This window comes from Bombyx mori, chromosome 8 (genome assembly GCF_030269925.1).
Source record: "Bombyx mori chromosome 8, ASM3026992v2".
NCBI lineage: Eukaryota > Metazoa > Arthropoda > Insecta > Lepidoptera > Bombycidae > Bombyx > Bombyx mori.
In genome coordinates, this window is record NC_085114.1 from 4,802,179 (window position 1) to 5,064,731 (window position 262,553).

A 262,553-nucleotide genomic window follows, 5' to 3' on the forward strand; every position below is an offset into this window, starting at 1 on the left:
TGATGCTCAGTATTGACCGAGTCAATAAAGATGTAGTTTCTTGTGGATGTGTGTGTGGTTTCGGCTTAGATTATTATTAATATTATTCTTTATTATTTATGTATAATATTTTGTTTCTTATTAACATTATAATATAATAATGTAATGATAATAAAATATTATGAATAAAATTAATGTTATCTATACAAATAAATAAAATTGGAGTGTCTGATGTAATAATAAAATAACCACTTTGTACTAAATGCGTAAGTATGTATACACAGTACATACCTATACCAAAAGTATTTTTTTTTTGTCTGTCTGTCTGTTTGTTCCGGCTAATCTCAGGAACGGCCGGACGGATTTTGACGGGACTTTCACTAATAGATAGCCGATGACATAAGGAGTAACTTAGGCTGCTTTTTTTAGACTAGCTTCGTCCAGCATCGCGGGACTCAGCTAGTTATTAATAAAAATCACCATCTCTTCACACAGAGAAGAATTCACACAGGATTCACAGCAGAAAGGCGGTAGCTTTCTCTGCCAATTACCTATACCAGCGTACAGCGATCACCAACCGGCATCAACTAGGATAGTAAGTGGTAGGATGCATTCTGAACCCCCAAGTACCGCGATTCTGCCTATCTCTGTCGCAAAGCAGTCACTTGTTATGATTTGAAGGACCACAACTAGACTTCAAACTTATGTCTTAAGGGAGATATGGAGACTCTATCCTTGGGCCCGCGGTCTGCTCCCAACATCTGTACACCATCAAACGATCCCACAAACGACCTGCAAAAGTCCCACATACCACGCGTGCCCCCTAGGTGCGGAAACCTCGTAGGAGGTTCGGCCCCTGTCCGAAAAAGGGTAGGGCACTCAGGTTGTCATGCCTTGGGGCCAACTTTACCCCAGGGTACTGATCAAAGCAATAATACACCACAACGTCGATTACTACACTTCCAAAGAGGAAATTCAATACAAAATAATTGTCAATTCCAACATTTAAGTAACTATAAGCTCCGTTGACCACACAGCAAGATTTGAGATCGGTAAATGCATTACAATGAATAATTCAGAACGTGAATTTGCTTAGTATTTATCTACATATTGCGTGGGCAAACTTCAAATAAAACCAAATTAGATTTATCTTTCATTTCCTAATTCATTAACAATGTTAATTTGCGACTTAAATAATTGATTTTTGTTCTTATTGCTAAACTATGAATAAATAAATTTGTGAAAAGGTAATGAGTTTTATTGCTCCTGGTGTGGGTGAGAACACGGCTGACCTGTGTGCTTAGGGCGAGTTTTTTCAAGTTCTCGATAACGTATAAGTTAACTCAAATTTGTATGCAGTTGGAACAGCGCCCCTAGCGGCAAACGTAGGCAAACGTTCCAACTCCCATATAAATTTGAGTTAACTTTTACGCTATCGAGAACGTTAAAAAACTCGCACTAAGCACACTGGTGTTAAGTTGTCTGAACCCATTGATACTACAGATAGACAATACGAGCACTGGTGGTAGGGTGTGTTGAGGGCACGCGCGCATTGGTGCCGCCGTCTTGCCTGTTTCTACTCCGAGGTTTTTTTGCTGGTAGCCTAAATGGGTTACTCCAGCGACGTGCGGACAGGTAAGTAAGCTCACGGCCTCAAGCCGAGAGAGTTTGCCAACACTAACCCTAGCCAGAGTAAAGCTTCGTAGAATCTACCACCGGATCGAAATCGCGATCCACAGAGAAGATGTGAAGAGAAAATCAGTGGGCTGTGTCTATGGGTTAGTACACTTGTCGAACTCTTCGTCGTAATGTTCGACGAGTTTGACGAAGACTGTGACCATATGAATACGTTTCGACGCAATTGAGACTTCAGTCTTGTCTCAAGGTGCGTACCGGTATTCATGCTGTTATATCTATGGAGTCCGGTAACCACTTGACACCAGGTGAGCTGTCACGTAAATTTTTTTATTATACAGTCATACTACTTTAAAACAAGCAAAATCAATAACTTAGCTATAAAATATTTTTTCCTATTTCAACGGATGGACGCTCAAAAACACAAAATCGATTTTCAAAAAGTCGATGAATCTATTTTAAAATTTTATAGCATTTTTATAAGTCGCATACCTTCTTTAAATTGTACATGCAAGTAAAGTAATATATAAATCTACAATGGTTTTTACGGATGTTCCGTTATAACTACTGAACCGTGCAACCAATTGATTTGAAACTTGGTATCCATGTAGAAAATACATGTACTTAATGGATAGGCTAATATTTATATGAGTGTTGGACTCCCTACACCAGTTGCGGGGGCGTTAATGATGACCTCACCCACAGAAATAATAATGTTAATTTTAAATGCCCAGCGAAGCGGACGGGTACAGCTAGTTTTTTATAAAGTTATAATTTTACATTTTAATGAATTTCTAAGAGTACCTTTCGCCATTAAAAAATCAATTGCACAAACAACTATTATGTATTCCTTAAGCTAGAACGAAAACGTTCCAATATCTAAAGTTTATTAGAGCTGCTGGTATCATGCAAAAAAGTAAAACGTGACTCGTTCATATGTTACAAATGAACGCTGTCTGTCAAGCAAATCTCTCGCTTATTGATACCGGCCAGTCGCTTTCCCGGCATTAACATTTTATTAACATTTCCCCTGCGTCATTAGAGTAGAAATTTGAATATCTTCGGATCGGAAATGCACAAATTAAGAGTGGGCCGAACGGGTACGTACAGCTTTGTTCTTTTATTTGTGAATTTTAAATTGTTTTTAACATTTGTACTTTGAAATTGTTTTGTTAAATAAATAAAAAGAAAAAAGAAAAAAATCCATTTTAAATTTTTTTTATTAAGTTACAGTTTTGTTTTTGATTCGCTTAATTTTTCGCGTGACGTTATAAATGAAGCAGAGAACCCGTTTAGTTTCGTCTTAAGCGAGTGATCTGCCAGTAATGAGCTGAAAGGTTCGTAATGACGGCGTCCTCGGAACAAAACAACGCTACTGCTGCATCGGCGGGAGCAGTAACGAAGCTCTCTAACATGGAATAAGCAAATTTCGGAATTTATAATCATGACAATCTCGATTATAACCGCAAACCTACATCTCAATATGTTGTCAAATGAGGCTTGTGGAGCGTACTTAACGGTAGGCAGTGGCTTGACTCTACCCCTGGCATTGCTGAAGTCCATGGGCGACGGTAACCACTCACCACCAGATGGGCCGGGCCGTATGCTCGTCTGCCTACAGGGGCAATAAAAAAAATAAAGAAAATCATAACGGGGAGGCGCCATCCTCTCACTGAGTTTCTCGCCGGACCTTCTCAGTGGGGACGTGATTCAGATCTGGTGGTAGATTCTGCGAATCACTCCTCTTACTAGGGCTAGTGTTAGCAAACTCTCTCAGGTTGAACCTGTGAGCTTACCTACCTGTCCGGGCGTAGCTGAAATAGCTTCTTAGGCTACCAGCGAAACGGTAGGAAAAAAAGCACCATCCTGCCGTCTTCTGTCGCGGCAATGTAGCTCTTATTCCGGATGTATAAACTCGTGCATTTTACAACACAGTAATTCTAAACGAACTAAATACAGATACGTGTTTATTGAATCTTCTAATTTAACCATACGTGTCACCATCTAGGATGTTCATATAGAAAATTAAATAATAATGTAGAATAAGGATCGTAGCGCATAAAATAAAACTTCCACTGTTCCAAAATCTTCTGTTATAATAATAATTAAAAATTAATAATTAACACTTTTATTACGTCTTGCTCATTTTTCAACCGTCTTCCTTTTCTCTGTCGTTCTGTCTGTCATTCTCTTCTCCCTTTCTTTCGGTTTTCTCTCACTCACTCATCTTAACGCTCTGTTCCAAACTCTTTTCATACGTTCCGTTCTTACCAATCCTAAAATAATATTAAAATATATTAAGTCCTTTTCCATAGCTAACCAGCTTCGAGTACTTATTAATAAGAAACGGTAGGTCTCTACGGAGGGAGACGGACGGACGGACACGGCGACATTTGTAATGATGCTAAACAGCGCGCGGTAGGTGCCCTGCCACCAGTAATGCGTTCAATAATACTTTTATAGGAGCAGGACGATTTCATACAGCAAAAATAATTAAGCACGCTTCGAAACTAAGCGTAAGTCAGCCAGTTCGCGATACATTCTTATTCTCAATCGTGACACTCTTGAAAGTGGTCGTGATCGTCATGTAGTATTGGAGAGGGCAGACTTGATGCGTCTATCCCGCCATCCTGCCATCCCGCTATCCCGCCATCTCTCCCTGCTGAGGCCATTCTAATATTCCATTCCCAATACATATATACCAGTACTGATAACCAAGGTCACTTGGACCGGGGTTATCGGTATTGGAACCCGGTCACACGGACGAAGGGCTCGATGAGTAAATTGACCCATAGACACTGTCCACTGAGTTTCTCGCCGAATCATCTCAGTAGGTCGCGTTTCCGATCAGGTGGTAGATTCTGCGAAGCACTGCTCTTGGTAGGATCAATGTTAGCAACACTCCCGGTTTGAGCCCCGCGAGCTCACCTACTAGCTCGGCGAATCTAGTATAATAACCCCCAGAGGTTACTAGAATAGGTATGAAAAAAAACTGATAACCTTGAATATATTGTATCAACTATGTACGATTAAATAGGGTATAATGAAATCTCTAGGGGAATAATTACTATATCACTCAACTATAATAAAACACTACCAATGCTCTATACCAAATTTACTAATTTTACAATTCTTCGGTCCGCAATGTACACTATCTAGAATTCGAGGTTAACGAACTTTATTTATATTTTTTATTATTGCCTTGATAAAACAGATAATATATGTTCCGTACTATGATTACATTCTAAGGAAAAGAGTATAAAATTCGATATTCCAACAACAATACTATTAGTAGGTATGTATTATCAATAAAAAATTAAATACGTACGTATGTAGATGCAAAACTTGTAGTAGTATTTCGACCCGGTCAAAATAACGTTTGCAATCATAAAACCGCATTTATATCTTAAGCTTTTGTTGCATGTACGTCAAGCACGAAAAACTATCGAATTCTTAATGTAAATGTATCGAGTCCTCGATACGAAAACAGATCACTACATTAGATGGTAGTACTCGATAGCCAGCCATTCGATTGCAAAACCAAAGTAATTATTATTATTATTATTAATATTAATACTTTATTTCAGTTTTTTTTTTTAAAACCATAACATTTTGTTAGTAGTAATTACTTATATCTATGTTAGTAACTTAAAAAATCTAACACATAACTATCATTATATACATTTTATTCCATTACATTTTATTTTTTATTTTTTCTCCTTCCAAGTGCCTACTGCAAAGGCTATTGATCAGCAGTCCCTCGATCTTGCTCGATATGATTCTCAAAAGACTGTTGCCACTGTCACGAACTCGACGCAATAACGATGCACTTCTCTTCCGCATTATTGCAAAGAAGTCATCGGTGTGAGATGTCGCAAACATTGTGGATGCACTACAAAAGCGCGGCAGTGACAACATCATCCTAAACGCATTATTATATTGAATGCGAATTCATTTGCGCTTCTGAAATTAATTAAGTATTTAGACATTCTTTAAATCTGTTTTTATTGTATTTTCTTTGTGTGTACAATAAGTATAAATAAATTAATTTTTTTTACGGAAGGCAGGGGCACTACTTAAATCCTATACATTTTTTCATGATAGCGATACGAATACGCCCGTCAGCTATTCGCTTATGAATAAATAACATAACGTTAAACTATTGCATGAAACCGTCTAGTCAATAAGTCAGAAGCAGGTATCTGCGTAATGTCTTGGACATTTACATATTTTAATGAGCACTGTCCCTATCTCCAGCTTGTTGGGACGCTAGCTAGAAGCCGCAGATCGCTCTCACTGCCCTTTCTAGCTTCAATCGAATTTTACGTGTACGTCGTTAGTACGAAATTAGACTTTTCCAGTTACTAAAATAAAGTATTATTTCGTTTGTTTTAGCGGTTTCTAGGGTGATTCGATCACGCGTTCGGTAATTCGCGTTTCAGTACGGGTCGTGGCATTCAATGTTGTCCAAAAGCTACGCTAATCTGCGTCTTCTATGGTGAAACAACACTGCGGTCGTATCTGGAGATTTGTGTTATGCCAATACAAGTAAAGCTTCATATTGCATCAGTTTCGTTGTACGTGTGGCTCCCCGTAATCAGCTATGAAGCTAAGTCCATAAAAGAAAACAGCCCATCAGATGTTACAGAGCCACAATATCCAGACCCATTACTAGACTCAAAAGAACTGGCCCACAATATGTGCGATTGATGAACTACTACTACATTGGTTCGCAACTTTTTCATTACAAATTAAAGAGTGTTTTGTTCCCTACCTATGCTGGTAACTTATGAGGTTGTGCCAGCTTAACCGAGCGAGTAGGTGAGTGGTGCTCAAACCTGACATTGTTGCTAACACGAACCCTAGCAAGAGCCGTGCTTCGCAGAATCTACCACCGGATCGGAAACGCGACCCACTGAGAAGACCCGGCGAGAAACTCAGTGGCTTGTATCCTTGGGTTAATTTACTCGCATTACAGTACTAGTCTCTAAGTTAACAAAATGACTGCACTAAAAATAGCTACATGGAACATCAATGGCTTGGCACCCAACATCGATGAAGTGGAAATTCTGATCTGTCTACATAGTCTAGACATTCTCCTAATTTCAGAGACACATATGACGACCAGCAGCTCGATAAGAATTAAAGGATATAAGATCTATTCCACAAATCACCCAGACGGTACAGCCCACGGCGGGACAGCAGTGATAATCAAAGTCACTGTTAGACACCATGTGCTACCAAACTACTGTACCGAACATATCCAGGCTACCACAGTAGCAGTCAGTGACAGAAATGGAGACTTTAATATATCATCAATTTATTGTCCCCCGAAACATAAAATAAGTGAAGCACAGTTTTCTGACTACTTTTTAAGCTTAGGATACAGATTTATTGCTGGGGGTGACTGGAATGCGAAGCATTCGCACTGGGGCTCTAGATTAATAACTACACGTGGAAGGGAGATGAAGAAAAGTGTAGATAAACAGTTCTTGACTACTGTGTCAACTCCAGAACCAACACACTGGCCCACAGACCAGAACAGACTGCCAGACGTTCTAGACTTTTTCATCACAACAGGACTGTCTCGACTGTTCTTCAATGTTGAGTCATGCCTCGATAGCTCATCTAACCATGTTCCTGTAATATTGACAGTGAGCACCACTATTCTTAAGAAAGAAGTTCGGCAAACATTGTACAACAAATACACAGACTGGGATAGCTTCCGGGAAATGGTTGATACGGAGCTAAGCCTAAAAATAGCACTTAAAATAGAAGAGGATATCGAAGAAGCCACAAAGCATTTCACCACAACAGTTCAAGCTGCCTGCTGGAAAACCTCTCCGGAGCACTTGAATCCCAAGCCACGGCAAAATAAGATATCGTTTGAAATAAAAGAACTGATTCTGAACAAAAGAAAACTGCGAAGAGTATGGCATACTAGCAGGCTCTCAGTAGATAAAAGAGCTCTTAACAAAGCAGTCAAGGATCTTAAACTTGCCATAAAAAATGCAAGGGACAAAACTATGGAATGCTATCTAGATTCCTTAACTGCAACAAGTGCTACTAACTACTCTCTATGGCGAGCTTGTAGAAACTATAATAGGCCTATGGATCCCAAACCGCCGTTACGGTTGCAGAATAACACTTGGGCAAGAACAAGACAAGAAAAAGCTGACGCCTTTGCTGTTCACTTAGCAAAAGTATTCACGCCTAATGATGCTGACCCAAACATTGATGATTCCTTCATAGATTCGGTCCTAAGTCAAGACTTCCAGCTCGATTTGCCGATTAGGCCTACAACTCCGAAAGAAGTCGTGGCAACAATTTCAAAATTGGAGGACAAAAAGGCCCCCGGGTTTGATTTAATAGACAAAAAAGTCTTGAAGGAACTTCCTAAAAAAGCCATAGTTTTTCTAACCATCTTATTTAATGGCATACTAAGAACTGGACACTTTCCATCACTGTGGAGAGTTTCACAAGTAATTATACTATACTATATATATATAGTAATTATATTATACTAGACGTGCAGCAAGCGTTTGATAGAGTATGGCACAAAGGTCTCTTGTATAAAGTAAAAACTCTTCTACCCTGTACATTCTTCCCCATCATAAAATCTTATCTAACAGAAAGAATATTTCAAATAAGAGAAGAAGAGTGTACATCGCCATTTCACTCAATCAAAGCTGGTGTACCGCAGGGGTCTGTCCTGGGTCCAGTCTTGTATACCATTTACACATGTGATTTACCACAAAGCGAACATGTTACATTAGCAACATTCGCAGACGACACCGCTGTACTGGCATGTAGCAATTGCCCAAACGAAGCTTCAGACTTCCTACAGACTGGATTGCACGAAATTGAAACCTGGCTTTCAAAGTGGAGAATAAAAACTAGTGTGACAAAATCCGTTCATGTAACCTTCACCCTCCGTAGAGGAGACTGTCCGCCACTAACTCTGTGCAATCAACAACTCCCGCAAGAACACTGCGTAAAATACTTGGGAATACACCTTGATAGGAGACTCGTATGGAAACAACACATACAGAAGAAGAGAGAAGAAATCAACCTGAAATACAGAGGACTCTACTGGCTGCTTGGCAGAAATTCCAAGCTGTCAGTAGATAATAAGCTACTCATCTACGAAATGCTCTTGAAACCAATTTGGACATACGGGATTCAACTATGGGGTTCGGCGTATGACTCTAACATAAATATCATACAGAGGGTTCAAAATTACATCCTGAAACAAATATCGAACTGTCCGTGGTTTATAAAAACATCGGAGATTCATGAACACCTCAAAATCAGGACTGTTAAACAGGAAATCAAGACCTGGAGTATGAAATACAGAAAAAGGCTAGAAATGCATCCTAATAAGCTTGCCACGCAACTAACCACACCGGACCTAATAAATAGGCTTAAAAGGCGACAAATCCTAAGTCTTGATAGACACGGTTGACAGAGTGGAGCAGTCTCGATGGAGATTTTGCTCTGACCGTCTAACAGCTCTCAACACATCTGCTCATAGTCTAGCTGACTGATTGCAGGATAAAGAAAAAAAAAATAATTTACTCGCCGAGCCCTTCGTCGCAGGCGATAGGTTCGACGAGAACGATGACCGGTGCTTGAGATACGCACCGTTAGTGGATCGGAAGGATCCGAAATGACGAGTTTTGGGCAACGTCGACTGTTTATCACACGGTCCACAGGATCGGGAATGTAGTTACCGGCGGCTACGATGAGGGGCTACTCTAGCAACGAGCAGACAGATAGGTAAGGTCACGGGCTCAACCTGAGTGAATTTGATAACACTAGCTCTAGCAAGAGCAGTCCTACGCAGAATCTACCGGCGAGAAACTCAGTGGGTCCGAAACTCTATTTCATTTTGCGTTCAAGGTCGTCTTTGGGTTCGTTTGTCGTAAGCTTAACATTTAATTCCGATAGAGACGGGGTGAACCAAAGTGGGTCGATAAACAGCACCCTGTAACGGCCCACTGTTGAATTGCAAAAATCTCATTATGGTCTAACAGTAACTGTCGTTATAGGAGTAATTAACTGTAAGAACAGAGCGGACTGTAGAGTCGACTTCGAATGAATTTTTTTTTGTAATGTTTAATATTAGTCAATAACTAACCTACAACGGTATTTTAATTATCGTATTCCTTAATAAGTTGAGCTTAAATTTCGTTAACGTACGCATTCTTTCAACGAAACATACAAACTAAACTAGACTACTTGTGAATTTGATACTAACTCCGTGTGATAAATAGATATAAAAGAAAAAAATATTCCGATCAAAATAGTGATACGTGTATATTCAAATATACATATAATACATTGCCGTATCATTAGACACACTATTTTGCTTCTCCCACATTCATTCATTAAATAATCGCACCCATTTAATCTCATCCAAAAAGTCATTACATAAGTTATATTATATCCCTAAGAATATTTTAGTATGATTCTAAATGAATATTTGTACTATCACAAATCATCTTAATGGCTAACTTAACTAAGTACCTAGCACAGAAAGTAATGTAAAATTGATTAATAAAAAAACAAAATGTGTGCAACTCACACGTGGTAGAAGTGAAACCTTCCAAAATTAAAATACAATTATCCTAAACGTCTTAAGTATATGTAAAATTTTGTCATTAGTAAATAATTGTAAGGTAGCGCCCTCTGTGAATTGATATTGTAATTTCACGTATAATCCTAAATTAAAATTCACTACAAGAGCTTTCATACACACGTTAGTATTAAAAAATCTCACAGATGGCGCTGTATTAAATAGTATGTATATTTTTGTCTCATTCTTTGCTGGCTTCATCCTACACATTTTTGTATTTGTGTCTCTTACCTGTCGTTTTTTCCGTTGCATCCGGTTTGAAATCACAACGATTCTAAAGAAGTTTTCACTTCAAAAACCATTGTATTATTCCGCAGATTTAAAGTTGAAGTGACAGCTGTAATTATTTGCGTCAAACAACTAATCGATACATCAGACGCGATGGAACTTTTACTAATTGCAAGTCAGCTCCACAGATGCTATTGTTCTATGTTAATTGTGTTTCGTGTATAACGAGTTTTTTGGCGACATTCGCCGTGGGCAAGCACCCCTTCCCTATTTAGAGCTGTACATTTATGCTTAAATATAGATCTGTGTACTGAAGCGAATACATGTAATTCATTACCAGAAGATGCCGTTAGATTTTACTGGTGGTAGCACCTCTTGTGAGTCCGCACGAGTAGGTACCACCACCCCGCCTATTTCTGCCGTATAGCAGTAATTCGTTTCGGCTTGAAGGGCGGGACAGCCGTTGTAACTCTACTGAGACCTTAGAACTCATATCTGAAGGTGTGTGGCGGATTTACGTTGTAGATGTCTATGGGCTATGTAACCATATAACACCAGGTGGGCTGTGAGCTCGTCCATCCATCTAAGCAATAAAGTATTAAAAAAGAGATGCACTATTAAAATACTGCAACGTCCAAAAAACTAAAAGATTGCATGATTATTCGCACACACTGTTTTATACCACCATCCTACGCAATGCCTTTCGGCTTATTAGGTGGGGCCTTACATTTAAAAAAATATACACAATTGAACATCTCTGTTAGATATATTGGCATGGATCAATACCGGAACACGGTAACGATTTATTAAAAAAATAAAAAAAACAAACACAATAAAGCTGTCACATCGATTCATTGCTAAAACGTGAAAACAGTTACGCTGGCCAGAGCACCAGTTGTCCCGGTAACCGAACTCGTCGAACTCTGCCAAGTTCAACCTAACCTAAACATCAGCCCGCTGAGGTTGTCACCGGATCTTCTGAGCGGGTCGCGATTCCGGTCCAGTAGTAGATTCATTCACGAAGCAGCTACTCTTGTTAGGTCTCCTTTGGAGGCGTTCGGGTAGCTGTTAACAAATCTCACCCCTCCTGGCTGAGAGCCCTTGCTCGCCCACCTGCCCTGGTAAAACTGGAAAGGCCTCTGGGTCACCAGTAATCTCTCAAACCTACAAAAAGCACCACTTAACATGACATTCTTGACATTAGAGACATCGGCACAATTCGAGCATTCTAACCATGCTCTTTTAAGATTTCTTTAATATAATCGATCTGATTTCATAAATTAACTATTTGTACCCGTCCGCTTCGCTGGGCATTTAAAATTAAGATTATTATTTCTTACCCCCACAAAGATTCTCATCATTAACGTCCGCGCAACTGGTGTAGGGAGTCCAACACTCATTAAAATATTAGCCTATCCATTAAGTACATGTATTTTCTACATGAATACCAAGTTTCAAGTCAATCGGATTCATGGTTCAGTAGTTATAACGGAACATCCGTAAAAACCACTGTAGATTTATATATTAGTATAGAAGACCCAATAAAAAGAATAAAAACAAATAGCCTGATACATTTTCATTTATTCATTCTAGAGTATTAATAATCCCAATAAATATTGTCACTATGAGTTGCTAGAGATAAAGATCTAACATTGAAGGATAAAGTTTGAAAATTTGGAATGATTAAAAAGTTCCTCTATTGTATTTTAATAATTTTTTCGATCAATGGCAGAGTACAATTTCAAAAAGAAAAAATCAATTTTTATATTCAAGCTTCTAAGCGAAGAATTTGGCACTTTTTCATCGTAATATCATATTTTTATACGAAAAGATTATGTGGTAAATTAAAGCAAATTTTAACGATAAAATTTACATAAAAAGGTTAACTATGTATTTAAAAAAATATGTACATATCTGTGCGTTATTACAAAAAAAATATTACTGTAGATGTTTTCTACAAAATTATTATTTAAATAATATTGCAGATAAAACTTTACACTAAACATTTAGCTCCTTACAACACATTAATCAATAAGTAATCTGTGGTCGCGACCACAGACCAAGCGTCGTAAAATTGCTTACAAGAAAAGACAAACACATTTTAAATTTTTCGCTTTTATCCAAGTAGAATTACTTTCAAATTGTACGTCACCACAGGTCAACTACGTAAATATATTAATGATAGATAAAACATTAATTTTCGCGACCAATGTTGTTGACAGTGCGAAACTAGCGCTCAAACTACAATAATTTCCAATGTAGAATGGAATTCGTTTGAATCGATTTAATCGGCGGTCAAATCGACGACATTTTCAACGGTCATGTCAATTGCGTCTTCCATTGGCGGCTCTTCCTTGCGCATTTTGTCTTTCATTGCGGGCTCGTCAAAGTTGGAGGATGCGTCTTCGAATATATCTTCGGCGAGCGATGACTTGCGCTTGAGAGCCGCTGTTGGGGACCTCGATTCAAGTTGAGATCGCTGCAAAGGTTAGCGCAGTGAAATTAAATTTTTAATCTTAATTTACTATTACTGGTGGTACGTCTTGTGAGTCCGCGCGGTACCACCACCCTGCCTATTTCTGCCATGAAGCAGTAATGCGTTTTGGTTTGAAGGGTAGAGCAGCTGTTGTACTGTAAAAACTGAGACCTTAGAACTCATGTCTCCAGGTAGGTGGCGGCATGTCTATGGGCTCCAGTGACCACTTAACATCAGGTGGGCCGTGATCTCGGCTATCCATGCAATAAAAAAATTAAATACGGTGAGTGATCCATTTAACTTGATCCTAAGTGTACGATGCGCAGAGGGCCCCCCACTCTTTTGTCGAGAGCTCACTGCTCGTGCCGATTACTATATTATTATGTCTTTTCAACGTTTGAAATATCGGAATTCAAATTTTTGACATGAATAAATATTAAAAAAAAACGGCATGCAGCGCCTGACATTTATTGCATAGAAGAAAAAATATGCCTTAAAAAGACGAGTTTACGAAACAGAGCATAATCCAATTCACTTACTAAAGATTTGTTTCGTCTCACCAGTAGCTTGACATCTTCCCCTTGGATTTTGCAGCGTCTAGCATGCCTTTAAAATAGCAATACAATATATGTACTTGCTTACATTACTATTAATTAATAAATTAATTGTCAAACAATTTTGATAGCTAAAACTATTACAATAATAATATCATTACTTAAAATGTATTCTACCCGCGAACTATTTTAATTTTTTTAGGAAAACATTTTGTTTCTTCAATCTTATCCTGTATACATTTTTATTGAGATTTTTAGATTTACCAGCGCAGTCAAGGTTGTTTCAAGTACGGTCATTTTGTTCATAATTTAATGGATTTTATGGTTTTAAGGAAAACACTAATTCTTAATGTAAAATAAAAGAAGCATAAGTTTCTTGTTATAACCGACAAAATCGGTGCAGCCGTTTCTGAGATTAGCCAGAACAAACGGACAGACAAACATCCAAGCTTTATTAATATCAAAAGAGGGAAGTTTATACACAAAATGAACGCGAAATCTTGAGGAATCATAATTACTGTAAAATTTTGTTAATTCGACCAACACTAACTAATTCAGTGCTTTTAGGCATCTCAAGCACCGACGTCTTTGCCGAACTCGTTGAATGCAACGAAGAGTTCGGACGTGCCAGTTATCCCAGAGACATAACCCATTGAGTTTCTCGCCGGATCTTCTCAATGGGTCGCGATTCCGATCCGGTGGTAGATTCAGCGAAACACAGCTCTTACTAGGGCAGACGTTAGCTAATCCTGTCACGTGCCCCGTGAACTCGCCCATCAGTCACGGTGAAGCCAGAATAGCCTATTGCCCGATAGGTAGGCTAAAAAAACTAGCTAACATAGATACGCATAAAATATAAACCTTGCGAAGACTTCTAAATCAGAGGCGTAGACAGACAGCTTCTTATAAATCAGTTCTAGTATTAAGTCCATTGCTGGTTTGGTGATTTCCAATCCGACAGTTGATTCCAAACAGATGGCTGTTACGTCCCGCTTTAACGCTGCACGTAGCCTCTAAAACAGTATTGGTTGCCACCTATGAATTTATTGTTGTACTACTAAACATAATAAGCAAGATTGAATGAACAGCTTCACATAAAAATCGGTAGATGGCGTTTATTTCTATAATTGTGAATGATAAAAACAAGGCAACAATAATTTAAGTAAAATTGTACATACATACTTCGTTTGTATACGTAAACAAAAAAAAAACTCACTTGCGAAGCAGATAAATCTTCAAAAGCAGACATTTCGAAATAAAAATAACGAACTACATCGTATACATGTACACACTCTGTAGATACCTACATAGTTTTTTAAATCGGCAAAACTGATAATACTATCTGAAATAAAAGCATGCGTGTTTTGAACCTTCTAAACAAAATAAAACATAAACAGCAGTTTAAACTATCTAAGAATTCTGTTTTACCTTTACCGAATTTCAACAAGTTGCTGCGACCTTCAATACACAGTGGCTGTAAGCAGCAACCTCAAAGTTAATGTTATTGATCGATTAGTGTGATGCGCATTGCGCAATGCGCAGCCTAACTAGCTAGCCGTTACGGTACTAGCCCTCACCGTGTTTTAGTTGACAGCTGACAGCTAGTGACATTAAATTTTAAAATCTTTCTTACGTGTGCAAATGGTTTCTCGATTATAACTTGCCAGCAATTTTTTTCGTTTCATCTATATTTTCCGTAAAAAATAATTTATGGAACTTTAAGATTATTTTTTTAAGCTGTGGTTAATAAATTAATGACACACTAATTATATACAAGATCAGTCTTAAAACCGAATTTAAGCTGTGCAGTGTGCTGAAAAGGCTTCATTAAGAGTCGGTAGATAAATATTCATAGTGACTTGTGACATGCGATAGTATACTGAATGGTATTACCTGGTTAAATATTAAGTGTAATATCTACGTTAACTGGTACATAATTGCAGCCAATAAATAAAATTTTAGCGATACTCACGATCTTGTTTACAGAACGCAGAGGTGTCCGTCAACTTTTTGTTTTCCCAAATATCTAAGGCAATAGTTTCAAATGTGATCTGCCTATACACTCTAACATAATGGTATCTATTTTTGTTACTTCTTCTTCTTCTTCTTCACCATCGCTCCCTCATTGCTGAGGATCGTGACTCCGTTTCAGCTTGTCGGCTACCAGTCTCCATCGGTACCGGTCAGTTGCCTGGTGTAGTGCAGCGCCAAGTGGTCCGCTGGTCTGCTCGGACCAACGTTTGGGGCTCCGGCCTCTAGGGCGCTTTCCTTCTACTTTTATTGTTACATTGGTAGATAATACACTTACCACTACCACTTACTTACGATTATGTTAATTAAACGATCATCTTTCTTTTCCAAATGTTGACTGTTACATTTTTCTTGAATATACATATTACGATTGGACGTTCGGTAAATTTTTATTTTAAGTAGTTTTCGTAATTTTTTTTTTTGTTGTATCAGTTAAAATTTATTCTATGTCATTATACTCTACAGAGAATTACCTTTGTGTAAGATATTTTTTTATTGCCTTTGTAGGCCGACGAGCACACGGCCCACCTAATGGTGAGTGGTTACCGTCGCCCATGGACTTCAGCAATGCCAGGGGCAGAGCCAAGCCGCTGCTTACCACTTAATACACTCCACAAGCCTCGTTTGAAGAAGGACATGTTATAGCACTCGGGAAACACCGTGGAGAGGAGCTCATTCCATAGCCGGATGGTACGTGGCAAAAAATACCTCTAGAATGGATGAACAAAGATTGTCTATTCGTAGATTTGTTTCACATCAAAGAATACCTTAGCTTTATAAAACTTCTAACACTCACATTGATCAGCAGTTGAGGCCGTAGTCCACCTTGTCAGTGGTTCAAAGGCCAATAACTCAATAAAAATAAAACAAAGGTTATGGTTTTGTATTATACTGTATTTTTATGAGCTTTTTCACATGTTAAACAACCCAGAGTCTTAATTAATAAGAATGATAGAATCAAGTGTTGCATGCATAAGGTAAATTACTTCTCATAAAGTACAGTTTCATGTAAGTATAGCTATACTTAGTACGTAGAAAAATACCAAATATATTTGTTTGACTTATAATTATCTATATAATGTCTTCACTGCAATCATAAATACACTTTACAGATAAACACGTTACACGTTAATTTTTTGCAAATCTGACAGAGCGCCAGTATTAAATTAAATTAAATTGTAAATAGACATGCTTTAACAAAAACCGACTTCAAACAGAAAAAAAAATATATTTCAAAACAAATTAATATACACTAAATATAATAATCATTGAAATCGGTTGGCGTGATATTGAGTTAATCATCTATTTGTCGCGCACGTACTTAATGCAAATTTAAGACTTATATGGTTTTCTCATGGATACCATTATCAGAACTGGACTAAATTGAAATGGGACCACACGGGAAGCGTCAGCTTTCTAATAAAAAAAAAAAGAATAATCAAAATCGATTCACCCAGTCAAAAGTAATGAGGTAATAAGCATTTAAAAAAACACAGTCGAATTGAGAACCTCTTCCTCTTTTTTTGAAGTCGGTTAAAAAACAAATAGCATCCATATCCGAACAATTGAAACTAGCTACATAACCGATATGTAGCTATATAATTACGTATGTAATTACTCTTAAGTTGTAACAGCCCACAAAAACCTATGGCATTGATTAAATGCAATGTGTGTCTACACATAGTCATTTGACACCATGCTTTTTAACTGATGTCACAGTGATTTGGCGTTAACAGTAGAGTATGAAGGGTATAGAGCAACATCTCAGTGTATAAAAAAAGTGTCTGCTGATAGAAAGTCAATTAAGATGGCATCATAATAGTAAGCGAAAAGATTTTTAAAACATTGCCATGGACTACCACACTTTATTTCAAGCCAGCACACTGCACTCTGTTTAAAACTGCTATATTCACATGACACTAGCGCTATTTCAGTGATCTTTCAACAAAAACTTACTGTTTAGAGTTGGACAGTTTTTTAATTAGTCCCCTATACAAAATGGTGCTCTACTACCCTTCATACAATGGAAGGATAATGTGTTAGAATTATTTGGTTACATTTACTGATAATATATAACAATTTTATTTTAAAACACATTTAATACAATTAAAATATTGAAATGATCGTTTTAATTCATTTATGATTCCTCGATTAATTATCTAGTTACTTCGTCAATTGTCAGCTGTCAAACCAACTCATTCTCTTTAGAATTCATGAATTAAAGAAATCAAAAGCAGTAGAAATGCTACTCAGCTTACGAATTAATACAGCATTCCACTTATATTATTAGGAATAAGTTTGAATCCATGTACATGAATATTGCTTTATTAATATGTAACTGTATGCTCTGTGTTAATTACTTGCTTATCGTTCTTTACAATTCTTAATTTAATTTATCAAGGACAACATTAATAGTAGTTAATGTTATTATTGAAAACCAAGTTAATAATTAAATAATTTCTCGAAATATAACTGAAAACTTAAGAAACTTCTAAACATCATCGGTTGTACAACTATGATTGGAAATTTTTAATCATAATTGTTGTTCTGTTATATTATACATAGTTATGGTACTGTTTTGAAATGAAAACTTATTTTACAGCATTGTGATTTGTAACGTAAGCGACAGTTATATACATGTGTAGACTTCTGAAATGTGAGAGATTACTTCTGAAGGTTTCACTACTTACCGCGAACAATATACGTTTTTTTAGGACAAGATTTCTTTAAAATATCGCTTTAAGATTACAGTCAACAAATTACATACGAATCCATATTAAGTGTTATTGCAAAAGTAGATTTACCTAATTATTTGCTCCTAACGTCATCAATCTTATTAATAATGTAATAATTTTAATATAATATGAGTTTTTCTTTGCCTATTTTTTAACTCAAGTATTATGCAAATAAAGTAAAAATACTCTTAATTTACCTTTCAGCAACACTGACATTAATCTAGCATTGAAATAATGATTAATTCACTTTTATTGTGTGTCCACAAAATTAAATGAACTATTTTAAATTATTTTTATTTCTATAATTCTTTTTAAGCGTTGGGCATTCAAAACCTTGAACGCTTTTTTGTTACATTTGTAAGAAAAAAAATTATAAACTAAGATTTAAAAAAAAAGACTGCAATATTTTTATTTAAAACTTTTTAGTACAATCTTCCCTGTAAAAATCACCGGTAATTTTAAAATGTCTTAACTTTGTATCACCAGTCAGCTGTGTCTCACTAATACACTTTTTCATTTGTATTTATATCCTAGGAATGTTGTGCCTGTTTTTATATTACAATTCGCGAATGTCGAGTGAGTACACAGTTTTATAGCTTTTAGGCATTCAGACACTGTTTAATTTTAAAGGTGATAAAAAAATCATACGTAATTCACACTAGCACATCGGTTAGTTAAAGCATCATTAGCAGCATAGATCATTTTAGTAAGATTACATTCGCAATTTTGAATGCCCAACCTTACACTAACCGGGTCATAGTTTTTATTATCATAAAATTTACATTACATGCTCTCGTAATAACATTTCTAGACCTTTTTAACAATTTGGACGACGTCTTCGTCAGCTAATACATGTTCTATACCGACCTTCTGAGGTTGATGCTTCACGGATGAACCCCAGACTAAAGCACTGGAAACAAAGAAATTAGGAATTAACGTTACTGACACTGAAATGACATTCATTACGTAAATATATATATATTAATACGTGAAGCAAAAACTTTGTATCCCTTTTTACGAAAATTGCGCGGACGGAGGAGTATGAAATTTTCCACACTTATAGAGAATATAGAGAAGAAGTGCACAATGCTAATATTTTTTTAAAATAATGCATAAAAGATACATTAAATCAATAAAGAAAACATTACATACACTACATACCATGTATTTGACGCACACACGCATGCATACTATTTATTGTCAAACTTTTGTTCTTGACGTCTGTTGTCAAATTGAGAATAGATTAAATATTGTTTGTCTTTTTTAATATTTTTTATAGTGTGTCTTGGTGAAATTTGTGATTATAGAAGTATAAAATACAATCATAATAGTGTACAAACTTATAATTCCAATTAATCATAGTCGAATTTCGACTACTGCGGGACCTCTAGTACTCTTAATTGTCTGCTAGGATAAATAAATGAAATAAGGACAAAACATATACTTACTATTTAAATTCTTTAACAATAGACCTGTGCAGTTTATTACAAAAGTCTTCAATTGATGTTCTGTCAGCGTGCAAAACCACAGGAGAGTTATAGTCTGGTAATTGCCCCTTAGGCTTTGTGTATATTCTAACTAGTTTGAGGTACTCCCACATTTTTTCCAATAAATCATCAAAGTTCCATTTGTGATGTGCCGATATCGGAACACAGTGTGGTATTTTATAAATTACATCCAGTTCCTCTATGCTGATTTGATCTGAAAAAAAATAAAGGAATGCTTCTTTGAGTATCTGTTATTGGCTTGATGTGTTTAATGCTATTGAAACTGTGACAATTTTTTTTCAGCTTTAGCTTACAGTAAAGTTCTAGTTTATGTTTTACTTAGATTTTGCTGCGAGCTACCTTACATCAAAACTTATTTTGATGCCAATGAGATCATACTATGATAGTCGTCAGTGAACACAAAAACATAAAATATTGGATGTCATTGGAAATCATGTAATGAACTGAAGATCTTAACTATGCATGGATTAACCGAGCTTCTGCAGGGTCCATTGAGTCCGACATAACCGGTCTGTTACCCCTCTCGACCGGGTATCCGTAAACGGATTCCCCAGCGTTAAAAAGGGTCCATTGAGTTGCTTCGGGAGGAATTAGAAAAATGCCATTGGATCTATTATCATTGTGTCAGCTTAAGGGGCCCTTATTAACGCATTTCACTTAATAATTCTTCATTTTCCTCTCCCTGCCTAGTCAAATAGAGGAATAATAGGAACCTACTAGTGCAGCTTTCAATGTTTATTCAAATATTAAATAGTTTGTTCAGGTGCAAAAAACGCCAGACTAAACTATAAAAGTAGTTTCAGTTTATATTACGATGATTATGTTAATCGCTCATATGCAACAAAGCAGGTTCAATTAATGGATTTATATTGTTAAATTATTTAGACATTTTTTGAAAGACCACCAAATTAATATTTTAAATTAAATACCAATGTAATCGAAAATATAAATTATCTTTCAAAAATTTGGAATTAACCTCAATGAAAGTTATACTTCAGCATCCAGAAGGAAGAAATGCTACTTACTTAAAATTATATGAATAACTTACCAATTTTATTCAACAAATAGATACAAGGTACATATATCCTATTTCCTTCAATAACATCAATAAGATCATCGCTATTGGCATCATATCGTAAAGTTATATCAGCATTATGTATTTTATATTCAGATAGGATTGTTTTCACGGCTTCTACATCAAGCTCAGATTGAGGACACTGAAAAGAGAAGAAATCATTATTTTTCGCTAATATAAATAATATGCTGTATTTTCTTTATGCTTGTTGGTAACTATTTTTAGTCTTAAAATATCCTTATTAATACAAATGAGGCATGTAAGTATGTATATTTTATATATTCTTATTTAAAATATTTACAAATGGAACCATAAGTTGATGCAGCAATCAAAATCCAGGTTTTTTCACAGCATGATAATGTCTGCTAGGCCTGCTAGTAAGCAATTTTTGCTATTTATCTGTGAAAGCCAATATGCAATGCAATGGAGACCAAACCTTATCTCAGTATATTTATGCATATTTATGCATAGCAAGATTCAACTATTTTACTGACTCCCGTAGAAGATTTTAGCTGAATAATATAATCAAAATTTACAAAATTAGGTCATCATGGTCTATGCCACTATTCAGATCCTTTTCAGGCAAGTACTGAAGGTTGAAAAAAATTGCAATATGCTAAGTAATTCAGGCATAAATTACAAATAGCAAGGTGGGTCGTGCCATTCACTTTATGTGATATCTATGAACTCCTTTATTTAACAACAGACGGATTGTGAGCATAAAAAAAAATATATATATTATTAGATTGAGGTCAAAGGAAATACTAATCAAAATGTTTCTAATGAGCAACTATTGAAGTACCTTTGCTTCAGAAAAAAGTGAAAGCATGACTGAGACAGAAAAGTCTTACTACATATAAGTGTGGCAAAGAAACTCACTGTCGTATTCAAATTGATTCCACCTTTGTCTTTTTTCCTAAAATGTATGTTCGGAGGCTGCTTGTTTAACCGTAGCCCGAAGCCTTCCAGTTCATGTTCGAGGAGTTTCTTGTGTTGCAATGGCTTCAGTACATCAAGTACTATAAATATAAGACTGCATGTTCTAGCCACAGCTATTACTTGCCGACCTCTACCTTTGCCGTCTTTCGCTCCTTCAATAATACCCGGCAGATCTAGCAGCTAAAACAGTTATAAAATTTAATCTATTATGTTATCAATAATCCGGTAGAATTTCACATTGTAATTATCTCAGAAATTTGTCAACTTGTCATGTATTTATATTTCAATGAGAATTAATACCGTTAATAACTAGTTATTATTCAACAGCCGATTAATAGGTTAGCAGTCACTGGTGTTAATTTTGTACATATAGCAGGGTTCTGCGACCTGCCTTTTTTACACTAGTTGAGATACATTTCTGTTTAAGGTAAGCACATTTAGTTTTAAGTGTTTAGTGGACCCAACACACATGAGAATGGGAACGGTGCCACCCTCATAGTACAACAGTTGTGAAATGAGTGCTTTAAGACAGAAAGAAGTATGATGGTGGTACCAATATGTGTTTAATCACTATATTACATTTAAAAGAATCTAATATATTTTATGATTGTTTTGTTAATAAAATGACTTATCAACTGAATTACTGATTTCATCTACAATTCAAACAAAACTTATTTTCAAATTATCGTTTATGCTTACAAAATGAATAATACCTGTATCTTAGCACCCTTGTATTTGATGCAGCCAGGTACTGTAGTCAGTGTTGTGAACTCATACGCTGCCACTTCAGAGTATACTCCGGCCAAGTTAGAGAGCAAAGTAGACTTCCCGACTGAAGGGAAGCCTACAAAACCGATACGTGCATCACCAGTTTTCGCAACATCGAAACCTGGAATGTTTTCAAAGGTTTTGTGTTGATTAATTTTCGGACTAAGAATTCATTTAAAATAACTAGCTAGCTAGTTCTCAATTTAATTTGACTTAATTTCCAATATTATCCCTTTACCTTCGCCAGTGGCGCCGCCGCCACCCTTTGGAGTGATCAGTTCTCGTCTTAATTTAGCCAAACGAGCCTTTAATATACCCAAATGAAGCGCAGTAGCTTTGTTTTTTTGTGTGCGCGCCATCTGAAATAGAATCGAAATCCCTGCATCTGTTACTTACGGATGATACATAATAATATATAACAAACATAAATGAAACATAGCAATATATTATTGTAGAAAGTAGGAAAAGATTGAAAATAGCTCTTTAAATCATATTTATTTCAATAAAGTCGTTGAAAATTTAATCATAACCTATCAAGTTACGAACCTCCGACTCTATAGCGGCAATTTTTTCCAATATTGTAGACATTTTCGCTGTTTTTTGTGTCTAATTTCTTAAATAAATATAAGTAATGGATGTTACAGTAGATAAATAAATAAGTAATGTATACAGAAATTATATGAAAATTGTAAATGAAAAGCGTGTTAATCTCGATTTGGCGATTCGTGTACAATTTCCAGAAATGAACTGACTTTGACAGTATTTTGACATTAATTTAGTGAAGAAGTTTCTGGTTATATAAAAGTTCAACGAATCATTGTTCACAATAGTCAAGTTAAATATTTTAACACAATCAAAATAATTTAAAACATAATAAATGTATATGGTTGATTCCAGACTTCATGTATTTTAAAGCTACACATGATATGGTTTGCATTTAAATCCACCTTAAAAGAATGCCGCCATCTAGTGCCATTATTTTTAGTAAGCAAAGTCTTCTTTTATAATTTCAAAAGTCCTCAACAGATGGCAGTGTTTATGGAAATAGTTTTCATGAAAACATGTGAAAACATGATTTTCTTCAGGTTCGCGCAGTGTTTCGAAGGCAGTGGAAAATTGTCAGAAAACTGTTGGCTTGCATGCTTTAGTATCACTCCTGGCATCGGTACGGGGTGTACGCTCGCCCTGCTGTACTAAGTTACGAAACTCGGTAAAATTAATTTACTAAAATCAGTGTAATATAATAATTTTATTTTCGGTGTTTGAGAATAGTGTAAATATATACTAGAGCTATAAGTGTAATTAATCATAGTTGAATGCTTAGATTTTAGCTTCTAATATAAATAAAGTAACAAAAGGTCACAATTAAAAAAGTTTCGTAGAAGTCAGTTCTGACCAATTCAAAGGTATGTGCCCATCTTTTTCATTAAGGACGATATTTACTACAGAATATCTATAATTATTCTTCCATAATTGATCCGATTGCTTTAATTGTTTTAAATTGAAGAAATATGTTGCGATCGCGAAGAAAAGTTAGGTATTTTTTCTTTGCCTCCGCATGCAAATGAACCTACAACCCACCCACGGTCAACAAGTAGTACCGTTGCCATGGCCATCAGAAACGCCGGTGGTTAATTGGCTTACTGTACCTACCCTGCAACGGAGGAATCATTAGCACACAGTTTGAAAATAAAATCATTCTATAGCCAGATTATTCTTCTAAGTCGCTACACTTTAGGCAGAGTGGTCGTGGGTGTCATAGCTTTCAGTAAGGAGTTTTACAACCCGGCGCTACTCCTCCCTTCCGGCTGCTCACCTGGAGCTTACGTGTAGAAATCAATCTGAAGCAGCCTTGAACTGGTTAGTCCAGCTTACGGGATATCTGCCGAACGGCCTGATACCCTATGCCCTGCCCTGTACTATTAGGCGAAAGGACCACATCCAGATAGAAAACGGCAAAAAAGAGCTCTAATACATTGGACAGTTGAACCAGTCCAGGAATCAGGAGCGAGCTTCTAAGGCATGTCGTGCGGCAGGCATCAGGTGATGGAATCATCGCGTACAATAATAGTTTGCAGCGGTTAGCAAAGACCTGTTTGTGCCCCTCGCATACTTGTTGTTCCCGAGAGACTAATCTCTCACCATTAAGTGGTTGGTCTGTATACCTTATACCTCATAGATAGACGATTAACGATTTATAATTTAAAAATAAAAGTAGGTACTCATTTGATGCCGAGCGGTATGAAATTAGTAATATGCCCTTGAACTTTAATGACTTATGACCGATTTTTGGCATTGACTTAAAATGATAATGATGAAAAAAAATTATGTAATTGTATAAATATATGACAAGCTATTTTTGCTTTCGTTAATACTGTAAAATGTTACCATCGGAATAGGTTGTATTAGTTGATATTCATGTCACGTTAAGCTTGACTGTCCCATAAGGAGTTTGCATGAATGTGAAGTTTGTAGGGGACCCTGGAGTGCCATTCCTCAAATGGCGTGAGAAAAGTTAAAGATCCTATACATACGGAATGACTACTTACTGATTTATTTCTTAAAATGCTAGGCCTTTTCTGGCTGTCTAACATTTTATATTAAGCACAGATTAATCAAGTCCTTAGGCACCACAACGTGTTTGGCTATGAGCTTTCTTCTCAGCGTATTAAACATTGTACTACAGTTGCATTTAACGGTGGTAGTGCGTAGGAGTAAATCCGTTCTTCCTATCTATTTTTGTCGAGGTATTGCATTCTCGGTTGCCAGGTGAGAAGCCCTTTTTACGTTGTCTATGGACTCCGGTGACTACTTCAAAGTACTACTACTACTTCCAACCATAACGCAATAAATATGCATAAAACTCTTAAAATGCGGCCAGCTAGTGTGGGACATGAAAATTAAGTCCGATTTTCGTTGGCTTCATGTAATGTTCGTTGTTTACAAATGATTATCCAAGTCTGAGGTCCTGTTTCCAGAAAACTACTATATCATGACTGCGTTTCTTAATTACTGCCCATAGATAGACAAGCGAACTCACAGCGCATTCGATATGAAAGGCTAATGACACTTTCAAAAAATCCGAAGAAAAGAGACGTCCAATTTAATCAGTGAATCGTAAAAGTATAATTTATTTCAACCAATATTTCAAATTCAAATTAATAACAAGGCAATTTCAAGATTTAGGCGAACTGCTATTTTTCTGATAAAACTTTGATTTGCCTCGTTTGCTAGCCGGCTTATAGTTCATAACGGCAATATCAATGATAGTTCACCGGTTAATGCCAAAATGATGTATTGGAATCGGCAGCGATAAATATTTTTATGTCTTCCGCAAACCGCAGAACGTTTGTTGTATTCGCATGTTCAGTTTTCAGTTTGTTCGGTGTGGCCTGCTATTGCTGTAAAAGAGTAAAATGATTATGAGAGTCAAAGCAGTTCGTTGTAGAGTAATTGTTTGAAAATTCCTTCCTATTTTATTTGTCATACATAATTTAAACAAGCCTTAACTGACTAAGTATTTATTTATGTAGACTTAAGTCTACCTCTAATTTACGTATTCCGATCAAATCGTTTGGGGATTTTTCGTACTCTGCGTATTATATAAATGTATAATCCAAGTTGAATTAAATAAAGAGGAAAAGAAGTAATACGAACTTTATTTACGAGGTCCTTCCGTCGAACTGGAAACTGTGATCGATTATCTCGTGCGTACATAAAATAATACATGAACTTTTTACTTTCAACTTTGAGATGCTCCATTATCGTAATCCTATTGGGAAAACATCTTATTTTCAATTTGATGCAGAAAGCGTAGTTTAGCCTCTCGAGTACACATGATATATGGTGATTATTATTATGATGATTATTATATGATTATTATTATTATTGATTATTATTATATGTATGATTATTATTATTTATTGCTTAGATGGGTGGAGGCGCTCACAGTCCACCTGGTGTTACTGGACCCCGAGACATCTATAACTTAAATGCGCCACCCACCTTGAGATATAAGTTCTAAGGTATCAGTATAGTTACAACGGCTGCCCCACCCTTCAAACCGAAACGCATTACTGCTTCACGGCAGAAATAGGCAGGGTGGTGGTTCCTACCCGTGCGGACTCACAAGAGGTCCTACCACCAGTATTACCTTTATTACCACAGATTAAGAATGAATGACGATTACTACGTAATTTTAATAATATAAGTAGTTAATAGGTACACAGAAACCGAAGTATTAATTATTATTAACACCATCTCCTTGTCATAGCAGTCGCCGTAACATAAGTAAAAATTAAAAATTTTTGCTATATTCATTTAGACAGAAGATTTGTTCAAGCCGCTAAACATTGGTTACATATCGGGGCTTGGCTGACAATCATATTGTTAATCTAAGTGGATGGTATATGGGAGGAACACACAATTATATTTGTTTTAGCAGGAAACCATGAAAGGAAAATAAGAAAAAGAGTGTAAAAAAAAGAAACAAATAAAATAAATTTGAATACGATTCTCTTTGTTTCAGAACCTTTAAAATCAAGTATTTGCCATGTGACGTCGTTAAAAAGCAAAGGACAATGTCGTCAGAAGTGTCATTAGAAGGAAGGGAGCGACCCGGATTCTTTCGTCGTGCAGGCTCCGCTATCACAAGGGCAGCCTGCTCACAAATAGGACTCGTGATTCTGGTAGTGGTCTACGTGTTACTTGGCGCGGTTCTGTTCGAATATCTCGAGTCTGGTCCTGAAGTAAAGAAGCGGTCTGCGATACAGAAATCCAGAGAAGAATGCTTGAAGGAACTGTGGGCGATTACAGGTAAGTTATATGTTTTTTTATTTCTAGTTTCTCAACGTATATACATATGTATGTAACCTCTATACGATTTGTCTAAAAAGAGGTTAATATGTTAGAAAGATGACATAAATAGAATTTCGAATATTGAAACATTAGAAGACGGAACAGAAATATAAAAGCATTTTGGAATATTGAAATATAAAAAATATAAAAATAGTGGTGAAGCTATAGCTTTAAATGTTGTTTCTCTTTATAGAGCAACTCAATTTGTGCTATAGTTTTACTATGCTAAACTTTATTTTGATATAAATAAAATAATACATTATAAAACAACATTTCTACAGATAGTTACCAAGAAAAATGGATATGAAAATTACGATGGCTACATGTCGACCTTTCTTTAAGCCTTAACATTAACTATTAGGATATTAATTAATTTCCCAAGACGAAGTCAGTATATTTGCTGAAGATATTTTAGCTTCGGGATCTTTGTACATTCCTCCTCGTTTCGATGTATATTTCAGGGTTGAAGCTGTTGAATTTGAAACGTTTGTATTAATTTATGTTAAAATGTATGGGCCTTTTGAAAGTTATACCGAATGCTTTGGTCTGAGTGATCACCAATAAGGTCTTTGATGTCCCTATCAAAAATTATAGTGTTTAAAAGCTGTTACAGTCTGTTTGCCTATTTGAATAATTAGAATCCTGCCTTAGACTTGTTATGCTACTTATAAACTAACTTATAGTATTAAAATTAATTTTCATTTTGGTACAGACGATAGAGTGACAAAAATACTGAATTGAGTTAAAGTCGAAGCTAATTTCAATCGCTCACGCCATTTTTTATGAGAATCCAGTACCGATTATAGTCTTATCTTTGAATCGAAAACAGGCTCTTGGGAAATTTCTTAATGCAAAACACTTTTGAAGGTTTTGATATTGGCTCTTGGGACAGATATATTATTTTAATAACTTTCGTTCTGAATAGAGATAAAGCGTGAAAAATTGGAAAGACCCCTTTAACACTGGACTCGGTGTAGTAGTGGCCACTTGGTAGGGGATCATTAGGAATGGGGTTTAGTTTTGCTGAGTTTTTATCTGAGTGCGAATAGCCTAGTCGAATAAGTAGCATGCTATATTTTACTACGTCAAAGCAGTAATTTCGTAGCGTTTCGGTTTCAAGGGCAGGACGAGTTTTAAAATGAAATTTTAATTTAAGCCTTGTGTCTCCTAGATGGGCGACGAAGTTCGCGTTTTGATATTTATTTTATAACAAAATATTAATAAAACAAAATAACTAAATGTGTCGACGAACAACCCATATTATGAATGCCATTAATACATTTTATACAGTTATCTAACTTAGGTTCTATGTGAGTATTGCCTACATCTACCATACAAAGAGATCTAGATATATTACAGTAGTGTCGTTCCCTTTTTAAGCGATGAGACAAATGGCTTATGGACATCGCAGCCTGATTTGCCTGGAACTGCGTTCATCTAAAGTGCGCGGATAGCGTTTATGTCAAATTACTGCAACGTAAGGTCACTTACTAGTATGTAGGTAATAGTCGTAGTGTGACTTCCAAAAAAACTGGAAACGTATTGTGAGCTCACTTAGATTGGTTTTATTAACAATTGGTTTTTGTAAGATATATATTTGAATTCTGAATTAACCTGTTTATGTTATTTATTTAGAAAATAACCAGAACTGGATTTAGAGGTGTGAAAAAGAAAAGGGGGAGTTTGTTTCATATATCGTTGTATGTACTCGAATCATGCTGCATAGTGTATCGACGTGGTGTAGTGTGTTGGAGGCTTTTTGTTTTTTTTTTGCCTATTCGCTGGTAGTCTAAGGAGCTATTCCAGCTACGCCCGGACGAGTAGGTGAGCTCACGGGCTCAACCTGAGAGAATCTGCTAACACTAACCCTAGCAAGAGCAGTGCTTCGCAGAATCTGCCACCGGATCGGAATCGCGACTCAATGGGCTGGCGAGAAACTCAGTGGGCTTAAGTAGTGTCGATTCCATAGGACTCCATGAAACAAAAAAATAAAGAAAGAGAGAGATAACATATATTTGTTGATAACGAAATAGAGGCTTATTGCATATCGGAATATGGTGAAATTTTGTTTAATATTTCTCAGGCTCCATTAGATGTGGTCTGTTTATCAACGACGACTAGTATTAATAAAAGCACTTTATATCATAACAAATTGCAAGAATTCTGATATTATTATAATGGTTTAAATAAAATTAATCATATTTTTTTGATTACTTAAAGTTCTAAGTCTCAGTTTTACAGTAGAACGGCTGATTAATCTCTTAAAGCGAAACTCAATACTGCTTCACGACAGAACTAGGCACGGTGGTGGTACCTGCGTGTGCGGGCGCGTATGAAATTAAGGGTGCTTAAGCGTGTAAGTCATCCATCGTTCTGAGGTAATCATTTCATTAATCGATCCGATCATCGATCGATCGTTAAGTAAAAGTTCTTCTATAACCGGGTAGTCAGTGCAGTAGTAATCGGTGTGGAAACTTCTTACTTCTAAAATGAATGAATGTAATCAATAAAGTTCAACTTTATACAATTTTCATACCCTTTGTCTAGCGCCGAAATTATTTTGTTAACTTTACTAACTTTGAGTAACTGTGTTAGTATAGGGACCACGAAAACTTGCAAACTCTATCATTGGCCCATGTAGCTTCGGGTGACGTCATTTATGTTACTAATATCCACGGTTTGCGGTAATAATTTAACACCAGGTGAGCAGTAAGCTCGTCTTCCGGTCTAAGCAAAAAAAAATCTTAATAATAATAATTAACATAAAAAATGTACAAGATTTATTAATAAACACGAAAGAAATTCTCGACGTAATAGTAGTTAGATACTATTACCGCTAGAGACATTTTTTTAAGCTAAATACAAGGAATGCTCTTTTCATGTCAAATGGAACAAAAAAAAGGAAATATCTGCTTACCGAAGAATACATCTTCGAACGCACCTAAGATAATCTTTAAAAGCACCCCTGAAATTAATAATTATCATTTAAAATGTTTCGTGCATAAACGGAATGCCATTACAATTCGAGTTATTAAATACCTATCAACAGATGTCGGTTTTCACAGCGCTCATTAATTTCACCTTTCATTAATTCGTTTGGTAGAATGCTGGTCTCTTCTCGATTGAACGTTTTGAAAAAATACTGACCTCCTATTTGAAACCTTGATAAATTTTAAAATGGGAATACCTATGAGAAAAAACTTAAATCTCGAATCTTGACTTAATATCATAATTTTTTTTATTCTTGATGTTAGTTGAATTTTTTTTGGTTGTCTTTTTATGATCGTCATAAGGTTTACCGAGTGTTGACTTGTTACAAAGCTATTTTTATTTTGAATAAAAAAATTAGTAGTAATCTAAATTTAAATTAAGAAGTTAACTGGCTGATTAGTATCATGTGACGTTTTGTGTTAATATTTTTAATTCCGAAAATGAATGAGTTACGTTTTTATGTAACGTGATCACAATCGCGAGTCATTCATTCTAATGTTTAATTTATAACAACCAAATTTATGTTTAATTTTAGATTTGTTTCCTTTGTATTTTTTTTTTGCTGTATACTAGGGAAATGAACGGTTTCCGTATTTTTTATTGATTACCCAAAAGCTTAAATACAAAAGCTAGAGCTAAAGCTTCTTCTAGTTGAGAATTGGTGGTGGCATTTAAGTTGTGATATATTTTAACTCCGTTAACTAATTCGCACTAAGTGAAACGTGATTCATCCGTCAGGGTTTTAAAAGAAAAACTAGATAATAACTAAAAAAGAAAATAGGTTGATGTGGAAATAAGAAGATAAGTACCGAAATATTTTATTAATGCCTAATTACATGTATGTAGATGTAACATTCCCTAATACTTTACTGGTGGTAGGACCTCTTGTGAGTCCGCGCGGGTAGGTACCACCATCCTTCCTATTACTGCCGTGAAGCAGTAATGAGTTTCGGTTTGAAGGGTGAGGCAGCCGTTGTAACTATACTGACCTTAGAACGCATAGCTCAAAGTGGGTGGCGGCATTTACGTTGTAGATGTCTATGGGCTCCAGTAACCATTTAACACCAGGTGGGCTGTGAGCTCGTCCACCCCCACCTAAGCAATAAAAAAAAACTTACCGATGTCAGTTTACTAGCGTTTTAGTGTTTCTCTATTTACTAAGCCGCTTCGAGCACACCCTGTATATTCAGCGTGTGTGTTCACAAACAATTGAATGGCTGACTAATGAGGTGCCTTATTAAAACCAAAAGATTTACTATAGAATATGATTAAATTTGATTAATTAAAGATATAATTTACGTGTGCTAATTAGGTTCTGATATAGCGTTTCAAATTGTTTAGTTTGATTGATGTTCTGGTCGTTTTTCCGCAAATCGCGTGTGGTTATAGTACACGTGTGCACGTGAACGTTGACGTCATTGTTCTATAAAATGCCTTGTCTGTCTAGCATTAATTCCGAACACAACATAATAAGGACGCCGGCCCGTTGTCATTGTATATCGTATGAGCGATAGCTTTAAGTAGCCTTCTCCTCTGATGGTAAATTTTTAAATTACGTCAAAATATTTCATACTTTGAACGGAGAGTTTGTTATTTGCGATCATATATTCTCCGCATAAAGCGATAATGGTTATCGACTCTCGAGTTACGAGCGTGTTAAAGCGTGTTCCATTGAGCTTTCACAGGCTTTCGCGTTATGTATCTCTGAGATTAGCTTTTTTATCATTGCGACATTAATTTATTTTGTACGTTGCTTAAGCTATTTTGGATTTAGATATTTGAAAGATTCCCGAATCACTTGAAAGTATGGACGGACGGACGCTATGATTAATATGCTAACAATTATTAATCTACATAAATCAGGCTATTTGTAGTATATGTATTATATGTTTACTTACGAATAACTCATTTTATGGATTAACTGGTTGGTACGTCACACTGTAGATACTACCACCGTGCTTGGTGCTACCACTTCTTCGAGAAACCTGCACACTTCTCTGCATATAAATGGTCTAATCTCTCTTCCTCGTGCAGAGCATCGTGCACTGTGGTGTCAAGGGCTGCACGAATCTGGTCCGTCCAACGGGTCGGGTTCTTGCTTCTTGGTCGCTTGCCCTCGACCATTCCAGTGACCACCAATTTCTCCAAGCTGTAACTGTCTTTCCTTGCAACGTGACCAAAGAATTCAAGAATCCCTCGCAGGCAAATGGTGGAGAGTCTAGTCCGGATCTTGAGCTGAGCTAGGATAATTATTATTATTGTTATTATAATTAATTAATATAATTAATTGATAAAAATAACCTAATTAGGTCTCAAATTGGACTAAAAAAAAATTAGTATACTACATGTCATCAGTAATTTCTAGATTTTATTGCAAATAGTTGTATCCTAAACTAGCTGACCCGGCAGACTTCGTAGTGCCTCAATCGATAAATAAAAGACCTAAACTTTTGTTTAAGATAAACTTAAAACAAACAAAAGGAATCCGTCCGACGGGGGACACATCAAAAGAAAAACAAAATTGTTATTTTTATTTAATTCCGAATATTTTTATATTTATCTAACCTTTTAAACCTTCTCTGGACTTCAACAAATAATTCAAGACCAAAATTAGCCAAATCGGTCAAGCCGTTTTCATGTTATGTCGTGACAACGAAAAACGGGTTTCATTTTTATATATATAGATAGGTTCATCATTGCGTAAATGAAAATACATTAGAGAGAAGATCTCACCTGAAAATTTGTATGGATCTATGAATTCAACCTTTGTTATGAATACTGCACAATCATTTTACATTGTATCTTTGATCTCATAGCGATTGTAATTTATGTGATCAACGACAACCGACGCTTATCATTTGACATATTTTTTTATTACTAGAGGTCCCGCAGTAGTCGAAATTCGACTATAATTCATTATAATTGTAAGTTTGTACACTATTATGGTTGTATTATGCTTCTATAATCACAAATTTCGCCAAGACTACGCTATAAAAAATATTAACAAAGACAAACAATATTTAATTTCAATTTGACAACAGACGTCAAGAACAAAAGTTTGACAATAAATAGTATGCATGCGTGTGTGCGTCAAATACATGGTATGTAGTGTGTGTAATGTTTTCTTTATTGATTTAATGTATCTTTTATGCATTATTTTAAAAAAATATTAGCATTGTGCGCTTCTTCTCTATATTCTCTATAGGTGTGAAAAATTTCATACTCCTCCGTCCGCGCAATTTTCGTAAAAAGGGATACAAAGTTTTTGCTTCACGTATTAATATATAGATACGGTTTGTCCCATAAAGTATCGTCTGTAATTATGGCCGTATCCAGATTTAAATATTAAAAAGCATGTTTTAAATTTATACATCGTTAAATGCACTGTTATGTATTTAACAAGTAATTTTACTGGTAAACATTAGACTTTTGTTCTTAGGTTAACAAAAAAAAAGGCACAAATTTAAAACAGTCAACACTAAAACAAATACTAGGTAACAATAAATAGTAAAACTTCGTAAAACTTTTATAAGTATTGACAATGTTTCAGTTTACGAACAGAGTAAATTAGACTCTTGTATTCTTATTCGTGAGGTGGTTTTTCTTTTCCGATATAAAGCACATGCGATGTTTTGTTATTCGAAATGTAGAATTCGAAGCCCCATTTTCTGTACTCTAAAAGCAGCTGTTCGAGAGAACTATTCGAAGTTTCAGGTCTAGGTGTTCTTTTTGGGGCGGACTTAGTTTGAAGCATTTCAGAGAATCATTTCGGAACTTCGCTAGGCGACTGTTTTGCTTCTGCTTTTTCTCAGCATTGCTCTAATGCTCTTAGTAAACTATCTGAGATATATATAGACAGCAACGTGAATTAAACTTTACTGGTGGTAGGACCTCTTGTGAGTCCGCACGGGTAGCTACCACCACCCTACCTATTAATGCCCTGAAGTAGTAATGCGTTTCGGTCTGAAGGGTGGGGCAGCCGTTGTAACTATACTTGAGACCTTAGGACTTATATCTTAAGGTGGGTGGCGCATTTACGTTGTAGATGTCTATAGGCTTCGGTAACCACTTAACACCAGCTGGGCTGTGAGCTCGTCCACCCATATAAGCAATAAAAAAAACATACGAAGCATCATTTTACAATAATCTTCAGAAAAAGCTCCCATGTTGCACTAAGTTTTCGCAAAATTTTTATGACGAGCCGCCTAGAGGGTTGTTCTCCGTATTTGTCTAAGATATTTTTTTTTTTTTTTTTTTCTCAGGCGGGTGAACCTTGTGGCGGCCCAGTTGTTATGAACCGGTTACCGGGGCTCATAGAAATCAACAACTTAAATGCCGCTCACCTTGATAGGCGAGTTGTAAGTCAGAGCTCTATGGTAAAACGCCTGTTCCACCTTTCAAACCGGAATGCATTACTGCTTCGCGGCAGAAATAGGCAGGGCGATGGTGCCTACCCGTGCGGACTCACAAGAGGTCCTATCACCAGTAATTACGCAAATTATAATTTTTGCGGGTTCAATTTTTTTATTACACGATGTTATTCCTTGGAAGTCAATCGTGAACATTTGTTAAGTACGTCAGTACTGGTACCATCACTAACGTTATGTTGATTTCGTGACACGCTTGATACTAATGGCCAAAGGTTACATTGCGTTTTTTTATTTACGCCAATTAATTAAATTAATAAATACAGTACCTAATGTATCCGAAGAAAAAAAAAAAGAGATGATTCTATAAAATAAGCAAAAGGTATTCGAATTATTTGTTTGAAGTACTTAGAAAGTATCTCTTCGAACATTTAATTATCCGTGAAAACAATTTTTCATCCGTTGAATGAGTATCGTTTGTAAGCATTTTGTTTGCATACCTACAATCTCTCTCTCTCTCTCTCTCTCTCTACAATCGCTTTAACCGCTTTTATCGGTTATTGTTTGTTCTACTGTTTCTCGATTATTTTTTTATTTGTCCCTTTCAAGTACAACGATTTTGTGTGGATTCTTCAAACGGATTTCTCTTGTAATTGAATTTTCGACCTTTGAATTCTTAGATTTGAAAAGATCGTATTTTTTTTCTATTAAAATTAGAAATAATACATGCGTGAATAGGTTCTTAACCTTCTGTGATCGCATGAGTCTGTGACATGACTATTTGACATGACATATTTATACTTGAGTATAAAATCGAAAAATATAAAAATGGAACTGACTATAAGCTTATAAGTCTTAGGTAAGTGCGTGACAAACACTTAAAATAAATAAAAGCATTACTTTAATTTTGTCTGGACACGAAGACAAATAGCCGTTGCCAAGTATTACTTTTTATATAACTATAAAACACACACACAAATTTGTCTAAATGTGTGTTTTCAACGTTTAACCACGTAAGTATTTTAATATTTTACGTAAGTGAAAATATTTTTAGCACCTTCACGTTTTGAATTTCGATAAAACAAAAAAGTAGCACAAAAGAAAGAAATATCTGCAGAATGTAAGTAGCCTAGTGAGAGAATGACAGAATACTTCGGAAAGTATCACTGTGGCTATTATAAAGTTTCAAGTAGATGATTTTTTTTATACTTTAATATTTTATTACCTTCATTTACGTGGTCACGGTCAATTAAGTTGTTATTCGTTGACATTTGAATATTATGCTAGCTACCATCTAATTTTCTATAAAAAATATTTCTTCACATTTGCCTACGATGCTCGAACAGCGAAGGAAAACTCAACTTTTCAGTGATTTTGACAAAAAAAAAACAATTTTATTTATTTATTTCGACCACAACCAGTCAAAATGTAAATGACCCTTCTATTTGCTACGAACCCAATGTCCCCTATATTAAGCCTTTAAATAAAACAGGACTTTTCGCGGCACCATTTTCAACATCGCGGCACACGGGGCTTAACCTATTTACGAGGGCAATGAATTGCATAAACATAACAAAAAGTTACTAAGTTTTTTTTCGAGTTTTGTCACTGTTATTGTTTTGTTTTTTACGTTGCTGTTTGAATTTTATTGTTCGGCGTTCAATTTATGTCAAGGAGAGCTTGTGTGCATGTTTTAAGTTTTCAAAGGAGATTAGACAATTTGGACTAAGCAAGGATCAATTAATTTACGTAAAAGGTAAGGTAAAAATAAAAAAAAAAACCTGCCCCATAAAACGAAAGCCAGAAAAGTTTTGCAGCAGCAAAGGCAGAATGGCGGTATCCATTCACGTGTACCACAGTAGCAACTATAAATAGACCCGGGTAAAGTTTGTCAAAGTCGAAAATCGAACTTTGAAAATTTTTCAAATTTAATCTAATCTTATTTTGCGACAAAATTAACAAATAATTTGAAAACGGCTGAAAATTTTAACCGCGTAATAAATCATTAGGACGGTTGGAGCATCGGAATTCTCATGAGCTGTTATTGTATCCTTAAGTTAATTGGGCATTTACATTTCGTCTTGAAAGCTTAACGAAAAGAAAATCTCGTTAAATTAATGTCAATTAATGGGTCTTCGTAATAATGGAGGGAGTCGTCTACAATTTCCGCTCTGTGCGACAAATTTTGCTGGTTAAGAATGACAGTTGGCACTCAGTGGAAACATCTTTTGTTGTACGTGAAGACAAATGACGAGTCTTATACGTTCCATACTCGATGGGAACACGCATACATGAGCCAAGAACGAATACAATAAGATCGAGATTGCCAAATTTTTCTAACAAAAGCATTTACTCTGAGAAACTAAACCGGACCTTGTCGTTGGATAATAAAATTTATTTACTACTACACCAAGGAGGCGATTAGTTCAATAAGGCTTATACCTAGTCAGGTCATAAGTTCTGTCACATGTTTAATGTAAAATAATTGAAACAAGTTTATTCATTATGTAACCATTCATATACCAAAATGAACTTAACAAAACATAGATTCTTATGACACTAAAGTTTATTCAAAATGACCTCCGTGATTTTGAATACAGGCCTTCAATCTGCGCGGCCAGTCGTCTATCGCAGCACGAACGAGGTCCATGTCAATATCGGCGGCTGCCTTAATCAAGGATGTCTTGAGTGACTCCAAATTGGGATGAGGCTTTGAGCACGCCTTTTCCTCCAAGTGTTACCATATCTTGTAATCTAACGGATTCAAATCTGGACTGGAGGAGGGCCAGTCTTCGTGCCGGATGAAGTCGATTTCACGCGCCGCCAGCCAGTCTTGTGTGCTCTTCGCTCTATGAGCTGGCGCCGAGTCTTGTTGGAATACCCAGTGCCTGTTATTGAACATGGTATGAGAAACAGGTTCCACAAGGTTCGTCAGGACTGTATACACAACTGCATTCGTTTTTACACCTTTCTCACAAAAATATACCTCTGTTAAGCCCCAATAAGAAACTCCCAACCATACCATGAGCGAGGATGGAAAATGACCTCGTTGGACACGCGGAATACGGTTGCTCGCTTCTTCACTACTGTGTGCGTACACCTTATCATTTTGTTTGTTGTAGCTCTCTTCTACGGTAAAATTTTTTTCATCCGAAAAAAGAATTTCCCGGTATTTTTTTCCCGCGTACCGCTTCAACAAAGCGCGGCATCTCTTCAGTCTCAGGTCCATTAGACGAGCATTCAAACGATGTCCTGTTTTTCTTCGATATGCTCGAAACCCTAAGTCTTCATTTAACACCCTTTTCACCGTGGTTCTGCTTAACCCCATCTGAAGGGCCAACAGTTTCTGCTTACGTTTGGGATTTCTTTGAATTCGCGCCTTCACAGCTTTTATCACTGCTGGAGTCCTAACAGACCGAGGGCGACCACTTCTTGACCTGTCATCTACACTAGAGTCTTCATTGTATCGTTTGATGGTACGATAAACGAATCTTTTGGTTATATTAAAATTTTTCAGTATGTTAAAAATTTGAATTGGCGCATAACCGCAACAATGCAACGCAATAACTGCAACACGGTCTTCTTTAAGCGTCCACTCCATATTTAAAATAGGAGTAAAATTCTAAAAGTATACATTTTTATCTTCATGAACAATTCGAAATTCGAATTCAATAAACTTTTTTGTGGCCAGCATTCTAAAAGAAAAGTTTTTACTGTGTCAATACTTATGACCTGACTAGGTATTAGACTAGTTTAATTGTTGGAAAGAAAATTAAGAATTTCGTGGTCAAAGTGGCAGTGGATATCTGCGTGAACACCACCAACTCTGAACATTGCCAAATTAACATAATAGTTTTTGGGATCACGCCTAAGTGAAACTCCAAATTAGTTGTAAAGAAAAAAAAGCCACCAATATTTTTTCTCAGACAAATACAAAATATCTTGATTCGGTACAAAAACACAAATATGGATAAAATTCTATTAAACAAAAGAGTTGGATAAATGATTTGAGTCTTATTCGTTTAGGACCAAAGTGCATTTCACTTTGTGTCAAGTATAATCCTTCTGTGGTCTTGTAAGGAATTTTTCGCTGAAGACATTTCTACTAATGTCAGTCGTTTCGAGTTTTTTTAAGGACCCCTATTTGAGTAAAGGGTCCTTGACAGCTCACGGCTTGACTTATGAGATTTTCGGGAAATCTGTGAAGTTTCTGCTTAGTTATGTTAATGCTGACTTAAGCGGTTTATTCCTTTTTCATTTCTTATTGTTTATTATCTCTACGTCTCTCTTGAAGTCGTTGTGGCCTAAAGGATAAGACGTCCGATCCATTCGTGTTGAGCGATGCACCGGTGTTTGAATCTTAGGCGGGTACCAATTTTTCTAATGAAATACCTACTCAACAAATGTTCACGATTGACTTCCACGGTAAAGGAATAATATCGTGTAATAAAAATCAAACCCGCAAAATTATAATTTGCGTAATTACTGTTGGTAGGTGGTACCCTACCTATTTCTTCCGTGAAGCAGTAATGCGTTTCGGTTTGAAGGGTGGGGCAGCCGTTGTAACTATACTTGAGACCTTAGAACTTATATCTCAAGGTGGGTGGCGCATTTACGTTGTAGATGTCTATGGGATCCAGTAACCACTTAACACCAGGTGGGCTGTGAGCTCGTCCACCCATCTAGGCAATAAAAAAGGAAAAAACCTGTTTATTACTAGTTTCATGCGTGCTCAGCTATGCAGTCGACAGTTTTAGCTGGGATACGTATTTGTGAAAATACTATTTGAACTATTCGACTATATAGATTCGAATTATTCAGAAGACATGTTATTATTAGAAGTCGTCATGGCCTAGAAGATAAAACCGTATCGTTGATCGAAACCGCAGACAGTGAACATTTTTTTAAAACTAAATACGTGCCATCGTGTGATAAAAATGAAACTTGCAAAAGATATTAATAGCTACTGGTAGTAGGGCGTTTTCGGCGACCGCTTTATGCCTCACGAAGCAAGAATGCTTTCCGGTTTGAAATTTGGGATCCTTTCTACGATTCAATTAAAATTAGACTACAAAGTGGACGACACCAGGAGCTTCTTAACACTTTTGTGCAATAATTTAAAAATTAAAAAAGTTGCAAACCCCGAGCTATTACGAAGAGCTCCTTCATCATTCATTGAAGTAGGGTGACCATATTCTGTGAAAGGATACCACATAATGATAATTTACTTATATTCGATATCATCATTCCGAACATGAACTATATGTTCCTGCTTGAAGCGTAATACGTGTAAGGTTTATTGTAAAATAATTAAAAAAAAAAAAAAATGTGTCATGTTAAAGTTAAGGCAATTATCGGATTGCCTAATAGCAATACTGTTGGTGGGAGCAATGGCAGTAGTGGGGATGTGACATAATAAAAAAGGCGGTAGTCTGAAAAAACGCAACAGAATGCAGTGTATTCAGTAGTGAGCAGATATCTAAAGATTGTACAAGTGGAGTTACAAATAAAGCAATATTAAGTGAACTATTGCAATCTGTGTATTAAATTTTTTTTACTGGCTTTGGAACCTGAGTCCTACATATGGGTGTGATACCAATATCTTTAAGACTTCGATTTTATCTCTTAGCTATGATTTCAAGGCCACTCTAGGGAAAAACGAAACCTGAACTGGGATCACGAGTTAACCAGAATCGATTTTTTAAAAATCATTAATTCGATTCAAATCCTACTGGGTTCAAATACAGTTAAATATAGTACAGTCATTATAAACAAACAAACAGAGCGAAACAATTTCTCGTTTGTCCAAAAGTAATTAAGGCGAAATAAACTTTTCGTAGGCATTGTATGTAACGCGATTTTCGTACGAAGCGGAGGGAAAACGCTAATCATCGGAAGGTTACACGTGTGTTGTCATCGCTAGAGCATTTTTTCATTGACGACACGATAACGATAATATCGGCGCCGGTAATCCTATATGAGTGACTTTGGAATATACGCCCTATTTGGCAGCGAGTGGTTACGCTCATGCAGCGAAGTCAGTGTTGTCTGCACAGACTGTACTCCGCAAATTGTGTTCAAACATGGACACTTCAGAGTGTTCAAGAAACACTTGAGAGCAAGAAAAATGGAAACCCACTAAAGTTAGTTCCATGGTTTTACGAAAGATGAAATCCGCTCCAGTGGCGGGTGATGCAGTGATAAAATCGAGGTAACGGGGATCATTTTAAACATTCATTGAGAGAATGGCCGTGACTTGACGAGTCCGTATGGGTGACATTGTTCGAGATCTTAGATGTGTAGAGCGAATCGGGTCATTTTCTCACGATTAAAGTCGCTGTCGTATCGGCAAATAAAAAAAGGTTCGTACTTTTATAGAATGTTTATTATTTATCTTTTCGAATTTACATAAAAACTCACAACGATTAAAAAGCTCGAAATATACGAAATATTGCGTCGATTCGTAAATAAAAACGTATCTCAATTATTTTCGATTTAGATTTTCCGGGATTCGCTACGATTCGTCCCGGAATAGAGATGGACCATTGTTGAGTTTTCTTCCGGATATTTTTCACCTCGCTTGCCTTCGTCGGTCTTGTTACTTTTATAATCTCCAAGGATATTTGCGGTAAGGCTTTTTGTCGAGTCCGCCGAGGAAACAGCCTTGATAAATGGACGTATTAAATTTACTTTGTTTCCAACGGTATAATCAAGTTCGCGAAACTAAATATTTATCGCGAAAGTTCAGGGAGCAGGGAGTGAGTATTCTATGTAAATTTCAAAACTGCTGGAAGGCTGTTTAATGTTTTTTCACGCATGAACTGATTTAACTCGGAACACAATAACATCTACTAGATTACAGAATCATAAATTATCATTCATAATACGCATACATTTAGATATAGAAATTGAGCTCTCCTTTTGAATTATGTCAAAAAAGTTTCGTATATAAATAAAACTATTGTTTCATTTCAGCTTTTGAATAATTATTTATCTTATCTTATTTATTTTATGTTGGCGTCGTTGGTTTTTTTTGGGTTGTAAATGATGTTTTCTCTTCACATAAATTTTTTGGATAATTTTCTGTATTATATTATGATGAGCTAACTACATTTTAACTAAACAACTAGCTTACTACGTAGGTATTTGAAGATAGATAGTTTAAGCAAACTGTTTACGAACCCGAAACGGAAAACAATGCTCATATATGCTAATAAAATTTAAACTAATAACATCAGCTAATATGGTAATACATATAATGTTCTATAATAAGTTTAGCCAATATAAGCTAAGCACAAAAATGTGTGATTTTAGTAAGTTCATAATTTTTAAACGGGAATTTGCAACGAAGTCAATTCGTAATAATACAGGTATTATCTATATAGGTATATATAAATAAAAGAATTGCTGTTCGTTAGTCTCGCTAAAACTCGAGAACTGCTGGACCGATTTGGCTAATTTTGGTCTTAAATTATTTGTGGAAGTCCACAGAAGGTTTAAAAGGTAGATAAATATGAAAATCGTCAGAATTAAATAAAAATAACGGTTTTGTTTTTCCTTTGATGCGTCCCCCGTCGGACGGATTCCTTTTGTTTGTTTTAAGTTTATTTTATACAAAAGTTTAGATCTTTTCTTTATCGATTGAGGCACTACGAAGTCTGCCAAGTCAGCTAGTCAGTAATAAAGAAAGAATTCTTAAAGTATAGAACTTTCATTTTAAAGGATATTTATAAAAAAAATCCAAATTACAGAATCAGTCAGCTTATCTTTTCGGTGTAATTACCAGAGATTTCAATAGCGGGACTTTCGTAGCTCGCACGATGTGGGTCCTATGATTCCAGGCGCAGGATGGGTTGGGTACATTGTGTGAAAGTCGGTCACACTTCCGTAGGAAACCGCACGCAAGGCTCGTTCTTATGAAAAAAAAGTGTACAGACCACATGGAGAGTGCATATTTTTAACTTATCACGCGGCTTAATATTTATTATATGTAGTATATTATATGCAACATTATATAGCAGCATTACTGGTGGTAGGACCTCTTGTGAGTCCGCGCGGGTAGGTACCACCACTCTACCTATTTCTGCCGTGAAGCAGTAATGCGTTTCGGTTTGAAGGGTGGGGCAACCGTTGTAACTATACTGAGACCTTAGAACTTATATCTCAGATATATTTCAGATCGTTGTAGATATCTATGGGCTCCGGTAATTATAATTAGGCCATTTGCTTTAATACCTCACAAGGCACTAAATGAAAAGCTATACCTACAGTACAAGTAACGTTTTCTTGATACGTATAAAGTACTTTTGGGGAATCGGTACTTAAAAAAAATTATTTCCTTCGTATTTAAAAATATGAACATAAATATTATTATATAAATATTAACAATGAACATTTATTTTTAAGCTAATAGTAATAACTGCTTTTTTCGCGCACGCCCTGCAGTGAGTCTTGTTGATTTTAACGTTTGAAACTCCTCAAACGTCGAAATATAACCATAACTCTTTGGAGAGTGCTGGTGTTCCTTAATAACAAAAGAGAGGAGAGTCGGGACGAACTCCCCCTTTGAAAGGTCACAGCTTTTCACAGGATTGATTCGGGTATGGATGCGATCTTGGTTCTTATAGATTTTATGGTGAGGTTGTTAAATTCATGGGTCAATGCTTATATGATTGGCTAATCACAAATATCGCCATCAAAAAGTGCAAAAAGGACTTTTCGCGGATTCGGGTGTTGTTTTTTTTCTTGCCTAAACCCTTGACCTTAACCTCGGACTTCAGAATGATTTACGGAAACCTTGTCGTAAAAATGATCACATAAATATTTATAATACATTAGAAGCAATTACGTTGAGAAGTACTGCTCGTCTAAAGCGTATGATGTTGACGGAAGCACGTGTAAATGAACCACATGTAGACACTCACGCAATACATAAGGGCACCATTAATCAACTTATTGGTACTTATTCAAGATTCTCCTCAGAGCGCTGGCGGGAAAACTCATCCCCGTAAACCAATTATACTAAACAAATCTAATTTCATCTTTAAAGTTAACAGTTTACGTACTATATTCGGCTGCACGTATCATCTTAACAACTGGTGAAAATCAAAGGAAGTAAGGTAGCTCTTTGAGCATCTTTCAATTAACAAACACGGCGATGTTGGATCCTTTGAATATACCTGTACATTAGTGTTCGAGAGTTATAGAATTACCGAGAAATAATATTTGTAGTCTTATTATTTTTGACGGAGCGATATTGTCATGATATTGTTTGTTTCGCGATGTATTTCTCAGAGGCTAAATTTCGTTGAGACGGTTTGTATATATAGAAAATAGAATAATACGTACACAGAAATAGAATTTGTGTACCTATTAATTACGAAAGGGTAGCATTGATGCTTTTGTCACAGTTGTGCCTCTAAAATGTATTGGCCGAAAACGTTTTGTTTTTTTGTCCAAACAAAGCTAGTGACTGCTAGAGCTCACACCAGGTGGGCGCCTGGTGTTCTGGTTACTGGAGCCCATAGACATCTACAGCGTAAATGCGCCACCCACCTTGATATATAAGGTCTCAGTATAGTTACAACGGCTGCCCCACCCTTCAAACTGAAACGCATTACTGCTTCACGGCAGAAATGGGCAGGGTGGTGGTACCTATCCGCGCGGACTCCCAAGAGGTCATACCACCAGTAATTACGCAAATTATTATTTTGCGAGTTTGATTTTTGTTACACGATGTTATTCCTTCACAGTGCAAGTCAATCGTGAACATTTGTTGTGTACGTATTTCATTAGAAAAATTGGTACCCGCCTGGGATTCGAACATGATCAAACATGATCAAAGTACTGTCGTTTAAAAAACAGCAGCACACAAATCATGCCTCCTATTAAATCCGACAGGAATTCCAGGGTTATTTGTGAGCCCGTAACACGAATGTTGTCCATTTATTTTGTGTGAAATTATGATAATAGAGTCATTATATGCAACCTAATCGCATGACTGGAGATTATTTACAACTTCGTAGAGGGCACGTAATAATGAAATTAAACAAGTCTTTCGGTTAGTTAATTAAACGTTGCCGGAGAGCTCTCGATTATACGTAGGGTTGTTTTCAGTTGAATTTTTAATCATTAGTTGGGCCTAAATTTTTTTGTTGTTTCAATATTCCCTTTATATCTATACTAATATTATAAAACTGAAGAGTTTGTTTGTTTGAACGCGCTAATCTCAGGAACTACTGGTCCGATTTGAAAAAATGTTTTCAGTGTCAGATAGCTCATTTATTGGGGAAGGTTATAGGCTATATAACATTACGCTAAGACCAATGCAAACGGAGCACCAATAAAGAAATCGGTGAACGATAACTTCCTCTTTTGAAGTCGGTCAAAAGGCGTGATTTTGGTACCTTAAATAGCTCCTTAACATTCTGTTATTCAAAAACATTTTCACTTTTTACGTAAATGAAGAGGGGGGTAAAATTTAGCGTTATGCCAAAGTAACTATTCCACGCGGACGAAGTCACGGGCAAAAGCTAGTTCAATAATATACCCTGAATTGGTCTGCTTATCTTCAAGATTAGAAATAAGTTCTACTTTACGAAATGATTAAAATTTAATGACTCCCAAAAAGTCAATTGGTTGAAATTGATTTATTTAAAACTTAAACTTATATTTTTTGGTCAGAGCCTGAACTATCGCAACCTGAATCGCACGCAAGGCTAATGTCTCTTAATGTATTGAAAGCCTCAGAGAGATCCAATAACAGTGCAAATGCAACTGCATTAAGATTCAATGCAGCAAATGTCACTAGTTCAAGTGGTCTTAGTCTTATTGGCTCCTAATAAAAATTGTAGGTTAAATTCAATAGAAAGGAGTATTGACGTTAAGAGATTTTACGTACGAGCCAATATGATAGCGTAGCTCTCCTGATGAAGTTGAAGAATGTCGAAATCGCTTAAGTACCTACATATAAATCTTTAGGAGTGAATTTAGATGGAGAAAAATACTTACAGAATTAGAAATCACATCATATTTTTATTTCATACTAGCTGACCCGGCAGACTTCACAGTGCCTCAATCAAATAAATAAAATACCTAAACTTTCGTATAAAATAAACTTAAAACAAACAAAAGGAATCCGTCCGACGGGGGACACATCAAAGGAAAAACAAAATTGTTATTTTTATTAAATTTAAGTAGAGGCAGGTTGATGGTACCTACCCACGCGGACTCACAAGATCACAATTTTCAAATTTTCGAATTTCAGTAAATCTAACTACCTAAATTTCAGCTCTAATTAGCTGACTATGATATTTGAGAGTTGCACATAGAGAAGTATCCACTTTCAAATAAAATTTCACCGAAAATTGAGGAAATAATTAACTTGAAGTGAGCGCATGCAATTAGGAATCTAGAGCGACGGGCCACAGATGCTTTTATTCCAGAGATAGTGAATTGTTTTATGTGAAATATTTAGTTCAACTTCGAATAGATTATCTTTTATAGTATTGTATGGTGGTATATTACAGTAGTTTACGTCTTTAGTATTACTAATTTTTCTCAGTGCACAGACAGGTGAACAAGTTCACGGCCTACCAGATGTTAAGTGGTTATAATCGGGAACCATGCACATTAACAACGTGGATTCCACCACATAAGATTTTATTATTCTAACGGACTAAGCGGACATACCCGAAATTGACTAGTTTGTGCAATTTACCATTTGTTAAAAAGTATCCTAAGTAAGTAAGTATCCAGTCTATAAGTCATTTTGTGCGAAACTTCGTCCAAATACTGTGGTTTTGCGCGATTTTTGGTTCACATTTGCATTGTTTTGAAAAAAGTACTTAAACTCAAATGACAGTTTAGTGGATCAAAGATCCCCAAAGTATTAAAATTGATTTGATTTTCTTAATCTTTAACGTATTCCATAAAAGTGGGAATGCCTCATCTTATTTTGTGATGTTAAATCACTAGGCAGAAGTTAATATTTGTTACAGTCCAAGGCATTATCGTCGCGCAATGGACATCAGAGACATACATTAGAGATTTTCAAATTTTAATATTCTTTAGTTAACGAAGTCTTCACCTGTCGAATACGACCAGGGGTTCGTCATGAAAATTTATTCACAGATTTTGTTTCGGAACTTTTCAGTGGGTCGCGATTCGGATCTGGTAGTAAATCTAGCGAAAGACTGTTCTTGCTAGTGTTCCAGTCGCCAGGCTAAGCCTCATGAACTGTCCTACACGTCTGCTAAAGCTAGGATAACTCCTCGAAGTTACTAGGATAGATGGGCAAAAAGAAATCCGTTATGGAGGAAATAGTCATGTAGTGTATATTAAACTGATGTCCTAATGAAAGCCTTCCAAATTAAAAAGTTTTCTCAAAAGGGAACGCCACAAAACATAGGAACCAATAGTCAATGGAACTCCGAAAACGAGTTCCATTGACGAAGCATAACAATAATTGCGGCGCTGAATTTGTTTTGTATTGCCACGAATTTCGTATTATCCGGTATTTAAACTCTAACTAAACTTTGTTCGAGATTCAGAACTATTCGACTTGTGAATAACCAATTTGCGACATTATTTTTCTGATTTGCCCTTATTCGTTTACGCTAAGAAACAATGGGATCGTAAAATAGATGGCACGGAACGGTACGGTATCACCAGCTTACCCGGGTAAATACTGTCATTTTATCCGGATTTTTTCCGCGAAAAATGCACGCGTTCTGATTTGAAGAGTCCTGCTGCAATTGCAATAAAATTGAGTATTTAATGCTAGCTGGGCGACGCAATATCTCACTATATTGGTTATTAGATTATCGCTACAACAGTATTTGGCTTGTCTCAAATTTAAGGACGCTTGGTATCAAAAGCAGCGATAATGGTATGGTATAATGAGTGCGTTACATAAACTCCTACTTCAATTTTTGTATTATTGATATAATCATAGTTTAAAACAAAGTCGCTTTCTCTGTCTCTATATCTGTCTGTCCCTATGTATGCTTAAATCTTTAAGCAGTTTTTTTTAATAGATAGAGTGATTGAAGAGGAAACTTTATATGTACAATAACATCCATTAAATAGTGGAGGAATCAATAATAAATTACAGTTTCCGAAGCGAAGCGAGGGTGGGTTGCTAGTAAACTATAAAGTGTTCTCTTTCATTTTCGCTGGATCTAGAAACAAATAAAACTTCGTCCACGCGACTCAAATTTTAAAGTATGGTATAGGAAATCGCAAAATTAATAAAATTGTAATAATAAACGCAAGATTAAACCATAAATGTAGTTTAAAATGTGAAACTACTTTACGAGGTGGTTATTATTACTGGTGGTAGGACCTCTTGTGAGTCCGCACGGGTAGGTACCACCGCCCCGCCTATTTCTGCCGTGAAGCGATAATGCGTTTCGGTTTGAAGGGTGGGGCAGCCGTTGTGACTATACTGAGACCTTAGAACTATATCTCAAGATGTGTGGCGCATGTACGTTGTAGATGTCTATGGGCTCCAGTAACCACTTCACACCAGGTGGGCTGTGAGATCGTCCACATATCTAAGCAATAAAAAAATTTAAAAAAAACGAGGATGTCACAAAGAAAATGATTACAGAATCCCGAAAGAAAAATTCGCTCAACATAACAAGGTGTCGGTAAAAGCTTGGCTACGATAACGTAGCTTTTGTTCGAGCGCTTTGCACTTGACGTAAATCCTAAAGTTATATAAATCATAAACCTAAAGTCATTTAAGAGTCTTAATTACGCGGAGACTCGTTTAGTGCCTGAATTAATAATGAATAACTGTATAATGCACTGTGTATTCCTTTTAATATCAATTTTTTCGAGCATTACGGGATAAATACTTAGTACGCATTACGATTGCTCATGTTATGAGCGACCGTTCACCTAAATGTTTTTGTTTTAAAACTATCATAATAAAAATAAGCCGGTATTAAATACTAAATAAAAAAAAACACGTGTGGCACTCGGGGACTAGCTGGGTAAAGCTAATGCATAGCATTTTTTATGAACTTATGCAATTATAATCAGACAATAATAATTTAATATTAAAACAATAATAAAATAAGACCACGCTATATTTATAAACATTAACAAAAACAAAACATTACCGGTCCCCTTCACACTCATAAGCTAGACTGCGCGAGAGAGAGAGAGATGGATGAGTTTTTTATGATGCACATGCAGTGCGACGTCACGCCGCGCGCTTATTCACAAACACTACACAAGCGCAACGTGTGCATGTGTTGAACGCGAGCTACATGGTAGGCGAATTGGGTGCTGTTAGGATTTATTTTTGTTACGGAATTTCTTGATTCGGTGGCCGCGCTCAAAGCCAGCGATAAAAGCTACGCAATAGCTTAAAAACCACAATAGATTAAGTATTTAAACTAAACAACAATAGATTTCGAAGTCATCGTGGCCTAAAGGATAAGACGTCCGGTGCATTCGTATGAAGCGATGCACCGGTGTTCGAATCCCGCAGGCGGGTACCAATTTTTCTAATGAAATACGTACTCAACAAATGTTCACGATTGACTTCCACGGTGAAGGAATAACATCGTGTAATAAAACTCAAACCCGCAAAATTATAATTTGCGTAATCACTGGTGGTAGGACCTCTTTTGAGTCCGCACGGGTAGGTACCACCACCCCGCCTATTTCCGCCGTGAAGCAGTAATGCGTTTCGGTTCGAAGGGTGGGGTAGCCGTCGTAACTATACTGAGACCTTAGAACTTATATCTCGAGGTGGGTGGCGCATTTACGTTGTAGATGTATATGGGCTCCAGTAACCACTTAACACCAGGTGGGCTGTGAGCTCGTCCATCCATCTAAGCAATAAAAAAAAAAAGTAATTACTAATCTACTGTCATTAATTCAAATAAAACGAGTTGGTTTCAATCGAGCGGATTTCCATTAAATTTCTTCTTCCCCAGTTCGTATTTAAATGCATTAAGCACTAAATATTTCCGTTATGGACCGGTGCATGTTGAAATGGAAATTTTCACTCGGCTGCATTTTCTTTGAATACCATAGAGTAATTGCTCACCAGGTTATTGAGTGTACTCGAAAACCTTCCTACCGGTAGATATTGCGCTCACGTATCTTTGACAGAATTAAGTATGTTAATATTCATAGCGTGTTTTTGAAAACGCTTTTAGAAAGACAGCGATAAAAGCCAATGCGAAAGTGTACGTACATATATTGTGATCTCGTCAATATAGAATTTTACATTAATCCATATTATAATTATATAAATAAAAGGGTGCGTGTACTTATGTACGCGCGTAAGAAGTCATACTTTATTTTTATTAATTTTTTTTATTTTTTATTTAAATTTTAATCAATTTGAAAAAAATCGATTAAACAACATCAATGCGATCAAACACGCATATTGGACATCCCTTTTCTTGACATCGTATAAATTCGGTAATTCTCGGTACGGTTCGGAAAGTTCACCTGCGGCTATATTCAGACTCGCCAAGTTACGTCGGTCGTATTGTAATGAGCGATTTAGTGGGCAAACTTCATTCTGTTAATTTTGTGTCACGGTGCGCGCGCCTCGTATAATTTCACTCTCATCAATTTTTCATAACGCGCCTAAAGAAGTATAACTTCAATATAATATAAACACATAAGTGTAACATATAACACATAAAATTAAGTCGCTTCCGCTGTCTATTCGCTTAGATCTTTTAAACTATTCAACGGATTTTAATGCAGTTTTCAGAAATAAAACACAAAAGCTGAAAATTATACATTGCACTCTCGCGAAGCCGGGGCGGGCCACTAGTTAATATTATAAATGCGAAAGTAAGTTTGTTTATTACGCTTTACCTCTTATAAACTTAGTCGATCATGATTAAATTTTGTACACACGTTTTCAGGAGTACAGAAATAGCAAAAATTTCAAAAGGGAAAATTACCATTCCCGAGGGATAATTTTATTTCAAATTAACTTAAGCGAAGTCACTTATGTAAACTGGTTGCTAAATGGGTTGATAAACAAGATAATAAATTATATAGGAAGCAGTATAGTATAGGTTTATCTATTTATTGTGATTTTTCAAGTTATAAATTAAAGTACTATTTAAGAATGAGTATATAAAACTATACAGTCTAAGTACCTTAATTTACTTGAATAAATAATAAACTGCTCTTTTATTTATCTACGTTATCGGCTCACTTAATCTTAAACGATTACAGATATGCTTTTCTTCATCTTGGAAAATGAATTCGAAGGCTTACTTTGGACTTTAATAACAATTATTCATACTTTCAAACAGGAACACAAAATTTCGCGGCAGATATAGCCTTCTCAGCTAGTAAACATAAGTCCCATTAATCATATTACGTCATCGCAGGGAAACCAGTAACATAAGTTGAATTCTACAACTCTTGTAAAAGAGATTGCGTGCTCTTGACTCGGTGAAGACCTCTTATAGATATATTCGGTTACCGGTCATGGCCAAATCGTAGTTTCAGACGAAGTATTTTAGGTACTACAATACTTCGACGAAACTTGTACTATTTAAGCGAGATTCTGATATCCATCCAAAAGTTCGTCCCGATGCTTTTTATGGCGTAAGAGGGAGGAGTTCATTGACACCACAATTGTATAATTTATGTCCTACCATTTGGATCTTATGGAGGGACTGCTCACTGCTCTAATAGGCAGAATTTACCATATGCGCTATATTTTTCTTCTCTACCTAATCGTTGGCAGCCTTTTTTTTAGGAACGTGGTAGCCCGAAAGCCTTTCCAGTTTCACCAGGACAGGTGGGCAAATAAAGGCTGTGCCAGGAGGGGGGAAGAAGACCTAACAGCTCAAGGGCAGGTACTTCGCGAATTAATCTACTACCGGATCGGAATCACGACCCCCTGAGAAGATCCCAAAGTAACCCAAAGTAAAATTTCACGCGGACGAAGTCGCGGGATAATACAAAGAAAATACATTTTAATTATTAAAAAGTTTCTCGATATAAATCCGATACTAACTATCATAACGCTGGTTGCTCACAAGACAAAAACAAACGTAATAAAATAAGTGTAAAATTACCTAAAATCGAGCAATGTAAATGACTACAATAGAAAAATTACGAACATCATTGAATTTAGTCTGGGTAACGAACGAGCAAAATAAGTAAATCGCGTACCTACAAGCGCTGTATTGGATAAATAACGTGAAGCGGAATGGGTCCTTGATTTATTTGTTGCCAGTAAAGGAACAGATTGCTAGCGTGATCGATGTAAGCGCGGCTTTATGAGCGTGTTACCATAGGGCTGCCAGATTTAGAAGCAATTCTTCCGAGTTACATTGAGCTACTGCAGTTTTAGAGTGGATTGGTGTATATTTTACTGGCTCACACGGGCGCTGTTCATATACCGCCATTGACGTAATAATGATGACGTCGGTCATTTTTTTAATAAGTGTACATGAATGTAATAACTCAGTATCTACAGTCGGCATCATTGCGCCACTTTGAGAAGGCGGCACGACATGAGAACCCTCTTGTCGTGGCCGCTGGAAACTACATACCCGATCCTGTAAACCGAATGGTAAACAGTCGACGTCGCTCAAAACATGTCATTACGGATCCTCCCGATCCATTAACCGTACTTTTGGGTACCACAAGCACCGGGCGGTGACCGGCCGTCGCCGAACCCGTCGCTTGCGACGAAGGGCTCAACGAGCGAATTAGCCCATAGACACAGCCCACTGAGTTTCTTGCCGGATTTTCTCAGTGGGTCGGGTTTCCGATCCGGTGGTAGATTCTGTGAAGCACTACTCTTGATAGGGCCAGTGTTAGCAACACTGCGGTTTGAGCTCCGTGAGCTCACCTACACGTTAGGGTGAAGCTGAAATAGTCCCTCTAAAGGCTATTAGCATAGGTAGGAAAAGAGAGAAAAAAATAAGGACTCATGAACATTACCAGAGGGCAAGCGCGCCGTGGGCCGAACGCCAGCCAGATGGTCAGATCAGGTTAAGGGAGTCGTTGGTGGTAGTCTATACCATGCGGTCCATGCCAATCATGATCGAATAAGGTAGAGAAAAATCACATGTAGTCGCGATCCACAGCAGTGAGGGAACGATGAAGAAGAAGAAGAACATACCAAACTTAGAAACAGTTATTTAGATTGATAAGTTTCTGGTGAATCGACGTATCAAGAATTTATTACTTAGCTGTGACCCTGTAAACTCACTGCGGACACGATATCAGTGACTTGCAAAAAAAAAAAAAACACATGCGAATCTCAATTTATTAGTGATTTAAATTACGATTTAACTCTAAAACTAGACTGACTGATGATCAATGATTAGGATATTAATAAATATTTATATTTTTGAATTAGGTGCGCAACATATGATTTAAGGCTTCGTCAAACAGAACGCGTAATTAGCGCGCGTCATAGCGCGGCGTTAGTTTAGCGCTCTGACGCGCGCTAAGTACGCGTTCTGTTTGACGAAGGCTTAATGTATTTAGTAGTGTCGACTTATTGCTGACGAGCAAGCTATTGTATATAATATTAGTATAGATTACTTTATTCTATCGTCAATAGTTTTCGCAGCTCACGCGATATAGAGAACATTTTAAGTATTTTTTTTACACCTTGCGTTACATTATTGGACTTTTAGTAAAGATCCCTAATTAAAAAAAAAAGATTATAGTCTATGTTACTCGGGAATAGTGTAGCTTCCAAACAGTGAAAGAATTTTTTAAATCGATTCAGTAGTTTCGGAGCCTATTCAATACAAACAAACAAACAAACAAATCTTTCCTCTTTATAATATTAGTATAGACTATAGTCTCGTGCAAACGTGCTGAGATCGGCTTAGCGATAGTCCTAATACTAGTCCGTAATACGTGTGAAGTTTTATGTTTATATTAAAACAAGGTGTAAAAATATATTCGTAAATAATAAAAATTGCCGTACACAGTAGCGTCGGATAAAGAACACTTTTGATCGAATCACATGAATATTATTGCATGTTAACTCAGTGTTTCGCTTGTCTAAATATTAACTTAGCGATCGAAATCATACTTTTTAAGCTAAGAGATTCACCGTAGAATTTTATTACATGTGGTAGGACCTTTTGTGAGTCCGCATGGGTAGGTACCACCATCCCGCCTATTTCTGCCGTGAAGCAGTAATACGTTTCGGTTTGAAGGATGGGGCAGCCGTTGTAACTATACTGAGACCTTAGAAATTATATCTCAAGGTACCCACCTTTTTTTTACGTTTGTAGGCGTTTGTAGGCGCATTTGAAGATATCTATGGGCTCCAGTAACAACTTAACACCAGTTGGGCTGTGAGCTCGTCCACCCATCTAAGCAATGAAAAAAAAAAACAAAATTGGCAGTAGCGTTCTATGTTATACCAGATGCGATTTCTGAACGAGACAATCATACCACCCTGCATATTTCTGCCGCAAAGCAATTATGCGTTTTGGTTACAAGTCCAGGCCAGCTATGAAACTGCTCACACATGAAAAAAAGTGTGTGTGTCCGCTCCGACGCACGACTGGAGTTTACTGGATATAAAAAATTAAACGAAACAATACGAGAAATAGTTCTATATTACGACAACACGATACACTACAGATTATTAACAAATTAACGAGACACAAAACAAACGACTAACAAATATATGAAAATACAATAATGAGAGAAACGCGCGATCAGTACGAGGCTTTGTGGCGGACTGGCGGCGCAGCAGCCCGGCGTCACCTGCGATAACGCGGCCGCGCGTTGGCTCCTGATTGGCGCGCGCACGCATCACGCAATCAGGAGCCAATCAGGCGCATAACGCATTTCGTGTGACATGCTAGTACGATTTTGGTCCCCATAATTTTCATACCCCGGGCCTATATATGTAAATCGATTCTAAAGGAGTAAACTCCAAAAAAAAAAAAACTGATATCATCAACCACTTGCAAAAACTGAAATATGATATCGACATTTTTCACACAAAAATTATAAATCAGAATACTTTAGCTATAGGTATTTAATGGTATGGAATATTCTAAAAGTGATTAAGCAATAATAAAAGACTTAATTGCGTTATCGGTACAATGTTAAGAAAAACACTTAAAGCCTTTATTTTCCACAAATTATTATAATAAAGTATTCTTGTTCAGTATTTTTTCTCAAAGACAGACAGTTCAGTCAATCTATATAAGAAAAATCCTCATTAAAAAAAAACTAAAAAGGTTTTATATATAAATTATATAAAAAAGGTCTTTCTTTACGTATTATATATTATCAGATAAGTAGTAATTGAATTAGCGTAATAATACTAGAATTTATAAAATCTCTACACGGACTACCTAATACGAAATGTCATTGACATAGCAACCCTATTGTCATTGGTACGTTGACTTTGATATTTCGACGAAGTTTTATCTTTTCGGTAATTTATGTTTGAGTGGCTTGAAAAGTTCGTGACAACTTTGTGGGGGATCAGACATTCGATTTCTCGGAAATAAGATTTAGAGGCAGACGCTGTCTTAACTACAGAATCGAATGTGTAAGAAATAGTTATAATTAAGTATTTTTAAAATAGCCGTCTTTGGCGTCTTGAGAGCCCGTACGGGTAGGTTCCATCACCACACTGCCTATTTCTGCCGCGAAATCACAATGCATTCCGATTAAAAGGATGGGGCAGCCGTTGCATAATATGATTGACATTGCATAATGAGACACAGAACTCATGTCCTAAGGTGGATGACGGCATTTACGCCTTTGTAGTCTATGGGCTTCGGTAACCACTTAACGTCACGTGGGCTATGAGCTCATTCACTCATCCAAGAAAAAAATTTTTTTTTACTACAAATAAATCTTGATTTATATAATAATATATAAAAATGAATTGCTGTTCGTTAGTCTTGCTAAAAGTCGAGAACGGCTGGACCGATTTGGCTAATTTTGGTCTTGAATTATTTGTCCAGAGAGCGTTTAAAAGGTAGATAAATATGAAAATGCTCGGAATTAAATAAAAATAACAAATTTATTTTCCCTTTGATGTGTCCCCCGTCGGACAGATTCCTTTTGTTTGTTTTAAGTTTATTTTATACAAAAGTTTAGGTCTTTTAATTATCGATTGAGGCACTACAAAGTCTGCCAGGTTAGCAATCTTTAATAAAATTAGGGTACTCTTAATTCAATGATGACGTTTAGACTTAGAAAGGCAAATGAGATGATTCCTAGATCTCCAGTTCAGGTCATTACAGGACTAAACGATTGCCGCAGCGATATTGTAATCTTCTCAGGAAATGGAGAAGACCACGAAAGTACATCCACAAGGTTTTCCGATGATTGAGTGAAATTCTACTCAAGGAATCAGTGTAAATAGAGCATCAAAAATAACATACATTTAAATACTGCAGTAGTCATTGTTATTAACCTATTCAAAGAGTCATTTCTAGAGTATTTTTGGCTCAAAGGACTTTGTTTCCAAGCCAGTAAAATTTATTTAAAAAAAAAACTAGAGTATTTTCTTTGTTCTTATATGTAAACTTAGTGTTAGCATTTAGGATTTAGCACTCGATTCAGTATTTCGTACCTTGATGTAGTTTATCCAAACGGATCACACAATTTCCTTGAAGGCGTTTGGATTATGTGACTCGCTCATACCTCTATTTTTATTAAATTAAATATTAGCCCTACTTATTGTCTTCCTATAAATTCTGAGGTTCTTTATTTTAAAAAAAAAATCAATTGTGACCATACAAATGAAACCTGTTTTGACCTAAATAGACTCAGAATTCAGGGTCACTAGACGTTGAACGATTTTAATATTTTTTCTAATAATTACGTTACCTTTATTTTTGTCTGTAGTGCATAAGTGATGTATAGCATTTCTTTTATTTAAATTAGCCAAGCAATTTAAACAATTATATTAAATTACTAGCTTTTGCCCGCGACTCCGTCCGCGTGGAATAGTTACTTTGGCATAACGCAAAATTTTACGTAGAGAGTGACAATATTTTTGTATTATAGAATGTTAAGGAGCTATTTAAACCCCTATTTTTAAAAATTCTTTATTGGTGCTCCACTTGTATTGGCCTTACCGTGATGTTATTTAACCTATAGCCTTCCTCAATAAACGGGCTATCTAACACTGCAAGATTTTTTCAAATCGGACCAGCAGTTCCTGAGATTAGCGCGTTCAAACAAACAAATTCTTCAGTTTTATATTATTAGTATAAACAAGAGTTGATAATATGCGCTTCGTAAACTTAAGCCAAGAAATTAACTCGAACTCCAAGAAGTTCCTTACTCGGACCGCAGGCTACAGTGTGACTTGAAGGTTTAGCGGCTGCAATTGACTAATCCCTGGGGACTTTAGCGACATCCGCCATCCATCATATCTGTCACCGGATTACACGCACATGCTGGTGGCTGACTTGCGCTAGTTTACTTTGTTCGAATTGTCTCGTTCTCTTAGTACATGAGTTGGAAATGTTTTAACGGTTTCGTCATACCCAATCGGCTTTTCATCTTAATTTAAATATTTGTAATGTTGTTTGCTTGTTTCGGTTTTATCTATTTTGACGAGTCGATCAGCTTCTTGTGGTTCCTTCCTATCATAAGCGTCAGCAATTATGAGAGCACAGCCATACTTTTGACACGCGTTCTCTTTCAATTCTTTTCAATATCCTTTTAAGACAAAGCAATGACACGATTAGTGATGATCAGACTTTCATAGCTTATACTAAACGAGCTATGTACTGTGCCAATAAGTTTAGTTTAAGCTTCCGTCTGATGCCAAGAGTACGATGATAGCAGAAATTATAATGTTTCCCCTTAGGGCAGAGCAAAGACTATTCACAAATAAACCGCCTTTAAAAAACACCAATAAATTTATGGTTTCACAGAAAGGTGTGTTTAAATATGTTTCAAATACCAGAAAATCAGCTCGTAGACAGTCTACAGAAAGATGATAATTCAATTGAAAAAATATAATGCGTTTTTCAGCAGATAAGCAACAAGAAGAACATTCTCGAGAGTTGTTTGAGTACTCATTATTTTATTATGTAATTCAAACTCAATCTCTACACATAAAATACAAATTCCAATGTCAGTAAATTTCAACGAAACTGGATAAAAATCTCATTTACAACCTCTCAGCACAGTCTACCGTAAACATTATTAATCCTCCCACACTGATATACACATCAAAGCGACTTAAAGCAGTTTCGGTTATTGATCAGAGACGCCATTAATATTCATATCCAAATGGGGATGTGTATAGACCAATCAAAATCGGTATATCAGTAGTCGTACCGAATTTTATTGGCGCAATTATCGTTGTCACTTGATTGTACCAATCGACGTTGTGAGTTGTGGGAGATATTCTAGGAACAATGGCTTGGTCGTATTTAGTGGCCTGAATGCTTTAGTGTCACTAAACTTTATGCTTGGAGAAAAAATCAGAGATCTTTCAATAGGTGACGACAGTAAAGCAATAGTAATAAAAGGAGTTCTTAATGTAATCGCTTGATAGTTCCGTTTGGTAGTGTGAACGAAATCGTAAATGTACCTCAATTTTCAAAATTATATGAGACAAATTTTATCTAATCTCGAAAAGAGTCTATAAACGCCAATCTGACTTAATTGTATTCACATAGTATTAGTTAAATTTCCAACGCATTAAACACGCTATTTTAACTATATCAACTTGTCGTATCATTTAGGACCAGACATAATTCCAAAATAGAAGCAGTCGTACAAACAGTTCCATTGTTTAGTTTACTAGTGACACCCCAACTCAAGGTCGTGTCAAGGCCTCATCGCGCGAAGACACTCCAAGGTCAGTGCAGGTCGGCTCGAGAGCCCTCCATGATGCGACATCACGGATTAAGCCACGCTGATGACACTTGGACTAATTCCGGAAACCTGAGATTTGAGGAAAAGCTCTTTCAAACGTGCAGTTTATTTTTGAAAATTTGTGTTAGATACTTTAAAGTTGTAGGTTTTCAAAAGATAGGAACTACTCACAACTAATGACTCGAGCTTACTGGTTCTAATTAGTATGGTATTTTACCATTTTCAGGTCCTTATAGTGGCTTAGCACTACTTTAGTTGACCCACGGGACATTTATATTAGTGCCAATAGATATAGTGCTATATACATATATATGTAATTGTGCTAAGTTTTTGCTCCTATATCTCATTCACATTTTACATACTTAATTAACAAATGTTTCTTAATTAAACTCCGAAAAGCACAAATGTGCTCTTCGAGAGCGGGACCTCGATTGGAAATTCCTCCCGAATTAGGCGTAGAAACCTCACACCCCCGATCACCCTCCTTGGACAGTGGATTTGAAAGGTCACATATCTGGAATCCCCATACTAGATAGTCCCATGACTTTCTGCCTCCACATAAAGTTTGTCTGCGACCACGCCGCACTTATCTTCCGCAGACTTTATCCAATTTTCTGATCTGCAAACGGAGTAAGCTGCCTCTTCCTAGCTATGTGATATTTTACGAAACTTACATCCGTCCCATATTGACCTTTGCATGTGTGGTATTCTTTCACGCGGCCCACCCATATACACGCCATGCAGTCCCTTCAATCTAGATTTTGCAGGGTAGCCGTTGAAGCACCGTGTTTCTACCTAAGCCTCAAACCTATCGGGAATCCTTTGAAATCAGCGTCGGAACGCTATTACAATAAGGAGATGCGGCATGATAACCTCATCGTGGCCACCTCTGACTACACACTGAATGCTCCCTCCCTACTCAGGAGCCCGTCACTGATGAACACAGATTTTAGACGCCTAATACTCTGGTAGCCCTAATACTCTGATACTAGATGCACGCATAGATATCCTGGCAGCCGAGCTCGTCGAACTCGTCGAAGAGTTAGACTTGACACCTAATTCATACACCAGTCCGCTGATTTTTTGGCTGGCTCAGTGGGTCGCAATTTTGATCCGGTAGTAGATAGATTCACGAAGAAGCTGCTATACTGAGGAGCAAAGATTCCTTGGGAGAAGCTCAGGCAACTGTTTTTTGAAAAAATGAAACGCAACATATATAAAATTTATATCACTATAGATACGAGATTAGAAATAAACTGAATAATAGAATTTGACGGGACCACAAAATTTTACAAAACAACTGGAAACTTTTAGCCCATCTCACCAACTCTCCGTAATTATTATAACAAAATACAAACTGGAAAAGGCTTTCAAAACGTCCCAAAGCATCCGTTGTTAAATGATGAGTTCGTGCCCAAACTTATGACTCCATCACAATATTTGGGATTTTCGTGTAGATTAAAAAAACTGGTTTTGAAAAACCGAGCTAATAATTGATTTCCTTATTTTTTTAACCTGCTGATACTACTCAAGATATTAGAGCGAAACATTAAAATTATTATACAGTCATTGGTCCTTGTGCGAGTATAATTTTTTAAGTTATACGAAAGTCTGTCAATAGAAATGACGTCAAATTTTTCCGATACAAACAAACACTGAAACCCATTGATATCACATCGCAATTGAGGCAAGCCATCTTTAGAGACATTTTTTAATGCTTAATTTCGATTTTGTTATTGTGATTTATTATTTTTTCAGTTTTCATGGTGACAGACGACTAATTTCAATATGTTCGTACTCGTATAGATAAAATTAGCAGATTTTTATCAACACATACCTATTAGTTGAATGTCAACCAATTTCAAATCTAGGACACATTCGATATTTGAAAAAGCCCACAGACTAGATGACTGGTTTTGGCGGGCGCCCAAGTCTAAGCACTACACATTCCCAACTGACATTTAGGTCATAATAATATTTTATCTGTGGCGTGTTGAAATTCAAACCCTCCTAAATGCTCTTTCGTCTGGAAACCGAATAGATTTTTATAACTTTAAATCTATTATTTGAGAAGAAACGGTTTTCCGAACCGATGGTCGGTATCTCGGTTGGAAAAAGATATTTTCGGTTTGTGACTCCTTTTAAGTTCGTTTTAATATAAATGCCTGTTGCTCATAAATTCGTTGTTGTCGGTTTGAGGCGCCGTATATAACTGTTTAAATTATATAACTTTTATGGAAAAGTCGTTGTTATGTAATAAGGCCACACACAGCTTTATATAGCATCATAGATTTTTTTTATTATCTATTAGAGCCATACACCTATTAGGTTAAATCGGCTTCGAATTTATTATTCGATTTCGGAAAATTCAATGAGTAATAAATATAAATAATAAATAAATATTTACTAACAATCACGCCACGTTAACTGGTCCCGTGATAAGTTCGTAAAGAACTTGTGTTACAGGTACCAGATAACGGATATAAATGTAAGATTTTTATTATACACATACATATACTTAATATTTAATAACATCCATAACCCTGGAAAAGACATTTATATTTATCATACAAATATTCTCCCTTGGCGGGATTCGGACCCGCGACCCCCTTATGTAGTGACCATGTCACTTACCACTACACCAGACGGCCAAATGTAATAAATGTATAACAATAATAATAATTACAACAGTAATTACGTATTTAATACGTACGTAATAGTGTTTATGTTCATTGAATTCTTTAACTAGAGTTTTACTTAAACCATTGACCAGTTATCAACTTGCAGACGCAGTCGTGAGTGCTTGAAATCGCTAACAGTTTTTAGAATTAAAACATACAAAATATCACCTCTAAAAAAAAGTATCGTCGTGTCTATCTATTCATCTGCTCATACTGGCTAATATGAACAATTCTATTGATGACTGTATCTGTATGAAGAAGAAGATGAGAAGGCCTTTTATTATCTAAGCGAATCGTTTTATCCCATTTTGAGCGTGCACTAAACAATCTTGGGTAACGTTTCTGATTGGACCTGCGTCGTTTATAAGAGGAAAAAAGTATCATAGTAAAAATGTTACGGTAATATTTCAATTAAATTACGTTACTTAGCGGTTATTGCTTGTACTTATTTTTAGCATGAAATCATCTATACTAATATTATAAAGCTGAAGAGTTTGTTTGTATGTTTGAACGCGCTAATCTCAGGAACTACTGGTTCGATTTGAAAAATTCTTTCAGCGTTAAATAGATAGCCATTTATCGAAGAAGGCTATAGGCTATATAACATTACGCTAAGACCAATACAAGTGGAGCACCAATAAAGAATGTTTGAAAATCGGGGTTATTTTTACCTTCTGAGAGCTCCCGCTGCGTGCGCTGCAGTAACGGTTAAAGTTTCGCTAAAATAATGTGTGAGAGAATTGTTCCCCTTTAAAAGATCTAAAAAAAGTCCTCGACAGCATATGTCTATTATGTTAAGGTTGGCTCACTATAACGTTTTTTATGCTAACGAAATTTGTTCTAAAATAAAGCATTATTTGTGAACTATTCCACGCGGACGAAGTCGCAGGTAAAAGCTAGTTTAGTATGAAAAAGGATGCACTTCAGATATTTAATACTTTTTTTTTAATAAATTTTATTGTAGTTGCTTATTGTTGAATTACTTTAACATAACGATCACATAACTACGATTAACTATTGTTTTCCCTTAACTATTGGCTGCTAACCTAAGTATATATTCTAGCTATGCCCGGACGGAATTAACTAATCAATTCTAACTACAGAACCAAACATTTTAATCTATTTTATCATTTAATGAACAAGATCTTTATTGAATATTTCAATTAGATCGACTCTTGATTAGATTCAACACTCAATATTTAATTATAATATTAATTAATTAAACAGTCAATCAAAATGTGATGAAGAAAAGAACATTGAATAAATAAAGGGAAATACATACTATAATATGTATTTCCCTTTATTTAATAAGTATACTTAGTATATTATATATAATATACTAAGTATACTTATTAAATAAAGGCGCGAGCAGATGATATGGATACATTTACATAAAATTAATAAATTAAAATAAATACATAGATTACCTCTTATAATCAATAAATATGTAGATAAATTTAATAAATATACATTTTACATACATTATGTACTTGAATATTAACTTTGAGAACATTCTGAGAATTTAACTAAAATAATATATCGAATTTTCAATTTGAACACAAAACTATGAGTGATTTCCCTGAAAGAGAGAATAACCGATTGTACGGGAAAAGTAGACTGAACTAATCCGGACTATGTAACAGAAAATTAAGAATTAAATTGTTAGAGAAACGTAACGCTCTGTCATAATTAGAGTTACAGTTCAAGCGTAGCTGGAAATAGGAGCTAAGGAGGCTGATCGCTAGTAATAAGGTAAGGAAAAAAGACTAGAATGAAGATCCTGATAGTAGAGAGTATTTATTGTAAACGAATGTATTTTAATATTGATTAACGGTCAGTTAAGTATTGAAAATTAAATTATTAATTATTAATTCTAACACGAAATAAAAAAGTGCGAGAGAGAGAGAGAGAACATTATTTTTGCACATCAAAACACAATTAACATTCTAAAACAGTTAACGGGTGGGTTATGGTTGGCGTATCGACGTCCGCTCTAGGGAGGAACGACGCTCCGGCGAAGGAGTGATTCGAACGCGAAGGTTCCAATTTCGGCGGTCAGTGCTGGAAACGTTGTCTCGCCGTTTGGCGAACCTGTGTACTGCTTATGGACCGTCGAGGTAGTTCGCCCGGTCCTTGCCTGGTGGAGCGCAACCGAGGACGCTGTACCTTCCGATTGACGCAAGCGCTCACTGGCCACGGCTGTTTTGGCGGGTACCTGCACCGTGTCGCCCGCGGCGCAGCGTCACCACTGCGACAACCGCGATGTGGGGGACAGCGTGGAGCACACACTTTCGCGCTGCACCGCCTAGTTGGAGTGTGTCCTGGAAGACGATGCTCGACTTCTGCAAGTCCACCATCTCGCAAAAGGAAGCGGCGGAACGAGAAAGGGAGAGCTGTTCCCCCCTCTCGGCACCGATCCGTCGTCGTCGAGCCAGAGAAGGACGGAGGTTCGGCCCCCGGCCCAAAAACAAAATAAAGAGGTATAATTTAAAAATGAAGTGTAATAAATAATATTTTACAAGGAAAATTGAAATTAATGCCTTTTCCGATTTTGGAGTTCGTAAAATAGTTGCAATCTAAGCACAGCCCCTATTAATTGGAGCGCAAAGGTATCTCACACGCCCTCCGATTTTTAAGGCCATGAACGGTGTTGTTGTAATAATAGCGCTCATATTTCATATTTAAATCGCTCGTGTCGGACCGAATACTCTTTGTATTTTCCAATACTTTAGATTAGCCAGACATCTTAAAAAAATATTATTTTCATTGAATTGCCATTATATCTATAAAAGTCATTCAAATTTAAATTACAGTACTTCAGTTTTATATTCTACTTAAAATACATTTGAATTACCACACAGTTTTTTTTATTGCCCTTGTAGGCAGACGAGCATACGGCCCACCTGATGGTTTTTTATTTATTTTTTACTAGCTAGCTCGGCAGACTTCGTAGTGCCTCATTCGATAAATAAAAGACCCTAAACTTTTGTATAAAATAAACTTAAAACAAACAAAACGAATCCGTCCGACGGGGAACACAACAAAGGAAAAACAAAATTGTTATTTTTATTTAATTTAGAGCATTTTCATATTTATTTACCTTTTAAACCTTCTCTGGACTTCCACAAATAATTCAAGACCAAAATTAGCCAAATCGGTCCAGCCGTTCTCGAGTTTTAGTGAGACTAACGAACAGCAATTCGTTTTTATATATATAGATTGCTTAGATGGGTGAACGAGCTCACAGCCCACCTGGTGTTAAGTGGTTACTGGAGCCCATAGACATCTATAATACAACGTAAATGCGTCACCCACCTTGAGATATAAGTTCTAAGGTAACGTAACCTTCAAACCGAAACGCATTACTGCTTCACGGCAGAAATAGGCACCTACCCGCGCGGACTCACAAGAAGTCCTACCACCAGTAAGATAGTGAGTGGTTACCGTCGCCCATAGACTTCAGCAATGCCAGGGGCCGAGCCAAGCCGCTGCTAATGGTATAATGGTCCCAACCAAATATGAGGATAAGAAGAATTCGTTCCGGCGCTAGATTACGCGGCGATGTGTTTAGAGAGGGTGCCCGTAAATTATTTATTGTTTGTCCCGGTAATTGTGTTTGTACGAAACGTCAATTTACGAGAAATAGAGCTCCCAAGTTTTTACGAAGGTCGATCTGAGTACGGGGCTCGGTGAAGTGTCGGACATTATTCAGGTTTTTTTTTTATTTAGCTTAAAGTTGTTTCTAGCTTTTTTCTTAAGCCCGCTATATTATTTATTACTAACTTGATGTTTTTTACAAGGTCGTAAACGAAGTCATGACTAGAGAGAGAGAGAGAGAGAAAGAGAGAGAGAGTGTTCTTTATTGTACACCAAAAAACAAATAAACAGTGCGATACATTAAACACAAAAAAGTACAATTGGCGGTCTTATCGCTAAGAGCGATCTCTTCCAGACAACCATCAGATGGACAAGAATCATTTGGAAACGAACTACGCGCGGTGTACCAATCCAGTGAAACACATATTATACATACATGTGCACAACATATACACATACATATCTCCGTAAATATACATACAATTAATACACAATGTATTTTAATATAATTATTATTATTAAAAATAATAATAACTAAATTTTGCTTCTAATACATAGAATACGAATATTTCGAGTTAAGATCAAGTTAAGATCCTAACTTTGTTTTAGGGTTTGCTAATGACAACTTCGCAATCAGACTACTACTATCAATTACTGTCGTTTAATATCTAAATTTATATTCGATAGGGACTGTTATGACACCGGTGAACCAACAGGTCGCAACGTGTACTTAAGAATTACATTTCAGTCGGAATTCCCGCAGTCCTGTAGGTTCATTGAAAAACAATATTATCACAACGGACGTCATTGACCCGAAACCATTGCCGGATTACGTCCTAACACGGTTCGGGTCGTCTCACATCTATACTAATATTATAAAGAGGAAAGATTTGTTTGTTTGTTTGTATTGAAGAGGCTCCCAAACTACTGAACCGATTTGAAAAATTCTTTCAGTGCTTGGAAGCTACACTATTCTCGAGTGACATAGGCTATAATCTTTTTTGAAAAAAAATAGGGATCCTTACTAAAACTCCAATAATGTAACCCAAGGTATAAAAAAATTACCTAAAATATTATTTACATCGCGTGCCCTGCGAAAACTGTTGATGATAGAATAAAATAATGTACTAAGACTTTGTAGAACACATTATTATTTACAAAAAGTGATGCGACAGCATATGTCTAACTATTATAGCTATGCCGCTATAAGTGTTCTTTTATTTAAAAAAGTAAAACAGCGTCAAATATCGTTGAAATTTTTGTTAAAGACCCGAGCGGAGCCGGAGCGGGCCGCTAGTCAGTAATAAATTCGATTTCGTTCGAATATTGTCGAAAGGCCTTCAACATTTCTACGTTTCTTTATTGGATTAAGTTACATTTGTTTTGTTTTTCATTACGTGTTTGATTTCTGTGAGTCAGTGTTGAAATTATTGTATACCTACGCGTTAACCTATACTAGTGGTCCCTCGGTAGTCGAAATTCGACTATAATTAATTGAAATTATAAGTTTGAACATCATTATGGTGCTATTGTCAAAGATTATTATTTTACTTTCTATGATCAGAGATTTCGCCAAGACTACATAATAGAATGCTAGTCGTAGACCGCTTCTCATCCACCCAGCGTACGGACCTTTTGGCAGAATACGAGGCCGTAGACCAGTTTGTCTACCTTGGTTCTGTGATTACGGATAAGGGGAGCTGTGAGCCTGAAATACACCGACGTATTGGAATGGGAAAGACAGCTATGACGCAGTTGAGCAAAGTTTGGAAAGATCGCAATATTTCGAATAGGACCAAAATAGATCTTGTGCACTCACTGGTCTTTCCAATCGCTCTCTATGGAGCAGAAACATGGACCATAAAAGCGGCTGACCGAAACAGAGTTGATGCTTTTGAAATGTGATGTTGGCGCCGCCTATTAAGGATTCCATGGACAGCCCACCGCACGAACATCTCGGTCCTACATCAGCTTAAAATGGAGAACGCTCAACGCCTGTCTGCCACCTGTCTGCAACGCATAATGCGCTACTTTGGCCACGTTGCCCGCAGTGGTGTAGACAACTTGGAACGTCTTATGGTCACTGGAAAAGTAGAAGGAAAACGTCCTAGAGGCCGGAGCCCCAAACGTTGGTCCGACCAGATCTCCGAGCAAACCAGCGGACCACTTAGCGCTGCACTACACCAGGCAACTGACCGGAACCGATGGAGACTGGCAGTCGACAGGCTGAAACGGAGTCACGATCCTCAGCAATGAGGGAGTGATGGAGAAGAAGAAGAACATAATAGAAAAATAATATTAAAGACAAACTATATTAATCTATCCTCAATTTGACCATAGACTTTAAGCAATAACAAAAATTTGACAATAAACCAAGAATATATATGCGCGCGCGTGTGTGTGTCATGTTTCTTTTAATGATTTAACTATAATTTAATGTAACTATACTTGAGACCTTAGAACTTATATCTCAAGATGGGTGGCGCATTTACGTCGTAGATGTCTATGGGCTCCAGTAACCACTTAACACCGGGTGGGCTGTGAGCTCGTCCACCCATCTAAGCAAAAAAATAATAATAAAAAAAATATTTTTTAGGCATATGTAATTTAAAAAAAATAGCATTCTTCACTGCTCTATATTCTCTATAACTGAGAGAAGCCGAAAACCGAAGCAAATGGAAGCTGATGGTACAAAGAGCCACGAAGGGCTTTCAGGGACACGACCTTCAGCAATGAAGTATTCGACTAAGATGAAGAAGTCGGAAATTTCATACTCCTCCGTCCTCGCAATTTTCGTAAAAAGGAGTACAAAGTTTTGGCTTCCCGTATTAATATTTTTAGCAACGGCTTAATAATTTAAATAAATAAAAAAAATACAAAAGTGGGTAGGAACGATCGACACAGAATATTAAATCTAAGACAAGTGAACGCTGCGCGCGCTTCCAGCAAAAAAAAGTGATCCGAGGTGGCGTGATGTCCCCGCTGGTCGGTCGGTTGCCCCTCCAGATCACGAGTTGCCCCTCCAGATGACGTCACGAGTCCACGTGAGTGCTCGTCGTCAATGGCTCCGCCCATCGACTTTGAATTAAGAGGGAGTCGCCTCTAATACGGCCTCTCCTGACTGGTGGACGTCCACGTTCACCTCGATGTCATGACCGTCTTCAATCTCTGACGATGCAGGACTCACTATGTGCACAGCGTTGCTATCGGGGTGTTCTATGATATCGTCATAGAAATAGATTGTTTGCATTACAATCATGATTTTGGTACCATGAACCATTAGTAAAAGTTAGTAGTTTTTGTGAGCATTTTACATCACATTTCAGTGTGTTCATGTATAGTAGGCTCTTGTTGAGTTACGTTAGATGTACTGACGACACGGCACTGTTACAATATCGGGTGTATAATATACTGTGAGAGTAAAGTCTGGTTGACATGGCCAAGTTAACATGTCAAGCTAATACACTCGTAACGTGAACTGCGTTACCACGTCACACCTTTACGTGAACTTTGTTACCACGTCATAACATATACGTGAACTATGTTACCACGGTACAACATCTACGTGAACTATGTTACCACGTAAATCTCTGCGTGAACTATGTTACCACGTTACAACATCTACGTGAACTATGTTACCACGTAAATCTCTGCGTGAACTATGTTACCACGTTACAACATCTACGTGAACTATGTTACCACGTAAATCTCTGCGTGAACTATGTTACCACGTTACAACATCTACGTGAACTATGTTACCACGTAAATCTCTGGAAGCATGTAGTCAACCTCAAGAATGTTTGACATTACGCGTCACTGGTGACTCAACTAGTGCCTGAACCCTACGAGGACTCGGCCTAACCTGACCTCCACCAAAAATTAAATCAAATCGTGAATCTGTAGACTAGCGTTCGCGAGTCAACCAGAGGGCCCATTATGCCCCGTATCATTATTAAAGTTCCGAGTTTGTCAGTCAGACCTCTGACCATCTTAATACAGAGCAACGATCTCCTGGCGCACTCGACGTATGAGGCAAAGCAATCTGATGCTAATTGCATAGCATTATAAAGAAATTGGCATACTCTAACTTTCGCGGACACAACGGCTTAAAGTCTTTTACGAAGTTACCCCACGTCCGGTCACTAGACAATCACACGTGTAACCAAGTACGCTCATCACTCTTAAGACAGCCCAAAACTCGTGACAAATACTCAGTGCCTTCCCAGTTAAGGATCTAGCCCATTCTACTTCCTTACACAATGTGTCTATGTATTGCACGGCAGGGTAAAACTTAGAAATAAAGTAACCATGAGCTCGATCTGAATTTACGAATCTAATGGATTCGGTTAACTTCCGTGCTGATGTGGTAGTTGCCTTTTTATTGTCACAACGCGTGGTGGAACTATTTTACATCTATTCTCAAACGCGGGTACAATCGACACGGCGATGGAACAACACGGCGTCCCGTTTGCATGATCACCGACCTGGACAGTCGGACTGTTGTCTAATTGACGTATTGATGGAGTGTGCCGACTAGTAACATTTTGAACCCTTCGAATGTTATTTCCACCCATCGAAACTGAGCATTCAGTCTCGAGCATATTCTATCGCGTCAATAAAAATAGACCGTAAGGTCGGTTGTGATAAAGTCGTTGAGCTAGTTACTTGGTGATTTATTACATTTCATAAGAGGGTATCCGACAAAAAAAATCAACTTCGCACCAAGAATCGATATCATTAACGCTGGGGTCAAAATTAGAAATATAAAAATGGTTCGGCCTTACTTTGGACAGTGCACTTAATGCTCCGATGATCCTGTCTGTAGCGTCGTACGCGCGGGACTCTGACGGCGGCGGTGATGTGATTCCCAACGCCACCACGGGTCCGGCGCCACCACCGTCCGCGGTCGAGGGACGTGCGTCTTCTATCTGCGACCCTAGCGGGCTCGACTCACGCGCAACGTTCACATTTGAGTTTTAAGCAATTAAACGCGCCAATATTATTCTCCAATATTGGTCTCGAACATTCGGCGAATGCGAGCGTCCTCCTACCCTGCTTCCAGTTACACGTATATCGGTCATGACGTTGTTAATTTAATGCAAATTTTAAAAATAAACTGTACGCCAGGATAACCCAAAAGCGGATAGGGCACAAGCCCTATCCCACTTCTGATTTTAGCAACGGCTTAATAATTTAAATAAATAAAAAAAATACAAAAGTGGGTAGGAACGATCGACACAGAATATTAAATCTAAGACAAGTGAACGCTGCGCGCGCTTCCAGCAAAAAAAAGTGATCCGAGGTGGCGTGATGTCCCCGCTGGTCGGTCGGTTGCCCCTCCAGATCACGAGTTGCCCCTCCAGATGACGTCACGAGTCCACGTGAGTGCTCGTCGTCAATGGCTCCGCCCATCGACTTTGAATTAAGAGGGAGTCGCCTCTAATAATATATAGATTACGGCCAGTGTATCATTGCTTGGAACTTTATACGAAAAGCAGTTTTAAAGCTTAATTTGTGACATATTTTCTCGAAATTATTGATATCCCAATATTTAATAATCTAGTCAATAGTGTTGCATAAAACATTTCTACCTTCATTCGTTTTTTAAAAAAATTATTTATTTTTTTATTGCTTAGATGGGTGGACGAGCTCACAACCCACTTGATGTTAAGTGGTTACAGGGGCCCACAGACATCTACAACGTAAGTGGGCCAACCGCCTTATAAGTTCTACTTTTTTAATTTTTTAATTTAATTTCTGGGCTCTGGTTACCACTTAACAGGAGGTGGGTCGTGAACTTGTCCACCCATCTAAGCAATATATAAAAAACAACTGACAAAAATCACAGTAAATGAAATGCGTTTATTTCAGGCAATTTAAGCCCATAAAATTTCACATATAGTTACATAATATTTAAATCCAAATACAATAAAATTAAAATTACAATATATTGGAATTATTAAAGATAAAAATAATCAAAAATGAAATCAAATCAAATGAAATCGAATCAAAATGATTAAAATTAAAATTGTTATCTACTAATATGAAATTAAAATTAAATAAAGGACCTAATACAATAAATAATTAAGTAATGTTAACTGAGTAACCGCCACTATACCAGTCAATGTGTTAGATTAACGAAAGATAGATGCTCAGTCTGTCGGCAATCACTTAGAGATATAAAGAGTCACTTAAAGATGGTGTTAACAATGACATCACTTAAAATTTGCCAACCAATAGACTCTGTAATTTTAGTATATCAACTATTACGATTACTAACTATTATGATATCAGGCTCATTTTTTCGATGAGCTCACCTATTATTTTCTACTTAAATACAGTATCCATTAGGAATCTGGGTACTCGTAACTCAAAACTTCTCGACGTTTCCAACTCAAAGTCGTTTCAACGTGCCTACTATAAATTCCCGGTGGATGAGTGGGTACTGACGTGGGAATTCGGGTAATTATTCGAATTATTTCGTATTCTACGATATTTTGCTCCACAGTTAAAAATGTTTTTTTTTTAATTGAATTTCTTTTGGATGATCCAATTATTGATTTAAAAATATCAATGAATGTAGTTCCATTTAAAAAAAAAAGAATATACAGAAAGAATGACATAGAAGTTAAGTTTATAGCTAGTTAAACATATTACTAGTTTGTGGATATGAAGAAAATTTGGTAACTGAATTTCAATTATTTGAATGCACCGATATAAGTTGACCAAAATATCTGAACGGTAAATTGGAAACCGTTCAAAAACAATGTAATTAGATAATAAATAGCCACATAAATATCTAGACTGAAGTGTTTTTAGTACTAACTATAGGAGAATGAACTATTTACACAAGAGAAAACAATAAGATTAAAAATTGTAACTTACTCATAAAATTAAAAAAGAATTTGGCGTGGGTGTAATATTATAACGAACTGGGCTCAGAATAAATAAAAAATATTCATCGAAATAATTCTCAATTTAATTATTATGATAGTTAAGGTAGACTTCACAATTGTAATTAACTTTTTCGCTTTCTTGAAGTGATCCGTTTGTTGCTTCGCCTGCAATAGAACTTCCTTCACTATCACCTATGCCAGACTTTTATAGAAGTTTCGATTATGTTTACAATTTTCCAAAACATTTTCTATGGAACTAGATCATTCGAGAATGATCTAGGTTTGTTTTCTGTTTGTCGTGAGAACTCTGGTCTAGTAGAACATTCGCGATACAACTGGAACATTTATTAATATTCAAGAGCAATCGACAGAGTTTCTAATTGAATCTAAATCTAAAACCCTTTTTTGCTATGTGATGACAGATGGCGTTAGGCATACCGGCGTAGCATTATTGTTAAAGTAAATAATCCCATAGACAAAGCCTACTGACTTTCCCGCCCGATATTCTCAGTGGGTCGTGATTCCAATCCGGTAGTAGATTCCGTGAAGCACAGCTCTTGATAGGGTTAGTGTTAGTAAATTCTCTCAGGTTGAGCCCGTGAGCTCACCTACCCGTCTGGGCGTAGCAGGAATAGCCCCCTAGGCTACTAGCGTATAGGTAGGAGGAAAAAAGCAATAAAATAAAATAAATTTACACAAAGGATTTTTTATGTCCTTTAATTGATCGAATTAATTTTGTATTATAATATAATACACGTATGTCTACAATAATCGAAATCGGTCTTCACGAGTGGATGTCGGTTAGGGAATCGTCATCAACACGAGTGCTCTTGCCTCTTACGCTATTTCCGTACGGGCAAGCCGCTGACCTCGTTTCTGGCACTTTGACGATTGACTTTGCCATGTAGAGCTGGAGGGCCCGGCTCGTTAAAAAAGAGGTTTTTCACATTTCTTTTCAAATACCGCTAATATGACAATTACGGTGTAACAAAGAGAGAAGTTTTTAAGCCTGAATTGTACTACTTACTGTGTTTAAAAATTTTCGGGGTTCTAGCAGGATTTGATGTTAAATTTGGTCGTGACCACCATCACCCATGAAGCTCATGGGTGATGGTGGTCACGACCCTCAGACATGAGGAACACGACTTGAGGAGGAGGAGCAGGATTTATTCGTAGTGCTTCTTAGGCGCGTGTAAGAACAATAATTCATTTAATAAATTAAAAAATACCTTGGTATAAGTAATTCAAATTATTCAATTTTGGTTTTACTTGACTTAATGGGTCATTTTTATGTGGCGTACATTGCGAGTCGTTTAGTCAACTTAGGCCAGTGTGGAGTTCCTCAACCTTAACGAGACGAACAATGGTGAGGATCTTCAACTCAAATATAAAGTATGTATTGCTGTACGGGAGCAAAACTTGGTTTGATCGCAAGGACTTGATAAAAAAACTTCAAGTGTTTGTGAATATGTGCCTGCGTCAGATTTTGAAAATCTTTTGGCTTGAGAAGATTACTAACAAATTGCTTTCATCAGTAACTAAAGTTAATGTTCATGTACATAAGCCGAATGATTATCACACCGAAAAGGACTTAATCATGAAATTCATTCATAATGAGTGCTTATGAATAATTAATTTTATTTAAGCCATATTCAAACATGGTAACTCTTCGTAACGATCCTTAGAAAAGCATGATTAGATCGAAGGTCGCCTTATTCATTGAATTCGTGGCAAAGATGGAATGTTAATTGTACTTTTACTGAAAACTTAGGCTATCAATCGATCCGAATTCCCTTAAGAGATTAATTATTTTGGTGACTTTACCACGACTTTGTGTTTTCTTTAAGATGTAAATTTGTTTAACAAAACCGCTAACGTTTTCGAGTCGTTGAGTTACTTTAATCAATTATTCAACGTTCGCAAAACTGACTTAAATTAACGCTTAGGAATGAGGAAAGTTTGTTTTTATTGGCTTTATTTGGAAAATTAATTTTCGGTTATTGAATCATCGAATATTGAATCAGAAAATATAAACGTTCATCTCTGAAAGTGGTCAACGGAACCATAAATATTTGTGTTTCCTTAGCTAAAGTTTTCACGGAATCAAAGACTTATTTTACGGGGTTTTTTTTGCACTTTTAATCGCCCGATTTGTCGAATATTTTTTTGCGTTGTTGAATTGAATAAGGTTGAATACTGAATACCGTTAGAAAGGGCTTCTTCTTCTTCTCCATCGCTCCTTCGTTGCTGAGGATCGTGACTCCGTTTCAGCTTGTCGACTGCCAGCCTCCATCTGTTCCGGTAAGTTGCCTGGTGTAGTGCGGCACTCAGTGGTCAGTTAGTTTGCTCGGAGATCTGGTCGGACCAACGTTTGGGGCTCCGGCCTCTAGGACGTTTTCCTTATACTTTTCCAGTGACCATCAGACGTTCCAAGTTGTTAACACAAGGGTTTAAGGTAGAATGAATTACAGTTTCTTGAAAGCATTGAATAGGACAATCAGGCGTGAATCTCACTAGGTTCTAGAGCATGATAATGGAGCAGTTGTGACTTACAGAGGTAACGATTGATGGAGCTAAATTATCCTATTAAATTTCCTATCCTTTTATCCTTCTAATACGATATAAGAAACTTCAAAGTAAATTTGATAGTTGAACACTTGAACCAATATTTAATAAAATCTTCACACGTAAGCCTCGGCAGATACTCAACAAACTAGAAAAAAGACGTCAGATTGTCCAATCCACTCGGAGCCAGTTCACGTCATGTGCGCTTGACATTTATATGTCATGTAACGTAACCGCCACATCAAATAATAAGCCGGTAGTATTACAAAAAAAGAAAATACAGACATGGATTTGTTCCACTCAGAACGGTTTTTACGTTATATACTAAAGTATAACCTTTAAAAAGGTTATATTTTTATTTTATGATGAGTGGACGAGTTGACGGCTGGTGTTGATTGGATAGCCCATAGACATCAACAACGTAAATGTCTTTTATTTTTTTATTTTTTTATTGCTTAGATATGTGGACGAGCTCACAGCCCACCTGGTGTTAAGTGGTCACGGGAGCCCATAGACATCTACAACGTAAATGCGCCACCCACCTTGAGATATAAGTTCTAAGGTCTCAGTATAGTTACAACGGCTGCCCCACCCTTTAAATCGAAACGCATTACTGCTTCACGGCAGAAATAGGCAGGGCGGTGGTACCTACCCGTGCGGACTCACAAGAGGTCCTACCACCAGTAATGCCAGGGGCCGAGCCAAGCCGCTGCTAATGGTATAATGGTCCCAACCAAATATGAGGATAAGAAGAATTCGATCGGACGCTAGATTACGCGGCGATGTGTTTAGAGAGGGTGCCCGTAAATTATTTATTGTTTATCCCGGTAATTGTAGATGTCTATGGGCTCCAGTAACCACTTAACACCAGGTGGGCTGTGAGCTCGTCCACCCATCTAAGCAATAAAAAAAAACCTACCAGTGTGGACTTAAAAGAGGTCCTCCACCAGTAAAAAATGTCACCATGTAACAGCAGTTCCGTCTCGGTGTAGTGAAATACACCCCTTAACTGCATACAAGCAATCAATCTACCAAAATCAACCCAAAAATATAATTAGACCTTTGGTCTGCCGAGCAATAAGGCCGGCTCTCTGATACATTGGCCTTTATGATACATCCATATCATTTTCCTGTTAGTTAAGTGTTAATTAGAAATGTAATAGAAATTTAAGTGGACGCAGATGTTATGACGTCACTAGTGATGGATTAGTGGTAAGGCCGCCAACATTAATCAACATTCAAGATTCGTGCAACATGTTTGTTATAATCGTGTCTCGTAAAATTGAAGTATAGAAGAAACAAAACAATAAATACAAAGATTTCTCTGCTTCATTTCAAATACACGTCATCGTCTTCTCTTTTCTAACCTTAGCCCGTCTATTGCTGGTCCTCCATATGTAGTTTTATCTCTTATAGACTTGGGCTATACGCACCCAGTTCTTACAAATAGACCAACTCATCAGTCCATGTCATTTGTTGTTTTCTCACGTTTCTGTGTCCAATTAGCATAATTACTGGTGGTAGGACTAGGGTAGGTACTACCGCCCTGCCTATTTCTACTGTGAACCAGTAATGAAAGGGTGGGGCAGACTTTTAATGTACTAAAAAACTAAGACATAGAACTTATATCTCAAGGCGGGTGCCTGCATTTACGTTGCTGATATCTATGGGTTCCGGTAACCACTTGACTCGTCCAACGCAACTTAGCAATAATAATAAAGAAACTTAAAATATAAATACGCGTATCATAAACGTTTTATTATAGAGTGTGATATTGAAAAGAAAACCAACAATGATACTTCGGTATCACAAAACAATTTCTGCAGTTTTCAAAGATTATCAAACTTATACCTTTAAACGAGCAATTCTTGTATATTATATATATAATCTGAATCTCGGAAACGGCTCCAACGATTTTCATAAAGACAGGGGATTTCGGGGGCGATAAATCGATCTAGCTACGATTTATTTTCAGAAAATGTTGTTTTATTCGTGTTTTCAATAATCAACTTTATCGATAATGAACTTTATGACTCTTCCCGATATCTATTGGCGAATAATAATACTATTTTTCTTAATTGAGAGCAACTCCTTTAAAGACACAAGATGGCGTTATAAAAAAAAAAAAAAACGAGCAAAGCTCGGCCATCGTCTAGTAAATCATAATCCGTTATAACATAAGAAGATGTGTTCGTGTAAAATAATTTGTGACATTCGTCTGAAAAGTGACCGAGCTCAATGTCTATTACTCTCAGATACTGTCAAACAAAATATGATTAGGACTGAGCTACGCGACTGTATGACTTTTGACAGTCCGACAACAACAATTCCGAACTTCAAACTTCATATTCAATAGCTTTAATATTTTAGACAAATAACTAGATGACTTTCATTTAACTTTTACTATTTTCGGTAAGTGTCAAGCGTGAATTTATTACGAATAAATAAATGTGGAAGTCTTAAATATACTTGTGGTCCCGTAGTAGTCGAAATTGTAAGTTTGTACACTATTATGATTCTTCTATTATCACAAATTTCACCAAGACTGCACCATAGAAAAATATTAATAAAGACAAACAGTATTTAATCATTCTCAATTTGATATAGACGTCAAGAACAAAAGTTTGACAATAAATAAATAGTATGGATGCGTGTGTGCGTCAAATACATGGTAGTGTGTGTAATGTTTTTTTTAGGCATAATTTAAAAAAAAAATTACATTCTGCACTCCTTCTCTATATTCTCTATAAATGTGGGAAATTTCATACTCCTCCGTCCGCGCAATTTTCGTAAAAAGGAATACAAAGTTTTTCCTTCACGTATTAATATATAGATTATTATAGTCAAACGGCTATCCCATCTTCCAGTGCTTGAAAGATTTGGTAGTGCCTATCAAAACGCGCTCACGCTGCACCTCCGAGGAGATATCCTGTAAATATATACGAAAAGCTGTATCATAATAGGTATAGTGAAAGAGCAGTTGCCCAACGTATTACCCGGTCGCTGTCCGTTGGCTCATGAAACATTTTTCAACTTAATTGTTCTGGTTTTCGGGGTGGCGAGTCGGCTTTTCATCAAGAGTAAAGTTTTGAAGGCTCGACGAGTCGCTGTTTACGAAGTTTCAGACGCGCGTCCATATCAAACGGGATGTATTTGAAATGATAAAAGTAAGCTCAAAGCGTGTACACTATACTTACGGACAAATTTAGAGGGATGTGGACATTTATGACTATAGAGATGTTAATTTCGTTTTGCTTCTAATGGAGTGTTTGTTTCATCATCATCATCATCATCAACAGCCCACAGTCGTCCACTGCTGGACATAGGACTCTCCCAATCTACACCACTGAGTGTTTGTTTAAAGCAAATTCTATTATTTCTATTCTATTATTCTATTATTTATTATGGCCTTAGATCTGATATCCTCAATAGCTTCTGTTTGGATAACTTCAAAAGTCAAATCAAGCGTCAATTTCGGTCTGCATAATTTGCATAATATATGTATTTTTGTGTATAGTTTGTTTCAAGTGTGTTGGTATCATCGTTTATAAGATATATAATATATTTATGATACTCTGTTATGCTGCACCTTACCACCTTTACTTCGTAATAAGGTGACACTCAACAAAACTTGAATACTTCCCGTCATGAGCTATGCAAGTGTAGTGGTCGCTCACGCGGCCCGCATGTACATAAAAACTCTCTAGGTTAAACAATCCCGTTTCTGCAGGATATCTGTCGGAGCACCATGATACGTAAGAAGCGTCAATCTTCACGATGACCTTAACATAGAACCGATACGGAAGTATCTAAAGGAAGCGAAAAAACGCTACTTTGAAAAAACGGCTCCACGATAACACTCTTATCGTGGCCGCCGCTAATTACATCTCCGACCCAGGTAAAAGGGCAACGCAAAGCCGCCGTTGCCCAAAACATGCCTTGTCGGATCTCCCGGATCTCCTCTCGGTGCTTTTAAGCTCTTCAAGCACCAGTCACTGCCTCACTGTGAACAAACCCATAGACAAAACCCACTGAGTTTCTCGCCGGATCTTTTCAGTGGGTGGCAATTCTGATTCGGTGGTAAATCCTGCAAAGCACTTATAGGAATTCCTGCTAGTGTTAGCAAATTCTTTCTAGCAAATTGAGCTCACCTATCCGTCCGCTAGAAGCTTTTCAGCTTCTTAGAAAAAGCCACTTAGGCTACCAGCAAATAGGTAGAAAGAAAGAAATACTTTTGGTCAAATTTTTCCTTTGGGTAATATTAATATGTTTGGGCAATATAATATAATAATATAATAAATAAATGCAGATAGTGAAAAAATTTGATTAATTTATTTGTGTAAGCGCCTGTACATTTTGTATTAAAAACATTATACGTTATTTGAACCTGCGATAATATCTGGGAATACGAACCATTAGTTTATAATCGATATTAAATTGTTGGTTACGAGTTATTTTGTTTTGTATCGTAAAAGGTTCAGGTTTTTGTTGTTACGATGTCAGGACACGTAATGCGTTCGTTTATTGCAGTAACTTTTTGGTATTATTTAAAAGGTACACTCGGAAGACATTTAGGGTTGTTCTAACTTTAATTTTAGTAAAGGGAACTATGAATGAGCATCTTTGTTTTCACACTTGTGGGACCCACTAGGTCTGGTGGGATTTTTCTTTTCCATTCTCCTCTATCAGCCGTCCTCTCAACACTCACTCTTCTTTCTGCCGTATCATCATTCACACACTCCAGCCATGTCTTCTTTGGTCGACCTCTTCCTTGCATTACCATTTCCATACATCTATTAGTCACATGCACGGAATAGATAAATAAGGTTATTTATCTATTTATATATTCACGTTATTTATATATTCACGGAATATATAAATAAGGTTATTTATCTATTCCGTGGTCACATGCATCTCCTCTCTACGCATCACATGTCCATACCACACTAACCGTTCGCTCTTTAACTTATCAATCACTGGGGCTACTTTTACACTTCCACTGATTTACTCATTCCTCATTCCTCATTCCTCCATATTGTCCATTGTTGTCATTGATTATTTTTACTTTGTCGTTCCATTCTCATTTTATAAATGAATATATCTGAATCAAATGTGCACTGTTCATAATAAGTAATTCGGCACTAACTCATCAAAGTGCAATAGATTTCTCGATTGCCTTAATTTATGTACATATATTAAACTGGTTTAATCCGACCACGCTCCGTTTTAACAAGCGCTAAATGTAAAATACGCCCCTTTCTTGAAGCTCAGGCGCCATCTGCTGTAGATTATGGCCAAAATCATCCCAATGTAGGCCCAAAAATAACTACACCAATTTTCAAGTAATGTGCGAACCATGTGATAATGTGAAAATCACGAACAAATAAATAAAATCATAAATAATTAATCAACCGTTTGCTTTATTGTGTAATATAATTTTACTTAGTAACTTTTCGCTCATGTATTATTATTTTACGTATCATTTGTTTATTTATTAAATTCGATAAATTACGACCTACGAATGTTAGACGAACTCAGATTTCCAAATTTTCAATCATTCAATATTTCAAAATCTAAGTTCGAATGTACATATTACGATGTGATAGCTTGAACTATTTTACGATTACTAAAACGTTCGGACCCCTTACGAATCATTCATCTTACCAATATCGGATCTTAAGCTTCGACTGTCACGATTAGATCAAACTAAAACGGAATTAATTATTGGATTTAACAATCGGTTGAGTAATTCAAACTTCTATAAGGTGCCAATGATCCATCAGCTGTTCTTGACACCGCATCGCCCAGCCGAAGAACTCCGAGAAAGATTCATCATACAATTCGTTTTGTTGCGATTACGAACAGCCTGTAACAATCTCGTTAATATAATGAACACGCATAATGAAGCTATTATTCAAGCGTCTCGGCACAAAGTCTGTTTAGCATTTCCCCTTAATCACGATACAGGAGCGAATTTCAATATTCGAACCAATCAATCAAGGCCAAGAAAATGAGCCGGCTTAAGGCTCATTTATCAAAACCTGTAGATGAAACTAAAGTAAGAATGCGGCATGTCGTGAAGTATTCCTAAAAATTGCCTGCTGCATAATTAAACTATCATTGTCCCAGAAATATCATAGATATTAATTAGTATTGACTTAGAGTCACGCTGTTATTATACTATTATTTTACAATCATTTCACGTCATTTGCTTTCGAAGTTCCTAAATAATCGAAAAAAAGGTTAATGCAAAAAAACGTAAGCATCAAATTTGAAATTGTTTATTTATAGCTATTAGAGTAAACTAAAAACATTATTTATTCATTATTTATTTTTAAATGATTTTTATTGTACCGAACCCAATTCATAGATCCAAGGTTAACGAGGAAAACTCCGTTGGATTGTTAAGAAAAACTTTCACGTTCCATAGAATTTCTACGCGGCCATTGAGAGAAATATTCTCGTTTTGAACAGTTCAAGATGTTGACTTTTCCGATTTGCCATTTCTTACTAACCGTCTCGGAGGGCCAATGATCGAACCTTTCCTCAAATGAAAAGATCTAATCTCAAATTTTATACGAGTCTTTATGGAACTTTCGGATCGAAGTTTCCATTGAGAGCTATCGCCGAAGTACCTTGCTATTGAAATAAATAGGCGCCCGTTTACTGTATATGACTTCAATTTAAATCTTTCCTCGTTAAACAGACTTTTGTTTCGATATTGGCCATCTCTAAGGCGGTGAGATAAAGAAGAATTTTCTAGCTTACTTTAATGAAATACAGTGATATTCGGCAAATCTATTAATATATATTAGATACTAGATACTTTGGGTAAATTAATAATATGCATAAAACTTATTCTTAGACAATAAAGATTTAAATGAAAAATATTTTTCTTTAATATACCAATTTCATTCGGAAATAAATTATTGATTAATTAATTGTGAAATGAAATTAGACGTAATTTTTTTTTTAATTCATCAATAGCTTTAGAGAAAATATGAATTTATTCACGAGATATAAATTTCTATGACCCACGCTAGCAATCAATTTTGTCTGCCAAGAAAATTATTAGTCTAGTTTTTTTTCCCTCAAATCTCGCCCTAATTTTTCATGTCTTTCAGAGACCGCCCAAATCTGTCAAAGTTCACGGGGCAAAGATGTCTGCGGCTAAATTAATGACGACACGTCGACTAGATATTATTATGATTCACAGTGTCGTGACGTCACGTAACCGGCATTCATAACCGATATAATATATTCTCATTACAACGAAAATTCCTAGCTACAGTGAAAGATGATGCGTTAGTGTTTTTGATTCTATACTTTAATAAAAAAAAAAAAAAAAAAAACGTCGTGTTATTTATTTATGATATTTATTAACAGTATTTATTATATATATTTTTTCTTTTAAATTATAATTGTTTTTTTTTTCTACGTATTAAAACGAAAACCATAAATAATGGTAGGTTGTAGTTACCGCAGAGTTACCCTGGATTTGCCAAAAGCATTGAAGGTGGCATACAATTTATCGCCAGCATAATTATCTATTCAAGAATGATCATAATATCACCTCATAGATACACCTAATGTGCCGTCTTCACGGGCGACTACGGTGCTCTTCTATCTTATAAAGATTATGACAATTACCGTATAATTCTTAATATATCCAAATATCAACTAATACGTTTCGTAAAGAACTAAAAATAATATTTAATTAATGTAATAAAATGATAATAACAATGGCGAAATTAAGCAGTAGAATTAGTGATAAATCCATTGTAATGTAACATTAAATAGGTTCACGAGTATTCACGGATCTTTCCATTCAATGGAAAGACAAGTATCCGGCTGGTGTCGTGGCATTTGACTGCCCTAGGTATTAGCAGAACTAGGGGCACATCCGTGTCAAACCTTATTTGAAGAAAGACTTACATTAGCGCGATGGGATTAGGGGGAAAGAGGTGGACAATTTATTACAAAGCTTGTATGTACGTGGAAGAATAAAACAGAAGCCAGTAATTTTTTAAACTGTCAATAATAGCATGGGAGACTTTTGCGTTCAAATCGCGTATTCGTCTGTTAATATAACGTTAAACAAAAAAAACAAACGTGTGGCACTCGGGAGCTGCCGCGGTAAAGCTATTGCATAGTATTTTTTATCAACTTATGCAATTATAATTAGACAATGATAATTTAATATTAAAACAATAATAAAACAAGACCACGCTATATTAAACATTAATAAAAGCAAAAAATTAACTGTCCCCTTCACACTCATAAGCTAGACCGTGCGAGAGAGAGATGGGCAGATTTTCATGTTGCGCATGCAGTGTGACGTCACGCCACGCGCTTATTCACAAACACTACACAAGCGCAACGTGTGAATGTGTTGAACGCGAGCTACATGGTACGCGGAGTGAGGGGTGTTAGGTTTTTTTCGTTATGGAATTTCATGATTCGGTCGCCGCGCTCAAGGCCCGCGATAAAAGCTATGCAATAGCTTAAAAAGTATTTTCATTTTCTGGTTGATGATTTTCGTTTTTTGGATTTTAGCTATTTGCGAGATTTCTGCCGTGCTTGTGTTATATACAGTAAGCGCCTTGGAGACACTTTTGAGAAAAATGCGTTTAAAGATTTCAATTTTACTTTTGACGTTTCTCACGAAGTATAAAGCATACCTAAGTTTTTATAATTTTTTAAGATAAATATAGGCTTTTGTAACAATTTGCCTATTATTATTTTTATTCAGAAATAATATTTAAATTATAAAGCTTCAAAAATTATTTATATTAAGGAATTAACAATTAAAAAAAAACATTTTTTTAGCATTGGTACAGTAAGTGTGTGACTTACTGTAACAATCTTTAGTTTGAACTACATACTGCAATTATGATTACTGAATGAGGTGAATGTTTAAATAGAATAACAAAAATTGCACAATAAATTTGTGCTATCAGTAAATAAAGCGGCAAGCATTTATGTTGTTTTCAGCACAATAAATTAGGAGCATACAGTATAATTTTTTTTGAAAATACCGTTTTTTATTTACTGTTTAATTTGAAGATATTTCTATATCCATTTTTTAAATGCAATGTTTTGGGTAAACATACCACGTAGAGTACTGTATTTCGTGTTCATAACGCTTTAGATCCGTGATAAATTCATGGAGTTTCTTTTTTTTTTTTTTAAATAACAAAACTAGGACAGGTCACACAATTTACATCGTTAAAATTCTTGATAACAAATTCCTTTTAATATTTAACGACAATTTGTTTTATGGGCGCGCATTATTTGAAATTCTACCGCTCGGCCCCGATAAAGGAAAAAAAGTCCTCGATGTCAATATTCCTGGCCATTTTACTGTAATATTTTCAACTCATTCAATTATCTTCTAAATTGATTGTTTTTTTTTTGTAAATTAAGAATACGCTCACAGCTTTCCTTATTACCTACATTAAAATATCAATAATATATTTCTGCATCTTCTATTTTTGAATATTTTTCTTGTGCAGTGAAATATTCTATATAGCATATTTCTTCCTCCTTGCGTCGAATTCCTCAAAGCTGAGGGTCGTGACCACCCCTTTGTATACAATAGCACGCACGATCTTTCTCTATCTATTCTTATCTCTGGCGGTGTGGAGGGTGTTGTGAAATGTGGAATCAAAGGCGATGCGGATCTGGTCGGACGTATTTGGCTGCGCCACCGAGGCCTTTTCCCATCCACCTTACCGGTCATGATGAGTATAGTTCAAACAATATTAAAAGTATACCACTTCACTTTAATAAAAGATAAAGTTTTGTTGTATATTTAAGTAATTTAGTATTTAACAACATACAACCCAAGTTCATCGTCAACTTCTTGAAGTTTCATTTGCTTGTATCTATCTTTATACACGTGCTAGCTGTACCCTTGTACACAAAGTTGTTTGTTTGTAGCACAAAGATTCTCATCATTAACGCCCCCGCAACTGGTGTAGGGAGTCCAACACTCATATAAAGATTAGCCTATCCATTAAGTAATACATGTATTTTCTACAGTGGTACCAAGTTTCAAGTCAATCGGATACATGGTTCAGTAGTTATAATGGAACATCCGTAAAAACCACTGTAGACTTATAAAATATATTAGTATAGATGAAAAATTTTGTTTATTTATTTATTTTTTATTACCCTTATAGGCAGACGATCGTACGGTCCACCTGATGGTGAGTGATTACCGTCTTTATAGACGTCAGTATTGCTAGAGCAGAACCAAACGGCTGCCTACCGTTAAATACTCTCTACAAGCCTCGTTTGAAAAAGGATCTAATATACTGACAAGATTAATTTTATAAGTAAAATAGAATAAAGATGTAATATATTTAAAAAAAATCGTTTTAAATAAGTCCAGCTTATTATGGAAGTATGTTTTTGTAGCTTTTAAATCATATTAACTTATTAATATCTATTGCCACGAGAACATTATTACGATTTTGTTTAATTAGGGTTTTTATGATTTGAATACAGGTATGCCTCCTATAACTATTAACCGCTCTTTATTATTAGTGAACCAATAAACAATACTATATAAATACAATACAATAATAAATGAGGAATTGTTTGAGATGATCCCCTCATCTCCTTTTTATCATCGCACCACCCGTCATCGGAGCAGAGTTCATCCATATCATGTGGAACCGCTGCGTTCATCGACAGTGCGTTTCCAGAAGTCTTTTTTGCCACGTACCATCCGGCTATGGAATGAGCTCCTCTCCACGGAGTTTCCCGAGCGCTATGACATGTCCTTCTTCAAACGAGGCTTGTGGAGAGTATTATGCGTTAGGCAGCGGCTTGGCTCTGTTCCTGGCATTGCTGAAGTCCATGGGCGACGGTAAACACTCACCATCAGGTGGGCCGTATGGTCGTCTGCCTACAAAGGCAATTAAAAAAAAAATACAATAATGAGTTAATTAAAAGAAAATATGTATACCTAAAACCGATTAAAGATTTTTGCGGGTAGAAATATAATAAAAATATTAAAAATCATATTATTATATTCGTTGTTTTATTAACAATAAATCTTATTCTAATAAACCAGAAGGTGTTTGTATTGGCTTTTTTATCACTCTCATTCATTGTTTACTTGGAAATCGAAAGATAAATGGGGATCGTAAATTAATGATGCCATCTGCCGGGAACACAAGGTCCGCTGATAAATGTATAGAATTTGTTCGATCTTTAGTCTATTTATTGAACGCTGAAAATGTTTGTACCAATAAGAATACTTGAATGAAATATTCCGCTGTTGGCCTCGAAATAAATGAAAAACACTCGTGATTGTCTTTTCATCGATAGTGTATCATAATAACTTATCTTCAATTAGTCTTTCTGCTAAGTATCTTTTATATTATGTAAATTCCTTATTCTTATTTATGTGTAAAGAAGCAACATTTTTTAATAATTATTATTATATTATAGTACATTGTGTTTTAATTGTATCTATATTTATGTATGTATGTATATATGTATGTATGTATGTATGTGTATATGTATGTGTACATATATGTATATGTATTTTACTGGATTGGTAAACCGCGCGTAGTTCGTTTCTAAATGATTCTTGTCCACCGGATGGATGTCTGGAAGAGCTCGCTCTTAGCGATAAGACCGCCATTTGTACTTTTTTGTATTTAATTATTTTGTGTACGATAAAGAATACTCTCTCTCTCTCTCTCTAATTGGTCAGACGTGGTAAGTGCCTGCTTTATAACTTCAAGTTTGAAGCGACCGCAAATCCATTCTGAAATCACCCCAATGTAATAAGGGTGTAAAAATAATATGTATTTGAGTAGTTACTGGAAATCTATTGGAGAGGCCTATGTTCAGCAGTGGACGGCGATAGGCTGCAATGATGATGAGTAGTTACACTTTTCTTTGAACGATTTAATTCACCCAGATTATGATTCGATAATATATTAATTAAGCATGAATATGTTCTGAATTCTCTCTCGAGAATTTTTTTCTGACGGCTGTGTCAGACCAAATTCTTGAAATAATTTTAATGAAAACTATAAATTAAAATCAGATTTTTGTCGCTAACGTCATTCAACAAAATTTGTATTCAGTAGAAAATCTTCAAAATCCACATTACGTCGATATCAACCTAACCTTTTTCAAATCGAATGATTCAATCTCTGCCACCTAGCCTTTGACTGGAAACGGTCGCTTTGTCCTACAAGCTCGAGCCGTTAAATAAAACTATATGACTCAAATCAACCGAATAAATAAGGTTCCCGGAATAACGCGCCCAAGTTCATTCGAGATTTACATTGAACTTTTTCACCGTTGAAAGTTGTAAACGAGTTTATAATCCATTTCAACGGAGTTTTTCTGGAACCGATTTAAGTTCAATGGAAGGGTTTGGAGAGAATTCGAACGGATTCAATTACTATTCGATAATTAAGATGTCGAAGTTTGAAGGTTTTTTTGGGAATCGTTTCACTTCCTTTCCTTCTCATTTTTGTTGTCTTTGATTATTTCCTGAGTTTTTCATGTAAGCTCTAGTATTTTTGTTTCTCTTTTTGCTTATCTAACAAAAAATGTTTTCGAACGAAGTTCCTTATGGGACGATGCGGAGGGGTACCCCAACCGGGAAAAAATGTCCGTAACGTAAGATTTTTATTATTTATGTATAGTTTTAGTATGATGGCTATACAGTGTCTAATGTATAGTCTACGTGATGACGGTTTTCTAAGATAGAATATACTTAGGTTTAATTATTATTATTGATATAAATAGCTGTTTCTTTGTATATTTTTATTATATAATTTTTATAAATCATTTTATCAATAAAAAAATCATAATAAAAATGTATAGCTGAATAATTATTTTCTTTATACCTCGAATAGAACTTAAAATGAATATTTTTATAATAAGGAACTTCGTTCCTATCCGGTGTCCCACGACACCACACATCTTTTTTTTTGTTACATTTTGTTACACTTACTCACTTTCACAATCAGACAAAAACAAGAGTATTAAAACATGTTGTAGTCCGATGATTGGACAAGACAATCTTATAAGAAAGAAAGACCATAAACAGCGAAACGAAATTAGGAGAGGCCGTGAGAAGATCTGCGAATCGGAGGTCGTTACATCCAAAACGAGCGATTTACTCCCAGGAGTGGGCAATAAAATCACAAGGAAATCTCGTCAGTCTTATTAAGCGGAACCTTGTGGTCATTACGCAGTTTCGGTGGAAAATTAAATGGTTTTGATATCTTCTCTTCGTAAAAGACAGTAAGTTGTTTTATGGCGGTTGTATGGTTGGATAAAGCCAAACGTTTCATTTCTTTTGATTAAGTTCCTTGAGAGCAGCAGCAAAATGCGCTCCGTATTTCCGACCCAAGATGGTTTTATTGCAACGCCAATACATTTGTAAGTTCATTTGAACATTAAAGTCATTAATTTGATTCGCTTTTAGCCAAAAAAAAGCAATATGATGATACTAGCCTATACAGACAAAATGCTCTAATATTAAGAGAGAAGAGAGAAACAGTAACCAACAAACATGCTTCAGCATCCTTAATGCGTATGGTTTTTGCCATTGTAGGCAGAAAAAATGATGAGTGGCTATTGTTTATGTAGCTTTTGGATATCAAGCAAAACCCCTACTTATCACTAAGTACTCTAGTAAATATATCACGGCGCTTAGGAGACACCCAGCAGAGAAGATTCTGCCAAAGCTAGAAAGGTACGTCGCAAAAACGATCTCTGGAAATTCACTGTGAATGATCGCAGTGGTTTTACCTAGGGTAGATAAACGCTCCTCAGGTGGTGGACTGTGTCATAACTAAGACTAGATGACGAAATCATCTCAAATCTTTCGTTAAGCACTCGCTACGGAATATTTGGTATAAAAAATCTTATAAATAGAAACACACTAAAACAAATAATGTTAACAACACAACATTGTACCGCACTCTTAAAAGGACATTGCGACCAGAAATTTAGCACCGTGTTACAATTTTCTGGGTCACTAATTACAAAACCGATGCGGCGTCTAAACCATTGACTGACATTAGACCTAATTACTATGACCATAATTATTAATCAACTTGAAATCCATTTGCGCCACATTACGTTTAGGTACGCTGCTAGTTGGTACTCATTGTTTATGTATTGTGTCTCACGAGCATGTTAACAGATTAATTAGTGAATCAATCAAGGCCACGTTGGCTTCTATTAATCAAAGGTTATGACATTCCGCTCCGAAGCTTGGGACCTGAGGAGATGCCGGGTGACGTTACGGTAAATTGAAGATCGGATTAAATCTTGGGGGGTCGAATTAGTGCGCGTCTGAAGCTGTCAATGATGCAAATTTTGGGAATGATGTCTTATGTATTTTCTAATATTTGTCTTCTGCTTAAGAATGGTTTGTTTTTGTGTTTTGATGGTTTTTGTTTTTGGAACTTTAGACTTCACAGTGTAAATGCTGTAACACATCTTGAGCCTTTTTTTTTACTGCTTAGATGGGTGGACGAGCTCACAGCCCACCTGGTGTTAAGTGGTTAAGACCATTCGCAAAATTAATAAAGAGGAACTACGAATCTGTAAGTCAGTAACCGTATACAGTATTATTTGGTAGGTTCAAAACTACAGAGGTTTCTGAGATAATACGGAGGTGATAAATGATTAAATAAATAATGTAATAAATGATTTATTAAACTCAATAGTTTATTAAAAATGCGTTTCCAGTAGTAAAATGAATTTCTATCGACCTTTCTAAACAAAATCTAATAAAACAAGAAATTGTTATATTTTTGCTTAAAAGATAATTGGTTTGAACATGAAATTGGTAGGTTCCTTTGAGATTGATTAGATATAATCGATCACACACTGTATGCCATGTGTTACTTCGCAAAAAATAACATTAGAATTTATATTATTTACATAGACGGCCCAAAACAATTGAAATTAATGAACGATGATTGAAACCGCATGAACAACTGAATGAAAATTCATCCTTAAAGATTTAGGTCGTAACCCTGCTTTTTTTAATAAAAAAAATGAAGACCTATTTTTTTATTTTCTAAAAATCTACTAATTGTTTTAAAAATTAGTAACAAAAAAATATTTATTTACAAATCCGACCTTTCTCAAGTTCTTGTTCAACGCATAGGCCATTATGGAAAATCAATTGGATAAAGTTGCTAATTACAGACGTATTAATAATCACACATTATACTATTTTAACATAAAGGGCAAAAGGTCGCATAACCGTGATTTGCAATTTCCATATCGTAAATATTAATTCTCAGAATTAAAATAAATTTAATTTCAATTATAAAGGTTCAGATACCAAGAAAAAGAAAAAGATACATGTTGTATATTACGAATCCATGTAAAGGCGAATTTAGGTAATTCCTTCTAAGTAAAATAGGTCCTTAGTATGGCGCTTCAAATCTCTAGATAGACTAATAATTATCAGGATTACAAACAGAATATTCATCGAGATGGATATAGTTGGTCCCGTATGATTATGAATAAATCATAGTGTTAACGAAAATAAATTTATTGCTTACCTTTTGAATAACAAAATTAGGTTTTGACAAATGTAATAAATTTGATCTATAATTCAGTGAAAAACTTGAAAATGGTCCAAATTAATCTTCTTGGAAGCCTAAAAATATCGATAAATAAATAATATTTAAAAAAACTAAATAACCTATTATAGAAAATCTAACTAAAAACATAAAATAAAATTTTAGTAAATTTGAATTAAAAATAGTGTAAGAAAAATGATTTTATTGTAAAAAAGCGTGTCCTTAATAAGTATATGTACTAAATTTCGAGTTAATCCGACGTTTTGAAGGGGGTCAAAACTCATGTTCAAAGATTCCGTTACAAACATACATAAGTCTGAAGCTAATAAAAACGTATTGAAAAACAGAGGCATTGTGATCGAAGTTGTCATGGTTTGAAGGATAAGATACCAGGTGCATTCGTATCGAGCGATGCGACTGAACCATTGTTCGATTGCCACCGGCCGGTGCCAATTTTTCTAATGAAATACGTACTTAACATAAATGTTCACAAGTTACTTTCACGATGCAGTTATAAACAACCTTTAATAAAAATAACCCTTGTAGAGTAACTGGTGGTAGGACCTCTTGTGAATCCGCGTGGGTGGATACCACCACCCTGCTGCCTATTTCTGCCGTGAAGCAGTAATGCGTTTCGGTTTGAAGGGTGGGGCAGCCGTTGTAACTATACTTGAGACCTTAGAATTTATATCTCAAGGTGGGTGGCGCATTTACGTTGTGGATGTCTATGGGCTCCAGTAACCACTCAACACCAGATGGGCTGTGAGCCCGTCCAACCAAATCGATGCCTCCAATGAACACTACTCTAACTCAAAATTTTGAAATTTTCGTTTTTCATGCAAATCGCTTCACTATGTTAAAAGTATTACAATTAATCATTATTAATGGGGTTCGAAGCAAGAGTAAATCAACTAGTTACACAAAAAAACCATAAATATATCTGCAATAATAAAGATTTTATCAATTTTTTTCGTTTAAACGCTCCTCCTGTAAATCTAAGAATTTGGAGTTAGCGTAGTGTTCATTGAAGGCATCAAATTAAGCAAAAAAAAAACTGCTAGTGGTAGCGCGTCTTGTGGACTCGCACTGGTAGGTACCACCAGCCCGAAAATGACCGCCGCCAAACAGTTGTTAATACTTGCGGATTGAACAGTGTTGTGATAGCCAATATATTATATAATATATCATGAAATTTACCACTAAAATATATTGGGAAAAGTAGTATAAATCTCTATCTATCTCTTAGGTTTATGGCGTTTCCTTTTAGATTTCGCCAATAGTATAAATCTCAATATATAACAGTGAATAGTTGGCAACTGACAGTAGATGATGTGTCAAAAACGAATCTACAAATCTTTCAATAGAATTGTCATCGAAAGATTCCTATATATTCTTATGTATAGTAAATTTCAAGTCTTTTAAAGGGACTATTAACTTTTGAGCTTGGACACGCTTTATGGGCTTGGAATCCCGTATTTCATAAACTTTAAAATTGTAACAAAAATATTAACTAAATATGTTCATGCTATTGTGAAATCCTAGCGAATACCCACAAGTCTATATGTACCGAATTTATTCGACCATTTACTATGCGTATGAAGCGCCCAGCCAATTTTTTTTAATCTCGCTAATCCCTTAGCTTATGTTCGTAGTGGCTTATAAAATACCTACCTCCAAAGCATAGTGACATGTTAGTCTCGGAGTAAAATGACAGTCACATGCCCACACGGGTAAACAGAATTGATAATGCTTCCGTTTTTTTTTATTTCACTACCGAACCCAAAAATGAGCACCTTTAAATTCTACAGCAAAAAAAAACCTTAGAAAATGAACGAGGAATAAAAACGCTCCGTCTCGATCGGATAAGTACGGTCTTGAAGTCTTTACCGAAACGAAAAAAAAAAAGTTGATCCCTTCGGATTCCTAGGGGCATTTGATGTGCCATTTGATGTGTACATTTCAATAAAGCCGAATTCATTTCTATTGTTGCCAAATGTTGAGCTAAAAATCGTACGTACGAAAATCGTGAAGATGCATGCGTATATTCCAACATGTTCTTCATTTTTAGATAATAGTGTAATCATTACCACGAGAAAAGAAAAACACAAAAATAATTCAATTTGTTTTTAAGCTATTGCATAGCTTCTATCGCGGGCCTTGAGCGTGGAGACCGAATCCAGAAATTCCGTAACGAAAATAACCTGACACCCCCACTACGCCTAATATGTCTATCTATCTATCTATCTATCAGCCCATGGACGTCCACTGCTGGACATAGGCCTCCCCCAAGCCTCGCCACAAAGACCGGTCCTGCGCTGCCTGCATCCAGCGGATCCCCGCGAACCTTAATAGGTCGTCGGCCCACCTTGTGGGAGGCCTACCCACGCTACGTCTCCCAGTACGCGGTCGCCACTCAAGAACCTTCTGGCCCCAACGGCCATCTGTTCCGCGAGCAATGTGTCCTGCCCACTGCCACTTCAGTGTCGCAATCCTTTGGGCTATGTCGGTTACCATGGTTTTCCTGCGAATCTCCTCATTTCTGATTTGGTCTCGCAGGGAAACTCCGAGCATAGCCCTCTCCATTGCTCTTTGGGTGACCTTGAGCCTTCTCATAAGGCCCATTGTGAGCGACCACGTCTCAGTGCCATATGTCATCACTGGCAACACACACTGGTCAAAGACTTTCGTCTTGAGACACTGTGGTATTTGTGATGAGAAGATTTTACGTAGCTTTCCGAACGCTGCCCATCCGAGCTGGATTCGACGGTTGACCTCTTTTTCGAAGTTGGACTTACCTAGCTGGACAGTGTGTCCCAGGTAAATATACTCGTCAACAACTTCGAGCGTAGAGCCTCCGATCTTTACTGGAGCCTAATATGTAGCTCGCGTTAAACATATTTACACGTTGCGCTGGTGTAGTGTTTGTGAATAAGCGCGCGGCATGACGTTGCACTGCATGCGCATCATGAAAATTCTGTCCATCTCTCTCTCGCGCGGTCTAGCTTATGAGTGTGAAGGGGACAGTTAATGTTTTGCTTTTTATTGTTATATGTTATGTTGTTTGTTTATAAATATAGCGTGGTCTTATTTTATTATTGTTTTAATATTAAATTATTATTATCTAATTATAATTGCATAAGTCGATAAAAAATGCTATATAATAGCTTTACCGCGGCAGTCTCCGAGTGCCACACGTGTTTTTATTTTATTGGTTAGAAGGGTTAACAAGCTCACGGCCCATATGGTGTTAAGTGGTCACTGGAGCCCGTACACATGACACATCAACAACGTAAATGCTGCGCGCCACTTTGAGACACGACTTCTAAGCCTCGTAAATCGTTAAGTACGTATTTCATTAAAAAAATTGTTACCTGCCTGTGAGCTTCGAACACTGGCGTAGTAGCATCGCTCGATACGAATGCACTGGGCGTCTTATCTTTTAAGCCACGACGACTTTTAAGGTGAATACAACAAGTCTTTAAGTTTCCCACTTAAAGGCGTAAAGATGACGTCACGTTCATCATTTTTAATGCGAAAACATATTGGACAGAATTATTGAAAATTGATTGATAATGTAAACTGATCCTCACGTGAAGTAGGCGGTGACCAGCTACGAGAGAATCGGAGCATTTAATCCGAGTCGGAAATGTAAAACTATTTTAAATAAGAATAAGAATTGGAATAGTTTGGTTTATGTATTTTATATTTATGAGCGCTGCTACATCGACAAAAATATATTCACACAAAATTTTTAACGTTTATCGGCCAATATAGAATTTCAATATAATTATATTCATGTATATGTTACCGGAAATGTATGAAATCAAGGAATTGTATACAAATCCTAGGAAATGTGTACAATTCCGATACTATTTAGGAAATGTATAAAATATTGTTTGAAAAACTATTTAATGCATAGATATCCTAGGAAATGTATATATTTCCTCGGAATTGTATATAATTCCAATATCGTATTAGGAAATGTATAAAGTATATGCTTTCTGTAATAAAACACGTTGTTAATAATATTTTTTTATTATAACACTTATTGAGACAATCGGGTAACAGTCATACCGTAAAATAATAATAATATATTCATATTATCTTACTAATTAAAACTTCTAAAATCAACTATCTATTAACTTTTAACGTATCACAAAATCAACTTATATTTATTCTTATAAAATCAAATTTTCATTTGGCAAGTAATCAGTCTGATAATTAAGTAATTATAAATGTCAAAGTATAAAAGTAAATCTTTATGTTATAATACTTTGTCAGTCCATATAGCTATGTATTTTTGCAGGATAAGCTCGAATGGCATTTGGAAGTACATAATACTTTATTTTTAAAACACAGACATCTTGATGTAGCACAGTTTTTCTTGCAAAGGCACTTCTTAAATCCCTGGCCGGTTCCAGTGGATTGTAAGTTGGCAACTGACCGTAGTGCAAGACTCGTCCCGCTGTCCCCGCGTACCCACCAATATCTTAAATGTTTTACATTTCCGATTGCTATTTAGGAAATGTATAGATTTCCTAGGAAATGTGTAAATGTGTAAGTATAATATAATTTATTTCACACATTTCCGTGCGATTTTAGGAATTACATGCATTTCCTAGGAATTGTATACAATGACGGATTACATACATTTCCGTTAACATATATATAAAAAAAAGTTTTGATTAATAAAAGTTTTGATGAACAATCATCAAAACCTTTTTTTTTAACTACGTTAATAAATTTTCTGTTGAATGTTTTATGTCTCTAAATCGCATCATTAATATCTACTTGACAGTCGCATTGATGCGATGGAATACATTTAAATTTCAAGTAATTCTGTTCGTCAAATATAAAAAACCAACTTTGACTTTATTTAGGTTTGTGATCATTATGATTGACGCTAGATGTATTTTAAGATTATACCAATTACGAGTTTAATATGTAGATGTAACTCTTTGCAAAGCAAAAATCTTTTGTTAACTTAAGTAACATTTATTCTGCACCCCACTCTAAAATTAATTCATGGAAATAGAGTCATAACCCATATCTATATTTTCGCGCCTAATCTGTTCTGCAGATTTCATTGTACTGTGACTTTTCATATTTATTATTAAAAGTTTATATTTACCGACCACTTCTAACTTGACCGCTTCTGATTTCATATTGTACGAGCATCTAACATTAAAAATATAGGTTATTCTTAATCCGGAAAAAAATATACTCCTAATCTAGCCATTTGTGTCTCATTTTTGTGTCTTTTGCAATAAAATCTTTATTTTTCCCAAGTGTAAATCATAAATTAGAATGACTGTTTTGATTCTAAACCTAAAGTCCTATTTTATAATACCATGTATTTTGAAATTAAAAGTGTACCTATATTCATACAAAGCATTACCACAATCCATTTAATCACAATTTAAACTGTACCAAGCAGGAAGCCGGTGCAAAGGCCTTTTTATCTGTCAACTGACCGCACCCAGCTTTTGTAGCGGACCATTTATAAACTTGAGCTTTTGTGCTTGAAAATCTTTTAAGGTTTTATCTTAGTTACGGGTTCTTTGTTATTTCAACTGGACGTATTTTATTTAATGAAACGTGTGACATCTGATTTCGTGTTATTAACAACGCTACTTTAATCAAACTTAAATAATGCACATTCAATATTCAATAATGCAAGCATGTTCAATAACGTAGTCCGATCAAATTTAAAACCGATTGTAGATATATATACGACCAAGGGAAAATTTTCCATCGAGCGGGTGATATTGCTCGGTAGACCGAAGGCCCGTATGTTGTTGTTCGGAACTTGTATATATGCAGGCTTATCTTGAAAATGTCGTAAGCGAGATTCAGGTATCTGTCAAATATTTTGCGTAGTGTGATGGCTACCTGCCACAAACTGTGTAAACGAGTGAGAAATGTGCGAAAACAACATCAAAATCGCATAGAAATTGCTACTTTAAAGGTATAATGAACAGTGGTCAGTATATGTCTGGAAGGATGTAGTGCTGAAGGACAAAAGGGAATGCAATGTTGCTGACGAGGATGTCGAAGACAGAGCGAAGTTGCGGAGTAAAGTCAGGAAAGCTGACCACACCAACATGCTGGATAAATAGCTGGGAAGAAAGAGAGTCAGTATATGGCTGTATGTCTCACACGCTCGAAATTAAGGTGGTGACGTCATGACGACGACAGACGATTTTTAATACAATCTTCTTCTTCTTAGTTGGGAACTCAGTCACAACAGTGTGTTGGTGGTTGTGCTGATGATGTAGGCAACACCAATATACAAGCGAATATTGTCTTTTGGAAGTCAGAAAACTAAAGGAAGATTGAAAACGTCTGGGTTCATCGAGATAAATTGCTTAGCTACAAATTCTTTATGTTTTGTGGTCGAAATTTCATTTTAACATAGCTTAGTTCAAGTCACGCGATCAATTAAAATAATATAAGAATCGTTGATTGTCCGTAACCACGACAACATGGATTGTTTAAAATTTGAAATATTTTAAAAATGCACGCGAGTGATCGAACCGTAAAATTAGTTTCGGACACGGAAATATAGTTTAAAAGGAGTAAATTCCTGTTGGTTACATAAAGAGGCCTGAATAATATGTATAATTGTAGTCTTGTATTTCACGAAATGATGTATGCACACGTAGTGCTATCCGCCTAGCCCACTGAGTTTCTCACCGGATCTTCTCAGTGGGTCACGTTTCCGATCCGGTGGTAGATTCTGCGAAGCGCTGCTCTACCTAGGGCCAGTGTTAGCAACACTGCTAAGCTCACCTACACGTCAAGAGAAGCTGAAATAGCCGCTCAAGGCTATAAGCATAGGTAGGAAAAAAAAATTGCCTGCTTAAAATAACCTTGTAATGTCCCTGTGCCCTAATCCGCAAAACGAGTACCTACTCAGATAAACTCTAGGTAAATATATTGAGTATGTAACACGCATTAAATAACGGCTTTTGGGATGAAGGAATCATATCGTTAGCTTTTACTAAGTAACCAGTTAGCTTATGAAGTAATAGAATATCTTATAAGAAAAAAATTTCTGTCATTATTTAACAATGCCATTACCCACGTTGAGGTATGCGGCGCCTTGCAGATTGTCAAGTCCCCCATATCCTGTGCGCCCCCTAGGCGCGGGGACCTCGTAGGAGGTTCGGCCCTCAGCAAGAAAAAAAAATGCGGCCACAAATCTCAAACAGCAACTGTATAACGGTTAGTTAGCTTCGCGACTAAGTTAGACAGGATGGTGGGGCCAACCCGAGCGAACCCAAAATTTTTGGTAATCCAATAAAAGTCAATAATGATTTGTTGACGTTAACTTAAGTTGTAATTCTAAGCACTGAATGTAACCAACGTATTACGTGAATAAACTTACAATTTGTATTCACCGTTTTGGATATGGTTTTTGTGTGCAGACGTAGGCCTATTTCAGATTGTATCACGATACCTAAAGAGGCTTAGACGGTTCACGCATCCAAAAGCTTAACCATTGTTTGTGACTGATTTATATTTAGTTTTGAATATATGTAGTAAGACGTGTTTGTATATAACATTTAATGTGATAGAGGATTTTTTTTCTGAAGCCGCTATCTCGTTGTGGGCACTTGCATTTGTATATACATACAGCTATCGGCCACATCAATTATATTATTAGTCGAAGACGTTAAAAAGACTTAGAAAAGGTAAAGAAGGAAAGAAAAATGTTGCAGTGTCGCACCACGATGCCTCGTTCAGACCAGATCCGCATCATCCTTAATGCCAATCTACGATGCTCTCCGCACAGGCGAAGACAGAATGAGATGAAAAACATAATGAGGAAGAAACTCTTGGTTGGAGGTGCTCACGACCCTCAGACATGAGCTAGACTTGAAGAGGGAAAAATACTTTTAGATAGTATTATTATTATATTATAATAATAGCAATACGCAAATTCTGCAAGACAATTTTCTAGTGTAGTTTATTTCATTTTATTTAATAATATCAATAAAATAGACAGATGATAAGGATTAAAAAAAAAGATAAACTAGTATATACTGTTTCTCCTTTTATATGATGTACGAACTCATGTACCTGGTACCTGGTATACCTGGTACATAGACACCCCAACATGAAATCTGTTTTCAATTTGATAAATAAGGTCAACATTTTATTTATATCGTACTACGATTGTCCTACCGATCGCATTGCATGACTGCTTCAGAGAATCAAGAAGTATTACTATTTTGTAGTATTGTAGAACCACAATAATATGTTGCGTTTTGGCAACTGAGCGTGAACTGTATTTATTGTTTTGAGATATTTATTTTAACCCTTATATGACAAATTTAAAGACTGAATTTAGAGAAATATAAAATTGATGCGTTGCTCTTGGCGGCTGGATTTTGAAAGAGAAATAAATACCTTAGTGTTATAAAATCTTGGTTGAGAATCGCAATACCCTGGTATAATACTCAGAGAAGGCTGCCGCACATTCTTCTATAAATCCCTTAGTGGCCTTATACAACCTACGGGCGGGAATAGTGTGGCGATATTGTGGACTAGCACCACAGAGCAACTAGCCCGGTGACGCTGACAAGGTCTCTCTAGACCATCAGCTTAGGTTTAAAAAAAAACAGAGCATTCTACAATATGAATTAAAAATGCTACTGTCTCTAAAGGCTCACTTTTATTTCATGCAACAACTGAGCAGTGATTCGTAATGTTTTTTCACAAAGAACAAGTTCACGGGTGGAGTGTGACACTGACGAATTTTATCTGCCGGAAATACAGGGTGTTTCAGTATTTTTTAATTAAAAATTTAACGCCACTGAAATCATCGGACTCGACTCGGGAGTCCGTGTAAAAAACTTTCTAATATTTGAATTACTAATCGAGTAAACGAATGGAAAAATGATGCTTAAGAGTGTTATCTTCTTCTCTACTACTGGTGGCAAGGCATATTGTGAATCTGCATAGGTTGGTACCACAATCCTGTCTTTTTTGTCACGAAGTTGTCCTATTACCGTTTCGTGGGTGGGAAAACTGTAAGTCAATATAATTAATACAATGAAGACTCTGACCATATGCCTTAAGCTAACAAGGTGATGGTAATTACGTTATCATATGAACTATGTACACTAAAAACCGTTCATCCATATAGGCAATAGAAAAAGGCAAAAGAAAAAAATATTCGTCCACCATAACCATAAAATCCTGTTATAATAATAATTTCTCTCTAAAAACTTGGTTCAATAGCAAGAGCGACCGTTCTTTGTTTTGAGAAGAGGGATCTAAGGTTCAAGTCGCCTTAATGATCGCCACCTTCGTTAGATTTTGATATATACTGTAAAAAGAATAACAAAATCTCACGCTTTTTGTAAAAACAAAGGAATATTTATATCCTGTTTTTACCATTGCGTTTTGTAACAGTTTTTGGGAAATATAGGAACATTCTGAAATTTTCTGATATTTTGCATATTATTATCTGCTTTTTTATCTGTTTACTTATTATAGAGGATATTGTGAGTAGGTATGATCCTACCCTTTTCTCTAAGATGAAAAATTCGCCTACACTACGGACATTTTTTTTCGGAAAAAAATTACTGTACGAATTCCTAAATTCTTAAAAAAAAATCAAGATTCTGGTTCTGTCAAGCTTCTGGTTTCCGAAGAAATAAACTGCTACATATAGATTGATAGCGCTAGATGTGAGTATATCTAATTTATTTGTATCCTGAAATTTTAAATAATAGATTGGGGAAAAAGTCTTTTAGCATTATAGTTTGTATGAACTTGTAATAAAATCTCTTCGGCTATACTATTTGTATCTGGCTGGTTTTGGTATCATTAAAAGTTAAAATTTTAAAGAAGAAAATATTTCCAAATTTAAATTAGGAAAATGTGTGATTTTTATTTATTTTTCGTACCGTCAAGATGAGTGAAGCTAATATAATGAAGAAATTCGATATATTTTAAAATTTTACTACAAAAAAGGGTAAAAATGCAACGCAAGCCGCGAAAAATTTTTGCGATGTTTATGGACTCAGTGCAGTGTCTGTGATAGTAGCACAAAGGAGACTGAAACGATTACATACATTTTTGGGCCCGAATGTAACGTGATGAAACTAATATGAATTAATAGATTCAGATTTATCAGTACCTTGCTGAAAATTATAACAGTTTTCTCAATCTGAGAGCCGAGTTAATAAAGATTTAGTAAAAATTAGGTTATGTTACAATATCTTTAAAAGAGCTGAATAATAACTTATTTAAGCATAAGTAAATGTTTATTATATCCATTGGATAATCTTTTAAATGTCATATTATGAATGAATATCAATGATATATATCAGGTATGGAATATGGAATTGCTATCCCACAATTCACACAGCGATCCATAATTTCAACAGTATCCAATGCAACAATTTCAAGTCAAACGTGTGAGCGATCTTCGGTGTCCAGTGTAGAAGCAATTGTCGTACAAGGCTGGCAGAGTTGGAATCCGTAATAATAAAGCAGTGATCGTATAATAAAGCAGTGAAAATATAAAAACAGCCCGATAGATACACACTCAAAATGCGTCGAAGATACAAAACGACTAGAGCAGAAAAACCAACAAGTGCCAAAAAATAATTGTATAATCTATGAACAAACGTCATGTCAGCTTACTGTCAAAGCTGTCATCAAAAATACAATCGATTTTAGTCGATTTGAAATCGATAATCAGATTACTTTGTTAAGTAATAATAGACTTTTTCTTCATTTATGTATATAATCGCAATTAAATCCGGCGTATACCGCACTTGTATACAACAAGTATAAATCGCTCATTTAATTACTTTGCATTAATTACCTAGTGCAATGTTTTCCTTTTTATAATCCTGTAACCGATTAATTAAATCGATCACACCGTTATACCGACAAAAACTAACTTTCTCATTTTTCTCCGGTCCCAGAAAGAGGATTGAGGTGATTTTTTATATTCTTATATAAAAAAATATGACAAATTTTTTAGACTACATTCCAAGTTATTACATTTTTGGCCCACGATTTTCCGTCTCCTTTGGTTTAAACATTTTCAATCCGGAAATGTTAATGTTAATGATGCACGTCGCTCTGGTCGCCCTATTCCAGATGGATAAAATGGATGCCATTTTTGAAAAAGTGGAGTAAGAGCGGCATATCGGTAGTTACGACGTAGCTGAAGAACTGGGAATTGACCAGAAAACAGTTTTGGCGCATTTGAAAAAAACTGGATACACAAAAAAAGCTCGATATTTGGGTACCTCACGAGGTCACTTAAAGAAACCTAATGAGCCGTGTACTCATTTGTGATTCTTTATTACGACGTAAAGAAACCGAACCATTTTTGTGAAAGCTGATAACTGGTGATGAAAAGTGGATCATGTACGACAAGAACGTGCGGAAAAGGTCGTGGTCAAAGGCCGGTCAGGTTTCACAGACTGTGACGAAACCCGGGTTAACTCGCAACAAGGTGATGCGGTGTGTGTGGTGGGATTGGAAGGGCATTATTCATTATGAGCTGTTACCACCAGGCAGGACCGTCGATTCTGAGCTCTACTGCAAACAACTGATGAGATTAAAGCAAGAAGTTGAGAGAAAGCGGCCGGAATTAATCAACAGAAGGGGTGTGGTTTTTCATCATGGTAACGCTAGACCTCACACATATTTAGCCACTCAGCAAAAATTAAGATAGCTTGGCTGGGAGGTGTTAATGCATCCGCCGTATAGTCTTGACCTTCAGATTTCCACCTGTTTCGGTCTCTTCAGAATTCTTTAGGCAATGTCAAGTTAACATCACGAGAGGACTGCCAAAACCAATTATCGCGGTATTTTGATCAGAAGCCCCAAAATTTTTAAGCAATGGGATCATGTCCCTACCTATAAGATGGCAAAAAGTTATCGAATAAAATTATACCTACATACTTTAGTTAAATGTAAATAAACCATACTAAAAAATGTTGTGAATTTTGTTAAAAAATGCGAAGAAACTTTTTCCCCGACCTATTTATTATATTCTACTGTCGTCCCAAAAAACATTCTAGGAGAAAAGACAAAGAACGTTTTGTCTTTTGTTTACAATAAAACTCCTATTTCAACTATATTTTTAGCACAGAAGCGACGCCTTATTTCCGTTGCTGTCATTATTGTTGTAATATCTAGTTTTCTTAAGTGATACTTAGACCTCCGTCACGTATAAGTAATAAGAGCGTACAGCTGCATGACAAAGTGTTCCTCAATCGAACTCAATTTATTCCGAGTGCTCTCGAGGTGTTTATTCGTTCAACACGAGATCTTACCGGAAGCATATTTTCTTTTCCATCATGACACCCCGCACTATTCTTATCATCGGTTCGTCTTTCCTAATGTCTTCTGAATCACTATTCAAATGGATTTCTCGTTATTATTTTTGTTCATTTTAAGTGAAGATACGATATAATTTTACATTGGCTATGTCGGTGTGCTGTGAATTTAAAGATTGAAATAATTAATTCTATAAAATGTGACACAATGAATTTTTCACACAAATAATATTAGATATTTATGGCATTTCCTTAAAAATATGTCATTGACCTTGTCGGTCTATCTACAGCAAGCGTAATCCTTGCCAAAACTTTTAAGTAGGTATATTTGATTATTTATTTGGGCCTTTTTAGGTCGGTATTTTGAGACCCTTTACATGGTACGTTTGGTTTGAGTTTTGAGATTATACCGGTATCCTGATTTAATAGAACTGAAATAGTTTCTATTTTCTTCAATGTTTTGGATATAATTAAAAATACTTTCACGGCTTAATCTCGCATTATATGTCATTATATCTTTCCGACACTTCGATACCTCATAATTTTCGTGCTCTCACGGACGACTCAAGCTATCATCGATATTTCAATATTGTGCTAACTACCGTAAATTTAAAAAAATGGAATATATTTCTATTCATTTAGAACGCACTAAAATGGGGTTTTAAGTTTCATGATAAGAGATAGATCTTATCTAAAACTTGGAATATTCTTAAATTAAATATTATTCTCACTACATACATACATTTACCCAAACGTACACATGCACACACTAGTTAATTTACAACTACATATATTTTCATCAACTTAATACCAAACGTTATCTCCAAAGACAAATCATGCGAAGGCCTGGATAACATAACTGGATGTTTTACGAAACATCATCATAACTTAACCTAACTTTGTGGAGTTCATATTTATTTAGGACCCAGGACCGACACTAATGGCCATTCTCTTGATGCTTGTTCATACCAAAATGACATATAAAGTTCGTAATAGTCGTCCCTCGTATAAAATGTTTTCGCAGAATGAAAAATGGACGCGTTGGCTTTTTGGACGAAAAACAACAAAAGTGACCGACTGAGAATCTTTGGACAGATTACTTTACGCACACATTTCCATGTATTGACTTTTACGAATTTCTTTTCGGTTTATGCTAATGCTTCTTCTGATTCTTCAAAATCTATTACGCGTGAAAGTATTATATAACCTATATCTTTTTATGTAGTGTTTGTATTGCTATGAGAATAAGCACTGTTGTACAATAATGCTATAATGTTTATAAATGCCTAACAAGTTTGTGTTTGCACACATATTATTTTGATCCCCATCATTGACTCGTATATTTTTATTTCAAATACATACTTACTATTTTTTCATAAATCTTCGATTATAATCAAATACTTTTCGCTTATTAGTAGTATTTTTTGTTCATTCGTGTCAGATATTTTAGTCCTGTTTATCAAGAGTGGTTGTCTGCATTTAATTCAAAGGAAAGGTTCTGGAGTACGCAACCCGTTTCACAAGTGAGACGACTTCTGCGATAAAGGCGACCCTCGCTCAGGTGCAATTCAACCCTGAGGCTTCAATCTTGGCCGTGATCTGGCCGCGCTGTGTAACGGATCCGACTACCGGTCTGCAGAATGAGGGCATCTTACTTTCCGACTGACGCAAAAAATACTACCGAAACTATAATCGTCAAGGCTACAATGCTCGGCGGCAATGAGTCCTGGAAGGTGATGTTCGACTTCTACAATGTAAGCCCAGCATTTCATAGAAAACGCCGGTGGAGTGTAAGAGGGATTTTCTCTCTCCGCACTGCTCCACTCGCGTCTGACCGGGGTTCGGAGCAGGAGCTGTTCACAGCTCTGTAGAAGGCCCTCCTGGTGAATCTGGAAAGCCCCAGGGCCACCAGTAACTCTTCAATCATAAAAAAGGCAGCCTCCTTCGGTGACCATTCCGAGCGATCGGAAAGCCTAATTCCCGTGGAACGCTATCACTACTTTAATGCGATATAGAACACCATTAGCCTAGACAGAATGACGGATCTCCAACCAAGATGGCTGCCGTTAGGTTGTTGCTTTCCGGCGACTCCGTTGACCAGATATCGTTAAGTTGGGCCGCTTGTTTAGTTGCAGTACTGGCCGTAGACAACCACCGTATCTCATTCGGTATCTCGGACGGAGATCGAACATTTGGGCAAAAATACAGGAGTAGGGCAGTGGGCAGTTCCACATGAGTCTCGTCTATCTCATGAATAGACAACCTTTCAATAAAAAAAATCGGTTGTCTGTAAAGTCGGCTTACTGACGATAGTTGAACGTGACAACGTCATAAGAAAATACTGATGGAATGGTTTCATTTTTGTATAGTAGCTGTCCACGCGGATGCATCGCTTACTCAAGTAGGAGAGAGACAGATGTCGAACGCTGCCGAGCGCGGAGGCCGATTGTGCCTCTTTGTCGCTCGTTGCGCGCTCTCCCTTGCACTTCAAGCCTTAAATGGAACGCCTCAGAGCGAGGTAACGCCACATGAGTCATATTTTTTCGTGCTTGCAGCCGGCTCCATCGAATTATAAGACGTTGTCAGTCAAAATAAATTGGTTTACGATTTACTAGAGTTTATAATTGTAAATTAGTTATTTTTCTAAAACGTTGCTCTATGTACGAAATTCAAAAACAATGCCGTAGTCTTTAAAACCTTTAAAACATGATTACTACCTTTACATAAATCGTATAGTATATTTTAATACACACATAAAACTTCAACAAAAGTCTCGCTTCGAACCTATTATTCAGATCGGGTCTTATACCAATAATTAAATCAACTCATACCGACCGATACTCGCGGGCTCATGAAAAATGCAACGCGGCAATTTGCGAGATGGTCCCAACGGTAGATAATTTCAAACTCTTCATGTATACTCTTCGAAGTCGTTATGTTACACTTCCGTTATTGCGATGCTGATAAAATATCGAAACTGGTAAGAAGAAGAGAGGCTTAAATCTATACTAATATATAAATCTACAGTGGTTTTTACGGATGTTCCGTTATAACTACTGAACCATGCATCCGATTGACTTGAAACTTGGTATCCATGTAGAAAATTCATGTAATTAATGGATAGGTTAATATTTATATGAGTGTTGGACTCCCTACATGCGGGGGCGTTAATGATGAGAATCGTTGTGGGAGCGCTAATGAAAATAAAATAATATTATAATACTTATCGCTTAATATGTAATAATGTTAATTTAAATACCCAGCGAAGCGGGCGGGTACAGCTAGTAAGCTTATGATACACTCACATATATAATATATTATAGAATTATAGCCTATCGGAAATTTTAGGGGATGAATAAATTTTGGAAGATTCAAATCAAGGTTTAATTTTCTAGTTATCGCACATAGCTTCTCTATAGGTATTAGTGAGTACTTAATCGCAAGGAGGACGTCATCTTGTTTACAAAGCAATTCTGATCAAATCAAGTCAGCTATAATACTAAAGAATAGAATTACAGAATTTGTAATCATACCAAAAATTTTATCGACCTTAACAGAAAACAGACAATGACCTTAAATTTCTCAATTTAAATGAAAAAAATACGTTGAGCAGGACTCAGGGATTCGGTAAAGAAGGGAATTAGCTTACTCGTTTCAGTCGAGGACCCTGAAAAATGTCATTAATTATCCAAAATCCCGGACGAATCAGGAAGAATTTCGTGGTTTAATTAATCTAACCGAACGAATAACAATCTTATTACGGCTCGTTTGAATTAATGATGTTTTGTTTTGTGCCGTAAATGCACGTGTAAATAATTTGGGCTTTTTAGCGTATATAATTTGTATACATTAAGCTATTCTATGTACATCTGTCTATTGTAAAAAAAAATATTTGGCGATTTCTTTGATTCTACGAAAGTTTGGTTTGGGCGTCCTTTGACCTTTAGTTTTATTAACGTGGTACAACTAGAAAGGTTTCTGACATGTAGCGATGAATTATTGGGTACTAATGAAATTACATTGTTCAGTGATTATGTTTGTACCCTTTAGATTGTGTCCCTTATATAACTTATATCATTAATGTCCCGGATTGTCGGTGCTTGAAAATATTTGTGTTCATCAATTAAAGGCGTTACTCATTTTAATAATCAGATTCTTAGGTTAATTAACAAAAAAACAGCTCAACCTGGTAGTTATACTAGTTGAGGCGGCGAAAATTATTTTGGAGAAATGTATCAAACTCTCGTAATTATCGGATCTCCTTAACGTAATATACTATATAAATTAACACACAAAATTAAAATATTCGATCTGCTATTTACTATGCCTCTTCCTGTACAATTGGGGTCGCCCCGCAAAAAATGCGTCCGCCGGCAAGCCGGTGGCTTGAGTACTCTGAATACCAGTCGATCCATATTTTACCTTCGTATTATTTGATATTAAATGTTATTGAGTTATGTGAATATGCCTTAATAGGTTTGAGTAACCCTAAAACATACTTCCCAAGATTACCACAATAAAAATATTCATAATGCTACGCGCGCTGGGGTTCGGGATAAATAAATGTTCCACCGAATTACAAGTATTGTATTCAACATTTAGAACACTCAAAACATTTCACAAACACTTTAATATTCTCAATTTGCTTCTTCCGCTTCGCTTCAGGTGATCCGTTCGCTGTTTCGCTTCGATTAGTTCCGATTACTAACTGACTACGTGCCATCTCTGCAACGCTTTTATAGCCGGTACAACATCCCTAGAATTATTGAGAATATTCCATACATTTCGAGTATTGTGTTTCCGCCATCTGACAATAGATGGCGTTGTACTTCTCGAGCGTTCTAGGTCTAGCTACTAGATCTTTCGATATTCATTCGACAATTCGGCGATAGATGGCGTTACTCTTACCGGCGTAACAATAATACGCTGAACGTAATTACTTATCCTAGAAACTAGACAATACTGATAATTGAAACCAGTTCAGTTAATTTCAATCTAGATTCAAGAGTTGACTGTATATAATATCTGGTCATTTTAGGAACTCGGTCTGAATTGTTGTACTCTACTGCAATTATTAGTTGCAAAATTCTGCAGAGGTTTCTTGTTACAGTTAATGTACACAAAATAACTGAAACAGAAGCATTGTTAAATAAAAATTCAAACCATTTCATGTTTCTGGAAACTCTTAAGAATAGGCTTAGTTGTAGGTCTTACGATGATATTTTTAGATTATTATTTATTCAAAGGTCAAATTTGTCCCTAGTTACGTTTTTTATATTTTGTATTTCGACCAGATGTTGTGACCAGTAGAAGAACTATATTATATTCTAAAATACGTACCTAATAGGTAGTTACAACCGACTTGTATGATTCATCATCAACAGTCATCATTTTCATTATATAACTTATAGATACGATTGAGAAATTTTGCCATTTCTTTGCATTCTTGATTCTGGTTTTCTGATTCTTTCTGGTGGTAGGACCTCTTGTGAGTCCGCGCGGGTGGGTACCACCACCCTGCCCATTTCTGCCGTGAAGCAGTAATGCGTTTCGGTTTGAAGGGTGGGGCAGCCGTTGTAACTATACTCGAGACCTTAGAACTTATTCTCAAGGTGGGTGGTGCATTTGGGTTGTGGATGTCTATGGGCTCCAGTAACCACCTAACACCAGGTGGGCTGTGAGCTCGTCCAACCATCTAAGCAGTAAAAAAAAAAAACTAGCATAATTGTCAAACCTGAATGTGTAGGATTGTTCTTTAGTAATAGTTTTCGTGGGATAAATATTAATTGCTAACTATTAAACTCTGAATACTGCTTATTTAATAATAAAACCTCAAATTTATCATATTTTAGTTGTTGTAACGCTGTTTAAACAAAGTTAATTGACAAAGATGAAGTACTAAAAATAGAATCTTTCATTACTCATCGCTTTGAACGGAATTAAGAATAAAAAGGCGCCAAAACAAGTAAAACGACAGAAATAATAAACTTCTGCCTTTGAAGCCAACAAAAACAGAATAAGTAATCAATTTGGTATTAATCGCTAAACTCAACAACGAGTGCTTTCAACAGAGAACATACATAATGATTCGCAGTGGCAACAGCATTTTAATGTGTAACAAAAACCCGAGGAATTTTTAAATTTTAATTCTATAAGATAGCTATCATTTTTATGGAAATCTCGATGGTTTCAAATTTAGCATTCGAAATAAATCTATGAGAATTTAATGTAAGATAATAATTTTGTTATAAATGGACCTTCGTTACGAATTTTGTGAGTATTTGCCGTTTGGTGTCACAAAGTTGACAAGCTCGTTAGATATACACTAGTGCTTATTTAATAGAACGTATAAGAATCAAATTAAAGTGAGTAAGTAACGGCTAACGGTTATATGTATAGTTATTCAGTGGAATGCGGAGTTCGTAATTGAGTAATCTTTTTAGTCAAAATAGACTGGATACGAAAGGCAAGAGACCGAAAAGAATGAAGCGCATATGAAGAGACTTGCACTCAGTATTAGATGGACACGGATTCAAGAAGAGAGATGTCTTTAAATAAAAATTATTTTAAATCATTGTTCCATGTAGAGTGTAGACGATAGAATTGGCGATTTTCACGAGTAATCTATATTAATACGTAAAGCAAAAACTTGGTACACCTTTTTACGAAATTTGCGCGGACGAGGGAGTATGATATTTCCCACATTTATAGAGAATATAGAGAAGGAGTACAGAACGCTAAATTTTTTTTCCAATTATTATTATTATTATGTAAATTGAATCAATAAAAAAAACATTACACACATGTATTTGACACACACATAAATATACTCTATGTTTATTGTAAAATTTTTGTCATTGCTTAAAGTTTGTCATTGCTTAAAAATTGAGAATAGGTTAAAATATTGTTTATCTTTAATATTACTTGTCTGTAGTGTAGTCTTGGCAAAATCTGTGCTTATAGAAGTATAATAGTCTTTGACAATAGAGCCATAACTTATAATTTCAATTAATTATAGTCGAATTTCGACTACTGCGGGACCACTAGTTTCAGTAAATAGGTATATTAGTAAAAGTGTAAGTGCATTTAGGAAGTGGATTTGTCAAATTATCGTAGCTGCTGGCCCCCGAGGCATTTGGTTGTTTGGCTATTTTCTCTTTTTCCTTAGTCTTCTTCGACTGTATCATCTTCAGTCCTTTTCGAGTCTTCTTTCTTGCAGGTTTTTGTTGTTTACCTGTTTTTGTTGTGTTCTGTGATTTACTTGTTATTTATGAAGCTTTCTCTTGATGCTTCAGTTTCTTCACATCGTATTAAGACGTTTACTGGTGGTAGGACCTTTTGTGAGTCCCCACGGGTAGGTACCACCGCCATGCCTATTTCTGCCGTGAAGTAGTAATGCGTTTCAGTTTGAGGGGTGGGGCAGCCGTTGTAGCCGTTGAGACCTTAGAAAATATATCTCAAGATGGGTGGCGCATTTACGTTATAGATGTCTATGGGTTCCAGTAACCACTTAACATCAGGCGGGCTGTGAGCTCGCCCGCCCATGTAAGCAATAAAAAAAAAAGCAGTAATTTGTTCGACTCGAAGAATCACCAATCCCTAAAAACGATCTCAAATTTGACATGAAAATTAACAAGGAAATGTTGATAATTGGAAATTTAAAACCCGACTCAGAAATAAATCTTTTTAAGCTTCGTTATTCTTCATAATGTTGAAAGTTTCATAAAAAATACCACGTTTAGGAGTATTTATGTAAATCGAGGAAAGGACTTGGATTGACTTATTTACGTGATTATACCCTTGCAGCGTTATTATAACCGTATTAATGGCAAATTTATTTAGTGAACAAAATGCTTCAGTAACGTCTTAGTGATTGCGCTAATGACCCATTTAAAGTTATTATTTCCAAGATTAACAGAGAGAATCCAATGAAAACGTGCAAAATTTACTTGATGTTTTTATCTTAGTAGGACGTATTGTCATGTCATTGACATGATTTTTTTATTGTTTAGATAGGCGGACGAGTTCACAGTCCACCTGATGTTAAGTGGTTACTGGAGCCCATAGACATCTACGACGTAAATGCGCCACCCACCTTGAGATATAAGTTCTATGATCTCAGTATAGTTACAACGGCTGCCCTACCCTTCAGACCGAAACGGATTACTGCTTCACGGCTTATTCGGATTATTCCTTCACCGTAAAAGTCAATCGTGAACATTTGTTATGTACGTATTTCATTAGAAAAATTGGTACCTGCCGGCGGGATTCGAACACCGTTGCATCGCTAGATACGAATGCATCGGACGTCTTATCCTTTAGGCCACGACGCGTTAACACGACGCATTTCGATTTTAAGGGTTCACAGGGAGCTAAGGCGTTATGTGTCAAGGTGAGGAGGATGAATATTAACTGTACAGCTTAGTGGTTTAAGTACTAAAGTTGAATGACAGCTAAGTTCAATATATCTTAAGTCACCATGCCAATTTAATGCTGAATCTTAATACCAAGACTCTGAAACGATTATTTGTTCCTAGCTATTAATATTGAAATGATCTCATAAATAATCTTCTATATCCTCATAAAATCTCCATGTGTATGAGATAGCATTCGATATGCAATCTCTCGCCACGTCGCTTTCATGCAATCGTCTGGGTATTTTATATACAAAATGCAAAATCTTGGCTAACCAATTTCTTTTGTGGATCAAAGTAAACGTAAACACAAGTCGTTTTTAACTTAGCTGTATTTTCCTTGACCAATCGCGAATATCGACAGAATATGTTAATATTATTATAATAATATATTCTTTCTAACTCCGAGATGGAACTTAAGCCGAGAGGCGGAATATTGTATATGTCGTATCCAGGTTATTTATTAGTAGCTTTAACGACAAAGGAATGTTACAGTCAGGTGTACAAAGTTTAAGTGTTAGGGTGGTTGTGTAAACACTATAGTTGCATTCATTAATATACTGTTAGCTTTTAAAGAAACTCTCTAGAATCTGTGCCTTGTTATATTACAATACAAAAGAATTAGGGCGATTATGTTCCGAAGCATGCTCTTAGAATAAGTCAGTTACTACGCAACCAAAATTTTTGTTTCTTGTCTGGGTCTCAATTAATACTCCTAATGATTGAGCACGTAAATAACGAACAACTGACTTATGTTTTTTGAAAACATTATATTGACTAAGTAACCGACAGAGCTATACCGACAGCTTAATTTTTTTTTTTATTAAATATAGAGAACTATTTCATGAGGGGTATTCAAAAATAATTTTGTAAAACAATATGCCTTAATGAGTGAAAATGCGATAAGTGTTTCATTATTTAAGGCGAATGTTCGCTTATTGCTGCCAGTTTTATTTATCGCCGGTAAAACAAAAAAATATACAAAATACATTATTTAAAAAAAAAAACGAGTCAAAACAATAAAATGATTGGAGTCTCCTTTTAAGCGTGCAAGCCTGTACTAGGAGACTCCGCTCTTCCATAAAAGCACGTTATATACCACAATACTATCAATTATACATAACAAATGTGTGTGTGTGCGCGTTTATTTGTGTGTTTTACTTTAATATATACAGTATAGCCTCTGTATCATCATAATTTTTAGAACTGAGCCATTTAGAGATAGTTATTTTACATTCACTGTATAATTTATCATATATGGTAACTTCTTTATTTATTTTATAATATACAGGAATGAAGACCTTACGTAAAATTGTTTGTGCAAAACTAGTCTTAACCATAGGCACAACAGTAATCGTATCGTTACGTCTACTACTGTTTCTTTTTCTTAAAACAAAACTAGACGCTTAAGATGAAAACAAAACGTTTATTGATTAAATGCAACGTGAACACAATAGATTCACGTCTGGATGAACATCAAATAACACCCGAGATGGCGGTCAAAGCGCCCTCCGATAGATAAATAAACAGATAAACTAGTGTTAGAAAGAGACATCATTGTCTTGGGCTCTTGGCAGCTTCGAATAGATCGTCCGGCCAACTGTTCGCCTTAATTGAGATGGAGCAAGGAAAAGAAGCTAGATAAATGTACGAGCTCATTATACTTGAACGGTTCACATGTGTAGGTTCTTTGTGAACTTAAAATGAAACGAGACGTAACCTTAACTTAATTGGATAACAAAATTAATATACTATTCGGTAGTCAGATTTCGCTTGACCTTGAAATTAGGTAATTTTTATTGAAGTGAAACTTCTTTATCGATGTAGGGTGGAAAAAACGTATGTAACGTTTTTCGGTTACGCGCCATCTTAATTTCTTCCGTTACGTGCCATGTTTATTTTATTTCTATTTAGTTTGTTATCAACTTTTTTTTTTATTGCTTAGATAGGTGGGTTGTGACCACTTGGTGTTAAGTGGTTACTGGAGCCCATGGACATCTACAATGTAAATGCGTCACCCACCTTGAGATATAAGTTCTAAGGTCTCAGTTAGTTACAGCGGCTGCCACACCCTTCAAACCGAAACGCATTACTACTTCACAGCAGAAATAGGCGAGGTGGTGGTACCTATCCGTGCGGACTCACAAGAGGCCCTACCACCAGTAAAAATAACCATAAATAATACCATAAATAACCATAAATAATATAACCAAGTGACAATTTTCAAGAAAAGGTTACTTATTATCAATTATTGTTGAAAGTAATCGTGTCAGTCGACGTCAAAACTCGTTTGAGAATCATAAAATTAAATATAGCACATTTAGTATTGAAGCGACTTAATTCAAAATTCTTATTTGTTAGTAAACTCCAGGTTAATAAGGTTGGTAAATGCCAGGTAGGCAGCGGCTTGGCTCTGCCCCTGGCATTGCTGAAGTCCATGGGCGACGGTAACCACTCGATTTTCGATTTTAATATTTTAAGGTACATATGCGCTAGATTTTAAAAAAGACGGTAAGAGTACGTTTGTCCTTTTCTGGACTAAAAGAGACTGTGTAATTTTATAGATAGAATATAACTGTGTTTATAAGGAGATCGAAGGATAAAATCCATTTAAAAAAAAAAAAAAATTCTAACGATCAGTTCGAGATGTCTTTTTATTAACTTGGTATTAAGTGTAAATAGTAATATGTACTCATTTAAGTTTCATGAATACATTGAATTAGCATCATTCGACCGGCACTAGACTGTTTTGAAAAATTCGAATAACACAATATACATTGTCTTCCTGCGTTGGAAACCGCTTTTCTGCCTTTTTGAATAGGCAGCTATCTATTGTGCGTGGAACCGAAGAGCAGGGTTGATGCAAAACTTTAATTGGCTTAACATGAGAAACATTTTTTTTAAAGCTAACATAATTTTTTTTTTTTTATTGCCTTGGTAGGCAGACGAGCATACGGCCCACCTGATGGTGAGTGGTTACCGTCGCCCATGGACTTCAGCAATGCCAAGGGCAGAGCCAAGCCGCTGCCTATCGCATGTACAAAATATGAACAAAATATGAAATTCAATTTCGTCTTTATTGATTTATTTGCTACTTTTATTTACTACCACAAAAACCGATTAAATATATTTAAATATCGTTTTTTGTTGTTCTATATTAACTTATTTTTAAAGGTAAATATAAAGGTATAAGTATGTATATAATAACATTCATGAAGAGTTACCAGTCGAGGAAGCGGTCGCATCCACATTGAACCCGTAATTAGTTCTGAAAACACCGTCTACTTGTATATCAGTAAATATTCTCAACTATTTATTAATACGCGAAGCAAAAACTTTGTTTCTAACTATACTGAGACCTTAGAAATCATACCTCAAGGTGGGTGGCGGCATTTACGTTGTAGATGTCTATGGGCTCCAGTAATCACTTAACACCAGGTAGGCTGTGGGCTCGTCCACCCATGTAAGCAATAAAAACAAAAAAAATAATTCATTATTATGGTCGAATTTCGACCGCTGGGTGACCACTAGTTTAATTATTCTATGAATGGATGGGTAAGTTATCTGAGGTTTCATCTGTAGAAACAGAAGGTTGGTAAATAACCGGCGCCATCTAGGCGGGCTTCGGATAGCCTGCCGACCGAGAGGGCTGGTGGTCGTGGCGCCGACGACCGCCGGTCCGGCGTCCCGAGGGGGAGGGTGATAGGAGAGATGTGCTCCGCACTAAGCGCTTCACTTTCCCCCCTCTGCCTCTTCATGAGTTCTGTCTCATGCGAGCTTTGGACGTTGGTTGTTGAGCGACAGGAGGTTTTAGTCAGTTCGACTCTGACATACCCCGCCCTCTATCCCCAGTGGAGGGCGGAAGTCCGGCGATTTCCTCCTGACCAAAAAAATAAAATGTAAAGTAAAGGATTAATAGATTTTGACAGCCCTGTGTAACTCTGAAGTCCTGGCATTGTTTCAGCGCGCGTCAACACATCCCTGCTGACGACGTACGCGGAACTAGAACGACTATTGTCATTTATACAGTCCGACTCGAAGCGGTCATAGACACAGCGATAATACTACTTAACGGTCTAGTTTTATATACGTCGATTTGTCGCGGAGATTGAGCTATGTCTTTATTATAGAACTAGCTTTTGCCCGCGACTTCGTCCGCGTGGAATAGTTCACAAATAATGCTTTATTTTAGAACAAATTTTGTTAACATATAGACATGCTGTCGCGGACTTTTTTTTTAGATCTTTTAAATGGGAACAATTCTGTCATACATTATTTTAGCGAAACTTTAACCGTTTCTGCAGCGCAAGTAGCGGAAGCTTTCAAAGGGAAAAAATACCCGATTTTTCAACATTTTTTATTGGTGTTCCGCTTGTATTGGTCTTAGCGTGATGTTATAAGCTTATAGCCTTCCTCAATAAATGGGCTATCTAACAATGAAATAATTTTTCAAATCGGACCAGTGGTTCCTGCGATTAGCGCGTTCAAACAAACAAACTCTTCAGCTTTATAATATTAAGTATAGATTTATAATATTAGTATAGATAAGACTATAGGTTCTTATTTACATACAACACTACGCTAATCGTTTTCTACTGCATTTTGGAATATAAAAAAATTACGCAAAAAAAAGTTAATAGAATCGTAAAAAATATATAAATTCTCAATTTTTTGTTTTTTTATTTTACATACTCCATACTGTAAGGAGTTCTATGTCGGTACCAGAGATGAGCCGAATCTAATTCAGCTACGTGTTTTGTTGAAATCTGTCAAAAAGTTTAGGATGTAGAGCTTCGAAATATTTAGACATACTTCTGTGGCATCCGCGTTCTAAGGAACGTTTACTAAAAATTACATTACACATATTAATATGTAATATTACGTTTTTTTTCGGTGTGTGTTTTCAGACCAATTTTTTTGTTGGTACCGACAACATCGGAAGGAATTACCGGTCTAATACGAAATAGCGAATCCTCTTTTCCGGGGTGTCGGGTTGGTGTTGGATATATGGGACTCGGTGACCAAAGATGGCAAAGGCCTAACCGACTCCCAAGCGAGGTAGGGGAGATTCCGGGGTCATAACTACAACCAGACGCGCATCTCTCCTGGTCAAAGTACGCCTAACCGACGCAGTCAAGTTAAAGCAATAGGTGAGGACTCCACGTCATCCGTTGGCATTGCTGCCGATGTCCCGGAGTACACCGCTAGACCAGAACCAGACGGCCACGCCGGATTGTGAATCCCTATCCATCGGTCGGTCTTCCATAGCAGTCCCGTAGCGCAGTCATGCAGCGCGCCGCATGGCGTCACCCCCTCAGATCGCACTGTAGCCTTCTCCGGGAGTAGGATGCCTTCTACAAGAATTAGAGCCGAGCGAAAGCCCTTACTGGGCCCCCGTACCGAGGGTCACATCGCCATGCATATTCGTCTCGGTCAGGTCTGGACGATAAGAGCGGCAACGATTTTCTCTAATAAATTTCCTGCCTAGTTCAGCAACACGATAGGGTGAGAGGGTTACCTCGCGGGCTATTCCACGAGGCGCCCGTCTTTTCTCAAGAGGACTGTTGCATAGTGGTAAATGAGCGTGAACTGTATTTATTGCTTTTGAGATATTTATTAGTCCTTATGTGGCAAATTAAAGATTGAATATAACAGAAATATAAAATCGATGCGTCGCCCTTGGCGGCTCGAATTGAAAGGGAAAAAATGGCATAGTGGATGTCGCTCGTTGACACTTTTGACGTTCCGAAATCAAACATGACGAGTCCTCCCGTCTTTCACTAAGTCGGAAACCATCCTAACTAGAGGCAGACCTCAAAAAACCACAGGAGCCGATCCTCCAGGGTAACGTAGTATAAATCCCAGACCAGGCCGTGAACGTCTTCAGGATGGGGCAGCTATCTTCTTCCTCATTGTTCACACTTTCGCACGGATCTCCGCCCCCGAAATGTTCCGAGGGGCACCTCGGGAGGGGGATTGTGACACCCTCTAGTGCGGACTTGTAATAACAATAACAGTAGTGTGAATGTCGCCACCTACTTTGATACATAATAATATAGTAGAAACTAATAGTCTTAGGTGAAATTTTCAGATATGAAGTTGAAGTATTGAAACCTAAAGTCAAAGTTTTAATAGAAAGGTTTTATTTATTAGATCCCATTCTGTTCACTTCAACAAGTTTATTTTGAATTTAATATTAGTTCTCAACGTGTTTGCCTGGTACCTGTTGTTGAATTCGAAGTCTTGTCAGAATCAGAACCACTTACTTACTTTGATAAAATTTGCTAGTGACAGCTCAAGTATTGATTTCTACTTGCGACTTGCCAAATATCTATTTTCATCTGAGTGATACGTTTTCTACCAATATTTGTAAAGATATGTATATTCAACCATTTACGATAGATATTAATATAAAAATATTTATAATTTAGTACTATTTAATAATATACATACACATTTATATTTATCTCAATGATCAGAACGCTGTAATGATTTCCGTGTATTTAACAAAATAAAAGGAAGAATTACAAATATTCAAACTTATTGAACAACCTCAACCGCCCAATGATTTCTTTATGTTTTTCCATTTTTTACGACCAACTGTACGTAGCCGTCAACCTACCTAAATTCAAGTTTCGGGTAGCAATCCGGCCTTAACTATCATCAAATAATTTCTGGTCGCATACTGCGAGCTCATTCAGTTCACTTTTTTTTCCTACCTATGCTGATAGCCTTGAGAGGCTATTTCAGCTTCGCCCTAACGTTTGTAGGTGAGCTCGTGGGGCTCAACCGGAGAGTTGCTAACACTGACCCTAGCAAGAGCAGTGCTTCGCAGAATCTACCACCGGATCGGAAACGCGACCCACTGAGAAGATCCGGCGAGAAACTCAGTGGACTGTGTCTATGGGTTAGTTCGCTCGTCGAGCCCTTCGTCGCAAGCGACGGGTTCGACGAGGACGGTGACCGGCTTCAGTTCACTCCTGTTATTCAGTCTATTTATACAGAGAGCCAACCATACGTTCTAATTTCAGGCCAAAACAGCTGTACTATTGCAATTTTTAGTCTTTTCTCCAGAATGACCACACTTTACGGTATCTACTGTACACAAGGTGGACTGTGAATTCGTCCAATTATCTGTAACCAAAATCGATTTTATCCAAAATTGAACTGTTCAACCGATCGTAGACAACATCGTACATTATCTAGAAAGATGAAACAATAATTTCATCGAGCTAATAGTACTCGAACGACGCCAGACATCGACAGAATTTCAATAACCTTTGATTGCCATCGATAAGTAGGTCAAAGAGAGACGTGGATTTGTTTCACAGGAAATTAACTCCGAATGAAGCGAGCTTGAAAGGGATCTTTGACAAAAAGTACCTTATAGAAATTGGGTGCTTTTGGTAACCGTTTATTGAGTTGGAAGATAATAAGTAGAAGAATTTATGGGCTTTGTTTAAGTGGAATTGTTAATGTTCACGATGATTATCATTGTTAGTTAAATACCACTCTTCGATGTGTCAATCTATCAACGTACAAGGTATAAAGACACGTATAAGGTCAGATTTTATGTTAAGAAATTAACGGGTGTGCTAAAACTCAGCTGCATCTTTGTTATTATGACGTAATTTGTGGTCAAAATAAAAAGTAAAGTAAATAGAAAGTAAATAGTGTATTTGTAAAATAATAGTAATAGTAAATGGTAGATAAAAAATAAATTGTGGATCTTGGTCTCACTAGAGAACGTCATCAACCCTAGTCTCGTTCGATCGTTTGTCACAAAATAACACAGATAAATATATTAAATTTTTAATAGTGCGTACGTGCGTTTAATAGTGCCTTCTGTCATTTGAAATTTGGTACATTTACTGTTTGTTGTCACTTCAGGGAAGTTTTTGTGTATCATCAGTATATTAAAATTTGTATATTGCATATACCTATTTAGCGATAAATACAGCGGAGCCTGGTTTAATTTCACTATTAAAGGTATTACTATTAAAAGTAGTACTATTAAAAGTAGTACTATTAAAACGAAAGCCAAGTGTGTTTCAATTGAATAAATTTGCTTTCAAAGCAAAATTAATAAAACCAGCTGCGTAGCATCCAGTCGTGAAATTTCGTGCCAATCAAAAGGAAAATGTTGATTAACAATTACTAATATTAACCGACGTCTATGAAATACTTTTTACTGATGGTAGGACTTTTTTTTTCTTTCTTATAGCTTAGATGGGTGGACGAGCTCACAGCCCACCTAGTGTTAAGTGGTTACTGGAGCCCATAGACATCTACAACGTAAATGCGCCAACAACCTTGAGATATAAGTTCTAAGATCTCAGTATAGTTACAACGGCTTGTGAGTCCGCTCGGGTAGGTACCACCACCCTGTCTATTTCTGCCGTGAAGCAGTAATGCGTTTCGGCTTGAAGGTGGGGCAGCTGTTGTACTGTAAAAACTGGGAGTTAGAACCCGTGACTCAAGGTAAGTGGCGGCATTTACTTTGTAGATGTCTATGGACTCCGGTAACCGCTTACTCATCCACCCATCTAAGCAATAAAATATGTATATATTAAGCAATCAATTATAACCGAGTAAAATTGTGACAGGCGCAAACATTTTTTCGTCCTGTTTCAGGAACTTTCGTCGGTCATTAAATTTCGTGAAAAGCTGAATTACGGATAGCGTGTCGTTCATAATAATACGAAGCTCACGAAAAGTGCACGTTTTGTGCAAAGAGTTTTAGCTTTCAGTTCAGTTCGCTTTTGTTCGATGTTTTGTGATTCCTGACGGAATATTCACATTTAACTTCGTTATAAAATATTCGGCAGTTTTAAATGTTATTGTCGTAAATATATCGAAATGTGTGGATTGGTCCGAATTCAGATCATCACCATTGATGAAAGTTTGAGATTAGAGTTCTTTAAAAACTAAATTTTCTTTTAAAAACCATTAATCATTTTCAATTTGAAAGAAGTATTATGTACTATTTATTATATTTTTGAGTTTAAGGAATAAATAAAATAAAAAAGTTATGCAATTTAATTTAAAAACCGTAAAAACGAAAAAATCACGCAAATTACTACATAAAATTTAAAATTACCTATTTATGAAATGTTCTAACCCCATTGAAATTGTATAAAACATTTCAAACTTATAGTTTCTTCAAACTACCACATCAACTTTAAGTGCTAATATTCTCAGGAAAACCACTAAAGAAACGAATAATTAAGACGGATTAAGTTAAGTCAAAGTTTCGTGTCTGAAGATCCCGCATTTAGCTGGCAAGGTGACGAAATCCGAAAAGTTGTTCCCCGAAATTTTGTCAACCGCAATTGACGGATGTTTCGGAATTATAATTATGATGAAACTTCGTACGGATGATACGACTACTCGGCGTTTGTTACACTTTCATCCGCTAGGGAATACGTGAAAGACATGTAACAATACGGAGCTGAAAATTAAAGCCGCAATGCATCCAGGTTGAAACCAAAAGCAACTTGGTTCTGCTTTAGATCTCAAGATAGAAACACCTTTAAGTATTCAAATCTTTGCTGGAACCAAACGTTACTTAGGTTTCAGTGTTAAAATAAACTGTACGTTTTAGGAAGACGTTGATTTTGTCCCTTTATTTAATACTGAATGAGTTTCTTTATTGTAAGCTGCTTAGGTTTGTTTATCGATTAATTTTAATTTAGCTCTTACCTTGAAAATGTTAACAGGATTTAAATTGGAAGAACAAGTTACGGTTGCTTGATTATTTATGATTTTGTAATCGAACTTCCCGATATTCTTAGTACCGTTCTGGCCGTATTCAAATTCTTCTCGAATAACTTTCGAGAAACAGCAACAATATATTATTGTTGTTAATTTCAAAAAGTTCCAAGAACAATTATTTGTGAACCAAGAAATTGAGATTAATTTACATCTGCTAAATTAAGGACTGTACAAAATATCATGTTTGTAAATCGCAATTGTATTAGAAATTTTAGAAGTGATCATATTTAATTTCATCCTTTTTTACAACAAAAATCAACCCACCTATCAATAGAGTAAGTAGTACACAAAGTAGTCTGAACATTAAAAATATTATAATACAATTTTAAAAAGTTTGAAAACCGTGCTTTACACAATATGAACACTTCAGTAACTCGAATTCTTATAATAGAAGTGAGTCAATCTTGAAGACTGTGTACACCTTTGCTAGCAAATGCTTATCTCTCCAATAGTATTGCTTTGTAAATATTTATTTGGCATTTAAAGAGAGAGATAAGTATGCATCAATAGAAAAAATAAATAAATAAAAATGCTGTATATACCTATGTCCCTTTGCTTAATGACTCATGATTTTATGAATCAACGCTACAGTTAATTCATTTATATCTGACATAATATAGATCGGGAAAATTAGAGTTAAAATTAATTAATAAAGTCCTTCTATTCCCTTTTTGTGTATTTGATTAACTAATTCAAAATTATGTCTCATATATCCAGATGATTTATTTTATGATATCAATGGGATCCTTCATCTACCAAATCTCAAGTAAGCCGTGAGATTATTTTCTTATTCACAACATAAAAAATCTTATAAGCGATACTATTTAATTTAATGGAAATACCATACAATTGACAGCATTTAGAATTATAGTGTTGTAACAAATCCTTTTTTCGAAATTTCATGAAGTTGCTTTAATATTGATGTTACATTAAACAAAGCATTTTATATCAGTTTCTCACTTGAGCGCATCCAAAACTTTCCTTTACAATGCTACCAGCCACAGACAACGAAGTCTGATAATGTCTTAATTACTTTTGGGGTGATTAGGTAGCTTGTTTACAGGTATTCGATAATTGAATGTTATCAATGCTACGGGAATATCTTAAATATACAAAATAATTAGAACGATTACTAACTAAAATGAAAATTTTGTAATTACAGGTGTTATTTTGGTGTTAAGTGGTTACTGGAGCCAATAGACATCCACAACGTAAATGCGCCACCCACCTTGAGATTTAAGTTCTAAGGTCTCAAGTATAGTTACAACGGCTGCCCCACCCTTCAAACCGAAACGCATTACTGCTTCACGGCAGAAATAGGCAGGGCGTTGGCACCCACCCGCGCGGACTCACAAGAGGTCCTACCACCAGTAATTACGCAAATTATAATTTTGCGGGTTTCATTTTTATTTTTCGTTAGTCATATTTGTTGCCAAAATGTTTGCGATGCTAGAAGTAGTTATTTAGGAATCATCAAATAATCTGTTTATTTAGAAGTAGAAACTTATGTGGCACTTACGAGATATTCGTCGAACCTCATGCATATGAATATAGGTTTGAAGGCGTTGTGATCTAAAAGATAAGAAGTCTGGTGTCCTCGTATCAAATATTGCAATTATTCAAGGAGTCAAAACCCCAAGATACCAATTTTTCTGATTACTTAAGGCATGTTCACAATAGCTTCCACGATGAAAAAATTACAACGTGTTATCTCTTCGTATCTTACGCTCGTATTAAATATTGCGATTATCTTAGAGTCAAAACCCCAAGATACCAATTTTTCTGATTACTTAAGGCCTGTTCACAATAGCTTCCACGATGAAAAAATTACACCGTGTTATCTCTTCGTATCTTACGCTCGTATTAAATATTGCGATTATCTTAGAGTCAAAATCCCAAGATTCTGATTTTTCTGATTACATAAGGCATGTTCACAATAGCTTTCACAATGAAAAAATTACACCGTGTTATAAAAAGGGACAGTAGTAAGTAAGTTTTTAAGGCGGTAAGGTTTTCTTCGGGACACTGCAATGCGTTCTCAATAGACGAGTGGACGAGCTCGCAGCCCACCTGGTGTTAAGTGGTTACTGGAGCCCATAGACATCACGCAAACGTGCCACCCACCTTGAGATATAAGTTCTAAGGTCTTAATTATAGTTATAACGGCTGCCCCACCCTTCAAACCGAAACGCATTACTGCTTCACGGCAGAAATAGGCAGGGTGGTGGTACCCACCCGCGCGGACTCACAAGAGGTCCTACCACCAGTATAGTATAATTTAATGTCAAAAACGTGGTAAGAACCCGTTCATTAACGATACTTATAATGACGACACTATTTTAATCATGTCGCTTTTTAAATAATGAGCCTTCAAGCGCATCGGATGTTATACGATACTATACGGATATCTTCAACTTTCAAATAGTCATTGCGATCTTCAAAGACATGATTATTGCCTACAAAATTATTCAATGTATGCACGATAGATACATTTGTATTCAGCGAATCGCGAATGTAGCGTGAAAAATGAATATCGAACACTGTTTGCGTTTTCCCGGCGGCGAAATGGTGAATCGAAAAATCCACGAACATCAACAAACACGGCGCGTCTACATAAATACAACCGAAGATTTCGAAGCCCGTATAGACGGTGTTCGATGTTTGGTTTATTCACGTACGAATGGTAAACTTAAAGGATAGTTGTTCGAAAACGGATGTGTTTGTTGATTTTTAGCGATATCATATGTTAGTTGGCTCGTTTGTGGAATCTCCGAGAACATTTTACATAGCAAACAGCTTCGTGTATACAACGTTTTGAAGAGATTTATTTATCTTTACAATTAATTTAATACTATTTAAGTTATAATGAAAAGCATTTAGAATAAAATTTAATATTGTGTAGAGTTCTTTATTCAAAATATTTAAATTATTAAATTTATAATTAGTAGCAAATGTTCGGCTAACGCTCAGGTGTTTCAGTCCAAAATGGCAGCCCGGATAGTGATGAAAGCAGTCATTCTAGAAAAAAATACTCTGCTGCAATGATAAAAGGCGATAACAATATTTCTTTTAAATTACGTTAAAACAAATATTGTACGATAGATTATTCTTTCGGTGTGTTTTTCCCAATGAATCGGACTTTACCTCTTTATGCCTTAACGCTAATAATTTATCTGCTTTATCGCGTCATAGCTTTTAGCTCCAATTACAAACGACTAATAACTATTTACAATCAATTTAGCCATTGAATCGAAATAGGAAAATAGACGAAGTTTCTCTATTACAAACATAAGTAATATTCAATTAAATATTATCGCTTATTATATATAGGACGAAGGTCGGAGGTCCCGAAAACGGCTACCGAAAACGTCCCGTGTATTATAGTCGGCAAATTGAAATCCCTAATGTCTACCTAACGGGCCCTTCTAATCTCTTAAATAATAGCGTCTCAAACAATAAACTCAGATTCGGGATGCTGTGCTGGTTTAAATTAAGTGATCTATTTCGTGATGATGTTGAAGTCAATGAATGTGAAACTAATGTAGATTTGGGTTATATAAAGAAATGAATTTTTTAAAATGTGGTATTAATTAGTTTCATAATAGTGTCTCAAACAAGAAACTCAGATTCGGGATACTGTACTGGTTTAAATTAAGTGATCTATTTCGTGATGATGTTGAAGTCAATGAATGTGAAACTAATGTAGATTTGGGTTACACAAAGAAATAATTTTTAAAAATGTGGTGTTAATTAATCTCTTAATAGCGTCTCAAACAATAACTCAGATTCGGGATGCTGTGCTGGTTTAAATAAAGTGATCTATTTCGTGATGATGTTGAAGTCAATGAACGTGAAACTAATGTAGATTTGGGTTATATAAAGAAATCAATTTTCAAAAATGTGGTGTTAATTGCATTCAATATATTATAAACAAGTTTTTATGTGTAGATGAGCAGATGGGCTTTCTACCCTACTCGCATTAAGCGGCGGATAGAAGTAGTAGATAATATAGATAAGATAGTAGAGGCCCGACACGTTGGACTGACCAGATCCGCACTACCCTTGACACCACAGTTCACGATGCTCTACATTCGGCAGCAGATAGAAGCAAATGGCGTGGAATGATCCGGAAAAAGCTCTTGTTGCGAGGAGGAAACCGAAGCGAGAAGAAGAAAGACGACAAAAACGTAAATTCCATCAAAATGATTTGACACTTGATGTCAGTCTCAATTGTGTGTGGACCTATCCTAATCTTCATAATCGAACGCATGATGGTAGAAATAGGTAGTAGATGGTAGATTGTATCTCTAAAAGCTTACAACACGCCCACGGGGAAATGATAACTGACGATCGCAGTTCTTTTGTAGAATAATACTTAGAAAACGCTGCCTCCCGTTCGCCGGTGAATCCCTTAGTTGCATTTTACAACACTCGCGTACACCCAGTTTTACCCTCGTTGAATTTGTTATTCACAAAGAATGTGGCTAGTTGCATTTTACCGGATGAATACGGTGCTTTGTACTTCGAATCGATTTGTACGTATGTTAAATCACGAATCAGTGAACGCACTGTAGTGTTTGGTATAGCAGGTATACTCCGTTTTACTCAGATTATGTCCTCACAGAAATAAAAAAAGTTTTAATGTAGCGAGTATGGTACACTAAGTTTTTTACGAGTTTTACTGGTGGTAGGACCTCTTGTGAGTCCGCGCGGACAAATACCACTGCCCTGCCTATTTCGGCCGTGAAGCAGTAATGCGTTTCGCTTTGAAGGGTGGGGCAGCCGTTGTAACTATACTGAGATCTTAAAACTTATATCTCAAGGTGGGTGGCGCATTTACATTGTAGATATCTATGGGCTCCAGTAACCACTTAACACCGGGTGGGCTGTGAGCTCATTCACCCATCTAAGCAATAAAAAAAAAAGTTTGTACGAAATTTCATCGAAATCCGATCGGCCAATTTTTTTTCGGGATTGATTAACAACGAAACATACCAAATATTAATTTTTAAAAATTGCTTAAATAGGTAGAAGATCTCACGGTCTCCCTGATGTTTAGTAGTTGCCAGAGTCCTTAGATATCAACAACGTAAATACCGCCAGTCCCCTTGAGACTTGAATTCTAAAGCCAACGGCTAGCCTGTCCTTCAAACCGAATTTAACTGCTTCACGGCTGAAATAGGCAGGATAGTGGAACGTATCCATGTTGGCTCGCAAGATGTTCTAACGCCAGTATCAAATCGTTATTTTATAATGTTGCCGTTCTTGTGGTCAAGACGAAAAAGTTTTTTGAATTTATCGTTCCTGACGACTTAGGATTTTCTACTACATATTTGGACTACTGGAAACACAGGTACGAGCGAACCCTTACCATTGCCTTTCCGCCAACGAAGCTGAGTTGTCCGTACTATCTGGAACCACTATGCTCATCGACAATGCCTTTCCTTTGTTACAAACCATCCAGCTCTAGAATTAGCTGGCCGCCAATGTGTTTCAAACGTAGCTCCAGTGGCAAAAAGGCTTAGCTGTGCCCCTGGCATTGCTGATGCCTATGAGCGGCGGTGACTACTTATCATCATGTGAACCGCATGTTCGTCTGTCTACAAAGGTAAAAGAACTCCCAGACTGCGAATACTGAATATTCGGAACAAAGATAGTGCGTTAACAAGGAATTAAAAAACATGAAACTAACGAGGTGATCATTAAGAAAGTCAGTCACACCTCTTCATTGTGAGCCGTCCGTCAATAATACGAGCTCGTGAAAATATTTGGATTTTAAATAATGAACGGTATGTCAACAAATTTCGCCCGATGCGCGGTATAATGTTGTCAGCATAAAAAAATGTCTTCAAATTGGTAGTTTATATCACAAACGCAAGTGCATTTTCCTCAGAACGAATTAAAATTTAATTTAAGACCTTCTTTACAAATAAGTGGTCATTATATTATAACAAACTTGAGCATTCGCGTGTCCTCTCAACATCACATCCTCTCCAAATCACGTTTGTTCAGAAATTACTCGTTAAATACGTATCTGATCGGAAAAATCAGCATTCATTAGACAATAAGTAATTGATTGGACATAAAATAAGTTTGGATGTCTTGTCATTGTCATTTTTATTGGTAAAGCGGCTAGTGATTATACATACTATGGGTTATCATTTCGAGTCTCATGTATCTTTGTAAAATATATACTTTTATATCCGGGATGTGTTTTTTCTCTTGATCCATATTTGTATGATTTCATCACTATAGTCGTTCATTGGGCTGCCACATGGAATATCCATTTATTTGTGGCAATAGAATATGGGCTATTCAAGTATTCGGACTAAACTTTTATACTCTGATGTTCATAGTATAAAAGTTAGTATTCAAAGGAAGAAAATAGACGCTCTGGGAATGTGGTGTTGGAGAAGAATGCTTGGAGTTTAATGGACTGACTTTCGTACAAATGTCTCGATACTTCAGGAACTGCTTGATGCCAGCAGCGTCTATTTGCTATGGTACAGTCTCGAATGGTGGATTTCTTTAGACACGTTTCGCGACGAGATGGCCGGCCCATAGAACGCTTCATTGTACAGGGAAGGATTGATGGTACAAGACCGCGCGGGACACCATTGTGGTGGACCTACCAAATTAAAACTGCACTGTGAGGTCCCCTAAATGAGTGCAGTAGAATGGCCTCCAGCAGGGAGAGATGACGGGACATCGTGAGACGCATCAAGTCTGTCTCATCCAACACTACATGACGATCAACTCTGTCAAGAGTGATACGATTGAGAAGAAGAAAAATTCATAGTATAGCAATCACATTTAATCATATTTACTCATTTTATTCTAGGAATAAATTCAAACTCAGGCAGCTCAGCAAAGTCGACGAAATTATAAAAAGCCGTCAACAGTCACTCAAGTTGATTATGTTTATATTACGTTAACGTTACTCCAGTGAGTTTATTTAAGCTGAATGCTTTTTCGATGATTATTCATTTACTATGTACACGTCACGTTTATATAATAATGATGCTTAAATATTACTTAAATACGTTTTAAATATTAACGTAAATTCAAACCTCAAATACTTTTTTTTTTATTGCTTAGATGGGTGGACGAGCTCACAGCCCACCTGGTGTTAAGTGGTTACTGGAGCCCATGGACATCTACAACGTAAATGCGCCACCCACCTTGAAACTTCTCACTTTACCAACATTCAGACGAGACTGATTTTTTTAATAGTGCCTAAATCATTTTATTTCTCTCGCTCATAACGTACTTACAGCAGAGTCCTTCAATTTAAAACCGGGAGAGGTTTGTGAAAAAAAAATGATTACTAGAATTATCTATTTCTGAAAACTATCATGTATGGGGAAGTAAAGTAAATTGAAGACATTATGACCGCTCCCAGAGCTAAAATGGCAATAAATCACGGCCCTTTTGAGGCTAGAGGATTTTAAATAATGGTTACCTATCTACGTTTTACTTGGAAGAAATGAATACGCAGCTCGGTTTTTCTTCAACCAATTTCGATTACTTTTGATAGCAAAGCATAGCATTGCAAAAATTGAAAGCATAAATAATATAATATTATTTACCATATTCCCTATATTTACATCTTTACGTTACATTATAATCTTATACCTTTAAACGAGCAATTCTTGTATATTAATATATATATAAAATCTAAATCTCGGAAACGGCTAAAACGATTTTCATAAAATTTACTTTACAGGGGATTTATTCGTGTTTTCAATAATCAACTCTTCCCGACATCTATTGGCGAATAATAAAACTATTTTTCTTAATTGAGGGCAACTAACCGCTTTAAAGACACAACAAGATGTCATCATCTAGTTTAATATTAACATAAGCATAATATAACATGTTTCCACTTTGTTACAATTCGTATTCCCAGCGGCACCCATTTCCAAGTTTCGCGCCATTGAAAAGGCAAATATTGATTTGCAAGTATCGAGATTCGGTGCAAACTAGATTCCGTTATATTTGAACGCCTCCCGATGTTTGATCTAAATCTGTTTCTCACACACGAAACATTTCAAATTCTAATCATCAATCATTTATATGAATATAGATTTTGTTTTCTTCTTTTTTTTTTACAAATTCTAGTTGACGTACAAAAGTTTTTATTTCTATTTGAAAATATGTTCGATTGCTCTTAATTATTACTGGTGGAAGGACCTCTTGTGAGTCCGAGCGGGTAGGTACCACCATCCTGCCTATTTCTGCCGTGAGCAGTAATGCGTTTCGGTTTGAAGGGTGGGGCAGCCGTTGTAACTATACTGAGACCTTAGAACTTATATCTCAAGGTGGGTGGTGCATTTATGTTGTAGATGGAAATGGGCTTCATTAACCACTTAACACCAGGTGAGCTGTGAGGTCGTCTGCCCAACTAAGAACTAAATAAAAAATTAATCGACGTATTAGACAAATTAATCATGTGAAAAATTAGATTTTTTTCATTAATTCGATTTTCCGATATCACTTAGATAATTCAGTGATTAAAATTTATAGTTTCTCCATAATATTGCTAAAAACAATGAAAACAAAGTCAAATACGTGCGTTATTATAAAGAATATCAGACCGTATCGGATGACGTTTTTATTGCCTCCGCAAAATAATGACGGTATTACCATTATTTTACCGAATCCAGGTACTGAATCACCGCTACGACATTTTTCGTATTCGGAAATTGATCCAGTCATTCCTAATATAGAAGAATATGGAGTGTGTATTTGTAGAAACGTTTTGAATTTAATTGAAAAAATAATAGTTTAAAAAAACAAAATAAAAAGTACGCTTTTATAGAAAATCCGCCTAAAAAATAGAAAATAAATTTTAATAATTTTTTATTAAAAATAGTGTAAGAAAAAATGATTTTATTGTAAAAAAGCGTGGGTTGCTTTTCAGGATATTATCAAAATAACCCTTCTACTCATATCTGTTCATAAAATATTTATAACTACTGATACCTACCATGTACCTTATGTTAATCAAGAAATACTATAGATGTACTCAAATTATCCCTTAAAACTTAAACGTTATTATACATCGGACGCAAGCAAAAAATGTGAACTCGATTTTGATGGCAACCGTTGCGGTTTTAAAAAGATAAAGACAGGATTTTCTTTGGTACTTTTTTAAATTACTCAATGATACTTAAGTAATAATGATTTCGTTAATGATTCAAAAAAACCTTCGAATATCTAGAGCTTAAATTAAGATTTCCACGATGAAGGAATAGCATTGTACAAGAAAAATCAAACCAAATCAATCTATAAATGTGCCCAGGTCACATCACAATGACATTAATTAAATAGATAAATGGCTTATTTTGTGATAAAAAGATCTCAGATGATAATATTATTATAGTTTGGTTAGTCAATTAAACAAAGCTTTCTTTCAAAATCAGACAAGGAAGGTAAGTAAGCGAGGGCAAACGTACCAGAAGGCTGTTCCACGAGAAGTTCGGACCAAATTCGATCTTCTCTGAACATCTCTGAACATCAAGTTCTACAATGCCCTTTACGAAACCAAGGATCGCAGTAGATGAAGGGAAATCGTATGTGACAACGCGTAGCGGTGAAGTCAGAACCAACACCAAGCTCAGTAATGAGGAAAGCGACGCGAGGATGATGAGGACTTTTAGATGCGTTACCTTTGTACCAGCACTATTACGCCTCTTCCCATTTTCTAATTAATGATGTCACTATCATAGTAAGTAGTACTTAATTTACCAAAAAAACCCACTGATAAGAAGTTATTTTGCCAGGAATAAGAACGCTTGGGATATACTGGTGGTAGGACCTCTTGTGAGTCCGCATGGGTAGGTACCACCACCTCGCCTATTTCTGCCGTGAAGCAGTAATGCGTTTCGGTTTGACGGGTGGGGTAGGTCTAACTATACTGAGACCTTAAAACTTATATCTCAAGGTGGGTGGCGTATTTACGCTGTAGATGTCTATGGGATCCAGTAACCACTTAACAGCAGGTGAAACGTGAGCTCTTCCACCCATCTAAGCAATAAAAATAAAAAATCTTATGATATATCTTACTATTTAATGCCCTCAATAGGATATTAGCGTTACAGAAATAGTCATATCGCGTCTTTCGTGTCCATTGAGATTGGTAAGAGATACGTGATAATTGAAATATTGATAATAAAGATATATTTCGTGTAGATTGAGATAAGTAACCTATTACAATAAGTTGAGGATTCGACCCAATAAAACTGGTAAAACAAGTGTACATAAACAAAATGTACATAAGCTAAATGAACAATTCTAAGGCTCCACCCAGACCGTTCTAAGAAACGAACAGCAATCTATTTGCTTTCAAATTTATATCCATTGCGACATGCCGTGTTAACAAATTGGATGGCAATAAATAGAGGAATGCGATATAACTTTTACGTTGATGAAAAAAGTAAAACAACATTCCTAGTTCCAGGATTTTGTGGTTAAATTATTTAATATCAGTAAAAGTAATTGTTTTTTTTTCCTTCCTGTGCTGATAGCCTTGAGAGGTGAGCTCACGTAGTTCAAGCCGTAGTGTTGCTAACACTGACCCTAGCAAGAGCAGTGCTTCGCAGAATCTAGCACCGGATCGGAAACGCAACCCACTGAGAAGATCCGGCGAGAAACTCAGTGGGCTGTGTCTGAGGGTTAATTTACTCGTCGAGCCCTTCGTCGCAAGTGACGGGTTCGACGAGAACGATGACCGGTGCTTGAGGTACCTAAAAGCACCGTTAGTGGATCGGGAGGATCCGAAATGACGTGTTTGGGGTGACATCTAAGCAATAAATAAATAAAAAAGACGTCGACTGCTTTTCATTTTGTCCGCAGGATCGGGAATGTGTAATTGAAGCAACTGAGAAAGCTTTACGTCTGTAAGTAGTAATTAGCTCGTTAATCTGGTAGTACGGTGTGTAACTTAATTTAAAAAAAAGCCTATTTTCAATATAATACGTATGTACCTTGCACCATTTTCCATCTTTTAAATAAACTGATATAGCTGAAACTAAAAAACAGTAACCAAGCTCCAAACCTATTTCTATTTGTGCGGACACATCATAAGTCATCTAAAGGGCGGATAGCCGTTATCCCAATGCATCGGATTCTTAGGTGTAATGTCTCGTACTGGACGGCGGAACTCACGCTGTGAGCTTTACGGGCTTTAGTATCCGGTGCGTCATAAGCTGTTCCGGTGAAACGGTCTTTTTTTGTCTTGGAACACAATCCTAATGGTATGTAATCATCTGGGGACAATATATTATGGCTTTTTACTTCTGATTCTTTTTTATTTTTATTGCTTTGATAGATGGATGAGCTCACAGCCCACCTGGTGTTAAATGGTTACTGGAGCCCATAGACATCTACGACGTAAATTCGCCACCAACCTTGAGATATAAGTTCTAAGGTCTCAGTAGAGTTATGACGGCTGCCCCACCCTTCAAACCGAAACGCATTACTGCTTCACGGTAGAAATAGGCAGGGTAGTGATACCTACCCGTGCGGACTCACAAGAAGTCCTACCACCAGTAAAAATTAAGCGAGCAATGCAATAAAGATTTTCGTTTGAACTCTATGACTATTTATTCTTTATAGCATCATTTCTCACTGAATTAAATGTATTAGAACCATATATACCTTTATAGTGTAAGCACACCATATGGATTTGAAAAGTTAATGTAAATTAGGCTGCAATCTAAGTAGGTACACTTTGTCAATTTAAAGAATACCGCTAAAAAGATGCCTCTCATTTCCCAAGAGACCATTTGAAGTATTTACTTTAGTATTCTATAGTCCTTTTTAAATATATTTACCCAAAAGCCGTTTTGCAAGTGGATTGAAAGATCGGACGTGATTGGTTGTCTCTGAGGAATAGCTGATTTATAGGCGTAAAACGCATTGTATTCCGAATATTCATTGGAAGGTGCTATTTAATTTTTTTCATCATTTCGCGATTTTTCTTTTACGTTTATATAAAAATTAAAAAAAAACATTGTGACATATTATTCTGCATCACGTATAATTAATAGCACTAGTGGTCCCGCAGTAGTCGAAATCAGACTATAATTATTAATTGAAATTATTAGTTCCAACAATATTATGATTCTATTGTCAAACACTATTAAACTTCTATAATATAATCACAGATTTTGCCGGAGCTACACTGTAGATAAATAATAATAACGACAAACAATATTAATCTATTCTCAATTTGACCACAGACTTTAAACATTAACAAAAGTTTGATAATTGACATTACATTGATTGATAAATAAATAAATAAAAGGGTGCGTGTACTTATGTACGCGCGTAAGAAGTTATACTTTATTTTTATATATTTTTTTTATATTTTTTATTAAATATTAAATAATTAATAACAAATATTAAACTTTAATAATTTAATAATATTTAGTATGAACTATATTAAATAATAATTTTGTCATTTATATTACTAAAAAATGAATGCTAATTTTTTTTTTACGAGTGTACGTACATGCGCGAAAGCTACCTGCGGCTATATTCAAACTCGCCAAGTTACGTCGGTCGTATTGTAATGAGCGATTTATTGGGCAACTTCATTTCTGTTAATTTTGTGTCACGGTGCGCGCGCATCGTAAGATTTCACTCTCATCAATTTTTCATAACGCGCCTAAAGAAGTATAACTTCAAAACAAAGAATTTATTTGTATGTGTTGTGTTAAATACATGGTAGTGTGTCTAATGTTTTTTTTTATTGATTTAATGTATTTTTTATGCATAATTTAAAAAACAAATTAGCCCTCTGCACTCCTTTTCTATATTCTCTATAAGCGTGGGAAATTTCATACTCCTCCGTCGGCGCAATTTTCAAAAAGGGGTACAAAGTATTTGCTTCACGTATTAATATATAGATTGAATAATTATTCAGCGTAGTGAATACGTTTCAAAAAAAGCGACTAAAACAGTCTCAGTTTATTAAAGCATCGTTTTAATGGATAAATACTATGATAAATCGAGAATAAGACGAATCAAGCAGGCTTATAAATTTTGTAATTCGAATACGCACCTGCGTAGGGACGAGTGTGGGACTAAATTAGGAACTTAATTAACTCCATCGATTATTGAAATGAAAATGAGGTCATACGAATATCGGAATATCGATTTAAGCTTTATTTTTTTAAAGGTATTAAAAATTAAGGAATTGAATATTTAATTTAAGATATGAGGTTGAAATCTCATGATTGTATAACGGCTCCCTTACCCTTCACACGACTGCTCAGTGGCATTAAATAGACGAGAAAGTGGTTTCTACCCAACCTAACAAATAATGTGACGTACAAACAGAATGTTATAAACAATTATCGCTGTTGCGTCTGCAACGCCTTTATGTTCACTCCAACTCAGATTGCAAACAAGTAATTGAACAAAAAACGGAAAACATATATTTCCTAATTATTTTTTTGGGCAACAAGCATAAAAAAAAAGATTTCAAAATTAAAACATTGATATGATATTATGTTGTAATTAGCAGTGAACAGATGAATATTGAATAATATGACCGCACTCCATTCCAAAGTCGAAAATGGGACGTCAGAGATAACGGTACAGATTGCAACTACCGATAACATCGCATTCACGTAAATTTATCACCTTTATGTTTACATGCAAACCCTACTATTTGCAGATAGTATTCAATGTCCGATTCTAAAATAATGACATGTGTACGTAAAGACGTATATATGGGACCATAGGTACTAACGTCCAATGCTAATAAGATTTTTCTTCTAAGTGAACAGGTCAATGAAATATTAAGAGATTTGAAGTTAAAAACTGTATAGCAGCTCACAATAGTTGTTACAATCTTCATTTCGGAACGCACGATTGCTCAGCGGCAAAAATAGGCAAGACGATTGCACCTATCAGTTCGCTACCTTAGTCCGCCCAAATTACTTCTTCTTCGCCATCTTTGTAATCTTTTTAGTAGAACCAAGTTGCTTGTCGTCGTCGTCGAAGTCGTCGTGGTCTAAACTAAAGGATAAGACGTCCGGTGCATTCGTATTGAGCGATGCATCGGTGTTCGAATCCCAGGCAGGTACCAATTTTTCTAATGAAATACGTACTCAACAAATGTTCACAATTGACTTCCACGGTGAAGGAATAACATCGTGTAATAAAAATCAGACCCGCAAAATTATGATTTGCGTAATTACTGGTGGTAGGACCTCTTGTGAGTCCACGCGGGTAGGTACCACCACCCTGCCTATTTCTGCCGTGAAGCAGTAATGCGTTTTAGTTTGAAGGGTGGGGCAGCCGTTGTAGCAATACTTGAGACCTTAGAACTTATATCTCAAGGTGGGTGGCGCATTTACGTTGGAGATGTCTATGGGCTCCAGCAACCACTTAACACCAGGTGGGCTGTGAGCTCGTCCATCCATCTAAGCAATAAAAAATAATAATTGGTAAATAGAAAGATCTAAAAAGATCTAAGACCAATACAAGTTTAGCGAAAATGAAATAGAATAGTATTTATATCTTGAAGCTTATCCAAACGGAGTCCAAACTTATTGCCGGACAGTTCAGGTCAATGGGCTTAAGAATGACGTCGCCGCTGAGGCTAAATAGTGCGAACAAAACAATATTTCATAAAGCCTTCATCTCCAGCGTTGTCCCGACATAGTTATGGGCAATTTAGTTAGATAACCCTTCAGTGGCGGGTCCGAGATCTTTACGCGGAGATGAGCTCGAGGGTCGTTTCTGCCCCGTTAACAAAACGTTTCATGAGAGCGTTTTCTATTTTTCTCGCTGCTTCGTCATTATTATTTTTTAAGTTCATTATCTATCTCAATGTAAATTGAGTAGAATTTTTTTTAAGCAGACACAAATTATTTACGTTGTACATCACCAACCGAGTTATCTTTTGAAACACATTCATTTAGTGTACCAAACGGCATGCTCTAGATTTCAGTGTACATATTGCTTAAATAGCTATGTAACATAATGTGAAAATTATAAGTTTAGAATCGTTAATTTTAAAAATAGTTTTTAATGTTTTTTTGTCAACAAGCTTATGATTCATTTTACTTTTTGAATTTTCAAGGCAGAAAATTATGATGTCGTCGTGGTCTAAAAGATAAAAACCCCATAGCTATCTGGGACATAGGTGACGTATCCATATAATTAGATGGCGTTATAGGTATTATATAAACTTAGGTCACGCGTCAGAACTGACATAAATAAAAATTCATTTAATCAAAAATAAATACAGACTACATATATATTAATTTCAAAAAAGTCTGAAGCCTGCGTTAGAAAATACGTAATAAAATTTATGGCTTACGTAAGAAGCGCTGAAGTTTTCCAATTCAGATTTAGTTTGGTTATGGTACGCAGGAGCCTCAAAGAAAAACAATATTTTATGTAAGAAACAACGGTAAAACATTTTTGAATTATTGTAAAAATATCAAGAGTAGCAAAAAGAAATGTTTTTATTTCCATTTTTCTTTATTTTGAGTTTTGTTTGCTTATATGTGTGTTCAAGTAATGATTCAAGTGCTAAGTTTATAACAGAGCATTGAAGATTTCTACACTATTTTATTTAGTTTGTAAGAAATACATAGAGAGATCTATAAATAAACTTTTAGAGTACAAAAGATATCAGGCTAAGGCAGGTTATAGGCAGTTCAATTATAATATTCAACTTGAAATTGGATAAAAATATATTATTATCTTGATGGGAAAAATCGGGGATGTAACATAAAAAACTGTTGCAATTTAGGATCAACTCCTAGTTAGAGTCACTTATATTATTATGATTTACATATTAGCGGGTAATATCGGCACTATTAACAATCTAAGTGAAATTCAAAGAATTTCGTTTAAGCCGGAACAACAAAAAGAGTAGAATCAATTTCACATATTAATGATAACTAGAGGTTCCACAGTAGTCGAAATTCGACTATAATTAATTGGAATTGTAAGTTTGTACACTATTATGATTGTATTTAATACTTCTATAATCACAAATTTCGCCAAGACTACACACGTTTTAAAAACAGTTTTCTGCCACGCACAGTAAATCTCTGGAATTCGTTGCCATCAGCGGTCTTCCCCAACAACTGCGACATTGGGTTATTCAAGAAAAGAGCATATTCTTACCTGAAGGGTAGGCAAAGCACTGGCGTAAACGCTGGTGACCGTGGGCGGTGGTGAATCACTTACCATCAGGTGACCCGTCTTGCTCGTTTGCCTCTCGTTGTTATTAAAAAGAAAAAAAAACTGTAAAAAAATATTAACAAAGACAAACAATATTTAATCTATTCTCAATTTGACAACAGACGTCAAGAACAAAAGTTTGACAATAAATAGTATGCATGCGGGTGTGCGTCAAATACATGGTATGTAGTGTGTGTAATGTTTTCTTTATTGATTTAATGTATCATTTATGCATTATTTAAAAATAAAATTAGCATTGTGCACTTCTTCTCTATAGTCTCTATAAGTGTAGAAAATTTCATACTCCTTCGTGCGCGGACGAAGGAGTATGAAATTTTCGTAAAAAGGGATACAAAGTTTTTGCTTCACGTATTAATATATAGATTATGTTATAGATTATATTACGCTGTTTGTCTTTATGCTGTGAAAGATCCAATTCTTTTGGTCACCGAATCTTTCTGTCTTTCATGGTCACAACCGCATTAGAGGCCCGAGTTATACATATTTGTAAATGCTAATAATAATAAAATATCTAATCATTTAAAAAATGCGGAACGAATTTTTGGCAATATTAAATTTTAGCCTACATTGAATATGCAAATAAGTTGGCGTGTCTCCAATATACGTAGATCTCAACAGGTCCTCTGTGATTAAAATAAATCAGAACTCAGAACTTGATTAAATTAAGGTTGAAACCTATATCGAAACAAACATGATAATTAGTTTCTAACAAATAAGCGGTCTTCGTAAGCATCAATCATTTGTCGCCAAAACAAAAAGGCTTAATTCGTTAACAATACTAACATCACAAGATGAATGTGCAACAAACTGTGAAGTGACGTTAAATTGGGACGCACAATGAATCGGTTTTTCTGTATCCAATTAATCTATGTGCTGATTCGACAAGCGATCCGGTTATAACCGGCTCGAACCAGCGTATCGAATACCGGTCTTAATTAAACTACTGTCCGGTTTCGAACGCGGCCGTATTGAATTCGGAGGTTTTAATTCGATTTTATTTCACGAGTTTTCCGGTTTTTGATACTAATTACCACAAAAGCATTTAAGATGCTAGGGCAATAAAGATCATCTGACATGAATCTTTATTATCAATTGTATTGCACATGATATTCTCTGTTACCTAAAACTGACCAACTATGATAACTTCCATATATGCAGCAAACTTTATCTAGATTTCTTAAAAATCTGTAAATCTATTTATCAAAGTGATGCACAATTATTGCTATAGAATATATCTCTTCCTTATATTTGATGCTATAACGACGAAGAAGATTGCATATTTAATGTGTAGCCAATTTTGAATACGTATGAAGGACTAGACAACTCTATAGATATAAAAAACTTTTAAGTCAAAATAATAGTTTTTCACTAAATATTTACATTCGAAAGTATAATAGCAACTTCTACAAAAAAATATACTGATGGTCTCTGTTTCAGCTAATATCTCAAACGAGTGAAAAGATTTTGACGTGAACCTGACTGAATTGAATTACCTGACAGATTCTTGAAAGCTGATGATATAAGTAGTGATTTGCCTTGCTTCGCTTCGGAAACATTAAATTTTATTATTGATAGCTGAGTCCCGCGATGTTACCCGCGGTTATTATCGTACCGCGGGTGATGCCGCGGGGCGAAGCTAGTCTTAAAAAAAGTAGCCTCAGTTACTCCTTATCATCAGCTACCTATCAGTGAAAGTCTCGTCAAAATCGGTTCAGCCTTTCCAGAGATTAGCCGGAACAAACAGACAGACAGACAGAATGACAAAAATTGTAAAAAATATATTTTGGTGTATGTACCGTATATTATATTCATATGCATGTAGTAAAAAGCGGTTATTTCAATATTACAAATAGACACTCCAATTTTATTTATATGTACAGATAAACTATTTGAGTTTCGTGCGAATAAAACTGAATCAGGTTCAAATAGGAAAGTTCATTTTTTTTATTGCTTAGATGTGTAGACGAGCTCACATCCCACCTGGTGATAAGTGGTTACTAGAGCCCATAGACATCTACAACGTAAATGCGCCACCCACCTTGAGATATAAGGTTTCAGTATAGTTACAACGGCTGCCCCACCCTTCAAACCGAAACGCATTACTGCTTCATGGCAGAAATAGGCAGGGCGGTGGTACCTACCCGTGCGGACTCACAAGAGATCCTACTACCAATAATTACGCAAATTATAATTTTGCGGGTTTGATTTTTATTACACGATGTTATTCCTTCACCGTATCCCTTCACGTATCCCTGTACCTTAAACATGGTCGTTGTTTACTCCCCTACTTCAACATCAGAGGAAGCCACATGTGACGAATTTTACTCGAACTTGGAAGGAGTTCTCTCTGAAATACCGAACCGGGAGATCACAATGGTGATTGGGGACTGGAACGCGAAAATAGGCAGCACAATAGACGACGACCATCTAAGAAACACGGTCGGTAAATACGGGCTTGGTGCCAGAAATGAGAGAGGAACCAGACTTCTTGAGTTTTGCATAGACAAGAAACTCACGATAATGAACACTTGTTTCCAGCATCACCCGAGACGGCTTTACACATGGACATCTCCTGGCGACCGCTGCCGTAACCAGATTGATTATATACTGATTAGTAGTCGCTGGAGATCATCAATAACCAACGTGAAAACCTTCCCGGGAGCTGATTGTGGATCCGACCATAGTTTGTTGGTTGCTAAGTTTGCCCTGCGCCTCAAAGCAATAAAGAAAAAGTGCCTCAAGCCTATGTGTACGTTAACGCCCGCAGAACAAAAGCAGTTCCAATGTGCACTTGACGCAGCGATTGTCCAAACATCTCCATTAGCAAATGCGGACTCGGACGAACAGTGGAGACACCTTAAGGACCAGATCAATGAGACATTCGAAATGGTTAGCAACAAGCACCCTCTTACACCCTGCCCTAAACAGATCTGGATGTCAGATAAGACCTTGAAACTCATACAGGATAGGAAGGAGCTTAGAGGCCGTGGGTTATCAGATCCAGCAGACAGAGTAAAGTACTCGGAGCTTTCTAGAATGATCCAAAGACAATGTCGGCACGATAAAAACAACTTTGTTGAGCGCATCTGTGAAGAAATAGAGGAGCATGCGTTCAGATCGCAAAGCTCGGACCTCTTCAAGAAGTTAAAACTGCTAACAAAACAGTTCAAACCTAGATCATGGCTGATAGAAGATGAAGATGGTACGCCTTTGCAAGACTTAGAGGCAGTGACGAAGAGATGGCGCAATTACTGCGAGAATCTTTATAGAAACTCACATGAATGCAACTCACCACAAGATACAACAAATTGGTGCGAGTTAACGCTAGAACCACCCATCCTTGAATCAGAGATCACGGCTGCTATAGACGCGCTTAAATACAGGAAAGCCCCTGGTCCAGATCGTGTTACATCGGAAATAATAAAAGCCCTGGGTCCTAAAGCCGTAAAAGTCCTACACAGAATTTGCGACAACATCTGGCGAACTGGAAGATGGCCCTCAGACTGGACTAAGTCGATCATATTACCTCTTCACAAAAAGGGATCCACTTCTAAGTGCGATAATTATAGAACCCTTGCACTGATATCACATGCCAGCAAAGTGATGTTACATATCATCAATAACAGGATTCGATACTATCTGAACTGGCAAATACCACAGGAACAGGCGGGTTTTGTAAAGGGCAAAGGTACCCGTAAGCAAATTCTAAATATTCGCCAATTGATCGAAAAGGCCTACGAGTTCAACACACCCACCATCTTTTGCTTTATCGACTACAGTAAAGCCTTTGACTGTGTTGTTTGGTCGGACCTATGGAAGGTACTTAGTGAACTGGGAGTACCTCTACACCTCGTTGCCCTCATCCGCTCTCTATACCTGGACAATCAAGGAATGGTAAAGGTCGAGAACTGCACATCAGCGCTTTTTGGTTTCGGTAAAGGGGTAAGACAGGGATGTATCCTGTCCCCTATTCTCTTTAACGCCTATGGAGAGTACATAATCAGGCGGGCATGTGTAGGTTGGGAGGGTGGAGTCACAATAGGTGGCACTAAAATAACCAACCTCCGCTACGCAGATGACACCACACTCCTTGCTGCAAGTGAAATCGAGATGGTGAACCTCCTTGCTCGGATTGAGAATATCAGTTTGCTGTTGGGTCTAAAAGTCAATCACAGCAAAACCAAAGTGATGATTGTAGATCGAACCAACAGCCTTGAACTAACGGGAACGCTGAACCTTGACATCGTGAGCGACTTCGTCTACCTAGGGTCTAACATTAATAACACGGGATCATGCGAAAAAGAGATAAGGAGACTTATAGGGATGGCCAAAAATGCAATGTCCCAGCTGCATAAGATATGGAGAGACCGTAACATCACGCGAAAAACTAAAACCAAATTGGTGAGTTCGCTAGTTTTCTCCATATTCAGTTATGGCGCGGAGACCTGGACAATGAAGAAGGCCGACAGAGACCGAATAGACGCTTTTGAAATGTGGTGTTGGAGAAAAATGCTACAGATTCCATGGACCGCCTTTCGCACCAACGTGTCTATTCTGAGAGAGCTTCATATCAAAGCCAGACTGTCCACTATATGCCTTCGTAGGGTGCTGGAATTCTTCGGACATATTGCTCGTAAAGAGGGTCACAATCTTGAACAGCTGATGGTGACAGGAAAGGTAGATGGCAAACGTCCCAGAGGACGCAGTCCCACGAGATGGTCGGACCAAGTACGATCTTCTCTGAGCATCAATTTCCATAATGCCCTTCATGAAGCAAAGGATCGCGGCAGATGGAGGGAAGTCGTATGGGAGAAACTGATGCAGCGGGGGAGTCTCGACCCTCAGTAATGAGGAAAACGACGCGAGGAGGAGGATTCCTTCACCGTGGAAGTCAATCGCGAGCATGTTATAAGTACGTATTTCTTTAGAAAAATTGGTACCTATGCCTGCGGGAATCGAACACCGTTGCATCGCTGGATACGAATGCACCGGACGTCTCATCCTTTAGGCCACGACGACTTCAAATTTCGCCCTCAGGCGGGCAACAGCTGTCTATAAGTTGTGGTCCCTTTTATTTCAGGTGAATCGTGAGTTCAACTACTAATACAAGATAGAAAAGATACCCAGCTCGGCTCGGATATACATATGTACTATAAGTACATCGAATCAACCGCGTTAAATGGTGTGTAATGGGGCATCCAACAGTTGGCGAATGAGGGTCAAAATAGTCGAATGTATGTATTATACATTAGGATCGGAATAACTGGTATTTTTCTCGAGCCTATTGTGCGTTTAATAGTCATCTAAAATTTTTTACGGAAAAGTTTTTAATCTAATTGATTTGGTTTTATGCTTTCCTTTTGATTTTGTTCGGGTTAAAACGGAAATTTGCGATCTAATTTTCTTCTTTTGATTTTTATATGCGAATCAAAGCGTGCTACTTGCAATTATTAATTTGAATTAAAGCAATTTAAAAACGATTTTTCTCTGAGTAGTTGAGTTTCTGCCGGCAATCAGTTGGTATTGTCGTATTTTTACTTATTTCTGTGGAGGGTTAACATGATTGTGAATTATTGTTTGTAGCAAAGCCCTAATACAAAGCAATCGCGAGTTGCACCTTATGATTTTCTCGTAAAGTAAAAAGCGACGTCAATATTGTTGTTTATAAAATTTGGTGAATGTTGAACACCATGCTATAAAAATCGTTTGCATATCTATACCGATAATATATTAGGACTTTATAATTAAATACAATTATTGTGTCAATATTATATGTCATTATTATAAATCAATTTTTTTTTTTACTAACAATCACACCACGTTAATTGGACCCGTGATAAGTTCGTAAAGAACTTGTGTTACAGGTACCAGATAACGGAAATAAATGTAAGATTTTTATTATAAACATACATATATTAAATATACATCCATAACCCTGGAAAAGACATTTATATTTATCATACAAATACCTTCCCTTGGCGGGATTCGAACCCGCGACCCCCTTGTGTAGTGACCATGTCACTTACCACTACACCAGACGGACGTATTCAATAAATTAAAATAATTAAGTAATCGTCCCTTGCACTTAACTGTATCTACTTTTACCATTTAAACGCATTTTTTAATTGAAATTATATTAATTTGAAGTATACTGTTTATGTAATCTTATGTTACGAAAGAGACAGTCAACTAGCAAAATCCAAAGAGTCAGGAGTTTCAGTATTGGGCGAGCGATCGAAGAGGATTCAACTAAGGCCGGCAGATACACGAACAAAGTATTCGTAGATCGGAAATCATACTAAAGAAATGTCGTCCAAAAAAATTGTACAAAATGCTTAAGGAACATTAATTATCCGAACAAAAACAGTTTCACTGTAAAAAATTGCGCCAAGTCCACGTTTATAAAACTCATCTCATAACATTTGCACTTTACAAAAAAAAGAAGACTTCAATAGCTTTCATTCTCTACAAAAATATGTGAAATACAAAAAAATACCAAGAAACCGTCATAAAGATGAAAAAATTAAAAAAAAATTGTTGAAAATTTAAAAATAAAAAAATAAAAATTTTATCGTACTTGGCGCGCGTCATTGAGTACCCCAAATTTTTCAGGATAAATGAACATCCTTTCAATGTTTAGAAATTTATAAGTAGGTCAACCTATGAAATGCATAAATGTAATTAATGAATTATTATTTCATAATAAGTTTTACAAAAGTTAAGTAAAATCGACATCTCATACGTATGTTATTTGAATTTTTTTCATTTCCCACTCATCTTTTATGATTTGAACTAAACACCCTCTCGTGTTCGCTTATACAAATACAAACTACTTACGAGTCGATACGTATGTATACGTTGGCTTCAAAACATTTGAAAAAATTCTCAAAGATGTTTTTCAAAGGGTAGAAAAGAATAATAAAGTTTCAGCTGAATCTAAAGGGGTCGGACGCAAAAGTGGTCGATTTGGCATATAATAGCCCATAGGTATATAGTGAGAGCTGTTGAAAATTAACGTAGTTCTGTCTCAATTTCTCATAAAACGCTAACAAGAGCGAAAAAGACAACCTGGGTAACTTTTTCAGCTTTCACTGTATATTAAAGCAAAATGGTTTTTTTCTCGGGTTGAAATTCTTCCGAAAACATTTTGGGGTACTCAATGACGCGCGCCAAGTACGATAAAATTTTTATTTTTTTATTTTTAAATTTTCAACAATTTTTTTTTAATTTTTTCATCTTTATGACGGTTTCTTGGTATTTTTTTGTATTTCACATATTTTTGTAGAGAATGAAAGCTATTGAAGTCTTCTTTTTTTTGTAAAGTGCAAATGTTATGAGATGAGTTTTATAAACGTGGACTTGGCGCAATTTTTTACAGTGAAACTGTTTTTGTTCGGATTTCATATCTTTTTGTTAAGTATTATTTTTTGCTCATTTATTACTTAATAAAAATAAATTATAAATAGTCACTCAGCTTAAAAGCTAATGAAACGCTCAATTAATTAGTGTTTTAATGTTAGGTGCCCGACTGGCATGAGACTCTCGGGTTGTCAGTTCCGGTATCGACCGGGGACGCGTGTATTCCGCTTCAAAGTCTTGCGCGCACTAATTAATTGGGGGTGCGAATGATGCAACAGATGCGCGGGCGCGGGTAGCGCGGGGTGGGTCGTCGCGGCACGGACCTGAGTCACATTCTCTTTGGCTGCTGTCAAAACCTTTTCTTAGATGTAATATTAATGTACATTTAATTTGGATTAAAAGATAAATTTACATTTTATGTTTGCATGTGTATGTTTATAATTCATTGGCATGTAACGAACATCAGTTTCTTTTGTAACAAAATTCAAACTAATGGTTTGCAATGAATGTAATTAACTTTAAGATGATTTTCTTTCAATCTGCTGTTTGTTTCATCTAGTATTACCAAAGCTAAAGCGTCAGAAACGTCAGAATAGAAATAAATTAGAATGGAAATAAAACTATAACTATTGTAATCATGTCTAAGATTTCTATAAGCGTCATTAAGTACAAACTATCAATATTTAAGAGTACTTTAAATCACCATTACATTTTTTAAACATTTTTTGTTTTTTTTTCAAATTATGTAACAAAACGTTTTGTGCAGAACAAAATGTCACATATTATGAACAATTGTGGGTTAATTGTTTCTTAAATGTGTAAATATTTATAAGAATGCTAAGAATAATTTAGTATTCACTTTAGTGTGTGTATTATCTCAACAATGCTAGTTTAAATGACAATTATTGTATGACGAAGCATAGGTAGTGTTTATAGATGTAAGATTATCGTACAAGGTCATGATCTGTCACGATCAACTTTAAGCAAGAACTGATATCATTGTGAAACAAATTTATTAAATTTAATTCAAATTGTCTAATATGTTTGTAATGGAATGCTGACATGTTTATATTTCGCACGAATGACTTAATTGAGATGGAATGATTTGATTATCTAGACTTATTTAACTTTTAGATAACTTTCGATTTAATGTTATTAAGTACTCTAGTAGGATTAATCTAGAGGAGTTATTGTTATTCGAAATTTTATACAATTGTAAGTTCATACTATCTTTTAACAGTAAATTGTTTGTAATATAGGGAAATTAAATAGCTTACAGAGAATTACAGCTTTTTATTTTAAAAAACTGTTTTCTCTCTGTATGAAAAGGTCTTATCGATTAGAATGCTGAACACAATCAAACGTTATTTAATATTTCATAAGTACTACCGGGAATTTCAGCGATTCTAAACGATAAGATTTTTTCATAAAGAGTTAATTATAAAAAAATTTAAAATTACTAAAAAAGCCACCTGGTGGGGGGTAGGGAGACTAATAATCGACAGCAGCGACGCCTGCTGTCCTGGGCTCTAACTAAAGCAAAAATAAAAATGAGAGTTGCGCATCTATCTCGAATATATTAAGTGTATAATCTATGGCTGCTGTTGCCCAGCGAAACGGAACGCTGCGTTACATACTCCCCCTCCAAGTTGGGAACGCGTCCCGAGTCCAACTTGGGACTGTTAGTCTGAAGACGCGGCCTTCCTCTCTGCCTCTTTGGCATAATTGGATCCGTACTTGAATTTGACGGAGAGCGGGTTAAATCCGCGGTGTGATACTTGCCAATGACATTGTTTGACAAGTCTGCTATGAAGTACGTTGTAGGACTAACTATCTTTACTACGCGATACGGGCCATCCCGTCGTGGCATGAACTTACGTGTTACACCCCTAGACGCATAGCAAGCCATAACGAAGGAAATACTCTTCCAGTAGGACTCGGGAGCAAGCCACGGCGGTGGCATCAACAAGTGCGTAGAGTTCTACCCATCTTGTAGCTACATCCTCTACCAGGAGTGCCCATCGCTCCCCCTGCTCTCCTTCTGGCAGTGGCCCGAACAAATCGATTGCGAGAACCTCTCCTCGCTGTTGAAGCACAGGAGTGAGCCTATACGGCGGTACCGATATAGGCGGATGATCACCGGTATCAATGTGGTGCTCGGCGTAAAGGGTTGGGGCTCCCCCCACCCTAAAGATGTCTCCATTCTCCTGCAATAAATGTGATAGCTGCTGCCGTTCATCGGAGCCAAGCATAGAACCCTTATCATCACGCAGGAAGTCAGCAGTAGAAGCAAACATGCATGGCTTAGGGCACTCATATTCAATTGGATAGGTAGCCCGTTTTCCCGAAAATGCCAAGTGGATGAAGCAAAGTCAAGCAAAGTTTCATTATTTTGAGCATCTGGAAAAACAGTAAATTCAAGGGTTACTGACCTTTCGGGACTTATCCTTACTTCTAGAGTAGTGAGCAAAACTCGGCGGGTGCGCGCGGAACCGTCTGCAAGCCTCACCCGACGCCTGGTTTCCTCACACGGATGGTTATGCTTTAACAGCAATTCATAAAACAACGCTCCGGCAACGCTACTCTTAGCTCCCGTATCCAACAAAGCATTACCTCGTATACCTAACATTTGAACACTTAAAATTGGTCTTAACCTAACCTGGTGCTCAGTAGAGTTACTCTGGGCAACACTTTTCACATTAGAATTAATTGTCGAAAAATGTCCGACGTTTTCCATGGTCACCCTATTTTCGTTCATCATGGTCACCCTATCGCGGCCACTTGGTACCTCAGAATAACTATGTTTTGGTTCGGTACCACTCGAGTAACGCATCAGGGGCCTATTCCTAGAAGTAATATTATTGTTTATAGATTAAGTCTAGAATAATTTTGAAGTCTAACCTTGTTATCAGTACCGAAAAAGCGCGGAGGAAGAATCGCCTTAAAATCGGTAGGATAATAATTATTTTCATTATCAACAGAACATTGTTTACGATTATTAATATAAATGGACGACTTTACGGTGTTTGAAGTGCAAGCTGTATGCAACGAGCTGTCGCGATGAATAGAGTTCACTGAACTTGACAGCTGTGTATTTACTTTACCAATAGGTAAATCGGATGTGACTGATCGGGTCCGTGCAGCGTCGACGGCGTAATAACTTGCGTTACACTTTGTACACTGAGACCGAGTAACACCTTTGGTACCACACCCGTAACACGAGGATACAGCTTGCGTATTTTCGTTGTCGAATTTCGTTTTTGACGCTAATTTTAAACACTCGTCACGAATATGTCCGTACTTTTTGCAATAAACACAGAACAGTCTTTTAACAATCGACGTAGATGATACATTATCAGTGTTCGTGTAGCGAGGCGCGGGGACTCGAACGGTGCTCGGCGCAGCGCTGTCGTCGCGTGGCGGGCCGCCAGCGGCGCCCGAGTTGAATATTTTCCGCGGCGTCATCCGCGCCGAAGTCGAAGCACCGGCGGGAACTTCGCCTACGGTACTACCCGATGAACGTGGCGTCGCTCGCTGAGGATGATGAATAAATTCAGGCGGACTGGTCTCGTAGATGGAGTCCTCGATATGGCGCGTTTTCTTTAATAACGTGTCGTATGAAGTTATTTCGTCTCTTCTTAATCTTTTACGAACACGACGGTGTAGAAGGCCGTAAAGCATATCAATTTGAACTTTCTCACTAAGGTCACCAGGTGGGAGTCGAGCTAGCAGGGCTCGTGCTCTGGCAACGAAGATCTCCGTCTTCTCTCTTTGTCCTTGCGACATTTTGAAGAGCTCTAAGTAGACTCGATGGGGCGGTCTGCAATCACCGAAAGCGCTTCGTAACGATGATAAAGCGTCGTCCCAGGAAGTGATGCTAGCTTTAACGCCTTGCCACCACACGGCTGCATTTCCGGTTAGTAACATCGAGAGTCCTCGTAACGCGATGGCGTGTCCTACGTCAGCACAATCTTTGTATGATTCGACCGCGTCAAGGAAACCGTCGAGTGAGTCGCCGGGCGCTCCGCTGAACCGCGCCGTGCATGACGCGAAGTTCCCAGAATGGTGAGCGGGCGTCGAGGAAGGCGGCGATGTCGGCTCCGACGTCGGTGTTGCTGATGATTCGAGTTGAGTTTTATGCTCAAAAACTCGGTCGAGTAGGCGTTCGAATGCTGCCATTTGACTTTCTTGTAATGACGCCATGTTGTTTGCTGTAAATGTTGGCGTCGGTCCCGCGGTTGAACCAATTTCTTCTTCAACGTCTTGAAAATCGGATTGACGCCGTGACTGACGACGAGTACGTGTCGTAATTACGTAGATTCACTCCGAAATACTAGTTAAAGGGCCCGCGCTTGGGCTGCCAGTTTAATGTTAGGTGCCCGACTGGCATGAGACTCTCGGGTTGTCAGTTCCGGTATCGACCGGGGACGCGCATATTCCGCTTCAAAGTCTGGCGCGCACTAATTCAGGGGGGTGCAACTCCCATACAAAGGAAAAGAACATTCAACTAGCGTCATCTTTAGGAACCGGCGAGGTCATTTTTGAAACGTTTTGGCCTTAATGAACTAATAAACTCACTAGATGGCAGATACGAGTTCTGACTCAATAAAAAAGGTTAGCGTACTTTGAAGCAGTGCTTCCACTTTTAGGGAATTCTCCCTTTTTTAGGGAAAAATAGCTGATATTTTGGATGATAAAGACAATTTAAAAAATACCAGGATTTAGGATATTTCGGGGTAAAAAGCAAAGCCTATACTAGTAACTGTTGTGAATTTTAAAATAAACGATAATTAAAGTAAAACAATGAACATTTTATTTTATGGAGAGAGAATGACATTAAGTCGAGTTGACAAGTAAAATAATAAAACAGAGTTGTGTATAAAAACTATAAAGAAGGTTTGATTCAACAGTAACCCTCTAGTAAAGTAAATCATAGATTAAGCCACTGCTTTTTTCTTAGGGATTCCCCAGGATCCCAATAAGTATAATCCGCCAAACTTTTATTTACCTATTTTCGTTGATGTCACCAGAACTTACTTGTATTGTAATATACAGGTACTTCATGTACCATGAAAGATTATCATGGTAATTTCATTTACGAAAACCTTGTAATTGTCATTTCACTTTTGCTAGCAGTTCCTTCTTCAAAGACTGAGGTGGAAAGATTATTCAGTGTTCTCAAATGTAAAAACTGACAAAAGAAACAGGCTTTCTAATGAAACCCTGAACGGCTTGCTTCATAGAAAGTTCCCAACTTTGCCAGCAAACAATTGCTCAATTTTAGAACCGAACAGTGTTAGGTTGCGTGCAGCAAAAGAATATAAAAGCAATGCGTCGACTTCCTTGAAAATTCTAATCCTATAGAACTATGATCTTCTGGGGGCGTTTATATTATATATACCTACATTAAATAATATGCTGAGGTTTATTTTCTGTATTTTATTTATGCTTTCTATATAAAGGATTTATGAAAGTTGTCTAGGAAATTTTAGGGATAAATTCAAAAGAAACTAGGGTAAAATGTGTTAAAAAAAACGTAAGTGGAAACACTGCTTTGAAGTTTTCAAAATTCCAGGGCCGTAAAACAATCTCAAAAAAAAAAAAAAAAAGTTTTCAAAATGTCGTAACGATTTAATTTTTTAAATCGTTTTTTTTTGGTCTTGGTGCGAGTTATTTTACGTTGTAGTATTAATTTAGAGCATCTTTTAGCTTTATGAGAATATTAGACGATTAGACATTGAGAAACTCTGTTTTGAATTCTCTTTAGACATAACTTGGTTCCAATACTTTTTTCTTCGTTAGCGTTTCGTAAGCCTGTGTAACTATTTTCGTTTCTTACAGAAAGTTTATTATTAAAAATCAGCATGCCTCGAAGATCGAAAATGAAATGCTATTTCGGATGCCTTGATAACGGTGAGTTTACACTATTTTCCCGGTATATTATTTGCTAACAGAATTATTATTTATAATATAATTAAATGAATTAGCACCAACTAATGGTCCTTCCTATTTCTGCTGCCTAGCTATCATATATGTTAAGTTTGATCAAAACAGTCGGTGTTAAGTCTCGTACTATCACACACACACCTCAGATAATAAAATTGTCTCGAGTAGGTGGAAGTATTTATGTTTTGCAACTCAGCGTATTGTATGCTTATTGTCAAGTGGGCCCGAACTAGTTTTTTGGAATGATCAATCAGTCATGCTTTCCTGTTTAAATAAAATACAGAACAATTGATCTCACATCCAAAGTTAGATGATGGCATTCACATTTTGTTTCCTGGTGTTTGATAACCAAGTTACACCAAGTGGCCTGTGACCACGTTCATCCTTCTACCCAATATAAAATAATGTTTTTATTTTTGTAGACAAAGGTTTGATAATGACAAAATTTTATGGAAAAATTATAAGGAGCACTAAAATGTCTGAAACATGAAAAGATTGATGCACTATATTTGAACCAGAACGTGTTATGTAATATATTAATTTGTAAGTATGATTACATTAACACTAAATTTTTCATGGTCGTATTTTTTCAATATTTGTTACATACTTAAGATACTTTGTTTCTCCGTTTCAGAAGAGAAACTGATTCAGCAAGGAATGTGAACTCACAAGGGATCTTAATTTTTTTTAAATATGTTTATAATTTATAAATTAATAATTGAAATAGTTCATAAGAACTAAATTGATGCCAATTTTGTTTTAAAATAGGTTGTTTAGTTCTTATAGTTATACTATTACGTTTGAATAGTTGTAATTAGTAAGTTAGTAATATATGAAAATACTGATATAAATTTTTGTAAATGACCTTTTGTAAATTCTACGAGAAGATGATTTTAATTAATGATCAAAAGTCAACGATCTTCAAAAGCATTATTTGCAATTATTTAGATTAACTGTGGAATATATTTGCTAAGTTGTGTTTTCTGTATGAGCAGATATAAATGAAAATGCCCAAACATGATTATGTTTCTTACATTTTCATTATGTGAAATCAATATTCTTGTGACTGAGTATATTAATAATTTATTAAAACTTAAGTGATAGACAGCAACCCCTATGACACTGCTGAAGTTTATAAGCACTGGTGACCACTTATCATGAGCCGGGTTGTGTGCTCGTCTGCTGTTGAGTGCAATAAAAATTTTCGAGACCCTTTCTATTATTTAGATGTAATATTAATGTACATTTAATTTGGATTAAAAGATAAATTTACATTTTATGTTTGCATGTGTATGTTTATAATTCATTTGCATGTAACGAACATCAGTTTCTTTTGTAACAAAATGCAAACTAATGGTTTGTAATGAATGTAATTAACTTTAAGATGATTTTCTTTCAATCTGCTGTTTGTTTCATCTAGTATTACCAAAGCTAAAGCATCAGAAACGTCAGAATAGAAATAATTTAGATAGGGAATAAAAGTATAACTATTGTTATCATGTCTAAGATTACTATAAGTGTCATTAAGTACAAACTATCAATATTTAAGAGTACTTTAAATCATCATTACATTTTTTAAACATTTTTTGTTTTTTTTTTGTTTTTCACATCATGTAACAAAACGTTTGTGCAGAACAAAATGTCACATGTTATGAACATGATTGTGGGTTAATCGTTTCTTAAATTTCTAAATGTTTATAAGAATGCTAAGAATAATTTAGTATTCACTTTAGTGTGTGTATTATCTCTACAATGCTAGTTTAAATGACAATTATTGTATGACGAAGCATAGGTAGTATTTATAGATGTAATATTTTCATACAAGGTCATGATCTGTCACGATCAACTTTAAGCAAGAACTGCTATCATTAAGAAACAAATTTATTAAATTTAATTCAAATTGTCTACTATGTTTATAATGGAAAGCTGACATGTTTATATTTCGCACAAATGACTTAATTGACATTGAATGATTTGATTATCTAGACTTAATTAACTTTTAGATAACTTTCGATTTAATGTTAATAAGTACGCTAGTAGGATTAATCTAGAGGAGTTATTGTTATTCGAAGTTTTATACAATTGTACGTTCATACAATCTTTTAACCGAAAATTGTTTGTAATATAGGGAAATTAAATAGCTTACAGAGAATTACAGCTTTTTATTTTAAAAAACTGTTTTCTCTCTGTATGAAAAGATCTTATCGATTAGAATGCTGAACACAATCAAACATTCCTTAATATCTCATAAGTACTACCGGGGATTCCAGCGATTCTAAACGATAAGATTTTTTCATAAAGAGAGTTATTAAAAATATTAAAATTACTAAAAAAGCCACCTGGTGGGGGGTAGGGAGACTAATAATCGACCGTAGCGACGCCTGCTGGACCGGGCTTTAACTAAAGCAAAAATAAAAATGAGAGTTGCGCATCTATCTCTAATATATTAAGTGTATAATCTATGCACTAATTGCCATAATTGGGGGTGCGAAATGCGAATGATGCAACAGATGCGCGGGCGCGGGTAGCGCGGGGTGGGTCGTCGCGGCACGGACCTGAGTCACATTCCCTTTGGCTGCTGTTGCCCCGCGAAACGGAACGCTGCGTTACAGTGTAATAATAATAATCAACATCAACTTTTACAAATTTAAACCGAATTAAATTTTGTTTCAAATGTGAAGGGTAGATGACGCTGTTCTTAATTATTTCAGAATTTAAAATTAAAATCTGAAAGCCTTGAAACATCAATCCGCATAAATGTAATTTAAAAACTACAGTAAGAGGCTTAAATAAAAAGCTGAACTTAACTCGGCCTTAATTAGAATTTTCATCGGAATTCAGTAGTAAAGTTCAAGTTATTTTGATGAAATCAAAACCGAAATATTCATAGCATCTTAAACAATCACCTACGAATAAATATTAGTTATTATATTATTTATTATTCGTAGACAATCACAACGGTTTTATAGTTTTGGGAAGGGATTTTTTGTAACGCCATCTCGTAAAGTATTTCGGTATTACATTACAAAACAAAATTGTTTCTCCAACAGTAACAACAGTACTTGCTTCGGCAGTACTTAAACTAAAATACTAACAGTAACAACATTAACGTTATTTAATGTATAAACCGTTCAATAAGAACTGCAAACTATCCCCTTGAAGCTACAGTTTATGTAGGAATAATGACTTTTTGGCGGGAACGCGAGGTGTGCAGTTGTGTGATTTGTTTTAATTTGTCTATTTAGTGTTTCTTCGGGTTTAAATGTGTAATAATAGTGGTTTATTAACTGTTTAATATCTGTGAAAGTGCACAAACGTGGGAAAATGAAACAAAGCCGCTGTACGTAACTTCTCGGTTTCCTCCAAAAAGTCCACTGAGATCTTAGTAAATGACCACCACCATTTTACTGAGATTATATTTCATTCCATATCATCTCATCTCATTTCATTTCATCCCTTTTGATTAATGTCTCAAATTAATCATCTTCATTTCATTTCACTCCATAATATCACATTTCATTTCACTCCATAATATCATTTTTCATAAAAATATGAATATAAATTAAAATAAGACACGACTTAAAGGTCTCAGTTACCAGGTCATAAAATCCATTACAAATAGGAATAATTCCAGCGCACCCTGGCGGCCGTAGATTACCATTCTCGAATATTTATAGTCTGTGGCATGTCACTTTTTACATCGAAAAAAGTCAGGATCGAAATTTTTGAGCGAGCCATAATTTGTGGTGATAAAATTAATAATTTCAAGTAGATTAATTGTTGTAATTGATATAACTAGTTAATATCAGTAAAATAAAGTTGTGAGTGATTGATATAATATACAATTTAGGAACCAGAAGTACCGTAGAATTAAATAAAATTTCGCAACCTCAAAAAACTGTTCTGCTCACAGTAAACACAGTCGGTAGTCTGGCGCTCCGTTTACAACGGGATTTTTGAACGGAACTTGGCGCCAGATTCTACCGAATCTGTGGATATTTTAAATGATATGCATGAAAAATGTTCTTCATACGAGACGAGATTCAGCAAAATTTATGTTCGCTTACCGAGAAGACAGGTGTCTCCGACAGTGTTACCACCAACGAAAATAATAAATTGTTGCATAAAATTAATACATACGTACGTACGAATATGGGAGTGAGATATTCTTTTTACTCGAAACCTAATCGTAAAGGACGCCTGGCTTCCGCAAAATTTTGTTTACCTGTCCTGGTGAAATGGGAAAGGCCTCCGGGACAACAATAATAATTCAAATCCAAATAAAATGTTTGTTTGAATTTACATATATGCTTAATAGCGTTTAATATTCAACTAGATTCTCTGTAATGCCGCGTTTGTTTAACAAATTCTCTTAGAACTCATCACTTCGTGATTATATCGCGAAATTGTAATCACATCTCGGATATAATTTTAAAGAGTATAATAAACCCTGTAATACCGCTCGTTTATTATTAATTGATAGTGTTAATAGTCTAATAGAGTTAATAGTCTAATAGAGTTAATAGTCTAATAGAGTTAATAGTCTTAGAAGCTCGTGGTTTTAAAACGATTCGGTTGTGCCAGGATTCAAATACTTCAATAAGTAAGAACGATTTTAGTGTAGTGTGAAAACATGCCTTCAAATGTTATTAATGTCCGTACTGTTTTCTAAGTAGTGTTAATACATATTGTGAACTCGCACGAATACTTACCGCGGTCCAACTTATTTAAGAAATAGAGAACTTTTAATGCCTACAAGGGTAATAAAAAAAAATTATTTAGCTTTACAATTTATTTATTATTATTTATTTATTAAGTTGCACCAACAAAGTGATCATCAATACAAAACATTGAACAATTGACAAAAGTTCATGGCAGATGTCACCTCAATTATAGGTGCAATCGACAGTGCATTAACAACAAAAATAAAAAAAAATACATAACTAAGATTTGATTACATTTGATTGATTGCTTAAGATTAATTTATATTTAATTGGGAAATGATCCGCGACAGATTATTCCTGTACGTTGTGAGACAATTAGAGAAAACTTCTATTTTACTTAAAATTAGTTCTGCGCAATCGGACAACTCCGATGGAACATTGACGGAGACCGCGCTACCGTGGACATTATTTAAGGAATTGCAATAAAGATGCAATTAGATTGAAATTGATATCGCGGTTTCTACTATACTGCGATCACCGCTACAACCACCATTTATTTACAGGCAATACAAAAGAAATGAGAAGAAATAGAGAATTTAGATCCCAAATTTTTTGCCGGCTCTTCAATCTTGTTATCTATAGTCTCAAGTTAGAACGAGATTGCGAGCTCGCATACAGAACTGCATTAATAAAAGTGAACAAAATGAGATTAAACGGGAAAAACAAGCAGTATTTTTTGCAGTATACAGTTATGCGCAATAATCGCTTCGGTAACTCGACAACAACCGGGGCACTTTTGACCCCGATGCGCCGGTGAAGGGTTGCGGAAAATAAGAATCTAGATGTGGTAATGGTTTCTTGAATTTATATATATAACATACCTATGTAATTTATAATTGCTATAATATAATAATAATAATTGCTTAACATACCTATGTAATACTGGTGGTAGGACCTCTTGGGAGTCCACACGGGTAGGTACCAACACCCTGCCTATTTCCGCCGTGAAGCAGTAATGCGTTTCGGTTCGAAGGGTGGGGTAGCCGTTGTAACTATACTGAGACCTTAGAACTTATATCCCGAGGTGGGTGGCGCATTTAGATTGTAGATGTCTATGGGCTCCAGTAACCACTTAACATCAGGTGGGCTGTGAGCTCGTCCATCCATCTAAGAAGAAAAAATTGCAGAAGTAAATTCAATCATTCATTCATTCATTATTTATTTTTACAATTTAATTGTTTTGTTGACATAGTAGGCAGTTGAACATACGGCCCACCTAATAGTAAGCAACGACCGTCGCTACGGACATCAACGATTGTCAGGGGCACAGAAAAACCGCCAATTATAATGGTATGATTTTGTTTGGCTTAATATACAGCTGTATAACATTTTATAATCAAAATTAATAATGATATTTTTAAAACTGCTAAAACGTCATACGAATTGTAAATTTTTTATTAGTTTTAACAATTTCGTTTTTAAGATAATTTTAAATTAAATTAATTAAATACATTTTCCACGTAAAAGTACTATTTAAATTTCCGATTATAACGTAGATTTCCAAAAAAATATTTCATAAAAACCTTGTCATGATAATTCAGAACGCTACGAAAATTATTTAATGATGGAATTAGTCAAATCTATTAAGTTGTTCTCGAGTGATGATCATACACGCGGCAATGGATTTTTCATTTATTTAAATAATTGTACTCTAGCTTGTTACTGTGATCGTGTGAGTATTGGAAATATCCGCACTTCGTCATGACAATAAACGTTTTGGAAAGTTTTAAAAATCTCGGACACATCAAGGCATATTATATCTATGTGAAATGTTAGATTCAAACAGCGCGGCGCGTTCATTTCATAACTTTTCCACGAGGCAAATAAAAGTTGTACCGCCGTACTTTGATGCGTGTGTCGGCGGTTCAACGCAGTTTCCAGTGACAATAGTACGAAGTTAGTTTTGGCTGTTTCATTTTCAAAATACCTAAACATAATTTTGTTTCTATTTTTGGAACGAAGTTCCTTACGGGACGATGCGGAGGGGTACCCTAACTGGTAAAAAACTTCCGTAACGTAAGATTTTTGAAACGAAGTTCCTTATCGCGCGTTGTGAAAGGGGGCTAGACGGAAAAAATTCTTACGAAAAGTTGTCACGACACTTTTTATTTTTAGAGATACTACTGCCATCTATCAATTTTTATGGGAACAACTTAGACTGTTGAAATTATGGAATGAGTGCAACAGTTACTAACGCATCTAACATCTGTATTATATTATAATATGAATGTCACACAATAATATAGAGAAGTAATGAAATGTTTAGCAATTATAAAATTTGGTGAGCCACAAAAAAACAGCATTGAAATCATTTGGTCGGCGTACAAAGATTTTGTTTGCAATTAAAAAAATCAGGCAGCAATCCTTGTTGGAACGAACAGCAGAAGATTTTTATTATTTATGTATAGTCTTAGTATAATTAATGGCTATAGTGTCTAATGTATAGTCTACATGCTGACGGTCATTATTATTATTCACATAAATAGCTGTTTCTTTGTATATTATTTATATTTATTTTTGATAAATCATTGTGAATAAAATGAAGTTGATAATGTAGTTTTTTTATTGTTATCAATAAAAAATGTATACCCGAATAATTATTTTCTTTATACCTCGAATATAACTTAAAATTAATATTTTTATAATAAGGAAATTCGTTCCTATCCGGTGTCCGGTGTCCCACGACACCACACATCTTTTTTTACTTTTTAGTCTTATTTGTTTACTAATTTCTATGTGTTACAATTAACAAATGATCCAAAACTATTCTTTTTCGTCTTCGATGAAAAACATACCGTTAATTTTCGACGCATTTTCACTATTTATTTTTCGTACAAACAATTTCTTCACGTAGTAAAATTTTCTTCACGTTTCTTTGAACTCGGATCCCAATCTTCATTAAGAAGGCACCGATCTCATTACGCGTTACTAGGCCCGCTCGGCCCACACTAAGGATACAATCGAGGTAATAAACTGGCCTATTCTTTGCACAAAGAAATAACACTTGCCAATTCGATTAGTTTTTATATTCCGACGAAGTTTAGCATTTACTTTCTCAGCATAGGCTATAGGACTATCCCCGAATTCCTATTCTACGATAGGCACTAATATTTTTCAAAGGAAACATTTCTAATGAATATTTACGAACCGCCTCCAGGATGATGAACACTAATCACTGGTGGCAATCACTGGTGATAAGATTATGCGAGACCTCACCAGTATCTCTATCTGTATTACTGGTGGTAGGACCTCTTGTGAGTCCGCACGGGTAGGTACCACCACCCTGCCTATTTCTGCCGTGAAGCAGTAATGCGTTTCGGTTTGAAGGGTGGGGCAGCCGCTGTAACTATACTGAGACCTTAGAACTTATATCTCAAGCTGGGTGGCGCATTTACGTTGTAGATGTCTATGGTCTTCAGTAACCATTTAGCACCAGGTGGGCTGTGAGCTCCTGCTATGTATTGCACCCAGAGAATTCGAGAATTGTCCATCACAACTCGTAACTGCCGAAAATTGCAGACCCGTAGCCGGGTAGCGCCAAGTAACTACATAATATGTATGCGTCGAGTATACAACGCTACTTATTCTTCCTGTCCTAAATGTTCCTCGGGTAGGTAATATGCTCTTTCAGAGGTCAAAGGCAACAAGTACAATTTAAAAAAAAATACATCAAAACAAATGCAACTTTTCGGATTGTCGCGTCAGGAAATGCGAAATAAGTGAAATGTGTTCACGGGCACTCTTCATAGTGTATGCTTAAAAAAGTACCTTATAATAAAAATTTCAATGACATGGACTAAACTATAAAGCAAAAAAAACTATTAATAAAGTACCGTGTCGTCTATCAACGTAACCTACACGTAATAGCGTATTTGGTAGTACATATCGACGCTTGAAAGGCAAACGTGACTAAGCGATAATAACTGCTTTGTACGTAAATGATAGGCAATAGCCATATTCGATGCGCAAAAAAAATACATATATTTCTAGGTCTATTAAAATCATTTCAATCCTACAGCTACTAGCTAGATTCTACTACAGCTAGATTCGTTAAAATAAATTTTGTTTTCAGGTTTTTCAACTTTAAATTAGTTTACTGTAAAGTTCACGCATTGTTGCTTAGTCACGTTTGCCTTTCAAGCGTCGATATGTAATAATGTAAGGTCTTCATGTAATGTTATATACAGATATTTTTTTATTTTTTTTATATAATGACCCGCTTTTTTTTCGATGCATGCAGTCGGTACCTGTAATTGTGTTAGCACTTAGTGTGAAATCAATGTATATGATACCTGTAATGTTCTGTGCTGATGTATAACATGTTGATACCAAATAAATAAAATAAAACAATAATATAACACAACAAATAAATTAAACACTGGATCCTTCTCGCTTAATTCCATCCAATTGTAAATGTCACGTATCAACTTCTGTCTTGTTCCCTTAAGTACAGGAATGGATGTCGCATATTCATTAGGGACAAGAAGAACGGATCTTTGGTAAGTTATTCTTAGAAGTTTCCGTACTAAATCATAATGTATTAAATGTGGGATGAAAACTTGTGTAACCGTTGACAATTTCTTAGGGTTTGTAAGTTTAAGTATAATACACGATTCGATGATAATAATAATAATATAACTCTTTATTTGACACTACATGTACAGAGTAAGCATATAACACAAATAATAGACGGTGACATAAATTGGCGGCCTTATCGCTGAAAGCGATCTTTTCCAGGCAACCTTGCAGGGAGAGGAATAAGCAAACTAGCATGGACGGTGCTATATCTTAATAAACTTACATAAAAATACATACTTATATACACATGGGAAAAATAAATACAATATAAGATAGACTTATATACGATTAAATACAAATAAATACTAAAAATATGCAAGTAAATACAGAATAAGTAGCAAGCTATACAGATTCGATATTCAGTATTCCCATATCAACTTATTTCGTTTTGCTCTTGATAAAGTTAAATCTTCACAACGAATCGGCTGTATAGTGTTGAGCGAGACTAATTATATCACATCTCGTAAATGGAATTGAAATTCCGAAATTAAGTAGAAATAAATTATTAGATTTTTTTCAATTAATTCGACTTTTTTCGGTCTATTTTGTACTAGAAATTATACTAGATTTTACTAATATAGTGGGTCTCAGAATAAACTTATTTAAAGTAAATTAAAAGATTATTACGGCCTGTCTCTTTGTGTCTGTAATATGTTTTGGTATTTTTCTTCCATTTTTTTTTTAATTATAGATTCATCGCAGGATACATTCCCTGATTATGATATCAACATTCTTGCATTTACTTGTACAGCATATGGCTTTCAATGTGTACTGGTGAGTGAATTTACATGTAATTTTCAAGCACAAAAAACAAAAATCCTTCCGAACTGAAATAGCCGACGTGGACAAGGTTTTATCGAATTTAAACAAAAAATAATTTTATATATTTACTAACAATCACGCCACGTTAACTGGTCTCGGGCTAAGTTCGTAAAGAACTTGTGTTACAGGTACCGGATAACGGAAATAAATGTAAGATTTTTATTATACACATACATTTATATTTAATATACCTCCATAACCCTGGAAAAGACATTTTTTATATATTTATCATACAAATATCTTCCCTTGGCGGGATTCGAACCCGCGACCGCCTTGTGTAGTGACCATGTCACTTACCCACTACACCAGACGGCGGTTTAAACAAGTAGTACAAGATAATAAAAGACATCGATCGCATATCTCAAAGTGGGAGGCGGTGCTCAAGTTATGATTTCTATTGACTTTGATTGTAATTTAATGGTAGGCAGCGGCTTGGCTCGGCCTCTGGCATTGCTGAAGTCCATGGGCGACGGTAGCCACTCACTATCAGGTGGGCCGTATGCTCGATTTCCTACAAGGGCAATAAATAATAATAATAACAAAAATACTTTTATGTTTTAATCTCGCATTGAATGTAATTTTCGAATCACTACATAGTATAAAACAAAGTCGCTTTCTCTGTCCCTATGTTTGTCTGTCACTATGTATGCTTAAATCTTCAAAACTACGCAACGGATTTTGATGCGGTTTTTTTAATAGATAGAGTGATTGAAGAGGAAGGTTTATATGTTAACATTCGTTAAATAGTGGAGAAATCCATAATAAATTACAGTTTCCGAAGCGAAGCGAGGGCGGGTCGCTAGAACTATTATAAGAATTACATTACATTAAATACTAAAGTTTCGAATACTTCACAGCTTTTGTATTCATGAACGAATTATGCCTACGACTAGTGAAAAACGAAGAAAATACTAAATTAGCTCATAATTAGTATCAAGTGGCCAGCGAATCCCTGAATAATGCCAACGTTTGTCATTATCATTTCAGTTTATCATTTATTTGTTTATTGAAAATAGTGGTCCCGCAGTAGTCGAAATTCGACTATAATTAATTGAAATTATAAGTTTGAACATCATTATTGTTATAGGTATTGTCAAAGACTATTTATTATGCTTCTATAATCACAGATTTCGTTAAGACTACACTATAGACAAATAATATTAAAGATAAATAATATTAACCTATTTTCAATTTGACCACAGACTTTAATCATTAACTAAAGTTTGACAATAAACAAAGAGTTTATACATATGTGTGTGTGTCAAATACATGGCAGTGTGTGTAATGTTTTCTTTATTGATTTAATGTATCTTTTATGCATTATTTAAAAAAAATATTAACATTGTGCACTCCTTCTCTATATTCTCTTTATGTGTGTCAATTTTCATACTCCTCCGTCCACGCAATTTTCGTAAAAAGGGGTACAAAGTTTTTGCTTCACGTATTAATATATAGATTAACTTGAATTTTTCCGCAAAGTAAAATCGGACTTCCATAATGAAATAAAATTAAGTTATCGAGTTCATATCTCAAAGTAGTCGCGTTACACTGTCTATTCACCGATCTTATGCAATTTAAAACAAATATAATATTACTAAAGTCAATAGTACTAGTAACATTACGCTATTTGGTTTTACATTTTACAAACATACATACCTTACGATTCGGTTCATCCAAATAAGATAACAGGTTTTGACTGCCATGTTCGAGCTAGGATTCGAAATGGAAAATCTGTTTCTGATGCTCGATTTGCCTCTAGGTACGCCAAAATGAATTCTCGGATAAAATGAAAAGTTTTCTATGTGCTATCGAAATACAATGGAAAATGTTTAGAAGTTGCTAAAATAGTATGGATGTTGTTTAGTATGGATGGTTAATAAGGAGGGTTGTTTAAAAAAAAACAATTGGAGAATATTATTAAAAGCGTGTACGTTATTGTGTGTATACATATTACGATGTTTACGTTGGTAATTTAATTCAACTATAAGTAAGACTATCAACAGTGCAATTACTACGAATGTGAAAAGTGAAAAAATTAGACTAGGACACGTAACTTGCAACCTCTTTGACAGGACATAAGACCTACAACGACTAGACACAGACTAAGACAGACACTTGACAAGAATTCAAAAATAAAGAGAGAAACGGAACGAGGGCGGACGTGACTAGCGGCAGGCAGTATTTTTTGGACTTCCTAAAAGACGGACACGAACCAGACGACAAGGAACGAATTGACCGTTCTCATATGTACATAAAATAGACGACAAAAGAACTAACCGACGGTTCATAGCAATTTCAGACTTTTTAAATATACATTTTTGGAGCATACATCATTTATCAGAGCACATGAAAAGCGTCAAAACCAACTATAGATACAGATACTTTTGTAGTTGTTGCAGCGTAAAAGATGAAATAGATTTTCGCGCATGACTTCCACGATAAAGCAACAACATCGCGTTATAAAAATTAAACACCCAAAAAAATATCTATTATTTGCGTAATAACTGGTGAGAGAAGCTTGTGTAAACTCGCATTGGTATGTAACATAATCCTGCTTAATTGTACTGTGAAAATCTTAAATTTTGAGCAATAACTATATAATACAATTGAATTTATAGTATAATGGAAGAGGAAAAAATAGCTGTGCCGAACCCACTTAGTGGGATAAGGTGGAGAAAAAAGAAGAAGAATTTATATTATAATTATATTATATTATTAAATGTGTCAAAGTTGGTGGTGGTATTACATTATAAAGACCTCTTTATCTTTTCACACCACGTAGGACCTTTACGAATCTGTGCATAAAAAAAACATATTTTCAATAAATTGAATCAACAAATCAATTTTCGAAAGCAATTACGTAAAAATATATTGCTTCGCATTTCAGCTATTTGAATACTCAGTAAATACCCATCAAAGCCGCTAATCGTTTTAGCCTTATTCCCTCAAGATTAATCCCAGTACATGTAATTAGAAGCTAGTAAAATTTGATTACAGTTCCCAACATTATTGTTCATACAAAATTATGTACAATCTAAAGTTACAACTAAAATGAATTTCTTTGTACAAGATGAATTTCAAAAGTCTTCTATTATTAAACATCCAATTACTTATCAAAATTCGGAACACTGGCTTTGCAGCTTTGTAGGGATTCTTTGAATAATATTCTTCATCGGAAATTAGATTCTGTATTACAAATTACATTTATAGCCTTTCAATAGCGGTTTGTAATGTATTTATTTGATTATCGACAATAACATAGGAGGTTTTTGGATGTATGTATTGTAATTTAGTTCAGAAGTTTTAGGAAAATGAGGCAGCATTTTCTGCTACAGGCGAACATATTATGTATAAAACTCAGCTGGCATATGTCGCGTTCGATTATCCCATTTTACATTCATAATATTGCATTTTATCGACCAATAAGTAAATCAAATTTAATAAATTTTCTACTAACATGAGATTGACTTTTAATCACTTTAAGGCATTATAAATATCAAACGTAAATAATTACGAAGCAGAAATTAAAAAAATTATTCAACCTTCGGTCCACAAGGCAAAGAAAACTTTCAAAGAGGGGGTATTCTAATAACGCAACGCTAAGTAAAAATCCTAAGTCATAACGATGTTTCGAGGACCCCATAATAAAACTTCAGAGGTTTCGCCTGTCCAAATTTTGATTAGGATCATCGCTATAAAAACTTTGCTTCGAGACTCCAGGAGACCAATTAAAGTGTCCGAGGGGTGGCAAAATGACAAATTCATTAGGTGCCCGATTCGTTAAGAATTTATTCGCTTTGTCCGTAAGAAAACAATTCGGAATCCGGTCGGGATTTTTCATCAACACCGCCATTAAGTAAGAGAGATTAAGTTGCTAAGTTGGAGCTTGATATTTTTTAGTTTTTTTCTTTCTTCAACGTGAAGTTCCTCAAGTTTTTAATTGAAGAAAAACACTCATTGTTCTGGTTTTTATGATAAAATTATTTTACTTTTCTAACGAACATAAAGTTGCGGTCTCATTATTTATTTACAACAAAACAACCAAACATTACGTCGAATGAATCTTTTACTATTCTGTTGTTTTTATAACAAACGGGCAAGTTGCTCCAACTAAGTGAAGCAGTAATGCGTTTCGGCTTGAAGGGTGAGGCAGCCGTTGTAAGTATACTTGAGACCTTAGAACTTATATCTCAAGGGGGGTGGCGCACTTACATTGTGGATGTCTATGGGCTCCAGTAACCACTTAACACCAGGTGGGCTGTGAGCTCGTCCACCCGTCTAAGCAATAAAAAAAATAAAAAATCTAAGCCGTGGGACATGCCATAGCGTTGTGAGTACGTAAGAAAGTGCTGGTAGGACGTCTTGTGAGTCCGCACGGGTAGGTACCACCGGCCTGCCTATTTCTGCCGTGAAGCAGTAATGCGTAAGGGCGGAGCAACCGTTGTACTGTTTAAGTGAGACCTAATAACAAATGTGATGTCAAAAAAGAAAACCCAGCATGAGCACTCTATACAACGAGACCTTCATGTATCTATTGTTGCTACATGTTGAAATTTATATGTATATGGCCATGAGTCGCGTTCTGTAGTTTCTGTGCACATTAATTAGTTGACATCCCACCAAGGTTACGTTTGTACAGAAAAGCTTTGTTAATACGTAGTATGATTACATGGAACGTCTGTTCAATAGCAGTTGTGCTAATTATTTTATGGTACGTATTGTACCTATGTGCATTATTGTAATATTTATAAGCTAGCTACCTAGTTTAATATTGTTCTGTGAATCTATATAAATGTTTTCATGAAAGCTATTGCTTGGAATGTGTCTGACGACAAAATTTCTGTTTTTTTTTCCTTTCTTCATGTCATGCTCTACTTAACATATTTTCGTCAACTATTACCTACCTCGCATTACTCTTAAATTGAATTACACACATAAGACTTTTTTTCTCGAACCCTGCTGCCACAAAACTCAAAAGCTTCATAGCACTACTTAGTACTTTGTGCTTCTTCCAAAAGAACAAATTCATTGGTTCTATCTAATCTAGGCAGCTTTTTATTTGGTGCATGTGATACCGTTTCGACAGGACAATATAAGAATTTTTCTTTAGGCTAGGGAGCCTTATACGATTCCCTTGTGCCTAGGGGACGCGCAGAATATGTATATACTATGACTTACTTGTACTATCGCCCAACGATCCGCACTCGAGACCAAACCAGAGCAACGTAGGAAGGCTACTACGATTAAGACTGAGAGAGTGTGCCAACACTAGGCCTATCAATAGCATAACACTGCAGCGATAGCAGTGCTTAACAGAATCTACTAACGGATCGGAATCGCGACCCACTGAGAAGATCCGGCGAGAAACTCAGTGGGCTGTGGCCTGGCAGTGGGTTAAGTTGCACACTTTCATTGCATTCGACTTGTTTGAAGAGAACGGTGACCAGTGCTTCGAATGGCTAAAAGCACCGAGGGGAGTCGAAATGATGTGGCCACGGCGACTGCATGTCGTTTCGACATCTAGATCGGGTATAAAACTTGCGGCAGCCAGGATAAGAAGGTTATTGTGTCGCGCCGCTTTTTCGAATGAGGGATATATTATAGAACATTTTTGTGTCGTATGAAACGTTACGTCATCTGACGTCATTTCGGATCCTCCCGATCCACTATCGGTGCTTTTAGGTTCCTCGAATGTTAGAAACGTCATCAGGTTAGATCCCCGTGAGCTCAGTCCTCGTTCTGTGAATCTAGCAATACCCCTCGAGGTAGGTTTATTGTTATTATGATGTTGTTACTTTGTCATCGAAGTCATTCGTAAATATTTTTTTTTTATTTTTTTTTATTGCTTTGGTGGGTGAACGAGCTCACAGGCCACCTGGTGTTAAGTGGTTACTGGAGCCCATAGACCTCTACGACGTAAATGCGCCACCCACCTTGAGATATAAGTTCTAAGGTCTCAGTATAGTTACAACGGCTGCCCCACCCTTCAAACCGAAACGCATTACTGCTTCACGGCAGAAATAGGCGGGGTGGTGGTACCTACCCGCGCGGACTCACAAGAGGTCCTACCACCAATAAGAATAGATATAAAAAAAAAATAACACAACGTATTTAATAATATGCATAGTTACAATGAAAATGAGAATTTTTGTAGTTATAAATGGGCAGAGTAGTCTTTAAGTGGTTATCGGAGATCATAAACATCACAATGTAATTTTGGCGTTTAACTTACGACTTTACGTCGAATAGTATTTATATTGAATTAGGGTCCCCTGGAAGTCGAAATTCAACTATAATTAATTGAAATTATAAGTTTGAACATTATTATGGTTCTATTGTCAAACACTATTATATTATTTCCTTTCACAGAATTCGACAAGACTACATTATAGACAAATAATATTAAAGACAAAAAATATTAATCTCTTCTCAATTTGACCATAGACTTTAAACAATAACAAAAGTTTGACAAAAACGACGAGTATGTATGTATGCGCGTGTGTGTGTATCAAATACATGGTAATGTGTGTCATGTTTATTTTATTGATTAAATGTATTTTTTGGGCATAATAAAAAAAAAGCATTCTGCACTCCCTCTCTATATTCTCTATAAGCGTGGGAAATTTCATACTCCTCAGTCCGCGCAATTTTTGTATAAAGGGGTACAAAATGTTTGTACAAAGTTTCACGTATTAATACATGGATCTCTATTGTATTGTACTATAGATATGTTTGCGATAGAAATACGCATTTGGTTTGACAAAACAGCTTACCAAAACTAGCGGTAGGTGGTAGTGGTAGTAGATAACATCTTGCTGTAACGTGGTACGATTAAAAAAAAAGAAATGACTCGATCGTCTCAAACAATTACTCTGTTCAATAAATTTCTAATGTTATTCGAAGCGCCAAACTGCTTTATACTTTCTACAGGACAACAAGTAGGTACACCTTCATCTATTAAAAAATTAATTCGGCCGAATTCAAACATTGAAAATTACTTTATCTCTCGTGAATATTTTAATTCTATAAAAGCGTGTCTAGCGTCGACTTTTAGATTTGCTCGTGAATTATTTAATAGCACAAATGTGACTATGATAATAAATATACGTACACTATTTATCAAAACAAAATGCTATAAAATACATAGGTATAAATGTACCTAATTAATACTGGTAGTTTTTACTGGTGGTAGGACCTCTTATGTGTCCGCGCGGGTAGGTACCACCACCCCGCCTATTTCTGCCGTGAATCAGTAATGCGTTTCGGTTTGAAGGGTGGGGCAGCCGTTGTAACTATACTTGAGACCTTGAGAACTTATATCTCAAGGTCACCCACCTTGAGATATAAGTTTTTCGCGCATTTACTTTGTAGATGTCTATGGGCTCCAGTAACCACTTAACACCAGGTGGGCTGTGAGCTCGTCCACCCATCTAAGCAATAAAAAAAAAAAGCCATTAAACCGATTTTTAAAACTTTAATAGCGTAATGTTTCGTTTTTGTTAACTGAATAACAAATATAGTTTATTTATTCAAAAGAAACAAAATGCTTTAAATAGAAAATCGAGCTTATGTATCATTTGGATTTGAATTTTGACTCGTCGTAGCCTAGAGCATAAGTCGCTCCATCTATTCGTATCGAACGAGGTGATTATGCCAGTATTCAAATCCCGCAGGCGAGCAATTTTTCTAATGGAAATACGTACTTAACATATGTTCACAAATTTCGGTCGATGTCCACTGTGAAGGATAACATCATTTCTATACTAATATTATAAAGAGGAACTTTTGTTTGTTTGTTTGTTTGTTACATTGTTTTGAATAGGCTCCAAAACTACTGAATCGATTTGAAAAATTCTTTCACTATTTGGAAGCTGCGCTATTCCCGAGTGACATAAGATCTAATATTTTTTGAAAAAAATTAGGGATCCTTGCTAAAACTCCAATAATGTAACCCAAGGTGTAAAAAAATTACCTAAAATATTCTTTACATCGCGAAAACCTGTGAAAACGATTGTATGTAGAATAAAATAATATACTACGACTTTGTAGAACACATTATTATTTACAAAAAGTATCGCGACAGCATATGTCTAACTATTATAGTTATGCCGAAATAAGTGTTCTTTTATTTAAAAAAATAAAACCACGTCAAATATCGTTGAATTTTTTGTTAAAGACCCGGGGGGAGCCGGAGCGGGCCGTTAGTATTTAATAAAATCATTCGTCGTAGATGATACTTTTTAAGTCGTAGGGATAGAGGTCACTACATCACCACCCCACACAGTTCTGCTGTGAAGCAGGAACTCATTTGCGAAGGAAACGTTTTGTACCCGTTTTTCATTTCCCACACATGGAGAAGCGTGGGATTTGGAATAATTGGCTCATGCATGTATGAAATCTGTACAACGCGATGTGCGTGATAATATTCAAACACAAAAAAGAGTATATTAGGGTAGAATTTAGATTACAGTGGCTGATCTTTTTAATAATTATTCACTAAGCACAATTAACTAATCTGTATATAATATATTTAAGGCTTTATAGCTGGATAAGCTCATGGCTCTTATGGTGGTTTTGGTTTACGGTGTGTTGGAGTTTTACCCGTCAACCCGAAACGGATTACTGCTTCACAACAGTAATAGGTAGGGCGTGGCACGTACCCATCAACTCACAAGACGCCCTACCACCAGTAAGAAAATTTATAAAATAGATACTTCGATGTTGACATTAGACAACAGCGGTAGACAAGGTATTGATTTGTGTAGTGCGAATAAAAACAAAAAAAAACAATATAATTTAACAAAGCGTACGAAGTTCGTAATATTACCTTTTAAATCTCAAATTAAACACGAAACATGGCTTAACCGTATAAAATTATTTCCACCTTCACCGCGTCAAAAAATCTGCCGCCAGTAAAAAAACGTTTGGGAGTTCAAAGTACGTTTTTTTTCACGTTCCACTCCCGTCGAAACCTGCACGAACCCTAATAAAGGTTTTTATGGCTCCCGCAACAGGCAACCTATGTACATACAGACGGGCATAGCACTGTATGTATAACTCTTTCGGGTTTGCTGTTAAAAATATAGCCCAAGAGCCCGCGACAGCCAGACCTTCGTTATTTTATAAAAGCTGAAAGTTTCTCTGTGTATGTCTCCAACACAGGTAAGAACGACCCGCGATTATAGAGTTCCGATTGTGGTTACTTGGGCAGGTAACAGGCAGTAAAGGTATATAAAATAGTACCTTAAATTCGTTAAAGTATAAAGGTTTTTTTTTTAATATTTAGTCCAGAATATCTTTAGAAATCATGATATCCGTTGCCGGACACTTTTTCCAGTTGTTACCCCCTGCCAGACACCCTTAAACTTTAATAAATTTTAATTATACTTTCGTTATACTATAAAAGCTAAATTTTATATATGTTACTTAGGGACTTATAAAAATATGTTACCCCAAGAGCCGGACAGTTTTAATGGTTCTTACATCTTGCCAGACACATTGAGAGCCCGCTGTAGGTGCGAGCGCGAGGTAGCAACTGTTCAAGCGTGTGTGAGCGAGATAGAGTGCTTAGTCTATTGTGATCTTTTAAGATATCCAATAAAAAAATTATTTTATTACGTTCATAGCAATATTATAGAAAATAAAAAAGGTTATTTTAATATTATAAAGTACAAACAAAATATTACATGTCAAAGAAAAATATTGAATCGTTCTTATAATTTTCCTCATTGTCGTCGATATTGAACTGATGAATAAGGCGATATCAATATCAATATTCGTATCGAACGAGGTGATTATGCCAGTATTCAAATCCCGCAGGCGAGCAATTTTTCTAATGGAAATACGTACTTAACATATGTTCACAAATTTCGGTCGATGTCCACTGTGAAGGATAACATCATTTCTATACTAATATTATAAAGAGGAACTTTTGTTTGTTTGTTTGTTTGTTACATTGTTTTGAATAGGCTCCAAAACTACTGAATCGATTTGAAAAATTCTTTCACTATTTGGAAGCTGCGCTATTCCCGAGTGACATAAGATCTAATATTTTTTGAAAAAAATTAGGGATCCTTGCTAAAACTCCAATAATGTAACCCAAGGTGTAAAAAAATTACCTAAAATATTCTTTACATCGCGAAAACCTGTGAAAACGATTGTATGTAGAATAAAATAATATACTACGACTTTGTAGAACACATTATTATTTACAAAAAGTATCGCGACAGCATATGTCTAACTATTATAGTTATGCCGAAATAAGTGTTCTTTTATTTAATAAGGCGATATCAATATCGCCTTATTCAGTCGAGTCGGCCTGAGGGGCCTACGAGGGGGGGCATAGCTGCTACCGTATCCGATTTGAGAGTACGAGCTAAGCGGTAGTAAGACCTTTGAGAGGGCGCGAGTCCTTCTAAGAAATCAGACCATCTGGCATCTCGGACTTCGGCGATGCGAGACTTTACGTCGCGTTGTAGGGCACGCATTCGAGTACGATTTTCCACTGTAGGATACCTATCGTAGGCACGGATCGAAGCGTTCTTAGCTCTAAGGAGTTCCCTAATATCGTCGGGCAATTTGAAGCGGTGAAGGAAGTCCTCCGCCACAACTTGCTTCGATGACCTATCTAATGTCGAGGTGATGTGTGACGTTACGATGTCTATGGCTTCAGCGGTATCCTGAGTCCGGGCTAAACGGGAGCGATGGTGGATCAGATTCAGCCAGGCTAATGCCCAGCGTGTGCCAATCCACCACAGTCCTCGTGACGGGAACGGAATCGGGAGCGCGACCGAGCTTCATAATGACGGGGCGGTGGTCTGAATCTAACTCTAAAACTACTTCGATCGAGTGTAAGCGCAGAGTTACGTTTTTTAATAACGCTATGTCGAGTATATCCGGGCGATGCGCGATATTTAGCGGGTAGTGAGTCGGGGTTAGCGGAGCGATGATATCGAAGGCGAGATCATCGACTAACGCGTCGAGCCGCCTGCCATTAGGGGTTGTGGTGTGTGAGTTCCACCTGATGTGTTTACAATTTAGGTCGCCCGCCAGAATGACAGAGCTTCCCATGCCGAGTAGCGCCTCGATATCACTGCTTAGAACGGATAAATCCTTTAAACGACAGCTGATGTGCAGTAAAAGATCACAATAGACTAAGCACTCTATCTCGCTCACACCCGCTTGAACAGTTGCTACCTCGCGCTCGCACCTACAGCGGGCTCTCAATGTGTCTGGCAAGATGTAAGAACCATTAAAACTGTCCGGCTCTTGGGGTAACATATTTTTATAAGTCCCTAAGTAACATATATAAAATTTAGCTTTTATAGTATAACGAAAGTATAATTAAAATTTATTAAAGTTTAAGGGTGTCTGGCAGGGGGTAACAACTGGAAAAAGTGTCCGGCAACGGATATCATGATTTCTAAAGATATTCTGGACTAAATATTAAAAAAAAAACCTTTATACTTTAACGAATTTAAGGTACTATTTTATATACCTTTACTGCCTGTTACCTGCCCAAGTAACCACAATCGGAACTCTATAATCGCGGGTCGTTCTTACCTGTGTTGGAGACATACACAGAGAAACTTTCAGCTTTTATAAAATAACGAAGGTCTGGCTGTCGCGGGCTCTTGCTCTAATAGTATTAAGGCGTTTTGGAAATATGCTGTCACGCGTTGGGGTTCGGGATAAATAAAATTTCACTAAAGTACATCTTACAAACTGTATTCAACACTTAAAACACTCAAACACTTCACAAGCACTTTAAAACACTCAACAAACACTTTAAAACTTTCAACTCGCTTGTTCCGCTTCGCTTCAGGTGATCCGTTCGCTGTTTCGCTTCGAGTAGTTCCGATTACTGACTGACTGTGTGCCATCCCTGCAACGCTTTTATAGTCGATACCTCATCCCTAGAATTATCGAGAATGTTCCACACATCTCTAGTAGTCGTTTCCGCTATCTGACAATAGATGGCGTTGTACACTTCTCGAGCATTCTAGGCGCTACTAGATTCCTTCGATATTCCTTCGACTATTCGGTGATAGATGGCGTTACTCTTACCGGCGTAACAATACTAATCCATCATTAGGGAACTCAAATTGCTAATTGCCTTTACGTACGTACTTCGAAGTCGCGGAACTGTATTTATGTTGTGAATTCATTATTTTTCGTATATTAAATGTTTGGATATTTTATTTCAAAAAAAGAAATTGTATCTATCCACAGATTCGGTAGAATCTGGCGCCAAGTTCCGTTAAAAAATCCCGTTGTAAACGGAGCGCCAGACTACCCACTGTGTTTACTGTAAGCAGAACGGTTTTTTGAGGTTGCGAAATTTTATTTAATTTTACGGTACTTCTGGTTCCTAAATTGTACATTATATCAATCACTCACAACTTTATTTTACTGAAATTAACTAGTTATATCAATTATAACAATTAATCTACTTGAAATTATTAATTTTATCACCACAAACTATAGCTCGCTCAAAAATTTCGATCCTGACTTTTTTCGATATAAAAAGTGACATGCCACAGACTATAAATATTCGAGAATACATAGTAATCGATTACTGACATATCGGTAGAATGTATGTTTTTATCACCGAACTCCTATCATATTCCCCTCAATCTTGTACGATTATCACCTTCAAATTGGTTATACAAACCTAAATTAATAACGGCAATAAATCGAGACGATCACGTCGGGGTCACCACTGTGCTGTATATGGTTACGTTTGTGTAGCCGTCCAAATATGGTGAGCGAATATTGTTAAATAAACAAGTGATAGTGTTCTGTGGACGCGTTCTTTTAGTAGAATAATACAGACAATACTGATGTGCTGTAAGCACATAGTACGATTTGTAAAATAATTCAATTTGCGTCCCAACAATTTTAACATATTTTGTTGACGCAAGTTAAATAAATATATTTTTTTAGTGCTGAATATTATAAAAATAAATTCCCAAACAAATTCTCTTGTGTTAAAATGATAATTTTATACATAATATATGAAATCGTACTATATTATAATAAAACATCTGCTGAGATTTATATTCTCCTGTAGAACTCGAAAACCTAGTACGGTCCTTTCAAGGGTTTACCTATTCCACACTTCAGATGTACCTCTGTGGACCCCTTCAGTGGTCCGACTTATCCATTTACCGCACGTCGGAACCTACCGTTTTCATGTTTACACGACACACGGCAGCCCAACCACAAGCTTGAGCAAATTGGACTCTAACGAGGAAGCTATTGAGTCGGGAATGTTGTTGCGAATAACACGCGATGAAGTGTTTTCGATATGCGCGACCGTGCTTGTTATATTATAATAAAGTAAATATTGATGAGAATTGCGATTAGAGATGTTTAACTTGTATTTTTCGTTAGTATTTCGTTTTTAACATCTAATTATTTACATCACGTACCTATTTAGAATTTAGTATCGTCGCGTTGTTATTTTTGAATAACATGAGTAATATTAATGACCTTGTAGCGAGTCGCTATAACCTGTGACATGAGATCTGTCTTAACAAGCCCTCATTTATTTTCATCGAATCTTCATTTTTTTAACCAAATTTAACCGAGAACCAGAGTATTAAGGACTGCAAATCCCACCAGTCCGCACATAATCGAAGGAAGTATTTAGTCATCCTCAACAGATCAGCGTCAAATCAGAACGGTCTGGCTTTTGTAACTATTAGCAGGTAGGTCTCTTATAAGTAAGTACTCATCTCATTACGGTCACCGCTTTCTGTAGTAATTGCGAAAATTTCAGAGTGGGATCCTATGTACTGAGTGAGTCCCGTACCGATATTTTGTTTATTATTCTGGTGAATACTTTCCCAAAATAATGTAGACCCACTGATGTCTCTGAGAGATGACGATTAACTGTCCTAATGGTTCAGCAACGCACTCCAGATCTATGCATCTCTTTTAGAACGCCTGTCCACTGGCAATTATCCACTTTTTCCTCGGCATGTCCATAAGGTATTTGCTTAGACAAAAATGGTATCTATCAGACGCATCGTGGATTAAGAAAGAAGAAAGACCACACCGGGTGTTCTATAGCTTGGACCCCAACGGCTTCACTTGGGGTTTTCGTGAACCGACAGGATAATAACTTGGGACAGTCGGGAAGTTGTAAAAAAAAATAACTAATATTTTTGCGAATGCGATTTCGTAGCTCAGTCAATTTTGATATCAAAAACTTCCTTCGTCTTGGTAACGATCCAAATTCGATCCTGTATTATCACGAATTATATAATTGCTTTAGCAACAAACAGCTCCTAATAATATAGCGGAAGTTAGATCTCCGCTTCTGTGATGCCGAACTTTTAATTGACCAAAGAACGTCAGTACAATGCGTTTGAAGTGCTTCAAGAGTTCCATTGTTATTTGTACTTGTTTTCCCGGTTCCGATTTCAATGCTTACAAAATGAATGAAATGAAACATATCGACGCTTGAAAGGCAAACGTGACTAAGCGACAATGCGTGAACTTTACAGTAGTAGACTAATTTAAAGTTGAAACACCTGAAAAATCATCTATTTTAACGAATCTAGCTGTAGGTTTGAAATGATTTTAATAGACCTAGGAATTTTTTTTTTTGCGCATCGAATATGGTTATTTATTGCCTATCATTTATATACAAAGCAGTTATTGTTGCCTAGTCACGTTTGCCTTTCAAGCGTCGATATGTATGGGACCCATACATATGTTACCGTTGTTTTCATTATTAGCACATAAAAACCGCAACAAGGTGCTATGAAAAAAACAGAAATGTATTTGCCTCAGAATTAAAACTTCGGTTTTTGCATCACTCGATACAAACGCACCAAGATTTTTGAGTGATGCAGCCACTGCGAAGTAATTTTATTGAGATTAATAAACTTTACTCTTACATGCAACCAAGAAGTATTTCAGAAAATTACAGTTGATTTCTGCTAAATCAAGCTGTTTCAACCAAATCACTATTAACTAAGCGGTAGCAAGCCTCAGGGAATGTCAGGTTTTTACATTGAAAAACGATATTAAGAATTATAAAATTTGTAGTAGATAGGGTCATTAATAAATTCATTAAGTTAGTTCATAAAGTAAAAATAAATTAAGGAAATATGTTAAAATTAATAAATTGATATATAAGACTCAACGTAAATTGAGGAATTACAAGTCTCAGGATTACATCAAGTTCATTTGCAAGCAGAGAACTTCACTTTCACACCAGGTAGCTGTATTGACTGAACAGAGTCAACAAATTCATCACAAACACATGAAAGAAATATAATGTTTATCTACACCAATAAACAATTTAAAGTCAAGTTTAGGGAATATTATATTAAACTATGAACTAGCACAGAGGGACATTAGTGAGCATGTGTTGGCGATGGACAATTTAAATGATGCTTGTAAATATAATCAACAGCGTTTTGATTCTTTGACTAAGATGCTTAGGTGCAGCCATAACAATCTGATGTACCTTAAATCGAAAATGTAAATGCTCAATCGTAAAATGAACAGCATATCAAGTACGTAGAAGCAATAAAATACCCAGAATCAATCCAACAGGGCAGACATTCGAATTTGTAAAAATAGCGCAATGCAAGTTACATATCCGATATCGGGAGTTATCCGAGCACGATTTTTATTTCCCATTCACTCGACCGTGTTTTATAGATGTCGGAATTTCACATTAAAATATTTGTATGCGAGAAGCGAACGAACTTATAAATAGGTATTTTTTTTGCGGTTCATATTCTGGGTACTTACTATATTTTAATTTCGTTGCCAGTCTTCGTGTTAGTTGATGCCGCTGGTGATTTAGAATGCTCCATTGGACCAGAACGAGATTAAAAATATAATTATATTCCTCATAATTCTGCATCTTTCTGCCGTGAAGCAGTAATGCTTCATATGGGTGGGGCAGTCGTTTTACTGTAAAATCTGAGACTGAGACATGTCTCAGGGCAATTCGCAGCATTTACGTTGTTCATCTCTATGGGCCGATTATTAGCCAACTTAACCTAATAGATGTATGGCTTTAATCCACATATTATATAAAAATGAATTGCTGTTCGTTAGTCTCGCTAAAACTCGAGAACGGCTGGACCGATTTGGCTAATTTTGGTCTTGAATTATTTGTGGAAGTCCAGAGAAGGTTTAAAAGGTACACAAAAATGAAAATTCTCGGAATTAATTAAAAATAACAATCTTGTTTTTCCTATGATGTGTCTCCAGACGGACGGATTCCTTTTGTTAAGTTTATTTTATACAAAAGCTTAGGTCTTTTATTTATCGATTGAGGCACTACGAAGTTTGCCGGGTCAGCTAGTAAAGAATAAAAAAAAAAACTCTATGGGCTCCAATAACTACTATATACCAGGTTGGTCTAATAGCTCGTCCGCCCATCTAAGCAATAAAAAATAATTTAAACTACTTTTCTCCGTTCTTCGCTGGTTGTTTAATGTAATGATGATTAAAAAGTACAAAGTATTGGATTGTTGCACCTTAAAACTTTACTGCACTCGTAAACTTTAGAGTCCATTTGGAATTTTTCGAAATAAATATTTTTACTACCACTATGTACCGAACTGCGTTGTTCTCATAAAAAAGCAAGTCGGATCTATCTTTGTCAGATATTTTTCTGTCCTGTTTTGTGAATTTGTCTTTTCTTTAGAAAATGTTACCAGTTTTCTTGACTCGTAATCTTATTCGGGCATTTACGAACAACTAAATAAATGAGCATTAGAAAAGGGTTGAAATTATAATTGCCTTACTATAAACTGAAAGATATCGCTCCGTCACAGAAACAGCAGTATCGAAAACCCTGGTTGAATGGCTTGTAACGCCTACAGCACGTTCAGCCTAATTTGCTATAAATGTAAAAATAATGTGAATTTTTACGCAATACTTCATTTTCTTCTTTTAGCCCTTATCTCACATTTCATAGGTTTGATGTAGCATCTCTCATCATGCTATATAAGGATTTGGCATGAGTCATACGACCGGCACGCCTGACATTAACTTTAAGATAAATGCTTCTATTGTATAAAAATCCACAAAAGACCTCGGTTTCTGTTTTCTTCATAAACATATTATATTTTAGGGCCTTATAAATTTTCAAACCCACTTAACCTTTCCTAAGCGTCGCGTCATATCGGCTCCTTATGTACATTCCATTATAACTTCGATTTTAAATTTAGAACGTCAATTTTATCAGGACACCCGAGCTTGAATTGCGCTCGTGTGTACCTTACTTAATAAGGTAACGTGACACGCGATGCGAGATCACGAACTCAATTCTGATAGCTGAATGAAAATCCCGTACAGATCGAGATAGCGCTGTGTACGATCTCGGGCCGACCTATTTTTGTAGTGGAATAGCAAAGAAGATTGTCGAATTAAATTTCTTTCTCTGTTGACGTTTTGAAAATTAAATGCTTTTAAATTTCAAATGTTTTGGTTGCATAGTTATGATCCAGCTATCATCATAGGTAACATCCTTGTCTAATACTTTATGGAAGTATGTATTTTACCCTGAAAAAAAATGATTATTTTTTATTGCTTAGATGGATGGACGAGCTCACAGCCCACCTGGTGTTAAGTGGTTACTGGAGCCCATAGACATCTACAACGTAAATGCGCCACCCACCTCGAGATATAAGTTCTAAGGTCTCAGTATAGTTACAACGGCTACCCCACCCTTCGAACCGAAACGCATTACTGCTTCACGGCGGAAATAGGCGGGGTGGTGGTACCTACCCGTGCGGACTCCCAAGAGGTCCTACCACCAGTGATTACGCAAATTATAATTTTGCGGGTTTGGTTTTAAATCTCGCTTACTTTTGACGTGACAACGTCTTATAATTCGATGGAGCCGGCTGCACGCACGAAAAAACATGACTCATGCGGCGTTACGTCGCTCTGAGGCGATGCATCCGCGCGGACAGCTGCTATACAATAATACGAGTACAATTCAAAGCACATTCATACTTGCAAAAAAACTATGTAGATTGTAAAAAAAAATGACATAATTGTATTTATGCGTACAAATAAATGTAACTTGATCTATTCAATATTGATTTCCATTTACCTCCTTCTCTATATCCATACAAAATATCAAATCTATCAAACAAATAAAATTAAAATTTTCTTTTGAAAAATGAAACCATTCCATCAGTATTTTCGACGTTGTCACGTTCAACTATCGTCAGTAAACCAACTTTACAGACAACCGATTTTTTTATTAGTCTTTTTATATAGAATATATTACTTTATGAATTATTATGTTTTTACTTATTATATGTGTATTATGTTATTATATTAACCTCATCTACACAATGTTATTTTTAGCCTACCTATCTGCAAGTAGCCTCGAGGGGCTATTCTGGCTTCTCCGTGACTTGCGGGCGAGAGTTAAACCTAAAATAATTGGCTATCGTCTGCTCTAGGAAAACCAGTGCGTAGCTGAATATAGGACCGGATCAGAATCGCAACCCACCGACAAGATCCGGCAATCTATAGGCACAAAGAACGCGTTGTAACTATACTTGAGACCTTAGAACTTATATCTCAAGGTGCGTGGCACATTTACGTTGTAGATGTCTATGGGCTACGGTAACCACTTAACACCAGTTGGGCTGTGAGCTCGTCCATCCATCTAAGCAATAAATAAATAAAAATGTCTTTATATAAACAACACAGAATTTGTGCCCATAGATTGCTGGATCAACGGCTGCTCCACCTTTCAAACCGAAACGCATTACTGCTTCACGGCAGAAATAGGCAGGATGGTGGTACCTACCCGCGCGGACTCACACCTACCTACCACCAGTATACAATACACAATACATATTATTATACAATTTCGCTTTCAATAGTCTGTTATATACATATAATGAATTATAAATCGAATGAAAAACTGGATAATATACAAACAGCAAAGACATTAATGCGATTGTAATATGTAACAAAATAGATGAATTTTAACATTGATGTAACAAAATTGAATTATATCAAAGTTTGCTTATGTACCCTATTTCAAAATAGTATTTACAAAACTGTGTTATAAGCATTGAACCTTGCTGATAAATCAATTAAGTGAGGAACATCGAAGCTCAGCATAGCTTTACAAATTAATCAGCTGGAATTTTAATTAACCGTTCAAACGAGCGATCACGTATAGCAAATTTGAATATCCTACTGTTAAGATAATATAGATATAGTGGAACCCTTAATAATAACTTTTATGTTTGGTTTATATGAGATAGCGATAGGGAAAATGGACGTTATTTAGCTCTACACAACCTATACATAACTGTAATTTTTTTTTCCTACCTATGCTGATAGCCTTGAGAGGCTATTTCGATGCCTCCAATGAACACTACTCTAACTCCAAATTCGTAGATTTACAGGAGAAGCGTTTAAACGAAAAAAGTTGATAAAATCTTTACTATTGCAGATATATTTACAGTTTTTTTGTGTAACTAGCTGATTTACTCTTGCTTCGAACCCCATCAATAATGATTAATTGTAATACTTTTAAAATAGTGAAGCGATTTGCGTGAAAAACGAAAATTTCAAAATTTTGTGTTAGAGTAGTGTTCATTGGAGGCATCGATTTCAACTTCGCCCTAACGTGTGTAGGTGAGCTCACGGGGCTCAAACCGGAGTGTTGCTAACACGGACCCTTTTTTTTTTTTTTTAACGCTGGGTAATCCATTTACGGATACCCGGTCGAGGGGGGTAACAGACCGGGTTATGTCGGACTCCGGCGCCTCCTGAGAGGAAGAAGGGGAGAAGAGAAGGGCCGAGGTCCTTCACCTCCCCAATTTCTCACAGGAGACTACGCCTTGTGCTAACACTGACCCTAGCAAGAGCAGTGCTTCGCAGAATCTACCACCGGATCGGAAACGCGACCCACTGAAAAGATCGGGCGAGTAACTGTATAACAGGATAGCATATTATTTAAGCGTATTCATTTCATTGTTAAAAGTAGAGTTAAGTCACACTAACTTTCAGGAATAATAATAATCGAGCCAGTACAAGCTATTTGATAAGACTATTTAGGAAGTTAAATAAGAAGATATGTTTGCTATAGTTATATAGTTATATTTGCACTTTAGAATATCAAAGATGAAACGAATGATACTAGCAAATGCCTTTGAAAGAAAACCGACTTTTGTGACAGATTGCAAAACACCAATCGTAACGGAGTAAAATATAAGATGAATTTATTGGGATAGTTTTTATTGTAGAAATGATGCCAAGTAGAATAGTCATGTATAGTCAAAATGTATCAGATCCGGTGGAACCAAATGTGTGACAAATGAGAATAAGTAATAATACATTTGGGACATAGTAATCAATTTTCAGGAACCTTTCTCGTCTACAGTGTTGTCATTTACGAAATTTGGCATAGATACCATAATCTCCTGCCAGTGTTTAATATGATTATCGATTTCGACTGCTCACGCAAGGACTAAAGAGACAGCTCGTGCGACTTCATAGTGGTCGACATTAAAAATATATATCTTTATCTATATATTAATACGTGAAGCAAAAACTTTGTATCCCTTTTTACGAAAATTGCACGGACGGAGGAGTGTGAAATTTTCCAACTTATAGAGAATATAGAGAAGAAGTGCACAATGCTAATATTTTTTTTAAATAATGCATAAAAGATACATTAAATCAATAAAGAAAACATTACACACACTACATACCATGTATTTGACGCACACACTCATGCATACTATTTATTGTCAAACTTTTGTTCTTGACGTCTGTTGTCAAATTGAGAATCGATTAAATATTGCTTGTCTTTGTTAATATGTTTTATAGTATAGTCTTGGCGAAATTTGTGATTATAGAAGTATAAAATACAATCATAATGGTGTACAAACTTACAATTCCAATTAATTATAGTCGAATTTCGACTACTGCGGGACCTTTACTATACCTATATATAATTCTACTGTACGTGTGTGACAGTGTGTCACTGAACTTCTAAACGGCGGGACCGATTTGAATGATTTTTTCTATTTCTATTTGGGTGGCGCCCTGGATGGTTTAGACTCACAAATCAGCTCGGTAGATGGCGCTGCAGTCGGTATCTAGGTTGTTTATCTATATTGACTAAACTGGATTGACTTCAATGAATTTTTGTGTATGCTTCATTAATTCATTTTGTGTATTCAGCACAACGCCTGTCGGGTCCGCTAGTTCTTATACATATTTTTAATACCAAGTTTCACCTTCTTAGGCGAGTGTTTAAATTGCCTAGCTTACTAGCCACTATAACTAACTATAGCTTACTAAGTAAGTATAGCTTACTAACACTATTCTAATAATACTGGACTTGCGAACGTGGCTAGTAGCGTTATTGGTCTCAGAAGCTGGAACGTAATTCTAGTTGCTACGCCACTGGAGTGGTAGTAGTAGTTGTAAAACTATCCCCTACTCTACAACTTAAAAATATCAGTTACTCTTGTGTCTTTTGAAAGATTTTGGGGCTATTTCCAAAAAAATATTAAAATTAATGGAGATTTTGTTGATAATTTTCCCCGATTTTAACCAAAAATTATTTTAGGTTACATATTTATATTCTTTGTTGTCGTTTTCTTTAAAATCCACTGAACTAATTGAATAAGCTTCTTCTTCTTTGTCGTTTCCGCATTACTGAGGGTCGTGACCACCTTAGTCCAGTTTTTGCACCAGCTTTCTCCAATGTTGCCTGCATTCGGCCTGCTTAATGGCGCCTGGGACGCTGATGTTTGTGGCCTCCTTGATAATGTCCGTCCAACTGGTTGGCAATCTTCCTCGACTTCTCTTTCCTTCCACGTGACCTACAACTATTATTTTTTCCAAGTTCTCAGGATTTTGTCGGGCCACGTGTCCGAAGTACTTGAGGAGACGCTGCATACAGATTGTAGATAGACGGGTCTTGACGTTTAGCTCCTCGAGAATTTAGATAATTTGGGCTTAAAGAAACAGCAGCTAAAATAACGTTTAAGATTGAAACTGATCACGAAGAAGATCTTACACCAAATTCCGTCTCGAGAAATGCTCTGAAAAGTTAAATAGCTCTTTTACTTTTGATTAAACTAAACAGAGGGTTGATTGCGGCCCTCGTTAATTCGAGTGTCGGCTCATCGAAATTATAATGGCCTCTTGGGATATCTTGCTGGATACTTGGGATTCTTGATAGCCGTTTTCAGTTGTAACAAGATTTTGTTAATACCTTTGCTAGGGTTAAATAAGATTTTTAAGTATTCGATATCCGCTGGGTCTTGTGGTTCTTGTCCCTAAATTCTCAGATTAGTTCCGACCTTTTACAAATCACGGCAAAAAGAATTATTATTCTATTCATGTTTCAGATTTCGATTATGATATAAAGTAATTTTGTTTAACCGTAAAATTCGACAATTTCAACATTAACATATCTTTCAGCACATCTTATAATAATAAAAAATGTTTCTCGTAAAATGTTCCATTTAAATTCAATTTTTATATCTAAATAAATACCGTTAAAAAAGTGAACGTGTTTTTCGGGTTTATATTAAAATTAACAATCATTATACGAAACAAAAGTTTACCTTCCGACCAAAATTTAATTATGTATGAAATTTCTTACACCACTTCGTATACAGTTTCAAAGTTTGCATACTTATAATAAGTAAAATCAGATTACATACCCGTTACAGTTTTAAATATTTATAAGCCCATGAAAACGCAACGTTGATCTTATTTTGAATTATATAAAATAATTTTATGGAGAATATTTCAAATCAATTAAGTACTAAATCTCTGTCACTCTGCTATCGTATTTTTATTTTTCAGAATTTTAACTCAAAGGATTTATCCTTTTTCCATGTTGGTTGTAAAATAAATTGAGTTCATATCGACCCAAAGATCAAATTCAGATAATCACAAGTAGCCAACATTACCTATTGAAGTTAATTAAGGACGGCCGATGGGGCAGAAAGATCCTCGAGTGGAGACCACGTACTGGCAAATGCAGTGTGGGACGACCACTTACCAGATGGATCGACGAGCAGGTGAAAATCGCTGGGTCACGTTGGATGCAGGTGGCAACGGACCGACCGCACTGGACATCGGTTGGAGAGGCCTATGTTCAGCAGTGGATAGTAGACAGGCTGAGATGATGATGGTGATGATGATGAAGTTAATTATTAAATTATTTTTGTTTCAGAACGATTGAATGTCTTATACGAACGTAACTGGACACGGCTGGTCCACGAGCAACTCCGCAAGTTCGAGTCCTCTATTGTGGCTGCAGCGAGACAGTCCCCCGACTCACAAGTACCGGAGTTGATGATGGAAAGCAAATGGAGTTTCTCTGGAGCTCTGATATATTGCGTCACTCTGATAACCACTATAGGTAGGTTTCTATATAATAACGCGTTTTAATATTGTGTAGTTTAAATGGTACTCGTACCATTCTGCTAGCACAAATATGAATTGTTAACAATAATTTGAGAAAAGTATCTGATTATGGAACGGGTCATTGATATGGGTAGGTACCACCACCCCGCCTATTTCTGCTATGAAGCAGTAAGTTCAGTTTGAATGATGGGGCAGCCGTTGTAACTATACTTGAGACCTTAGAACTTACATCTCACGGTGGGTGGCGCATTTAGTTCGTAAATGTCTATGGGCTCCGGTAACCACTTAACACCAGGTGGGCTGTGAGCTCGTTCACCCAATCCAGCAATAAAAAAAATTTAGCTTCTAGGGACGTTGAAGATCGCCAGCTGAGCAGTCGTACAGACTTTCAGATGGCGACCTTCTTGTGTATGTAATCACCCCAGCTGATGTCTTAGAGAACAAGGGTGAGGTCTTCGCTGTGATCATCTATACTCGAAGACTATCGATAAATTTTGCCGTAAAGAACTTCTCTCGAAATTATCAGCTCACGGAAGCCCCTAGGGTCTTTTTGCAGAGGCTTGCGCGCATCGTCATGCTTTTTATAGACCGATCTACAAAGTTGTCGTTGGAGATCCGACCCCCAGAACCATTAACACTCGCGTTCCACACGATTTGATGCGCCTTATTACATTTTTCATCTTGCATATTAATGACACGATGCATTATTATGCGGATAACAACATTGGGTATACGCACTAAACAGAAGGGGGTTCGATTTGTCGATACATAATCCCGTTCTCACGACTCGTTTCAAGCTGTCGGGTTTATTCCATGGGGAGTAAACTGACATATTGTTAGAGGTGATCCGGCCAACCACCGCACCTTTTGACCTCGGACCAGACTCCATCCGTACTGCTTAAAAAAATACTACGCTCATCTACTTATAGTTCGCTTCCAGAGATTCTTTTGCTACGTACGATCTGGTTATAAAAGGATCATCGTGAGTGAGATCCCGAGATGCTTACAGAGCACTATGACACGTCTAAAAATAATATTTAGAACCATTTTTAAGATGAATGTATATATACATATGTAGGATTGGTAAAAACGGAACGCATGAAAAGAGTGTGGAACGGAGCGTTAAGATGTGAGTGAGAGATAACGGAAAGAAAGGGAGAAGAGAATGGCAGAGAAAAGGAACATGGCGAAGACGGTTGAAAAATGAGCAAGACGATATAAAAGTGTGAACAATATTATTACTATAACAGAAGATTTTGGAACAGTGGAAGTTTTATTTTATGCGCTGTGATCCCTATTCTACATATATTATTAATATATATTATTATGTAAGATGTTATTTGTTTTTTTAGGATATGGAAATGTTTCACCGCGCACGGCTGCCGGTCGAGCGGCCACGGTGGCATATGCAGCAGCTGGTGTACCACTAACTTTGGCTTGTTTAGCGGGATTGGGGGCTTCACTGGCACGTCACGCCAGATTAGCGTGGCTCAAAGCTACAAGAAGAAAAGTACCTAGCTCTTGGAAGAAGGACGGAGAAGTACATATATAAACAACTAGCTTTTTCCCACGACTCCGTCCGCCTGGAATAATTACTTTGGCATAACGCTAAATTTTACCCACCTCTTCATTTACGTCAGAAGTGAAAATATTTTTGAATTATAGAATGTTAAGGAGCTATTTAAACCCCTATTTTGAAACATTCTTTATTGGTGCTCCACATGTATTGGTCTACCGTGATGTTATATAGCTTATACCCTTCCTCAATAAATGACTTATCTAACTCTGAAAGAATTTTTCAAATCGGTCCGGTAGTTCCTGAGATTAGCGCGTTCAAACAAACAAACTCTTCAGCTTTATAATATTAGTATATATTAATTAAGTCAGTCAAACAATTCTAATGAGCATGATACATACAATGTTCTGGGTACAATTAAGATCAGAATATTAAAAAAACTTTGAATAATATATAAAAAAAGAAGAATTTGAGTGTTTTTTTAAAAGTTTATATAATAAAAATATTCTTTTTTTGCTGCAGATAGAAACCCATCTTCAACTACACGAACAACAACGACTCTTACCACAGCCGACGGAGCATAACCAGTACACATCATTCCCGCCTCGAAGTCACAGATCTCCGGGAACTGTGAAAGCCAGAGCTGGAGACAGAGGACAATATTCTCAAGTTTTTGAGCGAGTCCCTGCTAGTCCTCGAGCTGCAACGCTAGGACGTGTGAAGCGGAGTGCTTTGGTTGATGGTGAGTCCAACCATAACTTTTTTACTATTGCATATGGGTAGAAGAGCGTGGTCTATCCGCTTAAGCGATTATCGTAGTATATCCTAGCATAGCTTTAAAGATCTTTTATATAAAATTGACCCTATTTACTAGATAGAAAGCATCACTTATCAAAAGGAAGACTTTAGTCCTATAACAACTATAAATTCAACCTTATTACCAGATAGGTAGAGTTTTATGAAATTTGGTCCTATATGCTCTAATAGGAATTACCGTTAAAGTTAAAATATTTGTAGTTAGAATCGGAAGAAGGTTAGGTAGGTAAAGTTAAGTAGGATAATAGATGTTGATGCTACTATTGCAGGCGGATGGTAGGACTTAGATAGCTGATGGTAAATAGTTCGAGGTAGGAGCCTGTCTTATATATCCGAAAAGACATTGCTGTCATCTATGTCAATAAGATACTTCAAGCTTACTTACTTACTGACTTACATCTCAAAATAATGTATTTAAAAAAGGTTTTATAAGCGTATTGCTATTATCAAATTTCTACATACAATCTAAACATATAATAGTATTCATTAATATTTTAGCGGTTAAGTGATTTTCAAGAAGCCAATCAGAAGAATCAAAGTAAAATGTTGATCAGATAATAAAATAAAATCTCTTCTACTACCTCATTATGGTAGTTGCTTCGATTTTCACTTCGACTAATAATCCAAGAAATCATGGTTTTAAAGATTTTGTTATTACAGAGCCTCATGGATCAGCCGCCTTACAAACACAAACGCTCGACAGAAAAAAAGTAATCAGTATGAAGTGCTTGGCGACAGTCCATAGCCCCGTTAGAGGTAGAGCCAGAAATACTATCCAGAGACCAAGAGGAGCAGCTATTGAACAACTCATAGCTGAAGAATGTGGAGAATTAGCACTCAATCGAAGTCAAGATGATTTAGATGATTCTGAGGATCCTGACGAAGGGTAATCATTATTTAGTAGTTTTTGTTGCATTAGTATATGTTGCTCTAATTTAAAAAAAATATCTAAAACTCAGCTAAAAAATAGAAAATAAATTTTAATAAATTTAAATTGAAAATAGTGTATAAAAATATTTTTTATTTAAAAAAAAGCGCGGGCTGTTATTAGTTATAAATATTTTTCTGACAGACATGAGTAGAATTATTATTTCAATAATATCTTAAAAAGCAACCCACGCTTTTTTTTAAATAAAATAAATATTTTTACACTATTTTCAATTAAAATGTATTAAAATTTATTTTCTATTTTTAGTTGAATTTTATATAAAGCGTGTTTTTTAGTTTTTTTAAGCTATTATTAATTTTTCATTTTTTAGTTGAATTTAAATTTTTTCAATTTTTTTTAAATATTGAATTGTCATCGGTCCTCGATAAATCTACAAAGTTTGAATGAAATCTGGCCGTTTAAAGTGGGTCAAAATCGCGTCTAAAGGAGTCAGTTACAAACATACATACAAGTGAAGCTAATATAAAGCGTGTAAAAAAACCTTTTTCTTTCATTCACAGTCTATGTCCCCATGATACGCCATCGAGAGTGCCTTTGATTTGGAGCGAAGATAACCACAAAAGCAAGAGCTGTGCCGTTCCAAGCACAAGCACAACCGTCAGTGTTCAGCATCACATGCATAACACCGTAGAACATTGCCATATCCCAGCTGGTATCGTGCTGTTTCTCCTACTGGCCTACATATGTGTTGGAGCGGCGATCTTTTCCGCATGGGAAAATTGGAGTTTCCTAGACGCCGCCTACTTCTGCTTCATAGCCCTAGCGACAATCGGCTTCGGGGATTTCGTTCCGACCAGCTTACTGACTGCCAAACACAGTACTGAAAACTCCAAAAGTGAATACATTCAGATGATCGCATGCTGCGCTTACTTAGTTTTCGGATTGATCCTAATTGCGATGTCATTTAGCCTACTTCAGGATGAAGTGGTTTCTCGATGTTCCCAGTTAGCTAACACTTTAGGTTTGTCTCGTCAATGACAATACGAAAAGAGCGAATGTAGCTCCACAGACAATCATTTAAGGATGTTATGATCGTTAGTGTAAAAGTCGTAGGGTCCACGTCTCATGACCTAAGTACCTATAAGTTGTGATCTATTTTTTCAAAGTTTGGTTTATCCTATTCTTTTATAGAATTTGTCTTTTTCTCGGAATCACCACCTTACTTTAACTATAATATGACTATAATTATGAGATGATTAAAATTTTGTTAAATAAATAAAGAACTAGAATATATCATGATATTTGATTTAAAAATATATGGAAATCCGATTTTGTAGCTCTAATGTGGAAATTTATCTTACAGTTAGCTGGAATCCATTTTTTTCTTATAATTGATCGTTGTAACATTGTAATGTCGTTGTTATTATTGTATTGAAAATGAAAATTGTTTTCTCATATCATTACTGAGAAGAAATAAAAATTGATGGAAATTTTTACGGAATTTGTACACGAAATGTATGATGAAGTTTATGATGTAAATATTGTATATTTATAAAAGCAAGGCTGAAATTGTAATGAAACAATAAAATTGTGTTGAAATGTGCCTCTTTTTTTTTTTTGGAGTACGACCTCATAATTATTACATTTCTTAGAAAATGGCTACTTATATCAAATTGAAATATTCTTTACGAATAGGCAATCACGTCTCTTCTCTTACCATTCCTTATTAGTAGAATTTGAATAAAGAAAAGTATGAAACCATTCAAAATTTTTTTATGAACTAAAATATTAATCGAAGTAAACATTTATGTGCGAGTAAATAGTTTTTTTTTTTCGAAAAGCAAATAATAATCGCCCGTTTCCAAAAAAATGAATTCTGAAGCATCTATAGTCTAATAAGTAGAGCAAATGATGTGATTGAGCCAAAAAATTATAATGAAAGTAAATATATACATTTGTATATAAATATGTCTGCAAAGGGCCTTTAAATTGTTTAATAATTAACCAGAACTAGCGAAATGACTAGGGAAAAACTAAGTGCTTGTTCTATTAAAATATATATATTTTATTGTGGTTTGGTCCAAAGTAAAGTTTTATATGACATTTACGAATGACTTCGACGACAAAGTAACAACATCATAATAACAATAAAAATTAAAGACGTGATATTTATAAGTCTTGGTAAATAGATCGTAATAGACAGTAGACTATTACAGTAGTATATTATCGTAGGGCCTATTGTGAGTCCGTCCGATTAGATACTTCCGATCCGACCTATTTCTTCAATCAATTTGGTAATTTAAATTGACATAAAATCATAAGCTGGGTGTCGCCATTCACAGCTTGATATTAAAACACTTATAATCCCGTCAACACACCACATCCCAATGTGTGCTCGTATAACGAAATTAAATACATTTCCATTCGTAAATACAAATATATACCACTTATAATATCTCAGTCTGAAGTCGTCGTGGCCTAACGGATAAGACGTCCGGCGCATTCGTGTTGAGCGATGCACCGGTGTTCGAATCCCGCAGGCGGGTACCAATTTTTCTAATGAAATACGTACTCGACAAATGTTCTCGATTGACTTCCACGGTGAAGGAACATCGTGTAATAAAAATCAAACCCGCAAAATTATAATTTGCGTAATTACTGGTGGTAGGACCGCTTGTGAGTCCGCGCGGGTGGGTACCACCACCCTGCCTATTTCTGCCGTGAAGCAGTAATGCGTTTCGGTTTAAAGGGTGGGGCAGCCGTTGTAACTATACTTGAGACCTTAGAACTTCTATCTCAAGGTGGGTGGCGCATTTGCGTTGTAGATGTCTATGGGCTCCAGTAACCACTTGACACCAGGTGGGCTGTGAGCTCGTCCACCCATCTAAGCAATAAAAAAAAATTTAAAAAAAATTGTATGTTGTAGTCACGTTTCCACCGTAAGGGATTTCGGTAGCTGAACAACATAAAACCGAACAACAGTATCTGAAACGACTAAGCTACTGAATTAAAAGCCGTCATAAAGCAACCTTTACAAAATAAGTTCCACCAAAATCCAGGAAAGGATAAAAAAAGCTCAGGCCACATTACAAGGGATAGTTGCAAAGTAAATTCCCGTACGCGTTAAATCCCCGTGCGGGATTACGTTTGTTCAGACAGAGGGCAAGTGTCCTTAAATTACCGCTACTAAAGTTTTATTATTTTGTAAGCCCGTTGGAAGTTACACTGATGTTTCGGTCAGAGGTAAAGACTATGAAATTACTTCTAATCATAGTGAGCTTGAACAAAAATATAAATATAGTTTGCTTATTTATCTTGGGCGGGCACACTACGTCGTGTTTAACAGCTGTTGTAAACTATAGTTAATACATCAAAACATTGAAATCTCCCGTACATCGGATCGCGAGTAAACTAACCCACAGACACAGCCCACTGATTTTCTCGCCGGTTCTTCTCAGTGGGTCGCGTTTCCGATCCGGTGGTAGATTCTGCGAAGCACATTGCTCCTGCTAGAGTTAGTGTTAGCAACGCCTCCAGTTTTAAGCCCCGAGAACTCACCTAAACGTTAGGGTTATGCTGACATAGGCTATGTCAGGCTATCAGCTGAGTTAAGAAAAGAAAAAATGAAATTTTAATCACATATTAAAACAGCACACAGACACACAGTCTATGCATGTATTTATGTATGTGTATGAATGAAGGGATCGCTCTTAACGATAAGACCGCCAGTTCTACTTTTTTATATTTAATGTTTCGCATTTATTTATTTCACGTACAATAAAGCATACTCTCTCTAACATCTGCTCAATCTCTCAAACCAAAATGCACGATTGCTTTAATAAGCAGGGCGTTGGATCCTACTGAAGTGCGCTCGCAACAAACTCTACCTATCTAAGTTAGGAACTAGCAAGAGGGGAATTAAGGAGTTTGATTGAAACAAAAGGATGGGAGATTTATAACAGAATGCAGTTGTGTAGGCCGGGATTGCATACACGTAACATTCAAGTTCTTGGACCGGACAGATAAACTTAGAAGCTAAGCTAGCGGGATTATTAAGAAAACCAGAAATACAGTACTTTTTTTATTGCTTAGATGGGATGATGAGCTCACAGCCCACCTGGTGTTAAGTGGTTACTGGAGCCCATGGACATCTACAACGTAAATGCGCTACCCACCTTGAGATATAAATTCTAAGATCTCAGTATAGTTACAACGGCTGCCCCACCCTTCAAGCCGAAGCGCATTACTGCTTCACGGCCGAAATAGGTAGGGTGGTGGGACCCACCCACGCGGACTCACAAGAGGTCCTACCACCAGTAAATGTTATAATATCATAGGTTAATCAATGAAATTGCCGCTGCCTTCGAGAATATAAGATTGAAAACTCAATTGTTTTTAAAAAGATTAATTTCTCCCTTCGAATATGATAACGAAGTAGCAAAATGGTGAAATCGCATGCAAGCACAGATAAAACTATACCAGTGTTCTATGTAGGAATTAAAAATAGTAGAATTAAGTATAAAATGGAAATAAGTAAGCGCGCCATATCTATGGTCTCAGCTAATCGTCTAATACCAAATAAACAGTTAGCTCGTAACCTATACATAAAAATATAAAAATGTAATTAAAAAGGAATAATGTCTCTATATTAGGGAACAATATTATTGTAAATAAGACACATAAATAGCATAACTCGTTTTGAAACGTTAACTCGATTAACGCAATTAGCTTTCCAACTGATCAAACGTTAAAATATACGTAATACATATTTTTATTAATATGTGATAAAAAAATTGTTATTGGTAAATGAAGTTTTTCTGGACTTTGATATTTTCAAGACTTGTACGTTATGCAATACACCAAAACTGTAAAGTATACAGATGCTAAATGTAATAAATAGAGCATAGTTTTTGACATGGATAAATGAGATGGTCCTCCATGTTGTTTCCTGAGTACTATGTATGATATGTCCATCTTAAAACGAGGTACCAAATCCTCGTTTACCTACAATAATAATAAATATTTTTATTTTATTTTTATTGCTTAGATGGGTGGACGAGCTCACAGCTCACCTGGTGTTAAGTGGTTACTGGAGCCCATGGACATCTACAACGTAAATGCGCCACACACCTTGAGATATAAATTCTAACATCTCAGTATAGTTACAACGGCTGCCCCACGCTTCAAACCGAAACGCATTACTGCTTCACGGCAGAAATAGGCAGGGCGGTGGTACCTACCCGCGCGGACTCACAAGAGGTCCTACAACCAGTAAAAATAGATAAGATGGTGATCTGTCTGGTATTACGCAAGCATCGGAGCCAATTGTCACTTGAAGTAGAATAAATAACTATTCCGTGCCAGAAATAGCTAGACCGGTTAGCTAAGGTTTTCCTCCGTGCGGACTCATAGCTTGTCCTATTCTCAGTACTGACTTGAATACTCGTAAATTGCAAAATTTATAAATAAATGTGAGAGAGTTCACTGTAATTGAATGAAACTTCGATCGGTGTACCGCATTTATTAATTTTCCATTTTTTTAACGGATTAAAATTAGTAGCATTGCAGATATATTGCATTTACGTAAATTAATTGTGTTATTATAGTATAAGCTAGTTGAATGGTTTATACGCTATGTTTGTATAAAGCGAGTTACCTGCAGTCAAACTGCATAAGCAGTTTTGCGGGGCATGTTTTGAATGTAAGTGTAACTTCTTATGAATAAATATATTACATACATACATACATACATATTTAATTTCAAATAAAGGCAAGTTTTCGTTGTTAAGTTGATTGATACAAAATTTCAAAAAGGTAAATTACGCTTCTAGATTAAAATTTAACGGACATTGAACATGTAAATAATATAAGTATAAATATAAGTATAAAAATTTAAGTTTTGAAAGGATTTCATGAAGGCATTAACATAATGAAAGATACTATAATATATTAGTTACAGCAACCATATAAATAATAGTTTTTATGTGTCTATGAATATTTTATAATTAATTGCATTGGATAAATATATGAATAAAGTCCCTGAAAAGAAACATTGTCCCTCTGTAGCGTGCGGTTTATCTAACTTTGAGGAGTCGACTTTGCTAATGCAATTTAAAGCAAATGTTTGAGCGTACTGCAGCTCTCGGTCATCTGACCAAAGTTATTCAAACTAGTTTGTAAACAATCACCTGTTCAGCACCCCGTCCTCGTAATCAGTGAAACTCGGTAATGCAACTTTTAACAAAGCTCTGCTATAGAAATTGTACAGGACCAATAGTAAGCTCAGTTATGAGACCCCTATTGTTCATTATAAAATGCAGGATTGGTAAGAACGGAACGTATGAAAATAGTGTGGAAAGGTGCGTTAAGAGTGAGCGAGAGAAAACGATAAGAAAGGGAAAAGAGAATGACAGACAGAATAAAGATGAAATACGGCGAAGACGGTTAAGTAGACGTAAAAATGGTAAAATATATTTTTTATTATAATGACAGAAGATTTTGGAACAGTGGAAGTTTTGTTTTCTGCGTTGTAATCTCTATTCTACAAAATTTATTTTATCTTATTTTACGTGCCACTTTTTAGAAACATAACAAACACTAACAAGAACACCCAGACCTCGAATAGAAAATAATATTTAATAAAGATAGTAAGCTAGATACTATGAGACTTAAATTCGAACTCCGCGTTGCAATAATCTAGATAATATGTAACCACCAGCAAGACGATCGGGGTTTCAACAGATTATTATTCACTGTAGAAATTCACAAATAATTTAAGATGTCCATAGTATCTTTAATGACGATTTTTTTTTTCAATTTTTTTTCCTACCTATGCTGATATCCTTGAGAGGTTATTTTAGCTTCACCCTAACGTGTAGGTGAGCTCACGGGGCTCAAACTGGAGTGTTGCTAACACTGGCCCTAGCAAGAGCAGTGCTTCGCAGAATCTACCACCGGATCAGAAACGCGACCCACTGTGAACATCTGTCGAGAAACTCAGTGGGCTGTGTCTATGGGCTAATTCGATCTTGGAGCCCTTCGTCGCAAGCGACGGGTTCGATGAGGACGGTGACCGGTGCTTGTGGTACCTAAAAGCGCCGTTAATGGATCGGGAGGATCCGTAATGACGTGTTTTGGGCGACGTCGACTGTTTACAATTCGGTCTACAGGATCGGGTATGAAATGACGTTAGTTAAGTCGTCGTGGCCTAAAGGATAAGACGTCCGGTGCATTCGTGTTGAAGCGATGCACCGGTGTTCGAATCCCGCAGGCGGGTACCAATTTTTCTAATGAAATATGTACTCAACAAATGTTCACGATTGACTTCCACGGTGAAGGAATAACATCGTGTAATAAAAATCAAACCCGCAAAATTATAATTTGCGTAATTACTGGTGGTAGGACCTCTTGTGAGTCCGCGCGGATAGGTACCACCGCCCTGCTTATTTCTGCCGTGAAGCAGTAATGCGTTTCGGTTTGAAGGGTGGGGTAGCCGTTGTAACTATACTGAGACTTTAGAACTTGTATCTCAAGGTGGGTGGCGCGTCTACGTTGTAGATGTCTATGGGCTCCAGTAACCACTTAACATCAGGTGGGCTGTGCGCTCGTCCACCCATCTAAGCAATAAAAAAAAAAAAAAAAAAAAAAAAAAGTTACCATTTGACAATATAGTTAATAAATTTATGCCAGCTATATAACTAGTAGCTACTTTTGAGGCATTCCGAATGGTTGGTAACCACAAAAAACAAGCTTACTTAAACAGATCACAATCAAGCATTCCTTTGTTTTACCCTCGTTCAAACAAGTCCAACACAGACGAAGCAGAGCTTTCATTTGTCTTCCTCGAAGGAGACAAGTTGCAAAAACCTTGATCGATGCGATCCCGTTTTTATAAACACCTGTTTTGGCGTTATTTATTCTTGTTCCCGCGAAACATCAATCTTGCGAACCTAAACGTGTTCCGTTTGGATATATCAATACGTGTTACAATGTATTAGGATGTTGCAGGACCCTTAGGATGGGTTTTGACCACGGTGACAATTTATTATTATTTGTTTCGATGAATCAGATTTTTTACACGAAATTACCATACAATTTGCTTAAAATAAACTCTTGTGTATTATTGTTTATCATGCAGTGAAACTTGCCTTCTACATAATCATGACTATTACTGCATAATCATGACTATAAAGATGACATAAAATCCATCCATTTATTCATATTACTTGCAGGCAACCTAGAGATCACAGAGCCAGAGATCCGAGCACGTTGCTAGTTGTTTTTTTATTGTAAACACAATGCGAACACCGTGAATCTGTTGTGCAAGCCAACATTGTGAGACCCGGAAAACTTGAAGTGGCTGTTAAGTGGTTTTAACAAAAAACTTTTTTTTTGCTGAGATGGGTGCACGAGTTCATAGCCAACCAGGTGTTAAGTGGTTACTGGAGCCCCCATATACATCTACAACGTAAATGCGCCACCCAGCTTGAGATATAAGTTCTAAGGACTCAAGTATAGTTACAATGGCTGCAGTAGGCTGAAGTAGGCAGGGTGGTGGTACCTTCCGAGGATACCGCACCGTCTCATTCGAGGTGGCGTGCTTGCTCGCCGGGACGCCACCCTGGGACCTGGAGGCGGAGGCGCTCGCTGCCGATTACCGGTGGCGTAGCGACCTTCGCTCTAGGGGGGAAGGGCGCCCTAGCGAAGGAGTAGTTCGAGCGCGGAGGCTTCAATCTCGGCGGTCCGTATTGGAGGCGTGGTCTCGCCGCTTGGCGGACCGGTCGGCCGGCATCCGTACCGTCGAGGCGGTCCGCCCGGTTCTCGCGGACTGGGTGGGCCGCGACCGCGGATGCCTCACCTTCCGGCTGACGCAGATGCTTACCGGCCATGGGTGTTTTGGCCGGTACCTCTTTAAGATAGCCGGAAGGGAACCGACGGCGCAGTGCCATCACTGCGCGGACCGCGACGAGGATGACACAGCGGAACACACATTGGCGCGTTGCTCTGGTTTCGACGAGCAACGCGCCGCCCTCGTCGCGGTCATAGGAGAGGACCTCTCGCTGCCGCGCGTCGTGGCTACGATGCTCGGCAGCGACGCGTCCTGGAAGGCGATGCTCGACTTCTGCGAGTCCACGATCTCGCAGAAGGAGGCGGCGGAGCGAGAGAGGGAGAGCTCTTCCCTTTCCGCACCGATCCGTCGCCGTCGAGCCGGGGGCCGGAGGCCGGAGGCGGGAATACGCCCGTACGTCCCGGCCCCTGTAGGTAGCGGCCTCCCCCCTGTGAAGGTCAAGGGGCGACCTGAGGGGGTGAGGCCGCGCGGCGCGCTACCAGCACTCTAGCGCGCTGCCGTGGAGCGAATAGAGCGACCGGTCGACGGTGTATCGCGTCCCGACCCGGCAGGCTGGTTCTGGTCCAGCGGGGTATTCCGGGACACCAGCGGCACCGTCTGGGCGGCCCGACGGGCTGCCGTACCGAGACGGCCGACGTTTCAGAGCCTTCGATTCGCCTCGAAGGCTCCGTCGGCTGGGCGTCCTTGGGGTGAGCCGCGCCGTCTGGTTGTAGTGTTGACCGCGGTAGCCCCCCTACCTCATCCGGGTTCTGACCTCGGAGGGGATCGGACGTCGGGTGTAGGAGTGCAGGGGAGTCGTTTAGTGGGTGGGTCCTAAAATCCTTAGGCCCGCGGTCTGCTCACAACACCATGCAGATTTTTGAGTCACAAATACCCTTTTTTTTTAAAAAAAGGGTGGTGGTATCTACCCGTGCGGACTCACAAGACGTCCTGCCCCCAGTAAAAAGTATTATAGACGTCGTTTAATATTGATAATTGTTAATCAACATTTTCCTTTTGATTGGCACGAAATTTCACGGCTAAACGCTACGCAGCTGGTTTTAGTAATTTTGCTTTGAAAGAAAATGTATTCAATTGAAACACACTGCGGACTCACAAGAGGTCCTACTACCACTAAAAATACTACCAGTATCACCAGTAAAATAGGCCTAAAGCGAAATATCATAATATTAATTTATACTTTGAACTGGAACATCTTATTCATTTAAAGATACTATGAGATAACGGTACGTTCTGAATATGGGTGCTTACAAAGAATGAGTTCACGAAAAAGAAACACATAACCAACAAAAAAAATCCAACATTTCGCTTTTGTACTAGTTATATCCATTTTCAAGGGAATTAAATGGCCCAAACCTGAAGGACCCATGCAGCATATTTGTATCAGAAAGGAATATTACAATAATTCGCATTACCCTAATCGGATCCTTCTGATTGATTCGAATATGAGGGCTATAATCCTTAAGAAATCCGACGATAATACGTTTGTTATTCCTCATGCGGTGGTTTAATTCTGGGCAATTTACTTTCCTGCAACCTGTAGTAGATATGAGTATAATGTTGATCAAGTAGGTTTATTTTATGAATGTTAACCATTGATCACACTTAAATTGAACACAAATTTATGATGACTAAAAAAATTTACGGTTCAATCAATATATATAATATATTTATGTATATGTGTATATATATGTATATATTTCACTGAATTGGTACACCGCACGTAATTCGTTTCCAAATGATTCTTGTCCACCTGATGGTTGTCGGGAAGAGATCGCTCTTAGCGATAAGACCGCCAATTGTACTTTTTTTGTATTTAATGTATCTCATTGTTTTTTTTTTTTTTGGTGTACAGTAAAGAATACTATCTCTCTCTCTCTCTCAATTTTCTCGGTTTTGTTTGTTATAAGACGTAACGTGAATAGGCCTTCCACGAGGTGGCCGAGGACCTATTGAGGTTCGCTGGGATCCGCTGGATGCAGGCAGCGTAGGACCGGTGGATGTGGAGAGGCTTGGGGGAGGCTTATGTCCAGCAGTGGACGTCTGGAGGCTGAAAGATGGATATATAATTTGTTATGGTATAGTTAGTGCTTTAGTAAATTTTACAGCACTACTTATTATTATTTTTTAAGTAGTAAAAATCTCAAAATTAATATAAGTAAGTACTTAAAAACATATAAGTACAATACAATTATTAGTTCGCTACGGACAATAAACAAATATTGTACTAACAAAGGATACTAAGTGAACATTTAAATTTTTTGAGAATTTTTACGTGTTGAAGATACAGCAAAAAATATTTGACCTATTTAATTAGGTTCATATTTATTCTATTAATCCAATGAATTTAATTTTGCAACTATAAGTACCTATAATTTGAGTGGCTTACGAACATTTCCAATAAAGAGAACTTTAAATAAATTAGTATAAGTCTTTTTATTCAAAGAAACTTAAGAGCTTTCATTAAATATGGAACATTAAGTTCAGTTCACTAGGATTACAAAGGCGTGGAAACTGTGTGAACCCAACAGTCACGTGAAGACATGCTAATGAATTCTGTTGTCAAAACACAAACGAGCTCATTCCCTATTCTCATTCGCGTAACCCTTCCACGGGCACGGACGTAGTCATAGCTCAAAAATCTACACACGAAAATTCTCGGAGACTGCGAGTCTGCGAATTTATTTTCCGCACAATGTATTTTAATCTGTTTTGTTTATACGGGACTGGACGAAAGTTTTACAAGAGCTTGTTAAAAGCGTGTCTTTTGTAATTTAGCTAAAAGGGGCCGGGCAGGGTCGAGAGTCGCATCTATATGTTAATTGTGATTTCGTGCACCTACGGTCCTGGTAATAGCACACATGAACAGAATTAACCATGAAAGGGACGGAGTAAATAGCCGCCCATGTGTTCACAAGAGAGGCGAGTGCTTTTTTTTTCATGGCTTAGTTTCAAATTCAATTGGCGTCGCTGTAATGAAAGTACCGATGGAATGGTCTGATGTTGTAAATAAAGTTTTTCTCGTTCTTTCGTAATGCTCTTAGATGTTTTATTTATTTTTCGGAAAAATCTTTGACACAAATTTCGTTTTTTTTTTTCTACCTAGCCGCTGGTACCCTAGGCCTAGCTATTACTAGCTACGCGCGGACGGGTAGTTGAGCTCACGTCCTTAAGTTGAGAGAATTAGGTAACACTAGCCCTAGCAAGAACAATGCTTTGCAGAATCTACTAACGGATCAGAATCACGACCCACTGAAAAGATCCGACGAGAAACTTAGTAGGCTGTATCTGTAGACAACTTTCAAGTGCCAAAATTTAAAGAGTATTTTTAATAATAGCAATTTTAATTAACACAATTAATACCATTCCCAGAAACGATGTGTCCCAAATATAAAATACCTTGCGAAGAAAATCGCATTTTTCCGGATTTAGCTTTAAATTTACTTTTCGCAATCTATTAAAATATCGATTAGGTTTTTGTTATGCATATCTAAATTACGTCCGAAACGTACTATATTATCTAGGTATATAAAACATTTATCATAATTGAGTCCCGACATGGCTACTGTCATCAATCTAGAAAACGCACTCGGACTCGTTCTTCAACCCCATCGGAATGCGCGTCATCTGGTACTGGCCTGTCGGCGTCGTAAAAGCAGTGTACTTTCTACACTCAGGTTTTAATTTCGCTTGGAAGTAGCCTTGAGATAAATCTAGTTGCGTAAAATATATGGAACCAGAAAGTGAATCAAGTATATCGGTGATATTTGGTAGCGGAAATTTATTTAAATGGTTAGACGGGCTCAACGCTCACCTGATTACTTTGTTATTGGAGCTCGCGGACATCATAAAGCCCCAACTCACCTTAAGATGGACGTATCTATCGTATTCTGCAATAAGTCCTAACACCAGAACAATTAATCGTACTATAAAAACAAAACACCGCAATCGCAATAGATCTACTAAAATTTTAATCCATTACTGACTTCATCGGACAGCTAATTGTACCGATAGCCCAGTTTAACACATTCAGACAGTTTCAAGCATTCGTTGAATGATTCCTTTCGCATACTGAAAGTAATAGTCGCTGGGCTTTCACAGTTGACCGGTTTTTGTCGAAGTAAATATCAATATACGAACCCCTGTGAACGGCCTCTGATGCGGTTAACATTTGCTTTAGTGAGACCAAACGTTAACGTTATTATTACTAATGACCTCTAAGTAGCCCACTGAGTTTCTCGCTGTATCTTCTCAGTGGGTCGCGACTTCGCTTCGGTGGCAGTTTCTGCGAAACACTGTTTCTTGTTAGGGCTGGTGTTAGGGGAAGGGTGATGGGAGAGATGTGTTCCACACTAAACACTTCACTTTCCCTCTTTGCCTTTTCATGGATTCTGTCTCATGCGAGGTTCAGACGTGGGTTGTTGAGCGACAGGAGGTTTTTAGTCGGTTCGACTCCGACATACCTAGCTTTCCATCCCCAGTGGAGGGCGGAATGTTGATTTCCTATTAACCAAAAAAGGGCCCTGAGCCCGTGAGCTCATCTACCCGTTCGCGCGAAGCTACCAACAAATAGTTAGGAAAAAAAGATACCTCTAAGCAGAGTCAAAAACTTTGCCGAACTCAGACCGAACGGGTTTTAACGGCGAAAGTTTTTTGTTATTTTGTCTGGAGTTGCGTCGCTATTGTTATTATTTCATATAATATATTTCTTCTCCTACTCTATTCCTGCCTAACATCCACTCAAATACAATACAATAAGGACTATTTTGGAACTTATTTGATTGCCTGTCTCAATGAAAAAAATTGCATCTAACAATTTAGCAATATATTAAACCATTTGGACGATATTGAACGGAGATGAATAAATCCGGTCATCGTGAATCGAATTTTTCATTTAAATCTTAATGTCTATTCGGCATATCAATATTAGGCCGTAGTAAGTCACTCAGTAATATTACTTGGACAATACTCAAGCTTTTGTTTCGATCGAGGCCAGAGTATTGCCAACGCTTATTTATGGCGTGAGGTCGTTGAACCGTTTATGTAGTAAAACAAATACAGTCTATGTACGTAATCGAAATTGATTTTCAACGAAACAGATAAACCACTTAACACCAGGTGGGCTGTGAGCTCGTCCACTCAATTAAGCAATAAAAAAAATTTACAATCAGTTACATTGGATAGAGCTAGAATCAACAAACTATGCTACATTTTTATTTTAAGCTGGAACATCTAATACAACTTGCATTCAATAAAAAAAAACCACGTTCTTGAAAAAAATATTTACTCCTGAAGGATTTTTTTAAGTAACTGGTGAGCGAGCCACGAGCGAACAGTGATTCCTCTCCTCGTAAATTTCATGAATTAACTCGATCTACTCACTCGGCCGGCAGACATCCCGCGGGATTGGTCATTGAGCTTTTTTTACGTAATAATCATGGCGAACGAGCAGGTACGCCCGCCGACCGTAAGTGGACGCTTGGGGACTCGAAACGTCAGGGGGAGCTTGATTTGCGGATGTAACCGGATGAAGGTAAATTGGGATCGGTGACTTCCTTTAAAGGAAGCTTCCTTTCTACTTATTGAAGTACTTACTCTGATTCGAGGAAGCTTCCGCAAATTTATTTGAACGACTCACTCGATAAAACCTTTTAGAATTAATTTGAGGGTGGATGTCCTAAACAATTTTAGATCCAGTCAGCCTTTTCAGATGGACTTTTACAGCTTTATAATAGTTTTATGATCGTGACTTATAATTATACACGTATTTAAAAACTATTATTAATTTTTCCTATTTTGTTATGTATTATCATAAATTGCCTGCGAATGCTTCTTATCCTGAAATTAAATCACAATATTAATAAACAAATGGTTCCATACTATTTAACACATTTAAGCAATAATGTTTATTTTAAGTTGCGAGATAATGATTTATTTTTAATGATTCATTGTTACGGAAAATAATAAAAAAAAAAAATTCGTAATTCCAAGTCCAAATAAGTCGTAATGCCACTTCAAAGTTACATCATCCGTTGGATTACTAATGGATTCTTTCAACGGCCGAACAATAGCTTTGGATAGAAACATGACAGCTTTTCAAGATACTAGTTGACAAAAACTTACTATCCACTTGTTAGTAATTAATCATACAACCAATTTTAGAAAATCACTCGTGCTTACTTTGCGATTTTAGTAATTTCCGAGTTTTAGACCATTAAGCCCGCTAAATTGATACCTAAGTTCATAGACATCATAATGAGGAACTACCGGTCACCTTGAGACATGAGGTCGATGGATTATATAACGGCATATACTTACTAGGAAACTATATTTTATTTAAGGACATAAATACATCACAATCTCTTCTCAGAGAACGTATGAATAAACTTCCAAATCATCGTTAAATAAACCCACGTACACATAATTTTTCCGAACCATTACACAAATTCTGTGCCTAAGGAAATATTTTTCAAAGTCCCTTTAGCACATCCCAAAGTTTTCTCAGGATAAAACATAACAAATTTTACAAGTATAAATCTGTTTTTGTTTGATAATCAACCTTATACTATCGAGTTAAGGTTAGTCTATTTTATTAAAATGAATGTTTAAAGTGGTTTTTCCTTGCAAAGGTGGGTTGACGTGTCTATTTAGTTGCGGAATGAATAGGTGATTGATGAGTTCGTGTGTGCAGCCCTTAGAGTTGTGTAGTGCTTGCTACCTGTAATTATCTCGTTTGCTTTGTCTGGCAATAGTTCGCGTACATAATTTTTTTCTTTGTAAAATATAGTGGTAGGTACTATTACTGGTACTTAGACGTAATATAGGCCAACTACTCCACCTGTGTCTGCCGTGAAGTAGTAATGCGTTTCGGTTTGAAGGATAGGACAGCCGTTGTTCTGTAAAAAATGAGACTTAAAACTCACGTCTCAGAGTTGGTAGCGGCATTAACTTTGTTGATTTCTACGGGCTCCGGCGACCTCTTAACAGCAATAAGGCCGCGAACTCGTCCGTTAAAGCAATAAAAGAAACATTTCTGATCATAAACAATATAAACTTAAGCATCGGAACTAAAATACATTTGATGAACTTTAATAGATAGATATCTTAAATAAAAAAATAACAAAAAAAAAATTTAATGGTGGATCAAATTGTGATTCTAAAACATTATCGAATCTAGTCTTGCACTCACAAAAAAAATCATCGAAATCCAGATCCAGCAGTTTAAGCGTACAAATACATACACACGCCACCGAAGCATTGTATATACATAAACAAAGATTATAATCTAACGGAACACGAAATCAAATAATTATTCACTGTTCGCGATAACTTTTAACAATAAATCAACGGAATTCCTGTCTACGAATCAAATTAAACTAACAATATTTTGTTATTTTGGAATACACATACATCGTCACACATGCGTCGTGGGGGTAGCTATCATAGAACACAAGATATTTGACATGTCTGAATCTCGCTTACGATATTTTCAAGATAAGCTTACATATATACATGCTTCGAACTACAACTCCATGATGACCTGGAACTTGACTCAGTCAATACGCATCTACAGTCGGCATCATTGCGCCACTTTGAGAAGGCGGCACGACATGAGAACCCTCTTGTCGTGGCTGCTTGAAACTACATACCCGATCCTGTAGATCGAATGGTAAACAGTCGACGTCGCCTAAAACACGTCATTACGGATCCTCCCGATCCATTAACGGTGCTTTAAGGTACCACAAGCACCGGTCACCATCCATAGACACAGCCCACTGAGTTTCTCGCTGGATCTTCTAAGTGGGTCGCGTTTCCGGTACGGTGGTAGATTCTGCAAAGCACTGCTCTTGCTAGGGTCAGTGCACTTCGGTTTGAGCCCCTTGAGCTCACCTACTAGTTAAGGTTACGCTGAAATAGTCTCTCAAGGCTATCAGATTAAGTAGGAAAAAAAACAACGTTTGGACCGCCGCTCTATCGAACAATACACCACACGCTCCGTGGAAGATCTTCCCTTTGTCGTATACCTGTCGTATACCGCGCGGGTAGGTACCACCACCCTGTCTATTTCTGGCGTGAAGCAGTAATGAGTTTCGGTTTGAAGGGTGGGGCAGCCGTTGTAACTATACTTGAGACCTTAGAACTGATATCTCAAGGTGGGTGGTGCATTTCTGTCGTAGATGTCTATGGGCTCCAGTAACTACTTAATACCAGGTGGTCTGTGAGCTCGTCCACCCATCTAAGCAATAAATAAATAAAACCTCCAAACAGTTAATTCAGTTTCATTATGACTTTATTTCTTAAACTACTCGATTTATAATATTTTTTTGCTTGAATGTTAACATACACATCTGGGTTCAGGATAAAAGCAAGTTTGAACTCTAAAGAGCCTCATATCATTACCGCCAACACGCGAATAGCTCATAAAATAATTGATAGCTTTGACTGGCTTATAGTAATTAATTACATATTTCTAAGGTTACTGGTCCTTTTGTTTTGTAAATTATCGTAAATAAATAATTTAGCTAAATATGTTCGATTTTTATGTGAGCTTATTATTATTATTAGATCTACGTACCTGATAACTACTAGCATATGAATAGTTAGGTTAATGATTATATAAAACAATATTATATATGTCGGAGACGGTCATTAGTTTAGTAGCTAAACTAGCTAGTAGTAGTCTGACGATGGCGTTAATAATTGTGGTTTCCTATCCTATATAATACATAATAAACCTCCTTTTTTGAAATCGGTTAAAATGCTCGTACTTCCTCTAATTAATTCTCGATATTATTAATTTATAAAAATAACAATATAAGATGTTAAAGTACAAAACTCTTTTCGTGAAGCCCCCCAATTTTCAGATACAACACTACACCACTGCAAACCTACAATTCTATTTTTAATTGGCCTTAAAATTAGGCCTTATACTTCTGTATCTATGCTTCTGTATCTATCCTTCTCTATGTTTTTTTTTTATTGCTTAGATGGATGGACGAGCTCACAGCCCCCCTGATGTTAAGTGGTTACTGGAGCCCATAGACATCTACAACGTAAACGCGCCACCCACCATGATATATAAGTTCCGAGGTCTCAGTATAATTACAACGGCTACCCCACCCTTCGAACCGAAACGCATTACTGCTTCACGGCGGAAATAGGCGGAGTGGTGGTACCTACCCGTGCGGACTCCCAAGAGGTCCTACTACCAGTGATTACGCAAATTATAATTTTGCGGGTTTGATTTTTATTACACGATGTTATTCCTTCACCGTGGAAGTCAATCGTAAACATATTTTGTTAAGTACGTATTTCATTAGAAATGCCTGCGGGATTCGAACACCGGTGCATCGCTACATACGAATGCACCGGACGTTTTACCCTTTAGGCCACGACGACTTTTAAAATTTAATTTAAAATTTAAAAGTTATTAATACAGTTTTATATTAATATTATAATAGTATTATATTAATACAGTTATTATTGTGATTATAGGACGTATTATAGCTAGAGCAGTAAATAGATTGTGTAATGCATATTTTAAGTCATCGCGTCATTAATTCGTAAGCAAATCTAAAATACGGAATGGAATATCTTAAATTTTGACTAGGAAGAGTCAAACGACCAGTTAGTAGGGTAATTAACAGTTTAACGTTGCCATGGTAACAAGCCACCTATCGTCGCCACAAAGCTAGTTACCCGCAAGCTTCCTACAAAGTTCTCCAGATGCATTGATTGAATTGTTTACGGCAATTAATTTAGTGAATATTAGATTGTGACGTGTATTAATAGAAATTTAACTATATTTGGGATTTTGTATGCTTTTTTATTACTTCTTGAACTGGACGAGCCTATGGTTTTTGTAATGGTGAATAATCATAGGGACCGGTGGAAGTTACCAGTGAGCAATCCAGTCCCTGCCTGAAGCTGCGGGACTTAAAACCTCACAAAAAAAACATCCAATAAAGCAAGCAGGATCTAATAAGGAAATCATCTTCATCAAAGGAAGTTCATTTCAAAACCAAATAATAACGAAAAGCATCCCATATATCCCATATAGCTTCCCAGCATAACGAAAAATCAAACGCGCAAATTTACCTATGTAATTCGTGTAATTACTGGCGGTAAGACGTCTTGTGAGCACGCACGGGTAGCTACTTACTATCCTGCCTAATTCTAGCGCGAAGCAATGATATTGTGTTCTTTATTAAAGAGTGGGCACCATTTTTTTTTTTTTAAATCACGCCACGTTAACTGGTCCCGTGATAAGTTCGTAAAGAACTTGTGTTACAGGTACCAGATAACGGATATAAATGTAAGATTTTTTATTATACACATACATATATTTAATATACATCCATAACCCTGGAAAAGACATTTATATTTATCATACAAATATCTTCCCTTGGCGGGATTCGAACCCGCGACCCCCTTGTGTAGTGACCATGTCACTTACCACTACACCAGACGGCCGTTCAAACATTGAAAAACAATGACACTTAGAATTCGAATTTCGGCCTCAAAACGGATGACTGTGTTAACCTTGCAATGTTTATTGGCTAAGGCAATGAAAGAAAAGTTGTTTATGTTATCATAACATAAATAAACAGTGATTTCCAAAGAGCAAGCTATCATAGAATCCGCTCCATTTCATCCGGTACGACGGAGCGCCTTTCCGGACACGTACGAGTCTTACGTCGCCGCTTGAATACGCAAGAGAATATTTTATTCTATTTCCCGACAAAATAGGTGACGATATGTTCGCCTGGATCCCGTCTACGTTTCAAAATCAAACGTAAACAATGAAAGAGCAGTGTTTGCTTTGACTTTGTAAGGTATAAGAGAAATGTCTCAATGTGGCTTTGTAATTAAATAATATTAATATCGAGTATTTTAAATACTTCAAAGTCTATATTTATTTAATTTTAGAACCAATAATACTCAAATATACCAATGTACATAATAGATAGGACGTCTACAGGTGGTAGGATCTCTTGTGAATCCGCACGGGTAGGTACCACCGCCCTGCCTATTTCTGCCGTGAAGCAGTGATGCGTTCGGTTTGAAGAGTGGGGCAGCTGTTGTAACTATACTGGGCCTTACAACTTATATCTAAAGGTGGGTGGCGCATTTACGTTGTAGATGTCTATGGGCTCCAGTAACCACTGAACACCAGGTGGGCTGTGAGCTCGTCCACCCATCTAAGCAATCAATAATTATAATAAGTACATATGTAATTATACATAAATTACCAATGCAGCTCATATTTCGTGATGACGAAAAACTCATTGATAAATTAATATTCGCCGTCAGGAAAAATAGCCTCACTGAAGGTTTAATTATTACTATCAAGACGAGTCTACGGCCCAATTGATCATAAGTGATTACATTAATTCAGATGCCAATATGGAATGATTTGGGATTTGTTCAAAGAAATCATTATTATTTTATTTTAACCAAGCCAAGGTGATTTGTCAAAATTACGGGCGGCACTCCGTGAAGTTGCTTATTAATATTAAACGAGATTCCCGTGGCCCGCATCAGCGTTGACCACATTAACGACGTGCTTACACGAATGGGCACGTGCTCTTATTATAAACATACCTACTAGTCGCAAAGCTCTTCCGTTTTTGTACTTTTTTGACATCGCTCGTAGAGACCCTGATAATATATAGAATCTGATTGTAGTTGGTCAGATTCACGGGAAAAGTAACAAAAAAATAAATAATAATTTAAAAAAACTAACAAAATACGCTTTTGTAGAAAATCATTAATTAATTATCAGTCCGTTTTGCTATTAAAGCGTGTTTTCCGTTTGTCACTAAACTACGTATATTATTTATCCTTAAAGAAATTCAAAATGTAATCATAGACATAAGGAAAAGAATACCAACATTCATATTGATTTATCTTTTGATTAAATTCTCGTCTTTAAATTAAATTATCGCTTTATACGTACACAAATAAAGCATGTAATGTAAGCCTACTTATGTAACGCATTATGCCTTTTCAAAATAAGCCGTGTATCCAAATAAAACATTCGTACAACAAACGAGCCGATCTAGTGACACCTCGGATTTGGGTAATTTAAAGGAAAAGTCCCTAACTTCCAACTTTTGCGGGTATTTTGCTCGGTAGAAAATCTTAAACTTTACCCATTTATCTGTTTTTGATAAATACCCTGTTCGTTTATGGAATTAATTTATTTATTTTAATTACATTCGCGGACGTTATGGTTAACCTGAAATTATAATATTTGCTTTCCAACAAAACATCATCATCATCATTATCCTGCCCTTCTCCCAGTCACCTGGGGTCGGCGCAACATGTTTTCTCCTTCCATACTCTTCTATCATATACCATTTCTTCGCTCACTCCCCTCTTACCCATATCGTCTTTCACACAATCTATCCATTTCTTCTTAGGTCTACCTCTTCCTCTATATCCTTCCACATTCATAGTTAACACTCTCTTACCAACCTCATTTTCATTTCGTCTCGTGACATGTCCATACCATCCCAAGCGCGCACTCCTCAGCTTCTCTGCCACAGGTGCCACTTTCAGCTTTCCAACAAAACATTTTGTTTATTCAGTCAACATCTAACTATGTATATTGTTTTCAGCGTTAAAACATGTGCTTTTCTACCTATCGCAATAACAAAAAAGGGCGTCATCACAGCGATTAGGACATCAAATAATACGAACGCGAAACAACACTAAATTTAATAAATTTGAATTAAAAATAGCGTAAGAAAAAATGATTTTATTGTAGAAAAATCGTTGGGTGCATGGTATCAATAAAATTAATATTTTGATAATATCCTGAAAAGCATCCCACGCATTTTTACAATAAAATCTTTTTGTTACACTATTTTTAATTCAAATTTATTAATATTTATTTTTCATTGTTTAGTTGAATTTAGTTTTTTCAAAAAAAAATTTTTTTTAATATTGATTTGTCATCGGTCCTTAATAAGTATACCAAAATTCCAGTTAATCCGACGTTTTGAAGGGGGTCAGAATCATGTTCAAAGATTCCGTTACAAACATACATACATACGTCTGAAGCTAATAATAGCGTATTAAAAACGAAGTAAATTTTATAACTAAGTTATTAAAATTTAATGTATCACTAATCGTAAACATCTGTAGAGCCATTTAATTACGTCTCGGGTTGATAACAATAAGACTGTACGAGTATTTGCGGTGTCAGTGTCACTTTGCTCAAGACAAAATTACCGACAGACAAATTTCTAGCAGATATTATTTGAATGTAAGTAATAATTGTTTAGTACTAGTGATTGAGATTGAGAAAATAATACAGTAACATTAAACCGTAAATTCTTTTTTGAGGCGGAAGGCTGATCCGGATCTGACACGTGTTAGGAATGTATCGGGAATGGGTATATGGAATTTCCTCAATATCAGTTTGGGACACCAACGAGCGATATATAAAGACAACGCATTTATGTGCGTGTGTGCTTATTAAGAATAACGGAGTGATTGAGGACCACGCTGATTCTGATCCAAAAATAATGTTTTTTTTTATTGCCTTTATAGGCAGACGAGCGTACGGCCCACCTGATAGAAAGTGGTTACCGTCACCCATGGACTTCAGCAATGCCAGGAGCAGAGCCAAGCCGCTGCCTAGAATGTATTAGGAACTGTCGCATTGTAGCCATTGTAGCTAAAAAATACGTACCAATTATGAAACAATAATCTAAATATTGAAGTTAACCAAAGTAAGCGCAACTTATAAACAAACATTAATTTCAATAAAAAAAACCGACTGCTACATTCATTCCCTTTTAATTTATCCTTCCATTAATCAAAGCGACACACAAACCCGTAACAAGGAGCATATAAACCTCGAATTTAATGTTTCGTACAATGGTCGGTGTGCCCTTATATTAAAATCCCTTCGTTTTATAAGGGCCCTGAAAGATAATACCGCAGGTGGGATCTTATTTCCCGACTTACTTCGAACAATCAATTATTGATGACCTCTATTCCCATTATCATGACTTCGACATATTAAATTTGTTAAAGGACAATTTATTTTAAAGCCGAAATGAAAATAAACGATGTAGGGTTTTACTAAACGCTTATATTCAATCTGTGAGTTAAATTGAACAGCCAACTTTTTAATTAGCTCTACGATAAATACATCACAGTATACTTCGGAGAGACAGCTTTTGATCTTGAATTAATCGTCGACAATGTCAGATACATTCGGAAATACGCTAAAACATCTAAGAACGTGGTTGTACCTCGTTTGATTATTGTTCAAAAGATCTGAATACGACCCCTATTATTTCTTCACAGTGATCAATAATTGACTAACTTTTCCTACCTTCCCTTGATTTGCATCTTGAGTTTTACTGATAAGGAGTGTTTTGGCCTACACTACGAACCTAACTGTTTCTGGTGTGAGACTACTACGCAAACCGCTCTGAAGTGGATCCTTCAAATGCAACTGAGACTTGTAATTAATGTTTTACGATAAGTGAAGGCTTTCGTGTTGTTGGGTGTTTTGGTGATCTGCATGCTCTTAGCCTGATCATTTACGGGCTATTTACTGGTGGTAGGACCTCTTGTGAGTCCGCACGGGTGAGTATCAACACCCTGCCTATTTCTGCCGTGAGGCAGTAATGCGTTTCGGTTTGAAGGGCGGGGCAGCCGTTGTACCTATACTGAGACCTTAGAACTTATATCTCAAGTGAGTGAGTGAGTGAGTGGCGCATTTACGTTTTAAATGTCTATGAGCTCCAGTAACCACTTAACAACCAGATGGGCTGTGAGCTCGTCCACCTATCTAAGCAATAAAAAAAGTCCTATCTGTCTAATCAACAATCAATGCCTACCCATTAATTTTATTAAAAATATGTACTTAACGGTTCATCTGGAAGTTGATAGCTAATCTTTACCAGTAGGCCAGACTAAGCTTTAGCTTAAATAAATGAAATACTTTTCCAAACCTATAATATAATGTTATGCAAAAACAAACACAGATTAGAACACAAAACAGAACATTATAAATTATGTCTGATACCTACTTCAAGATTGGAAATGAAGACACTTCGTAAATCCAGAAACAAATGTGGAGCAGCCAACGAAAGCCGGATACCTCGATTCTGCTCCGATAGACATGGAAAAGTAAAAGGGCTCTGGTTCGCTGTGAAGGTTCATCAAAATCGTATCTCAAACGACTATTCTTCCCCTCTGACTTCGATGATACTATAGTCTTTAATGACATCAATCACTTGTATTATAACAGAATTGTGTTCATGCTCAAATTGTTCAATAAAATGTATATAAATATGTACCTCATTTTTACGAGTTAGAATTTTGTTAAGCTGTTAGCACATCTCAGTATCTGAGATGGTATCATCAACTTAAGATCAGAATCGCTAGAATGTTAAATTTCACTAGTATAATGCCATAAGTGACCGGAAAAATCCATAAATTCAGTATCTTTTCATTCGAACTTGGACTTGTCCTTATTCAAAAAACTATTCATATTACTTATACGACCCGACCGCGTGCCGTGAAACGAGACTGCAAAACATCAACGTAAAATACAAGGCGGCACATAAAAACTTGTATCGAACTACAGAATATAGTGAAGTTCGCGCAAAGTTACAGCAAAAGTTATACTCGACAATGACGTGGCTTGTTGTCGGAATCCTGTTATGAATTTTCTCTGTGCCGCCGAAAGTTTTCTCATATACGCCTGTGTCGGATGGAAAAAATTAACTAACCAACAAACAAAAACGTGAAAGCGAAACATAAGAGCTTCAAAATTGTCCGACGTTACGCTACAGATATGCGAGATTTTGTGTTAAACAACATTGGACTGTACCAGACCCTATTGTTCTTATTTATTCATATCTAACTTAAGAATACTAAATTAGATTGATACATTGATTGTTATTCTTACTTACGTTTACAAAGTTAAGAACGCGCCAAGATCAAGATTTAATTCCGTTTAATTATAATATAGAGATATAGATAAACAATTAAGATTTTGATCGTCAATGTCTCAAGACTACGGTGTGTAATGGTACTACAATTACGTAATACGAAGTCGGATACGCCTGCAGTTCCCTTGTTTATCTACAGAAACGAACCAGATCCATAACTTTTAATTTAAATCACCAATATGAAGACAAAATATTAAACATTCACGTAATAAGCAGAATGATTTATAATAATGTAGTTGCTGCAGGAAAGATAAATACCATCAATGTGCAGGATGTAGGTACGAGGTTAGAATGGCCCTGTAACAGCTTAAGGACAACAGGGAACCAGATCATGATCGAACTACTGCTAATTACTGCTGAACTATTGAAATCGGGTGAAAATCTGGTCCTTAAAGCCCGTTAAAATCAATTTGAATCCATCATACTAGAGGGAAATTTGTCTCAGGTATGAACAAGAATGTTTTTTTTTTATTGCTTAGATGGGTGGACGAGCTCACAGCCCACCTGATGTTTAAGTGGTTACTGGAGCCCATAGACATCTACGACGTAAATGCGCCACCCACCATGAGATATAAGTTCTAAGGTCTCAAGTATAGTTACATTATAGTATAGTTAGAATGTGGTGGTACTGTTCTTCGAAACGGGTGACAATACTTGTTTGGAGAATAATAGACCCACCTCTCTACTGAGCCACGTGTTCTCGAAAGTCATTACGAATCGCCTCGCGCGAATGATGACTTCCAATCACCCGAAAAAGCCAGGTTTAGAAAAGACTCCAGTACTGTAGAACATAATAATATTCAAATGTTGCGATATGTTATATAATAGACTGAAAAATATAACCTCCAGTGTAACTTAGCTTTTATGGACTAAGAGAAAACCTTTGAAAAGTTCTCGAATGGCGACCGCGTACCGGAAGATGTAGCGTGAGTATTGCGGCGAGGCTTAGGAGAGCCCTGTGTCCGGCAGTCGACGTCTGTAGATTGAAAGAGAAAAAAAGCTGTAGGCTATACACCGACAGTTTCAACAAATATGTACATTTGATTAATGTGACTATAGTCGTAGCGAAAGTTGTCCAAGATCTCAAAAACAATACTTGCTAAACGAACTAAAGATAATACATGGCTATGTAAGTAGCGATGTTTTAATTATTGTGATACAAAATGGTAATCTTATCCCTGACGACACTCTCAAATCGACAAAGTACCTAATGTAGCTTTTACGGGGATAGAATAGTAATCGTTACTCGCGATTCCATAACAAAAGGCCAATATATAGGAAGAACGGACATGAAAAGACAGGGGCCAATCAAAGAGCAATCGAGTGTGAATCCACAAGCGCCCAGACAAATGCTCCAATATAGTCAAACCCTTTGGGTCGATGCCTCAATTGTCTTATCACCCTTCGCTGAACATATTGTTTATTTGGGCGAGTGGTTGCTTGGATGTTTTTCTGTATAGTTAGTTAACAATCAAGGTGGAGTGGCAAAACTTATTTAAACAGAACGAACATTTCTTAATTGTCTTATCACATCTTTGTGATCGTATTCTTATTTTATATACCTTACTTTATTTATTCAACAGTATTGTAGCTAAGCGGTAATAATGGATATGTTCATAGCGTTCGGTGTGTTTTCTTTTTTGTCGCTTTCTTCGTTGCTGAAGGTTATGTCCCTGAAACTTGACCGTGGCCTGTCTCGTGAGCTGTTTCCATCTCGTCCGGTCCTCAGCTTCTCGAATAGCGGTTGCAACTGGCAGCCCGGTTAGGGCGGTTATTTGACCACACCAACGGCTAGGTGATCGGCCGCGGGGTCTTTTTCCTTCTACTTTGCCCGTCACAATTACTTTGTCCAAGTTATCTGACTGTCGGCGGGCAATGTGACAGAAGTAGCTGAGGATCCTCTGGTAACAGATTGTTGAGAGCCTGACTCGAATGCGAAGCTGATCCAGAATATATTTATTTATCTTAAGTGATTTGTGTAAGTAATGACAAATTTTATAGGGAGACTATTGAACAATAATACATCAGTGTTACAAAAGAGCTTTGTTATTTTAGCATTGTTAGCGCTGCGTATAAACTAAGACTTAGAACTAATATCTTGAGGTGGGTGGCAGCCTTCATGTTGTTGATGTTTAGGGGCTTCAGTAATCACTTAATATCAGATATATACATATTATAATAAGCTTTTCAAATTTACATATCGACGCTTGAAAGGCAAAAGTGACTAAGCGACAATAACTGCTTTGTACATAAATGATAGCCAATAATCATATTCGATGCGCAAAAAATATATATTTCTAGCTCTATTAAAATCATTTCAATCATACAGCTAGATTCGTTAAAATATATTTTTGTCAGGTATTTCAACTTAAAATTAGTCTACTGTAAAGTTCACGCATTGTCGCTTAGTCACGTTTGCCTTTCAAGCGTCGATATTCATTATTTAAATATTACCTCCATTAGTCTTGACACAATCTTTTATGGGTTGTACAATATCTTTGTCCATGACTACTGCCGATCTTAGTGAATGTTTCTGTGATTTTAATTTATGATAGAATTCAGACCGGTTCATATTTTCTGAAGGAGACTATAAAGAACGATCAAGCGGTTATAAATCGGGACACCAAGAAAACCTGCTCTGATAACATTCTTGTTCAAACACGCCTGTATGGATTTAGCTCTACGACCCGATAGAGTTTTGTTGAAGGACCACCCACTCTTGCTAATAAAACATAGTATTGTAATTATAAGATAAAAACACAGCTCAGTTTCTCTTTCGTGGCTACCATCACTGATCTTTGATAATGCCCACCCTGCCAACTAATCGAAAAGCTTACGTAAAGCTTTGTGCACAAACTCGATCATGTGGCTTATTAAAACGTTGCTCAATAGTAAAAAAAACTTCCTTTGGGTGTTTCTTAAGTAGTTATTTTGGTTTCAAAATCCTATTCATTTTTAAATGCATTTTTGTTAAGCTCCAAGTTCTTTTTTCTTTTTATTGCTTAGATGGGTGGACGAGCTCACACATCAAAAGGTTTACTTTAGCAGCATAATTGTAATAATGATTACTGTTTTTACAGAGTTTGCCAGGGAATTGATTACTGCTAGTTTTTATTTATAAGAAAAGTGTCCTGGATTTTTTACAAGTAAATACAGTTAATTTAAAACATAACGTAAGCGAACTGCGTGGTAACTGAAGAACTTCAAGAATACGGAGGCATTGTGTCGAATCAAATCGCTTTATACCGTGCATCCAACAAAATAACAATGAAATCGGAGACCGGGTAAGAAAAAGGGGACGAGAGTAGATAATGGGGTATTACTCAAAGTCGTTTCTCTCTCATCCGCTGTCGATTAAAGGATTATTGTATCATTCGCGTTAAGCCCCCAAAATGGGGATACCGACGAACGAAATTAATGTTTCGCCTTAGAAAATTCAATTCGTTAAATCTATCGAGTGTTGTTTATGTTTTTATGAACGTTGTGTTTGCGGAATACGGCTACGAAATTGAAAAAAGAACGAAGAAAAAAGAAGAAGAAAAAGAAGATGACATTTTGAGCTGTTGTTCTTTGATGGAAAGATTTCAAACCTTAACACTGAATTCACTCAAATCGGACTTGGACAAAGTTAAATTATTTGAAGAATATTTGTCGTATAAATCTGCCGTGAACCAGTAATGCGTTTCGGTTTGAAGGGTGTGGCAGCCGTTGTAACTATACTGAGACCTTAGAAGTTATATCTCAAGGTGGGTGACGCATTTAGGTTGTAGTTGTTTATGGGCTCCAGTAACCACTTAACACCAGGTGGGCTGTGAGCTCGTCCACCCATCTAAGCAATATATATATATATCTATGACGTGTTCACACACAGAGTCTTGGCTTACCTACTTCATTAGGGCACGTTATAGTGATCATCACCACTCTGCCTATTTCTGTGGCAAAATATGCAAATTACGTTCAGGTTTCAAGGGTCAGGTAGCTGTTAATCAGAGTAGATAGAGACACGAGACCAAAAACTAAATTGAATTGGATTTTTTATCGAATATTTGGCTGAAATATCCGACATTCCACCTGGTGCTGTATATGATAGTTACCGAAGCCCATAGAGATAACAACAGATACCATTAATCTGAGCCAACCACCCACCTTGAAACATGAGGTCTAGGTCTCAATAATAAGCCTAAGTCCAATTGTAATAATATAACGACTATTGCAAACCTCTATGGTGCATTATTATTTCGCGACAGAAATAGGTTAGATAGCTTGTCCGTGTGAGCACACAAGGTGCCCTACAATGGATTATTTATTAACAATTAACAAAATTACTAAGTAATTTTACTTGAATTTTTTAATTCACTTTAACAGATACGATTCTTTCATAGGGCAAATCGTTCGTGAACACGAATTAGTGCGTATTACATAAAAACGCTCAGCGTGCTATGGAAAGGTGTACGCTCGGAGTTTCTTTGATGGATCGACTCAGTAATGAGAAAATCCGTCAAAGAACCAAAGTAACCGACATAGCCCTAAAGATTAGCAAGCTGAAATGGCAATGGGCCGGACATACGTGTCGCAGAACCGATGGCCGATGAAGCAGACGTGTTCTGGACTGGAGACCGCGTACCGGTAAGTGCAGCGTTGGGCGTCCCCCTGCCCGGTGGACCGATGACTTGCGGCGATATGCTGGGAAATATTGGATGCGGAAGGCGGAGGATCGTTAATTGTGGCGGACTATGGGAGAGGCCTACATCCAGCAGTGGAGAGATACAGGCTGATGATGATGATGACATAAAAACAAATCGTTCCTGGTCAAGGGATTTAAGTAGATTTTAGTTTGGTATAGTCATATCGCTAGATGCTACTACTTCCAATGTCTCCTGAGGGACAAAAAAATCTTTTGTATAAATAAATATACCACACAACGAACCGCCGAAACCACTGAGCGCCTTAAATAAAGCTAACCGTAATGAAAACCACATTATTTCTTTACGAAAATGTAAACAGACAAAAAATTTGTTAATCGCATCTGTTTTAAAAACCGCAGACGCATTCGGTCAGTTTTGTTACGAGTAATTTTCCGCATCGGTATAAACGGCGACTCGCTTCCGGTGAATTCGGTGCTCGTAATGACACGATTAACGAAATTGGTGGTCGGAATGCTGTTAGCGTTAGTTACGCGACGAGATTCGACATTTCATTAGACGGACGAGGATACTGACGTATTACGGAATGGAATTGGATAAAAAAAAAATGTTTTCATCTTTCTCTTTTTTTTTTTTTTTCAGTGTGTACCGAAATTTTAAAAGCATTTATTTTCGTAATGCGATGCAGATGGATATGGAATTTTAGTGGAATGCTTTTCCTTCGGATGATTAACATAACTAGAGGTCCCGCAGTAGTCGAAATTGACTACAATTAATTGGAATTGTAAGTTTGTACACTATTATGATTGTATTTTATACTTCTATAATCACAAATTTCGCCAAGACTACACTATAAAAAATATTGACAAAGACAAACAATATTTAATCTATTCTCAATTTGACAACAGACGTCAAGAACAAAAGTTTGACAATAAATAGTATGCAAGCAACCTAAACTGACAACAACCTATAAATCAGCAATTTATCAATTCTACACTATATATTTGTTGAATTGCATATTAAAGCATAGTTCAAAACAGTTACTTCATCAGGAACATCTATCTATTGAGTAATAATAATACCATTATGTAATAATCATTGTATATTCATTTATTTATGATAAATGGCAAATAGAAACATTTTACATACATAATAATATTTATTTAATAACGTAATAATTATACTTATCTTTTATTATTTTTTTTTTTTTTTTTTCCTACCTAAGCTGATAGCCCTAGCGGCTATTTCAGCGTAGCCTTAACTTTAGTAGGTGAGCTCACGGGGCTCAAACCTGACGATGTTGCTAACACGAACCCTAGCAAGAGTCGTGCTTCGCAGAATCTACCACCGGATCGGAAACGCGACCCACTGAGAAGATCCGGCGAGAAACTCAGTGGGCTGTGTCTGAGAGTTAATTTACTCGTCGAGCCCTTCGTCGCAAGCGACGGGTTCGACGAGAACGGTGACCGGTGCTTGAAGTACCTAAAAGCACCGTTAGTGGATCAGGAGGATCCGAGATGACGTGTTTAGGGCGACGTCGACTGCTTTCCATTCTGTCCGCAGGATCGGGAATGTAGTTACCGGCGGCCACGATGAGAGGGTTCTCGTGTCGTGCCGCTTTATCGAAGTGGCGCATGGATGCCGACTGCAGATACTTACTGATGGACTCTAAGTCCAGGTCGTCATGGAGGTCGACGTTCCTGACGAACCACGGGGCTCCGACGGCTATCCTGCAAAAACGGGATTGAATAATTTGAAAGGATTTTAAGTGTATGCGGGCCGCGTGAGCGAACACTACACTTGCATAGGTCATGACGGGGCGTATGCAAGTTTTGTAGAGTGTCACCTTATTTCTAAGGGACATTTTACTTCGCCTACATATCATCGGGTAGAGACGTCCTAGGATGAAGGCGGCACGATCGCGTACCGTCTTGATGTGGGGGCGGAATGTCATCCTACTGTCGAGGGTGACGCCTAAATATTTGACCTTCGGGGCCCACGGTATGGGCTGGTCGTACATCGTGATTGGGCGAACGGCGGGGGCGGGGGTGTTGACGCGCCTAGTCGGGAGAGGGATGCTCAGCGTGGTGTTCGGAGGGCGACCCCTTTTGAAGAGCACCGCTGTGCTTTTCGTGGGGTTAATGTCGATGCGCCACTTCCGGAACCACTGTCCCATGGTGGTAGCTGCGGTCTGAAGTCGTCGATGAAGCAACGCCTTCTTCCTACACGAGTAGTAGATGGCGGTGTCATCGGCGAAGAGCGCCAGATGGGTCTCCGGAGACCGGGGTATATCGTTGATATACAAACTGAATAGTAACGGGGAGAGGGCGGAGCCTTGCGGGACTCCGGCTGTGACGTGACGGGGCCGGGAACGCGTTCCCTCGACTCGATATCGGAACGAACGGTTCGACAAGTAGTCTCGTATGATGAGCACGAGTCTGTCTGGCACTCCCATGTTATACAGTTTGTATATCAAACCGTTGTGCCAGACTTTGTCGAACGCCTTCGCTATATCGAAGAAGAGGGCTCCTGTCGGAATGGGTTTCCGCCTGTTCAGCCCTAGTAAGATGTGCTCCGTGAGGCGGTGCACTTGATGGACGCACGAGTGTCTGGCGCGGAATCCAAACTGCTCGTCTATCAGAATTTTGTTCGCGGATACGAAGTCCCAGAGGCGTTTACGAAGGAGCCGTTCGTATAGTTTGCCTATCGCCGGGAGGAGACTGATGGGGCGGTAACTCGCGGTTTCGTTCTTCGGTTTGCCCGGCTTGTGTATGCCGATAACGTCCGCTTCTTTCCACGCCGCGGGAAAGATGCAGTTCGTCATAGCAGCATTTAGTATGGTGGCCAACATCGTTATCAGTTGGGCTGGTAACAATTTAAGCGCGCGGTTGCGGATGCCGTCGGAGCCGGGAGCTTTCCGTGGTTGTAGGCTATCGATCGCCTCCTTGACCTCGGAAGTGGTAATGGGGGGTAACGCGTCCGAGGGCGGCAGGGAAGCTCTGCGCTCGACCTCCCCGTCGACGAACTCGGTGTGTTCGGGGTCCGCGTGTTGAGTGCTGGTGGTGCACTGCTCTTGCAGTGCATCGGCCAGCAACTCTGCCTTGTCATCGTCATCGTAAGCCGGTGGTTGGCCTGAGGGGCGTACGAGAGGCGGCATAGTGGCTATAGTTTCGGACTTGAGGGTCCTAGCTAGTTGCCAGTATGCTTGGTGAGTGGGCGCGAGTTCTTCTAAATAACTATCCCAGTTTTCGTTTCGGGCGTCGCTTAAGCGGGATTTGACCTCCCGCTGTAAGCGACGCATCCGAGTCCGGTTTGAATCCGTGGGATATCGATCGTAGGCCCGGATTGCCGCGTTTCTAATTCTAACGAGGTCCCTAAGTTCGGGGGAAAGTCTGATGCGGTGGAAGCAGTCCTCCACATCGACTTGTTTCGAGGATCTTATGATCGCCGTCGAGACGTGATCAGTGAAGATGTTTATGGATTCGACGGTATCCTCGGGGGATGGAGTTGAATCCGGGCCGCAAGGGAGGATTGGTGGAGCGGTGTCAGCTAAGCACGTGCCCAGCTTCTTCCAATCCACCATGGTCCTCGTATCTGGTTCGCGGTTGAGTGGGCGACCGAGCTGCATGACGACAGGTCGGTGGTCTGAGTCGAGTTCTGACATTGCCTCGATGGAGCGTAAGCGCAGAGTTACGTTCCTCAGCAGTGCCAGATCTATTGTGCTCGGACGACGCGCGGCGTTGTACGGATAGCACGTGGGGGTCGGGGGGTTGAATACTTCGAATGTGAGGTCGTCTATGAACGCGTCGAGACGCCTACCGTTCACATTCGTGCGATGGCAGTTCCACCTAGTGTGGTGGCAATTTAAATCGCCTGCCAGGATGACCGCGTCCCCCATACCGAACAGTGTCTCGAGGTCACTGCTCAGGAGGGGTTTGTCAGGGGGGAGATAAACGGATGCGATGACGATCGGCTGGTGTCCCGTCAGCGCGATGCGGCACACTGACGCCTCGATATGTAAGAGCGAGGGAGTATCGAGAGGGACGCAGTGCAGGGCCCTCCTATAGTAAATGACAGTCCCGCCCTTGCGGGCGGAGAGTCTGTCATTCCTAACCATGACGTAATTCGCGACTTTGGGGTCGCGACGCGAGGGCTTTAGGAAGGTCTCCTGCACCAGAAGGATGTCGATGAGATTATCGCGGAGAAACTCATATACTTGATCGCGCTGACGCGCGAGTCCGTTAGCATTATAAAATGCTAACTTTATGGAACGCGGTTTTTCCCTACCGTTGCACGCCATTGATTACCGGTAATCAAACCAGCGTGCGCTGGACGGACTCGATGACGTCGATGTACTCGAACGTCGCGTTTAGGCGGTCTTCGGCCGTGACCGCTCTGCGCATGGCGTCGGCGAACGCACGCATGCGGTCGATATTTATCGCGGCGATGTAGTCGCGAATAATTGTAAAGTCGTTTACAGCAGGCCGCGCGGGGCCGGGGCGAGGCGCGGGACCGGGCGCGGGGGCGGGGCGCGGCGCGAGCAGGGGCTGGGGTGCCGGTGGTTTCCCTGCCAGCGTGAGCGGCAGCGGTTTTGCCCACGCGGAGACGGTGGGCACCGGTGCCGGCACGAAGGCAGGCTTCGGCGCACGGGGCGCCGAAGTCTTTGGGCCGACGGTTTTTGGGGGCGCGTTGGCCAGACGCTTCCGCGGGGCCTTGGGGCATCCGCGGTAGTTGGCTGTGTGGCCCTGCTTCTGGCAGAGCACACAGCTCGGAGGTTCGGTCGCGGTCTCTTTGACCCGCGAACAGTCGGCTGTCGCGTGGTCACCGAGGCACTTAACGCACCGCGGACGCGCGTGGCAGTTGCGCGCGGAGTGGCCGTACAGCTGGCAGCGGTGGCACTGCCCGGGAGTGCCTTTTCTATATGGGGCCTCGACGGTGACCCCGGATAAGCCGCAAACGGTGCGGAGGCTTGAGGCAATCCGTTTGCCTTCGGCGGTTGGTTCTAACGCGACGAGAACCATATTATATGCGAATTTATCGCGCCCGCTGTGCATTCGGTGCACGCTTACAATCGGGTACGCCTGCCCGATGAGGTCCTCCTTGACCAGCTCGACGTCGAGCTCCTTCGGTACTCCGCGTATTACTACGCGGAGCTCGCGATCCTCCTGGAGCGCATAAGTGTGGAAGCTTATGCGTTCCTTTCGGAGGTGGGCTGTCAGCGCCCTGTGGTCGTCCGGTGAGGCCGTTTTTATTTGAATGCCGTGCGCGATGTTACGCGCATGGATGACGTTTACGTTTTGTGCCTTACAGGCACGGGATACGCGATCCCACGCGGTCTTATCTTGCAAAATTACCGGCGGCGGCGCGGGAATTTTGCGAACGGACGCGGGTTGGGGTCGCGGCGACGGGGTTGCGCGGCGAGGGGAGTCGGGTGAGACCACGACTTTAGGGCGCGACGCGTTCGCGGCCTTTGGCTGTTTCGGCGCCGCGGACGGTTCCACGGCGCGGGCGCGTTTTTTCCCGCGCGCGACGGTGGTGAACCCATCGGAGGTTCCGGGTTCGGGGCTGGCGGCCGACTCGAACTCCATCTCCGACTCGGAGTCGGAGCCGGAGCTCGATGCCGCGCAGGACGCTATCGACGCGGGCGCGGGGGTGGGGGGCGACATCGGCGAGTCGCGGAGTGCCGGCGCGGGAGGCGATAACGGCGAGTCGCGGATGATTATCTTTTAATTCACAATGTCCACACTTATACACAGTATCAAGCCAGAGAGAGAGCTCCGCATCGCCCGACGTCTCAACAGAGAATGAATCGAGATTGGTCGGCGCAGGGGCTTTTGTAGGCGGTGACAAACAACTATGCGTCATACTTGTTTGTCATCGCTCGAACGTTGGCTTTAATTTAAAATTGTATTTACTGCAATTATTTATAAATATATTATTACTTAATTTACTAACATTATTTGTGTTATATATCTCTATACCTATACATAGGCATAAACTATCAATATATTATTACTTAATTTACTAACATTATTTGTGTTATATATATATACCTATACATAGGCATAAGCTATCACATGCGTGTGTGCGTCAAATACATGGTATGTAGTGTGTGTAATGTTTTCTTTATTGATTTAATGTGTCTTTTATGCATTATTTAAAAAAAATATTAGCATTGTGCACTTCTTCTCTATATTCTCTATAAGTGTGGAAAATTTCATACTCCTCCGTCCGCGCAATTTTCGTAAAAAGGCATACAAAGTTTTTGCTTCACGTATTAATATATAGAATTTCGGTGGTGGTCAAGCCACAATAAAGAACGAAATATGACAGCGATGTCATTAAAGAGAGTTGTCAAATGAAGATTTAAGAATAAATACTGTAAATTTGCTTGAGATCAGAAATAATTAAAAAGATGAAAAAAGAGCTAAAAAACTGTTCTAAATTAATGCCCCGATCCTACGTACATAGTGTAATTCTACATTCTACCGTACATAGTGTAAATACATATAGATCGTAAACATACCGCTCCCTAAGCCAAATCGGAAATTCATTAGTAAAATAATCGGAAGTAAATATTAATCTGTACCTATGTATCGATAGACAAAAACAAACAGTCCACCTTTTTCTCCTGTGTTTGTGAAGTGATTTTCTCGTTTATCTTTCTATTGTAGATACTGAAATGCTTAATTTTTTTTGCGTTTGTAGATGAAAAAATGTAAGTTTTAGATTTAAGGCTAGATTTTACATAAGTTTAAAAATTAATTGTACTAAGAGATCTGAATAAAATGATATGTTATTATTATTATAGATGAAAAACGTCCATTGTTGTGTTTCTTGCGTTTTTTGAAGGCCATAGATAATATGTTGGATATGCTTCAAGTGATTTTAAGTGTGGTACTTAAGTGCTGAGAAAATTTGCGGACTTTTAGTGCTCATATGTATCCATAATTATACATACGTAAGTGCTACATCATTATAACGCTTAAATATACCCTCCAGTTTGAAGGGTGGGGTAGCCATACTACTGTAAAAATGAAGACCTTAGAACTCATGTGTCAGGTTGGTGGTGGCATTTACGATGTAGATATAACCACATAACACAAAATGGGCCATAAGCTCGTCCACCCAGGGTCTTCAACGAATACATCTCGACCCGCCAGTTACCCGCGACCAATCAACAACATAAAAACCGTCACCCACCTTGACACGTGAGTTTTAAATTTTAATTCTATAGTAAAACGGCTGCCCGCCCTTTAAGCCGGCATTAGTGCTTCGCGGCAGAAATAGGTGGGGTGGTGGTACTTGACTACCAACCAGCGCGAGCTCACAAAACGCCCAAGCTTCAGTAACACTTACAAATTAAGTTTTCTTTCAAATAACTGATTAATTTATTTATTGCTTGAAGCGATGACCGAGCTCACGATTCACCTGGTGATAACTGGTTATCAGGCCGTGAGAAAGGCGAAACATCTTCAATATAAAAATAGTCACAACAAACAAAATACCTTACAGTTTTCAGTATAATAATGTCATAAAGAGTTTATGCAGCACGTTGCACGAGACTTTATGCATGCAGTGTAAATAAGCTACGATGAGCTTTCCGTAGAATATAAAAGCTTTAACGTAGAGATGAGCTTCATAAAATTCACTGGAACAAATTCAATCTTCCCACAGCGGCCTCGCTTACGTTGCCTATAGATTTTGATTAAAAATTAATTAAGTTATAAAACGCGGAAGAGCTATTTTCAAAGTCAAGATATTGTCTTATATATAGATCAAGAATTTGAAGAAACATTTAATCAGTGAGCTTTAGGAATGCTTCTGATTTAATAATATTTTCATTTGTAAGTAGATATTGAGTGGTTCTGTTAAAAATATTTTGCGTTTCATAATCAATGGTGTGGCGCTAGACCTTTCTTCTGCATATGGAAATAGGAAGGCAAGCCCACAAAGTATCCAAGTTACTGATCCCTTACCAATTAGGTGGCTTTTCAAAGTATCCATGTTACTGATCCCTTACCAATGAGGTGGCTTATCAAAGTATCCAAGCTACTGATCCCTTACCAATGAGGTGGCTTGTCAAAGTATCCAAGGTACTGGTGGTAGGAGCTCTTGCAGGTGCAGGTTGGGTTGCAGTAGCTCGATTTAGGCGGTTGTTGGGACTTTCGCCTGGGGGAGGGGGTCGTGGCCTACGACATCACCACTGTGACTACGTCCGAGCACATGCACAGCACTGCCACTAACAAGCCACCTCGTTGGCAAGAGATCAGTAACTTTTTATTTTTAATTTTTTTCTTGCTTAGGCCGAGCTCACCGCCCACATGGTGTTAAGTGGTTACTCGAGCCCATAGACATCTACGACGTAAGTGCGCCACCCACCTTGAGATATAAGTTCTAAGGTCTCAAGTATAGTTACAACGGCTGCCCCACCCTTCGAACCGAAACGCATTCACGGCAGAAATAGGCAGGGTGGTGATACCTACCTGTGCAGGCTCACAAGACGTCCTACCACCAGTATTATTTTAAAGGCTTTCAAAATGACACACTAACTCTTTTGATTGAATCATTATAATATATAATAATCTGCAGTGTATCGGCAAGCATTGTACTCAGAACAACTCGAAGATTGCAACAAAACGTTAAACGTAATTAAAGTTAGTGGGCTGAACGGGAGCGAGGCGAGAGCTCGACTCCATTGTTCACTGCCTATTGTTGGTTTATAATTGTTACCGTCGTTTTTTTTTTTTTTTTGTTGCAGAACTTTTAATTATCAGGTCAAAGTTGAGGTGCGTTCAGAAATACGATTAAAGTTTATTTTTAAAGGTGCATTCGAATAAATCGGGCTTTAGTTCGTTAAAAACAGTCTTAAAGATCTTTAGTAACCTTATTTTGGTATTAGGAAACACAAAAATGTTTTCACTAAAGAAAAAAATTGGTTATCCACAAACTTAGCTAACTGGAATAGGAAAGCTTAACTTGGGAAATAAATAATTAGCAGTGAGAATAAGATTTCTAGTTTCCAAACCTGGTGTTACAATTATTATTTCCAGCATTCCTTCGGCAGCTTTATTATCTAACTAGCGACCCGCCCTCGCTTCGCTTCGGAAACATTAAAACACACATGAAACAAAAAATAAAAAATAATTTTTTTTTTAAAAAAAGTAGCCTATGTTCATCAGGGACAATGTCGGCTTCTAATGGAAAAAGAATTTTTCAAATCGGTCCAGTAGTTTCGGAGCCTATTCGAAACAAACAAACAAACAAATCTTTCCTTTTTATAATATTAGTATAGATATAGATAAAGATTGCATTTGATTAAATGTTTTCCACTCATTAGACCCTGATATGGATTGTGGTCACGCATTGTAGTTACTGGAACCAAACAGATACAAAAAACCAACAACTGAATTATTATTTAGAGGCCAAAAATCAAATATCTTTAACAAAAACACGACCCAAATCTAATTTTACTTTTACTTTACAGTTCTCTTGGTCACGGACGACGAAAACGTTGTTCGTTGATATTTCATCTCAGTCAGCGACTTGGCTGTGCCTATGGCATTGCTGAAGACCATGAGCTACAGTAGCCTCCAACCATCAGGTAGGCCGTAAGCTCGTCTGCCTACGAAGGCAATAAATCAAAAAATATTTTAATATTACGCCAGCTACGGCTTAATCATCTTAATCATATTGTCTATACTAATATATAAATCTACAGTGGTTTTTACGGATGTCCGTTATAACTACTGAATCGTGCATCCGATTCACTTGAAACTTGGTATCCATGTAGAAAATACATGTACTTAATGGATAGCCTCATATTTATATGAGTGTTGGACTCCCTACACCAGTTGCGGGGGTGTTAATGATGAGAATCTTTGTGGGGGTGAGAAACAATAATGTTAATTTTAAATGGCCAGCGAAGGGCTAAGGGATAAGACGTCCGGTGCATTCGTGTGTAGCGATGCACCGGTGTTCGAATCCCGCAGGCGGGTACCAATTTTTCTAATGAAATACGTACTCAAGAAATGTCCACGATTGACTTCCACGGTGAAGGAATAACATCGTGTAATAAAAATCAAACCCGCAAAATTATAATTTGCGTAATCACTGGTGGTAGGACCTCTTGGGAGTCCGCACGGGTAGGTACCACCACCCCACCTATTTCCGCCGTGAAGCAGTAATGCGTTTCGGTTCGAAGGGTGGGGTAGCCGTTGTAACTATACTGAGACCTTAGAACTTATATCTCATGGTGGGTGGCGCATTTACGTTGTAGATGTCTATGGGCTCCAGTAACCACTTAACACCAGGTGGGCTGTGAGCTCGTCCACCCATCTAAGCAATAAAAAAAAAAAAAAAGCGGACGGGTACAGCTACTTTTCTATAAAACATACATTAATTACATTGTACTCACTAACGGTTTATTTTGTATTTTACAATTTCACATATCAAAATTAACATTGAGGTACCTACATAAGAAAATATATATTTGAAAACGTAGCACACTAAATTCGCAAAGCTTTCCCGAACGAATTTTTGTTAGAATTTAGATTTGGACAAGTCATTGTGTCAGTTTGGCCATTTACGATAAAACAACAGTGTCAGCTCTCGTAAAGTTGAATGTAGTTCATTAGTAAGTTTCTCTAATTACACGTCAATTTACTTTTTTAATTTCTCAAGAACCGGTTCGCAACTGGAGCACAATGAGACGCTAGTTAAAAACTTACAAAGCTGCATCTGACGGAATTGGTTTTTATCTTTGTAACGGAGCTTTAACAGAGAGTAAGCTGAATTATTGAAGTGAAAACTTCTTTAGAATCGTGATTTCAAACCGGATGCAACGGAAAAAACGACAGGTAAGAGACACAAATACAAAAATGTGTAGGATGAAGCCAGCAAAGAATGAGACAGAAATATACATACTATTTAATATAGCGCCATCTGTGAGATTTTTTAATACTAACGTGTGTATGAAAGCTCTTGTAGTGAATTTTAATTTAGGATTATACGTGAAAATAAAAAACCAATTCACAGAGGGCGCTACCTTACAATTATTTACTAATGACAAAATGTTACATATACTTAAGACGTTTAGGATAATTGTATTTTAATTTTGGAAGGTTTCACTTCTAGCACGTGTGAATTGCACACATTTTGTTTTTTTTTGTTACTATTATTATTTCTGTGGATGAGCAGAAGAGTTCATAGAGCTATTGTGTGATTACGTAAATGCTGACATCCGATCAGAATCTTAACTTGTTTGCATGACAGCTGTACCATGTTTCCATGCTGAATTATAAGACACCCTGAAACCAGTAAATGTATGTATATAAAAATACAAAACAAAATAGTTGGTACCGTTTCTTTATCTGTGAAAAAAATTCTTTCTTCAAAAAAAAAAAGTACCTATAGGTGAGTTATTTATTAGTGTTGTCAATATATTTTGTGAAAATCTTTAGTTTTTTTTTTCTCTTTAAAAAGACAAGAGGGTTAAGTATCATTTCTATTCCGTTTATCGACCGAATTTTTAAATTGAAATTGTTTAGTTTCATAATGTTAATAACAGAACAAAAGAGGTGAGTTAATATTATACATGAAAAGAAATCGAGCATTGAAGTTGTGATTCGAATATCGATAATTGTGACAATGTTTCCGCCCCTTAGTTTGTAGGACACATAGAACGCATATCGAGTGATAAAAGTATGGCTTGAAAGCAAGGAAACGCATACCGATTTTATTATTCGGTAAGTTTTACTTAGCGGCTACATAATACAGCTTACACTTCAACCAAATCTCAAGCTAGCTAATATAAATCACGTCACAAAATCTCTAGACGGGATTAAATCCAAAACGAAGTTTTCGGATAATTAATTAACCACAGATATATGGAAATATATAAAAAAACTAGCTGACCCGGCAAACATTGTTTTGCCATATATAAGATTTCTAGGGAATTTCTAGTGTAGAAAAAAAAACTAACTTATTGTAAGTGTGTAAGGATGTGGTAAATGAGTGAAAGAGGTATGTAGTGCTGTGAACGATGAGGAAATATATAATAAAAATAACAAAACCTCATTGAACTACATAATACCTCATTCTAACAAAAAAAAAATGTCCAAATAAAAAAAATATGTTAGGGGTGGACAACCCTAATCACTTAGGGGTATAAAAAATAGATAGTAGCCGATTCTCAGGCTTACTAAATATGCATAAAAAATTTCATGAGAATCGGTCAAGCGGTTTCGGAGGAGTATGGGAACGAACATTGTGACACGAGAATTTTATATATTAGATATCAGGTCTTTTTTTTTAATTACTAAAACCGTTAGTAAAATTACTAAGTAGCATGTCCTTTTTCGAGTTACTAAAATCGATAGGTAGTACTACCAAAAATCCATTCCACTCGAAGGAAAAGGAAAATAATCGGCTTTACCTAAGTCCTCCTAGCTAATTAAGAATGAACTTTTCAACTTGTTTTTTTTTCTCATTTTTTGTTTGAAGTTATATGGAATTAAAACGCCAATATCTTGAGTTATTATTTTTTTAATAAAAAATGTATCTTGATTATTATTGCGTACTTATTTGTCATGGCTTCTCATGGAGAGGTAAAGGGAGACGAAGAGGTAGACCTAAGAAGAAATGGATGGATTGCGTGAAAGACGATAATAATATGTGTAAGAGGGGAGTGAGCGAAGAAACGGTATATGATACAGGAGTATGGAAGGAGAGAACATGTTGCGCCGACCCCGGATAACTGGGAGAAGGGCTTGAGAATGATGACTTATTTCTGATGGCCGGTTTTTTTGGTAAATTTACGATTGAATAAGAGTAATTGAATAACATGTAAGATTTAGAAAAAATATACATTTCTTGTTTGTTTATTTATATTATAAGTGTTCTTTATCCAATCGAATTGAAACTTTGTACAATTTTGTTAGTAATTCTTAAAATATTTTTTTATTTTCTCACTTTAGATCGCCAACACGGTTTTTAGAATATCGAAATCACACTTACCAAGTTAAAGGGCTTCTTTAGCATTTTTTTTAAATCGATAATAAACATGTCCACGATAGTAAAAATTACGAACGATGGTTATATATGATTAATTGTGAATACTCAACAACCCCGTGAAACCTTACCCATTGATGCGGCTTATCGGCCCCACATACTAACGCAGTGATATAATACAAATTGCTATTGAAATTAATACGATATAAGTAATTGACGAATTCGGACTAAAAACAGAAATGCGATTAAATCCACATCAAGTTTTAACACGAAATTAATTAGTATTTCGAATTTAACGGTATTATTTCATTAATAAGTTAAAAATAGGACTCAGTAAAGCGTTTATGAAATTATCGTGTAGATCTGGTGGTAGGACCTCTGGTGAGTCCGCACGGGTAGGTACCACCGCCCCGCCTATTTCTGCCGTGAAGCAGTAATGCGTTTCGGTTTGAAGGGTGGGGCCGCCGTTGTGACTATACTGAGACCTTAGAACTATATCTCAAGGTGTGTGGCGCATTTACGTTGTAGATGTCTATGGGCTCCAGTAACCACTTAACACCAGGTGGGCTGTGAGCTCGTCCACACATCTAAGCAATAAAAAAAAAAACATTTCTTCATCAATTTTTTTGTGTATAATAAAGAACATTTTGAACTTTCAAAATGTTTTAGTTATTTACATAGTTTACCATCAACATTCTAACTGCACCATCCGTTACTAAATACAGGGTGTGTAAAATATAAATGGTGTTTGAATGATAGCACTAAACAAATTGTGTTAATTTTAATACAATTAATTATGTAGTACCTTCTTTGAAAACTAAAGTGCGTGCTTTTGTATTTTGTTAATCCCTGTAAGAAATATTAGGATAAAATAATAAAAATAAGGTATTAAGGCCGTTCTTTGAACTAGTGCAAATTTTCAAGTTAATCGGACTTCTTGAACTTGAAGAAGTTGAAGAAGAAATCACGTCGAAAGATTCCGTAACATAAATAGATAGAGGCAATCCAAACTAAATAAAAAGGCGTTTGGAACATTTTCACAAAAATTTGCCCACAGTCGATACCGAATACCCGAAAGCCTAGAGTTAAAAGGGGTAACCGAAAATGCGAAACAAAGTTTCCGTTAGAGAAATGCAGGCTTTGTGGCGAACGAAGTCTGTGTGTATAATGCCGTTCACTCACCACACGCAGCACCGTCTAGTCGCTATTTCAGTAGTATACGATATCGAAGTTTCAAAATCGAAACAAACTATAACTAAATACAAGAATTCTTAGGGCCTCTTTTTTTGTTCCAAATCAAAATTAAATAGATTAAAATAAAATAAAAACACGCGTGCCACTCGGGGACCGCTCGGTAATGCTATTGCATAGAATTTTTTATCAACTTAAGCAATTATAATTAGACAATAATATTTTTTATTATTATTGCATAGATGTGTGGACGAGCTCACAGCTCACCTGGTGTTAAGTGGTTACTGGAACCCATAGACATCTACAACGTAAATGCGCCGCACACCTTGAGATATAAGTTCTAAGGACTCACAAGAGGTCCTACCACCAGTAATTACGCAAATTATAAAAATAATAAAATAAAACCAGGCTATATTTATAAACATTAACAAAAGCAAATTCAAATTCAAATTCAAATTCAAAATCATTTATTTCAACTTAGATGTCAGTATGACACACTTGTTGAATGTCAAAATACAAATAACAATGTTAACTCTACCACCGGTTCCAAAAAAAGCCACAGTCCTGAGAAGAACCGGCGAAACAAACTCAGCGGGCTTTTTTTTTTTTGTTTTTTCTCAAATATTTTCTTTTTTTTAAATAAATAGAAATATTCACAATAAAAGAAAAAACAAGTCAAAAAATACAATTAAAAATAATAATAATATAAACATTAACTGTCCCCTTCACACTCATAAGCTAGATTGCGCGAGAGAAAGATGGGCAGAGTTTTCATGATGCGCATGCAGTGCGACGTCATGCGGCGTACTTATTCACAAACACTACACAAACGCAACGTGTGTATGCTTGAACGCGAGCTACATGGTAGGTGGAGCGGGGGTGTTATGTTTTATTTTCGTTACGGAATTTCTTGATTCGGTAGCCGAGCTCAAAGCCCGCGGTAAAAGCTATGCAATAGCTGAAAACGGAAAACACTCCTCCAGTATCTATAATAGAATTAATTTAATTTTAGAACGTACCATATTAGTTATGCATGTAAATGAATTAATAAAACGTAAATGAGCACAGCATACATTTATTTTTATTACGCAGTTGTAACAAGCATTCATTACTTTATATTAACGCGACATTTCGATGCTGTTGGTACATTTTTACATTTAATCATATTGAGTTTTTGTACAAAAAAGTGAAAGATACGTCACAATCGACTTAATGTCATGTTTTTAAGAATTTGAACACACTGTGTTCAACTTTTTTTACTAAGTCGCACAAAAGCAGCACAAAGGGGGGTATTTCGGAATGATGAATGCGAGTTGGAAGATTAGTAGCAATGTTAAAAATATGCCAGTAACTTTTTACGGAGCACAATGTGTTTTTGATGCTAATATATATTTCACTTGAAAGTATTTGTCTGGGTTTTCTTTCATAAAACGCTCTTTTAGATATATGTCACATATGAAATTTAATTATAAGAATGTATTACTATTACTAAGGCGAACTCTCGAACACTACTGACAAGTATAGTTGCTCGACTTCGCCTATATATAGGATTGAAATAATCAATGAATTATTGATGGCATGATTCAGGATAGCGAAATCTCGGTTGCATTGACGGTGTGATTTGCGGTAGAAATAAGAAGGAATCTGAATATATATTTTTTTTTTTTATAGTAATAAATAAATATTTACTAACAATCACGCCACGTTAACTGGTCCCGTGATAAGTTCGTAAAGAACTTGTGTTACAGGTACCAGATAACGGAAATAAATGTAAGATTTTTGTTATACACATACATATATTTAATATACATCCATAACCCTGGAAAATACATTTATATTTATCATACAAATATTTCCCCTTGGCGGGATTCGAACCCGCGACCCCCTTGTGTAGTGACCATGTCACTTACCACTACACCAGACGGCCGTTAAAATGTAAATATGTAAGTAGCAGGTGAGTTCTGTAAATAAGCCACTAATTATACGTACTCTAATACGTCTTTTGATCGGTTAATATCCGGGCTAACTATAACCATTAAGATCCTTTAATCAAAAATATGCTTATGAAAATGGAAATCACATTACAAAACGTAAAGTCTCTCAAAAAATATTTATTAACATTTCAATGAATTTTCAATTTAGTCATGAAACATTTATGATTTCGTATTACATTATACTCGGAATCCTGAAGCAATTATTTCTCAAGTCTGAATATTATCAAGTAACAAGTTAGCCGAGCGTCCAGCGAACAGTCTTCGCAACGATTATATTATTCAAACTTGAAACTTCATTAACATTCGCATAGTTTTCCTAGAATAGTTTTATTTTAATATAGCTCATTCACTACAATCACTTGTTGATGTATTAAAAGGTTATGTAATGGTTGTTTTATCATGTTTTTTTTTCCGAGCTTAAAAATATGCGTACGCATCAAGGTCCGATGAGAATGCAATAAATTTTATTGCTTTATTCAATATCTTAATCAGTATCAACTGGATAAACGTTAGTTTGGTTTGCTATTTAAAGTAATGGTTTATTTAGTTTTTAAACTACTGGTATTACTTATTTAATAGCCATTCATGGGTTTTCTTTTTATTAATAAGTAAATTGAAAATAATTCTCTTTTCCTTCCTTTTGAAAAAACACGTCAAGAACAACAGGTAAGACATAAAAAATCGAATTTCGATCACTGAGCGACCACAAATTTTTTGGTAGAGATGTGTGAGATATTTACTGCGAGACATTTCCGTAATCTATATATCTCTGAACAACCGAAGTACGGATAAGTTACAAGACGAACACGCCGGTCAGTTGAGAACTATTGTTAAAGAACAGCAATTAACATGAACTGTAGAACTATCGGTAATTTCGATTAGAGATTACAATTGCTGCTATGATAGTAATTTCCTTTGTTCCAGTGTTTTCAGATTTGTTAGCATGAAGGTTGCAACGGGGAATTTTTAGTAGTCGTGGCCTCAAAGACAAGACGCCTGGTGCATTTGTACCTAAAGGACTGTATCGGTGCTTGAATTTTGCGGGCAGTTACCAATTTTTCAATAAAATAACGGTGAAGGAATAACATAGTGTAATAAAAATCAAACCCGCAAAACTATAATTTGCGTAATTACTGGTGGTAGGACCTCTTGTGAGTACGCACGGGTAGGTAACACCGCCCCGCCTATTTCTGCCGTGAAGCAGCAATGCGTTTCGGTTTGAAGGGTGGGGCAGCCGTTGTGACTATACTGAGACCTTAAAACTATATCTCAAGGTGTGTGGCGCATTTACGTTGTAGATTTCTATGGGCTCCAGTAACCACTTAACACCAGGTGGGCTGTGAGCTCGTCCACACAAATAAGCAAAAAAAAAAAAAGTGTGTGTGTCCGCTCCGACGCACGACTGGAGTTTACTGGATATAAAAAATTAAACGAAACAATACGAGAAATAGTTCTATATTACGACAACACGATACACTACAGATTATTAACAAATTAACGAGACACAAAACAAACGACTAACAAATATATGAAAATACAATAATGAGAGAAACGCGCGATCAGTACGAGGCTTTGTGGCGGACTGCCGGCGCAGCAGCCCGGCGTCACCTGCGATAACGCGGCCGCGCGTTGGCTCCTGATTGGCGCGCGCACGCATCACGCAATCAGGAGCCAATCAGGCGCATAACGCATTTCGTGTGACATGCTAGTACGATTTTGATTGGCGCGCGCACGCATCACGCAATCAGGAGCCAATCAGGCGCATAACGCATTTCGTGTGACATGCTAGTACGATTTTGGTCCCCATAATTTTCATACCCCGGGCCTATATATTATGTAAATCGATTCTAAAGGAGTAAACTCCAAAAAAAAAGTGTGTGTGTCCGCTCCGACGCACGACTGGAGTTTACTGGATATAAAAAATTAAACGAAACAATACGAGAAATAGTTCTATATTACGACAACACGATACACTACAGATTATTAACAAATTAACGAGACACAAAACAAACGACTAACAAATATATGAAAATACAATAATGAGAGAAACGCGCGATCAGTACGAGGCTTTGTGGCGGACTGCCGGCGCAGCAGCCCGGCGTCACCTGCAATAACGCGGCCGCGCGTTGGCTCCTGATTGGCGCGCGCACGCATCACGCAATCAGGAGCCAATCAGGCGCATAACGCATTTCGTGTGACATGCTAGTACGATTTTGATTGGCGCGCGCACGCATCACGCAATCAGGAGCCAATCAGGCGCATAACGCATTTCGTGTGACATGCTAGTACGATTTTGGTCCCCATAATTTTCATACCCCGGGCCTATATATGTAAATCGATTCTAAAGGAGTAAACTCCAAAAAATCTTCTTCAACACAAGCCGTTGTACTAAAATATAAATGACACTTAGAACTCATGTCTCATGGTGAGTTGTGGTCTTTTCGTTGTTAATGTCTGAGATTGTTCTTTTGGGTCAGAACAATATACTGGTGTTGGGATGTATTAGCCCGCACGATTAAATACCAGCACCACGCCTATTTATGCCGCAAATCATTCACACGTCCCGTTTCGAAAAGTGGACTAGCCATTATACAGCAAAATTGAGATTTTGTTAATTAAAAACTTTTTTTCCTACCTAATCTGACAGCCTTGAGAGGCTATTTCAGGGTAGCCTTAACTAGTAGGTAAGCTCACGGGGCTCAAACCTTAGGACGTTGCTAGCACGAACCCTAGCAAGAGCCGTGCTTCGCAGAATCTACCACCGGATCGGAAACGCGACCCACTGAGAAGATCCGGCGAGAAACTCAGTGGGCTGAATTGACCACAAGGTGGCCCTTTAATCTCTTTCCTTATCAATATTTGTAAAAAAAAGTTTTGGACTAATCACCTTTCGTACAAAATGCATGCATACGAAACTCAACGAGATGCCGGTAACCTAACCATGCAGGATAAGCATCAGGCCTACCATTGACAATTTCGAGCCCGATTATTTAGTGCTATCCTGTCAGTCAATCAATGTCAGCCGACTTCGTGAACAATGTGCCAATACACCCTTCGGTTTTAATAAACAAAACATAAATGAACTAACCAAATTAGCAACGAATCCAAGACGGCTCCGTAATTAAACAACTTGATAGTGGATATCACATTTTCAATTAGCATTGTTCCGTCGGGTGTTGCCGACTGTAAGAATACAGTTTGAAAAACAGAGTTTCATTTTACATTGTTCGCTTGTTTTCGTTCGGAATATTCTACGGGTAAGAAAGGATGGTTTAAATTACGAGCGGATCTTAAACTCAAGGGTAAAATGCGTTCTGTGTTAACAAAAGTGTAAAACAAAAGAAGAAACCCTTTGAAATTTAGCAAAAAAATTATAATTTCAATGGCGACTTTCACGTTATTAAATATGTGACATGGGAAAACAAATTTTTAATTGTGTGCTACAAACAGAAGATCAACAATGAAAAAAACACAACGTTATCCTTGCTAATAGGTGAAGCTTTTAGACGTCATGATGACCCAAAGTATAAGACGTCCGGGGCACTTGTATCAAGCGATGCGACTATACCAGTGTTCAAATCCCGCAGGCAGGTACCAATTTTTCTAATGAAATACGTGCTAAACCAATGTTCACTAATGGCTTCCACGTTGGAGGATTAACGCAGTGTAATAAAAATCAAACCCGCAAAAATTATAATTTCCTTAGTTACGGGTGGTAGGGCCACCTTGTAAATTCGCACGGGTGAGTATCACCCTATCAATTATATTGAAGCAGTAATTCGTTTCAGTTTGTAGAGTGGGGCAGCCGTTATACTGGAAAACTCAGACTTAGAATTTATATCTTAAAATAAACGGCAGCATTGAGGTTGTTGTTGTATATAAATTCCGGTGACCACCTAACACCCCAGATGAGCCGTCTTCCCAACTTACCAATCTATCTATATATATAAATGAATTGCTGTTCGTTAGTCTCGCTAAAACTCGAGAACAGCTGGACCGATTTGGCTAATTTTGGTCTTGAATTATTCGTGGAAGTCCAGAGAAGGTTTAAAAGGTAGCTAAATATGAAAATTCTCGGAATTAAATAAAAATAACAATTTTGGTTTTCCTTTGATGTGTCCCACTGTCGGGCGGATTCCCTTTTGTTTGTTTAAGTTTATTTTATAGAAAACTTTAGATCTTTTATTTATGGATTGAGGCACTACGAAGTCTGCCGGGTCAGCTAGTATATAATAAATTAATTATCTTGAAATAGTGATAATTTCAAATTGCTAATTTAGGTAAGTCACCTTTAATGTTTCTGGATCGCAATTTGGTTCTAGCGAAAATACATCAAGACGCTTGCATTCCCTACTGTACCTAATATGTTACAAACAATTACGCGTAAGTTTTAAAACGGAATATCATCAGGAAATCCGGTTCCGCACCGGATCCCTTAATCTCGTTGATGAAATCGTAAAAGCACTTCTTTGCCCTATTCCCCGGGAGCAAACGAGAATATAACAAATAAGGTTTTTTTTTTTTTTTGAGTTCGTGCAATAACAATACTCTCGTGTAAATGGATCACGCTTTTAAGCAAATGGTTTCTAGCTGGTGCGAAGACGAGATTGCGAGATACGAAAATGGACCTAACTATATTTAATCCATCATGAGGTATTTTGGGTGCGTGCATATTCATGTGTATTTGCGTAGATGAATGATAGAGTTCACGGTTCACTTGGTGTAAAGTTATTACCTGAATGGATAGATATGACCACAAGTATACCACGACCCACACAAGATCGATGTCTCAAGCGCCTGTCTCAATGGCTTGCATCAAACGCCCCAAACGATTGATGTTGTCGGATTTCTTGCGTGCCCAAGCCTGTTTCCCCGAATCCCAACCCGCGATGGAGATCCTAGGAGCCTCTTTGTAAACTACTTTGAGCGTGTCTTATGAAAAAGCACCGTGCGGGGAAGGTTGTTCGCCCTGTTCCGTGGCTTTGAGCCAGTGCTCTAGCGTCCTTTGAGCGTGTTACAACCAGAGGTGATTAATCCCCTTGCAACAAACGTCTGTTTTAGACTGAAATTGTTGAAGAGATTCTATTTAAATATTATACTTTTTTTTTATATTGCTTAGATGGATGGACGACCTCACAGCCCACCTGGTGTTAAGTAGTGACTGGAGCCCACAGACATCCACAATGTAAATGCGCCACCCACCTTGAGATATAAGTTCTAAGGTCTCAAGTATAGTTAAAACGGCTGCCCCACCCTTCAAACCGAAACGCATTACTGCTTCACGGCAGAAATAGACAGGGTGGTGGTACCCACCCGCGCGTACTCACAAGAGGTCCTACCACCAGTAAAAAGTTAAGTTTGTTTTGTCCCTATAGGGCAATTCACGCTCTGATAATATCTATTTTTGTATATGAAAAATAATCACTTAAATAGACTCGTTACACAGGAAACTAAATAAAAATAATTGCATGACACACAATGTTAGGCCATCATTTATTTTAATTTGTTTGTGCCGTCGTTCTGTGGCTTACTTCTGAAGTATGTACATCGCTAAGTCAAGGGAAGCTGTCGTAAGAAATTCTTCGTGTTAAGAGATCTTCTCTAATGTATATTTACTCTGATTTATTAGTGATGAATTTTCGAAAATTGGAGGCTTCTTTTGGGAAGAAGTGTTTCGGTTTTCGGAGTGTATTTTTGGCGTGTGAAAAATTTGGGTATTTATTTTAATGTAAGAATTGAGTATTCACGCTATACTAATGTAGATATTATTAATAACTAAAATTATATTTAAATAATAAATAACTTTATTGTATTTAGGGACGGTCTTCATGACGAGAAGTTCCTATAATACTAACCATATAAAGAGTATAATAAAATAAACTAACAGTAGGCAGCGGTTTTACTCTGTCCCTGGCATTGCTGACGTCCATGAGCGACGGTGACCACTTAGCATCAGGTGGGCCGTATGCTCGTATGCCTACAAAGACAATTAAAAAAAAAGTTGTTTGATGAAACAGTTGATAAAAATCAAGTTTTTCTATAACTGTAATGACAATGTGCAAGGAAAATCTTACTTAATGCGAAATGTCATAAATATGAATGACATATTATTATTGTTTAATTTTATTAATTGTTTAACGTGATCACGGCCTATTTGATGTTAAGTCAGAGGTGGTTAAGAGGTAAGTGGACATCATAACGCCACTACCAACTTTCAGAAATAACGTCAAAGTCTCAATAATAGTATTGACAAGGGCGGTTTTATTTTTCAAACCAGACCACGTGACTACGTCGTGACATAACTAGGCAGAATGGTGATACCTACCCGTACGGACTTAGGTAGTTACGTATATTTACAAAATTTGCGGTATTACTGGTGGTAGGACCTTTTGCGAGTCCGGGCGGATGGGTACCACCACCCTGCCTATTTCTGCCGGGAAGCAGTAATGCGTTTCGGTTTGAAGGGTGGGGCAGCCGTTGTAACTATACTTGAGACCTTAGAACTTATATCTCAAGGTGGGTGGCGCATTTACGTTGTGGATGTCTATGGGCTCCAGTAACCACTTAACACCAGGTGGGCTGTGAGCTCGTCCACCCATCTAAGCAATAAAAAAAAAAAAACAAATTGTGAACAAGAACGGTATTCTGCTTCATCCGTGCTTAGTGCGTTTTTCCTTGGAAAATACAGCATGCAGGTAAGGGATCTCAGCATTACTTGATGTGGCGACGACTTGAAAGTTATTATAGTTTTTATAGTAGTAAATTTATTATTTCGTGAATCTGCAATCTAATGTGAAGTTAGCAAGGGGACTTGCCGCATATCGCCCGAAGCCACGAGCTATTTGATTTTAAGTTACGTCACGTTGCGTGTAGTAGAAAATGAATTTAGTAATGATTCTCATATTGAAGTGAAACTTCTTTATCGGCGTTGGAAAAAAATTTACCGTCACATTTTTCGGTTACGCGTCACATTTTTCCGTTACGCGCCATCTTTTTTGTATTCATGTCTATGATAATAAAATCCTTTTGTTTAAACTTTATCTAATTTAACTTTTTTGTATTCATGTCTATGATAATAAAATCCTTTTGTTTAAACTTTATCTAATTTAACTTTATTTAACCAATTTCTAGAAAGTTGCATGTAGATCATTTTTCGAAAAATAAGGCCATAAAGAAGTTTCACTTCTTACGTGTGTACACTAGTACACGCACACATTTTTTTTTTTTTTGGAACAATTTCGTACATGTTAATAAAATTGTAGGGCTTCTTTTTTGTTTATTGCCCTTGTAGGCAGACGAGCATACGGCCCACCTGATGGTGAGTGGTTACCGTCGCCCATGGACTTCAGCAATGCCAGGGGCAGAGCCAAGCCGCTGCCTACCGCTTAATACTCTCCACAAGCCTCGTTTGAAGAAGGACATGTCATAGCGCTCGGGAAACACCGTGGAGGGGAGCTCATTCCATAGCCGGATGGTACGTGGCAAAAAAGATCTCTGGAAACGCACTGTGGATGACCGCAGTGGCTTCTACGAATATTTTCAGATTAGGGGCAGCCTTTTAAAACTTGGTGAATGAAGTCAACAAAAATAATATCAACAGCTGAATGGTTACAAACAAAAATTAAAGCCTTACCATTAAATATGTGTATATCCAGAAAAAATCGGCGGCGCAGCTACTGCGAGAGCACATCAAACTTCCGAACCTAACTTGCGGATTACAATGTTGCCATTACCGATTACAATTATCCGGGTTGAACCGTGTTCGTGCCTGTTGTCTCTCCAGGGGGCTTACGGACAGTGCCCGGATTGTAGCGTGATCCGTTTTGTATTTATTTTTGTACTATCTTGCGTAGATCTAGGTAAAGAAAATTCCAAACATATCTTGTTTGGGAAGTCAATAAATTCAACGAATATAATCGAAAAATTTAAGATTTGAAAAAATTTGAGTGCTCTTCAAGAACCCAGTTGATGGTCCTTAATAAAACCGTATTGTCTTTAGGATATCCTAGAAGTTCTCACAACAGGACAATGGATCGACGAATCTTCTGACTTCCTCCACCAATATTTAATGTTACCAAATATGGACTATGATCATTTTGTGACACAACGACTCTAAAATGAATGACAATAGACATAGATTGTCATCCAACAGGTCACGAAAAAATTTGTTTGATTATTAAGTAAGAATTTGTTGAAATTTTCGTGTCATGTTACTAACCATGTCTAGACAATTAGTCTAGTCTAGTCATAAACAATTAGCTGAAAGTCGTTTCTCGTGTTTTTTTTCTTAAAAGAAACATATAACTCTCATTACATCCCCATCATTTGACAGAGAGCTTCCGTTTGATCTTGCTTTTAAGACAAGACCTTAGGTATTGAATTAGTGTACTGAATGGTAAACCGCTTCATTGAATAATATTCCATAATTAATTTTACTTCATTAAACTTTTCATACAAACATACTTTCGGTTTTTATTACAAAAGATTAAGGCTGTATGGACTACGTTTCCTGTGCCGGTTCAATGATCGAATCCAACAAAAATACAAATGGTATAGCATGGACGTCGCAATGAAATTCAATTAACTTATCTAATTTATTTCATTCGACATAGGTACATAAAATACCTAAACGTGTAAAAGATATCAGTCGTTGTGGCCTAAAAGATAAGACGTTCGGTGCATTCGTGCTGAAGCGATGCACCGGTGTTCGAATCCCGCAGGCGGGTACCAATTTTTCTAATGAAATACGTACTCAACAAATGTTCACGATTGACTTCCACGGTGAAGGAATAACATCGTGTAATAAAAATCAAACCCGCAAAATTATAATTTGCGTAATCACTGGTGGTAGGACCTAGGGTGAGTCCGCGCGGGTAGGTACCACCGCCCTGCCTATTTCTGCCGTGAAGCAGTAATGCGTTTCGGTTTGAAGGGTAGGGCAGCCGTTGTAACTATACTTGAGACCTTAGAACTTATATCTCAAGGTGAGTGGCGCATTTACGTTGTAGATGTCTATGGGCTCCAGTAACCACTTAACACCAGGTGGGCTGTGAGCTCGTCCACCCATCTAAGCAATAAATAAAAAATCCCCTTCAAAGTAAATTTTTCTTCACAACCTCTTAATAGAACTTTTTCTTTCATCAAAGTGATGGTTAGCAAACATTGAATAACAATTTGTCCGACAAAAACCAGCACCTGTGTTAAACTTAGGACCACCGGGGACTCCGTACCATTCGGAATTACCTAAATGTAATTTGAAACGATCATTTTACTCTTCATTTTTTTAATGCACTACAATAACTAGAAGAAATGTTTTCTTTGCATTTATGGTCGCTGAGTTTCTTGTGTAAACCATTTCTAGATTGCTTTAGTTCGAGTTCAGTGTTTTTTTTACATTCATTCTGCTCCAACAAGGAGAACTTAGTTGCAGCATATATTAAATTCGTATTGGAATAACTGCTCTATAAAGTTCTATAGACAAATAACTTTATAAGCTGTCGAAGTATGTACGAGAATGTTTAATAAAAACTAGATGATGACCGAGCTCTGCTCGTGTTTTTTTTTTTTTTTAAACGTCATCTTGTTGTGCCTTTAAAGCGGTTAGTTGCCCTCAATTAAGAAAAATAGTATTATTATTCGTCAATAGATGTCGGGAAGAGTTGATTATTGAAAACACGAGTAAAACAAAATTTTCTGAAAATAAATCGCAGCTAGATCGATTTATCGCCCCCGAAATCCCCTGTATACTAAAATTTATGAAAATCGTTTGGAGCCGTTTCCGAGATTCAGATCAATATACAAGAATTGCTCGTTTAAAGGTATAAGAATATAATAAACGACAATATCACTATTACGTCCTGAGATTTTTTCCGTTTGTCATTCGACTTTCAATGATTATTTTCAGTATAAATCTCAAATTATTTTTCCCGATTTTTCTGAAAATTTTAAATTTCCATAGGAAAATCAATTGACTTGATAATTATTGTAGAAGAGAACTAACTAGCTGTTGATCGCCTACCTGGTGAATCAGGTGGAAATCGGTAACGGCCATCCTTGATCTAGCAATAAAAGCGCTAAACTTCTTACTGGTAGTAGGACGTCTTGTAAGTCCGCACTCGTAGGCCTATTTCTGCCGTGAAGCAGTAATGCGTTTCGGTTTGAAAGGTAGGTTGCAACTATACTTGAGACCTTAGAACTTATATCTCAAGGTGGGTGGTGCATTTACGTTGTAGATATCTATGGGCCACTCAACCACTCAACGCCAGGTGGGCTGTGAGCTCGTCCACCCACCTAAGCAATAAAAAAAACAAAAAACACATTGTAAATCACAGCAAGGTAATAAATACAATACATAGCTATCGATACAATTCATCATAGCTTTCAGTAAAGAAGTCAACGATTAGAATGAAAGCAATGAATGTAAGCTGCTAATATTTTTATAGCTATGTAAATAAAGCTCTCTTGGTCGTTCATTACATTTAAATTTCCCGCGCATTAGCTTCCGCTATCATAGTAGTATTATCTATGGTAGAAGCTATGTTCGTTCTATAATTGGAATTGCTCTCTGGCCTTGTACATTAAAAATAGAAAACGTGCTTACTTAACAAATTAAAAACTTTCAGATATAAAAAAAGGTTTAAATATTGAAGCAATAGCTTTCAATGTTGTTTCTCTTTGCAGGTTCGAAAATAATAATTATTATTTAAGTGTAGTAATAAAACAATAATAAAATAAATATCTCTTTGCAGAGCAACAACTTGGTTTTTTGTTTCATTAACCACACATTACAGCTATTTACAGAAATCAATGCGTAGATGAACATCTCTTCATAATATTTCTGCCGTGATGTATATGCGCCATCCATTTTGAAGGGACTAGGGTCTGCACAATAGACTTGAGACAATGATGTCATGTCTTCACGAGAGTGAAGACGTTAACGCTGCGATGCTTATAGGCTCGCCGCGTGCCACCAGATGGAATTCGTTCTGTTATATCCGGGCTTCGGTACCGTAGATATGCAGACCCTACCGTATTCCTGCTGCATCAGCTCTCCCGTAACCTTATCCACACCATACCTCATTGCAATCCCCACTCACTCAATCAGTTCGTCTCCATCCTTCGCCGCGCTCGCGCCTATCATTTTTTATTAAATCCAGTGTGAATCATAATTTAGTTTTTTTTAAAAAGAAGTTCATAGTGTCCCGTATAACATTGGTGGCAGCTCAAGGGATTTGAAAAAGAAAAATCCCCGGAACGTCTTCCGAAAATAAAAGTGAGAATAACTATTAAAAGTGACAAAATAACGACTAAAAGTGAAAATAACTAAATAAATAAGTGAAATAAGTGAAAAGAAAATACTCACTAGTATTCTGAGCATACCAATCTCATCATCCCGTGGAAATCCTGGAAAAGATCTGCGCGTACTACATTTACCTTAATATCCTGCGAAGAAATCTATCTACTATTTCATCCTGCAACATCTATAGACCCTGTATCCTGTTGGTGGCTGTGCGTCGTAAAATCTTGCAAATAAAATTCATCGTGAACAATCCAAGGCCGAAGCAATTGTTACCTGTTACCTGCCTTATCGCTGCGGAATGCTCCTGTTCGTCGCGCCGATATCCGCCGTCTACATACTGCTGACTCTGTAAGTCTCCGGACATTGTTGCGTTTTATAACTAGGGTTGTTAAATTTTTTGTAATTGAATTTTAATCCATGTAATGTTGTAGTAGTTTGCCATTTGTTCCGTCTCCTCTATCTACATTTAAATTTAAATACTATGCCAAAAGTGCCTAAAATTGAAGAAAGCAAATTAAGTTTACTAATTCCAGAACCGGAACAGGTTGCAAGCAACATAGAAATTAAGTCGCCTACTCTATCTCCTCGTGTCACAAGAAAGACCGCCGCATTCCTCACTATGTCCGAACTCGACCTAAATACTCTGTTTAAATTTGTTAAATGTTACGATGGTAGCCGCGATACCCTCAACTCGTTTTTAGTTAATTGCGACAACGCATATGATTTAGCATCAGAATCACAGAAACACATATTATTCAAGTATATCCTTAGCCAATTAAATGGAAAAGCAGAAATTGCTTGTTCCATCAAAGAGTTTTCGACATGGGAACAACTAAAGGAGTTTCTCAAAGCTCAATTCAGTGAGCGTAAACATTACTCACATCTTTTAACCGACCTTCAAGAAAGCAGACAAGGGACACAAGAAAATGTCGGCCAATACGCTCTACGAGTCGAGACATATCTATCTCAACTTTTAACAGAAATCTCTTTTTCGAACACAAAAGCAAAAGAACTCCCAGGTCGAACAGCGGCCATGGAAGACCTGGCTCTACACCACTTCTTAATGGGACTTAATCCCCGAATAGCAACGATTGTGAGGTGCAGAAATCCGAAAACTCTAAACGACGCAATCAACCTCGCAATTTCCGAGGAAAAAATAATGCAAGTGACATCGCGAAGAACTCCCCCTGTTTACAACCCTAGCCAAAATCGTAATCAAAACGCGAACTCATATCAACGTCAATATCAACCCGCTAGTAGGGCTTTCCCTCAACGCGGAATAACCGCCCCTCAACGGCCAACCTATCAAAGTGCCTCTTCATTCACCACTTACCCTGCAATCTGTAGGTACTGCAAGGCCCCAGGGCACACTATCGACTTTTGCCGAAAACGAGAGTTTAATAATAGAAAATTCAATAATCAACCGGGGTCTCACACGAATAATAATAATAATAATAACACTCAGGGTCGTACATGGGCTAATCAGCCCATCCATCCTATTTTATCGAGAGATGAAGGCCGTGACGAAGTCGATAACAGTCATTTAAACACAATCGCTCTCCCGTCAGGTATCGTGCAGGGAGATTGTTAACCAATAAAATCGATATCAAACAAAATCATATAAATAAATCCACTGTATCCGCCGTGTCCAATGTATCCGCTGTATCCACTGTATCCGCTGTATCTAATGTATCCACTGTATCCAATGTATCCGCTGTATCCACTGTATCCACTGTATCCAATGTATCCGCTGTATCCACTGTATCCGCTGTATCTAATGTATCCACTGTATCCACTGTATCCGCTGTATCCGCTGTATCCGCTGTATCCACTGTATCCACCGTACCTAATGCATCCACCGTATCCGCTGTGTCCGCTTTATCCACTGTACCTTCTTTATCCACTGTATCCGCATTACCTACTGTGCCTATCCTCTCCACTACTTCCAAACCTAAGCTAGTTTCGACGTCTCCAATACTTGAACAAAAAAAAAGAAATATATTAAAAACATATAATATTACAACTAGCCCATCAAAAAAATACTTACCATTTATAGAAATCAAGACATCACTCTCTCCCAAACCTTTGAAGCTCCTCGTTGATAGTGGTGCATCCGTTAGTATTATTAAAATATCTTCCATCGAAACTATGGCCGAGATCAAAAATGAATTCATCACCTTTTCTGGCCTAGGAACCGAAAGTAATCCAATGAAATCCCTAGGAATGATAGATGCAACATTTGATTCGTTAAAACACCAGTTCCACCTTGTCCCTGACTTGGATTTTCCATATGACGGCATAATAGGTAATGACTACTTCACCACACTTAACTGCAAAATAGATTACACTGAAAACACATTAGTTGTCAACAACACTAAACTTAATCTAAAATTCACTGATCCAATTTATACTATTCCTCCTAGGACCGAAACCGTTATCGAATGCTCTGTACTAAATCCAGAAGTTAAAGAGGGTCTTATTTTAGACCAAAATCAGATCAGTTCTCTTCTCATCGCTAACTGCATAGTAAAAGTTAAATCAAACTCAAGAATAAATATATCAGTTGTGAATACTTCCGAATATCCATTACGTGTAAATTCAAACTTAAAACTCAAATTGATACCATTTGACGAAAAAGCTAATAGCAAAATTTTCTATACTTCCGTCAGTGACAAAGAAAGTCAAAACAATGCTTTAGAGAGAGCCGAAGCAGTTCTAGACCTATTACGTGTCTCACACTTGAATGTCGAAGAAAAAGATGCTCTCTATGATCTATGTGCGACTTATTCTGACATCTTCCATTTACCCAATGACAAATTGACTTGTACCGACGCGATACTTCATGAAATAACCACTTCTTCCTCTGTCCCTATTAATACGAAATCGTATAGATTCCCTGAAGTGCACAAACAAGAAGTCCAATCCCAAATTACTAAAATGTTGGATGAAGGGATCATTAAACCTTCCACATCTCCATGGTCCTCTCCAATCTGGATAGTCCCCAAGAAAATCGACGCATCTGGTCAACGCAAATGGCGAGTGGTGATCGACTACCGTAAGCTCAACGACATCACTATAGGTGACGTTTATCCAATCCCTAATATTTCCGAAATATTGGACCAACTAGGTAAATCTAAATATTTCAGCACATTAGACCTTGCTTCCGGTTTCCATCAAATTAGGATGTCTCCACAAGATGCTCCTAAAACCGCTTTCTCAATTCCTCAAGGTCACTTCGAATTCACACGCATGCCTTTCGGACTGAAAAACGCCCCAGCTACTTTTCAGAGACTCATGAACTCTGCCCTCTCAGGCCTACAAGGCATACAATGCTTCGTATATTTGGACGATATAGTCGTCCATTCATTTGACCTAGAAAAACATATCCTCAACCTTTCCAATATTTTCGACAGGCTCCGTACTTTTAATTTAAAACTTCAACCCGACAAATGTGAATTTCTCCGTAAGGAAGTATCTTACCTTGGTCACATAATAACCGATGAAGGTGTAAAACCTAATCCGGAAAAAATCAAAGCCGTGCAACAATTTCCTACTCCCAAATCTCCCAAGGATATAAAATCCTTCCTTGGACTCGTATCATACTACAGAAAATTTATCCCAGATATATCCAAAATAGCTAAACCCCTTACTAATCTCCTAAAAAAAAATGTCCCGTTCCTTTGGCAAAATGAACAGCAACTCGCCTTTGAAACCTTGAAAAACGCACTCATAACAGCTCCACTACTAGCCTATCCTGACTTTAACAAACCATTTGTACTTACTTGTGACGCATCCGATTATGCAATCTCCGCCATTTTATCCCAGGGTGAAATAGGGAAGGATCGCCCCATTGCCTATGCATCACGAACCCTAAACAAATCCGAATTAAATTATTCCGTTTCTGAAAAAGAATGTTTGGCCATTATATTCGGCACCAAAACGTTCAGACCATATCTATATGGACATCGTTTCAAAATTGTTACAGACCATCAACCGCTTAAATGGTTATTCAGTCACAAAGATCCGTCTTCCAAATTAATCCGATGGAGACTCAAACTAGAGGAGTTTGATTATGAAATTGAATATAAAAGGGGCAAAATCAATCGAAACGCGGATGCTTTGTCCCGTTTTCCTGTAAACCCAATAATCGAAAACCAACCTCAATCTTCCACTTCTGGCACCGCCAATCCTAATCTCCAAGAATCTGAGATTCCTTCCGACCTTCTCGAAGACCTTACCGAACTTGGTGCCTTAGATATCAGTCCAAGCCAGGGCGTCGACTTCAGCCCTCTCTATCCACCTTCCGAATCAAGTGATCCAAACCCTCCACCTTTGCCAGATCCTGTCAACGACACACACGAACCGACACCTGAAATAAATTCCAACATCACAGACGACTACTCGACCTTTCTAAAATCCTTCACAGACGAGAACCAAACTTTTAATACTCAAGTTAAAGAACACAACGAAAGTCTCCTTAAAAGCACTTCAAAAACTATTTTAATCCCTGTCTCCATTGATTTCGATGACTCAAACCCTTATCTTGAAGACATACTTTCCTCATTAGAAGACCGTACAATCCTTGACAATGAACGTGAACTTCATAGTTTTATGAAAATAGAGCTTAAAGGAAAAGTTTTTTATCTTCTATTTACGAAGGTTTACTATTTCGACAATTGCACTTACCCAGACATATTCAAGACCCTTAAGTCCGCACGAGACGACATCATACTCCAAGGTGACATAAATGATATTGCCATTTCCGACTTCAAGAGCTCATTTGAACAACACTCTTTTGTGAAAATTTATGGGATGCTAGTTTACCTATTCAACAACACAAACACTACAGTAAACATACACCATGATACTATCATCCATCCTGTCCCTACCGAAATTTCTAGAATACTGAAAGAAAACCACGATATTCCGATCGCCGGTCATCTCGGTTCCAATCGAATGTTAAGCAGAATTAAAGAACGTTATCATTGGAAAAATATGCGCTCAGACATCGAAGACTACGTCAAGAATTGCAAACTGTGTCAATCAAACAAAGCTCTGCGCAAGATCAACAAATCTCCTATGCAAATCACCACTAGCTCTACTCGCCCCTTTGAGAGGATTAGCCTCGATCTCGTTGGTCCCTTGCCTGAGGCTGGCCTTTCAAAGCTTAAGTTTATTCTAACTCTTCAAGACGATTTAACCAAATTTTCTATTGCATACCCAATCTCTAATGCTACCGCAGAGGAGTCCTGCGAATGCTTAGTCCACTTCATTTCCTTATTTGGTATCCCGAAATCAATACTCACTGATCAGGGAACCAACTTCACTGCCGAACTCTTTAAAGTAACGTGTCAATTTTTAAAAATTAAGCAACTCTGGTCCTCTCCCTACCATCCCCAAACGCAGGGCGCCCTGGAAAGAAGTCACTCAACACTAAAAGAATACCTTAAGTCTTATGTGAATGATAATCAGACAAACTGGCATAAATTTGTATACACAGCTATGCTCACCTACAACAGTACAATCCACACCACTACTCAATTTACACCTTACGAACTCGTCTTTGGTCATAAACCATATATCCCCGATTCCGTCTTCGATTTACGATCAGATGTCACGTACCCTGAATATCTTAAGATGCTTAGTCACCGCCTCAAAATATCAAGAGAAAAAGCTCTACAAAATATTAATGTCTCTAAAGAAAAGTCCAAGACATATTATGACAGACACTCTCGCCCCGTCCAATACAAGGTTGGAGATTACGTGTATTTAAAGAATCATCTCCGACTTAGAAAGGCCCTATCACCGGTGTGGAAAGGTCCTTACAAAGTTGTAAAAATTCACGGCAATAACACCCTTTCCCTCCTGATAAATCGTCGGCACGTGAAACATCATTTCGACGAAGTGAAACCAACACCCGTAGTATAAAACATAATTAAACTACTAGCTCTTCTAATAAATACGTTCATAGCTTTAATACATAAATATAATTAAATAAATAAACATAACCATATCAGTAGTATCATGAAAGGAATAAAATCTATGATACTTTCAGAATCGCTACGAAAAGTGTCAGCATCCATGGAACAGATGCTATTCAGATACATCCTGTGCAGAGTAGTCCTGGCATCTACCTCGACCCGATGGGTTCCTTAAAATTAATTAATGGTCATTTAAGTATTGTCATTCCAGTAAATGTATCCTTCATAAGTCCCCATTTATATAACATTAAAGCCGTCTTAAGTACAGCTCGTAACTTCTGTAACCAGAATAGGATATTTGAATCTTCAGAATGCGAAAACATATTACAACCTCTCGAAGTTCGTTTCTCTGATATGCTGAGAGATTTCGATTCTGTTTCTCACCTCGTTGCACGAAGAACAAAACGCTCAGCGTGGTTCGGTGGTGTCGGGTCAGTATTCAAAACCCTGTTCGGCACAGTAGACGAAAATGATGCGATCCGTTATGATAACGCCATTCGAGTATTACAAGATGATCAAAAAGATCTAGCAGAAAATATAAAACAAGGTATAGTAGTTACAACCTTTGCGCTAGACGCACTTAACAAATCTATTAACCAATTAATAGATAACGAAAAATCTCTAAATAATGCTGTTACTATTTTATCCGATAATCTAAAGAATTTGAGTCAGGGTTCCGCTACCCTTAATACTAAAATGAAAATGATGAAAATTGTAAATATCCTAGAAAATAGCATACTTACCCTGTCATTTAAATTAGAAGACATATCCAACGGCCTTATGTTTAGTAAAAACAATGTATTATATCCTGCAATTTACTCTCCTAAAGAATTTTATAATGATTTAGTTAATAATTTAAGATTTCTTCCTAACTCTAAAGAACTACCAATTCCATTAGATATAAGCAACGTCCATAATTTAATTGACGTCTCTAGTATTAGTTCATATTATTTAAATGGTAAACTTGTATTTGTTTTAAAACTACCTTTAGTATATCCTTTGGAATTTAACCTTTATCATGTGTTGCCTTTACCTACCCCTATCAATAATAATTCCTACGCTATGATTATCCCTAACACAGTATATATTGGATTTTCCAAAGATAGAACTAAGTATTGTCATTTCGAATCATTTGATAAATGTAAATCCATTGGTCAAAATTATATTTGTGACCACATATATACACTATCTAGTGTAACTCACCCCACATGTGAAAGTGAAATCATTACTAAACATTTAACTAAATTACCTGATGAATGCCAAATTAAAGCCATAACAGGAAACATAGAAATGTGGCAAAAACTACAAGAAAACAAATGGATTTTTGTCATGTCCAAGAACTCCAAATTTACACTTGATTGTCTTGATGAACATATCTATGAGACAAATATATTTGGCACAGGTATCATTGAAATACCCATGGGTTGCACCGGATATTGCCGTGGTATTGAATTATTATCTAAAGAAACTATTCAGATTAATGTTACACATATTAAAATTGATTTTGATATTATAAGTAATCTTAATTTAAGCGAATCCAAGTTCTCCAATGTAATGCCAAAAGTAAATATAAAATATCCAAATTTTGATCCGTTACTAAACTACAATGAGAACTTTGATTTACTTAACCATAAATTAGAAAATATTATAAATAAGCCTCAACTTGTAAAAAATTATGAACACTACTATGTCCCGACTACCATGTATTGTATTCTACTCATATTATTAGCATTAAGTTATAAATATTATAAGTTTTGTAAACCTAGGTCCAGCGGCATCCTTCAATCTCCTTCCATCCACCTTGCTCCTGATAATCCCGAACCTGAAATTGAACTTACCTCACCTACCTCTCCTACTCCAAGACTTCGCTTTTGATTCCTAAACTTCACCCTTAAGGTGTAAGTTTAGTCTCATCCGGGGGGCTGTTATATCCGGGCTTCGGTACCGTAGATATGCAGACCCTACCGTATTCCTGCTGCATCAGCTCTCCCGTAACCTTATCCACACCATACCTCATTGCAATCCCCACTCACTCAATCAGTTCGTCTCCATCCTTCGCCGCGCTCGCGCCTATCATTTTTTATTAAATCCAGTGTGAATCATAATTTAGTTTTTTTTAAAAAGAAGTTCATAGTGTCCCGTATAACAGTTCGCTCATAGGATTAAAAAGAACTTCTCTCGTTTTTTTATTTATTGCTTAGGTGGTTGGACGGGCTCACAGCCCACCTGGTGTTAAGTGGTTACTGGAGCCTATAGATATATACAACGTAAATGCGCCACCCACCTTGGGATATAAGTTCTAAGGTCCCAGTATAGTTACAACGGCTGCCCCACCTTTGAAACCGAAACACATTACTGCTTCACGGCAGAAATAGGCAGCGTGGTGGTATCTACCCGCGCGGGCTCACAAGAGGTCCTACTACCAGTAATTACGCAAATTATAATTTTACGGGTTTGATTTTTATTACATGATACTATTCCTTCACCGTGAAGTCAATCGTGAACATTTCTTGAATACGTATTTCATTAGAAAAATTGATAACCGCCTGCGGGATTCGAACACTGATGCATCGCTCAACACGAATACATCAGACGTCTTATCCTTTGGGCCACGAAGACTTCTAAAATGTTCACGTTCAAAAACAGCGTGAATATTTCTTTTGTATTTATTCGCCGTGTGAGTCAATGTGTCCTTGTTACGCGAAACACAGACACAATTTATATACCATTCGTTTGGTTTTATTTGTTAGTAATATGACAAAATGCGCTTCAAAAGAAAAGTACGTCGTTGTAAATCATAATCTATACTAATATATAAATCTACAGTGGTTTTTACGGATGTTCCGTTATAGCTACTGAACTGACTGATTGACTTGAAACTTGGTATCCATGTTTTTTTTTTATTGCCCTTTAAGGCAGACGAGCATACGGCCCACCTGATGGTGAGTGGTTACCGTCGCCCATGGACTTCAGCAATGCCAGGGGCAGAGCCAAGCCGCTGCCTACCGTTTAATACTCTCCACAAGCCTCGTTTGAAGAAGGACATATCATAGCGCTCGGGAAACACCGTGGAGGGGAGCTCATTCCATAGCCGGATGGTACGTGGCAAAAAAGACCGCAGTGGCTTCAGGTAGTATGGATGAACTCTACTCCGGTGGCGGGCGGTGCGATGGTAAAAACGAGATGCCGGTATCATCTCGAACAATTCCTCAGAGCACTCTGCTCCTACAGAGCTTCCATGTAGAAAATACATGTACCTACTTAATGGATAGGCTAATATTTATATGAGTATTGGACTCCCTACACCAGTTGCGGGGGCGTTAATGATGAGAATCTTTGTGGGGGTGAGAAATAGTAATGTTTATTTTAAATGCCCAGCGAAGCGGACGGGCACAGCTAGTTTAAAATAAAACTTTACGGATGATGCCGTTAAAGAGGTATTGGCTTCTGATGAAAAAGCTATTTTATTATTGCCTTGGCAGGCAGATGAGTATCCAGACCGACTAGTGGTGAGTGGATGCCGTCGTCCGTGGAAGTCAGCAATGCCAGGGGCACAGCCAAATGGCATAGTACTTTTCGCAAGCCTCGTCTGAAGAAAGACATGACATATTGTTCAGGAAATAGCATAGAGTGGATTTTTTTTTCTTACCTAATCTGATAGCCTTGAGAGGCTATTTCAGCGTAACCTTAACTAGTATAGAGTCGATGGACTCTGGTAGCAGGCGGTGCGATGGTAAAAACGAGATGAGATAATTGGATTAACTCAAACAATTCTTTAGAGCACTCCCCGTGAAATATACAGAACACAAATAGGAACGAAGTGCCTCCGTAAACCTAAACTCATAATAGAAAGTGAAAGAGTATTTACAGATTTTTAACAGAGTCTGAAAACGCTTGATGTTCGTTATATTCGTGTATGAAGGTTTTTCCGTATTCCGGCGTCGTTTATCTGGTGATTTGTGCTTCGTGTATTTGTTATTGGGTCTACAGGGAAAGTTTTTGATATAAGCATCATCATACAGAAGGTAGAGTGCAATTCGTCCATAATCAAAATTATTTTACTTAACATGTATAATCCAACTTAAAATAATTAAAAAAAAAATTGTTCAAAACAGTGTTTCCCAACATTTTTTTGCGCCATGTATCACTGCAAGATTTCTAAAATTTTATGCGCCTCAAAATGTTTACATTAAAAAATTATTGATTCACTTAAGAAATATAAATGATAGGTTTTAAAAGAAATCACTATGAAAATGTTATCCAAACAGAGTAAGTAATATTTCAAAACATAATTATAACAAAAAACTGAAATTCAAATGAAAAATAATTTTAATACACATTATCTTTTTTTTTATTGCTTAAATGGGTGGACGAGCTCACAGCCCACCTGGTGTTAAGTGGAAACTGGAGCCCATAGACATCTACAACTTAAACGCGCCACCCACTTTGAGATACAAGTTCTAAAGTCTCAGTATAGTTACAACGGCTGCCCTACCCTTCAAACCGAAACGCATTACTGCTTCACGGCAGAAATAGGCAGGGCGGTGGTACCTATCCGTGCGGACTCACAAGTGGTCCTACCACCAGTACATATTAATTTAGTGCGATTGTCCTTCTTAATTATCAAATTGCCCCACAGCTTACATTACCGATATTGACCGAAGGGAACATATTTGATAAGAATACATCAGCTTTTTAAAAGCAAAATACATAATTTGAAGTGGACTTTTCAAGCTCTTTCATCGCTACGCAATCAGTTCGGATAAACCGGCGACTCCGCCAAATTACAGGCCTTCCAACGATTCTTCCAGGGACGCAATAAGGAATTGAAATAACAAATATTATTGTAAAATATAAAAAAATGATATAAAATTTAATAAACATTCGACGAATATTTAAAAAATAACTGTCATATCTGACCGTAAGATAAAATATACTAGAATAGTCTAATAGACTATGCTTACTTCATACTATTGATACTTATGAAGATTTACGGAGTAATTTAGCCCAATCTTATCCCTTTAAACGAGCAATTCTTGTATATAGTATATATATATATATATATATATAATCTGAATCTCGGAAACGGCTCCAACGATTTTCATAAAATTTAGTATACAGGGGATTTCGGGGGCGATAAATCAACCTAGCTACGATTTATTTTCAGAAAATGTTGTTTTATTCGTGTTTTCAATAATCAACTCTTCCCGACATCTATTGGCGAATAATATTTAAAGACACAACAAGATGGCATTATCAAAAAAAAACCGGTCATCGTCTAGTAAGTCATTAATTACCATTAGCTCGACATCGGGAGACCAATCAAGTCTTATATCCCCCAGCACTGACGATATCGACAACTGTGTCAAAAGTGAAACGATTGAGAAGAGAAGAAGTTAGGAATTTCGTTATAGTAAGAATTTGATCTCATAACTAGAGGTACTTTTTACGTTACTGAATGGACGGCATAGTTCAAAATCCACTTCTTGTTAACTCATTACAACCGCTGTTCTTGAGACATGAGGTCTGTAATTGTATGAAGACTGCTCCGCCCTTCAAACCGAAGCTTATGACTACTTTGAGGCCAAATTAAGCAGAAGGTACTTATCGAGCGGGCTTATATTAGTACTTTACTACCTGTAGAAGGTAAGTGACATTGTTGCGTTCACGGTATACCTGGGTTGTACTGAGACTAGATACAACCATTTCTTCATTCATGCTACCTACAACCACTGCGTTAATCTATAGTCCAGAGATCTTTTTCGCCATGCACCATGCGGCTTTAGAGCGGACTTCCTTCCGCGATGGTTTCGGAGTGCTAAAAGGACATTAAAAAAATGCAACGGCCATGAGAGAGATAGTCAGGTGGCCGGGCCGTTTGCTCGTTTCCTTACAATGGAATTTAAAAAATCTATTGAATATGAAATAAATATAAAATATTAATGAGAAATATTCAGTAAATTTTCGACCCTAAGTCCGTCTCACATTCGAAAGTATGATCAAAAAGAGCAGCGTGTGATGATTTTGAAATGTTTCAAAGATATTGCTCCGAGCGTTGCACTTAATTTAGATCGTCTGTTTAATGTTGACTTATGAATATGAATAAGCCCTGCTTGTGTGTTTTGACATTCGAGGCACACGGTCAGATATTCAGTTTTTTTTTTCGTAATAAATATAATATTAAAATTTGCAAATGATAATATTTAATAATTGTTTCGCGATAGAAACAGTCAAGGGTGGTAGTACTTACCCTTGCGAGATCACAATACCATCAGTAATAAGGCAAATTATAATTTTTACGTCTTTGATTTTCATTAGACGATGTTCACCTTGAAAGTCATTTCTGAATATGTATTAAGTACGCATTTCATTAGAAAAATCGATAGCTGCGTGCTTTTTTTACCTACCTATGCTGATAGCCTTAAGAGGCTATTTCAGCTTCTCCCTAACGTGTAGGTGAGCTCACGGGGCTCAAACCGGAAGTGTTGCTAACATTGGCCCTAGCAAGAGCAGTGCTTCGCAGAGTCTACCACCGGATCGGAAACGCGACCCACTGAGAAGATCCGGCGAGAAACTCAGTGGATTGTGTCTATGGGTCTGCGTGCGAGATTCAAACACCGGCACAGTCGCATCGCTCGATATGATTGCATCGTGCTTGTTATCCTTTACGCCACGGCGACTTCAAAACGTAGGCAGGGATGCCCAATAAACGTAGAGAGTTCAATGGGCATTGCTTACGTCCATGAGTGACGTACGTAGCCACTCAGCATCAGGTAGGTCGTCTGTATATTAGGACAATAAAGAAATTATAGCTTTGAATGATTGATTTTTATTACCCGATGTTGTTACTTCATCGTCGAAGTGATATGTTCGTGAACTTCTCACAATAATTGACGTCTACAGTGTGAGTACACAGGGTGTCTTATCTATACTTCTATATCTAATATATAAAATTCTCGTGTCACAGTTTTCGTTGCCATACTCCTCCGAAACGGCTTGACCGATTTTGATGAAATTTTTTGTGCTTATCCGGTATATATGAGAATCGGCCAACATCTATTTTTCATCCCCCTAAATGTTAGGGGTAGTCCACCCCAAAATTTTTTTATTTATTTTTTAGACAAAATTTTTAATTTCTATTTTTTTATGATACAACATACAAAAATACATACAATCCTCAATTTTCACCCTTCTACGATCAACCCTTATTTTTTAATAGCCATTTTAGTAATTTAATCATTTTTCCTCCGGTCGAAAACTGATCAATCGTCATTTAATTAGTCATCCCTGCCAGATGTCTACAGGTGTCACTTCTGACCCAGTAAACAGCACGGAGTAGGGATGTTACCTCTACAGTTTTCTTCTATTATTAGTGTTTATGCTTCAAGCGTAGTAGTTAAACATTTTTAGTTCATCGCCTTGCATGTCACATGGAAAATCTACAAAAAAAATCCCTAAAGATTTCACTAACGATACAATCACAAATGTCGACGGATATCCAACATATCGTCGAAGGAATCCAGATAATGGCGGACAATCATTTATTAAAAACATCAGCAACACAGACATTGATATAGACAATCGTTAGGTCGTGCCATATTCACCCCTGCTGAGCAAAACATACAATGCTCATATTAATGTTGAGTTCTGCAGTTCTGTGAAAAGCATCAAATACATTTGCAATTATGTCCATAAAGGCAGTGACATGGCGGTGCTTAGAGTGGAAAATATGAATGTACCATGGCACACAAACATTCGCTTGAGGCGTTGAACAGGACATTGAAAGATATTAAAAACAACGACAAACTATTTGGTGGCACTCGGTTAGTCCTTTCAGGTGACTTTAGACAAACACTTCCCGTCATTCCACGTTCAACATACGCTGATGAAATCAACGCCTGCTTAAAATCATCGACATTGTGGCGTAATGTTGAAATAGTACAGCTGAAAGTAAATATGCGCGTTCAAATGCTTCAAGATCCATCCGCTGAAACATTCTCAAAACAACTCTTAAATATCGGCGATGGAAAAGTCACTATAGCTGAAACTGGATACATAAAATTAGCGAATGATTTCTGCACTATCATTGATTCGCAAGATGCTCTCATTGAACAAATATTTCCCGATGTACACACGAATTACATAAATCTGGAGTGGCTTGCAGAAAGAGCAATGTTAGCTGCAAAAAATGTGGACGTTGACATTTTAAATCTGAAGATACCACAGTTATTGCCAGGGGACTTGTTATCATATAAATCTATTGATACAGTTTGCGATGACACTGAATCTGTAAATTTTCCAACAGAGTTTTTGAACTCATTGGATTTGCCAGGCATGCCACCACATAACTTACAATTGAAGGTTGGATCTCCAATTATTTTGCTTCGTAATTTGAACCCGCCACGGTTATGCAACGGTACGCGATTAGTCATTAAAAAAATAATGAAAAAAGTTATCGAAGGCACCATTATAAATGGCAAGTTTCGAGGTGAAAATATATTGATACCACGAATACCTATTATACCCACAGATGTGCCAATTCAATTTAAGCGTATTCAATTTCCGATTAGATTGGCATTTGCAATGACTATTAATAAATCCCAAGGCCAAACAATGTCTGTTTGTGGCTTAGATTTGAGCACACCATGTTTTTCACACGGACAATTATACGTTGCATGCTCTCGAGTGGGTAAACCATCAAGTTTGTTTGTATTAGCTAAAGACGGGCTAACAAAAAATATTGTTCACGCTACAGCATTAAGAGATTATTATTATATAATGAATTAATTATATATATAATTATTACTTTTAATAAATTAAAACAATTAATGTTTGGTGTTTTGTTATTTTTAAACAACATTCCCTCATCGTTCACAGCGCTCCAGGCCTTTTTCACTCATATTCCACATCCTTATACATTTCCTATAAGTTAGTCATTTTTTTTCTACACTAGAAATTCTCTAGAAATCTTATATATAGCAAGACAACGTTTGCCGGGTCAGCTAGTTAATATATAAATCTACAGTGATTTTTACGGATGTTCCGTTATAACTACTGAACCGTGCATCCGACTGACTTAAAACTTGGTGTCCATGTAGAAAATACATGTATTTAATGGATGGGCTAATATTTATATGCGTGTTGGACTCCCTACACCAGTTGCGGGGGCGTTCATTATGAGGTTTTTTCTGAGGATGAGATATAATAATATTAATTTTAACTGCCCGCCCAGTGAAGCGGACAGGTACAGCTAGTCTTTAATAAGCTTCACTGCTTGGCAGTTTACTCGCTATCCGTAACTTTGTGGACAGTTAAACCGTCTCTGGAAGACTAATCGGAAAAAGTTACCTACATTCTTCGTTTTACGATTATAGCTTCGTATATAAACCGCTTAGTGAACATTGTCATGTTTACGATCCACGCTCCTCGCAGTAAAGAGTGCTCTGGCTGAATTATGAGCAACTGTTTTAAAGTTTGATTCTTTAAAACTAGAAAACAATAATTTTCGAATGTACTTTTTAATACTTCTTTTACTAGTCAGACGTTAATGCGAGTGGGATAGCCTACCTTAAAACATAAGGTTAAAGTTTTAATTGCGTTGATACAAGGGTTGTTTTGTAACATTAGAACTAAAACGCATAGTTACTTCGGGCAGATGTAACTGCTATCACTTTATAAGTAATCTAAATGTAGACATACTTATTAAAAGGTCAAATTCATTTAAATATAGTAAAACTAGCGACCCGCCCTCGCTTCGCTTCGGAAACTGTAATTTATTATTGAATTCTCCACTATTTAATCTATGTTATTATACATATAAACCTTTCTCTTCAATCACTCTATCTATTAAAAAAAAAAACGCATCAAAATCCGTTGCCTAGTTTTAAAGATTTGAGCATACATAGGGATATAGGGACAGAGAAAGCGACTTTGTTTTATACTATGTAGCGACTGTGACTGATTAACAGAAAAAAAAGTTTATAAAATATACACACAAACACACGCATATTTCATTTACGAGAATCAAACAACAAGAAAACTTTTTTCAATACAATATATTATCTTGATTATATTGAAGTCGTCGTGGCCTAAAGGATAAGACGTCCGGTGCATTCGTATCGAGCGATGCACCGGTGTTCGAATCCCGCAGGCGGGTACCAATTTTTCTAATGAAATACGTACTTAACAAATGTTCACGGTTGACTTCCACGGTGAAGGAATAGCATCGTGCAATAAAAATCAAACCCGCAAAGTTATAATTTGCGTAATTACTGGTGGTAGGACCTCTTGTGAGTCCGCGGTACCACCGCCCCGCCTATTTCTGCCGTGAAGCAGTAATGCGTTTCGGTTTGAAGGGTGGGGCAGCCGTTGTGACTATACTGAGACCTAGAACTATATCTCAAGGTGTGTGGCGCATTTTACGTTGTAGATGTCTATGGGCTCCAGTAACCACTTAACAGCAGGTGGGCTGTGAGCTCGTCCACACATCTAAGCAATAAAAATAAAAAATAAATATCTCTGTCCACAAAAGGTTTTTTTTTAAACACACACACATAAACAACAAAGAGCTTAATCAAAAACTTCACGTTATCACTTGTCTGTCGTACAAGACAAAGCAGCAGACTGAGATTGAGTGCAATCCGCCACAGAGCACCTGCGATGGAACTCGGCGTGCACAAATGAATATTGAAGATAAACTCACCCCCCTCCCACATGTCTCCAGATAATTACTGCCGAGCTTAATCAAATACCCTGTGCTCAAATTGAGAACTTGATTCACGTTTTTCACTATCCATGCTCTGACTAACCGACGATTTATTAATTAAACTTGCCGTCGATAATTTTCCTGAGTATTCCAATTTCCATTTTCATATTATAATTTTTTTATTGCCCGTGTAGGCAGACAAGCATACGGCCCATCTGATGGTGGGTGGTTACCGTCGCCCATGGACTTCAGCAATGCCAGGGGCAGAGCCAAGCCGCTGCCTACAATTAAATGAAATGAGATAGTATAGATAGATATAGCTCGGTATAGCGACGGTCCAAATATCAATATCAATCTTAGTTCGTAAAATTAATTAATTAATTAAGAGTTTTAACGTATTGACTCACTTTAGAGTGTGCGTTCTATCTATGATTCTACTAAGGTTTAAAAAACGATCATCCCTGCCCGACTAGTATAAATAAATAAATAACTGGTAACAAATGATGCACGCTCATCCGACCCTAAATTGGAATTGTGTTATGGGTACCAGAGACCCACATAAATACTTATATACGAGTAAATTATATACTTAAATAGATAATAAGCATCCAGACAAAGAGCAAACGAACTCTATGCCGGGGTGTTTAATATGCGGGCGGAATGTCTTGGCTGCATCCAGGGTGACTCCCAGGTTGACCTACCGAGCCCAGGGTAGGGTTGGCCGAACAGGGTAATCGGGGGTGTGAGATTCCTCCTCCTAATCCGGGAGGAAATCCGTGTGGAACTTCCCTTTTGAAATAGCACGGCTGTGCTTTTCGCTGGGTTGATGTCTATGCGCCATTTTCGGAACCACTATTTTAAGGTTACAACTGCGCTCTGGGGTTTCCTCGCGATTAGGGATTTGTTTCTACTTGAGTAATAAACGGTCGTGCTGTCGGCAAATAAGGCTAACTGGGTCAGTGACGACAGGTGAATGTCGTTAATAAATAGACTAAATAGGATCGGAGAGAGAACGGAGCCTTGCGGGACTCCAGCCGTGAGCGGTCGCGCTGAGGACCGGGTTCCCTCGATTCGATATCGAAAAGAGCAGCTCGACAAGAAGTCATGTATGATGAGCACGAGACTGTCCAGCACGCCCATGTTGAATAATTTGAAAATCAAACCGTTGTGCCAGACTTTGTCGAACACTTTTGCGACGTCGAAGAAGACGGAGGGTGTATAACGGTTTTGGTCGATTAAGCCCTACGAGAACATGCTCTGTGAGGCGGTTCACCTGTTGTACGCATGAGTGATTTGCACGGAATCCGAATTGTTCATTGGTGAGAATACCCCTGGATGAAACGAAGTCTCTGAGGCGTTTGTAGAGCAGACACTCATACAACATTTATCTACGAATGCGTCACGATCTGCGCGAATTAAGTATATTTTACTTAACATTGTAATCGTGTAGGTCTCAGACGATATAGTATATAAAATGTTTTGATTTGTTATTTTTATTAGCATTTTTATTTTATTTAAATATTAGCTTAGAATATATACGTGTTCTGTCGTAAACAGATCATGATTTTTAAGACTAATAATAGGGTTATATATTTTCTTGTAATACCGAATACTTATAACTTTATATCTCATATATCTGTGGCATTTCGTAGGTGTTACAAAGAACGATTAAGGGATTAACCTTAGAATGAGCGTCAGCATTCTTTTTTTTCTACCTGCTGATAGCCTTGAAAGCCTGTTTCAGCTTCTCCTTGATGTGTAGGTAAGCTCATGGGACGCAAACCGGGAGTGTTGTTAATACTGGCCCTAGCAAGAGCAGTGCTTCGCAGAATCTACCACCAAATCAGAAACGCGACCCACTGAGAAGATCCGGCGAGAAACTCAGTGGGCTGTGTCTGTGGGTTAATTCACTCCTCGAGCCCTGCGTCGCGAGCGACGAGTTCGGCGAGGACGGTGACCGGTGCATTCTTTGAGTATTCTACCAGCGTACTCTGATCGCTAACCGACATGCTGACAAGACGTGTAAGCCCGCACGGGTAGTTCATTTTGCCCATTTCCGCCACAGTCATTGTAGTACAATGTATTTGAGACTTCGTCGTCTACATTGTCTTCAATAAGCACTTAATTTGAGCCAC

The 262,553-nt window shown here is 37.0% G+C and overlaps 3 protein-coding genes and 3 long non-coding RNA genes across 11 annotated transcripts; 2 read left to right on the top strand and 4 right to left on the bottom strand.

Annotated features, from left to right (window-relative positions):
- Positions 1-12,041: 12,041 nt before the first annotated feature.
- On the bottom strand, positions 12,042-15,111 carry MHF1 (centromere protein S-like). Of its 5 annotated transcripts, none has more exons than XM_012688624.2 (5): positions 14,939-15,111; positions 14,727-14,852; positions 14,372-14,523; positions 13,496-13,562; positions 12,042-12,959 (listed from the first exon to the last, which is right to left on the bottom strand). In XM_012688624.2, the coding sequence occupies exons 2-5, from the start codon at positions 14,757-14,759 to the stop codon at positions 12,765-12,767; spliced, it is 447 nt and encodes a 148-aa protein (XP_012544078.1). In that variant the 5' UTR covers positions 14,760-14,852; positions 14,939-15,111; the 3' UTR covers positions 12,042-12,764. The 5 variants fall into 5 exon arrangements, with proteins under 5 accessions (XP_012544078.1, XP_012544080.1, XP_012544079.1 ...); XM_012688626.4 differs by having other exon boundaries at positions 14,945-15,097; XM_012688625.4 differs by having other exon boundaries at positions 14,727-14,848; positions 14,939-15,097.
- Positions 15,112-16,414: 1,303 nt separating this feature from the next.
- On the bottom strand, positions 16,415-23,333 carry LOC101735455 (GTP-binding protein 128up). The gene is made up of 7 exons (XM_038012525.2): positions 23,113-23,333; positions 22,805-22,925; positions 22,512-22,687; positions 21,739-21,978; positions 20,833-21,001; positions 19,725-19,977; positions 16,415-19,186 (listed from the first exon to the last, which is right to left on the bottom strand). Exons 1-7 carry the CDS (start codon positions 23,152-23,154, stop codon positions 19,084-19,086), a joined length of 1,104 nt encoding a protein of 367 aa, XP_037868453.1. The 5' UTR covers positions 23,155-23,333; the 3' UTR covers positions 16,415-19,083.
- A 379-nt stretch (positions 23,334-23,712) lies between these two features.
- On the top strand, positions 23,713-188,366 carry LOC105841330 (uncharacterized). The gene is made up of 7 exons (XM_021346639.3): positions 23,713-23,972; positions 27,095-27,381; positions 183,349-183,537; positions 184,895-185,082; positions 185,581-185,800; positions 186,535-186,760; positions 187,324-188,366. The coding sequence occupies exons 2-7, from the start codon at positions 27,147-27,149 to the stop codon at positions 187,799-187,801; spliced, it is 1,536 nt and encodes a 511-aa protein (XP_021202314.1). The 5' UTR covers positions 23,713-23,972; positions 27,095-27,146; the 3' UTR covers positions 187,802-188,366.
- On the bottom strand, positions 25,669-26,722 carry LOC110384867 (uncharacterized). The gene is made up of 2 exons (XR_002430241.3): positions 26,224-26,722; positions 25,669-25,967 (listed from the first exon to the last, which is right to left on the bottom strand). It is a non-coding gene; the product is annotated as an uncharacterized LOC110384867 (long non-coding RNA).
- On the bottom strand, positions 27,187-33,332 carry LOC134199240 (uncharacterized). 2 transcript variants are annotated; one of them, XR_009973646.1, is made up of 5 exons: positions 33,148-33,332; positions 32,313-32,654; positions 29,291-30,388; positions 27,713-27,892; positions 27,187-27,309 (listed from the first exon to the last, which is right to left on the bottom strand). It is a non-coding gene; the product is annotated as an uncharacterized LOC134199240 (long non-coding RNA). The 2 variants fall into 2 exon arrangements; XR_009973645.1 differs by having other exon boundaries at positions 27,255-27,365.
- On the top strand, positions 153,210-157,327 carry LOC105841332 (uncharacterized). Its single transcript, XR_009973640.1, has 3 exons — positions 153,210-155,517; positions 155,923-156,020; positions 156,846-157,327. It is a non-coding gene; the product is annotated as an uncharacterized LOC105841332 (long non-coding RNA).
- Positions 188,367-262,553: the final 74,187 nt, after the last annotated feature.

Excerpts from the sequence above, each read along its gene's own strand:
- MHF1 (XM_012688624.2), bottom strand. The coding sequence starts at position 14,759 with ATGTCTGCTTTTGAAGATTTATCTGCTTCGCAA. Across the intron at positions 14,524-14,726 it reads AAGATTTATCTGCTTCGCAA|AGGCTACGTGCAGCGTTAAA; the intron begins GTGAGTTTTTTT and ends ATACTGTTTTAG. Across the intron at positions 12,960-13,495 it reads TGAGACGAAACAAATCTTTA|CGATCTCAACTTGAATCGAG; the intron begins GTAAGTGAATTG and ends TAACCTTTGCAG.
- LOC101735455 (XM_038012525.2), bottom strand. The coding sequence starts at position 23,154 with ATGTCTACAATATTGGAAAAAATTGCCGCTATAGAGTCGGAG. Across the intron at positions 22,688-22,804 it reads CGGCGGCGCCACTGGCGAAG|GTTTCGATGTTGCGAAAACT; the intron begins GTAAAGGGATAA and ends AAAACATTCCAG. Across the intron at positions 19,187-19,724 it reads ATTGTTAAAGAATTTAAATA|TGCTTTAGTCTGGGGTTCAT; the intron begins GTAAGTATATGT and ends CTTTGTTTCCAG.
- LOC105841330 (XM_021346639.3), top strand. The coding sequence starts at position 27,147 with ATGTCGTCAGAAGTGTCATTAGAAGGAAGGGAGCGACCCGGATTCTTT. Across the intron at positions 183,538-184,894 it reads CACTCTGATAACCACTATAG|GATATGGAAATGTTTCACCG; the intron begins GTAGGTTTCTAT and ends TTGTTTTTTTAG. Across the intron at positions 185,083-185,580 it reads CTTGGAAGAAGGACGGAGAA|ATAGAAACCCATCTTCAACT; the intron begins GTACATATATAA and ends TTTTTGCTGCAG.